Here is a 249,211-nt window from a genome sequence, read left to right as displayed (position 1 = left end):
CCACTGCTCCAGTGCCTTCCTTTGCACATTCCCAAAGCTTTCCCACCCTCCTCAGGGAGAGAAAGTAAAAATAAAAAGCTTTTACATTTTTCTTCCTGTCATTTTGAGCAGGAAAACTTCTCATTGTTCCATCAGCCCAGCAGCTGAGAGTGGATTGTTTTGTTATATTCAGGCTGTGTGTGCTGGAGAAACAAACATGCAGGGAGGGGAATTCTTTAATGAGAAGCCCTAATTAAACTGGAAAAAGAGGTGCTTGTTCCTTCTGCACAGAGAGAGAAGAACAAACAGCATTTCTCCAGGCTGGGTCAGTCCTGCCAGGGGAAGAATACCATGGATGCAATCCAGGCTTTATCCAGAATTTAATGGCCAAAGAACACAAAGGTTCCTGGCTTCACTGTCCTTCTTCCAGAAGGGAAAATAAATCCCCTTGGCCCCCACGTGGTTCCTTGTGCCATGGCCATCCCCATTCCCTCCCTGAGCTGCTCCCCTCATTAAACACAATTAGCGGGGTGTGTGGCAAGTGATTAATTCCCAGTGACTTCCCAACCTGTGCTCCCACAGAAATAATGGGGAGGAAAGGTTAAAATCAGATTTCTGCTCTTGGATGGCTTTTATGGAACAGCTGTTCCTGGGTGGAGAGGAGTTCATTGTGGTTTCACTCCATTAATGTGAAGTAAAACTGAAAATAACTGTCAATGCCAGGTCCCTGCCCAGGCTCAGTCACTGTCACTGTCACTGTCACAGTCACTCACTGGGATCTGTCCCCTCTGTGGGCACCTGGACGTGAGAAGCAGAGGGAAACTGAGCCAAGTGCTGGATCTGTGCCCCACCAGCAGCTCAGCCCTTGGGAGGAGTGGGAATGAGAGCAGAGGGATTTGGGATTGGCTGCACATCATGGCCTGGGCAGGTTCATGGTGGGAAAGGTGGGATCTGACAGGCCCCATTCACCTGTCACAGGTGAGCTGTCACCTGGGAGCCATGGATTGTGACCCCATCCCTCAAGGATCCATCAACTGTGACCTCATCCCTTGAGGATCCATGGATTGTGAGTTCATCTCTCGAGGATCCATGAACTATGAATTCAGTGCTTGAGGATCCATCAACTGTGACCCCATCCCTCAAGGATCCATGAACTGTGACCCAGTCCCACAAGGATCCATGGACTGTGACCCCAATCCTTGAGGATCTATGGACTATGAACTCATCCCTCAAGGATCCATGGACTGTGACCTCATCCCTTGAGGATCCATGGATTGTGACCCCATCCTTCAAGGATCCATCAACTGTGACCTCATCCCTTAAGGATCCATGGATTGTGACCTCATCCCTCAACGATCCATGGACTGTGACACCATCCCTTGAAGATCCGTGGACCTTGAGTTCATCCTTCAAGGACCCATGGACTGACCTAGTTCCTTGAGGATTCATGGATTGTGACCCCATCCCTCAAGGATTCATGGACTATTACCCCATCCCTCAAGGATCCATCAACTGTGACCTCATCCCTCAAGGATCCATCAACTGTGACCTCATCCCCTGAGGATCCATGGATTGTGACCTCATCCCTCGATGATCCATGGACTGTGACACCATCCCTCGAGGATCCATGAAATGTGACCTCATCCCTCAAGGATCCATCAACTGTGATCCAGTCTCTCAAGGATCCATGAATTGTGACCCCAATCCCTTGAGGATCCATGAACTGTGACCCTAATCTCTCAAGGATCCATGAATTGTGAGTTCATCCCTCAAGGATCCATGGATTGTGACCCAGTCCCACAAGGATCCATGGACTGTGACCCCAATCCCTCAAAGATCCATGAACTATGAACTCATTGGTTGAGGATCCATCAACTGTGACCCCATCTCTCAAGGGTCTATGAATTGTGACCCCAGACCCTCAAGGATCCATGGGCTGTGACCCCAATCCTTCAAGGATCCATGAATTGTGACCCAGTCCTTCAAGGATCCATGAATTGTGACCCAGACCCTCAAGGATCCATGGGCTGTGACCTCAGAAGACCATGTAGGGGACAGGTCCTCCCTCAAGGAGCCATCACCTGGGGCCGGTCACCCAGAAGGGTGGCAGCAGGTCCTTTCCTGGCCTCCAGCAGGAGCTGGTGGCTTTCATGGCTCTGCTGGGCAGAACCGGAGCAATTCCAGTGAAATTGCTTTTTATCAAGGAGTGATCATCCAGAAGGGAAAATGGAGGGCACTCTGTAGTGCAGAGGAGTGGAGTGTAAAGCACTTCACCCTGCCCTCCCCTCTGGGAGCAGGGAATGAATTATTAACAGGATTTATCGCCTCTGTTTCCTCATCCCAGGGCACAAACCCTCACAGAGAAACGGAAATGGAACCGGAGCTGTGGCTCCTCTCACCAAACACAGCAGTTACAGCAGGAAAAAATATTGATCAGGAGATTTTTACCTCAGGAAAGGCCTCAGGAGAAAATGGGCTCCAGCTGAGTCCGTGCCCAAGATGCTGCTGGGCTGGTTTGGGAGCCAGACCCCAAACCAAAATCCCACTGCTGCTGGCAGGCTGGGGTCCTGGAGTGGGGAATTCTGTGCCCTGCCCTGCCAGGGATGGCCCTGCCTCCCTGCAGTGTTCTGGGGAGAAATCACAGGCATTTGGGAGGCTGAGCATCCACCTCCTCCCTCCAGCACTAAAATCCTTTGGGCTTTCCCTGAAACCTCTCCTGGAAACAAACCCAAGCACAAAGCAAGCCTAGCTCCAAGGCAGAAGGGAAGAGAAAGGACACAATTCCCAGTGGGAGCAGCAGCAAGGGCAGGAGACACAGAGGTGAAAAATGACAACAGAGTCAAAAAGTGACCACAGAGGAAGCAGCTGCTCAGGAGGGAGGGCAAAAAACAAAAGGCAGCAGGAAGGGAGGAAATCCAGGCACATGCAGGAAATCCTGGGGGATTCCCAGCCCAGCATGGAGGGGATCCCATGGCTCATGGCCCAGCTGGCTCCATTCCTCCCCTCTGCTCCTCCCTGCACGTTTGAACCTGGGAATTTCCTTCCAAACCTGGTGGGTCCCTTTGGTTCTCCCATCTCAGCCTCCTGTACAGGAAAGGGACCAGGAGCATCCTGAGCCAGCAGTGCCACAGGAGCTGTCCCTAAAGGTTCTGGGCTCTGGATCCCCAGGCAGGGAAGGGCAGGTTTGCTTTCATTGCCAACAAACACCCACACGCAGAACTGGGATGGGATGGGATGGGGTGGGGTGGGATGGGATGGGATGGGGTGGGGTGGGATGGGATGGGATGGGATGGGATGGGATGGGATGGGGTGGGGTGGGATGGGATGGGATGGGATGGGATGGGGTGGGATGGGATGGGATGGAATGGGATGGGGTGGGATGGGATGGGGTGGGATGGGATGGGATGGGGTGGGATGGGGTGGGATGGGATGGGATGGGATGGGATGGGATGGGATGGGATGGGATGGTGTGGGATGGGATGGGATGGGATGGGATGGGATGGGGTGGGATGGGATGGGATGGGATGGGATGGGATGGGATGGGGTGGGATGGGATGGGATGGGATGGGATGGGATGGGATGGTGTCCCTGGAAGCCACGCAGGGTCCAACCCCTCCCATGAGCTTTCCTGGCCCAGCCATGAGCTCACCAGGGCCACAATGGGATTTAGCTCCAGGCACTGCCATCCCTGAGGAGTTTCCAGCATTCCCGACCAGCTCACCTGCCCCATGGGAACAGAAGCCCAGGAGATGCCTGGTTTGGTTTTGGGGTGTCCCAGGGCCAGGAGCAGCAGCAGCTCCGTGCTGGGCCCCTCTCCCAGCCCCAGCAAAGAGGCACCGAGACGCTCCCAAGTTAAACTCTCCATTTATTGGAACCTTTTACAAAAAACTCAACATTGTGCTCGTGTCGAAGGAGGAGTGTTCCTTGTCTCTCAGTTCCTGTTGGATTTGAAATCCTGGTGCTCACAGCACCGTGGGCACAAGGGGAGGGCAGGGGCCGTGTCACCTCGGTCGTTGCTATTTACAGCGGGAAAGGCCTCGCTCCGTGCCCGGGGGAGCAGCAGAAACTCTGGAACAGGGAACAGGGGCAGCTGCCAAGAGCCCTTCCCGTCTCCTCAGGGCTGGGATGGTGGAGGCCACGGGCCCCAGGAGCTGGGATGGATCATCCAACCAAACCTGAGCTTCGGAGTGACCCTGGGATGCCCTGAAAATCCCGGGAGAACCACGGGTGGGAGCAAGGAAGGATGTTTGGGATGGTGGCACGGGCAGGAGCACTCTCTGGAAAAGCCCCCTCTCCTCCCAGGTGCTGGCATGTCTCAGGAGCAGAAAGCTGGGTGTCAATCCCAATCCTGTACTCCAGGGGGTTCCGTGGTGTTTGGGATGATTTGGGAAAGAGCTGCAGCAGCTCTGGGAGGGGCAGCACCAGCCCTGTGGGTGGGGAAGATGTTCCTGCTGGCATTTCATTTCCCCACAGAATTCCATCCCTCCCTACGCTGCTGCTGCTGCCCAGGTATCTCCCAGGAGCAGCCTCTTTACCCCTTCACCCCAAATCCTTCCCCTTTAGGGGCACTCAGCAAGGAGGAATTCATTCCACAACACGCAGAGAGATCCCACTGCACATCCACTGCACATCCTGTCCCTGCTCCAGCACAGTGGACAGAGGGACCCTCCCAGCAAAAAAAACCAGCTTGGGAAAAGGCCAAAGAGAAGGAGGAAGAGCAGCTGGATTTGTTCTGATGATCCCTGATCTCAACTGGCCTCAAATCAACACTCAGCAAGGGAGAGCAGAATTCCCAGCCTGGGGCTCTGACTCCCTGAGCATCCTGAGCCCCAGGACACCCTGGGAATGCCAACGCTTCCCATCCCATCCCATCCGTGCTCCCCCAGGCTCTCACTGGAATAACATTTCCCTTTGTATTTGGAAAGCTGAAGGCTGCTGAGCAGTGCCTGTGCTGGATGTGTTGGATGAAGTTCAGTCCATCCCACATCACTCCGTGCTCCAGGAGGGCTGGGAAGGCAGAGCTGACCCCGGGCCTGGGCTGTGCCTGAGCCACGGCATCGCTGCTAATGAACCCCCACTAATGAGGAAGGAATTAAAGCCCTGGAGGAGCTCAGGGCCCTCAGGATTGCTGGAGCTGACACAGCTCCTGACCAGTGCCACATTCAGAGAATCCTTCCAGGTGTTCCAGGGCTCACAGGAGTCTCCCATGGCCTTTTTAAGGAGACTCTGAGACTTCACGTGCTGCATTTTGGGCATCTGATGTTAAAACAAAAAGGGAATGGAAAGGGGAAAAACAACATAGGAAAAGATTCCTTGATCCATTTTGCTGTGGTCAGTGGTGCTGGTGAAGGCACGAGCCGTGGGCTCTGCTGGGAACAGGCTGCTCCTTCCCTCCCCTTCCCACAGAGGAGGTGTCAGTGCTGATAGGAAAGCCTGGGGAGAGGAGTTTGGAGAGGCCCCAGAACGTGGTGCAGGAGGAGCACAGGCAGGGCTGACCTTGGGAATGAGCCCAGGAGCTGCTGCTGGACCATCCCTGCTCCCACACACCAGAGACACACCAGGATGACATCCAGGAAAACCAGGGACATCGAGGTGACCACACAAGTGTCACCTTCCCACCTACCCAGCAAGAGCTTCTCCAGGCTGCTCACAAACATCTGGGATGTGCTGAGGGTTAACACCACATGAGGGCCAAGCTCTGCCCTTCCCTCCTGTGCTCCCCTCATGTCCAGTGGGCCTGAGGCTGAGCTCGGGTGGTCACAGTGTGGCAGCATTTTGCTCTGGAGGAGAGGAACCAGCTCCAAACCCACGCTGTGAACCTGATCCCAGCAGCATCTGTGTGAAGATGGGATTCTGGGAAACTCCTGTTGGGATTAAGCCTCAGACACAGCCCAGAGCCAGGCTGTGAGGATGGGCTGGGGTTAAGGCAGCTGAGCTGAGGCCCACGGCAAACCCGACACGGGCACGGAGAGCTGTGGGATGGGGACGAGGCAGAGTGGGAATTGCAGCTCTGGCACACCCAGGCTGAGCACAGAGAAGGGTCAGAGCCTCCAGGAGCCCTGGCTGTGCTGCAGGTGGATCTTCCCTAAGCCCCAGACACGCTCCCTGTCTTTAGAGGATCAGCAGGACAAGGTGGGAAAGACACTGAGACAGCAGCAACTGAACCCCCTGGGCTGCAGCACAGGAACGGCACAGGGCCAGAGCTGGAGCCAGGCAGGACCATCCAGGCCAACCCCACCCCTGTCCAGGGGCTCAGGGTGGGGAGCAGAGCAAAGGGCTCCTCACCTGGTGACACCTGAGAGGCCTCAGTAGCAGCCACAGGCAGGAGCAGCCAGGATGTGGTGGGTGGGAAGGGCTGTGCCATGGCAGGAAGGATGGGGACAGCAATGCTAACAGGAGCTGCCCAAACACCTCCAAGCTGGCCTTGCTACAGCACCCTGGGATGGGCTGAAGGGTCCAGAGGGGAAAATGGGGTCGGGAGAGGGGAGGGAAAAGAAAAGAAAACAAAAAAAGCGCCTCACGTGGCAAATCTAAAACACTTTCATTTTAAATAACAATAATTATAATTAAAAAGAACGGCTGCCCTTGGCTAGCGAAGGGGCAGAGCCAGTGGCCAGCGAGCCATTCCTCAGTGTATGATCCGTGGGTGTGTCCTCACAGGAGCCACGGGGTCCCATTCCCTGTCCAGGTGTGTCCTCACAGGAGCCACGGGGTCCCATTCCCTGTCCAGGTGAGCCACTTTGGGAAGAGCCCATCCCAATCCAGGCTGGCCCATTTCCCACAGCCTTCTGCACTCACAGCCCACCAAAGCAGCCCCGTGCCGGCCTCTCCTGCCTCAGCTGGGAGCTGGCAGGGTCCAGCTCTCCCATCCTAGATGAACTTGAAGCATTTGGTCTTGTCGTGGGGCAGGCGGGTCTTGAAGAGGACCGAGTCGACGCGGAACTGGGTGTAGAGCAGGGGCATGTACCCGTACACCTTCACAAAGAAGTTGATGCACTTGTGCCGCTCGTGGAAGTGGGAATCGTCGTGGGACAGAGCCTGGGGACAGCCGGGGCAGCGGAAGGTCCAGCGGGAGGTCACCTGCCAGGAGGGACAGAGGTGTCGCTGCCATGCTGCCCACAGAGCCCAGCCTGGCACTGCCAGGAGGGACAGAGGTGTCAGTGCCACAGCCCAGCCAGGATCGACAGAGGTGTCAGTGCCACACTGCCCACAGAGCCCAGCCTGGGCACTGCCAGGGTACTCGGATACAGAGGGAACCTCAGCATGGGTTGAGTTGGAAGGGAGCTCAAAGCTCATCCAGTCCCACCCCTGCCATGGCCAGGGACACCTTCCACTATCCCAGGTTGCTCCAGCCTGGCCTTGGACACTTCCAGGGATCCAGGTTCAGCCACAGCTTCTCTGGGCACCCTCTGCCAGGGCCTCACCACCCTCACAGGGAACAATTCCTTCCCAACATCCCATCCATCCCTGCCCTCTGGCAGTGGGAAGCCATTCCCTGTGTCCTGTCCCTCCATCCCTTGTCCCCAGTCCCTCTCCAGCTCTCCTGGAGCCCCTTTAGGCCCTGGAAGGGGCTCTGAGCTCTCCCTGGATCCTTCTCCTCTCCAGGTGAGCACCCCCAGCTCTCCCAGCCTGGCTCCAGAGCAGAGATCACCAGAACCTTTCACCAGACAGGGAATTCAGTCTGATCAATCCTGTAATGTCAAACCTCACTTCACCTGCTCTGTGGCAGATTCCAAAGGCTGAGCTTTCCCCCTGGATCTGGATTTCCCTGGAGCAGACACCACCCACTTCCCAAGCAGAGCTTCTCCAGCAGTGCCAGCCCTGGGACAAGGCCCTGGCTGCCGGTGCTTTACCTTGATGGGAGGTTTCCTGGTCAGGTGGGACACCAGGAAGTTCATGGCGATGTCCTCGCAGTTGATGTACTCGTCCACCATGTCCCTGATGGCCTGGGGCATCACGTAGGAGTACAGGTAGGCATAGTACTGCAATGGGAAAGGCACAGTGTCCCCAGGTGCCCCACAGGTGACAGTGGGACATGTGGGGTGTGGCTGGCTCAAAACTCAAGGACCCCAGTGGAGACGTTCCCCATAATGGAGTTGATCCCACACCGGGATCCACAGCAGCAGCAAATCCCCCACAGCCACCACCCTCTCCTGGAAGCTCAGGAATGGAGGAATGGGGGTTCCAGCCCCCTCAGATCCTGCTCTGGATTCAGCATGGCAGGAACAGCCACTGGAGATCCTTCCCAGTGCCCTCAGAACCAGGTTCTGGTTGTGTTGTTTCAGTTTGGAGAAGGTGAGGGGGAAGGAGCAAAAAGCTCCCCTGTCGCAGACATCTTTTATGAAAAATCCTTTCTTTAGGACTTTTCCTCCTGAGAAGCTGAGAGGCCTCAAGAACAAAATGTAAACAATGATTATCTGCTGCTGTGGAATGCAACAGGTGCATCTGTGATTGGTCTCATGTGGTTGTTTCTAATTAATGGCCAATCACAGCCCAGCTGGCTCAGACAGAGACCCTGAGCCACAAACCTTTGTTATTCATTCCTTATTATTCTATTCTTAGCCAGCCTTCTGAAGAAATCCTTTCTTCTATTCTTTTAGTATAGTTTTAATGCAATATATATCATAAAATAGTAAATCAAGCCTTCTGAAACATGGAGTCAAATCCTCACCTGTGATGGTGGTCACAAGGGTTTCAAGTGAAGAGAGAGATGAGAATGTTGATTCCATGTTCAGAAGGCTTGATTTATTATTTTATGATATATATACTACATTATAACTATGTTAAAAGAAATAGAAGAGAAAATTCTCAGAAGGCTAGCGAAGCTAAGAATAGAAATAAATTAATGACAAAGATCTGTCTCTCAGCAGAGAGCGAGACCCAGCTCTGCCATGAGTGGTCAGTAAATCTAAACATCTACAGGACACCAATCACAGATCTACCTGTTGCATTCCACAGCAGCAGATAACCATTGTTTACATTTTGTTGCTGAAACTTCTCAGCTTCAGCAGGAAAAATCCTAATGAAAGGATTTTAATGAAAAGATGTCTGTAACAGTCACCTCTTACCTCAGCCTGAGACCCCTGTGAACACCGTCACACTCCCCCATTTGTCCTTAAAAAACCAAAAACCCCCAAATCTGCAGGCTCAGGTGTCTGTGAGCAGGAAGGGGCAGCCCTGGCGGGGAGGTCTCACCTTGTGGAAGAAGGCAGCACCAGTGAGCACCATGGAGAGCTCGCAGGAGTAGTTGGAGTTGTAGAGCCAGGACTGGTGCGGGATGTCCCAGGCGTGGTAGCGGCCCGGGAAGCCCACGATGCGATCCCTGGCCTCTCTCCACACCCTGCAAACACAGAAATGTCCATCAGACACTGACCTGGGAGCCCACCAGAGCTCCTGAGGGGCTGCAAGGGGTGCAGGGTCTGTACATAAAGGAGTTGGCAACTGCTTATCCAAGGAACACCCAAACAGCAAAGAGGAAAAGTGTTAAACGTGCTCCTGTCCTAGAGCACAGTCTATGTGCAGGGAAAGGGCTCCTAACCCATAAATCAGGGATTCTGTAGCTCATAAGGCCTGTTCTGGAGGTTTAAATGAAAACTAAAGCCAGAGCAGCCCAGGCTCAGCCTGGGAGGAGCCCAGCATCTCCTGGTCTCTTCCCCAAATTCCTGGGACTTTCCATCCCCCAGCAGCTCAGTAAAGCCAAGATAACATCAGCCTCCCTCAAGGAAAGCTTCAAGGCCAGGTTGGACGGGGCTTGGAGCACCCTGGGATAGTGGGAGGTGTCCCTGGCCATGGCAGAGGTGGGACTGGATGAGCTTTGAGTCCCTTCCCACCCAATTCCAGGACTCTGGAAATTCCACAATTCCCTAATTCTGTGAAAAGCTGCTGAGAGCTGAAGGCCCCAGTGTCTCCCGAGAGAAGACCTGGATTTCCAAGGTGCTGGCTCCTCATCCCAAACTGCAGCTCCCTGGGCTCTGGCCCCACAGGAAAAGCCTCCAGAGCCCTGAGTGCCTCCCTCACCCCGACACGTGCCCACAGCCCAGCCTTGGGAATGAAATCCTGAATTTTGCACGTGGAGCGTGGGATTGTTTACTGCTCTGCTCTCATCTGCAGCTCACGCTCCTCCAGAGGAATCCCCCAGGAGAGCTGCAACACTGGCTGCAATAATTAGGGAAAAAGTCAGTGCCTGATGCCTGAGCTGGGAAACAAACCCAGCTTGCACAGGCAGGGGTGCTCGGCTTCCTTTGGATCCTTCATTCCCCCTCCCTGCTGCTCAGTGCCCAAGCTGTGACCCCAGACTGCATGGAGAACTCCCTGTGCACACACAAGGGTTTTCCCTTCTTGCCAGGCACAAAACTGGGCAGTAAGTGCCATTTTTGGGGTTTTTCCCTCATTTGGATGTTTTCCCACAAGCCCTGTTCTGGGAGAGCTACAGGAGGAGAGCAGAAGATTCCCTGAGCTTTCCTTACACTGATGGAGCACAGACGTGTTTGTTGTTCACTCCTCCACCCCAATGAATGAAACTCCAAGATAATCCAAGGAATCAACACCACCAGCAGCTTCCCTGGCTCTGTCCTCCCCCCAGCACTTGTTTGCTGCAGTTCCTGTCAATCCAGGGTGATTGTTTAGAAAAGCTGGAAGTCAAAACCATTTATTCCCTTTCACTTCTCCCACATCTTCGCTTTCCTCCCAGGTCAGCCACTAAAACCAGGATTTCTCTGGAGAATCGTTCTGGGGGTGCTCAGAGAGCTGCCTCCAGCTCCCTCCTGAGTGGCAAAAACGATGCTTTTGGCCCCAAAAATCAAAGCCTGGAGCAAAGTTTTGACAAAGCACAGTTGCTGTGGGCAGGGGTTCACTCCAGCAGCTCCTGGGAGTGTGTTAACACAGGGAGGCTTTGTGGGAGCTGTGTGTCTGTAATCAGGGACATGAGTGAGATTAACACAGGGCACTTAATGACCTTCATTTGATGCTCTCCAGGGCTAATCAGCAAAACAGAGACCAAAAAAAGGGGAGAAAACAGCCCAGTTTGGATAAAGAGCCTGGAATGGGGCAGGGAAGGGAAGCCAGGAATCCTGACGCCTCCTCCTGCACTTTAATCCCTCTCACACCTCATTTCTCATCTCTCTGAGGGAGCCTGGTGGGTTTCCAGGCATTTTGTGCCTTTGAATCCCCCTCCCAATGAGGTTTTGGTCCCCATGTCCCACCCCCAGGCAGCTGCTGGGTGTTCTCTGATGGGAATGGCAGCTCCTGCTCCTTGAGGCTCCTTGTGGCTCCTTGTGGCTCCTTGTGGCTCCTTGGGGCTCCTTGGGGCACCCTCAGTCCCCAGCAGCTCCTGGCAGGGAGGGAGCTCTGGCTGCAGGAGCAGCTGGCACAAACCTCCCCAGCAGGAGCCCCCTCATCCCTGTCAGCAGGAGATTCTGGCAGCGAAAAGTCAGGGAAAGCTGGAGCTGGAGCAGAACAGGGTGGGAGCGAGAGCAGTAGAAGCTGCCTTTGGTGGGGACATCATCTGCTTTTGCTGTGGGACATCTTCTGCCTTAGGTGGGGACATCATCTCCCTTTGGTGGGGGACATCTACCTTTGCTGAGGGACATCATCTGCTGAGGGACATCATCTGCTTTTGCTGAGGGACATCATCTGTCTTTGCTGGGGGACATCATCTGCTGGGGGACATCTTCTGCCTTTGCTGAGGGACATCATCTGCCTTTGCTGTGGGACATCTCCCTTTGCTGAGGGACATCATCTGCCTTTGCTGAGGGACATCATCTGCCTTTGCTGTGGGACATCTCCCTTTGCTGAGGGACATCATCTGCCTTTGCTGAGGGACATCATCTGCCTTTGCTGTGGGACATCTCCCTTTGCTGAGGGACATCATCTGCCTTTGCCTGCTCTGCCCAAAGAACTGTCACACCCCAGTGTCACACGGAGCAGAGGGTGGCAGCCACCACCACCACCTGAGCATCATCCTGGCCTTGCCTCTGGCTCATGGATGGAGTGAAATCCTCTTGGATTTCTTTTCCAGGCCCTGTCCACTCTAGCAAGCCACAGACCTTAAAACCATTCAGGAACCATTTCAGCGTAGTAAAAACTGAAGAGTTGGGCTAAGAAATGTGGGAAATGGGGTTTCCTCACTGGGATCAGGTTCCCCACCCCATTAATGTGTGTTTCTCCACAGAGCAGAGCTGGGCAGCCACAGGAAGGGACATGCCAGCCCTGATTGTGTCCCTGGCTGCTCCCTGGGCAGATCCTGACCCTGGGGAGCAGCAGTTTGTGGGTAAGGCTCTGCCAGCCCTGATTGTGCCCCTGGCTGCTCTGTGAGCAGATCCTGGCCGTGGGGAGCAGCAGTTTGTGGGTAAGGCTCTGCCAGCCCTGATTGTGCCCCTGGCTGCTCCCTGGGCAGATCCTGGCCGTGGGGAGCAGCAGTTTGCGGGCAGGGCTCACCTGAAGCCGAACATGATCTCGTCGTGGCGCAGGTGGGCGTCGTCGTCGATGGACAGGATGGCCTCGGTCTCGATCTCGTCCCAGGGCAGGAACCGGTTGTTGAGGCTGTTCTTCTCCGTGCGCACCACCTGTGGGGGACAGGAACAACAGGGACATTTATGGGGCTGCAGGGAACAAGGTGAGGGTTTGGGGCAGGGCTGTGGTGGCCCTGATGACCTCCACGTGGCAGGGACATTTGTGGGGCTGCAGAGCCCAAGGTGAGTCTCAGGGTTTGCGTTGCTGAAATGGCTCCTGAGGTATTAAAGAGGCTTTTTTCCAAGCCCTGCGACTGAAGAAGTCGAGATTCCTCAGCTCTGGTTTTCAAGGTTGTTTATTTTCTCTTATGTATTATATTCTTTCTCCAACCTGCTGAGGTTTGTCTGGCAGGTTGGTTTGTGGCACACTGACCACCCTTGTGTTAGGTTTTTATACTAAATAGTTAGCTTTTTATACTAAAAACTACCTGTACTTTATTTACAATAATTTTCCAATACCTATCACCTATGTTAGACAGTCTGTCTCTACTCTAAACCAATACAGAATTGTCACCATCACAGCAGAAGATGGAGGCCAAGAAGGAGAAGGAGAAGGAGAAGGAGAAGGAGAAGGAGAAGGAGAAGGAGAAGGAGAAGATGAAGAGGATGAAGAGGATGAAGAAGATGAAGAAGATGACGAAGATGACGAAGAAGAAAGACACACCCAGATTCCTCCATCTTGCCTCTTGAACTCCCACTGTAAAAACCCCAAAATTCTACTTTTTCACCCTGTGATAAATTCACTCTCATTCTACTCAAACTCCTGTGGCTTGCAAATCTTCCCACAAAGTTGGTAATTGTTTCCATGGGCTAAAATCAAAGGCACAGGTGTTTGTGACTCTCTGCCAAGGTCTCTGAGCCTCCTGCCAGGGTCTGGAATCACCCAGGGCAGGCAGAGGAATATTCTGGGTTCTGACAGGTGAGGGTTTGGGGCTGGCCTGTGCCAGCTGTGGTGGCCCTGACAACCTGTGACATTTATGGGGCTGCAGGGGACAAGGTGAGAGTTTGGGGCTGAGGCTGTGCCAGCTGTGGTGGCGCTGATAACCTGTGGGTGACAGTGACATTTATGGGGCTGCAGAGCCCAGGGTGAGGGTCTGGGGCAGGGCTGTGCCAGCTGTGGTGGCCCTGCAGCTGCTGAATTGCTGCTGGTACAGTCCAGGGTAAGGAAGCAAAAAGGACCTTGGCATAATATCCACAATGTTCTATTCAGATGTTCAGGTGCCAGCACTCACCCAGAGGGGCTGAGTTTGGTTCTGACCCTGGTCTTGGGGCAGTACAAAGGTGAGATCCAGACAGGGAATAGAGAGGAGAGGCTCAGGGACACAGGAACAGACACAGGAACAGGGGAAGGAGCCAGTGGGGTCTGAGAGCTTTTTGAGGGAAGCTTCTTGTGTCTCCCTAAAGCAGGGAATGTCCCCCAGGGTGTCCCCAGTGGCCCTGGGGTGGGGAGTGCTCCAAAGCCACAGAGTGTTGGCTCAGCCCAGCAGCAGCTCCTGCAATTCCCCCACCCCAGCCACACAGCTGGAAAATCCCACTGAACTTCCCCCTCTTCCAAGAATCACGGAACAGAGTCATGGGGCTGGAAGGAGCACACCAGGATCATCCAATGCAGTCCCTGCACAGACACCCCAACCATCCCACCCTGTGCATCCCTGAGAGCATTGTCCAAATGCTCCTGGCACCTTTGGGAATGTCACATTGGGAATGTCACCATTCCCTGGGGAGCTGTTCCAGTGCCTGACACCCTCTAGGGAAGCACCTTTTCCTGATATCCAGCCTAACCCTCCCCTGGCCCAGTTTCACATCATTCCTGACAGCCCCACCCACCCTGGATCCTTTCCCCTGCTGATCCAAAGTCACTTTGTCCATCCCACATTTCCCAGCCCATTCAATCCCTCCAGTCCTTTCCCTGCCTCTGCTCTGAACAATCTCCATTTCAAAAATTAAGCCCAGCCCGGTGAAAAGACCAAAGCACCACAGCAAGAGAGCTCCATTAAATAAGATCACATCTGATCCCACAAAAAAGCCCACGCTGAAACCATTAACAGGGGAAATATTTGTATCGGGATCTGCGTGACAGCTGGGATGATTAAATTCCCATGGAAAGCCAGCCTTGGAGCTTTCATCTGCTGACAGCTCCAGGGGGGATGGAAAACTCAGCAGGAACATGTTGAATGTTGAATATTGCACTGAAGAGCCATCAAAAGCACCAACAATTCACTGCAAGAGAGCAAACTGGGCAGCTCCGGGCTGTGGAAAAGCAGGGCCAGAGCTGAGGCAGCAGCATTCCCACCCCAGGAGCTCTGTGGTTCCATCAGGACATGGAAAAAGCAGGGACAATGTCGAATTCCTGATCCTGCTCCTCCCCAAGGTGGAGAAGCATCACAAAACGCAGCTCAGTGGCTGAAGGGTTATCCAGAGGCAGCAGATGCTCCCAGGGGCTCCTCCTCTGCCTGGGAACTGCTGGAAAATGGGATGCAGGAATCGGGGTGGGGATGGGGTGAGGAGGGGAGCAGGAGGAGGCAACTCCACACTCCGTGCTCAGCTCTGGGAAGGACCTGGATCTGCTGGAGTGGGAAAACTCCAGGGAGAGCTCAGAGCCCCCTCCGGCGCCTAAAGGGGCTCCAGGAGAGCTGCAGAGCGTCACCGTCTCATTTTCTGGAAAAATCTTCTCTTTGCCCAAGATTCTTTTCCTGGGAAGCTGAGAGGCCTCAGAGAAAAATGAAAACAATAATTATCTGATTTGCTTCTCCTGTGTTTTGCTGCTTTGGAATGTGTTTGGACATTGTTTATCCAACAGGTGATGGTTTGATTGGTTTCTGCTGTGAATTGTTTTGACTCATTGGCCAATCATGGCCAAGCTGTGTTGAGGCTCTGGAAAGAGACACGAGTTTTCTTTAATTTGTTTTTATTATCTTTTAGCCTTCTGTAAGTATCCTTTCTGTATTCTTTAGTATATAATATATTCATGTGAATTGTTTTCACTCTTTGGTCAATCACAGCCAGGCTGTGTCGAGGCTCTGGAAAGAGTCACGAGTTTTCTTTATTATGTTTTTATTATCTTATAGCCTTCTGTAAGTATCCTTTCTGTATTCTTTAGTATATAATATAGTTTTATATATAATATATAATATAGTATTCTTTTATATAATATAGTATCATAAAATAATCAATTAGCCTTATAGGAACATGGAGTCAGATCCATCATTTCCTTCCTTCATCTGGGAACCCTGCAAATACAAGAGGAGAGGGACTGGGGACAAGGGATGGAGGGACAGGACACAGGGAATGGCTTCCCACTGCCACAGGGCAGGGATGGATGGGATATTGGCAAGGAATTGTTCCCTGTGAGGGTGGTGAGGCCCTGGAATAGAATTTCCAGAGAAGCTGTGGCTGCTCCTGGATCCATGGAAGTGTCCAAGGCCAGGCTGGAGCAGTCTGGGATGGTGGGAGGTGTCCGTGCCCATGGCAGGGGTGGGATGAGAAGAGCTTTGAGGTTCCTTCCCACCAAAGATCATTCTGGAATCCTCAAAGTCACCACCATGAACCTGCTGTGAGCCCCAGGGCAGAGGAGCTGGCACTGGGAGAGCTCTGCCAGGAGGGTCCTGTCTCCCAGAGTGGGAGAATCCCCCTTTCCTCTCCAACACCAACGCTGCTCCTTGGGAATTGTCTCCCCTCAGCTCCCACCCCCTGCCCTGGTGGGTCTCACCCCCAGAGAGCCCAGAGGGGCCATCTCCAACCCTCTCTCTGGCCTTTTCCAGACTCTGAGGTCTCCATCTCTCCCCCAGCACTGCTTCTCCTGCCCTTCCATCATTTTAATGACCAACTTTGCCACAACATTGCTCCTTCATGGCCTCGAGCCAAGAGCTCTGTCAAACCCCAAGGACAGATTCCCTCAGCCCTGGGAGTCAGCAGATTCCTTCCCAAGGAGATTCAAGCAGGGAGGAGGACACAAAATCCGCCAGAGAATCCCAAGAGAGACCCCAGAGAACAACAAGAGAGACCCCAGCCCATCAGCAGCCCCACCTCCCCTCACAGCACGGGCTCCAAACTCAGTGGTGGGTCCTGCACCAAATCCCAATTCATCCAGATTCAAACCCACCCCAGACTGTGCCCTGCTTGACTTATTTTGGTTATTTTTGACTTTTGTTTGGGACTAATTGTCTTTAAAACCTTTTGCCATCAGCTAAAAGGCCCAGAGCTCAAACCATGAACCTCCTGAGCAGTTTGCCCAAAGCTGAAGGCCCTGGCAGCACAGGCAGTCAGAAATTCTCCTTCCCAAGGAGATTCAAGCAGTGAGGAGGACACAAAATCAGCGAGAGAATCCCAAAAGAGACCCCAGCCCATCACCAGCCCCACCTCCCCTCACAGCAAGAGCTCCAAACTCAGAGCAGAGCACCAGTGGTGGGTCCTGCACCAAATTCCAGCCCCTCCAGACTCAAACTCACCCCAGACTCTGCCCTGCTCACCTTATTTTGGTTATTTTTGGCTCTTGTTTGGGATTGATTCTCTTTAAAATGCTTTGCCATCAGCTAAAAGGCCCAGAGCTCAAAACCATGAACCTCCTGAGCAGTTTGCAAAGTTTGGAGACACCTAAAATGCCTCCAAGCACCCAACAGACCGCATCAGAAGCTTCTTCTCCTTTTAGAAAATCAGTTCCAGGTGATTCAGTTCCACACCCTGGGATTTGTTTGATTTGAGGAGCACAAACCCCACAAATCCACAACATCCATTTCCTGCCAGCATTTTGTTGTTCACACACACGCTGGACAAATGGATCTTAAAAAAACCTGAGAGAAAACTAAACCAGAGCATAAATCCAGAGTCTGCCCAGCAATAATGTCCTTTTACCAATACTTTAAAACACATTTTTATACATAAACACCCAAAAAAAGCAGCAAAATCAATACCTTCCAGCAACCTCCTTGCTGCTGAGGCTTCATGCTTAAGCTTTAAATTAAGCTGTCACATATCATTGGATGGTGGAAACACGAGGAATGCCCGTGCCCTTGGAGAAGTTCTGACAGCTCAGCTCAGTGAACTGGATTGATTCCTGGGCAAAGAGCAAACCCTGCAAGAACCTGGGTGCCTCACTGCTCATGCCAGGGGAAAAAAGCCTGGAGGATGCCCTGAGGAGAGCTGGGTAAACTGGGGAGACACTGAATGAGCTCTCAGGTAAAGGAACCATTTCCATCTTTGCCAAAAATGAGAGATTCTACCCAAAAGGGCTGGGGGAAAAATCAGGGTGGGGTGGGGACACCATGAGCTCCCTCTGCTTCTCTGAAGAACAGGACTCGGATCCTCTCCATGCAGAAAGGGTTAACTCAGATCCTGCATCAGAAAGGGTTAACTCATTTCCTGGATCAGAAAGGGTTAACTCGGATCCTGGATCAGGGGTTCTTGGTTTTCCCATCTTTTACAGAGATGGGGCAGCTGAGAGGCTTTTAAACTATTTTATTCCATTTTCAGTCTCGATGAAGGGTGAGACATAAGAGATGTAAAGCTCAACACCATTCCAGCAGAAGCCACCCTATTTCCTGGTTATACCTCAGAAATGTTTCCCAGCTTTTGCCACACAGTGCTGCTAACACTTCCAACACCAATCACCTCTATTTTTACCCCACAATGCATCTTTCACTGCTCTAATTCTCTAAAATATCTGGTGTTTCTGCAAGGCCATATTTTGAAACTTGTAGAAACTTGTTCCTGGTTCAATCTCTCTCTCAACAATGTCATCTCTATTCCATGGCCTTCCTAAGGCAGCTCACCTTATCTCAAAGTTTGCACACAGATGTACAAAACTGTGGGCTTTCTGTCAGGAAATTTTGAGAATTATTTTTAATAATTTTGAGAATTATTTATAGATCCATTTCTCACAGTGGGTGATCAATCTGACCAGGCCAGGCTTGGAACTTGGCTCCAGAGGTGCCACCATTGCTGATCTTCATCCCACCCACATCCTCGTTCCCACCTGAGCCGGGTCACTTCCCACCCTCCTTCCTCAAGGCTTCTCCAGCTCCCCCATGTGCACATGTGGGGAAGAAATCAATTAAAAATCAGACAATCAAGGCTTAACAGAGGTCAGGGAGGGCTGTGTTGGAGGACTTTGGGAGATGGCAAACTTGGGAAAAGGGAATAACTAGTCCCAAGTATCCCTGAAGCCACCCTGCCACATACATCTATTTTCAACTCCTCAATTTTCAACCCTGAATTTGGCCAAATCCAGACATGTTTTGATGAAGAAATTTGCCTGGATTGGCACTTGAGACCCACAGACTGAGATTCACCAGGATCTCTCCTCTACACATCAGGCACAAGTGCTGGGATTATTGACAAGGCTCCCTGGAAGGAGGGAAGGGTGTGCAGATCCATCAAGTGAATAAATCACATCCTTTATTCCCACTCCTGCTCCCTCTGCAGCCGAGGTGTGAGATCAGACTGGCACCTGCTGCTCTGCAAATGCAACCAGAGATGGGCAGGAGGAACACAACAACTCTGCCTGGTGCCACCAAACAGCATCTCCTGGAAGCTGGGTCATTGTTTGGGAGTGAAGCTCTCAGAACGAGTTTGCACTGAGCCAAGCAGCAAATGTGGGGTGTGAGACAGGGACAAAGAACTTCCTCCTGGAAAGGGTGGTTGGGCATTGGAAGGGGCTGCCAGGGAGGTTTGGAGTCCCCATCCCTGCAGGTGTCCCAGGAAGGGCTGGACGTGGCACTCGGTGACAAGGTGGGGATGGGTCACAGCCTGGACTCAATGGCCCTGAAGGATTTTTCCAGCCTGAGTGATTCTGGGATTCTGATCATTCCAGCCTGAGTGATTCTGGGACTCTGATCATTCCAGCCTGAGTGATTCTGTGATTCTCTCAACATCCTGGCTCCAGCAGGAATTCTGGCACTGGGCAAGGTTCCATATGGAAGCTCCACCCTGAGGTTCCCTTTGCTTTGATCCTGGTGTCTCTGAGCTCATTTCATGGAAGGACAGAAGAGGCAGAGCCCAGGCAGGCTGGCTCCATGACAAGCAGCCAAGGCCAGGTGCCAAGGAGAAGCCAAAGGAGCTCTGTCGTCACCAGAGATGCCACCCAGAATCTCTGCAGCCATTCCCAGTGAGGTGACATTGCAGTAAATCCCGTGAGCCCGAGCACGGCCACATTTTAAACTCCATTTTCCCTGTGTTTTATCACTACCTGTTCTGGGCAGGCGGAGCTGCTCCACAGGAGCTGGCAGGATCACTGTGGCTCTCAGCCCAGATCTCAAACCTGCTTGGCTGCCCCCACCAAGGACAACCATGGTGCTGCTCATTGAAGGTTTCCCAGTGCAGCCTCACACCCGCCCTGCCCACGCAGAACCTTTTCCCTCCTGCCAACCCCAACTCCCACCATGAGAAAACCCTCAGAGGACACAAATCCATCCAGCTCCTGCTGGCCAGCATCCTGCTCTCCAAAGCCAACAGATCCAGGCCTTCGGCTCAGCCAGGAGTTCCTCATTTCATGAGAAATGAAATAATCTGGACTCGCTCGATACAACACGAGGCTCCTCCAGGCACATTGGCAGAGCCTCACGGGCAGGAGGAGATGGGATGCCAGCATGGCATTTCCACCACAGCCAAGCCCCTGGGATCATGCCTTTCCTCCCCAAAATTGTGCTTTTTTTCCCAACACAGACCCAAAAACTCGAGGAAATGAGTCTGGCACAGCACAGGGCTCCAGGGCGTTTGTGGCAGCTCTGGATGAGCTGCAAATCCAGCAGGAATTGCTGCCCTGCACTTTGACACTGTGTGAGCAGGGTGTCAAAGCTCCTGCCAGACACACTGCCAGATATCTGAGCAGGCTGGCATTTTATAGCAAAAAAAAATAGATGTTGTTTTGTGTTTGTGATAATGAATGTTTAAAAAACCTGGGACGCAGAGGTGAAATCGCAGATACACAAAAAGCAGCTCTGAGGTGTTTGGTAGGACAGTGACATTTGGGTGCTGTCCTGGGGTTAACACACTCAGATCCTGATAAATCAATAAATGGCAATGGCTGGGACCCCAGCTCCTAAAGGCACATCCTGAGGCACATCCTGGATCCTCCTGCATCCAGACAAAGCCACAGGGAATGTGCTCCTCTCGTGACTGGTCTGTCCCCACCAACCCCCCTCACCATTCCCAGCTTTGTTCCAGGGCTGGATGAGTCCCAGGATGTGCTTGGATGGAGCTGTGGTGTCCAAGGGGGACATCAGTCCTCACCCATCCCATAGAAATCCTCTGGATTTTCAAAAAAATCCATTTATCCAAGCATCCAGCCCAACCCTGACCCTGCTAGCAGGATGTTTCCTCAGTCATGCATTGCCTGAGGAGCTGTCCCTGCTTTTTACAGTGGTTTCCCCTGGCAATTCTTCACCTTCTTGTTTTCCCTTTAATCCTGCCTTGTAAAGATGGATTGGGAAGTTCCTGTTATCCCTTTCTCATGTATTAATTATTCCCTGCTCCTTCCTCTTCACCTTGAAACAGCCACAGCCCCTCCTTTACGCCCTGAACCTCCAGCTTTGCTACCTCTGACTTCGAGCATTTTCAAACTCTGAATTAAAAGGATTTATAGACTATTTTAAGACTCATCTCCAGAGGTATCAGAAGGGTGTTTAGCTCCAAAGCCATGCAAAGGCAGCGCAGGCTGAATGTAAATTGGCAAAACAGAGGCATTTTAAAAATACGTGTAATTAAATAATGCAACATAAAACCCAGCATAAATTATCCCCTGCTGAGAACAAAACCACACAGGAAGAGACCGTGGAAAGGCTTTTTTTGTGATGCTGTGTCCATGCACAGAAAATGTGCAAACACTTGGTCTCCCTTTAAACTCCTCAGCTGAGATCAGTGGGTCGCTCGTCTCCGAGAGGAGCAAACAGCTTGAGATCCAAATAAAACTGATTATTTATTCATTTTCGTACAGGAGCAGCTGTGCATCTTCCCAGAGAAAGGAAAGGAGAAGGATGCTCCCTTTAACATGAAAGGGATGCAGCAGACACTGATTTTTATTCTCTGTGTGTTGCTGTTAGTGGCTGTGCAATTAGAGATGCACACAGAGCTGGTTGTCCAATTAGATTTGTTTTACAATTAATTGTAATTATTTGGCTCAAAGAAGGTCCCTGGGATAACACACTGTCATGTTCCAATATTTCCACTGCTGCAGCTCATTCCCTTCTCCACTTCCCAAAATTCCTGTGTGTGCTTTTCATGAAAGCTCACAGGGAAAAACTGCAGAGTGCAAAGCTCGTGATCCAACCTCCACTGGCAGGTCTGGGACCACGAGCCAGATTTATGAGCTGCTGTTTGCTGGGAAGCCAAAAAAAAAGTCATTTCAAGAAGAAAGAGCTCGCTCTTTGGGGAGTTTTGATACTGATAACCCAAATCTGAAACCCAAATCCAAACTGAACCTGGCAGTGGAGGTGCCCCAGTGTGATGTCCCGACAGATGCCACTGTCCTTTCCCAACTCTCTCCCAAGCTGCAGCTGGATGAACCTGGCTGTTTTCACCTGGCAAATCTTGAAAATTCCAATGGAATTCTGCCCAGTCCCAGACGCCAGGGCTGAAACACCCCAGGGTGACAATGGATGGCAGCAGGAGTGTCCCCAGCACAGATTCAGCACCAGCAGGACATCTGCACACTGTTATTTGTCAACTCTCAACTTCATCCTCTGTGCCTCTTCTTCCTCTCCAAATACCCCTTGGCTGCTGTAGTGGCAATTTTAACATCAAAAAGATTGTTCTGATGGAATGGGGACACCTTCCTCACACTGCCTGTACCAAACCCACTCTGCTAATATCAGGTAAAACACAGAGATGCCAGTTGGGACCAATGATGAGAAAGAGAACACACAAAAAGAGGGCAGGCAGCAGCTCCTAACTCCATCCAAAAGGTGCAGTGTCACTGCCTGAGCTCAGGGATGAGGGATTCAAACCATTTGTGGGTAGCAAAAACCTCCCAGCCTGGTAAATACCAACAGCTCAGGCATGATGTGCGCAGCCAGTGAGCCTGGGGACAGATCCCACCCTCCTGCTTCAGACTGGACCCAACTCAGCAGATTATTGTCAACTCTCAACTTCATCCTCTGTGCCTCTTCTTCCTCTCCAAATACCCCTTGGATGTTTAAGTGGCAATTTTAACAGCAAAAATGTTGTTCTGATGAAACCTTCCTCACACTGCCTGTACCAAAACCACTCTGCTAATATCAGGTAAAACATAGAGATGCCAGTTGGGACCAATGTTGAGAAAGAGAACACACAAAAAGAGGGCAGGCAGAAGATCCTAACTCCATCCAAAAGGCGCAGTGTTCCTTCCTGGAGCTCAGGGATGAGGGATTCAAACCATTTGTGGGTAGCAAAAACCTCCCAGCCTGGTAAATACCAACAATTCAGGAATGATGTGCGCAGCCAGTGAGCCTGGGGACAGATCCCACCCTCCTTTGACATAACTCAGAGCCCTGGGATTGAGCAGGAGTTTGGCTGGGCCAGCTGCAGATCCCTGGAGCAGAGAGCGCCTGAGGAACACATCAGCTTGGAGTGACCCCTGCTCTGAAGTGGCTCCCAGCTCCTGGATCTGTTTTGGGAATCACAGGGAAGCTGCCACAAGGAACTGGCTGGGAAAGCCTGGCCTTATTTTGGCCAAAATATTCATTTTCTCTGCCTGCCTCACTGTCCCACTGGAGCACTCAGAGCTGTGTCAGGCCAGGTAGGAGCCCCTTGTTATCCTTGAAGAGCCAAAGGAGAGCCTGGAACAGCCAACAAGAGCCCAAGAACCACTCACAGGCTGCAACTCCCCTGTCTGATTTCAATAAACACTCAAAACCCCAAAACTTGTAAAGTTTGAAAGCCCAGATCTCCCTCAGCTAATTCCTGCACCTGTGATTTCCCTGGAAAAGGCACATTGGCAGTGCCCTGATCCCCGCTGAGCAGCCTGGCAGCAAACAGACTGGGAGCTTGGGGTGGATCTGAGAGGGGCTGCCACATCTCATCTGTGAGACAGGAGATGGAGAAGTCAGGAGGGGGATCAGGAGCCCCCCTGACGTCTCCTCCCCTTGCCAGGACATCAGAGCCAGGCCATGGCATGGGAGGGAACCCAGCAACTTCCATCCTGGAGCCACAGAAACGCACAGCAGAGAGGCAGGGAAGAGCAGAGTGCTGGAAATCCAGGGGCTGTGATCCCAGGGGATTATTGGAAATGCCTCCTTTCTGCTCACTAAGTGAGGCAGAGCTTATCTTTCCACACTTTGCTCTTTGGCTCATGGCCCGGCTGCTTTAATTACCAGCGGCTTTAGTCAGTGCAAATCCTCTGTATTGTTGTGCAATTACTCCTTCAGCAGGTTCCTCCTGGAGATCTGTCAGACAGGATTTCCACCACAGCAGGAAAACAAAACACCTGACAGAGCAGGTGCCATTATTTGTAAATTTGTTCCCATCGGTGCATCTCATTCTTTGGAATGCATCACACCCAAGGATGCTCCGAGGTGTTTCCAACATTTCAAAGCTGCTCTGGCCCATCCCACAAAGAGCTTCAGTGCAAACATTTGTGTCTGAGGGCATCCAAATGAACATCACAGCCCCACAAAGGGAGGAGGGAATTGGAGTCAGGCTGTAACTCACTGAGCAGCTACTAAAAACCTGGAATATAGACTCTGATACAGAAGCAGAGCCATCAAGTTTGCAGGCAGGTTATTGTTTTGATGGGAAGAGGACAGAGGATTTATTAATGTTTATGTGCCTGGGAGCAGCAACCATAAAGCACTCAGGCACATAAACTCACTTCTGGCTTCCAGGTGGATTCCAGGCCAGGAGCCTTCCAGGGATTTCTGAGATCTCACAGGGGAAGCTCTGGGTGAAATGAAGCTTTGCTGCCCTCAAATCCACCATGCAGGGATGAGAGCTCCTTTAAGGAACTGTCCCAGTGCCCACACCACAATCCCCAAATTGGCATTTTGTCCCTCGTTGTTCCTGTTGTTCCAGGAGCACAACTCATTGAGATCTGCAATTTCCATCACCTCCAGCAGCAGAGCACAGGGTTGGGATGTCCCCCTGAATGTGGCCAAATAAATGGAGAGGCATCAGCCCCAAACACACAATTTTCCCTCCAGGTGGCAGAGCCAATCTGGATACCAGGTTTCTATGAATTTCCCTTTGCTCATAAAGTTCAATTTCTGGATCCTAATTGCTGGAATCCTTGGCTAAATCCTGCTTTACCTTGTCCATGTCTTACACCAGCCCATCATTGTTCTACCCAGAGGAGCAGAGAACTCAAGCCATGGGCTTGAGGCACAGAAACTCACATTTGGCTTCCAGCTGGATTCCAGACCAGGAGCCTTCCCAGGATTTCTGAGATCTCACTGGGGAAGCTCTGGGTGAAATGAAGCTCTGCTGCCAGCATGCCTGCCCTCAAATCCACCATGCAGGGATGAGAGCTCCTTTATGGAATGTCAGAACTGTCCCAGTGCCCACACCACAATTCCCAAATTGGATTTTTGTCCCTCGTTGTTGCTGTTGTTCCAGGAGCACAACTCATTGAGATCTGCAATTTCCATCAGCTCCAGCAGCAGAGCACAGGGTTGGGATGTTCCCCTGAATGTGGCCAAATCAAGGGAGAGGCATCTGCCCCAAATTTTACACAATTTTCCCTCCAGGTGGCAGAGCCAATCTGGATACCAGGTCTAGACAGGTTTCTATGAAATTCCCTTTGCTTATAAACTTCAATTTCTGGATTCTAATTGCTGGAATCCTTGGCTAAATCCTGCTTTACCTGGTCCATGTCTCACACCATCACTCTTCTACCCAGAGGAGCAGAGAACTCAAGCCATGAGCAATGTCATGTCCTTCAAAGCTTGATTTATCCCAAAGCTTTTAATATTTGCTCCAACAAAATCCAGGAGAAAAAAAATGCTTCCATCAATACTTAGTGCCAAACACATGGTTGGGATGAATCCAGACTCCCACAAACCAGTATGGGTTGGGAATTAAGGACCAGCATGTGTTAGAAATTACACAGATCACATAAATGAGTCACAATTCAAAACAATTCCTTTTATAAATTTCTGATAAAATCAACCTAATTAATAGCAGTGGTTTGAAAGCAGTTTGTGTTGTCACCTGCATTGAGAGCAAGAGGAAATTGAGCCCTATTGGAAAGAATTATCCAGTTTATGGCTGTCCTGAGGCTTTTCTTGTTCCCTCTCAGCTCTCTCCTGTCACAGGCCAGGATAGGGCTGTCCCTTATCACAGAGATAAGCCAGGCTCCCACAGGCCAGGGCAGCTCAGAGATCAAAGCCATGATCAGGCTGGAAATGGAACTTCCCTGCCCCAAATGCTTTCAGTGTGGAGAACAAAACCCATTTCTGTTCCTTCCACGGAGCTCCAACCCCTCAGAGTTCAGTTCAAATGAGCATTCAGGAAGCTGAAAACTTTGCTGAACTGTTTGGATGTTAAAATGTGATCTGGGAAGATAAAAGCCTCAGATTTCCTATCTTTCTGCTGTTAGAAAATCTGGGAATAGGTGAAAACAGCATTTCTGTGAATTTATAAGGAGACATACAAGTGGATATTTCAGTGCAATGGTTTTTCACAGGAGATGAACCTTTTCCAGAAGTTCAGGAAAATCCAGGTGCTGTTTTTGGGGAGGGGAGCGCCCCGTATGCACCAATCAGGTTTTATCACCAAGCACAGTTTGATTTCATGAAAACGTGTCAAAAAGCATCCATGGGTTTGATAAGAGAGCAGCATCTGCTTCCTCACCAGACACAGGTGAGGGAAGGGGAAGGAGCTGTGGGGAAAAGGGGAAGGAGAGTGTCCCAAAACCTTGGGAGCAAATCATCCCTTCTCCTTGAGAGCTGCAGGGTCTCTGCTGATCGACCCATAGAGCCTGGGGAGGAGCTGGGAGCTCCATCAGACCCTCAGCAACAAGCAGTGATTAAAACCTGTCTCCTGCTTCCTTCCTCTCTGTAACCTCCTCGTGTCCCTCACAGCTGCCTCTTTGATGTCCCACTGCCCCACGAGGCCCCTCCTGCTCCAGCAAACACAGATTTTCTTTTTTCCTCTCTATTTATTACCCAAATTCCTGACCTCAGCGAGTCCTGCTCCGGTGCCGGGGGATCCATCCGTGTCCTGTGGCACAACATCAGCTTATGGCCACTCTGGGAGACCAGGCTGTCTTCACAAATAAGGCAGCCTGTGCAGAATGCACAATCAAATGGCTTTGCACAGCACAACTGCTCCACCAGGACAGATAAAAGCCTGGCAAGAAAGGAAATGCAGATACCCAGGCTCTGGGACTTTATGGGAAGGGGATGTCAACACTCAGTTCCATCATAACAAAGTCACAGAGGATGAAAAGTAGGTGAGAACAAAAGGAAAAAAAAAAGAGAGAAAATGCACCCACACGCTCCATTCCCTCCTTGCTTGTCCCAGTGCACGGAATAATTTGGGGACATTTGGTATTTAAACAGGTCACAATACAAACCCTACAAGTAGCAAAAAGGCAGCCCTGGAAAATCAGTGTGGTCACAATTCAAACCCTAAAAGTAGCAGGAATGCAGCCCTGGAAAATCAGTGAGGGTTTTGCTGCTGCCCTACCCCTGATGCCAAAAAAACCCCTCACTTTTTTTCACAGGACTAACACAGATCTGCTGCTTTTGTCCCCAGCACTTGTGACAGAGCTGCTCCAAACTGGGAGAGCTTGAGATGCACAGGCAGCTTTTGCGGCTTCAGCAGAGGGATTAACCCCTGTGACACCTTCACATGTGACAAAACCCACCCAATGATGTCCCCAGACGCACGCAAGGATGCTTCCCTCTCCTGATTCTCCTCTCCAATGCCCCAGCCACGCTTCCTTCTGGTCACCCACCCCATCAGCTGCATCCTGAGCCAAGGGGATTCCGAGAGCTGGGTTTTATCAGTGGAAAAGCCACCACAAACCAGCACATGGCACAATTTGGGGACATTTGGTATTCTGTTGGTATTTCAACAGGTCACAATTCAAACCCTACAAGTAGCAGGAATGCAGCCCTGGAAAATCAGTGTGGGTTTTGCTGCTGCCCTGCCCCTGGTGCCCTGCTGTGCTGCTTTTGTCCCCAGCACTTGTGACAGAGCTGCTCCAAACTGGGAGAGCTTGAGATGCACAGGCAGCTTTTGTGGCTTCAGCAGAGGGATTAACCCCTGTGACACCTTCACATGTGACAAAACCCACCCAATGATGTCCCCAGCAGCATGCAATGACACTTCTCTCCCTTGATTCTCCATTCCAATGCCCCAACCACGCTTCCTTCTGGTCACCCACCCCATCAGCTGCATCCTGAGCCAAGGGGATTTGGAGAGCTCGGTTTTATCAGTGGAAAAGCCACCACAAACCAGCACATGGCACAGGGGAGAATGAAGAGGTGGCTCTAGGCAGGAGCAGAGAGGACTGTGAGGTGCTGGAGTTAATATTCCAAGCGCAAACTCCGAGGAGTCGGCGCTGCTTGTTCATTATCACCCCGCAGTCTCGCATCGCTGCACCTCTGCTCGGGCTCTGCAGTGACAAGCATCTGGATTTTAGGATTCCCAGGTAAACTAAGCAGCAAATTTGTTCCTTCCTCTGCTGCTACACAACAGAAAAAACACGTATGGAGATGGTGAAACTCGCAGGGATTTCAGAACTCGGTTCCCTCCCCGGCAGCACCGCGGGCAGCAGGTGGTGCTGCAAACCTGACAGCAGCACCAGCACTGCTGTGGAGCATCTCCCTGCCCTCTGAAACTGCTCCCGTGGAGAAACTGAGCCCACAAACCTGGGATACACTGCTGGTAATGCTGAATACAGGCTGTTCAACCCAGGGATGGGGCAAATCTCCTGTGGGAAGTGACTCGGTGCTAAGAAACAGGGATTTTTCTCAGCTGCTTTTGTGTGAATTGTTCCTTCTGGAAGTAAACCTGGAGCTCCCCATTCCCATATACAATCCAGGAGCTCAAAGCAAGGTTGGGTCTTTCCTGATTTGGAACACAAGAGTTGTGAGTCAAAGTAAAGCAGGGAAAAGCTGGGACTCACCAAAGAGTTTCTGCCGGTGAGCTGGCCCAGAAAAGCACAAGTCACGCCAGCAAGGACGAGTTTGGTAAATGCTGAATTGCCAAGCTGAACCAGGCCCTGAGCTGGCATTTAGGCAAAGCTCCCAGTAAGGAAAAGGATTGACTGAAATGGTAGTGTTGATCAGCATGGAGGTTTTATTCTCTTTTTTAACTCCTGGTCAGCGTGATGATCTCACTCTGGATCACACACACCACTGCAGCTTATCTCCAGCTGCTGGTTAGTTTGGTGCTGCCCTTATCAGAAACCAAGCTTGAGGATCCAGCTGCTTGCTGAAGGACAAGCAAAGAAGCTCAGTGTGCCACTATGAAAATGCATGCATTTTATGATTGGCCTTTCACAAATATTCAAATGAATATTAGATGTGTTGTGTTAGAAAGTAATGCTGGATTCATTCTCTTAAGTAGTGTGGTAAATATAGCTTTAGGTTACAAAAATGTTCAAATAAAAACTCTGCGATGTAGGATACTTTTTTAAAGAAAGGACTTGCAGCAGATAGCAGCCACAGGACACCTGAATCTTTCAGAGATAAAGAATTTATTGCTCTCTTATCAGGAGAAATGAACTTCTTCCCACCTCGAAGGCGCTGTCAGGATTCAGAGGAAGAAGTTGAGGATGACCAGACAGAATCCTGTGTTTAAATGGAATTTATGCATCATGGATGAGGTGTATGAATATGCAACAGGCTGTTGTTTTTAAGGGTTAATCCTTTGTTAATATGTGCCCTTTTTCGGGCTTATTTTGCCCAGAAAAATGTACCTGGACATCTGTAACTCTGTGTCTCTATTGTCTCATATTGTCCTAATTCAAATTGTCCAAATCGTTATTACTCTAATTGTATTTCTATTTTTATAACCATTTTATTACTATGAAACTTTTAAAATTTTAAAAACAAGTGATTGGCGTTTTTCACAGCCACCATGGCCAACAGCCCGTCCAGGTTCTGTCCTCCTCCTCCTCAGCAGCATCACCTACAGATCCTGCCGTGCTCCTTAAAATGGGAGGTATGAAAAACCATTTGAGTGCTTCTGCTGGAAAGGACGTGCAAACCTCAGAGCCAGCACATTCACAGAGCCCAAAGCGAAGGGAAAGTCAGGACAGCATTCCCTGGCCAGCCTGCTCCTGATTAATGAATGCCATGTGCAGCCAAACAGGTCTGCAGGCCCAGCAGCCTCAGGATGAGCCATTTTCCACAGCTGATTCCTTTCTAAACAAGCAGCTGAACGGAATGAGCCCTCCCAGCCAGCAGCAAAGGATGTTACACCACTGGAAGTGGCTGCAGGATCAAAGGCAGAGGTTTATTCTGGAACAAAGCTGGAGGAAGGGATTAGTCACTGCTGGCAGCCTCAGGAGCTGGCACTGAACCCAGCCTAAGTGCTCAGAGATGCCTCCAGCAGGAGGAGAAACCAAACTGCTGCAGGGCTTTTCCAGCCACTGAGGGCCCTCACAAACCCAGCACAGGGAAGTCCTGGCTGTCACATCTCACAATGTGAGCAGAGGTTGTGAAAATATTGCTTTGGGCTAAGTAAGGTTTAGCCCCAAATCACAGAATCCCAGAACGGTTTGGGTGGGAAAGGATCTTAAGGCTCACCCAGTCAATCACACCAAAAAAATTAAATCATTTAATGTGTTGGATCGCCCATATTTATACAGCAGGCGGGGTTTTATCCCACACAGTTTATTGCAAAGCAAGCTGGGAATTCAAATCCCAGAATGGTTTGGGAGGGAAAGGACCTGAAAGATCATCCCATGCCGACCCCTACCATGGACAGGGACACTTTCCACCATCCCAGGCTGCTCCAAACCCCCTCCAGCCTGGCCTGGAATATTTCCAGGGGTCCAGGGGCAGCCACAGCTTCTCTGGGCAGCAAAGAATTTCAGCAGTGGCTGTGGTGTGACTGCTGGAGCTGGCACTGTCACACTCCTGTCCTGGGGAGATCTCCTGAGGCAGTGCTAGAGATACAAACACTTGGGGAAAAGTCAGGTTTTGAGCTTGCACAAACAAGATTTCTCACTCACAGCCTTTGGGTTTTGCTGCAATCCCAATTAATGTGAGATGGGAAGAGTTTTTACAGCTTTAAATGTGAGGGTAAAGTGCCAGCATCTGTTCCAGGGGCAGCCCTGAGTGACTACAAACTACTTCACACTGCACTGGATTTCCACCTACTCACTTCAGGCTGGGGACAGGGACAGAATATTTGATCAGACTTCTGTGCAGCTTAGGAATTTTACTGATGTTTTAGTAAATTATGCCATCTATATTTAAGTCAAAATATTTTTTTTAAATCAAATCTATTCTGTAGCCCTGTTTATCTCGTTATCCATGAAAGATTCAAAGTTCCAATGCAGCTTTGAGCTTGGCTCTTGATTAATTCCCAGCCCACCAGGGAAAAGAATTCTGCTTGGGAGGACAACCCCAAATCACAGCCAAGCAGAGCAGTTTGCAAATGCTGTTTCAAGGAGCACATCAATAAATAAGGTCAACACATGGAGGAAGGAGAAGCCCAACTATCCTTTGGGGAATTCTGCTAGCCCAGAGCCACACATCTCTTGCCACCAGCAGGCCCTGGTGGGGTTCAGGACTCTATTTTGCTTCCAAAGGCTCTTTAATGTGCTACAGACATTGCTTTGTGTCATTAGCTTGTAATTGGCATTAAATGATAAAATGGTTTGAGTTGGAAGGGACCTGAAGGATCATCCCATGCCCACCCCTGCCATGGGCAGGGACACCTTCCACTGTGCCAGGCTACTCCAAGCCCTGTCCAGCCTGGCCTTGGACACTGCCAGGGATCCAGGGGCAGCCACAGCTTCTGTGGGAAACCTCTCCCAGTGCCAGCTCCACTGCCCTGGAGCACACAGGGGGTTTATGTGGGTTCCAGAATGGTTTGGGTAGGAAGGAACCTTAAAGCCCATCTCAGCCCACCCCCTCCCATGGGCAGGGACACCTTCCATGATCCCAGGATGCTCCAAGCCCTGTCCAGCCTGGCCTTGGACACTTCCAGGGATCCACGGGCAGCCACAGCTTCTCTGGGAAGAAGAGTCTCCCCACCCTCACAGGGAACAATTCCTTCCCAAATCCCATCCATCCCTGCCCTCTGGCAGTGTGCAGCCATTCCCTGGGTCCTGTCCCTCCATCCCTTGTCCCCAGTCCCTCTCCAGCTCTCCTGGAGCCCCTTTAGGCCCTGGAAGGGGCTCTGAGCTCTCCCTGGATCCTTCTCCTCTCCAGGTGAGCACCCCCAGCTCTCCCAGCCTGGCTCCAGAGCAGCTCCATGGCCTCCTCTGGACTCACTGGAGCAGCTCCACATCTTCCTGAGCCCGGGTTTTCTTCAGTGACCTTCTGGCTCCGGGTGCTTTGATCCTGGCTCATGCTGGCACACGTGTGCTGCTGCTGTGCTGCTGCTCAGAGTCAGGTGGTGCCTGGACCCACTTCAATCACAGCCCAAACCCACCCTCATCCCCTTCTCTTCTCCCCCCCAGGTTCCCCCACAAAGCTCTGTGCTTTGGGACCTGAACACAGAGCGATTCCTTGCATCCCAAAGTCACTGGGAACGTGTTTGTTACACAGAGATGCAGCAGCACTGGCAGATCTGAGAGAATTGGATATTGCCCATCAAAAGAGCTTTTTTGCCTCATAAGGAAATCAGAATCACAGCTCCTCACTTTCTTCTGACACTGGCACACGCTGGCTTGTGTCTCCTGCCAACCCCACGCCCCCAGCTGCCTCTTCTGGCCAGCACATCCCACAGGCTCAAACAGAGCCTCACCTCTGCTCCCAGTGCTCCTGTCACCCTTTCCAGAGCAGACTTTGGGATTTCTCACTGTCTGAGGAAGCCCAGGAAAGTTTTCCATCATTGCCACATCAAACCATCCCTGTAGATGAATGGTACAAACTCCCAATAGGGAAGTTTTCATCACTGCCACACCAAACCATCCTTGGAGAGGAATGGTACAAACTCACTTCAGGCAAGTTTTCCATCACTTCCACACCAAACCATCCTTATAGTCCCAGCAGGGAAGTTTTTCAACATTGACACACCAAACCATCCTTAAAGAGGGTGATAGAAACTCCCAACAGGGAAGTTTTCCATCACTGCCACATCAAGCCATCCTTATAGAGGAATGGTACAAACTCCCAACGGGGAAGTTTTCTTCCATCATTGCCACACCAAACCATCCTTATAGTCCCAACAGGGAAGTTTTCCATCACTGCCACACCAAACCATCCTTGTAGAGGAATGGTACAAACTCACTTCAGGGAAGTTTTCCATCACTGCCACACCTTGTAAAGGAATGGTACAAACTCCTAACAGGGAAGTTTTCTGTCATTGCCACACCAAACCATCTTTACAGTCCCAACAGGGAAGTTTTCATCACTGCCACATCAAACCACCCCTGTAGAGGAATGGTACAAACTCCTAACAGGGAAGTTTTCCATCATTGCCACACCAAACCATCCTTATAGTCCCAACAGGGAAGTTTTCCATCACTGCCACACCAAAACACCCTTGTAGATGACTGGCACAAGCTCCCAACAGGATTAAACACCCAGTTTGGAGATGGGCTTAGCAACAGGGGGATGGATGCCTGGAGGCTGCTCAGGGCTAACCCTCCTGTGAGAAATCCCAGATTTGGGCTCTTTTAAAAGTTGGGATTTTAAAATAGAAAGATGGGAAGAATCAGAGCTATTATCAGACCAACACACCCCTTCAGAAAGGACCTGGCAGAATCTCCCTGTGACCCAGCCACCCCACAGTGTCACCATCCACCTCCCCAAAGCAGGCACACGACAATTCCCTCCTCTGGAACCACACATGTTCCCAAATGTTGGCTCCCAACATCCCCCCAGTGCGTGGCTCGAAGGTGACACAAAGCAACTCGTGTGTGTCAAGTCCCCAAAAAACCAGCAGGGCTCCAACACAACAGATGTGCAGATGAGAGCCAGGTACAAAAAGCCATTATCTTCCATCACCACAAATGCATTTTTCTTTCACAAATAACACCCATTAGCAGCTCCAAGGAGAACAATCCCTGCTCCGAAGGAGGATGCGTTTTTTTCGGCAGACACAATGCAAAGATTTTGTAGAATTCACAGGTTCAAAAGCACTAATGTGAAAGATTATTTCGCAATTAACCAAGCAATTTTCTCTCCTCATTGTTCCCGGACCATAAGGGTTTTTAAACGTGAGCAGAAGGATTTATTCATCACAATAATAATAAAAGGAAATATTAAATCAATGAATCTCTTTGCATGCAGCATAAAGCTCGCATTGCTATTAAGCTCAGTAGCATCTTGTCACATAAACCACACACAGTTTGTGTATTTAAGCACCATCTCCCTCTTTTATTTTTCCCTTCCCTAATTTGTAAGGCATTATCCTTCCATTTGTCCTCTAAACACAACCAGATTCAGAGCACTCAGTTCTTGTTAGTAGCTCTCTGCCCTTGCTCTGTTTATGAGGGGAGATTTATATTTAATTTTGATTTTTAACAACGGCCAGTGAAGGAGGTTATGCTGGGATGGCAAGGAAGACCTAAAATAAATAAAAATTTGGAGTAGAATTTACTCCTTACAAGTCAATGTCCAAGTGAGTACATTTTTCATGGGTCTGAAAATGAATGTTGGCTTTTGAAGGTGTCATCTCTTCAGCTTGGCTGAGGAAAAAAAATAATCAACTCAAATATATGCAAAAGTCAGCTACAACCTTGGGAGCATGGAAGCTCTCACAGTCACGTCAGCCTTGGCTTCTAATTCCTTCTCTGCCATCCCTTGTAATATGAAGTGAGAATTGAGTTTTGAGCTCTTTGCAGTCGACACTAATTCAGCGGGTCTCTCTTTTGTTTTAATAAAAAATTCATCTGGCAAAGTGCAGAAACAGTTACTGCTTAGGAATTTATAAGGTGTCAACTGTCCTCACAGGGAGGCACTTAAAGAGCCTAAGCAAAGATTTCCAACGAGCAGCAATCTTTAGCTTTAAGCATCAAAATTCACGTTAGGCTCCTCAGAAGCAATTTGCATTCTCTGAGTGCGAAATACCTGGCACCTCTTGTTTTTCTCCACTGATAAAAGTACCCAAAAGAGGTACAGACACCTTCAGCCATCCCCAGGACTGAAGGTGAGCTGACACAGACGACTCCAACATGCAAAACCCACCACAAATAAGTCTTACCATGATTGGGACGCCAATGTCCGGCCACAAGAGATCCTCGGAGGGAAGCTTGGGAGAGTTCCACACCACCACAACTTTGTTCAAGTAGGGGAGACCATTGAGCCTTTCTAGGGAGTTCATCAGCACTTCCTCCCGCTCGTAAGTCAACATCACCACCGTGAACTGCTCCCGCGGGACGTTGCCACCCAAAGCAGCCTGGAACTCCTTCCCAGAGCCACCTGCTCCTCCACCAATTGGTCGAAATCCAGTCCCAGACCCCAAAAATTTTGCCTCTGATGGTAAAACGGGGTCAAAGGGGGTGTAGGGGAAGAGGTGGAAAGGCCCCGGGGCAGAATTCCAATTCCTGTAGATATCCATCGCGGTGAGGGTGAAATTGCGGAGATATTTGGGAGAGGCGTAGGGCGGCTCTGTTTCCACAGGCCCCAGGTCCAGGTCACCATTGTCTGCCATATTGGGGTCTGTACCAGCAGCTTTGCCAGACCGGTGGGGGATCTCCACGGCGGGCTCTTCTCGGATAGGAGCAGCTGGGATTTGGATTCGAGTCCTTATGATGGCTAAGACTGTGCTGAAGACGTTGTCGGAGGTGGAGAAGTAGGTCTCCCACAAGAAGCGGCCCTGCCTCCTCATGGCAAGGAGGTCGTTGTCAGAAATGCTTCTCAGAAGAAAGTGCACTTCTGTGATACGTGGCTTTGGTATGATTAAGGCTGCCTCGTTCCACCGGATCACATCGTTGTAGGGTAGCTGAACCTGCTCTCCGAGAACCACCGGGATGGCCCCGACCTCCAGAGCCTCAAACAGTCTCATGGTACACCCGGCGGAGATCACTAAACGGGTGTCCCCGGGGGTGATGATCAGTGCAAAAGTAGAAAGCTTCAGTAGCTCTAGTCTGTCTTCCCTTTCTCCACACAGAGCCCACTCAGTGGGCAGACTTGCCTTGGGCTGGTTCTTACACGTGAACTCCACCAGAACAAAGTCCAGCTTGCTGTCCTGAACGGCCTTCAAGGTGGTGATGATCCGGTCGTCATAGTCGGCCGGGGCGTTGCCTTCAATCTCCTCCTCGAAAGAGCGAACCTCCTGCAAGCTGGAGCGGAGCGACTCGATCTTCTCCCCCTGGAAACTGAACAGGTACTTACGCTTGACCGGCACCTGGGGCGGGATCTCCAGGAAGTTGGGCTCGGACATGGCGTGGACCAGAGGTGACACCACGATGTCAAAGCCTGGTCGATACTGGGCGTCGTAAAAGGTGGACTGGGCGATCATGGCGCGCCCCGTGCTGATGTTGTAAATGAAGTTCTGAGTTTCCGACTTCCTCGATAGATTGATGATGAGATGGTTGTGTCCATCAGTCCTCCAATATGGCAAAGAGTGCAACTGTTGCTCTAGTTCAGTAGGTTTTGGCATTACGGGCTCTTGCATTTCCCCCACTAAAACTATATACACACAAGCAATATTTGCATTTTCAGTAACATAAACATTAGTTCTGACAGTCGCCTCAAAGGCCTGTTTAATTAAAGGGTCTAAGGAACTACCAAAAGCGTAATCGTCACTGTTGTAGACATAGACTGGAAAGCCAGACGTCAGCGGGCAGCGCGAGTAGTCAAAGCAGTTGTGCAGCCTGCAGTTCCTGTTGGATTTCGGCAGGGGGAAGGTCGCGTCGTCCTTGTCTGGCAGCAGCCGGATGGGCAAGGAGAGCTTGGGCTGGTTCTGAGCCATCAGCTCTTTGTAGGAATGCTCGGTCTGACTGATGACGTTCTTCAGCTGCAGCAGGTCCTGCTTGGCATTTTCAATGCTCTTCTTGCAGGCCTCAATCTTCAGGTTGAGCTTGGCGATCTCGCTGTTGAGCTCCTGCCGCTTGGCCTCGAGCTGGAGCAGCTCCTCGCTGACCGACTCGCGGATGCGGCACAGGTCCTGCACATGCTTCACCTCGCACAGCTCGTTGCCGGTGCGCGGGCCGAAGATGCGCTTGCCGGCATCGTCCACGTCGTCGATGGTGGTCAGGTAGTAGTGGGCGATGAGGGGGAAGAAAACGAGGATGACGAAGAGGGTGAAGCTAAGCCAGGTGAGCCGGATCCGACTGGACCACCTCAACACCCACGGCTGGCCTCCGTTCCCCACTCCCCCATTGCGCAACATCGTATAGCCAGTCATGAGTTCCCGAGTCGCCGCACGTGCAATCACGTCGGATCAGTAGCCATAACCAAAAGAGTTTTTACAGCGAGTCTCTCGAAGGGAAATGTTATTGTGCCTGCTCAACAAGAAGCCAATGGAAGGGGAATTTCATCTTCTTGCCGTGCCGGCGGCTCTTCCACGGTCGTTTTGCTGCAGGTGCAACTCCTGACCCCATCAGACTCGATCATTGACCTTCTCGCCCACCCCCAGCCCACCCTTGGTCCGTGGGCAACCTTTGCTGGAAGTGTCACAGCGTTGTCATGGTGACTCAGAGTCACAACTGGCAGGAGAAAAACGCAGTGGGACCGAGCCAAACTCTACCGCTGCTGCCGACATCGTGCATTACCATCCGATGAATATGCAGAGGCAGCAGCCGTCGGGCAGACGGAGCCAGAAGGGACTCGTAACACTGTCAGTCTCTCTCATCGCTGCTGGGAGGGTGAAGCTCTGCCATTCCTACAAGAGAACAATCACACAGTCAGGCAACACAACCAAAACGACCCGCTAGTGACCTAAAACATGGTTATATTTAAAAGCAATTGTCCTCTCTCAGAAGAACAACCTCTGGGCTGTCACCTGAGAAGGAGGTGGGATCCATGAGATGGGGACACACATTCTGCTCCTCATTAGGGTTGTGTAGGGTTGCTCCAGACCACACAACCTCCTCAGCCCTGGACCTGGATCCCTATTTTTCCCACCTCTCCTCACATCCAAACCAGAGGCGCTGACATACACCTGCTCTCCCTGCCCGCCCCGCTGTGATCCCGGGACGCAGCAGTGCTGGGAATTTGCACTGCACAACTGAGTGTAATCGCCATTGTTCTGCTCTGGTGACTAGAGCTGATGAGGAATTTTTAGATGGAGTGTTTTGCTTTCATTTCCTGCTGGAAAATTTTGATTCATTGCATGAGGAAGTTTAAAGGGAACGTACTCGTGTTGGTTACGATTTAACTGGCTGGCTGAGTATGAGGGAATTTCTGGTCAACACTAGAAAAGTTTACACCGTACATCAAAGCAAAGATGCTGAAGTTAGGATCTGTTGGGAACCTCTCTCTTGGGAGAAATTGGTCTTTGTGAGGGTGGCACAGGTTGCCCAGAGAAGCTGTGACTGCCCACAGATCCCTGGAAATGTCCCAGGTCAGGCTGGACAGGGCTTGGAGCAACCTGGGATAGTGGAAGGTGTCCCTGCCCATGGCAGGTAGAACTGGATGAGTTTCAAGGTCCCTTCCCACCCAATCCATTCTGTGATTCCATGAAATTCAGCTCTGACTCAGCTCTGGGCCAAGAGATTTAAATCTAGGCCACATCAATATGCTGTCACTAGAAAATCTCCCCGTTTATTGGCATCCCCCAAGGTACTGAAGTTTCTGGGATATTCTTTCATACACTGGACTTCCCACAGCGTTGATGAATATAGAGCTGGGCTTAGCATCAGCTCCTGCATGGCCTCAAGAGAAGCTCATTCATTTCCGTTTCAATTTTTAATTAGAAGAAAGTCATCCACGCTGGTGACGGTCATTTTTCACTAAATCTATTTAATGCCCTTCTCATCTACTCATCAAGAATTCCCAGAAAGAAGGTGAGGAAGCAAATCTCAGCTGAAAGAGAGATCTGGAAATGGGCCAAAGCAAAAAAAAAGTTCACCTTAAAGCAGCAGAGAGAAGTCAGGAGGAATTTTCAGTGATGAATTCAAGCGCACATCAGAGAAAATAAAGGGGAAATTTGATTTTAACCATGAAAAATCATCATGAAGAGGGGAAATATGTGGGGTAATAAAGCACAATCCCCAGGGCTATTGTTACACAGCCATTTGTTGTCACTTACTTAACACCCCATGATTAAATGGGATTTCCATCCCCTCCCACCAACGTGACCCACAGCCCAGTTGCACAGCAGAATGAACACTCAAAACTAAGGCAGATTTTAAATTCATGACATTGGCAAACAGCAGTGGCGCAAATCTCAGAAAGCCAGGAGGATAAAGGGGCTAAAAAGTCAGCAAAAGGCTAAATCAGCCTTCTTGGATCTTGGCACCACACGGCTGTGGGCAGATGGGAGGCTCCAGCCTCTGGGACTGCTCTGCCCAGTAGCAGGATTTTAGCAGGCACCAACATACAACCAAAGGCTAAAAAAAAAAAATTAATTTAAAAAAAGGTTTTATTTTATTTTTCTTTCTTTCCCCCCCTTTTCAGGCCCTCTGCAGGAATTGCAGCTCATGCTGGGTGTGTGTGCCAGTCCCTGCTATTTCAGGTCTCACGGGGGCTGTAAAGATCCCCCAGTTGCCACCAGTTTTCTGCAAACAGCTGGCCAGGAGATGAGCTGCCCTAATAATGCTTTTCCTGAGAGAAATGCCAAAGCACACACTCACTTGAACACCACCAGAATCTAAAAATCAGCTTAACTTCAAGGGAGAACAAGCTTTGCTGGGTTTTTTTTTTGTTTGGGGTGCCACGGGGTAAGTGGGGTCAAACACTGCAGGGTGTTGAGGCAACACAGAAATGAGGGATCATAAATGTGGCATTGGAGCCCCAAAGGTAAGATTGCGTCAAAATCTTATTGCTTTGTGGTTACTTTGGCTATTTATGAGTCATAATTGGTAATGAAAAGGCAAACTGGACTCCCTAAAATGGCAGCTGGGGTCCTGGAAAAGCCAAATCCATCACCCCACACCTGATCCTCAGCAGATGTTCTGACAGAGTGGATCCTCTGCTCCTTCTCTTCCTTGACACAGAACAAAATTCATCCTCCTCACCTCAAAATATGGGTTGTGAATTAAAAATATCCCTGTGCTCAGGAATCTAAAGTTGCCAATGTGACTCCATTGCTCTCCTGGAAAACACCACAAGGGAAAGACCAGAGCAGGCTGAGGAGGGATTTAAAATGCATCACACGTGGCTTGGGATTAGCTAAAAGTATGGACTGTCAGTATGAAATATGTGCTGGCGATAAAATGAGCACTTTAGACACACTCCTGGACTCTTCTTCACTATTAAGACTTTATTCCTCATCAACTCAATCGAGCCTGAGGTTGTCACACGCTGCCATTAGGACTTATAAAAAAAAAAAGACAAAGTAAAAACCCAATCTGTGGTTTTATCAAGAGAAACTTCAGGGCTGTGTTTATCAGCCTTGGGGGAAAAGGCTGCTGATTTCCCATCGTTCCCAAAAAGAAATTTGGGAGGAGGAGAAGCGGGATAGCTGCTGGGCCTTCCAGCCAACTCATCCCTCTCACTCCCAAGTACTATTTAGCTCTTTAAACTCACCAATTTCCACGCTGAAAACTCTTGTTGATGTTATAGCACAGTGTTGCTGCCTGATGGAGCTGATTACACACACAGAAAGAGGCAGGAAGAGCTCTTAGGGGATCAGAAGATCAATAATTACCAGAGCCTCTTCCCAAATGCCAACCTGACTGAGTTCTCAGGTTTGCACACCGCAGCTCCTTCTCCCATGAAATTCAACTGCTCAGAGCACATTGTCAAAGCCTGGGCTGCATTCCCAGCTTTCCTCAGCTCCACAGCAGGCACTCCCTGTGCCAGTGGAGTTATGGGAATTACCTGAGGTTCTCCCTCGTTTTGCATTTCTAGAAATAACCCAGCTGGTCTGATCTGTGAGTGTTTGTGGAGCCATTACTCTGCAAGTGTTCAAAGACTTGAGCACCCCTACTCCTCCCTGCTTACACCTCTGTTATCCATCTTGCTATAAAATTAGGGAAATGCTGCTCTTTTCTCAGCATATTTGTGAACAGAGCCTGGAAAATTTAAACTTATGGTCCTTCAGAGCTCAGCAGAGCAATGCACAGCCATGAGGCAGAACAGGACTGCACTGTGGGGAGGAAAATCCACAGGGATCCTCCTGCACCTGCCAAATCAGAGTTCCCAAACTCTCTGTGTGCATCCATACTCATCCTGACTCCCTTTCCTTAAGAAATGAGGGGTCTGCAGTGTTGTCATCCACAAATTTCTGCTGCTCTCCATGGAGAACAAACCAACCCACCTCTGCCACGCCAGCTCCCTCCTGGCAAACAGAACAGGACCTCAGCGAGTGTGGAAGTGGCTCCCATGCTTTATCTGGGCTTGGAGAGACACCTTCTACTGCCAAATCTCTCTTTCATCAGCATTAGGAACGAAATCAAAGAGAGAAAATAAAAATACAGCATATTCTCCCCTTCAGAACAGGCTGCAGTGGAAGAAAACCAACCCCAAACAACCCTTCAGCAATGATAACTTTTTATCATTTCCTAATGCTCTCAAAGGGAAGGATTACATCTCAAATCTTCCAATCACTTTGGGAACAGGAGCAGTTGAACAAGGAGAATAAATCCATCAGGTGTGTGCTTTAAGGTACAGTTGGTTGGGAGCGGATCCATCAAAGGAGCAGATGGAAAAATTCACTCTGAAATTGCATGCAGGAGTCTTAGGGATCATCCTGAGGGATTTGTAGCATCTCCAGAGCTCACAGGTACAGAGCAATCCCCCCAGGCTGAGATCAATGCTGTTATATGCACAGGTAAAAGGTTCTGTAATCTGGAAATTCCAGGGATAAACTGCACCCCTGCCTTCAGGGAGTTTTATCCAAGGCAAGGAACATTCTGCACGTTTGCAGTTCCATGCAAAGCCAAACCTGCTCCCAGCCCTGCTCCTCATCCACACGGACACGTGTGGGGTAAAGGGATCCTGGAAAAATGCTCCAAGAGCCCCTCCATGTGCTCATCCTGGAAAAGTGGGAAACCACAAGTGCTGAAGTGGATTTAGAAGCGGCATTTGAGGAACTCTGAGTTTCCCACCCCAAGTTCTTGAGGAAGAAGAACATTCCCTCCTGCCACCATATCACACAAGTGATGTTCTCTGCCCTCCCAGCTGCAGGAAATGATGAAGGAAAAAGCAGGAAAAGCCAAGAGGTCAGCACCTGGCTCTGAGCAGGAATTCTGGGGCTTTGGATCATGGATTGGTTTACACCACACCAGGTCTGGTGGCAACAGACAGGGTTCAGCTGCTTCAAAGGGAGAAAAGGATCATCCTGCAGAAGTTAGGAGGACTCAGGGAAAGAGCTTTAAATAGGATTTGAAGGAGGATTTGAGACCAACAGATATCCAAAACTCGCTGGACAATGCCTCAGAGACATCCCAAGGTCCCTTCCCACCTGAATTATTATATGGCTTTGTGTCCAGGCTCCCAAGGGGAAGCAATTCAGAAATGTGAGGAGAAACCTGGAGTTAAGACATCCTGAGCCTTCCCCCAGCTCTGATACCACCTCTCTCCAGCCCCCAGGGGAATCAGGCACCCCCAGGCCTCCACCTCTGTCTCCACAAAACAAAGGCGACCTCAAACTCTTCAAGGCAGAGGAGTGAAGAACTGAGTCTGGCTCTCAGCTCTGTGCTCTCATCTGGGCATTGGGACAAGGTTGTGCTCCAGGAGATGCTCGGTGTTGAGAAAACACAGAAATCTCTCCCCCAATGCTGAGAAAACACAGAAATCTCTCCCTCAGGTGCTCACAGGTGCCTGAGCTCTGCCCTCTGCAAAGGCTGTCCCTGTTCCTCAGCCCAGCTCAGCTGAGTGCTTCACAAACACTCCTTTATTCTGATGAAATCCTGGAGACAGGAAAACCACATCCTGGTTTTAGAGAGCAGGTAATGGAGGTGTGGAGAAACAACTTGGCCAAGGTCACTTGAGAAGCTGAGCTAGCTTGGGATTCACTCCACATCTCCTCGTCCTGTCTGCAAGATCATCCATCTTCCCAGCCTGCCTTCTTCAGTGGATTCCTTCTCCGCTGCCTTTCTGCTTTTTGCATAATGCATTGTGAAATCTACTTTACATATAGAGCTTTTAGCTCTTAAATTTATTATTTAGTGTTGTTTTCTGGTAATAAAGCAGTCACAGTGTTTTATTTATTCTTCCAGGCTGTACACAAGCACTCCTCCGCTCAAAGGAACATCCAGCATAGGGGCAAATCCTTCTGTGTCCTGTGGGATGGAGTGGCAGAAAATCCTGGATGCAAAGTTCACCCCTCTCCTCTCCAAAGCTCAGAGCAAGGGAGCAGAGGGCAGAGTTTTCCAAGAAAGCTGGAAAATCCCTAAAACCACCGTGCTGATGTTGCAGTGCTCACCACATTCCCGCTTGCAAAGTGCTGAAGATATTTTGGGACGTGGGAAGCAAACCAAGGATGCTCCAGGATGCAGTGGCACAAGCTTTTACTCGCTTCTCAAAGGGATAAATTAGGTGTGGGAGGAAGCAAAGCCTCTCTTTGCTTTTACCTTGCAGTAATTAATGAACAAGAACTCTCTTGAGGTTAAACCACAGCCAAGAGCCGCGCGCTCCCCGTCACATGAAAGCAGCGTGAGGAGGTCAGCTCAAGGAGGGCTGGTTTCCCAAACACTGACTCCATGAGACAGCTCAAATCCTTGGCATTCTTTGTGGTTTCCAGCCCTAGATTGCTCAGGCACGTTATTTTCCCCAAGGCAAAACCACAAAACTCTCTCACCTCCCCTAAAACGCCCTCGTGGCTGCTCCCACAGCAGGAAACAACCACGTGGCAGGTTCAGGCTCCTGCTTGCTGACAGAAGCTCCAGGTCATCATTAAGCACAAATTTAAAAGTTTCATTGTCCTGGGGAAGTTGTAAGGAAAAGGAAATACTGCTTGAAAAGCACAGAAACACACAGAGAGTTTAACGGCACCTCACTCAGCAGGGTGGGTCTCTATGGGAAATAATCCATCTGTGTGGGGTTATGAAAGTTTGCCCCTTTCCTGCACACAGGGAATAAAGTTCTGGAGACTCAGCACCTCCATTGAGAGGTCTCTAACAAACATGAAATCCCACAGATGGTTTCTTGTGCACCTCAGGGGGCAAGGAGGCAGCTCAGCACTGAGGCCTCACAACCCAGGGACAGCGGGAAGCTCACAGCAGGTAAAGCCAAGAGAAACCTGGGAGCCCTGGCTGCTGCATCTGAGCAAGGTTCAGTGACATTCATCAGTGCCACAGGGCCAAATTACCCAGCTCCAAATGCACCTTCCCTCCCTCAAACAGCTCCTCCACCTGCTCCCATGTTACCCCTGCCCAGCTCCAGCTCCTCCCTCCTCTCTCAGCTGCACGGGGTCAATGTCAAGATCAGGGTCTTCTGCACTTTTTGGAGATGCTTCATCACCACCTAAATGGGAGCTGTTCTGTTCCAGACAGCCTGATCAATCACACCAAGAAAATTAAATCACTTCATGTGTTGGATCACCCATATTTATACTGCAGGTGGGGTTTTACCCACACAGTTTATTGCAAAGCAAGATGGGAATTCATCCCAGAATGGTTTGGGAGGGAAGGAACCTGAAAGATCATCCCACGCCAACCCCTACCATGGCAGGGACACCTTCCACTGTCCCAGGTTGATCCAAGCTCATCCAACCTGGCCTTGGACACTGCCAGGGATCCAGGGGCAGCCACAGCTTCTCTGGGCACCCTGTGCCAGGGCCTCACCACCCTCACAGGGAATAATTCCTTCCCAAATTCCCATCCATCCCTGCCCCCTGGCACTGGGAAGCCATTCCCTGTGTCCTGTCCCTCCATCCCTTGTCCCCAGTCCCTCTCCAGCTCTCCTGGAGCCCCTTTAGGCCCTGGAAGGGGCTCTGAGCTCTCCCTGGAGCCTTCTCCTCTCCAGGGGAGCACCCCCAGCTCTCCCAGCCTGGCTCCAGAGCAGATGGGCTCCAGCCCTTGGAGTATCTCTGTAAATCTCCATTTCTCCCTCCTGAGCAAGGCTGAACCAGGGATTGGAGCAATGTGGGACAGTGGAAGGTGTCCCCTGTCCATGGCAGGGAGTGGAACAAGATGGGCTTTAAGGTCCTTCCCACTCAAACCATTCTGGGATTCTATAAAACCTAACCAAGGTCCCTGCAGAACACTCCATCCCACAGGACCTGCAGATGTGGACGTGGCCAGAAACTTCAAAACACCCCAAGAAGGCACCCAGAAGTCATTAACCAGCAGCAGAGTGGATGATAGGAGATAAGAGCAGCACCACCCATGGTAATTAAATTCCTACAAAGCTCCACCACCGCTTGGATTTGGGATGCCGGATCAGGGATCATTCCACACACGCTCTGCCTGGTCACTGCTGCCCAGTGCTGCCCTTCCAAGAGACCAGCAAGAAACACAACAAAAAAGCCTCTTCTCAAGCTTTCCATGGCTGGAGAAGCCCAACACACTCGGACAAGGCAGGAGGGGAGATGGAAGCCCCACTCAGATGTGCATCCAGCACGGAAACTGCTCCGACCAAAACAGGAAGGTAGAAAATATCCAGAAGATGCTGCAGGGCAGATGTAGCAATAACAGCAGTTAGGAAGGGCAAAGTGACACTGTTCTGTTTATTGGAAGGCTAAGAGAGAGGTCAGGCAAGGAGGGATCCAAGGAACCTGACCAGAGCTGGAGGTGAAGGAAGGAATTAACTTTTCACCTGCACAAGGTGGATTCAATCACCGAGCGAGATGAGATGGGTTTTGGAAAGCCGCGGGTTATAAAAGTTAAGCTGAGGGTTAGATTGAGCCTGCAGGGAAAGAAATGGATCAATTTAAGACCTACTCATCAAATATTTAATAATGCAGCATTGACCAAAGGAGGTTTCTGCTCTGGAACAGCACCCAGGCCTGTGCTGCACACCTCTGTGATGGTCACTTCTGGGAAGTGCTTTAGGATCCTCCCAAGTCAGAGGTGGTTCTGCCTGCTCCCAGGGCTGGGATATTAACAAGAATACAGCAGGACTCTCAGTTTAAGGGCTGAAAACTTAATGAGCAAACACAGCACTTCTTTTGACCTCAAAATTCACTTTTTAGGATAAAAGAGAGGTCTTAAAAAAAAAAAAAATAAAAAGCACGATGAAATGCTTCGACCAATGGCACTACTGCATGGAGCCTCTTCCTCAGCATCCCAGAGCAGATGTGCTGCACTCAAAATGTCTTTGTCTATTAAAACTGTGTCAGCTTCAGAGACTCCAAAACTCCCTGTGGCATAAACAGAATTTCTAATGAACAGCTGCAGGATACAGGAGTGGCCGCACAAAATGCAGCTGCTGAGATGGTTTTCTTTGCCCCCCTCTCTCACCAGCCTTTCCCTGCTGTCCAAATCCCACTTCCACCCATTTGGGTCTCTCCTGTCCTCCCTCTCCCACAGCTCTGCTGCCCCACTGTCCCTTCTGCACCCTCCACACATCTCCTGGTCCAAGAGAACCCTCGACCTCTCTCCTGCTGGAGTTTTGTGGCTGCTTTCCCTGCTCGCACCAAGGAAGTGCAAAAGGGACAAATTAGGGAGAAAATTGTTATCATGACAAACCCTGTAATTCCAGAGAACAAGAGCAATCCTCAGGGAAGGATTTATCCTGAGTAAATTGAAACTTATTAATAGATTTTTTAGCTGCCACGCTGCCTTCCAGGCCAAGGCACCAAAGCATGGCTCCTTGTGCGAGCCGGGGGAGCATTTTAAAATGCCTTTGAAACCCAAAACTTGTCAAGCTTAAAGCCTGGTCCAAATGCACTTTCCCAGCTGCTCTCCTGAGTTTAATGGTGTCCTCTTAGTTGGAGAAAGAGCTGGAATGATTATTTAGTCAAGTGCTTGTAATGGCCCTGCAATGCTCAGCGTGGGATTTTGAGAAAAATATCTGTGGTGTCAACGTGCCCCCGTGAGTTCTGGGAACAGCAGCACAAATGAAGCTGAATTCTTAATGTTGGATGCCTTCAGTTTTCCATGGGGCTCTCCAGTACCCCATAAAGAGTCTCAGTTCCTTATTTCCAGAACATTTCTACAGAGTTACTGCTTTGGTGAGCTCCATCCCTCAAATCTGAGTGCAAACAGCTGATGGATTCAACAGTTATTGGAAGACTAACAGGTAAGAGCAGATGCCAAAGCCCTGTTTTAGTAGAACCCTCTGACAACACTAAAGAGCATCTCAAGCTCAGCAATGTGTCTTTTCAAGGAAATTTTTATTAACTGGTATCGAACATGAAAGCCAATTAATACCTTGTGGCTTTGAGACAATCTGTCTGCTGCAATCACAGCGAGCCCAAATGCTTCAGCCACGAGTGCTGAGGCTGCTGCTGTCACTGAGCACCTCAAAGCAGCCAAGTTTTTGCAGAGTTTGTGGTTTAACAGCTCCCCTGCACTGGCAGCAGCATTTTCAGGACAGGGCTTTGAATAGTTCACATCGCAAATGTGATTCCATGGCCAGGAGGGGAAATTCCCAGAGGAACCATGGATATTGTGGATAACCCTGCACTCCAGAGAGCACCCAAATAACCCTCACCATGCACTCCCTCCTGCCTGCCCACGGCACAGGGAGGAGGGAACCCAAATGTCAGCAGAGGGGGCACATTTGGGAAGGCTGGAGCTCCTTTTGGCTCCCAAATCCTCCAGGCAGGAATCTCCGACACACAGCAGCTATTTTGGGAGGGAAGAGGGGCCAAATGTCCTCAGAGCAGCTCGAAAAACGGGCCACAGTGCCAGCACAAGGCTCATGCAGATGCAGGAACTGCTTCCAACACAACCTGCTGCCTCCCAGCCATCATCCCAAAGATCAGACTGGTTCCAACTCACGGAACTGGCTCCAGCTCACTTCAGGAAAATAGATGGTGAGAGATGCTAATGGATGAGCAATCCACAGACGCCTCTCCTGGCCATTCCCAGCAGTTATTTTGGACAGGAGAGCCAGCCCCAGCATCTCAAGCTGTGCCACCTCACTCTCATGTCAGTGCTGGAGCCACGAATGGTTCTGATAGCACAAAACGTCCCTGAGGGACAGCAGAGCTCTCTCCCTTTCAGCCTCACACCATCCCAGGCTGGGCAGTGTGTGAGTTCTCTATTGCCACCCCAGGCAACACCTGATGGGCAGCCAGGGAAAGGGGAGCCATTCCCAGAGCTGGGAAAGCTGCTGGCAAACACAGCTCCACTGTGAACGTGCCACAAGGAGGGACACGAAGGCACCAGCCAGGAACAAAGCCATTGAGATGGGCACGAAATTCACAGCTCAATTTGGCCTCTGTAGAGAATCCAAAAAAAATAAATATTAAGGAAGCACCAGGGTGGCTGTGTTATATTGGAATAAAACAGTATTAGATCAAGCCAATGATCCGTTCACTTCAGCCCCTCACTCCTCATTTCCAGCCTCTTTGGTGTAAAATAACCATAAATCAGGCATGGAACCATTTATTCAGGACAATTTCCCCCAAACCATTAACAAATAGGAGTTGTAGGAGCCCTTGAAGAATAACAGCTGTCCACCAAAATACCTTTTCATTTTTGAAGCAATCAATCACAGACATTCTCAATAGTAGAGTCTGAACTGTAAAAAAAAAGGGAAAGGGAAAAGGGAAAAGGGAAAAGGGAAAAGGGAAAAGGGAAAGGGAAAGGGAAAAGGGAAAGGGAAAAGGGAAAAGGGAAAAGGGGAAAGGGGAAACACACCAAGCACTCAGTTTCACAGCTCCCTGCAGCAGCAGCTTCCACAGATGAGTTCTGCAAGTTGCCCAGAGAAGCTGTGGCTGCCCCTGGATCCCTGGAAGTGTCCCAGGCCAGGTTGGATGGGGTTTGGAGCAGCCTGGGATAGTGGGAAGTGTCCCTGCCCATGGCAAGGGAGTGGAATGGGATGAGCTTTGAGGTTCCTTCACCATTCTGTGATTTTAAGGGATTTCCTTTCACCAGCTCCAAACCCAACACCTCCTAATTTAGTCCCTGCTCCCTTCTCCAGCATCACACACATCCACAGGGATGGGAATGACAGGACTCACACCCAAATCACAGCAGATCCAAAGGAACAGCAGTCCCAAAGCCACCACGGGAACGAGGAGTGCCACCTTACCTTCTCCAAGCCGCCTGACATCCCACCACATGCTCCTCTCTGCACCAGGCAGCACAAATCTTCTCAATCCTGGCAGCCAGCAGAGCTGGCAGGGAAGCAGAAATACAAGGATCCTACTGCCAAGGGATAATTCCAGCACCAATCTGCACTTCTGCTATTGTCTCCCCCTTCCTGATGGACACCCTGCTTCTCTAGAACGCTCCTTTTGTGGAGCAGCCCTCCCTCTCTTTTATCCAGCGTCCTCTCTAACATCTTTGTTCTGTTCCCATTCCACTCATTTCCCAAATTTGTGCCTAGTTTCCCTTTTTTTTTTTTTTAATTGCTCTCAATATGTCACTCTATATTAGTCAACAGCAGATTTATTTAAACGTGTCAATGCTGTTGCTTAGCAGATCTGAGTGTGCTTTACCATTTCAGCCTCCTTCAGAGTCACATGTTCCCCTTTCCAGAGCTCCCCAGCATGTCTGGATCACCAGAAAGTTTGAGGAAAACAAAAATAAGTCTGATTCTAAGCCTGGGAAATCTTCAGAAAAAAAAAAAAAACACCTCAAAAACAACCAAGAAGAGGAATTCTGCCCCAAAACCCACACGGTTTTATTTCTCTGTTAGGAAGCAGCACCAGGTTCTGGTTTTCTTCCATTTTCTACCTTTTACCCATGAGTTTCAATAGGAGTAATCAGGTAAATGATTATCCAGAGCTTTGGAAAGGGTCTGATGCAGAGCCAGTATCAGCTTCCCCCTGCAGCAGCTAATTTTAGGAAATGGCCTTCAAGCACTCTATAAAAGGCTGGGAACACCCAGGTGAGAGCATGTTCTGACCTTTGAAATTAGATTTGGGGCTTTGCTGAGGCAGAGAGAGAAGATAATGTGCACTAAATCCCCCACAGGAGGTTTTCAGCCCGGGCTCTCCGAGCTGCCCACAGTGATGGTGTTGATTTGGCCACTGCCCCCAGATTCCAACCTGCACATTCACAGCTGAGGGGCTGGAGAGCCCAAAGGCTCCAAGCAGCATCAGCTCCACACATAAACTGTGCCACAGCTGTCCCAAAATGCTGATGGAATCGTGGAATCACAGAACCATCAAGGTTGGAAAAGCCCTCTGAGATCACCGAGTTCAACTCACAACCTGGTGCTGCCAACCCACACTAAACCACGTCCTAAACATGACAAAATTCTTTATGAAAAGGACACAGCAAAACCAAGGAAGCATCACCCTTCTGATGATGTTCTGATGAACATCACACAATCCACTGAAGCAGAACAATCCCAACCTCCCAAGAGCACCCCAAAACCTGTCCTGTGGCAGATGACAAGTCTGCACGTCCATCGAGGGCTCTGACTATGAGATCATCTCCATGGCTTGGCTCCACTCCAGGTGCATTTCCCACGTTTCCCCTAAGCCAACCTCAACTTCTGCCCCAAAATCTGCAGCTCCACCACCCTGCATCCCTCCCATCCAGGCTGGTTTGGAATCCCAGAATCCCAGAGTGGTTTGGGCTGGAAAAGCCCCTAAGGCTCATCATTCCAGCGGGGATGCCACTCACTAGATCAGGTTGCTCAGGGCCCCATCCAACCTGGCCTGGGGGGAATTAAATCCCAGGAACTGATGCCATCAACACCATCTCCAGCAGCTGCTAACTCCACATTCAGAGTGCAGATCACATCCAAGGAATGGGGTTCACAACCTTGGGAACCGATACCACAACCTGAGACAGCCCAGCTGAGGAAGACAAATCCCACAGCAGGACCTGCCAGAACGGCTGCTGACGGGTTTCCAAAAATAACCCAGTCCCCTTTCCATGGTGCCTGATGTCCATTTGCTTACAGCCACCCAAAAATAGCCCTTCCCGCTCGGATCAATGACAGGAGCAGACAGAAGTGAAGGGAGCTCATCGCTCCACAAACACAGGGCTAAAGGAGATGAAATACTTTGGAAATGCAGCACAGGGAACAATCCCACTCTGGCCCCGAGACAGCCAGCTGGATGGGCTTAATGATTCTTCTCCAGCACCAGCTGTGATTGAATTTATTTCCATTTGGTGTGATTAAAAAGAAAGAGACAGATAAAAGGGAGAACAAAAAGTCCAAGATTTCAAAAGACACTAAAAATAAAATAGTTTGTGTGCTCTTGGCACCCTACCTTGACAATTTTTATATGTGTCAGCCAAGCTCAATAACCCAAAAGGAAGGCACGAGTCATTTCTAGGTGGGGAAACAAAGGCATGGAAATGTTCAAATACCAATTCAATCATCAATAAAATCAAAAGCAGGAACAGGTTTAAAGGGCAGGAGTTCCTGAGGCACCTGCCTATACCCATGCCCTAAAATCCTTGTGTATTTACTCTTTCTGGAGCCATTTTAATTGTCTCCATTGCCTGGCAAGTGCAGATGGATGCTGAGGAGTTCAGTGGCTCCACACCACGAGCTCCAGTCCATTTAGCTGATCAAAGGCTTTGTTCCCACCTCGTGGGGAAATGGCACTTCCTCAAAATTCCAACGTACAAGTTCAGCAGCAGGAGGCCTGAAATTAATCCCTTTATTTAAACATTAACAACTTTTAAGTGTCCCTAAGCAATTGTGAAGGTTTTATTAGAGGAGGCAATGAAAGCTCATGAGCAGCCCAGTCAAGAGGAAGCCAAGGTTACCTGCAGTCATTTTCTGGGAATTAACTCTGACAGCACAAACTCACCCTGCAGAGGGTTTGTACCTGGAATAAAGAGGACAGCAACGCCTTGCTGCCAGCTGAAGGCTGTGGGCAGGGATGGAGGGAGCAGATCCTCCTGGAATCCATTCCCATGAAGGGCAAGAAGACGTGCTGTGGGCAAAATGAACCTCATGGATTTGTCTTCTGAAACCATCCTGGGCAGATGCTGGTTACCCTGACAGCAGCAAGGTTTCTAAATATCCTCCTGTGTGGATATTCAGGTTACTGAATATTCTCCTGTGTGGATATTCAGGTTGCTGAGTATCCTCTTGTGTGGACATTCAGTAGGAACACCAATGACTGGAACAGGAGCCTGGGGAGCTCCAGCCCAGCACAGTCAAACCTGAACAGGACAAAGCCTTGAGCAATCCCATCTCCCTCTGCCATAAGCAGGACATTGAATTAGAGACTTCCAAAGATCCCTTCCAAACTTGTTTGTTCTACAATTCACAGAAATGCCAGAGAGAAGGTGGAAGCCTTTCCTGGAGATATCTGAACTAGATAAAGCTGTAATGGGTAATAAAAATAACTCTTAGTAAGTTTTTCATTGGATGTATGAGCTGGTGGCAGAGGAGCCTCCCTGCACACTGTGCTTCCCTCTCTCCACCATTTACCTCTGGACACAGGAATACATCTCTTCAGTTAAGACACTTTCACCACTTTCACACTAAAATTCAACGTGTTTTAGTGGTATTGTAGGACTTAATACTTGTAGGAGGTGATAAAACATTCATGAGAGCAACACTGTGAGATTAAATGGGTTGGGCTGACATTAAAAGACATTTAAGGGATGGCCTTTAAGGACCAGCTCTCTACTCAAGCACTGCACAATCATTTCCCCAGATCCTTCTGTGTATCCAACATGCAGGGAAAGGTGTGCACATCCCACCCTGCATCCTGTCTCGTTGCTGTAGCGGAAGGGAAAAAAAGCAAAGATTAGATGCTGCCTGAATTGCAGATGTCATCAGGTTTGGCCTTTTTTTTAATGCCTCCCTGTTACTGGAAAGTAACTATTGAGTTTCACCAAAGTCAAAAGCTCCTCTCGGGTTCATTTCCCTTTCAGCTGCTCCAACAACTGCCTTGCCAAAATCCATAGAAGACAAAATCTATACTTCCTACGATTCACATTTTGGAATGGCTCCAAATGCAGAGCAAAGGCTTCACCCTTAAGACACTCTAGCAAGGCACACAGCTCTCTCCCTGACTTTGCTGGTCCTGATCCAGATATTAAAAAAAATCCCAAAAAGCACAAGTCAGTTTTTTTGCTGACCAGGATTACCTGGCTTAGTATCAGCAGCCTTCAAGGACACGGTCTAACACACCCGAGTGGAAATCACCAGTGCTGGATGCAGCTCCCTTAAATCCTCTAAGCCTCTGCTCTCTGCTGGAACAGCCAACTGCTGATAAACTCACTTTCAGACTATTTTCATAAAACTGAAGGTCAGCAAATGATTTGCTAATGAAATCTGTCACATAATTCTCAGCCTGATGCAGAACTCGAGCCAGCTGCGCCGAGCAGAGCGGCAGGCAGGGGTCAGTGCCTGCTCTGAGGTGTGACAGGGCTGTGGGGTCACCAGGCCCTGGTGACACATTCCTCAGAGCCACATCTTGCAGCAAGCCGTGTTCTGCAGCCTCTCCAAGCCCTGCACCCACCCATGCAGAGTCTGTCCATGTCTGGTGACACGCTCTGGCTTTGGTGCCTCCCGTGGCTCTGCACAATTTGTGCCCATCCAGCAGCTCAGAAGTCGCCCCTTGCCCAGGGTGGCTTTGCAGATGAAGGGTGACCTTGCACTGACCAATTCCCAGCATCTGCAATGATCCTGACTCTTTCCAAAGTCACTCTGAAGAAACACAACAGTTCTGCGCCCAAAAAAGTCCCCAGTCTTGGGAAGTTGTTCTGATTCCAACCAGAGGAGGGCAACCACACACGTTGACAACAGGCAGCATCCTCCTGCCTGATACACAAAAATGCACTTTATCCCCATTCCCAGCCACCAGAACAGTTGTTTCATCTTTCCCATTGTGCCTTATTTATGTCTATTCCCTTCCTTGTGATATTTAAAGAGCATCTCCCATACAGAATCACAGAATTACAGAAAGTTTTGGGTCGGAAGGGACCTTAAAAATCATCCAGTGATGATTTTTATCATCCTGCCATGGGCAGGGACACCTTCTACTAACCCAGGCTGATCCAAGCCCCATCCAGCCTGGCCATGGACAGGGATCCAGGAGCAGCCACAGCTTCTCTGGGCACCCTGTGCCAGGGCCTCATCACTCTCTGAGTAAGGAATTTCTTCCTAAAAATCCAACCTAATTCTGCCCTCTGCCAGTTTAAAGTAGCAGAGTGAATTCCCATGTTAAAGACAACCTGAATTCCTCATTGCTCCTGCTCAGCAGCAGTTCTGCTGGCTGGACCCAGAAGCCATCAAGCTTGTCCAAACTGTGTGGGCCACTGACCTGAGGAGAATTCATCAATCCCAACTGGGAGCAAGGAAATGCTTGTGACACGGCTATAAACACAAAGGGACTGGGGATATTTTTTCCCTCTCGTGCACTCCTGCCTGCCCTGCTCACACAAACCCTTCAGAGCCTGCATCAGGCTGCTCTGAATTTAGAATCATGAGAAGGAGGTTAAAGGGTTTGTTCAGGAGAGCAAAACAACCCTAACTTTTATATCTTGAGGGAGAATATCCTGCAAGTAACACCATTCCTCAGCACTTAGCTGGAAAACCCAGGGAAAAGGCAGGAGTTTGTGGGAGAGGCCCCCAACTCTCAGCTCTTCACCCTCTCCCTGTGGACATTTCAGCAGCACAAGGCACTGGAGGCACAGGGTGAGACACAGGGATTCACTCAGAACACAAAATGGAAATTCAGCAGCCCCACCAACTCTGATTTTTAAGGATATTCACTTCTCCATCATCACCATTGTGCTCGGTGGTAAAAGCCACTTTATGAGCTCAGCTAATCTGGGATGCTGTTGCATCATCACCCGATGTTGATAAACAATTATTGAAGAGAAAAGATAAAAAAGAGGCAAACAAATCCATGCTTCTCCTCTGGCCTGGGGTGGTTTTCAGTATCATTATCAGGCACTGATAAGAGGGGAAGAAGGAGCTCTGTGTTTTTGGTATGGGCTGCTGTGGTCCTGTTTTGAGCCTGTTCTCTGGCCCAAATCCAGGGTGTAAGTCAGACATTTTCATGTTCTTGAGCTTTCTCACCTGCCCAAACACCCAGGCCAGGTCTGACCTGCCTTGGAGGTTTCACTCCTGGCTGTGCCAACTTGTGCATCAATAGCAGCTGCCTGAGGCCACCTCTGGGTGTGAGTGAACAGAGCAGCCCCTCACGTCCCAAACCTGAGCTGTGCTCCCATCTGGGAGCAAAACCTGCATTTAAAAAATCCCACTTTTACACCACCCCATGGCATTCAGTAACAAATAAATCCCACAGCCTGGGGAGGGTTTTTACTCCAGGAGATGTTGAAGTGACAGGGAACTTCCCTGCCTGCCTTTTGTGGGGACAACACAAACCAGCGGAGCTGAAAGACATCCAAAATATCACTTTTCAAAGCAGCAGCAGATCTTTCTGTCAAAGGAGACATTTCACAAGGTGGATTCATGGCAAAACAATCAAGCAAAGCGAGAGACGCGCGACCGTTTCTCTTTTCTGAGCGTGGAAAAGCTTTCAGGAGATTTATAAAATTAAATCTGCTGCTGTTGAACATCTCAAAGGGAAAGGGAGGGAGAGGAAGTGCTTCCCCCATGCAGCTCCCCAGCAGCAGATTCTGATTGTACTCAGTGGGAAACAAGGAGCACTCCCAGCACCTTCCCTCCCGTGGAGCTCCAGGCAGAGCAGTTTGCAGATTTTGGGTCCTTGCTTTTGTTCCCCATCCTCCCTTTGGATGGAAAGACTGAGGAGAACACAGCAACTAAGGAATTTGAATGCAGGCACATGAAGCAGCAGGATACTGCTGGTGACATTTGGACCACAAATGAAGTCCCCAAGAGTAATAAACAATCAGGTAAAGAAATCTGGGAAGAAATTACCCAGCACACCTCGTCTTCCTGGCCCCCATGAGATCCATATAAAATGTGTTAATGCATCTGATTATGATCTAAATTATGTACAGAGGCTCCTGCCAAGCACTCCGTGAAGTTTCTTTATTGTTAAGTTGGAAGCTGCTTAAGAACGGTCCAGTCATCATGTTTCAAATTAGATTGGGGGGGAAAAAACCAAAATATTCCTATTTTATTGCTGGCTCGGAACATGGGAGAAGGTCAGGATGTGGGTTTCCTGTTTCTATGGGACAGAACAGCAGAAGAGCCACTCTGTTCGCTGTCCTTTACTGTCACCTGAGCTCTGTGCCTTTACTGTACCCACACATCCCAGAGAATCACTGCAGTTTCAGCTTTCTTTCAACAATAATTTTTTTAACTTTAAACATTTTTTCCTGAAAAGGGGGGTAAAACACCAAGGTGTTTCCATGGACTCTCTCCACAGGCCCAAAAACTTTGAAAGAAAGGATTTCTGGAGGAGTTCTGCTGAGAAAACACCATGTGAGATTTCCCTCACAACTCTGAGGGTTACCTGAGCTGTCACTTATGTGCTGCTGTCAAAAAAGCTGGTTCTTTCCACTCCAGGACTGGAGCTTTTTGAAAAACAGAGATACACCACTGCCAGGTGTAAATTCAAATTTGAGACACACCACCACCAGGTGTAAATTCAAATTTGGGAGAGCACCCATAGTTTTAACTGCCTGACAACTTCAAGAGTGCTGAAAACTCCACCAGCCCAACCTGTGCTTTCCCTTCTGTCTGGCCAAGATTTTGTTCCTGGATCAGCATCTCCTTCCCCTGCAGGGCTGGATTTCCAAGTCAGAGCCAAGGTCACCTTGCTCAGAGCAGCTGGATTTTAAAAGGAGGGTCCCTACAGTTATTAAAAGTCTTCCATCCATTATCTCTGCACTTCCAAGCTCACAGCTGCAGCCACAACTGCATAAATCTGGACTAAGCAGGGCCCTGTGGAAGTGGAATAGGATATAAATAGTTCTTATAGGTTTGTTTTGTTCTGTATGTGTATATAAATCATATAAACACACATATATATATATGCCAGATATGTCTGCACCTCATTGAATCATGGAATGATTTGGGCTGGAAAGGACTTTAAAGAGCATCCCATTCCCCCCCTGCCATGGGCAGAGACACCTTCCACTGTCCCAGGCTGCTCCAAAACCCTGCCCAACCTGGCCTTGGACAATTCCAGAAATCCAGGGGCAGCCACAGCTGCTCTGGGAATTCTATTCACCTCACCACCACTCTTAGAGTAAAGAATTTCTTCCTAAAATGTCACCTAACCCTGCAGATCTGCAGGAAGCCAGGGATAAGAACTTCCATTTCTAGCCACCGTGGTAATGCAGTGGTTTAAACACCCAAAAAATGCTTTAATGTAGGATCACAGACTGGCTCCCAGCCAGGCAGCAGCTCTGCTTTTAAAGGAGTATTTATCTCCATAAAACACTTCCTAAACAACGTGCTCAGTGCTTGAAAATAAAGCCTTGCTAAACAACCAGATTTTTAACCTGGAATTCTGCATGTTGGCATTCTCTGCTGCTCCAGCTAAGTCTGATTCCCTTACACAGCATGGTGATTTTTCTTTTCAAGAAGAAAAGGAATTTTCTCTTTCAGTTTAACTCTGAGGCAAGATGGGAGACCACAGCCTGGCCTCAAAGCTGTGAGATCTTTTGAACTCCAAGTCAGCAGGCTCTCACAGGAGCTGAGCTCGAGGGCTGCTCTGGAATAAATCAAAAAGGATTTACTCTTTCACTTGAACAAGGCAGGAAAAAAAAACTCCATAGATGCACAGATATGGGGTTGGGGGTGGGGAGACAGCTACCAGGTTTTTTAAAAAGTAATGAAAAAAGGCAACTTAGGAATGCCATGATGGTTTGATAGTCACAGTCCCACAAGCTGAACACCACCCTGCATGGTTGGATTTCCTGCAGGAAATCACAGGCACAGTTGCTAAGCCTGCTGGAAGCAGCTCAGCCCCAAGAATGTCCAGAGCAGATGCTCCAAGCACGGCTCCCAAGGACACAGAGCTCCTGGAGAAACCCTCTGACAGAGAGTCACAACAGGGGCTGGGACTGGCCATGTGTCTGTCTGCCTGTCACTGGAGCTGCAGCTGTGATCTCCCCACAGAGGAGCAGAGATCATGGCCAGACAGGACCCTGAGAGCACCTCGTGTGCTCTGTGCTGAGCCACAGCCCATCACAGCTCATCCAAGCTCTCCTGAGAGCAGAATCAGATTCAGCAGCCAGATTCTGACTGGAGTAACCCAGTCAAAATCCACGTGCTGCTTCCACTCCAGAACTTGGGCTGCTTTGTGCAGGATGTCACTGCCCCGTGCTGTCCTTGTGTCCCTGTGCCAGCAAATGCCACTCCCTGACTCCTTTGCTTCACTCCTGACACCTCTTCTGGAGCCCAAACTCATCAGCAATTCTGAAATACTCCAGAGCCTGGGTTTGCCTGAAGGAGCCCAGCACAGGGCACAGAATCTCATCTCATCCCCTGGCTGCCTTACAGGAGTGAGAAGGAAACTGGGCAAGTCCACAGGCTGGGACTGGCCATGTGTCACTGGAGCTGCAGCTGTGATCTCCTCACAGAGGAGCGGAGCTCATGGCCACAAGGGACCCTGAGAGCACCTCGTGTGCTCTGTGCTGAGCCACAGCCTCATCCAAGCTCTCCTGAGAGCAGGAATCAGATTTAGCAGCCAGATTCTGACTGGAGGAACTCTGGTGGCTCCCAGTCACAATCCACGTGCTGGACTGGGCTGACAGAGCAGCTTTGTGCAGGATGTCACTGCCCCGTGCTGTCCTTGTGTCCCTGTGCCAGCAAATGCCACTCCCTGACTCCTTTGCTTCACTCCTGACACCTCTTCTGGAGCCCAAACTCATCAGCAATTCTGACAATACTCCAGAGCCTGGGTTTGCCTGAAGGAGCCCAGCACAGGGCACAGAATCTCATCTCATCCCCTGGCTGCCTTACAGGAGTGAGAAGGAAACTGGGGAAGGAGAAATGCGCTGCTGGCAGCAACTCCAGCCTCTGCAGTGAGATTGGAAGGCTCCCAGAGAACCACACACCCCCACCCCAGAGCTGTGATCAGCACCCAAGGACTCATCCTCACACCTGGATTACAAAGAGTTTGGGGACAAGAATCTGCCCAGAGAATGATGCTAAAGAAGAAAAATGTTCAGAGCCCAACTTCCCCCTGAGCTGTGTGCAGGGGTTTGGATCCTGAGGCACACAGACACTGAGCTCAGACCATTAGTGACATTCAACATTGCTTTTAAAATCAGAATTGAAAAGTGCTGAAACCAGAATATTGTTGAATGCTGCTTCTTCTCCTGCAACTTCTGCCAAATGAATTTGGCTAAAACTTTCAGCAATTAATGGATGATTAAATGAAAGAGCTGATGGCCAAAAAATATGTAAGGAGCTTGATTAAAGCTCTGGGGGTGACACTGTGCTGGTCCTGCCCTATTTTTACAAGCTTTTCTCATCTCAACATTATTCCAACTGAACTATGGGGAGGAGGAAAGTGTTGTTAGAAGGGTGTGAGATGTTTTGGTGAATTATGTTAAAATCCAGCAAGGGAAGAAGCAGCTTAACCCCAGGCATGGGGCAGCCTGAGACTGCAGAGCTCCTTTGAGCTTTACCTGCTGTCCCTCAGCTCCTTGGCTCAGGCCTGTCCCACATCCCACATCGACTCCTTCTCCACTTCTCTTCTTCCTCCCAGCACTGATCTCAAGGGTTTCCCTCCTGTTTAACAGAAAAACACAGAGAAAACCACTTGGAGTCATGGAATAAATTCTGCATGGCCTCAAGGCATCGTGCAGGAGAGGCATTCTGACACAAACATTCCTTCTGGGTCTCTCCAAACAGGGATTGAGCACCCTGGGGGAGTGGAAGGTGGCCCTGCCCATGGCAGGGTGTGGAATGAGATGAGCTTTAAGGTTCTTTCCCTCCCAAACCATTCTGGGATTCTGTGATTTATGACGTGGTCTTAAACCTGGAAGCTCCCACAAGTTTGACAATTTGGGCTGCCGGGGAGTAAGGGAGGCTGAAGGGGGAACCAGGCACAAATGAGACCACCTGGAGAAGGGAAACTGCAAATCTAAAAGGGATCAGATGTGGGTCATCAGCAGCTCCCTGTTCCATCAGCTCTGAGCCCCTTCCAGGCATTCTCATCTTCCTCATTTCACCCAAAATTCCTCCTGTACAACACCTGATAATTGACAGCTCTCAGGTGACATTCATGGGATCATTTCCCACAAAAACATTAAATAAAGTCATTATCTCCATTGCTCCACAAGTGCCAAGGTCCAAGAGGATCACTGCAAGCCACCCAGCCCAACCTGTTATGTTCCAACCACGAGTTCCACCCACCAAGTCCAGCCTCAAGCCCAGCAATTCCCTCCATCCACTTTCTCCCCTAGCTCAAATCCTCTCTCAGCCACACCCCTGCTGCAAACAACCCCTCTGATCTCAGCAGACAAACAGACACAAAAAAATTTAAAAGAAAAATAAAATACCTTTTGTTAAGAAAAGCCCAAGGCTCCAGGATTATCCTTCTCGGGCGAAGTCAGTGGCATTTCCCTTTGTTTTAAAACAAAAAGGATCATCCACATCCTGCCCTCATCCTCCCACACAGCCTCTGGGACAGCAGAGCATCCCAGCCTGCCCGTCCCCACCCTGACTCTCACTAATGTGTTCCATCCTCGCAGCCTCTCCCCAGCCCCAGCTCCCAGCAGGGACTCAGGGCTGGTCCTTGGAAGCTGCTGCTGCTTTATAAAGGCTGCTTCCATCCCCTTCCATCCCTTTCACTTCCATCCCTTTCACTTCAGCTGGCAAATCACTTGCTGAGTGCCCACATCTTCGGGACACAAAGAAGGAAACACTTGGTGGTGGGAGCTGGTCCCTCCTGGCAGGCTGCAGGTCCTGGCACGGCTCCATCAGCTACAAAATGTTTGCAGAAACAAGAGCAGCCAGGACCCTTCCACAGAGCCCTCCTTCCTCCCCTGATTGCAAAGTTCCTCCCAGAGATCTCCAGGACAGTGAAGATGTTTCTCAACAGCCACAGCTGAGGTTCCATCTCAACGTGACCTGTGAAACATCCACTCCAAACCTCACCCACGCTGCAGCATCTGCACGGCCCTCGCTGCCTCTCCTAGCTCTGGAGAGTTTCATGGCAGGCTTGGAATGCTGACAAAATAAAAATCTGCCTTTTTTTTAACTCAAAGCCAGCAATAATTTTGAAACTCTGGTCACTTTGGGCAAAGGAGCCAAGGAATCAGAGCACGTGGCAATGGGATGCTCAAATCCCAGACAAACCACTCTCCCGAGAGTCACAGAATTGTCTGGGTTAGAAGGGACCCTGGAGATGCTTCATAGCAAGCTGCCAGTTTACAAAATTAAAATCTGCTCTTTTTTTAAGTCAAAGCCACCCATTATTTTGAAATTCTGGTGACTTTGGGCAAAGGAGCCAAGGAATCAGAGCACGTGGCAATGGGATGGCCAAATCCCAAACAAATCACTCTCCTGAGAGTCACAGAATTGTCTGGGTTAAAAGGAACCTCAAATTTCATCTCATTCAACCCTCTGCCACGGGTAGGGACACCTTCCACTAGAAGAGAGCTTAAGAGTTTTTTAAAAAAGCCAAATTTTAAGGTAAGCTCTGGAAAACATAAAATTCTTCATAGAATAAATGCCACTTTATGATTAAAGTGAAGGCCCTTGTCTAATAAACACTATATAATTGACATGATGTAAAAATTCCAACATATATTAATATTTCATTCTGGTCACTGTCATTAAAGCAATAACAGCACCCTAATAGAGGCTCACCCCCAAAAAAAGTGATTTCTCTACTCTCCACCACAGAAATGGTGGCAAGTCTCTGTTCTAACTTCATTTTATATTTTATTAGTTTTCACAAGCCAGCTATGCTGAAGGGTTGCACCAGTAATTTAAACTGCAGTTGTCAGCAGAAGTGAAGGACATTGAGGGATACATTTTATTCCAGCTCTTTTATTGCCTGGCTCCTTGGAGTGATTCAAGCAGCTTAAGGATTTTAGAGGCACTGTCACAACAGTTTCTGGCCCATCTCAAGCTGCTGGTTGAACAAAAAAAAAGTACCCAAAAACCTCAATTTTCAAAGAACTGGCTGGACCAGCAGAAGCTGTTCAAGACTCAGCAACTCCTGAATGTCACCAAATTGTTCCCTCACGGGGACAGGCACTTTCTGCAACGTTATTCCCACTTGGCAGAAGGGGAGGGGGATCCATAAAACAATAAAACAGGGGGAAATGCTGATTTCTGCAGCTCTGCCAAACCACTGGAACACACAGAAACACATCATGACTCTCTCTACCATCAGGATGAGCCAGCAGTGCGCTGTCACATCTGCTGGGACACAGCAAGGCAGGTGACAAACTGGAGCACAACAAGGCTGGCACAGACCCAACCCAGGAAAGCCTCCAGGAGTGCTGGCCAGAGGAGAAATGTTTTGAAAATTCCCATCCCAGCAGCACCCCAGGGTTCTGCTGGACTCTTCCCTATGGATGATCAAAAAGCAAATTAATTCCTTGAACTCAGGGAGCAGCCTGACCACCCCAGGCTGGTGGGAAATGCTGGTTTACATCCCCATTGATTGTTTTGCCAGGAACCCAGCCATGCCCATCCTTGTGAAATGTCTCCTTTGACAGAAAGATCTGCTGCTGCTTTGAAAAGTGATATTTTGGATGTCTTTCAGCTCCGCTGGTTTGTGTTGTCCCCACAAAAGGCAGGCAGGGAAGTTCCCTGTCACTTCAACATCTCCTGGAGTAAAAACCCTCCCCAGGCTGTGGGATTTATTTGTTACTGAATGCCATGGAGTGGTGTAAAAGTGGGATTTTTTAAATGCAGGTTTTGCTCCCAGATGGGAGCACAGCTCAGGTTTGGGACGTGAGGGGCTGCTCTGTTCACTCACACCCAGAGGTGGCCTCAGCCACTGCCCTGGGCACTGCAGGGCTGGAGGGGAGGAACACAGAGATGCTGCTGAGATGTCTGCTGGCTGCTTGCCTGGCACTCCATCCCAGATCCCATCAGGGAAACTATCCCAGGAAAACAGGGAAATGTCACTGTCTCTGTTTGCAAAGACAGGAGTCTGCTAAGGAAGGCAGGAGCTCCCCTGAAAGGGAGAATGTAAACCCTCCAAAAATCCCACTTTTACACCCCTCCGAATTGCCATAAATTTTAAATTTAGGGGCTCTCAGCCAAAAATATGGGAGCAGGAAATAACAGTTCTTTAATAGGGAAGAAAATAAAAGGATAAAATAAATAAACAATGCAGTAAATTAAAATACTGACAGAGTCAAACACAACCTGACACCCTGTGGGTCAGGGTGTTGGTAGCACAATTGGAATTGTGGTTGCAGCCCTCCTGGAGTGTCAGGTGTGGATCTGGTGGAGCAGGGATCCTGTAGAAAATGGGGCGGTTGTCACAGACATCTTTTATGAAAAATCCTTTCCTTAGGATTTTTCCTCCTGAGAAGCTGAGAGGAACAAAATGTAAACATTGATTATCTGCTGCTGTGGAATGCAACAGGTGCATCTGGGATTGGTCTCATGTGGTTGTTTCTAATTAATGGCCAATCACAGTCCAGCCTTTATTATTATTCTTTTTTTTCCTATTCTTAGCCAGCCTTCTGATGAAATCCTTTCTTCTATTCTTTTAGTATAGTTTTAATATAACATATATCATAAAATAATAAATCAAGCTTTCTGAAACATGGAGTCAGATCCTCATCTCTTCCCTCATCCTCAGACTCCTGTGAACACTGTCACAGGTAGTCTTCCTCCAAAGATCCAGGAGAGGCAGCTGCTGTTCCTCTGGGGAATCCAGTGGAGGATCTGTGTTGGTGTTCCAGGATCTCCAGATTATATCTGGGTAGGAATGCTTGGCTCCTCCCTCTGGGCTCACATCTCCCAATGGGATGCTGTAGTTCTTATCAGCCATGCAGTGACATTACATAGCCTGTTATCAGCAGATGTTCTCCCTCCAAGGGAGGAGTGATTGTGGTCACTCACAGAGAGAGATAAGGCAAACTGCCCACTTGACAAAAGACAGCTGCCACAGAGATGGTGACAGAATCCATCTCGCCTTGCAGTCTGGAACAGCTCCTTTGTGGGAGGGTGGAAGGAATCAAGGTCAATCCAGGGCCATTCCAGGCCAAAGGAACAAGGGCCAATCCAGGGCCATTCCAGGCCAAAGGAACAAGGGCCATTCCAGGGCCATTTCAGGTCACAGGAACAAGGGCCAATCCAGGGCCATTCCAGGCCAAAGGAACAAGGGCCATTCCAGGGCCATTTCAGGTCACAGGAACAAGGGCCAATCCAGGGCCATTCCAGGCCAAAGGAACAAGGGCCATTCCAGGGCCATTTCAGGTCACAGGAACAAGGGCTAACCAGGGCCATTCCAGGCCAAAGGAACAAGGGCCAATCCAGGGCCATTTCAGGTCACAGGAACAAGGGCCAATCCAGGGCCATTCCAGGCCAAAGGAACAAGGGCCAATCCAGGGCCATTCCAGGTCAAAGCTCTGCAGGGCTTTGGGCAGCAGCCAATGGTGGGACTGAGCCTGGTGTCCCCATTGTCCCCCAGGGTGCTGAGCTTTCCTGAGGTCCCCATCTCCGACCCACACACAGCAAGCCATGGAACACACGTGGGTCACCCCAAACCGGCTCTTGGGGTGCTTGCAGAGAGGGAGAGCCAAGGGTGACCATCCTGGAAGGGCTCACAGGGACCTGCATTGATCCTCAGCACAAAGGGGACACTGCAGGACCCTGGTCACTCTGTGCCATGGGCAGAGGAGAGAAATCCTCATCCTCACTTTGTCCATCCTGGTCCTGGGCACTGCCAGGGATCCAGGGGCAGCCACAGCTTCTCTGGGTACCCTGTGCCAGGGCCTCCCTGCCCTAACAGTCAAGAATTCCTTCCCAAAACCCCATCCAGCCCTGCCCTCTGGGATATCAGATGATGCCACCCAAGTTGTGGAGCATGGATCATCTCAGCTGTCCCCTGCTGTGTGTCCCTCCATGTCACCCTTCAGCACATGCAGACATTGTGCCAGGAGAGAGGCCCATGGTTTACAGACCTTAAAATCTGTGAGGACACGCAACACTTGCAAAGAAACATCTTTTAAGCAGAGGGAAAGTTGGACTTTGGCATTTTAAAGTCTGGGACATGTTTTAATGTATCAAAAAGAGTTTTCCAGGTCACCTTTGATGCAGAGCTGTCTGGAAGGGGGAGGCTGTCAGATGGTGCCTTAGCAAGGGAATATCTGTTCCCTGGGCACGGACTCAGAGCCTTGTGAACCCCCCATGGCACCTGAATATTCCATGGTTGTGCTCCAAGCCCCACGGACACTCCTTTGATGTGGTGAGCTGCAGCTCCTAAAGGTCTCTGGAGATCACAGGAATCCGTGTGATGGGATGAATTTAGTGGGTAAGGAGCCTTCCATCCTTTGAAACTGAACTTTGCTGTTGTTATCTTTTCTGAAGAACATTTTAATTGCTTTTTGCCTTTTTTTTCCATGGCTGATGCAGAGAGCAGCTGTGGAGAGATGCCCAGGAAGGCTCCTCTGCTCCACGGGGAATCCAGCCCTGCTCTTACACACATGGTGCCTTCCTGGCCTCTGCTGCTTGCTGCTCCAACATAAACAAGACCTACATCCTCCTGGAAATTAAAGCCAGCCTCTCAGACATGCACACTGATCTCCTCCTGCCCCACAGGAAACAGGGATGGAGAATTTGCAGCCCCTGTTCATGGGGGAGGGAACACACAGCACTAAATGGCATCTTGGGATATTTAATGCTCTCAGTTTTATTTTCTCACCTCATCTTGTCAGCAGCCAGAGAAATTTGTCCATTTTCCTCTGCTCATCCTCACAGAGTTCAGCAAAAAGCTTTTTCCTTTACTCCTGGTCACAAAAACATCCCAATCTGCTTCCATCTCACTCTTCCCTGACAATTATCTCCACTTGCTTCCCCATTTTCTCTTCTTTCAAGGCTCTTATCCAGGCTGGTTTTTTCCTTCCCTCACCTGCCTGCACCACCATTATTTCTCCCACTGTCAGAGGTGCCACTGCAAATCTAAAATTTGGTTTCAGTACAATTATTTAAGCTCATTCTCCTGATTAATGCAGACAAATATTACAACCTAATACAGAAATTTGCCCAGGAAATAATTTCTGGGATTCTCCAACCTGATGGGGACAGAGCAACACAAGCCCAGATCCAGAGCTCTGGAAAGCATTCCTGGCACTCCCACTCCAAGTGCCATTAAGGAGATGCCAAAGTCCAGCAGATGTTTGGACAACACAAAACATTAAATTGAGCTCTGATATTTAAGAGCAGAAAAATTTCCCAGGCTAATTCAGGCATCGTGTCCCATAAAAATGGCCAAAAAACCATCAGGGTCCATTAACTGCATTTGCTCCTGGATTGTTTATGCACAGAGGTTACCCAGCACATTAATCCTCCAGAAAAGAACATGTAAAGCAGAGCTGGAAATGAAGGAGTGCTTGGGAATCCTGATATTATGAGTGGGATAACAGAAGAGGGGTCTGTGGGGGGAGAAATCCCCATAAAAAACTCCAGAGAGCCCCAATTTCCCACAAACAGGGAAATCAAAACCTGTTGTTGCAAGCAGAGAGAAAGTCAAAGATTTTATGATCCCGTTGTGAGAAAGGAATTTTAACAGGCTGGTGAAGGATAAACTGTCAGTTTTTTCCATAAACCTGAACAAAACCAAGTGATTTCCCAGAAACAAATTGGGAAATTATCCTCCCTGGCCCCAGGAGTCAAGCCCAAACCCGCCAAGTTTCTCCTGCCTTGTCCTTATCCTGCACCTTCACAGACTTTGCTGGGTTCAGACTCAGATCCAAATTTAGGCAGCCTGGAGATGCCCTAAAAGCTGCCGAGTCACCAGAAGGGAACGGGATTTAAGGGGATAATTCACCTTCAGCTGAGCAGGAGGCTGCCAGCACACAAGGCAGGGTGTAACTCAGGCTGGAAATGCTCCACTGAGAGCTCTGTGTGCTCCCAATCTCCCACCCCAGATGGCAAAATTCTCCTTTCGTGCCCTCTTGCAGGAGAGACACAACTTGAGAGTTTGGACTCAAAGGGACAAAGATTCCCTTTAAAAATCCCTAAATTCCCTCAGCAAGCTCAAGTCTGAAATCCACAGAGAGGAAAAAAGGAATGCTCAGGGATTTCCACGGTGGAAATGAGGGTGGATAAGGAAAACAGGACATTTACCATGGAACTGTTACTCCTAACATTTATCAACAAGGAGCAACAAGACAAAAGACAATATTTTAATTGGGTATTAGGAATAATTTCTGCCCCAAAAGAGTTGTCCAGCCCTGGCACAGCTGCCCAGGAATTTAGATTCTGTGTGGATGTGACACTTGGGGACAGGGATCAGTGGTGGCTTTGCAGAGCTGGACTCAATAATCTGAGAGAAGTCTTCCAACCTAAATGATTTCATGATTGGGACTTAATTTAGAGAGGAAAGAAGGAATTTTCCCCTCTTACCTAACTCAGAAAAACTTTATTAAAAAATCACTTTGCACACACTTCAGAGACTCAAGACATTCATGTTACTCCCACCATTTATCAACAAGGAGCAACAAGACAAAAGACAATATTTCAATTGGATATTAGGAAGAATTTCTTCCCCAAAAGAGTTGTCCAGCCCTGGCACAGCTGCCCAGGGTAGTGGTGGATTCCCCATCCCTGGAGGGATTTAGATGCTGTGTGGATGTGACACTTGGGGACATGGGTCAGTGGTGGCTTTGGCAGAGCTGCACTCAATAATCTGAGAGAAGTTTTCCAACCTAAATTATTCCATGATTAGGACTTAATTTTGAGAGGAAAGAAGGAATTTTTTCCCCCTTATCCAACTCAGAAAAACTTAATTAAAGAAATCACTTTGCACACTCCAGAGGCTCAAGACATTGAGGGGTAAAAACTTCAAATTAAAGTTCTTGGTGTTCCTTTTTACCTGAGCCAACAGCTGAGGATTTTACAAATCCTTTTCACCTTAAAGCAGCTGAGTGGCACAGGGAATTACCACGAAGTCAGGGATGCTCAGCAGGGGTAAATGAACTGCTGCAGAGAATAACTGGAGGCACATCAGAATCTGTCTTGGCACAGCTCTTCCTTCTCCAGCAGGAAGAACACACAGAAGTGGCAACAATCCCCTTCCAGGAAATTCTCCTAAGCTCCCAGCCCACTGCCAAAATCCATTTGAAAGGAACTGATCCAAGCAAGAACTTCCAGGATTTTATGGTGCAAAGCCACCCTCTGGTCCATGACAGCATTTTGCTTTCACAGCAGAAAATGTGCCTTGAGATTTTTATCTTCAAGAAAGGCAATGGAAACTTCCTTTGCTCGCTGCCACCAAGCTGGTGCCACCCTCTCTGGATATCTCAGCATTCCCACAGGTAAAGAAAAAAGAAGTTCAACCTCCAAAGATAAATTCAGAGGCAGCAAATCCATCCCTTCCAGGGAATTTCATCCCAGCCCATGTCCCCCTTTCAATGCCACCTTCCAAGCAGCTTTTCCCAGAGAAGGGATTCAAGTTCTGCTCTCTCTCCTGACCCATAAGCAAAGTGGGAGAGTTTAAAAGTTCAACTCCAGATATTTTCACCCTGATCCAAAAGCTGCCCTGCTGCTCCTTCTGCAGGATCTCCAGCTTTTCCCACATCTACTTTAACACACGGATATCGGAGCTAATACTTGAACAGTATTGTCAGAAATTCAGTTTTTGGTGTAAAAACATCCTTTGTTCCTATTTCCCAGCTCACAGAGATGGCATTAAACACTTGTTTTTTGGGGAACTGAAGCAGATTTGGCTGCTCAGTGCAACCACAAGAACCTTTGCACAGTTCCTGGAGGGCTGAGCCCTCTGCCCCAGGCACAGCCCACCCTGCTCACTCCAGTTTAAAAATAATCTGGATTGGTCCAAGTCACTTTTCATATTCTTGGAGCAATTTATTACTCCACTGGTGTTGTGAGCTCCACAGATTTTCTTGTTCTCTGCACTTGATGAAAAATCACAAGGGCCAGGATGCAGCTACTCCTAAGAACTCACATGATCACATTTACAGCTTTATCACAGCTTTTCCATGACTTTTATTTCCTATTCTGATAAAAAAAGAGCAGAGACAGGGGCTCACAGGACCTTCCTGACAGCTCTGATGCTGCCTGGTTACACAAAGATGGATTTGTTCAGAGCAGCTCACAGAGAACCCACTCCTCCCTATAAGCACAAATTTGACACTCAATTTCTTTTCACTACACACAAGAGAAAATTGATTAAGCACAAGAAGTGGTCCTTAAAAAATGAATCTGCTTATCTGCCCTCTATCAAACAAAAATAACCTGAAAAACTGGCAAATTTCAGTGTTTGCCCAGCAGATAAGACAAATAATCCTTCAGTGACTCTCACATTTTCCTCCTGTTCCCTGGAATTCCTGCAGGCTTTTGTCACCACAGGAGCGATGGGTGGTGCCACCAGCAGTGATGTTTAATTCTGTAACTTCAACACCTGCAAAACCTTTATCAGGAGGCTGTGAAGTCCAGAGCTCTGCTCATTTTGCCACAGGCCCCATCTCAAAGCCATGCAGGTTTCTGTTGGTTTGGTTTGTTACACAGGAGCATCTGCTGCACTGATTCCTGCTGGGTTAACTCGGCACGGGGGACACGTGTGGTCATCTCAGATGTTGTGGCAGGAAAAATTTCCTGTATCAGGAAGACAGGTTCAAAATATTCTGTAATGCTTCACCATGTTTATTTTCTTGCAGGTCACCACCACCTCCACCAAAAGAAAAATAAAGATTTTTATCCCCACTGTCCTCCATGGGGCTCCAAGCCAAGAGCCCAATGCACCATCCCACCTCCAGCTGGATTCCTACAGAAATACAATGTGTACAACTGTGTTTTCTAGACTCTTCTGAAGCTGTTTTAACCCAAATTTGGCTCTTAAATTGTCACCAACATTCCACAAGGACAGGAGCCTCAGAGGATGGGCAGGGATCAGCAGCTTCTGCTCATGAGGGGATGCCTCAGATTTTAATATCTCACAGAATGGTTTGGGTTGAAAGGGACCCAAACGCTCATCCAGTTCCAGCCCCTGGCATGAGCAGAGACACTTTCCACTACCCCAGGTTGCCCCAAACCCCATCCTTAAACACTCTCACATTTATATACAGGGATATTTTATCATCCTCACCACCACACACCTCTATATAAATACATATTTTCACATACAGAGAGGGCAGGTCCCACTGAATTCCATCATCCCTGCAAAAACCAAATCCAGGCTGTTCAAACCAGTGCTCTGGGAAGAATATTTCTGCAGAGATTGTTTCCAGCAGCTTCCCCAAAATGACACAGTCCATGGGAACAGTGAGGACAGGATCCAACCCCAGGGTGGAATTCAGTGATGATTAAGAAATAACATTTTTCTCCCTCCTCTCCCTCTTCATTCCCTGCTCTTATTCCCTCATGTTTTCAAACTGGCCCAGCTTTGGTGGATTTTTATGGGAACTGCAAATGAGGTATTTGCCAAATATCCAATCACTGCTCCCAAGTGCAGAGGCACCGTGACTTGAATTGGTCACCCTGCCTTTATTTGTATTTATTTTTAATTGTGAGGAAATGTATTTGCTCAGTCTCATCCCCCAAAACAGCTGAACAGTTTGAATTACACTTCCCAAAAAGCACCAGCAAGCAATTAGCTGGAATGTTCTGTTCTACCTGAAGTTTGGCATGATAAGAACAATTGAAAACTGGATTTTCAAACACAGAGAAAGCTTAGGAATGGCACCAATCCCCTCTCCCAAACTAAGAACGTCCATCAATCCCCTCTCAGGGCTCCTCACCCACCCTTCTCTGCTGCTTTGCTTTGTTGCAATACCCAATGTAGGCTGCCTGGTCCTTTGGAAAAGACCTAAGAGTTTATTTATCCATAAAATACACATCAGTGCTGCTCTGCACCCAAAACCATCATGAAGGTTTTGGTTTCACACAGCCACCCCAAAAAGCTTTTTTAAAATTCCCTTTAGATGCCCATGCACAGGCCACCAGGAGGACTTCTGAGCAGGCAGAACATGAATGTGTGTTGTGATCCATTATTCACATTTCCATAATCGGGATTTCACGTTACTCAAAAGCAATTTGGTGTTTGGTTTGTTTTGTTTGGTTTTTTTTTTAAGTCTCCAGCAAACCCTGAAGCTGGGGATGAAGAAGAGGAAGGGCAGACATTATTTTTACATGATCCTTGCCCAATTTTTATTTCTCCACAAAAAAAAATCCCTCTCACAAAAATCAGATGGCACCGTAACCAAGCCCACCATGAAAAATAAAGAATCAGAAGGAGAAGGGATGGGGCAGGAGCCATCTGATGCTGCCACTCTTGTCTCAGCTCATTATTTGAGGCAGCCTGGGCTCCCCATGAGGTCCCACAGAGCACTAATGACTTAATCAAGGGACCTCCCTGGGGCTCAGGGAGATGCTCATGAAAAACAGCAGCAAATCAAAGCCTGGGGAATCAGTGGCACCCTATGGAAAGCTGATGGGATCAGCTGGTAAATCCTTAAGTTGGTAAGCGGTGACTCATTCCTGCCTCGTACCAAAAAATTGCCCTGACTAGAGATGGAGGCACAAGGAATGCTAAAAAGACAGAAGTGGGGAGATGGGTTCCAGAAACCTGCAAAAAATTGATTCACACCTTTGGATAGTGCCATGAGGGACAGGACACAGGGAATGGGACAAGGACAGGACACAGGGCAGGGTTAGATGGGATATTGGGAGGGAATTGTTCCCTGGGAGGGTGGTGAGGGCCCTGGCACAGGGAATGGCTTCCCACAGACACAGGGCAGGGTTAGATGGGATATTGGGAGGGAATTCTTGCCTGGGAGGGTGAGGAGGCCCTTGGCACAGGGAATGGCTTCCCACAGACACAGGGCAGGGTTAGATGGGATATTGGGAGGGAATTGTTCCCTGGGAGGGTGGTGAGGGTCCTGGCACAGGGAATGGCTTCCCACAGACACAGGGCAGGATTAAATGGGATATTGGGAGGGAATTTTTGGCTGGGAGGGTGAGGAGACCCCTGGCACAGGAAATGGGACAAGGACAGGACACAGGGCAGGGTTGGATGGGATATTGGGCAGGAATTTTTAGCTGTGAGGGTGAGAAGGCCCCTGACACAGGGAATGGCTTCCCACAGACACCAGGCAGGGTTAGATGGGATATTGGAAGGAATTCTTGGCTGGGAGGGTGGGGAGGCCCCTGACACAGAGAATGGGACAAGGACAGGACACAGGCAGGGTTAGATGGGATTTGGGAAGGACTTTTTGGCTGGGAGGGTGGGCAGGGCCTGGCACAGGGAATGGGACAAGGACAGGACACAGGGCAGGGTTAGATGGGATATTGGGAGGGCATTCTTGCCTGGGAGGGGGGGGAGGCCTCTGGAACAGGGAATGGCTTCCCACAGACACGGGGCAGGGTTGGATGGGATATTGGGAGGGAATTCTTGGCTGGGAGGGTGAGGAGGCCCTGACACAGGGAATGGGACAAGGACAGGACACAGGGCAGGGTTGGATGGGATATTGGGAGGGAATTCCTGGCTGTGAGGGTGGGCAGGCCCTGGCACAGGGTGCCCAGAGAAGCTGTGGCTGCCCCTGGATCCCTGGCAGTGTCCAAGGCCAGGTTGGACAGACCTTGGAGCAGCCTGGGACAGTGGGATGCGTCCCTGCCCAAGGGATGGGAGGAGATGACCTCTAAAGTCCCTTCCAACCCAAACCATTCTGGGATTCCATGTTTCTAAGGCAGGAGGATTTGTGCACATCCCCACAATTTCCAAAGTTCAAGGCACATTTTTTGAGTGATCTCATTTTCAAGCCAAACCGGACAGCAACTTCACAGGCACCGAGCTCCTCGTGCACACTCAGTGCTGCAAAATCTGCAATGACTTCAAATTCCTCACTATTAACATATTCTCCATATTAATCTCCCCCAAATGATCCATACTGGGAATTTATGTGTGAGTCAGTATTAAAATGCAGTGTAACTGTGTCTCTGAGCATGTCATGGAGCTTAAATACAGGCGAGCAGAGGGCATTAAGAGGCTGCTGAGAATCATTTTCTAGTACATTGGAAAGGACAAACTGTTTCTATGAGTGTGTGTTTTACAGTCTGTTTTTTCAAATTACATCTAAAATAGCTCCCAGATGGAAGTTGTATCATTCCAACTTCAATCTGAGGAATATTTTCTTTTTGAAAATTAGAAATTAAATAAAAAGAGGTGAAACTTCAGAAAATCTGAGTCCAGTGAAAGGTCAACAGTGTCTTGTGCTGCTCAGAGAGGACTCAGAGACACAGCGAAAAAAAACCTTGAGACTTTTTTCTGAGCAAAGATTCAAATAATAAGGAAACAGTCCTAAAACAGTACCATCAAAGTTTGTCCTTAATTCCACAATGAGTGCATCAGAGTGTGGCAAATTTCTTTACAAAGCTCCAGGCATCCACGAGGCAGCTGGAGAGAAAAAAAGGATTCCCTTGCCCACCATGTTCCCATCCACTGCCTCCAAGCAGCTCTCCTTGTGCAAATCAATATTTTCCATTCATTTTAAGTATCCCATACAGCTGTAACGTGGCTCTAACACTCTTCCCAACTCACAGCTCCTCCAAAACTGGAACTCAGCTTTTAATGAGCATCAGCAGTGATTCCAGAGCTGGAGAGGTGATGCTGATCCCTCTGGTTTTGCCAAGCAAACTTGGAAAAGCAGAGAGCAGGAGAAGAAACCAGGATGCTTGGAGCTGTAGATGGGGATAAAAGTGCAATCAGCACCTGGCTTGATTTACAGGTTTTATAATATACAAATATCCTCAGGCATTTGTGATTTGGTCTGGACAAACGTAGTTGGGGTTTGATTACAGGACCCCAGGGATGGAAAAATCAACTCCTTTGGTAACTTTCAGCCTGGCTGCAACAGGACAGGAAAGAAAAGGAGTGGAATCATTACAAACATTTGCTTTTCCACAATGCAGAAGGAATAACTCCTGTGCCCTACTCACTGACTGTGAAAATGCATGTATTTTATGATTGGCTTTTTGCAAATATTCAAATGAATATTAGATGTGTTGTGTTAGAAAGTAATGCTGGATTAATTCTCTTAAGTAGTGTGGTAAATAGAGTTTTAGGTTATAACAAAATGTTCAAATAGAAACTCTGCCATGTAGGATACTTTTTTTGTAAAGAAAGGACTTGCAGCAAAATAGCAGCCACAGGACACCTGAATCTTTCAGAGATAAAGAATTTATTGTTCTCTTATCAGAAGAAATGAACTTCTTCCCACCTCGAAGGATTCAGAGGAAGAAGCTGAGGATGACCAGACAGAATCCTGTGTTTGAATGGAATTTATGCATCATGTATGAAGTGTATGAATATGCAACAGGCTGTTGTTTTTAAGGGTTAATCCTTTGTTAATGTGTGTCCTTTTTCTGGCTTATTTTGCCCAGAAAAGGTACCCAGACATCCATAACTCTTTGTCTCTATTGTGTCATATTGTCCTAATTCAAATTGTCCAAATTATTATTACTCTAATTGTATTTCTAGTTTTATAACCATTTTATTACTATGAAACTTTTAAAATTTTAAAAACAAGTGACTGCCGTTTTTCACACTGAGCATGGTTTACTCTCCCTCCAGCCAGGATGGCCACAGGCCTCTCCCAAACCCCTCCTGAGTGTCCTGGCCGTACCCCAGCCATGGCTATGCATGGATCAAAGCAGCCCAGCACTCCTCAGCATGTCCCACTCCAGCCCTCTGCCAAAACCAGACCCACAGGGATGGCCAGGGAACAGAGTGGAAACAAACAGATGGGCTTAGAAAGAAAGGAACTAAAAGCAGATTCACATTTCCTTCACTCTCATTTGTCACAGACATGTTTTATGAAAAATCCTTTCCTTAGGATTTTGTCTCCTGAGCAGCTGAGAGGCCTCAGGAACAAAATGTAGACATTGATTATCTGCTGCTGTGGAATGCAACAGGTGCATCTGGGATTGGTCTCATGTGGTTGTTTCTAATTAATGGCCAGTCACAGCCCAGCTGTCCAGACTGTCTCAATCAGTCAAAAGATTTTGTTATCTTTCTTTTTCTATTCTTAGCCAGCCTTCTGATGAAATCTTTGCTTCTATTTTTTTCAGTATAGTTTTAATATAATATATATCATAAAATACTAAATCAGCCTTCTGAAACACGGAGTCAGAGCCTCGCTCTTCCCTCATCCTGGGACCCCTGCAAACACCACCACTCTCATTTCCTGTCTGTGGAGCTCATCTCCCACCTGCTAATGCTGTCCTCACTCCAGCTTCTGATTTCTATCCCAAATTTCTTAAATTCCTCATCCATTACAGAATCATGGAATACCCAGAGTTGGACCACAAAGATCTCAATCCAACCCTGGCCCCGCACAGACCCCCAACAACCCCAACTGCGCATCCCTGAGAGGGCTGTCCAAACTCTCCTGGAGCTCTGGCAGCCTTGGGAATGTCACCATTCCCTGGGGAGCTGTTCCAGTGCCTGACACCCTCTGGGGAAGAACCTTTTCCTAATCTAAACCTTCCTGGTTTAGGTTGGATATTCCTGGCTCCAGCCATTCCCTGTGTCCTGTCCCTGCTCACAGAGAGATCAGAGCTGCCCCACTGCTGCCCCTCAGGAGGAATTACCCAGCCACCCTCCCTTGTTTCTGATGTCCTCCCATCCACACCAAATCCCAGCTGACATTACAAATTCTGCTGAGCACAGAGATCCCATTACAGCAAATTACCAAAATGTTGCTCTGCTTTGCAGCTTAGAGAGGATCAAGTTATGCCCCAGCTCACTCCTGTCAGCACCAGCAGGAAAGCTCCACTCTGCCTCACGAGGGACAAAACCACTCTGGACAAAGCAGAGAGCCGGGAGGGAAGAGTTTTGAGGAAAAATGATCTCATAACTGGGTAGAAATAGTGCTGTCAGCAGCAGGCAGACACACCATGCCAGACAGAGTTACCCTCTCTCCAAACAATTTTAGGCAGCACAGTCAGGAGTGGCAGCACCGGTTTATTCCACACTTGCTCCCTCCTAAAATCAATTTTACAGCCACACATCCGCAGTTCATGTGGCAAGTGGCCGTGTCTTTGCTGTATTCACAGTTCTGACTCCCCTCAGACAGAGCAGGGGCTCTCCTGGAGCTGGGATTAAACACAGACATCCATGGGCAGGGATCTTTCCCCTCTCCATGTCACCCACTCTGCTATTTTTCACAATCACTGAACAGCTCTTGAAACCCCAGCCTCACGTGAGGCACAGCAAGCACAGCACAAGGAGCAGCTTTCCATATTCATTTCTGCTCCCTGGAAACCCCAGGACACAACAAGAGCAGAATAATAATACCAATTACTGATATTTGCTGCAGTCATTTCAGAGCCAATTAACATAATGAACCTCCATCTCTTTCAGATAAGCAATCTCAGAGCACTCCAGCTAAAGGTGAGGGGCTGGAGCACAGAACAAGAATGTTAAACACAGATAACAGGAATGGAATTGGGAAAGATTTCCACACAGTCTTTCCTCCAAAAATCCACCTCCCAGCCCCTCTCTGCCTCCACACACACACCAAGGAGGACCTGTAGTAATTTTTATCTGTGTTTTGATGGCACACTGAGGGATTAGAGCTGGAAGCTCTTTATGACAAAGCTCCTGAGCCCACCCGAGCCTGGCAGTGAAGAATTCAGAGGAAAAGAAGGCGAGGAAAAATCAGCAAGTTCTGGGTGGGAAGCAGCACATTCCACCTGCTGCATGACAGAGAATTCTGCAGAGAACAGAGCACAGATCCATCCCTCTCACAGGGAACACACCTGGAGCCACGTGTGCTGCTTGCTGCAGGCTGTGTCCTCTGCAAAATGTGGCCACAGAGGCCACAAAGGACCCACACCTGACACACATTTGTGACACCTCAAATCATCACAGAATGGTCTGGGTTGGAGGGACCTGAAAGGTCATCTTGTCAAAGACTCTTCAAAAAAATCAGGCAAGGGGGAATTTCATGGAATCACAGATTGGTTTGGCTGGGAAGGGCCTTAAAGTTCATCCCATCCCACCCCCTGGCATGGGCAGGGACACCTTCCACTGTCCCAGGTTGATCCAAACCCCGTCCAACCTGGCCTGGGACACTCCCAGGGATCCAGGGGCAGCCACAGCTTCTCTGGGAATTCTATTCCAGCCCCTCCTCACCCTCACAGCCAACAATTCCTTCCCAATATCCCATCCATCCCTGCCCTCTGGCAGTGGGAAGCCATTCCCTGTGTCCTGTCCCTCCATCCTTGTCCCCAGTCCCTCTCCAGCTCTCCTGGAGCCCCTTTAGGCCGTGGAAGGGGCTCTGAGCTCTCCCTGGATCCTTCTCCTCTCCAGGTGAGCACTCCCAGCTCTCCCAGCCTGGCCCCAGAGCAGAGGGGCTCCAGCCCTTGGAGCACCTCCATGGCCTCCTCTGGACCCACTCTAACAGATCCACATCCTTCTTGTGCCAAGCATTCCAGTTCTGGAGGAAGAAAAACATCACACTAATATTCAGCACATTAAAGAGTTTATTTGTGCTTCCCCTGAAGACAAATCTTTCTGTTCAATCAGTATTTGTGGGGTGAACATGAGAATTCACCATGGATGTGGGACATCAGAACTGCACTGAGCAGGGCAGTGTCTGCTGGAGCTGTCCAAGCCTGTCCATTCAGGATAGCCTGGGTTTCTCCAGAGAGCCCCAGCAGCCCAGGCTGAGCTCACTGTGCCATGGGAAGGACACCTGAGGGTGGCAAAGCTCAGTGTGAGAACGGGCTGATAAAGCCCCACCACAGTGATGTGGATTTCCTGCTTTTGAAGCTGCCAAAACAGTTTCAGTATTTTATTTCTCTTCTTAGAAATTAACTAAAAGTCTGGGTACAGTGCATAAGAAGGAAGTAAAAAAACACAGGAGAAAAAAAGAGAATGAAATCAGGGTGTATGGCCTCTGCCCACAAACTGAATGTGTCTCCTCACTCCCCATTCCTCCTCCAGGACATTTCCCTCCTTTGTTTCCATCTCCACACAATCCTCATTCCATTTCTGAGTTCCTACAGATTTGTCCTTCTCTGTCTCCTCACAGAAATGCTCCAGGAGGCTCCAGGAAATCATCAGGATTTCTTCCTGAGCTTTGTGCAGAGTCACCCCAAATCCTTGCTGAAGCACTGCACAAGAGACCCACAATACCCACAAAATCCAGGCAGCCCAAGGAGAACACACCATAAACATGAAAGATCCAAACCATAAACGTGAAAGATCCAAAACATAAATGTGAAAGATCCAAATCATAAACATGAAAGATCCAAAACACTGGCTGGGCTTTACCCAGACACTTGGAAGGCACAATCTGCCCATGAGATGGGGTTGGAACATCTTTAGGGTCCCTGAAAACCCAAATCCTGTTTCCATGATTTCTACTCTTGGGCAGAAATGTTCCACCATATTTAGTAACCATAAATCTGGCAGTTCCTCAAAAAATACAAAATGTAGACACACAAAATGCGAGTCTAAGCTTGTGAAAAGAAGAGAAAAGCTCCTGCTCTGTCACATGGAACCAAAATATCTACCCCATGATCCAGAAGAGGACAAGGACCAAGGATGGTTCTGATCCTTGCTGAAGCACTGCACAAGAGACCCACAATACCCACAAAAACCAGGCAGCCCAAGGAGAACAAACCATAAACATGAAAGATCCAAAACATAAATGTGAAAGATCCAAAACATAAACATGAAAGAGCCAAAACACTGGCTGGGCTTTACCCAGACACTTAAAAGGCACAACCTGGCCAGGAGATGGGGTTGGAACATCTTTAGGGTCCCTGAAAACCCAAATCCTGTGTTTCCATGATTTCTACTCTTGGGCAGAAAGGTTCCATCATATTTAATAACCATAAATCTGGCAGTCCCTCAAAAAATACAAAATGTAGACACACAAAATGCGAGTCTAAGCTTGTGAAAAGAAGAGAAAAGCTTCTGCTCTGTCACATGGAACAAAAAAATCTACCCCATGGTCCAGAAGAGGACAAGGACCAAGGATGGGTTTCAGTGAGGATCAAATTAATAAATTGATGAAAATAACACGAGGTTTGATTTTCAGACAAGGTCACAGCAGCGCAGTCTGAGTGCTGGAATGGCCACAGCCAGGCTTTGGGTTAAGCTGTGGCCAGAAGTGTTCCAGGCCAGGTTGGACCAACCTGGGACAGTGGAAGGTGTCCCTGTCCATGCCAAGGGGTGAAATGGGATGAGCTTTGAGTCCTTCCAGCCCAAACCATCTGGGATTCCAAGCTCAGGCATCACCTCCAAGCTGTCACATCAAACAGCAAAAGGAGTTTTGATGTTTATTTGGCTACACACTAACAGGGAGCCAGCTGAACATGCCCAGGGCTCTTGGTCACTGCCTTGGTGTACAACCAAAAGCAGCAATTACCAGAAATTTGAGATAGCCTGAAGGCACTAATTAGGCCAATTAAGGCAAGAGCAAGCTAAATTACTTGCCCAGAGCCACAGAAGGCAGTGACCAAGTGGCGTTTAGGAGTCCTGTCCACAGCCCTGTTCCCCAAGCCCTGAGAGAACCCCCGCAGACCAATTCACAGGCAGCTGTGGGGTGAGAAAGCTGCAACCAAAACCGACCTCCTCCCCTCTCCCTCCCTCTCTGCCCACAAAGACGAGAGTTTCTGATGAGTGATTTCACACAAGATGTACAGCCTGACTTCAACCAGAAAGAAACCACTCACAAATCCCTCACCCCCAGTGCTCAGGGCCCCCGAATTCTGCTCCTTTGTGAGTGAGCAAAGCTACAAACAGGAGGATAAAATAAAACTTCCCATGTGCTGCAGCAGCAAAAAGCACTGCCAGGGATCTCCCACTGCTGAGCCAGGTGAGGCTCTCCTGACCACACAGCTTCCTTGGGAAAGGAACAAAAACAGGATAAAGCTTACAGGGCTCAGGCATGCTGATACTCCCAATTCCCCTGGAGATGGGAATAACTAATTAATCAGGAGTCATGGGATCAAAGTGAGCAGCTAGATATTTTGGGTTAATTTAATTACTTCACCTCAAAATAATCCCAAAGTTCCAGCAACAAGAGATTCCCTTTTTCCAGCATCCCCCAGCACAGCAATACTCACACTACCTGTATTCCAGCCCCTCCTGCAGCTCCTGACATCTCCAGCGGTTCCAGATTTCCCTGGGAGAGGTTTCTGGCAGCCTCGCTGGTTTTCAGTGTTAGGATGTAATAAAAAAGGAAATTCATGAATTGTCTGCAGCAATTTGAGGGAGATTTGTGGCCATAGCAACATTACTATAATCTATGCTGCAGGGAACAAAAGCCACTTTGATCACGTTGTTCCCACCCTCCCCACCCCACCCATCAGGCTGGAAAACGCTGTCCAGACACTCCCCAGTCCCCCAGATGCCCAAATGTGCTCTCCCACTGGCTGCCCCTGACGTGAAATCACTGAAAAGGGGATTTAGGGTGACTCTGGAAGGTTGTGCAGGACCTTCAGCATCCACACAGACCATCCCAAGCCACCACCCTCCTCCTGTACTGCTGCAGGAAGGGGACAGTGCCTGCTTTTCCCAGTTATCCACCAGGCATCCCACAGCCCCCATGGAGGAGCTGAAGGCATTCACTGCGCTGGTAACACAAAATAAACAACTCACCCCAGGTTTATTGCTGTCGGTGCCACGTGGCTGCAGGTTCTGTCCCCTCCCTGTCACTCACTACATTTCCTCACTCTGAAATTCATCTTTAGGCTCACACAGCTGCACTCAGGCCTGCAGGCACTCCTGTAATGCAAATAAAACAAGGAACCAAGGCACTGAGGAATTAATCTAACGAGCTGCCTGCCCTGCTCCCTGCGCTCAGGGCTCCCACCAGGAAGATGCCTCTGGAGAGGCCAGGCTGCCCAGCCAGCTGAAAGCAGAAATTTGTATTAATGCTCTCACTATTTTTAGCTTCACAAATCAGGCAGAGCTGACTTGTGCTTCCTGCCCCCAGCCACAACATCTGGGCTCTTGCTGGTCATTCGGGCTCTTTTTCCCACAAGGCAGAGCCTGGAATGTGGCAAGGTGGAGCTCTGGGAGGGAGAGGAGGAGGAAGAGGCAGCAAACTTTCCAAATTAGTCGGGAAAAGCAGAGGGCTGCAGTAATTCCACCGCTGGGATAACTCAGCAGCAGTGATTGCAATCTGCCCACTTCATTTAGCCCTGCAGTTTCTTTTAGAGGCACAGCAGGAGGAAATTCTTGTACAGTAGTTAAGGCAAGGGATGGGTGTTGGGTGACTGGGGTTTGGTTCCCAGCTGTGCCTCAGACCCTTCTGCACGACCTCAGGGAATTCTGCTCCTGTTCCCTGGCTCGCAGCATTCCTTGGGAATTCACCAGGGAGCTCATGGGTCACAAAGAGCAGCTGAGAGGAGAAATAAAATCAAAAGCTACTTCCCGTTCAGCAGGATGTAAAGCATCTCACAAATTTGTTTTGAGCAAAAGATGTAAGCACTACACAAAACTGATTGATTGGCATCTTCCAACCATCCCAGTTTTACAGGAAGGAAAGGGCACAGCCTTGCTCAGCCATTCCCATAACCCCCACGCTACCAGGGAATCTATTTGAGAACATATGTCTTGATAGTCTCCAAAGATGATCTTGGGAGACAGGAAAAATAAATCATCTTGTGCTGGTCTGCCTTCAACTATTTCATAGCTCTGACTGAAATAAAATCTGAGCATGGGAACAAGAAATGCCAGCAATGTACAAAAACTCAAACTGGAAACATAAAAAATATTTTAAAAGGCATTGAACACCAACAATTTAAACACAATAAAAGAATGAAAGGAAGGAGGAAAGGGTGCTTATTGCTGACCCTTCAGTCATGTAGTTCTGAAGTTTGAGGCTTTTTTGGAAGAGAAGATATTCCAGTACGTAAATTCCAATACAATATATTCTAATATACTCCAGGACCTTCTGCTGGTTTTGAAGAGCAGGGATAGTTCTTTGTAAAATGCTCTGAGGTCCTCAAAATGAAGGCCAAAACAATGAATAACAGAACTTTCAATCCAAAACCCTCCAACTTTGAATTGCTGAGACAATGTATTAACCCCTCACAGGGGCTTCACCACGAGGGAATCAGCATGGGGTAATCTGGAATAAAAGGTTCTGGGAGAAATGGGAACCCTTTGCCAGCATTTTCTCCCACATCCAGACCCAGCAGCAGCACAGGGATCCCGAGTCCCTCAGCACGTAATGGGATGAGGGGCTCAGAGCCTCAGCAGAAAGGCAGTGCCACTTTGTGCTGTGGGATGAGGGGCTCAGAGCCTCAGCAGAAAGGCAGTGCCACTTTGTGCTGTGGGATGAGGGGCTCAGAAGAAAGGCAGTGCCACTTTGTGCAGTGGGATGAGGGATGAGGGGCTCAGCAGAAAGGCAGTGCCACTTTGTGCTGTGGGATGAGGGGCTCAGAGCCTCAGGAGAAAGGCAGTGCCACTTTGTCCCATGGGATGAGGGGCTCAGGGCCTCAGCAGAAAGGCAGTGCCACTTTGTGCCATGGGATGAGGGATGAGGGGCTCAGAGCCTCAGCAGAAAGGCAGTGCCACAGCAGCAGACTGCAGACATCACCCTATGCCAGTTTGAAGGCCAAACACGTAACCCTGACTAAAGCCAGAGGCCAGGGAACAGCCCCAGAGCTCTGCTCTGCTTGCAGGGGGAAGTGTCATGAGCAGCACTGGTGCCACCGACCTACTTATCCCCACAAAAGGGCCACAGGAAAAGGCAACAGCCCCAGCTCCCACAGTGCCAAAGTCCCTCTGGAAAATGCACTGTAAGGAACATAAAGGAGCTATAAGGAGCACAGAACAGGTGGGACCTTCCAAGAGTGCTCCAGTTTTCTCAGAAAGAGCTGCTATTTTTGCCACTGTGTTACACAAGGGCGGAGCTGGAGCAAGGCAGCGTTTAGGAAATCCCATTTGCACCTCTGCCTTCCAACAGCAGCTTCTGTCCAATATTCTCCCTAAAGCTAAAACCCTTCTGTAATCATTCCAGGAGGAAAGGGCAGACAGGCTTCATTTTTTCAGGATGAAAGCTTGCAAAGCTGCAGGACTGTTTTAAAAAATGGAAATTCCCACTTGCCAATCCAAACACAGACAGGGACGTGGGAATGCTGAGGAGGAAGAGCCCACACAGAGTCCCACAGCTTCAGCCACAGCCATCACCTCAGGGATCCATGGAGTCAGGAAAAAAAAGAGTAAAAGAGCCAAAACTCATCCATTTGGCAACTCAAGAACACTCCAGATACAAACAGGACACCAGGATGAGCAAAAACCACCACAGAGCCCGAGAATCCCTTCAGGGTACTTGGTGAGGTCTGAATCAAATCTGGAGTTGTGGCTTTGAGTCATGTTCAGAAATTCAGTCCTAAAGGAAACCTTGCAAGCAGCAAAAAGATAAATGAGAACTCCACAGTAACTAAGAGACAAGGCAACACTCATTTAATTAATCAGTTTAATAGTGCAGCCAGCAGGACCAGGGCAGTGATGGTCCCTCTGTGCTGGCACTGCTGAGGCACCTCCAGCCCTGGGGACACTTCTGAGCCCCTCACAGGGACATTGAGGGCTGGAGAGTGTCCAGGGAAGGGAACAGAGCTGGGGAAGGGGCTGGAGCACCAGGAGAGGCTGAGAAAGGGGCTCAGCCTGGAGAAAAGGAGGCTCAGGAGGGACCTTGTGGCTCTGCACAACTCCTGACAGCAGGGGACAGCCAGGAGGGTCAGGATTTCTCCCAGGGAAAAAGAGATTTACAAGCACAAGAGTGGGAGCCCAGCAGGTGTCTCGTTTCATTTTCAAGGAAAAGAACTTCAGAAAACTCCTCCAATAAAAGTTTCCTGAACAGCAGCCATGGCTTCTGAATCAACACTCGGGGAGCAGATTCCTCCTCTCTCCCAGCTGATGGTGTGATGGCTCCTTCCTTGCCAAACACCTGCTCACCAGAAAGTGAAGCCGAGCACTTTGCAGCCCAAAAGAGACTCTGCAAACATGTGAGCCCACCATGCAAATGAGCCATTTGTTCAGGCTCCACACACAGCCCAGCCCTGCTTCCCTGAGCCTGCATGGATCTGCCATGGGCAGCGAGGCACGGCCTTGGTGGCTCATGGGGGTCACTGAGCCAGGCCTTGGGGGCTTGTGGGGGTCATTCTAAACCAGGCCTTGATGGCTTGTGGGGGTCACTGAACCAGGCCTTGGTGATTTGTGGGGATCACTGAACCAGGCCTTGGTGGCTCATGGGGGTCACTCTGAACCAGGCCTTGGTGGCTTATGGGGGTCACTCTGAACTAGGCCTTGGTGGTTCCTGGGGGTCACTGAGCCAGGCCTTGGTGGTTCCTGGGGGTCACTGAGCCAGGCCTTGGTGGTTCCTGGGGGTCACTGAGCCAGGCCTTGGTGGCTCCTGGGGGTCACTGAGCCAGGCCTTGGTGGCTCTTGGGGGTCACTGAGCCAGGCCTTGGTGGTTCCTGGGGGTCACTGAACCAGGCCTTGGTGGCTCCTGGGGGTCACTGAACCAGGCCTTGGTGGCTCCTGGGGGTCACTGAACCAGGCCTTGGGAGCTCCTGGGGGTCACTGAGCCAGGCCTTGGTGACTTGTGGGGGTCATCTGAGCGAGGCCTCAGTGGCTTGTGAGGATCGTTCCAGCTTAGGGAGACATGGCCTTGGTGGCTTGTGGGGATTTCTTTCAGCCAGGCCTTGGTGGCTTGTGGGGGTCACTCCAAGTTAGACATGGCATTGGTGGCTCATGGGGGTCACTGAGCCTGGCCTTGGTGAATTGTGGGGGTCACTGAGCCAGGCCTTGGTGGCTGAGCCAGGCCTTGGTGGCTCCTGGTGGTCCTTGAGCCAGGCCTTGGTGGCTTGTGGGGATCACTGAGCCTGGCCTTGGTGGCTTGTGAGGGTCACTCTGAGCCAGGCCTTGGTGGCTCATGGGGATCATTCCCAGTTAGGGAGACATGGCCTTGGTGGCCAGTGGGGATCACTTTGAGCCAGGCCTTGGTGGCTCGTGGGGATCATTCCAAGTTAGGGAGACACAGCCTTGGTGGCTTGAAGGGATGACTCTGAGTCAGGCCTTGGTGGCCCATGAAGATCATTCCAACTTAGGGAGACATGGCCTTGGTGGCTCATGGGGGTCACTCAGAGCCAGGCCTTGGTGGCTCATGGGGATCATTCCAACGCAGGGAGACATGGCCTTGGTGATTCATGGGGATTTCTCTGAGCCAGGCCTTGGTGATTCATGGAGATCATTCCAACTTAGGGAAGCACACCCTTGGTGGCCCATGGGGGTCACTCCAAGCCAGGGAAGCAGAACTTAAACCCTGAGAGCTTCACTCAGTCGTGGATTCTTCTAAACCCTCGTGCCTCATCCCAGCCCAAAGGCAGAGTCACGACTCAGAACAAGCACTACAGAGAGTGCTCACGCAATAAACACTGCCAGCTGCCAGAGCCTCCATCCCTGATCTCCTGGAGATGTGACACTCTGGTGATGCTTGGCAGGAGTGCTCCAAGGTGCCACCAAGCCAGGCAGCTCTGCCACTAAAACCCTGCTGCCTTCAATTCCAACGCTCCATGGCCCACGGCACGGGGGGAGCTCCTGTCTGATTTCAGTTTGTGCCACACACTTCACACAGCACAGACCTCTCCAAAGGCTCTGCTGGGCTTCACACCATCCCAGAATCATTAAGGTTGGAAGTTTTCCAAGAGTCCAACTATCAACCAGCATCACCACTAAACCATGTCCTCAAGTGCCACATCCACACAGAATCCCAGAATCACAGAATAATGAGGTTGGAAGAGACCTCTAAGATCATTGAGTCCAACCTATGCCCTAACACCTCAACTAGAGCATAGCACCAAGTGCCATGTCCAGTCTTTTTTTAAACACATCCAGAGATGGTGATTCTACCACCTCCCTGGAAAGAGCATTTCAGTACTTTATTATTCTTTCTGTGAAAAACTTTCTCCTAATATCCAACCTGTACCTTCCCTGATGCAGCTTGGGACTGTGTCCTCTGGTTCTGTCAGTGCTGCCCGGTGACAGAACAAGGATACACATTTTTAGTGACTCCAGCCCTGCTCTGAGCAGCTGTTCCAATGCTTTACAACCCTTTCTGTGATTTTTTCCCTCTTCATATCTAATCTAAACATGCCCATGTGCAGCTTGAGGCCATTTCCCTTGCACTAAAACATAACCAGGGAAACTTCACAGAAGTAAAAGTTTTGAGGATGGTGGGAATTGAATCAGCTGGGGGTGCTCACCTGGAGAGGAGAAGGATCCAGGGAGAGCTCAGAGCCCCTTGCAGAGCCTAAAGGGGCTCCAGGAGAGCTGGAGAGGGACTGGGGACAAGGGATGGAGGGACAGGACACAGGGAATGGCTTCCCACTGCCAGAGGGCAGGGATGGATGGGATATTGGGAAGGAATTGTTGGCTGTGAGGGTGAGGAGGGGCTGGAATAGAATTCCCAGAGAAGCTGTGGCTGCCCCTGGATCCCTGGAAGTGTCCAAGGCCAGATTGGACAGGGCTTGGAGCACCCTGGGATAGTGGAAGGTGTCCGTGCCCACGGCAGGGGTTTGAAATGAGATCTTTCAGGTCCCTTCCCACCCCAACCATTCCATGATCCTGTCACAAACAAAGCAGTTTGCTCTTTCAGCTGCATTTTTTTTCTGCAGTATGGCTGCAACAAGAAACAGACACACACAAAAGGCAACTCAAAGGCACTTAGCTGACCTAAATAATGGTAATTTCCTGGAAATTTCACTTAACTACTTGGGAGTTTGCAATACTTCAAGCAATCAACACACAGCACTCCACAGATAAAAGCTGAGGGTTTCACTTCCCCATCTGAAACATCTCTGAGAAGCACCAGCTGTGCAAAGAGAAGAACCACAACACTGAAAACCTCAGATCTCCTTTTGATTTCATGTTGCTTCTAGAAGGAGGCACTTGCAGCCTGCAGAAGCTGTGAAGAAGCACTAAAGAAATAAAACCAGTTCCTTGCTTCCACTGTCACAGCCCACAGAGTCCCACATCCTTAGAATGAGACATCCCAGCCAGGAAAGGTGCACATGAATTTAAAAGCTCAGCATCCCTTACAGATCTGGATTAAACATTAAAAGGTAATGTTTTGTTCAAAAAAAGTGAAATTGAAATGGGAATTTCACAGTCACAGCAGACAGGAGAAAAATATCTATTTTATTACACTTTTATGTATTAGCCTCAACTGTGCCTGCTTCTGCCAAGATGAGATGTTTGACATGCCTCAAACATGAATACCTAAGATGTTTCAATATTTGTCTTGGATTTATCCTAAAAAAAACCCCAAAAAAGAAACAAACCAGTTTTTGTAAAGTCTGAAATTGTAGCCATGGGATGAAGAAATAGAGTTAGTGAGGTATCACCTAAGGCAACCTATTGCTTTTGAATTTCTTTGCTCACCAAGAGAAAAAAGCCTCATTCTCTTTCCCCATAAAGCTTAAACCACATGGGATTGCATTTTGTAAATTATTAATGGATTAAAACCACATAAATTGAGAAATATACAGCCAATTCTCTCTCTTTTGGTGCTGATTTTAGCATCTTGTGCTGAGGGAGCACTTGGATGTGCAGATTTCCATCTGCACTGCTGCCCCAGCCACCCTGAGCCACCTCATGACCAGAAATTGGGAGTTTTTTGCTGAAGTAGTTTGGATTTCCCGTGATTTAATTTCATATTAAGGCCCGGGCACGTTGGCAGAGGAGGAAATTTGGCATGTTAGGATAAAGACCAAACAGAGAAAGGTCCTAATTGTGACAAAATTAAAGTTTTGAGGCTCCAGGCAGGACTACAGAGAAAGCCTCTGACACTTTAACACTTTTATAGTCAAGTCAGACAAGAAAAATTAGAAAAGGTACAACCCTGCCATGGGAAGATCAATTATTACCAGCAAATTTCATGCCAATATTAGTGTGAATAGAGATGGTCCCAAGAATGTGGTCCATGTTCCATCCTGGAGAAGTGTCCCTCACCTGGAAGGGCTCAGTTCCCACACAGAGAGGTGACATAAGGAATAATCAGAGGTTAAATGACAGGGACAGGGACTAAACCCAGGGGCTGTACCCATAATAGTGAGTTAAACCAAGCCAGAGTGGACCCAAACAGTCCAAGATAAGGATCAGGAAATGGCACAGGCTGGGGAATGTCCTAAAAGGGAGCTGGGAACAGGGTGTTCTGGTTTTGGAAATGGAAATTTATCTGTGGGATCATGTCCAGGGTACGCCAGAGGATAGGGCAGGAATGTCACAGCTTGGCTGACAGTGACATCCAGAGCTGCTCCCAGACAGAGTCCAGGGAAGGGCCTGAGGGTGGATATGGAGGGGACAATGCAGGTAAAAGTTTCTTTGGGGAAAACCCTCCAGTGCCCCTGCTCATGGAATCACAGCAGGAATACACCAAATCCTCAGAAGACAAGATGTGAAGTGGCTTCACATCCTCCCCCAGGGCAGCAATTGCTCCCCATGGCATCCGAGACACTCCATGGGCGGCCTGGCACACTGTGAACCCACCGTGAGATGAAAGAGCCCTCACTGCAGAGGTCCTGCAAGAGCCACCACCAGGGACTAAAACACTTTATCCAAAACACTTTATCCTGGAAAAGATCTGAGAAATCTCCTCCTTTGAGCACTTCTGGAGATACATCAAGCTCTCTCTGCTCTACATATTGCAGCACCACCCTGAGACACCTCGGCTCCAAGGGAAGCAGCTTTGGGCTTCTAGTGAGCCAAAAATCCTCCTGGCTTAAAGAAAGAAAGGGAAGAAAGAGAGAAAGAGAGGAAGGAAGAAGGGAAAGAGGGAAGGGAAAGAGGGAAGGGGAGGGAAGGGGAGGGAAGGGAAGGGAAGGGAAGGTTCCGGGAAGGGAAGGGAAGGGAAGGGAAGGGAAGGGAAGGGAAGGGAAGGGAAGGGTTTCACTTCCCCATCTGAAACATCTCTGAGAAGCACCAGCTGTGCAAAGAGAAGAACCACAACACTGAAAACCTCAGATCTCCTTTTGATTTCACATTGCTTCTAGAAGGAGGCACTTGCAGCCTGCAGAAGCTGTGAAGGGAAGGGAAGGGAAGGGAAGGGAAGGGAAGGGAAGGGAAGGGAAGGGAAGGGAAGGGAAGGGGAAGGGGAAGGGGAAGGGGAAGGAAGAAAGGAAGGGTTTTTAAGCCAATGCTTTTTTCTTCCCCAAACCTCTCTGAAACCAAGACAAGACTAAGAAGTGCTAAGAGCCAGCACAAAGTCCATCCCTTATCAGTACGGATAACCAAGGGAGCCTTACAGGACAGCTGGAAAATGACATTTTACACAGACATGGAGTGACAGGACAAGGGGGACAGGCTTTGGGCTGACAGAGGGCAGATGTCAATGGGATATTGGGGAGGCATTCTCAGCTGTGAGGGTGGGCAGGCCCTGGCACAGAATTCCCAGAGAAGCTGTGGCTGCCCCTGGATCCCTGGGAATGTCCAAGGCCACTTGGATGGGGCTTGGAGCAAGCAGGGACAGTGGAAGGTGGAGCAGGATGAACTTTAAGGTTCCTCCCACCCCAAACCAGTCTGGGATTTTATGATTATCCACTGTGCTGAATTCTGTAATCCCTGATGCCGATCAGAGCTATACATAGCCAAATATCAGGCAGGCGAAATCCAAGCTTTTGAAACAGTCACCACATTTAAGCTTGGTAATTTATTACAATTAAACTGCAGTAGTGTAATTCAAGTGGAAAGGATGATACTCAAGGTAAAATAGCCAAGGTCTAATGTTAAGAGGGGCTTTCACAGAGAGAAATTGTGTTTAATCTGTGCTTGAGAGCAGAGGCAGGTCCCTCTCCTGCTCTCACTTCTCCAACACCAACCATCTGCTCGAGTTCAGCTCAGTGCAAGTGTTCCTCTCCTTGCAGGAACTGGAGAAGGAACAAGATTTAAAAGTCAATACCTACAGAAAAGAACAGCAGCTCGAGATGAGGAAATTGCCTTAAATTTCATTTCTCCCAAGTACCTGCAAAAGCAGCAGCACACCCCTTCACTCGAGCACTTCTTTTCCCTCTTTATCTCTGTTTATTGATTTTACAAGGAAAATCAGCACCAGGGCTTTTGCCAGGAAGGATGAATTATGTGTGTGGATTCAAGAGGTTTAAAGCAGACTTGCACTGAAATCTGAGAATCAAATTGTGAGCAAGATTTTTCAGCCTTTATTACATCCACACAGAAAAAGCGTTTTCCATAGGAAAACAGATCTGTGAAAAGCTGCCCAAGCTTTCATTTGGATTCTCCTTAAAACCTTTACATTGCACAGAAATGTTGTTTTCATTAGAGATTTCAGAAAGAATAAAGTGAAAAACAAAAACTGACATTTCCTACAAGCATCCAGGGAGCTTTTCTTCTTTACTACTTTACTGTGCCAGAAAAAAAAAAAACACTGCTTGCTTTAAAATAAATTTTCAATTAAAACTGCTCTGCAAGACTGAAGCATTTCATTTCTCAGGGAAGGCAGATTTTCCTTGGGGATGGGGTGGATTTGCTGTGCACAACACACACGAGTGACAAACACTCAGGGCCCAGGCACCACAGAAATGGGGAATAAATCAAAGTAAATCAGAATCCCTTTGAAAACAGCAAGAATCCTTGGGTCCTACCCAGCTCTGACTTCACTTAGTGAAAATTACTCTATTTTTAAGTAAAAAGGTATTAATCCAAGTCAATTAGTCCAACAATACAAAACCTCTGTTTGCAGAAGCGACCTTCTTTCCAATTACCTTAATTTTTCCTCTGGAAGTAAATTAAGACAAACCTTCGGGCAAATTTCATTCAGAGCAAGAACTAAATTTCATAAACTTCAAACAATCAAACCTGAGAAGCTGAATTCTCATTAATTTGCCTGTGTATCCAAATGCAGATGAGCCATGAACCTCCCAGCACCCTCAGCCCAACTTTCTGCTCCCAGACTGATGCTGCTCTTCCTGTCAATAATTGTTTTTTTACCAATTAACCTCCCAGATGGTTGCATTTCCAGAGCTGAGAGTGTTGAGCTGTCTAAAACTCCCAGATCCTGGGAATGGGAAGCATTACAAGATGCTTCAGGCCATTAAACGTGTTGAGTGCTGGAGCCCAGAGCCGGCCATCAAACGAGATAAAAACCTCCAACAAAAGATTTCCAGAGGAGGTTTCTGTTAAAATAAAGTAAAAAATGGGAGGCTGGGGAGTTTGAAATATTAAGGAGTGAGAAATCTGTTTTCCAAGTTCGTTTTAGTGTGTTGACTCTGCTAAGTGAAAAGGGCTGCTTAAAGGGAGTGGATGGAATCAATCACAGCAGTTCAGGGAAAAACGGCCCAGAGGCGGGGGGGGATAATTCAATTGGCTTCAAAAATGCCAATTTGCTTAAAATAAAGAGAAAAGGCCACTGGGGCAGGCAGGAAGTGAAGAGGTCTGACTAGGGATGGATTTCTGAAGACCAGCTAAAGTTCCTGAGCCTCCCTTTCCTTTCCTTTTCTTTTCCTTTCTTTTCCTTGACATTTCCTTTCCCTTCCTTTCCTTGAAATTTCCTTTCCTTGAAATTTCCTTTCCTTTCCTTTCCTTGAAATTCCCTTCCCTTCCCTTCCCTTCCCTTCCCTTCCCTTCCCTTCCCTTCCCTTCCCTTCCCTTCCCTTCCTCCAGCCCCAGAAAACGCTTCCAATGAGACAAAGGGAGAGAAAGGAAAAATCTCTCAAGTGCTGTAAATAAGGAATATGTAAGGAAACAAATAATGACGAACTCACTTGCTGATCACCTCTGCTCCAGGAACAGAAGAGCCCCAGAGTGAATAAGAGATAAAAAAGGAACATGCACTGATGGCCTGGGGCATTTGGAGAGAGAGGAAATATCTGCCAATGACACACAAGGCTGTGCTTCTGTGACACCATTACAATTTCACAGATGTAATTCTCAGCTTTCTTCAGGTGATGAAGCTCTGCTGGAACATCACGAAGTCCCTGAAGAGAGGGAGTGGGAGCCCCATTTTTCAGCAGTAACACCACAGGATGACACAGCTGGAGAAGCAGCTTGGTTCCCAGGCCAGGGGCAGAACTCGGTCACTCCCCTGGATGCTCATCCTGCCCCACTCAGCCGCAGCTGGGAGGGTCATGAGGGCACAGAGCTGCTCACACCCAGAGCTCAGGGTCACAGAAACAAGCTCTGCTCAAAGAGTTGCTCTATTTGCTCTGTGGAAAACGCCAATCACTTCTTTTTAAAATTTTAAAAGTTTCATAGTAATAAAATGGTTATAAAAATAGGAATACAATTGGAGTAACAATGATTTGGACAATTTGAATTAGGACAATATGAGACAATAAAAACAAAGAGTTACAGATGTCCGGGTACCTTTTCTGGGCAAAATAAGCCTGAAAAAGGACACACATTAACAAAGGATTAACCCTTAAAAACAACAGCCTGTTGCACATTCACACACCTCATCCATGATGCATAAATTCCATTCAAACACAGGATTCTGTTTGGTCATCCTCAGCTTCTTCCTCTGAATCCTGACAGCGCCTTCGAGGTAGGAAGAAGTTCATTTCTCCTGATAAGAGAGCAATAAATTCTTTATCTCTGAAAGATTCAGGTGTCCTGTGGCTGCTATCTGCTGTGTGTCCTTTCTTTAAAAAAATATCCTACATAGGATAGTTTCTATTTTAACATTTTTTATTACCTAAAACTATATTTACCACACTACTTAAGAGAATGAATCCAGCATCACTTTCTAACACAACACATCTAATATTCATTTGAATATTTGTGAAAGGCCAATCATAAAATACATGCCTTCTTCACACTTTCTTTTCCTCTTCCAGGTCTCTCCTCACAGCCACTTGTCCTCAGAGCAGCTGTGGCTGCCCCTGGATCCCTGGAAGTGTCCAAGGCCAGGCTGGATGGGGCTTGGAGGAATCTGGAATAGTGGGAGGTGTCCCTGATCATGGCAGGGGGTGGCACTGGATGAGATTTAAGGTCCCTTCCAACCCAAACCATTCCAGGTTTCTCTGATTCCCCCACCCAGGGCTGCTGAGCATGAAAATCCAAGTTGCTTCAACACCTTCACTGCCACAGGCATCAGACAGGAAAGAGGAAGGGAAGACCCAACCCTTCCAAAATGGACAGGGAAGCAAAACTGACTTCCAAATATCAGGTAACATTTCCTGACTGTGAAAATGCATGTGTTTTATGATTGGCTTTTCACAAATATTCAAATGAATATTATGTGTGTTGTGTTAGAAAGTAATGCTGGATTCATTCTCTTAAGTAGTGTGGTAAATATAATTTTGAGTTATAAAAAATGTTCAAATAGAAACTATGCTATGTAAGATACTTTTTTTAAAGAAAGGACTTGCACTGAGATAGGAGCCACAGGACACCTGAATCTTTCAGAGATAAAGAATTTATTGCTCCCTTATCAGAAGAAATGAACTTCCTCCCACCTCAAAGGCGCTGTCAGGATCCAGAGGAAGAAGCTGAGGATGACCAGACAGAATCCTGTGTTTGAATGGAATTGATGCATCATGGATGAGGTGTATGAATATGCAACAGGCTGTTGTTTTTAAGGGTTAATCCTTTGTTAACAGGTGTCCTTTTTCAGGCTTGAAAAAGGTACCCGGACATCTGTAACTCTTTGTTTTTATTGTCTCATATTGTCCTAATTCAAATTGTCCAAATTATTATTACTCTACTGTATTACTATTTTTATAACCATTTTATTACTATGAAACTTTTAAAAATTTAAAAACAAGTGATTGGCGTTTTTCACACTGACATTTCTCAAGAAAACATCAAAAGCTTTTTAGCCAAGAAGGTAACTGGAAAACCTCCCCCAGCTGAGAGCAGCACTGGGAATGCCCCTCTTGGACACCACACACAGCAGGAGAGGTGCTGCCATCAGCTCAGGTCTCAGCAGCTGCATGAAGAGCAAATGATTTTCAAGGTGCTCAGATGGGCTGATCTCAGTTTTTAATCAAAGTTTTTGTTTAAGTCATCACTCACACAAAGATTTTCCCTTCCCCCTGGAGCCCAAAGCACAGGAGGCAGTGGTGGATCTCATCCCAGCTCCTGCTGCACTCACCCAGCACATCCCAGTCCCTGGCAGGGAGGGAAGTGCAGGCACCATGGTCGGATTTATTATCTTTAAAACCACCATTGACACACTTGGCAGAACTCAGAACTCTCATCTGGGAAGATGAAACCTGCCACGTTTGACGTGGGAGTCACACATCCCTTCTCCCATGACGGAGCTCACACTGACAAACACAGACACAAATCTTGGGGAAGTCACAGCTCCCCCCACCCTCAGAGGGAACCGGGACTATTAATTTCAATTTGGAGCATCCAACCCCTCCAGCCAAAAGCAGCAGGCAGAGAGAATAACCACATCTCACTGCGCGCTGTGCGATTTATGACCTGGAATTTCAGGAAGGGGAAGAGGAGTTCTGGTCCTGCATTTCATTTTTCTGCCTCTAAAACCCTTGCCAATAACAACAGAATGTCACCAAGCACCAGCTCCCTTCCCAAAGGAGCAGCACAGGGTGGGACAGAGCCCAGCTCCTTCTCCCACAGCTTTACTCCATGTGAAGGGCAAACAGGAGCAAGGGTTTAAGTGCTACAGCAAACAGAGGCAGCTTTAACACACAGCTTGATGAAAGAGGCTGTACACAGCTGCTCTTGGAGTCATTGCTTTGTAGTCTTCATTCCCACAGATAATTATGAGCTTAGAGGTTCCAAGACTTCAAATGATACTTTGGGCTTCCTTCAAGTATATATATTAAAAAAAATACACTTTAGATCTCATATGCTTTTAAAGTCAGGATTAATGAATCCTCACAGAAATCACAGTAATGGCCACAGTTACCTGAGTGATGGACTGGGGGGGCTCTGATGTGCTTCTGGTTTTGCAGAGAGGCTGAACCTCAATGTGGCTAGGACCTGGAACCATTAAATTAATGATACTTTGTGCTTTCTTCAAGTATATATATAAAAAAATATATTTTAGATTTCATATGCTTCTTAAGTCAGGATTAATGAATCCTCACAGAAATCACAGTAATGGCCACAGTTACCTGAGTGATGGACTGGGGGGGCTCTGATGTGCTTCTGGTTTTGCAGAAAGGCTGAATTTCAGCCTGGCTAGGACCTGGAACCATTAAATTAATAATTTTTTAGGGGTAATATTACTGCCTTGGAGACTACACATGTACAAGCGTTCCTTTAAAAGTAGATTTGAGAAATATTGATTTTCAAGAGGATTTCACAAAGCACTGTTAGTAATAAAGGGAGCATTTGGGAGAACAAAGTTGGAAGTTTTAACTCCCCAAATGCTGTGAGTGGGGAACTTGGGACAACTCGAGTCCAGGGAATGAAGGAATTCATCTGGTTTTTCACATCCACCTTGAAATAAGAAATGACAGTGCACGGGCCAGCAAGCCTCTCTGGAGTGACTGGTGGTTAATAAATGATGGCAGTATTTTAAAAAGAGATACAAGAAAACAAGACAAAAAAAGGACCAAAAGTATTTTAAGAATAGAGAAAAAAATAAAAATAAGTTCTACTCTAAGGGCATAGACCAAAAAAAGAGCTACAAACAAGAACTAACAAGACACAAATAAGTTTGTGGAGGAAAGGAACAGGTTATTCTCTCCCTCAGATCTGAAGAATACACGATATTTTACACAGCAATAGGGAGAAGGAGCAGGGGGAAGAGAGTATCAAAATCCAAACAAGTCACAAGGCATCAACAATCCCTTGATGACAGCAGAGTAGTTTTTGTTGGCACAGCTCACGACAGCTGGAGGAATAATTGCGATGCTGAGCGAGGATGCCGAGAATATTTCGCTTCAGAGCCTCAGATGAAAGATGTTATCCACAAGCACTTTGCAAATGTTAATTAAACCCACACAGCCCCTTTTTGGCAGATCAAGGAGTATTTATCCCTCTTTTGCAGAGAGGGGAATGAATATCTCAGGCACTTTTAACTTCAGGTTCAAGCTGCTCTTTGTAGTTAGGAAGTGCCCCACAGATACACCACTAAAAACACAAATTAACCTTCCCAGTCCAGCACAGCCAGGATGGAGCTGATCCCTCTCACTTCTCCCTGACCACTGCCCCAACAGAAAATTTTTCTGATTCTACAGAAAAAGCAAACTTTGAAATTAATATGGGCACTACAAATGAGCTTTAAAACAACAACGACCCTTGGTGAGTTGGGAAAGAAAAAAATTCAAATAAATTCAACTGCTCTTCCTTTGGTGACAGCTTTTCCCAGGCTTAAAATCATGGAATAACCTGAGTTGGAGGGGATTCATAAGGATCATTGATCCAGCTCCTGGCCCTGCACAGACACCCCAATAATCCCCCCTGGGAGTGTTGTCCAAACCTTCCTGGAGCTCTGGCAGCTCAGTGACCTCAGCCCCTCCTTGTAGCTGCTCCCACCATTCCAAACAAGCTTCCTATTCCATAGAACCATTCCCCAACAGGATGAAACAGTAACAGTGTCAATTTAAGCAGAACCAGTGGAAATAAAAAGGAGCAGTGAAATCATTACCAAATAAGACAAAAGAGGCACAAAGTATTTGAGGCACCTGCACTGGCAGGGCAGGAGCACCACTGTGTCACGGACATGTTTTATGAAAAACCTTTTTTTTTTAGGATTTTTTCTTCCTGAGAAGCTGAGAGGCCTCAGGAATAAAATGTAAACAATGGTTATCTGCTGCTGTGGAATGCAACAGGTGCACCTGTGATTGGTCTCATGTGGTTGTTTCTAATTAATGGCCAATCACAGTCAGCTGGCTCAGACTCTCTGTCCAAGCCACAAACCTTTGTTATCATTCTTTCTTTTGCTATTCTTAACCAGCATTCTGATGAAATCCTTTCTTCTATTCTTTTAGTATAGTTTTAATGTAATATATGTCATAAAATAATAAATCAAGCCTTCTGAAACACAGAGGCAGATCCTCATCTCTTCCCTCATCCTGACACCCCTGTGAACACGGTCACACCACTGTGTCCTGGAAAAAAGAGCTTTTCCTCAGAAGAAAACCACTCCATTACTTGCTAAATGGAACATTTGGTATTTAAGAGGGGAAGGGTCAGTTTGTGGGATCTATAAAAGAGTAGCTGAGAACATCTGCAAGGTCAGGAAGAAAATGCATAAACACACATGCGAACTAAAACACCAAAATACACAGTGGTGGTCGATGCCTGTGATCTTACCACAAAAATAGACATATTTGGAGTTCCTTCCTGTTAAAAAAAAACAACCCAAACCCCTGAAGCAGCTGATTTAGGATGTATTTCAGTTGGAAATACATTTGAGGATGCAGTTGGAAGGGAAACCTGAGAGTGAGTGGAGCATTTTCAAAGATTGTCCAGCAGAAAGGCTGTGGGACAGGGTCCCTCCCCCAGAGCTCACACCCACAGGCACACACTGATCACACACACAGTGTGTAGTGGGTTTATAGATCTGTATTTATACTCCATGTGTGTTTTCAGTGCAACCCACAGGGCACAGCACACAACTCACCAGCACCCAGCAGCTCAGGAGAGTGTCCAGGGCTGCAGGCTGCATTCAGAGCAAGCACAGGGCCTGAAAAGCCTTTCCTGGGCTAACCCAGTGCCTCAGCTTGTGGTGGTGCTCACAGGGGTCCCAGGATGAGGGAAGACATGAGAATGTTGACTCCATGTTTCAGAAAGCTATTATTTTATTATATTAAAACTCTACTAAAAGAATAGAAGCAAGGATTTCATCAGAAGGCTGGCTAAGAATAGAAAAAGAAAGAATAACAAAGGCTTGTGACTGACTGAGACAGTCTGGACAGCCGGACTGTGATTGGCCATTAATTAGAAACAACCACATGAGACCAATCCCAGATGCACCTGTTGCATTCCACAGCAGCAGATAACAATTATATAATTATAATTATATAATCATTGTTTGCATTTTTTTCCTGAGCCCTCTCAGCTTCTCAGGAGAAAAAATCCCAAGGAAAAGATTTTTCCATAAAACATGTCTGTGACATCAGCTGGCTTTCTTGGGAGCTTGCATGATCACAGGAATTTTAGGAGCTTGAAGATCTGGCTTGCAAAACCAGGCTGATATGTGCCACAGCAAAGGGGCCATCACCCCTAACTCAGCTTTGTCACTGCCCCACGCAGGTGCCACCATTTCCTCACTGCTAATCCAAGGTACAGGAAGCTCCAAAGAGCCAGGGAAAACCTGAAACCTCCCCAGGGAAGGAGGTTGTGCAATTCCAGCATTACCTGCTGTGAAAAAAGCCAATCACTTGTTTTGATGTTTTAAAAAGTTTCATAGTAATAAAATGGTTAGAAAAATAGTAATACAATTAGAGTAATAATAATTTGGACAATTTGAATTAGGACAATATGAGACAATAAAAACAAAGAGTTACAGAGGGTCTGGGTACCTTTTTCTGGGCAGCAGGAGCCCAAAAAAGGACAAAGGACACCTGTTAACAAAGGATTAACTTTTAAAACCAGCCTGTTGCATATTCATACACCTCATCCATGATGCATAAATTCCATTCAAACACAGGATTCTGTTTGGTCATCCTCAGCTTCTTCCTCCGAGTCCTGACAGCGCCTTCGAGGTGGGAAGAAGTTCATTTCTTCTTATAAGGGAGCAATAAATTCTTTTTCTCTGAAAGATTCAGGTGTCCTGTGGCTGCTATCTGCTGCAAGTCCTTTCTTTACCATGGAGCTGCACTCCATGGTCCTCATGAATCCCTTCCAACTCAGGATATTCTCTCTCTGTGATTCTTTGCCCTCCAGCTCAGAGTTGCTTCTCCAATGTGCTCACTCATGCTACTATTTGCACTAAAATTATATTACAATTTTTTTTTTGTGCAGTTTTTAGCAGCCAAGTCAAAGTATTTTGGCTGATAATTCCATCTGTGCCCTTGGCTTCTGGCTATATTAAAACTGCACACAGTGAGGCAGATATTGAGACATTATCAAAGGTGCTCTGCATCCAGAGCAATTCCCACAGAAATGTATTTGCAGCCCACTTCATCTGGATGACAAGGCTGGAATCGGGGCAATTCCAGCTGGGAACATTGCTGTGTTTAACACGTGCTGCAATGCAAGGCAGCTGCACTGACCTTGCCTGGCTGCTGCTCTGGGGCTTTTCCCACCAACATTCTGAAGGGTTTGGGCTGGTTCCGATCGGCTGCCCCTGTGCCAGGTGAGCAGCCCCGTTCCAAACCCTCAGGAGAGCTGTGGGGCTCAGCACTGGAGGCTGCAGGAGGGGCAGGGGGCTCCAGGCAAGGGGCAGGGGCCAGGCTTTGTTATTCCACGCTTCCCGATAAGAGACCCAGCACATTTTGGGCCTTCCCACACAAATCCATATTTGTATGGCTGCCAGATCTTTATCACTTCCCTTTTTGCTTTTTTTTTTTTTTGGTTGCTTGTTTCAAACTTTGCCCAAGGTTACATTCAGCAAAAGCTGCTCCCTCAAAATACAGCATTAAACCCACTATCACATTAACATCTGGAAATCACATTTAAATCCTTCTTGAAAGCGAATGTTTTGCAAAAGAAAGCCCCAAGTGAGGCAGAAAGCAGAGAATTTTTGCAGCACATCCCTTTGCAAGTGAAGCATTTTGCAAAGGCCCCCTTGCAGCTGTTGTTGTCACCTTCTGGAGATCAATGTCCCCACCTGTGCTCGCCCTGTCCTGGGGAGCAAACACCACACGCAAAACAAGCAGCGCTTGGTAGCCTGGAATTTGACACTGGGTATAAACGAGCTCAAAACCTCCTGCATCAAGTACAACCTGCTGCAGTCCCCAACTCAAAGCCCCCTCTGAAAGGGCTCAGAAAGAGCCCAGCAGCTGTTGAAATAATTCCCTCTTTTCCCCCCCCAAATTAATGTTTGGAATTTGCACATCTCTGACTAAAAGCCACTTTGTAACTCTCACTCACTGCTTGTGGCCTTTTACAATTTTCCTTTGGGGGATCAACACTGCCCTTAAAGGTTGGGGGTTTTTTCACCACCAGAGCATCATCTGTATTTCTTATTTACAGAACCAGACATCATCTGTAATTAATATTTTCAGTAACCCCTGTGCTGGCCCTTCACCTCTGCTATCACCCTGCAGCTGCTCAGGGAGGCCTGACAGGGCCCCTTTCTGCAGCTCCCATGTCCAGCAAATGTTCCAGACGAACAGGAGACCATTCCAGATTATCCCTCCCCGGATTTAATGACTCTGGAAAGATCCCCAGGGAAGGATTGTTTACTGCCAACGAGCTCCATTAAGTATCCAACAACATCCATCAAAAAAACAGCAAAACATTGGGGTTTTAATTATTTTCCAAGCTGGCTGTAGCACACAGGACATCACAGAGCATGTGCTGCCCACAATTCTCTGCATTCTTTTGGGGACTGTCAGCAAAGACAGGGTGAAAAATGCATGTATTTTATGATTGGCTTTTTGCAAATATTCAAATGAATATTATGTGTGTTCTGTTAGAAAGTAATGCTGGATTCATTCTCTAAAGCAGTGTGGTAAATAGTTTTAGGTTATAAAAAATGTTAAAATAGAAACTGTGCTATATAAGATACTTTTTTAAAAGAAAGGACTCGCAGTGAGATAGCAGCCAGAAATCTTTCAGAGAAAATGAATTTATTGCCCTCTTATCAGAAGAAATGAACTTCTTCCCGCCTCGAAGGCGCTGTCAGGATTCAGAGGAAGAAGTTGAGGATGACCAGACAGAATCCTGTGTTTGAATGGAATTTATGCATCATGGATGAGGTGTGTGAATATGCAATGGGCTGTTGTTTTTAAGGGTTAATCCTTTGTTAATGTGTGTCCTTTTTCGGGCTTGTGCTGCCCAGAAAAAGGTACCCAGACATCCATAACTCTTTGTCTCTATTGTCTCATATTGTCCTAATCCAAATTGTCCAAATTATTATTACTCTAATTGTATTACTCTAAAATTATATTATTATTACTCTAACTGTATTAATATTATTATTACTCTAATTGTATTCCTATTTTTAAAACCATTTTCTTATTATTAAACTTTGAAAATTTTAAAAACAAGTGACTGGTGTTTTTCACAGCAGCTGCTCCCAGGAGGAGTAACTTTACTCAGGATAACCCAGCAGAAAACCCTGATTTTTGCCCCACAATGCCAGCAGAGAGGGAGCAGAGTTACTGGGAACACTTCTAGGACAGTGACACTCTCCTGGCATAAGAGGCTTCATTTAGAACGTGGTTTTGCCCTGCTGCTCAGCTGATCCCATGGCCTGGTGCTGCTGAAAACAGGGATCTCCTCCCCAGTTTCCAAGCCTGAATCAAGGAGTTAGGCTGGAAGGAAACTATCTGCACTGAGAGGGAAGGGATTGGATCTGTATCAGTGCAAAAAGATCAGTGGGAGCAAAAACCTTTCCTTGCATCACCAGCTTGCCATGAGATCAGTTCAGCCACAATGCACACTCTAAATTTAGAGAGCTTTCTAACTCTAAAGCTGAATCCCACGTCCATTATTCCTCTCCAGCACAAGAATGAGCCGTGCTATTATAAATGCTTTTATCCCAACGTTGTGCTCTCCACCCTACAGGAGCACACATCAATTGTGGATAAAGTGGTTCAACTTTGGAACGCAGACAAAAACTGAGACAACGCTAATGGTGGTGAAAGACAGCTTGCCTGGGGAGAGAAATGATCAGAGATTTAAGAGGAAAAGGGGGAAAAAAAAAACTCCTACAGATAATTTACCTGTGCTTGGGTCACTGCTCATTAGTGCTCTGAAGAGAATCACTTCACAAGTTATAAATTAGGCTGCTCTTGCCTCACTCCCTTATTATCCAGCCCAGGCAGGGCCGGGAGCCTTTCACACGCACCGGATAATGGGAACACTTACTCTGAATAAAATGAACAGAGGCAAAGAAAAAAAAAAACCAGGGGCCTTCATTTGGGCAGGAAAAACCATCAGGAGACCCAGCAGTGGCATTGGGTTTCAGCAGTCACCTCTCTGTCACTCTGCATTTCCTCCTTCTCTGGAGAAAGGAAAACCTCTCCAAAAACACATTCGGGCTGTGCAGAAATTGTTTTCTCCTGTTGATATTTCCATCTACCCCCTGCTGGTTTGGGATTTCCAACAGATTTTTTAAAAGCTTTCCCCATTCAGGCTGAGCTCCGCTCTTAAGAAGTTTCTGGAGAGACTGTTCATAAAAACTTCTAATTTTGGTTATTAGGCAGAGCTCACTGTTCAACAGCAAGTAGTCAATTTCTGTCTCAATTTTTTTATTCTTTTGTAATCATGGCTTAAAAAATGCAGCTGTAACACTTTTTTAAAAATTCATAATTTTTTAGCTGTATAGAAATAAAATGCAGCAGACTAATATACAAGTGATACCTATCAGAGCTGGCAAGGGCAAGATCACTCTTTTCCCACACATCTTCTAATCTCCTGCTTCTATCTCTGATAAAATAAACTCATTGTTAAAAAGTGCTTTAGCCTAAAGGTTAAAGGTTGACAAAATCCACAACTTTGGAACAACAAAAGCCAACTTTGACCAGAAAGGCTGAGACAGCTAATTCAGCCCCAAAATTCTGGCAATTTTCCCTCCTTAAAGGATGAGCTGTGCAGCTGCAGCCCCGGCACCAGCAGCAGCCTGACACTTGGCCTTGCTCTGAGGATTCCATCTCAGAGGCAAAAGCACATGGCCACAAAGACACACTTGGCCAGTGAACCCGAGAGGATCTGTGTAAATTAGCTCCCTGGAGACCTGACAAAGGCTCCTTTCCCTCCTCAAAGGCATCAGCCTCACGGTGAGCACTCCCGACAGAATGAAAAGGACTCTAAATCTGTCCACAGGGAAAGGCAGCAGCTGGAGCAGCAGGATGGAGCTGAGAGTTCAGGCAGCCCCACACAGGAGGGAAGAGGGAAGAAGCAAATCCTCCTTTCCTTGGGGGCAGTTTCAGTGCACTGCAATCCCCTCCCAGGTTAAATCTCTCCTCCAAAAATGCCACTGGTACAGAGGGCTGAGGCTCTGTGCAACGACTCTGATCCCATTACAGATCCAGCCTCACTCAGCACCGGCTTCCAAAATCTTCCTCCTCTCTTTTCAAGTACTAATATGCAAAACAAGGGCTGCCAGAGCTCCGGGAGTGTTTGGACAGCGCTCTCAGGGATGCACAGGGTGGGATTGCTGGGGTGTCTGTGCAGGACCAGGAGCTGCACTGGATGATCCTTGTGAGTCTTGTCCAGCCCAGAATATTCTTAAATTCCAGGTAGGTTTTTTTGCAGCACTACCTAATACAGGTCCAGGCTGAAGCCAGCCTCAAAGGCAGAAATGAAATATCTTCTGCCCAGGAACCTCCCTGGAGAGGTAAAGCTGCCCCCCTTGCTCACTACTCTGGACCAAGAAAAATTCCTCTTCTAAAATTTTAAGCATCATCTTCACAGCAAGATGCCCGTGCCTTCCATCCACATCAGCCTTTCTGCTGCCTGTGGGAGGCACAGATCTTGGCTTGCTTTTAGCTCCTGAGTCACCTGGGAGCTGGGAACAGAAGGAATAAGAATCCTTCAGTCATCAGCATCACCAGCTAAAAACACCCAGAGAGCAGCAGCAGGTCTGAGAGGCACCGAGTGCAGGAAGCACGTGACAAAAACATCTCCAGCAGTAAAAAATTTAATAACCTTGTTATTAATTCTGAACAAACAACACTACTGATTCCCACTCTTCCTCTGATTTGCAACAGGAGGAGGAAGAAATAAAGTTGTTTAAACAGGAACAGCTGTTACATCAATGCCAGTTTAATGGAGTCTCCAGCATCCCGTTCTCGGGAGAGCCGTCGATGTTTGAGGAGGAGTTCTGCCTTTTCAAGAGGACTTCAGAACCTCAAACACCAACCTGCAGCTACATTTCCTCCCTAATCAGAAGCCAATTATCCTGCTGAGTGATGACAGAACAATTCACAAAGTAAATCCTTCTCATATCAGGGCCCTCTGTGATGGAGTTGTGCTGGGAACTTCCTTGCAACAAAAGCAAGGAGGATTTCACTTGTGCTTCCCACAGTTCCTCCCAAGGGCCTTGCTCTGAACTGCCAGGTGAACATTCAGTGTAGAAATGCTTCACTAACAATGTGAGCTAATGCACTTTTATCCACAAAGTTCCCAAGTTTTTACAAGTCTGAGGAGATCTAGAAAACATTTACACTCAGTACTTACACCCAGCATTTACACCCAGCATTTACACCCAGCATTTACACCCAGTACTTACACCCAGCATTTACACCCAGTACTTACACCCAGCATTTACACCCAGCATTTACACCCAGTACTTACACCCAGCATTTACACCCAGTACTTACACCCAGCATTTACACCCAGCATTTACACCCAGCATTTACACCCAGTACTTACACCCAGCATTTACACCCAGCATTTACACCCAGCTGTCTCCAGAGTTCACTCACAGACCCAAATTTTTGCCACTGCCATTGTTTCTCACTCCCCAGTCACTGCTACAGTAATGCAAACCTCCTGCAGAGTCCTTTTAATCATTTTTAACCACTTTGAAACAGTTTTATTGTACTAAATAATTACTGCAACATTTTCATATCATAAAGCTGTTTTCAGGTTTTGTTCCTTGCATGGTTCTTGTCCCAGCACTGTTCCCTTCCCAGGTGTCTGAGGTCAGATAAACTGAAATGAGTTCCAGAGAGGGCTCTCAGTATCTGCTGTTGGATAAATGAAGCCACAAGTTCATGGAATGGGTTGGGTTGGAAAAGACCTCAAAGCTCATCCTGTTCCACAGGGTGGCTGAGCTTTGTTATTTAACAATGAAAAGAAACAGCAAGAAAAAGAGAAGAATCAGGGACTCTTTAAGGTTGGAAAATCACAAAAATCCAACCATTAACTCAGCACCACCACGTTCACCACTACACCAGGTCCTCAAGTGCCACATCCACACCTTTTTTTGAACACTTCCAGAGATGGTGATTCCACCACTGCCCTGGGCAGCCCATTCCAATGCTTGACAACCCTTTCCATGAAGAAATTTCTCCTAATATCCAAACTTAACCTCCCCTGGCACAACCTGAGGCTGTTTCCTCTTACCCGAGGGAAGACCTGACCTCCACCTCTTTACTACAGGGAGTTCTGTGGAGCAAGAAGAGGCCTGGAGAATTGCAGCCCTGCACTAACATCAACCTGGTGGCTTTCACCTCACTTGAGCTCCTTCCCTCTAACCCCGTGTGTGATCCAAGCACTGGGAGCAGAAACGAAATAAACACACAAGCAGTGCCTTATTCTCCCCGACTGTGAAGCAGCTCCTGGAGGGAAGGGAGGAGAGCAGAAGGCAGGCTGCCATTCCCGGCTCAGCAAGCAGGAGCACTGCAGCACACACTGCTGGCTTTGTGATGTGCCACAAAGGCAGCCTGTTCCAGCTCCCTGTCACACATTGTCCCCCACAGCCTCTGCTCCAGTTTCAATGGCTGCATTGCATGGAAAAGTCCCCTGGGTGGTGGCACAAGGGGCTGGATTCTCCCAGCTCCACCTCCCCAGCGTGGCTGCATCACCACAGGGATGTCTCCAAACCTTCCCTTGCTCCAGGCTCATCCAGGAGGTTTCCCCTACATGGAGTCTTTCATCACAAGAGATTTACTTGGACAGAGCAAAATTCCACCACACAGCTCAGCATTTTACAGGCCCTTTCCACACTGGCTGTATTATTCAGGCAATGTACTAAAAAAAAGGTGAAATATAAATAAATAGATGCAGTGTTCCAGTGCTGTCCAGGAAGAGCTGACCCCTCATTCAGGGAGATCAATGTCTGCTGCATTTACACCCTCTAAGGCCAAAAATAGTGCTGGAACCACCAGGAGAAACAGCCAATTAAGCTGTTTTTCTCCCAAGCAGATTAAAAATTACTCTCAATTTACTACCTTACTAAACTACAGCTGAAATTATTACAGTAGGCTGGCTGTGGGCTGACAGGCTGGCTGTGTGCAACTCACATACAGGAGAGGAAAAGAAAGGGCCATTAATAGAAATTTACGTATTTATATATAGATACAGATGATATAGAGATAGATTATATAGATATAAATATAAATAAATACAAATATATATAGAGATTATATATATTAGATATAGATATAGATATAGATATAGATATAGATATAGATATAGATATATACAAATAGATATAGATTATTAGATATTATAGATAGAGATAGATAGAGAGATAGAGATAGAGATATAAATATAAATAAATACAAATATAGATATAGATTATATAGATATTAGATACAAATATAGATATATATTTAAATAAACACTAATATAGATATAGATATAGATTATTAGATATTATAGATGTAGATAGATATAGATAGATAAATACAAATATAGATATAGATTATACAGATATTAGATATAGATATAAATAAATACAAATATATAGATATAGATATAGATATAGATATAGATGATATAGATATAGATATAGATAGAGATAGAGATAGAGATAGAGATATAGATACAAATAAATACAAATATAGATATAGATTATATAGATATTAGATATAGATATAAATACAAATATAGAGATACAGATATAGATATAGATATAGATATATAGATATAGATATAGACAGATTAGATATAGATATGAAAGGAAGGAATACTAAAAAACCTCCATCCTTCACCCACAAGCAGGAGCTGGGACACTCTGAGGAGTGACAAAAAGTCACCCTAGAGTTTCTGGATGTGTTTCTCTCCCTCTCCTCCTTATGGTGTCCCCTGTCCAGGAGGACTCCCCAGCTGCTTGAGGCACAGGTGACACATCTTGGCAGGCCAAGGTGAGGCTTTGGGGAGCTCTTGGTGTTTCATTGACAGATCTGTGCAATGAATGATTGTGCTGCAGAAATCAGCTGCTTTGGGAGAGAACTGCCACAAGGATTTGGTCCTTTGGGTTCCCTGTGCAGAACAGAAGCCACAGTGGAGCACAGACAGAGCTGGGAGCTCTTTGGGGCTAAAGGCAGCAGAGAGGAAAGAAGAAAAGCACAGTGGTGGAAGATAAAGCTGAACAGTGGGGAAAAAACTGCCCTGGATGGTCCAGGAGCTGTGATTCAGCACTGGGGAAAACATCCAAGAGTTCTCAGCTGAAAAAGGCCCAGGTTTCCCAGGCTGCCCACAGGGCAGGGCTTTATTCAGCCCTGGGGAGCCCTGACTCACCTCAGGGCAGCACAAAAGCCACGGATGTGAGTCAGGGCAGATAGAGAAAACCACAGACTTGTCAGCCCCTGGGACTGCAGCCCTGGTGTTAACACTTCAATCACATCACATTCCAGTTCTGCTTTTTGGAAGCCACTAATAAAATAAAAATCATTGATGCAGAGCAGAGGAGATGGAGAGCCAGGCCCTGCCCTTGCAGAACCAGCACCTGTTTGATGACTGATTTATATTTACCTAAATAAGACCAATTCTGCATTTGGATATAATTTCTAAACCAATGCAGAGGGGCAGAGTGTTTAACACCCAGAATGATTCCTGTCATCATTTAGAAGATGCAGTAGACACCAGCAGCCATTTAGTTTCACAAAATTGCTGCAGGATACAAAGATGCATCCCATATCCTGGCTGACAGCTTTAGCAAAAAGCCACACAACCCTGCCAGGGCTCCTTGTCAACAATGTATTGTTCCAGTGACTCAGTGCACTGCAATGCTATCAGGTTTATTCATAGCTTTTCTGACAGAGTTTTTAGATTAGACACACCAATCTCTGCTTTTTAGAAATATAAATAAATAAATAAATAAATAAATAAATAAATAAAGGCTATGGCTTATTTATTACATGGAGCATCAAAACTCCTGGTTTCTTTCTATGGCTAAATATACAGAGAACTGCAGCAAAAGGACAGAACCTCAAAAACCCAAAGGTTCTTTCAATTTGCTAATAAGAACACTCAAGAGGAGAAAAAATGACCAAGAAATTGGAAATAGTGAATATAGTAAAGATAGTCAAAAGCATGAAGCATCTCTGTAAGGACCACTGAATCAATTAGGACATTTCAGTCTGGAAAAGAGTCCTTTGACATGGGACACAGTAGGGATTTACAGAATTTTAATGCAAATGACAATTGCCCAAACATGAGCTGGCAGTAGGTGTAGTTACCAAAAGGAAGTCATTCACCACACAAAATTAAAATCTGAAATGCCTGGACAGAGGCTGAAAGCACAAGAGCTGAATAAACTGATGGGACATGAAGAACATTCCTGCTGCCATGGCTGGAGACAGGACAGACCCAGCCTCACCCAGCTCAGGTGTTTGTTTGCCACATCCTGAGTTTTTAAAAAGTCTCCAGCATCTTCTGAGGGGAACAGCAGCTGTGAGCAGGAATTCCACCTGTACAGGCAGCACAAACCCTCCCTGCCATGCCCGCGTGTTCTCTCTCCCCCAGCCCCTCTCCACTGCAGCTGTGAAGCACAGGAAGCATCAAACCCACGCTGATGCCACATCCTCACAGGAAGGGACCTGCTACAAAACTCCTGCAGAACTTGGCTTTGCTGCCAAGCCAGGAAGTCTCAGGAGGTGTTTGAAGATGATTCTCCCAAAAGTATTTTTAGATTCCAGGCCCAACCCAGTTATTTAGATATTTAGTGTCATGGAGAGAGTTTTGCATAAGAATGGCTTGTTGAGGAGCCCCTTGACACAGGTTATTTTGCCATTCTGCTCCATGGCAATCACAGACAGTTTCCAGCATCTCCTCTATTCCAGCTCCCTGCCCTTTGCTCAGCTATCTCCTACTGACCTCAATCCATACTCCTTGCTTTAATCACAGTCTTCCACCCTAAAAAGGACTCCAAACATGAAATCCTTGTCTCCTGCATTCATTCCTCTGGGCACCAGCCCCACTAACCCAGAATGGCTCCTGAAGGTCAATGCAGAACCTGCTGCACACCGCAGCAGGACAATAACTGTTGCACAGGTCAAATGATGTCCTGGGGTGTGGGAACCCAGAACATCCCTCTGGCTGTCCAGGATGGCCAGGACCCCTGCCAGGGGGCTCAGAGACCCTGGCACAGAGCCCTAAACACCTGTGGGTTTGATTATGACCCATGGAGCAAATTACCAACCTTAGATGAAGATCAGCAAGCCACAACAGTTTAGGTAAAATAATAGTGAAGTTATCACAGGGTGGAAAAGCAGATTTTTGGGGTTTTTGGTGTGGGGGCTCAGGAGGCAAGATGGAGGGATCTGGGCATGTCCAGCCTTTCTCCTTCTCCTTGATCTCCATTTTCTGCTGTGATGGTGACACTTACAGATTGGTTTAGAGTAGAAGCTCACTCTAACATAGGTGATAGGTATTGGGAAGTTATTGTAAACATTGTACATGTAGTTTTTAGTATAAAGACATAACACTGCTCTGAGGGCAGGCAGAGTGCCTGAACTGTCCTGCTGGATGGACCTCAGCAGGGCAGGAGGAAGAATTTTATAGACAAGAAACAATAAACAACCTTGAGAATGAGAAATGAAGAGCTCTGACTCCTTCTTCAAGCACTGGGCTGGGAAAAGAGACTTTGGAACTTTTCTTGGGGTCACTCTGACAAGCTAGAGATCCCAGCACTGGGGGAAAGCTGTGCAGCCCTGGCCTTGTGCAGACTGCACAGCTGTCAGCCTGAGACTCCCTCCCCTTTAAGATATGCAAAAGAGAAGGAGAATTCAATGGTATTGACTGACTGCAGCTCCTCAAGTCAGCAGCTCTGGCTCAGAGCACAGCCTGGGATCAGAGCTGTCGATGAGAGCCTTGGCACAGTGGTGGTCAATACCAGCCTGGTTTGTCCTTCACGTGCCCCCAGTGCTGCTCCCAGTCCTGTTATTCACTGTGGAATTTTTCACAGGAGCTGTGTTCCAGCTGAGGGGAGTCCCTGCTGTGTTTGGCAGAGCACAAACATTTCCTGGATCCAGAAGTACAAAAATGCTGTAATACACAGGAACAGACACCTGAGCCCAGGACCCCCTGCATGTACTGGTTGGGTATGGGAGAAATGAGAAAGCCACAAATAAGTTTGCTTCTCTTTCCCTTCTTTCCCAGAAGCACAGGAATTCTCTGCCCTGCTCCCTGGGTACATCCACACCAACCTGATGACACAACCCAGCCTCTAAATGCATTATTTCATCCCTGACTTTTGTTAACAAACACTTTCAGTTTCAAGATTCATCATCCCACATGATCCTTAGGGAATCACCTGCCAGGACTGTCACAATAAACTCAATTCCTGCAGCTCCCACACTCACCTGCATTTTACAGCCTGTGCTAGAGCATCCTCCTGCCTTTCAGAGGCAATTCCCTATTTCAGTCGGGCCACACCACATGGGCCAAGACATTCCAATTACTCAGAATTTACTAGCTGGAGTATTTACTCCCTCACAGTTGCGAGTTCTAAGATGTTTGCAGACACCTCATAAAGCACAGGCTTGTTATTACAGCCCATTAACACGCATGCAAGACATTTTAATGTGTAAAAATTCCCCATGAAATACAGATTTTCTCCTCCACTTTCAGGGCAAACCTGCCATCCTTACCATGGACTGGCCAATGCTTTCCAGTGGTTTATTCCTGCTGTTTTCCACCCACCAGCCCAGCCAAGCCTCATTTGGCTGATTTCATAGCACTCATTTATGAGCAATCCCGGCATGTGCCGTGGCAGGAACCTCATCCACCCTCCTCACTCAGCTCCAGCACCTCCAGCAAGGCTGGAAGAGCCCTGGGGAGCATTTCCACTCCTGATCCACACAGGAAGCCTCAGGTGACACCTTTAGAGCTGATTCCCCACAGCCCTGAGCAGAACTGCAGCAGTTCTCTGCTCTGCCACTGCTGCAAGTGGGACGAGGACACAATTTACCACTTCAGGTAAAACTGGAGCACAGCTTCTCCCAAAACAAGAGTTAAGCCAAGGAAGCTTGTACTTTTAGGGAAACACTGTCCAAGCATGCAGACTTAATGCTGTGCCCCAATGGAGGCAATTTGAGGCTGACATCAGGCACCACAGAAAGTTTTATTCCTGAAATATGAAGGTACTCACTGTACACGGTGAGCAGCTGGCAAGCTGGAATCTGTCCCTCTTCTGCAGCCAGCTCTCTACTCATCTGTCTGGAGCCTGTTAGAGAGGAAAAAGAGCTGTAAATATAGATAAAGTGACCAAAATTTTTAACAGATTTTTTACATCAAGAAGTGTCAGGGTCTCTAGTTTGCCAGAGTGACCCCGAGAAGAGCTCCAAAGTCTCTTTTCCCAGCCTGGTGGTGGAAGAAGGAGTCAGAGCTCTTCATTTCTCATTCTCAAGGTTGTTTATTGTTTCTTATCTATAAAATTCTTTCTCCTGTCCTGCTGAGGTCCATCCAGCAGGACAGTTCCAGGCACTCTGCCTGCCCCTGGGGTGGTGTTATCTTTTTATACTAAAAACTATATGTACAATATTTACAATACCTATCACCTATGTTAGACAGTGAGCTTCTACTCTAAACCAATCTGTAAGTGCCACCATCACAGCAGAAGATGGAGGCCAAGAAGAAGAAGGAGAAAGGCTGGACATGCCCAGATCCCTCCATCTTGCCCCCTGAACCCCCATTCTAAAACCTCCAAAATCTACTTTTTCACCTTGTGATAAATTCAGTCTCATTCTACTTAATTTGTCGCGGCTTGCAAATCTTCATATAAGGTTGGTAATTTGCTCCACAGGTCATAATCAAAACCACAGGGGCATTTTGGGCTCTGTGCCAGGGTCTCTGAGCCCCCTGGCAGGGGTCTGGGCTACTTCAGGACAGCCAGAGGGATGTCCTGGGTTCCCAAAAAGAAGCAGGCCAGGTAATCAATGCAAAACAGGCACCCTCACCTCCCCAGCTCTGAGGTCAGGCACTCACAGCACCTGCAAAGCTCTCAGTGAGTAAATGCTGTGATGCTTGAAAACAACTGCAGCACCGGCTGCCTCTGGAGGCTGCTGAGGTCAGACCTGAGGCAGCCCAGGAGAAAAGCTGAGTATTTATATGTGAGAGCAGCAGCAAGAGCTTCCCAAAGCCAGTGGCTCCAGAGGCAGTGAATCACAGCTCTTTGTGACACTCCTGGTCCCCAAAGCACCATTACACACGCAGGGGAACAAACGTTTGTGCAGCCACGGTGCTGAAGGGTTGCATGGGCTGTGATCTGGAGTGCACCAAAGAAGTTCCCTTTAATATATTTGTTGTTTCAACACACTTTATCCCCTTAATGAAGTTCTGCTTAAACCCATTTTGATTAAGGAAAAGATTATCCATAGAATTGCCAGCAGTACATGTTGGTATACATCACACACAGACCAACTGTGCTTCAGGGAGACATTAAATCCCCGTTCAATTAATAGAGACACCTCTTCAAATGAGCATTAAATAATTCCCCACAATGTAGCACAACAACTGGCTACTCCAGTAAATTGGAATAGAAATAACTTCCCATCTCTCCACCAACAAAATCCCAATCAAAGCTTGCCCTTAAAACAAGAGGTCAGTACAGAGGGATGGGGGGGCAGGAATGTTACTACCTCAGTGCTATTGTGTGCTTATATTAAAAGCTCTTCATCAAAAAATTAAATGAAATGGATGCCTTTCATGTTTATCAATAACAGAGCTAATGGTTTTTATGTAAATGCCATTACTTCCAGCCAGATCTGTGAGAGACTGGGGCCACACAGCCCCATCTCCCCTGCAAGAGGCTCCCTTCAGGCAGCCAATCTAAATGCAAATTACAGTCAAATGCAAAACCAAGAGTTTTCTGGATGATACTGAACACATAAACCCAGGGACAAAGCAGAGATATTTAAGAGCAGCCCTCCTCTTCTGGAAAGACCTCCTGATCTCACGTTGCTTTTCTATCATGAACATCCATAAAAATTAAAGTACAATTTGGTTCTCATTTATAGTCATATTATTTATCAGCTTCTTCCCTTTCTATTGCTTTCAGTGTTAAAAAAAATAAGAAGGAAATGTTGTCCTGCAGAGAGAATCACCTCTCAGAGATGTTTCCCCCACAACAGGAGCATTCCATCACCAAGGATATTAAATCAGAGCTGTAATAAAGCCCCAGTTGGATTTGCCAAGAACAAACTGCACTTCCACATTTTCAGGAGGAAATTTCTTCAGAATTGAGCTGTTTTGCAAATCCAGGAAGAAGGTGTTACTACAGAGTGGTTATTAAGAGGCAGAGACACAAAACTGTTGTCAGCACAAGGAGCACCATGTTCCTGTAGCATCAAAGCTTTCTGAACAACTCTTAAACCTGACCCCTACCTGGAGCACAGATCCAGCCAGGATTTTGTCGGCACTGATTAAAACAAGGTTCTAATGGCAAACCTGGAAAGAACTAACCTTAGCAACCGTGCTGCTTAGCAAGGAGAGTGCACAGGGATTAAAACAAAGGGCAACAAGCTGACAGCCCAGCTGTGGCAGAGGCTGCACGAGAGTCTCGGCAGGGACTGGCTCTGACCACCTCAGGCAGCTCCACACCAAACCCCCATCCCCAGGAGGAGCACAGGCCCTTGGAGGGATGCTGCTAATTAACCACGGGGCTGAGCGCACGCTCGTTACACGGCTGAGGAGCTGAGAGCACTCTGTGTGTGCGCAGGAACACTCACAGAGCAAACCTTGCTAATTAGCATTGATAACTGTGAGAGCACTGCTGCAAACAGCTGCATTTTGGGAATCAGCCAGCAAGAAACCCTGCAAGGTGGGGGAGCAGAGGGACAACACAGCCCAGCGGGCGCCTGGTTCGCTTCTTTGGGTGTCTGTAATTAAATAATTTATCGTTGTGCTCCTGTGACTGCGAGTGAGTGAGCAGCCTGTCAGTATGCAAAGCCTCGCTAAATCTCAAAGTTTGACTGCCTGCAGAAAGAAATTTTTTCAATTAAAAATCACAGCTCTGACTCTCTGACTACGTTCTCTCAGAAACTTTTTTCGTGGGCCAGCATTTCAGAAATCTCATCAACATCTTCATGTTCTGTCTTACAGATCTATTGTTCTGTACACAAAACCTCTTGTCTGAACTCAGGACATCCCTCTGGCTGTCCTGGATTACCCAGACCCCTGCCAGGGGGCTCAGAGACCCTGGCACACAGCCCAAGACACCTGTGGTTTTGATTATGACCCATGGAAAAATTTACCAACCTTACACGAAGATCTGCAAGCCACAACAGTTTAAGTAGAATGACAGTGAATTTATCACGGGGTGAAAAATAGATTTTTGGGGTTTTTAGAATGGGGGTTCAGGAGGCAAGATGGAGGGATCTGGGCATGTCCAGCCTTTCTCCTTCTTCTTCTTGGCCTCCATCTTCTGCTGTGATGTTGGCACTTCTGGATTGGTTTAGAGTAGGAGCTCACTGTCTAACATAGGTGAAAGGTATTGGGAAGTTATTGTAAATAATGTCATGTGGTTTTTAGTATAAAAAGATAACACCACCCCAGGGGCAGGCAGAGTGCCTGGAACTGTCCTGCTGGATGGACCTCAGCAGGACAGGAGAAAGAATTTTATAGATAAGAAACAATAAACAACCTTGAGACCGAGAACTGAAGTGCTCTGACTCCTTCTTCCACCACCAGGCTGGGAAAAGAGACTTTGGAACTCATCTCACTGTGACCCACAGCGATCCTGAGAACCTCTGGCTTTCAGTCCTGGATCACAGCCTGGAGTTGCTAAGGCTCCCTTCTCCTCCTTCCCTTCCTCCATAAACCTGGTGAGACAAGTTTTGGGTCCTCTCTAGCAAAAGGAGCCTGGGACCCCAACTTGGGCCTTGTCACCACACCGACCATGCAGGACCAACCCATGAGAAAAGGATGGGGCTGTTCCAAACCCAGCAAATCTCCTTTTTTCCCCCACTCTGGGCCAGCTGTGCGAGGCCAGGCACTGTCAGTGCCAGAACCACTGAGGATTTCACAGCCAGCCACAGCCATGTGCGAGCAGAGTCTGATTTCACAGCGAGCTCTGACTTCAGCTGTCAAACCACAGCCACAGGACCTCAGTGAGCAGCTGAGCTGAGCTGTGCCTGCAGCAAAGCCATTGCCTCCCAGAGCCCCCAAAATCAGAGACAACCCAAAAGCTGCTGCTCATGGCCTTGACCACTGCCTTAACCAGCAAATGAAGATTTTTTGGTGGCAAAAATCTTCCAACTATCGCTTGAATTTTGTGATTTTGCAAAGGCAAGAAGCAAAACTGGAAATATTTCCCTTCTAAAGAGCTCCTCCTTTGCTGTACAATTCACAACTGCACTAAACTTACTCAGCATTATCATTTTTATTTCTCTGCTGCTCCTGCAGCAAAGCCATTGCCTCCCAATGCCCCCAAAATCAGAGACAACCCAAATGCTGCTGCTCATGGCTTTGACCACTGGCTTACCTAACAAATTAAGATTTTTTGGTGGCAAAAAACTTCCAACCATCACTTGAATTTTGTGATTTTGCAGTTTTGCAAAGGCAAGGAGCAAAACTGGAAATATTTCCCTTCCTGAGAGCTCCTGTTCTTTGCTGTACAATTCACAACTACACTAAAGTTACTCAGCATTATCATTTTTATTTCTCTGCTGTTCCTGCAGCAAAGCCATTGCCTCACAAAGCCCCCAAAATCAGAGACAACCCAAATGCTGCTGCTCATGGCCTTGACCACTGCCTTAACCAGCAAATGAAGATTTTTTGGTGGCAAAAAACTTCCAATCATCACCTGAATTTTGTGATTTTGCGATTTTGCAAAGGCAAGGAGCAAAACTGGAAATATTTCCCTTCATAAGAGCTCCTGTCTCTACAATTCACAACTACACTAAACTTACTCAGCATTATCATTTTTATTTCTCCTTTCTGCCATCACACAGCCTCACTTGCTGAAGCCCAGGGTTTTCCCTTTGCAAAAGTTCAGGTTTAAGCACAGCAACACGTCTCTTAAACAGTCTTTTCTTATTTCCTTTTGTCAGAGGCTTCATGCTATGATGAGTGTGTAGAAATGCAAAGCAGAAAAAGAAAAAGAAGCCAGTGTGTGAGGTGGTTTTGTCTTATAAAAAAAGAGAGCCAGGATTGACTTATGCCTCATTAAAGAGCTCCAGTCTGCATTTCTATTAGATGGATTTAGACACCAATGGTTTTAAAAATATAATAAATTAAAAGCAGTTATATTCTTAACATATGGCCCTGGATCAGTCATGTGGATAGAAACAAAAGTGGGCACAGCAGATCTCCGAACACGGGCATGGAAATAATTTTCATGGTGCACATGACCCATAAAATTTCCAGCCACACAAAACTACACAATGGTGTGACAGAATTCAGCCACTGCAGGGCTGGGTCTGTCCCCACACATCCCTGTGCACATCACAGCTGCTCCAGGAGATGGGAACAGGGAGCAGAGTAATCCCTGATAATGAACACTGAGGTGGGGAAACTGAGGCATGGCAGAGGCATTTTCTGCTGTAATTCATTCCCTATCACAAATAAAACCCAGACAATATCCCAGCCATCAGCTTCTTCACTACCAAGCGTCTTGGCTTCTTCCCTACCAAGTGTCTTTGGCAACCCTGCTGTAGCCAAAGTGTCATCCCCACCTCACACCCTGACACACAGCTCCAAGAGAAAACTTATTTCCAAATGAAGAGCCAGTGAAGCTAATTCTGGCCTGCACAAAGCACTAATTACTAATGTAAATTATATCTCCCCAGCTTGATGGCAGTGATAAACGATGGCCCATCGTGTGGGCAGAGGCTGGCACTGAACACAACGACGAGGCACACCCAGAGCAAGCATGGCTTGCAAACCACTAAACACACATTTGTGTGCTCTACGTGGGCAGCTACTGCTGTCCGGAATATTTTAACAGCAGAAAGTGCACCGGGGAAAGAAAAAACACCACCACAACATAAAAAACCTGAGTACATTCCTCCTCTTAGTCGGAGCCAAAATTTAAGAAACAAGTAACATAATTACTTCCACACCAGAAGGAAAATAAACCCAAGAACACACAGAGGGAAAGAAACAAAACCTCCAAAGCAGATCTGCAAAGTAGTTCAGGGCTTCTGTGCTGGGTAATAATTTCCCAGCACAAATCAGGAGAGTAAAAACTCCAGAGAAGCCAATTTTGGGGTGCTGAACCCACAGCACCCCCTCCTCTGCCCCCTTCCCCACAGAGCCTGCACAGCGGGTGCCCAAAATCCTGCACATCCTTCAGCACGTAACCACATCTCATTTTACCTGAAATGACCTTTTCTGGTGTGGCCAAAGAAAGAAAAACATTTTCCTGCCTTTTTTGCATCAAGCACAAGAGAGAGCATCAACCCCACCAGGTCCCACCTGTCCCGAGGTGCTGATCCACAAGAAATCCAACATCCCAGGAGGATTCATCCAGCGTGCCCAGCTGGGATAGCACCGAACCCAAAATCCTGGAGGGTTTTTGGAAGCAAACAGGAGCAGGAGCAGAGCCTCTGTGCTCCATCCAGACAGTGGAAGCACGGCTGGGACACACTCACTCTTCATGGATAAGTAAAAGCACTTTAAGGAGAGCTTTTTTTTTTTCCCCCCCTCCCTTCACTTTGTTTTAAATGGCTGAAGAATTTCCTCTGTGAATGCTCCCAATTGTGGCTCACGCTGAGTTATTTTTAAAAGCACAGAACCAGATTTTCAAGGCTCTGAATGAGGAAATGCAAAGCTTTTATTAAGCAATAATAGCCCGGACAATGGTCACAATTTCCCAAGGGTCTGAACACGGCAGCTGACAATGAGCTTTATTCCTGCACAAAAAGCCCTTCACAGGCTCGGAGGGTTTGCTTTGTACGATCCAGGCTCAAGTTAGGGAGTTAAAACAGAAAGCTCTGTGGTTTTCAGTGTGATTTCCTCCAGCAACGCACATCTGAGCAGAGATACAAAAATCACTGGGAAAAGGAGCCATGTCCCATCTCATTCCCTCCCTTGCTACAAGGACATCATCCCATCCAGCTGGACCTTTCCTTGTGTGAAAAATGAGTATTTTATGATTGGCTTTTTGCAAATATTCAAATGAATATTAGATGTGTTGTGTTAGAAAGTAATGCTGGATTCATTCTCTTAAGTTGTGTGGTAAATAGAGTTTTAGGTTATAAAAAATGTTCAAAGAGAAACTATGCCATGTAGGATACCTTTTTTGAAGAAAGGACTTGCAGCAAGATAGCAGCCCCAGGACACCTGAATCTTTCAGAGATAAAGAATTTATTGCCCTCTTATCAGAAGAAATGAACTTCTTCCCGCCTCGAAGGCGCTGTCAGGATTCAGAGGAAGAAGTTGAGGATGACCAGACAGAATCCTGTGTTTGAATGGAATTTATGCATCATGGATGAGGTGTATGAATATGCAACAGGCTGTTGTTTTTAAGGGTTAAGCCTTTGTTAATGTGTGTCCTTTTTCGGGCTTGTGCTGCCCAGAAAAGGTACCCAGACATCCATAACTCTTTGTCTCTGTTGTCTCATATTGTCCTAATTCAAATTGTCCAAATTATTATTACTCTAATTGTATTACTATTTTTATAACCATTTTATTACTATGAAACTTTTAAAAATTTTAAAAGCAAGTGATTGGCGTTTTTCACACTCGGCAGATGGATCCCAGCTGACAAACTGGCCAATATTCCCAGGGTCAGGAGAGTGAAACAAAGCATTTCAGCTTTCCTCATTGGTACCTGAACCACTCCAAAATGCCTCTCTAAAATGTCACAGATACTCAGACTGCTACCACGGGGTATAATCACATCCAGTGGCCACATCAGCTCTTCTTTCTTGCAAGCAGGAGGAAGTTACAACTGTGAGGAGTTTGCACAAACCCACCCAGCAGCCAAGGCTTGGCCATTTTCACTCAGCAGTGCTGGCCACCAGCAATTCCCAGCACACCTGGACCAGCTGGGCTGGCTCTCTCTGCAGCCAGCAGGAGCAGCAGGCACTGCTGGAGCACAGAAAATCACATTGCTTCAAGATGTCTGCTCAGGAAAAGGTGAACTGTGCTACAGAAAGGGGTGCTGGGAAAAGATGAACTGTGCTAGAGAAAGGGGTGTTGGGAAAAGATGAACTGTGCTAGAGAAAGGGGTGTTAGATAAAGATGAACTGTGCTACAGAAAGGGATGTTCTTCTCTGCTGGTTATAAAGCAGACCTCGAAAAGGAGGGGAAAAAAATGAAATAACTCGATCACCAAGAAAAAATTCCCCACCTAAATGTCTCCTTTCTGCTGTCCTCACCTTCAGCAGAAAAGCAGCTAACACCATAAATTCAGGAGCTCTTGCAACCAAAACAAGTGGATTTCTATCCTCCCAACACCTCTCCTCTTCCCTGTCCCACTGAAAGCACAGTGTGGCTGCACAGCAAACCGAGATTACAACTGAACCCCACAAACAAGAACCGAGCTTAGATTCAGTCTGAGCACTTCCCAAACTGCTCTGCACACAGCCAGGACAGACCACAGCCCCCAGGGGTTGTGAAAACACTTCCTAATCTTCTGCAGATCTGTCAGTCAGTCCATAACCACGAGAGCTGGCGTGCCCAAAAGGAGAAAATACCTCAAACCCCTTCAGAAACACCTGCAATGCTCCTGCTGCTGGTGCAGCTCCACCACAGCTGCACACCTCTGTGCCTGCTGCTCACACTTCCTGCTCACAATGCCAGGGCACCAGAAAATGCTTTCAGGTTTGTCCACAACTTCCTGGAGGAAAGGAAAAGGTGTTTTGAGGATTAATTAATGAGAAATCTGCTTTGTCCCCCTTGCTGTTTCCAACCTGGCTATAATCAGCTATAAGGCAACAGCCTCCACCATCCTCTGTCTTTTTTACTGTAACTTCAAGGCCAATGAAATCCCTGAACTTGGCTTAAAATGCTACTGAAAAAGAATTAATTGTCAGCTTGTGTGTAAAACATCTGTCCATGCCTGTGTCCAGAATTCAGGGTATGTTCAGAAAATGGATGGGCTCAAAGACTGAGGATGCCAAAAGCACCCAGATTTGGCCATTCACAGAATTCACAGAAGCACTTTTTGTGCAGCAACATCTGTAAATCAAAGCATATTATTTTCCACCCTCACAATCAAGAGATTTGCTGGATTATCTGGAGCTGTGTCTGATCATGACAGACGAAGCTGTTGAAGCTCAGTGCAGCTGCCTGAAAGGCACACTCAGGCAGAGAGCCCGAGCAGTGAACTCGGCCCCTTCAGCGCTCACTCCCAATTAGGAAAACTCTCGGTGTGATGAGGAAAGAGCCCCTCAGAGGCAGAGGAGTGGCCACAGGTGACAAATGTGCAGGCCAGCAGAGGGAGGAGCAGCCAGGCTGCCGTCAATGAGAAACCAGAGGAGAGACAGCAGAACTTCACAAGGCAGCTTTGCCAGCGAGCACAGCCTCAATTAACAAGCTGTATTTGCAAGGCCAGACTCCAAAATGCTCCTCAGTATCCAATCATCTAAGCCACGCTAAAGACACACCATTATAGCACAGAGCTGGGGATCAGCTGGCTGAACTAATCCCAGGCAGATGCTAAATGTGCCAGCAAATAGGTCAGTAATGTATCCCACAGCAAGCAGGGCTCTGGGTGGGACACTCACACACCACTCCTGCACCTGTGGAAAGGCTTTGGGAGGTTCCTCCCAGCCCCAAATCCATTTATTAAATACTTCATTCTGTGGTTCAGGGGAAGGGAAGTCACAGCCTACCTCACTGCCAGGAAGCCTTTTCATTGTTACCTTTCCAGGTGATGTTGGGCAACAAGTAATTCACTCAGGTAGGAGCAAAAATGCCTTTGGGCATTACTGACAATTCTAGACTACTACAACCAGAACAGAAATCAGATGTGGAGATTTTATTATAAAATTCTGCAAATTACTTAAATCAAGCCAAAAGGGACAAGGTTAAACTAAGATTCCTTTCTTGCTCTGCCCTCCACATCTGTGGAGTGCACATGACAAAATTAAATACAGCTGTGCACTTTCAGATGCAGCACAAGTCATTTATTAACCTACACAAGGTCCAAACACAAAAGCATGGGCTGAGCTATCCCAGGTACTTTTTAAAACATTGCTCTCAAAAGAGAGTGGTGACAGATCCCATCTTTGGAAAGATTCAGGACTGTGTCTTCCTGAGCCTCTGCTGCCATCAGTGACTTTTACAGTAACACAATAAATATTTTAGCATATAATGAATTTGCTGCATTACATTTGCTCTTTGGGCCGTTGAAGATCAGCCAGGAACCAATCGATTGGAGGCACAAAGCTCCCATAAAACTGAGAGTTACAAGGGAGTTCTTACTACCTGCAGCAAAGAGGAAAAAGGTGTTGAAAAAAACCCCAAACCAACTCATGAGCTCTCCTTTTACATAAAATTCCATCAGATTCACTGTAGCAGCCCTGAGATCCCTGCAGTCACTCAAGCAGGACTGGCCCCAAAGCTGCATCTTTATTGTTTTGAATTCCAAGATTCATTTCTGCCAGCAGCAAACCTTTCAAAAACAACCTCAAAAACCCCCAAACTTCCCAGGAGTTTGAGGGACAGGCTCTGAAACACGAGGGAAGCTGGTTTAGCTCCAGTTCTGCCATCAGCTCTTTTGGATCACTTGGATCCCTTCAGACACCTCCTTGCATCTCCATTTCTCTGCCTGCTTGGAGGTGTCGGGGCTTTGTCATTCTGCAGCAGCACCTCAGGAACACGTGGAGCTGTTCACCTGCACAAAGCCAGCAGAAACCAGCACTGTTGATCTGTGCCAACACCTCAACCAGCCAGATTGTCTCTTTTTTTTTTTTTTTTGATCTCATTTTCAGTAGATTTAGAAAAATTATCCCAAGGGTATGGCAAGGGACCAGAATGTGGAAGATCATTTCATGACATCTGTAATAGCACACAGTTAACAACACCACCTCAATTTTTGTCTGATGACCTCACTCATTGGGAAGGGTTTTTATCACCCTCAGTATCTTTGCAAACACTCCCCCTCCCTGTCTCCACCAAGTCTTTCCTCGCTGCCACAGAAGCCCAGGGCTCCTCTCTCCTCCCCTGGAGCTGCAGTCAAGGTGAGATCTTCATTTCTTCATTTCCTCTGCCATCTGCAATGAAACTAGCTCCACACCTGTGCCAAACAAGCTGGAATTACACCCTTAATTTCAGCTTAGTCAGCTCGCCCCACAGACTAAGTCAATATTTGACAGATATTTAGCGAAGACTACAATTGATTTAAATTCAGCACATTGTGCCCAGCAGAAGAGATACAGCAGAGATGAGAGTCTGCTTGAGGGAAAAACACCAGATAATCAGATTTCTTTTGGATGGAGACCTCCTGTTACTAAAAAAAAAAAAGGGGTTAGGGATAGAAAGACCAGTCCCAAAGCAAGGCTGCTTCCCAAGAAACACCCAGCATTCCCGGAGTGAGAACATCTCAGCTTTCAGAGAGGCAGGGTTGCTAAGGCAAGCAAACAAAAGGCTCCTTGTGTGCAGCCCCCAGCTCCTCAGCACATCCCCGCACTGCTGGGGCAGCCCATCCAAGGAGCTGCAGCTAAACCCAGGCTCCACGGCCAAGCCGTGCCCCTCTGAGCAGCCCTTCAGAGCAGTTTGGGGTTTCTGGTGTCTCCCCAGCTGCTGCACAGCTGGCAGGGAGCAGGGAAATTCTGAGGAAAAGGATTTATGTGAAAACAATGCCAAAGAGGAAGGAGTCAAACCAGCAAGAGGAGTGTGGGGAATAAAATTATAATAAACAGAACAGATCGAGCACGACTCCGCCATAAACTGCAAGTGGTTCACTACTCTTAGTTTTCAACCACGGAAAAAAATAAAGCATCAGCTGCAGGAGAGCCCCTCAGCTTCCCAGCCCTCACAGAATTGTGGTGAGATTCTGAAATCCAGCTGTTGAAAGCAGCACATCCCAGCAGATCTCAGTGCTGTGAGTCAGATGCTCTCACAGATGGGAGCTCTCCCCCAGTGCAGCGTCAGCACAAGGAGCCCTCAGAGCAGGAAAAGCTGCTGAAGCCACCCCACATGCCAGGCTGGGTAATGACATCCCCCAAACAGGCTCACCCCACACTGGGACAGCTTTTAAAATGAAGCTGCTCCAAGTTTGAAGTTGGCATTTTTTGCTTTGTGATAGAAAAAGCCAGAGAAGATGGAAGCAATTCCTTTAAGTGTCACTGCAATTTCTGGTGTCACATCTTCCCTCCACCAGCACAGGCAGACACTGCAAACCCTGGATGTCTCCAACCCTGCTGGTTCATCCTGCTGGCTGCCAAAGCCCTGTGCTTACACCACGAGCCCTGGGAAATGGTGCCAAAACTGAGGATTAAAGAATAGGTCAGTGAAGGATTCCAATAAACAGAGCATCCCAGGGAGGAGGAGGAGGAGGGGAGTGTGATCCAAACCTTCCTCTTCCTCACCAAAATCCCCTCCTGTTAGCAGACACCAAGCACTGCACAGACCAGAGCTGCCACCAGCAGAGAAAGCTGCTCTTGTAATTTTATTTTTTTTAAATGTGTGAAAATGAAGAGTTCCTTGTTTTGTACAAAAGTGGCTGGGAGAGGAGAGTCCCAACGCCAAGTAACACTGCACAGGCAGCCCAAAGCAGCTGCAGAACTGCCCCAGGGACCTTGCAGGGAGTGAATCCTGCTTGGCCAAAGGAACGCGGCTGCAAGGAGACACCAATGAATAACCCCGGGCTGCAGCTCATCAAAGGGATGGCTCAGGGTTTCCATTCAGTCACAAAGTAAAACTTAAAAGCAAAAAGATGCATATCAAGGTTTATAGGTTTTCTCTTGCCCCTGGACAAAGCCTTTGGCTGCAGAAGCTGAAGGAAACCACACAGTGTGGACACACAAATGAACCCTGCATCTGAAAGCAGAAAGAACAAAGCTCTGGTGAATGTGTGTGGGAAATTGGGCAGCCTGACAGATTTCACCCTGCTTTATCCCCTGGCAAACGAGCTACTGTTTGAACTTGGAGCTTGGGCATTACATCATCTGTTTGCAGAGAAGGGTTTTTAATTTATTTTTTTTTAAGCTCAACCATTATTGTATTCACAGCTTGAGGAACATTGCTCATTCCAAACAAACTCAACTAAATGAAGGGGTGGATGAAGCTCTTTGCAGGAGCAGGGAAGCACACACCTAAACTGCTCTGCAAGTTCAAACAGTGAAAGATCTTATCTGGAATTTAGCAGGAAATATGGAGCCCCTCAGGTTTGTCTGTTCAGATCCAAGGCTGAAAAACTCAATTTTTCAAGTCAGGATGTGCAAAACCAGCCTGATGAGGAGGCTGGAATCACTGAGCTGCTGCTCATTGTGGCTGGGTCCCATTTGATTCTTTCTGTCATTTCTGTCCCCTGTGGAAACAACTGCAGGGTTCAGTCCTTGGGGACACCACGCTGCCTTGAGGGATCAGCCTGAGGGGAAGGGAAACTCCAAACTGAGCTAGATTTCTGGTATCTGCTGTCTTGTTCCAGCTTGGACACTCATTTTGGAGATTTAATTTTCCCTTGAGAGGTGCTGATGTCCATCAGTGCAATTTCCTCCTCCAGAGCTGGCAGAAGCTGAGTTTTGCAGCACCTGCTCCTTGGCAAGGCTCTCCCAGAGTTTCCTTTGGTGTTTTTGGAGGATCAGGCTCTCACAGCCTCAGCAAGTGCAGCTCCAGCAAACACAGAGAGCAAGGAGCTCTCACGTGCAAACCTGAATGCTCAGAGATTTCACACAATGTGTTTTTCTGGCCCTTCGCTCTCTGAGGGTTGTCAGATTTTAAAGTGGAAAAAAGGCAGAATTTTCAAAAGGGAAAAAGGAAGAACCATTGGTGTCATCCATGAAAAGAGCAGGTTTCACACAGAGTTGGTGTGGAGCAGGGCCCTCAGATATTGGACATTTTCCTACAAACCAAACCCACGGTGGGCTCTGACCACGACCCAGTGGCATTGAGGAATCAGATTTCACAACACCTCTGCTAAAACTTTGTAAAAAAAATAATAATCTTTTTTTCCTTTCCCTAACCCTGGCAGGGTTCCATTATCCAATCACATTACAACCTCTAAAGCTGAAAAAGACCAAAAAAAAAAGCAAAATAACACAAACCCAAAGCAAACCCACAAATGAAACCAACCAAAAACCCACAGACCTTTCACCATCACGTCTCTAGACATTCAAAAATACAGCAAGAATTTTCTCCTTCAATTAAGAAATAAATAAATATTTGTTTTGTAATAATACCCAGGATAAGCAATTCTGGCTTAAAAAAATCCAGGCAAACAACCACAGCAAAAAGTTTCAAAAATTTCATCTATGGAACTCCTGTCAAACAGAGCTTAACCTTTAAAAAAGCAAAAAAAACAGTAATGCACACAGAAAAACAGGCTTTGCTGTCAGAATGTAATTTAAAAACTCAAAACAACTCAACTTTGCTCTGTATCAAGATTGCCAAGAGCTGATCTGGGAGAAAGTCAAGCAAACAAATTTTCTCTCTGAGATTCCAAAAGGTCACTTCAAACAATTACTAAAACCCAGTACTGCAAACAACAAATGCCAATTCTTTTTGGTTTTTTTTTCAATTTACAAGATATCTTTACTGCTCCAGTTATTACCTGGGAAGAATAATAATCCCAGGGATCGTGCAGTCAATTAAATAATTGTATGAATTACTAAGGAACCATTAAAATTGCATTTCAAAGAGAATTGAGAACTGTTTGTTTCTTCTTCCTCTGCTTTTGCATAACAGTTCCCAAAAAAGTCTCATCTGCAGCTCAGCCTGGGCCAGGATGGAGACATTCCATTGCACAGGAAGTGAGGGACTTTATTAATTTCACTTCTCAAAACAGAAAAGCAGAATTCATAACAAAGAAACATCAGAATAAAAAGTCAGGCAATAAAAAGAAGCCCCAAATTTGTACCCAGTACACATTTTTCCAGTTGTCTTGCTACCAAGAACCTTCAAAAAGTGGCATTTTCTTCTCTCAGTGCCACTCCAGCCCCGTTGACAGGAAGTGCCTGTGTCAGCACAAAGCTCTGCTGAAAAATGAGCATCTGATTCTGGTGACCTTCACAGTCTTATCCACCAGCCAACTATTCCTGTCCATTCAGCGTGTTCACCTAGAACAAGTTCATTAAATCACCCTCCTGGTCCTGAGCACAGCCTGGGGCTGCAGGGAACAGAGAAGGTGCAGGAGGGACAAAGGGAGCACACCTGGGGCTGCAGGGAACAGAAAAGGTGCAGGAGGGACAAAGGGAGCACACCTGGGGCTGCAGGGAACAGAAAAGGTGCAGGAGGGACAAAGGGAGCACACCTGGGGCTGCAGGGAACAGAAAAGGTGCAGGAGGGACAAAGGGAGCACACCTGGGGCTGCAGGGAACAGAGAAGGTGCAGAAGGACAAAGGGAGCACACCTGGGGCTGCAGGGAACAGAGAAGGTGCAGGAGGGATAAAGGGAGCACACCTGGGGCTGCCAGGAACAGAGAAGGTGCAGAAGGATGAAGGGAGCACACCTGGGGCTGCAGGGAACAGAAAAGGTGCAGAAGGACAAAGGGAGCACACCTGAGGCTGCAGGGAACAGAGAAGGTGCAGGAGGGATAAAGGGAGCACACCTGGGGCTGCCAGGAACAGAGAAGGTGCAGAAGGATGAAGGGAGCACACCTGGGGCTGCAGGGAACAGAAAAGGTGCAGAAGGATGAAGGGAGCACACCTGGGGCTGCAGGGAACAGAAAAGGTGCAGAAGGACGAAGGGAGCACACCTGGGGCTGCAGGGAACAGAAAAGGTGCAGAAGGACAAAGGGAGCACACCTGGGGCTGCAGGGAACAGAAAAGGTGCAGGAGGGACAAAGGGAGCACACCTGGGGCTGCCGGGAACAGAAAAGGTGCAGGAGGGACAAAGGGAGCACACCTGGGGCTGCAGGGAACAGAAAAGGTGCAGGAGGGACAAAGGGAGCACACCTGGGGCTGCAGGGAACAGAAAAGGTGCAGGAGGGACAAAGGGAGCACACCTGGGGCTGCGGGGAACAGAAAAGGTGCAGGAGGGACAAAGGGAGCACACCTGGGGCTGAGGGAACAGAAAAGGTGCAGGAGGGATAAAGGGAGCACACCTGGGGCTGCAGGGAACAGAGAAGGTGCAGGAGGATGAAGGGAGCACAGCTGGGGCTGCAGGGAACAGAAAAGGTGCAGGAAGGATAAAGGGAGCACACCTGGGGCTGCAGGGAACAGAAAAGGTGCAGGAGGGATAAAGGGAGCACACCTGGGGCTGCAGGGAACAGAAAAGGTGCAGATGGACAAAGGGAGAACAGCTGGGGCTGTATGGAAGACAGAAGGGAGCTGGGACAGCTCCCTGACACAGCTCAGTGGCTGTGGCACTGTCCCACTGCCCATTTCTCACCTGCCATTCCTGTGACTGCCAGGGAAAGTGGCTGGAAAGCTGCTGGGGGGAAAAGGACCTGGGGGAGGTGGCCCACAGGCAGGTGGCCATGAGCCCAGGTGTGCCCAAGGCAGGCAGAGAGGCCGGTGGCATCAGAGCTGGCCCAGATTTGGGGTGGCAGCAGGGCCAGGGCAGTGCCCATCTCGTGTACTGGCATTACTGGGGCATCGTCCATCCTGGGGACACTTCTGTGACAAGGACACTGTCCAGGAAAAGGGATGGAGCTGGGGAAGGGTTTGGAGCACCAGGAGGGGCTGAGGGAGCTGGGAAGGGGCTCAGCCTGGAGAAAAGGAGGCTCTGGGGGAACTTTTCCCTCTCTGGAATTCCCTGATGGGATGAGGAAGCCAGGTGGGATCGGGTTCTGCTCCCAGGAACAGGATGAGAGGAACGGCCAGGGCAGGCTCAGGTTGGATAACAGAATTTTTTCACTTAAAGGGCTGCCCAGCCCTGGCACAGCTGCCCAGGCAGGGGTGGAGTCTCCATCCCTGCAGGGATTTAAAAGCCCCATGGATGTGGCACTTGGGGACATGGGGCAGTGGTGAGGGATGGTTGGACTCCATGATCTCCAAGTGCTTTTCCAATCTAAACTATTCTCTGATCCCCCTCCAAGGACTCTCCAGCATGAAAACAGCCCTTGCCTTGTGCTCCCTGCCACCAAGGGGACTCCCCATCTCCTACCAAAAATCCCTCAGGCAGTTTGCTGTTGGATTTTCAAACTGGGATTTTTCAGACAGGGACTGCAGAACTCAGAGAGGGAGAGGGACCAAGGCCACCCCTTCAAGCAGCAGCCTGTGAAATCAGTTCACCCATGTCACAAATTTTAAATTTGAAGGTCAGTGTCAACAAGTACCAGGCAGTGCTTCCCTGCCTCACAGGCACTCTGCCATACACTCAGATACTATGGAAACCTTAACCTGTATATCCTGAGCAGGAGGAGGAGGAGGTGACAGAAAAGCTTGGATATAATTCCCTCTCTCCTCAAAAGACTCCACATAAACACACAAACAGCCTGAACAGGGAGATCTCTTGATGCTTTTGGTAACCAGGCTAAGAATAGGTACAGGGACAGCAAAGTGTCCAAGTGAGACTCCCCTGCACAGAACACCGAGCTCACAAGAAGCATTCCCAATACTGCTCCTGCTTTAATCGGTTTGGAGGAGAGGAAATTCACTTTGGTTCTTTCTCTAACACTTGTTCCATTGCATTTGTCAGGCAGCTGCCCCTGTGTGTCCCAGGGAGAGCTGCTGGAGCCAGGGCTTGCGTGTCGGCGCACGCAGCACAGATCAGAGATGGGCACGGAAACAGGAGCCAGATCTGTCTGCACATTCCAGTCACCCCTTCCCAGGCAAAGGAATTACACAGAGACAGAGTCAGAGCAGAGCCTGGCTCGTGCTGCTATCAGCTACCCATGGAGATGCTCCTGGCACTGCCACCTGAGCAGTGGCACCTGGAACACAAGCTCAGTGAAATGCTCAGTGCACGCCAAAACTTCCCCAACATCTCGTTTATAATTCTGCAGCTTGGCCTTTCTAATCAAAATCATCCTTGTCCCAACAATGTAAAAGTCATTTCCAGAGAAAGAGCAGGTCTGATCCCTGGGGGATGGAGGGACATCAGCTTGTGTACAAAATCCTTGAGGTACCTGCCAGCTCCAGCTCAATCCTTACTCCTAACTAACTACACCCTTGAGACACTGGCAAAAGGCTTCCTGCTATTCATCACTGCCACAAAGTGAAAACAGAGGCAGAAAACCCTGGAGGCAAATGCAAGAAACCAACTGCAGGATTTCTTTGAATATTTTTTTTATTAAATCTTGATTTTTGTTAAAAATTCTCAGATTCACATCAACAATGACACCTTGAAGATGTTACTCATTTACAGCTTTCCCTGTGAAGAATGGCAGCCTCAAACCTGTTTTAAAGGTAAGGAGTGTAAGAAGTTTGTGGCCTATCACAGAGCCCAGCAGCAAAAAAAACCAAAATGCTTTTGGGTCCAGCAAATCTGACCTGCTCTGCTGGAAGGGAACCACCTCAGAATCAGCTCCACCTCCTGCTTTTAACAACCACCCCACAAGATCGGTACAAGCACAGCTCTCCCCTTTCTCCAGGTCCTTGGTTTTGTTTCGGGATGCACCCTTGAGAACTTGCAAGGCAAGGCTTAACAGCTAATTGTCAGCTGCCACAGGAATTAGTGGCACCTTTCCAGGGCATCCATCTCTGGCTGCTTTTCCAATAGCTGGCTCCTCCTCAATGCCCACATTCAAATGGTGGCACACAAGGTAGGCGGCAGATTCATTTAGAAGCACCAAGGTCTTCCCAGGAGAGATGCCTAAAAGAAATCGCTAAACAATGCACGGGTTGGGTTTTTTTTTTCCTTCCTATTTGCTATGGAAGTGCTATCTTTATTAATTATCTGAGAACCATGCTAACCTATTCCCTGACATGTATTATTAGATGTACAATGCATCTCTGGGAGTCAATGGGCTCCTGTATCAAATGATCAGCAAATTACCTCTAATGAGGAAGATAAGATCGTACAGTTCTGACTTCTGCCCACCTTGTGGTCACACATCCCAGCTTTGATGTGCGATGGTTTAGGTTGGGAGGGACCTTAAAGCTCATCCCATTCCATGAGCAGGGACACTTTCCACCATCCCAGCTTGATCCAGCTTATATCAAAGGTTTCTGACCTATTTTACTTGCAGACCCTCACAAGTTTCCCTGCAAACAGAAAGGGAATTCGGGACTGCTCTGCTTAGACTTTCCAGACCCCTCAGAAAGAAGCTCACAGCATTTCTTTATATATTCAGGCTCTGCTCTCAACTCTGAGGCTCCCCACTTGTTTGGCAGCTTCTCCTCATCACAAGCTCCAACGCTTCCACGCCAACCTTTTCCAGGCATCATCTGCGTGTCAGCAGCACTCCCCAGCATATCCTCCACTCCCCAGCACACCAACACAACCCAGAACACATCACTTCCCACTGAGTGCCTCCACAGAGCAGAGCTGCAGCATAATGACTTCCTCGTGCCCGTAATAGAAGCGCTGGGAGACGCGCAGGAATGGCAGCCCGGGCGCTCCCGCGTTACGCACGGCGCGGAGGCGCTGCATCACGGGGGAAGGTAAAGAAGCTTTTCCCACGTTCAGTGACGTGCTCAGCTCCACCAAATCCAGGCCCCAAAGGTTGGAAATGGAGATGTGCTGATGGGACAGTAATGGAGGATGGTGGATGGTTTTAATTGTATTGGTTTTATAAGCAGAGAAGCCAACTTTAAAATTAAGCGTGCAAATTTGAATTCATCATTTCTCTGTCTGGATTTACAAAGCACCCAACCTGTCAAGAAGTGTCCCCTGAGGAAGGCAATGCATGGGCAGAGCAGTGCACTTCCTGCTCTGTGGCACTGTGGCCTTAAAACAAATAGAACTCACTTCTATGAGTGATGCCAAATATTCCAGCACAGATTTGAGATGACTTTGTGACACTGAACAGGAAAACAGCTCGTTCAGAGGCAGATGTTGGAGCCCACACTTCAGGAAACACTGGTACCAAAACACAACAGGAAGGAAAACAAACCTCAGGCTGCCTGCACTGTCACTGTCCCTGAGATTAAAGTCACATGAGAAGGTACCTGGAAGTATTTGGAACCATAAAAGAAAGCATTTTATGAGACAAGATGGGTAAAGCACCAAGCAGCTGGGCACTGTGCAAAGCAGGGGAATAAAAATGTTACTCAGTGTCTCCTGAGGAAGGCAATGCATGGGCAGAGCAATGCACTTCCTGCTCTGTGGCACTGTGGCATTTTAACAAATAGAACTCACTTCCAGGTGAATCCATGGATGCCAAATATCCCGGCACAGATTTGAGGTGACTTTGTGACACTGAACAGGAAAACAGCTCATCCTGAGGCAGATGTTGGAGCCCACACTTCAGGAAACACTGGTACCAAAACACAACAGGAAGGAAAACAAACCTCAGGCTGCCTGCACTGTCACTGTCCCTGAGATTACAGTCAGATGAGAAGATACCTGGAAGTATTTTGAACCATAAAAGAAAGCATTTTATGAGACAAGACAGGTAAAGGACCAAGGAGCTGGGCACTGAGCAAAGCAGGGGAATAAAAATGTTACTTTTGCACTGGGGAATGTTCTTAACATTTCCTGTTAGAAGAAACTTGAAAGTGTTTCTTAGTATCCATGGGTTAATCCCGTGTTTTGATACCAGGCAGAACATTTGCATTAGAAAAGTGGCACATTTCCTTAATGCACCAAAATTCACAGGGAAAGGGGAGGGCAGAGGAGAGCAGAGCAAACACAGACTCCAGGCAACAAGATTCCAGTCATTTAGGAAGCTGAGTGTAAGAGCAGAAAATCTGAGACTCATTAAGAATATTTGCTTTAAAATAGTCCTTGTGTCCATTAGTGGCTCCAGATGAACTGCTGGTTTGGAGGTTTAGGGTTCTGTCCCACACAAAAAAAAAAAAAAACCCATACAGGATTGATCTGATTGACTTATAAGTGTCAATGTTCTGTATTTCACTCAATTTTACCCTCGAGGAACAGATCATTTGTTGTGTGATTGGTTATGTCAACATAGCCCTGAGAAACCATTATCCATTTACCACAATTAGCAGGGACAGATCATCAAATCCCAGAATGGTTTGGGTTGGGAGGGACTTTAAAGCTCATCCCAATTCCACGCCCTGCCATGGGCAGGGACATTTTCCACCATCCCAGGTTGATCCTGGCCTTGGACATTTCCAGGCATCTAGGGGCAGCCACAGCTTCTCTGGGAATTCTGTGCCAAGGCCTCACCACCCTCCCAGCAAAGAATTCTTTCCTAAAATCCAACCTAAACCTGCCCTCTTTCATCCCACATGGATTAGTCAGACCTCTAAACTGGTAACAGGCACCAATTAACAAACAGCAATGACTGCAGAGAAAAGGGATTTCAATTTGCACTTCAAACCTGGCCCTGCAAGTGCTGCAATAACATCAATTTACCTGGTGGGCCAGGCCTCCTACACCAGGGCAGCGACGAGCTGCACATTGTTCTGCCTTTATCCTTCCTAAAGAAACCCCAAAACCTCAAACTGGCTTTGCACCTCTCCTCAGGCAGCATCCACCACCAGGATTTGCATGTGCTGAGCTGCAAAAGCAAAACTCAAGCACGACAAGCCCCAGTGAGCAGCACTTTCAGGTGTTCCCTGACAAGAAAACTCTGCTTATTTTGCTTGTTGGGGGTTTTGCTCACTAAGAGTAACACCAAATATTCCACCCTGACTTAAAATCCCAGTTAGGAGCTGCTTCAAAATGTTCACAGTCTGCTCCTTCTCACAAAAATAAAGGTATTTAGCACAGATTGGAGGAAAAATCTCTGGTGATGAGACAGGAGCCAATGACCATGAGCTCCCTTCCAGTTCACTGCTCCTGTGGGGTCTCCAAAGCAGAAGAATTGTCTCTGGAGCAGGAAGCAATTCACAAAGGGCCGCCGTGATCTTGGCATCAAACAGGTAACAGCTGTGGGGAGCTGCAGTTCCCAGCCTGGTGAAAACATTACTGTGGGCAGCAGGAGAAATGCCCTGGGAAAACAGGCAAGGCAACTGGGAGAGGTGACAGGAGTCAAAAAGCAAGGAGAAATAATCAGGCAACAGAGACCGGAAGGGAAAAACAACAAATAAACATAAAATATACACAGCCAGAAGGGGAGAGACACTAAAAATTTAAGCTGAAGGTGTCGTGGCATTTCCAGAATTAATAGCTGTGGGAAGCAGGCTCAGGAAGGGCTCTGGCTCCCCATAAGCAAACAAAACTTGGGAATGCATCAACAACATCAACTCATTAGCTAAACAGTCCCAGAGATGCACAAATATTCAAGGGAAGATGATAAAGATGAAGATGATGATGATGATATCTTTCCCAGGCCATCTGAACAGCACACAAACAAACCTCCAATTTTGCCATTGAGACCCAGCCTAAGTGAAGGCAATTCAACAATCATGTTTTACTTGTTCCCAGCATTTGCTGCTTTTGCTCTGACTTGACAACTGCCAAAATCCATCCTCACGTGTAAACAAACACGAGAGCTAACAGTCCCCACTTGAAAAATCAGAGGATTCCAGAAAACTGCTCTGGACTTCCCTTTTGCAACACAACATCAAGAAGTTCAAGAACTGTCTGTACCACAGCTGAGCTGCCGGAAAAATCTGCTCAATGAAGGCAGGCAATTATCCCAGCTCCAGAATCCCTGAACGCCCAGCTGAACCCATGCAAAGTTCCATTTCTGGAAGGACAAATGGAAAAGCAGAGGCATCCCAAAGGCCTGAGTGGGCACAGATAACACTGCATGATAACAACTGGGATCTCAGATGGTAAGTGAAGTTAAGGGATTTGTCAGGGGGAGATGAATCTCTCTCCCCATCACCACATAATCAGACTGTGGTTCATTTCTGCTGCTATTTCTGCATAGAAACGAGTTTAAGATTACTCAGTACTTGATAAAAGCCGCCAACCCACGTTCCAAGATGTTACTATCTCGGATATCAGAGATTTCTCCATGAGAACAGAAATATCTCAGATAATCACCTGCATGTGACACTCCTCTCAGGAAACAAAGTTACTTAATCTTCTTCACACACATGTGAGGCTGGCAGCACAAGAAACCCAGGCACTTTCAAGTTATCATATCACGGTATCAACGCACGCGGTCTATCAGACTCACATAAAAGCAACAAGAGGTCAGAAAGTGGTCAGTGCTTGGATTTTAACACACACACAGCAACAGAACAGCTTATCTAAAGTGCTTCTCAGCATCTCTGTGAATCCTTAATGCCATTTGAACCATTTCCAGCCCCTTCAGGCTCCAAGTTGTTTGGGTTTGGACCAGCATAACAGGGCATTAGCCTGTCAGCATTAAGGTATTATCACCACACAGGTAAAATTTTTGGTAAAGACCCCGATGTTTTTTGAGCAGGAAGGGACATCGTGTGGGAAAAAATAATAACATGGACCTCAACTTTAGTAAATAACTCACAGGAGCGCAATACCAGCCACGCTAGGAAGCCCAGAGCCAGGGCAGCCTCGTCCCTGCTGTCCTCAGCAGCTCACAAGGCAGAACCCCAGCAAGAACCACAGGGAGCACAACTCAGAGTGGGAGAAATGGGGCTGCACTGGCCAGGGTGGATGTGACGGTCCCTGAAACGCTGGGGATCCACAGGCGGGACAAGAAGGTCTCAGGATCCTTGCTGGATGCAGGAGGGAGGACAGGCAGGAAAGCTGGAGCCTGTCAGCAGCACCTGGGCACCACCATGAGGGTCCCCAGGCTTGTGGGGACCCCTCCATAGTGTCCCTCATTCTGTGAGACCCCCACAGTGCCCCTCATGCTGTGAGGGACTCTCACAGCCCATCAGCCCTGAGGGGCTATCCCAGCCTTGCAGGGGCCCCCCTTGCAGTGTGACATCCCCACGATGCTTCTCATGCTGTGAGCTGAGGGACTCTCCTCACAGCCTCACCAGCCCTAAAGGAACCCCCAGCCCTGAGGGAGCTCCCACACTGTGCCCCCAGCCCTGAGGGACCCCCTCACAAACTCCCAGCCCTGAGGGACCCCCTCACAAACCCCCAGCCCTAAGGGACCCCCTCACAAACCTCCATCCCTGAGCGACCCCCTGACAAACCCTCAGCCCTGAGGGACCCCCTGATAAACCCCCATCCCTGAGGGACCCCCCTCACAAACCTCCATATTTGAGGGACTCCCCTCATAAACCCCCATCACCGAGGGACCCCCTCACAAACCTCCATCCCTGAGCGACGCCCCTCACAAATTCCTAGCCCTGAGAGACCCCCCTCACCGTGCCCCCAGCCCTGAGAGACCCCCCCCCTCACAAACCTCCATTCCTGAACGACCCCGTCACAAACCTCCATCCCTAAGGGACCCCCTCACAAACCTCCATCCCTGAGAGACCCCCCTCCATTCCTGAACGACCCCCTCACAAACCTCCATTCCTGAACGACCCCCTCACAAACTCCCATTCCTGAGGGACTCCCCTCACAAACCCCCCAGCTCTCAGGAACCTCTCCCCACCTTGCCCCCAGCACTGAAGGATCCTCGCTCGCAGCCCCCCCAGCCCTGAAGGATCCCCGCTCACAGCTCCCTCCACCGCTCAGGGATCCCCGATCACGGCTCACCCAGCCTTGAGGGACCTCTCTCGCAGTCCCCCCAGCCTTGAAGGACCCCCGCTCAGAGCTCCCCCGGCCCTCAGGGACCCCGCGCCCCCCTCCAGCCCCTCAGGGACGCCCCAGCCGAGCCCCCCCCCACACCGCCGCTCCAGGGGGCTTCCCCCGGACTGTACCATTCCCGCCTTCCCCGGCCCCACGGGCTGCCGCGGGGGGGTTCCGGGGGGGGTGTTACCGCTCTCCCACCTTCCTCCCCCTCTCCCCGCGCGTGGTACGGTCCGCTCCTACCTCTCGGCGCCCTCACTTCGCCCTCCCGGCGGAGCCGCGAGTGGCTGGGGGGGGAGCCATAGCCGCTGCCTCGTCTTCCCGCTCCGTCCGCCCTCCCCTGCTCCCCCCCCCCACGGGCCGGACACAGTTGGTTTATTCCGAGAAGCCGGCCGGTCTTCTCCCCTTAAACCGCTGGGTCTCGCACGTCTTCGGCCATTTCCGACCGAACCGGCGGAAGTTGCCGAAGTGGCGGCGGAACTTAACGAAGAGAGGCGGCGATAGGCGAAGCGGGGGCGGAGATAGGCGAAGCGGGGGCGGAGATACCCGAAGGGTTGAGGGCGGGGAGCAGCGAGACACTCGTCTCCGGAACCTGCCGGGAACAGCCGAAGCTTCCCTCAGCTCGGCTCTCGCCACTGCGCACGCGCGCTGAGCCCGGGAGCGTTTTCCCGCCGAAAAGGCGGGCGCGCCCCCCCCGTCCCTCACACCCTCCGCTCCCCTCATGGAGGAGCCGCCATGTTGGCAGGGGGCGATGCTGCCTCCAAGGGTCAGCCGCAGCCCGGCCCTGTGGGCAAGCAGCTCTGTGTGTCCCCTAAAACCTTGTCAGAGTGTCCCCCTGGAGATCAGACAGTCCATGCAGTGCTTTGTATCCCCCAAGAACTCCGTAAGGATGCTGCCATGGAGCTCCATCATGCCTCAGCCCTATAGTGATGTGGACACAATAGTTGCCACTGGACCGCTGAGAGACGTCCAGGTGTCTCCTGGTAAAAGGGGTTAGGAAAACAACTGTGTTGTGGGAAACTGATCAGCAGATACTAAAATATCACTATGGTTTGGAGTTTGTTACAAAATAACATCCAGATCCACGCTGGAGGGTTGGCGTGAATAGCATCAGTGGTTAAATGTTGTGAAGTCAGAGGAGCTGTGTAGAAAGAAGCAAGTACCAAACATAGCATGCAACAGATGGTAACTGAAGCAAAAGAGGGGGAAAAAGGCAATGAAGAAATAAAGGAAGGGGGGAAAGGCAAGTAACACTGCCAGCGTCTTCTCACAACCAAACCACGTCGCACAGGTCCAGTCCTCTGTTCGTGCATTCTAATTTTATGTATTAGGAGTTCCATGAAAGGCATTTGTATCTATGGCAATCAAATCCCACACCAAAACACACAATATGACAACTTTGGGGGAATTAGAGAGTTTTTCACAGGAAGAAATGGGGGTTTATCCAGGAGTAAAGAGGGTGGTGTGTTTCTGGCCAAAAAGCTCCAAGAATCTCAGTTTTAATAAAACATGAGCACTTCAAAGCGGCGAAAAACCACTTTCCCATCACTCTGCACTTTTTAACAGTCATTTACACATGTGTAAAGAATGCAAGGAGAAACTAACTTTTATTCTGAGATGAAAAACCAACGAGGGGTGAGGCGGGGGCACAGATCTGCCCTTTGATAAACAATAAAAAAATCCAATCTCGCCACAGGGAACGCGCTGTACCGAAGGGCAGGAATAGGTACTGCAGGTTCAAAGGAGAAACAATACTTTTTATATTTTATCAGGACAAAAATTTAAAAAAGACTATGACTGTGGCACAGTAGAAAGGCTAAATTAACATTCAAATCACTGAACACACCCACGTTGTCCTACCACACACATCTGTTCCCACCGTGCCACGGCTCAGGGGTTTTGTATTCCACCCTGATCTACTTGGAGCTCTGCAGGAAGAAACAGGGGGACAATCATTCCCTTATTCCCTTCAGGTCCTCACTGAGGAAGAAATACCAGTGGAGAATCACTTCAGGGATAACTCAGGAGAACAATTCTTCTCCCATCTCCCAAAAGAAAAGCTGTCAGGATCAGTAGTCAGTGTGGCAGGTCTCCCTTTCAGGAAGCACTATCAAGGCTATTACAGATTATACTGACAGAGACACCTTCAGATTTAATCCCCTTTCTCTGTGTGTTTCCCCTTCTTCCTCTTACAGGAATTGGTTTTTAAGAGGAGTTTTTAGCTTCCCTTCTACCAAGTGAAAAATCCACTGCTCCTCTGCCTTCTGCTTATCCCAAAAGAAAAATTACTGTATTCAAATACCCTCATTTCCCACCTTTCCTGCCATCTGGGCTTTTATTTCTCATATAGATGTAAAATTTCCACATCAGAAATGGATCCTTAAGGGCAGGGTCTATAATCTATGATTAATAATTATTTAAATAAGAAAATAAGTTGCCAGTAAAGTTGCTGGACACTTTCCTGGCAAGGAAAAGCCTTTCACTCCTATCAGCTTCCAAACCTGTTTTCCCAAAGGTACAGACTCAATTCACACTGCCAATCCTGTTAGAGACTTGGAAACTCCATTGTGACCTTGAGTTGAAGCTGACAGGGTGGAGGACTGAAAACACTAATCCTAGGAAACATGCAAATGTAAAGCAAAGCCACCTAAAAAGCAGCCACAGTTTAGATCTTGGCCTTCTGTTCAACTTTTAGGAATAAATTCTTCCCTGTGAGGGTGGTGAGGCCCTGGAATAGAATTCCCAGAGAAGCTGTGGCTGCCCCATCCCTAGAAATGTCCAAGTTGGAGATGGAGCTTGGAGCAACCTGAGATGGTGGAAGCTGTCCCTGCCCATGGCAGGGGGTGGCACTGGAGGAGCTTAAAGGTCCCCTCCAACCCAAACCAGAGTGGGATTCTGCTGACAGAACTTCTTTAGACACCTCTGTATCATTTCAGGCTGTGAATCTCCCTTATATTTATTGCCTTTCAAGTTACTCTGCACTTGGCAGCTGCAGCTGAACACAGTGAATGCCATCACACCTTTGTGTCCTCTCCTTGTAAATGGTCCCCACTTCCCCTCTTTTCCTTTCCCCCTCCACATTCCCTCTTCCTCACCCCACTTCCTCCTGAGCATGGCTTGAATCCCGGTGTCTCCAATCTGCTCTAAATTCCATTGAGTCACTGCAGGCAGGTATTCAGGAGTTTCAGAGCCAGCAAATGCACATTTCCATGGCACACTTCCATGGCCTGAAATAAACCCCAGAAAAACATGGAACAACGGTGGCAGGGAGGACCCTGAGCTTCCATCTTTTCCCCGCTGCAATCTTTTTGGTACATCTTTTTTCATCTCTCTCTCCTCATTTTCCACAGCAGACGGCACCAAGGTCGGACCATCTGCGGGTTTTACAAGTTCCATGGAATGTTTTCAGACCGCACTCTTAACCTCAGACACTCCTATCGGATTTCAGACGATTCAGCCACTTTTTAGCCCCAGGGTGCTGTAGGTGCTAAATAGATTATCTGCATCTCTCAGCCACTGCGGAGCAACTCCACAGCAAAGCTCAGTTTTTAATCCTGCTGAGACTCCCGACTGCTTTTGGCCATCAGGTATCCCAGGGCTTCACGAGAGGAAATGTTAATCTGGAATGCTGGCCAAACTCCAGTTTAGGTAATTATATTCTGACAATTTACATTTTCCCTGCAGTTTTTTAATGGATATGGAATTTTTTTTCTTCTTCTCTTGCTTTATGACAAAAAAGCAGTGGCCTGGTCGTGCTCCTGCTGTTGGAGCAGCTGCCAGGCTTTGCAGCTTGAGTAGCTGCATTTCAGTGGTAGGTAAAGGCATCTCAGTACAGTTAAATAAAGCCCTTTGAAGACCCCATGGGCACGAGGAGTATTGTGAAATGCACCCCACTGCCGGCCATAAAGCATGGCAAGGGCTGAACATGAAATGAAACAGCCAGGAGCAGGATCTCCTGGCAGGAGCAGGAAAGGAAAAGTCAGCACAGGAACGGACACACAGACCCTTCCCTCCCCAATCCTAATTCTGCTTTGGGCCCAGCGCAGCCCCAGCTGGGATCCAAAGAGCAAACACAATGAACTGGCAGCATCCTGCACAGAGGAACCAGCTCCTGACAGCAAAAGAAAATAAGCTTATAAAAGTAGTGGAAGCTTTTGGCAAGATGCTGGAGGACACTGCCTGGTGCTTAAATGGGATGAGGAAAAGAAATGCCTGTTCCCTTTTTAATGAGGGCACAGTAACTGGATTTATCTCACCTGGCTTTGTAAAAGAAGAATCATTGGGCAAGAAATGGAGTAGAAGCTTTTGTTTGGGTGGAATATTATGGATCACACTCTCAGTATGTTGAATTGTACTGCCACATGCTTGATTAGGGACAAACATTCTAGATAAATTAATTAAATGATTGTATTATCACAGAATCACATAGTGGTATGGGTTGGAAGGGACCTTAAAAATCTTGTTCTGACCCCATTGCCACAATGCCTTTTTTATAAAACCATTCATAACCACTCTGAGTTCTTTTCTTCACAAGCAGCTTTCTAAAAGGCTCATTTTCCTATTTCAGCAACAATTCTTTAAGTTCTGAGAGATTAAGACAGTGGTGACAAATAAACCATGAGATTCTGGATGGATACAGACACATGTAGCTTTCCCTCCTTCCCAGATCACTGTCAGCCAAAGGCTGTTACCAGTACTAGGTGAGTATTTTTCCCAAGTAGTTTGTTGATTAAAATATGTTTTTCCCCATCCCCAAAATGACCAAAAATTAATTTCAGTGTGATGGATCACTCCTGGTTTGGGGGAGCTGGACATGGTGGGAGAGGGTAAAGGTAGAGCAGATTTCCCTCCCCTTGCTCTGTAACAGCTCACAGTAATTCTACACCAATCCAGCATCAAAAGAAATTATCTAAAACATATCTAAATAGAACTTACTTACAGAAATAATTCTTAAAATCCCATTAAGAAACTTCCATCTTGCAATACTCCTGGAAATTGCATGGACTCTTAGGGAAGATGGAATCCAGAGCAGGAAGCAGCAGCCCAGCCTGGTGACAGCCAAACAAAACTCCACCTGGACCTTGGCAATAGCTGAGCAATGGCACAAAATGCCAGCACTGCCTCTCTCCTCAAGGCTCCTTCCCCCTCCAAACCCTGCTGCACTCAGGAAGCAGCTGCATTTCTGGAAAATTCCCTTGAATTCCTGGAGTATTACAGCTAACCATGCTTCCCCTTCATCTCAGCACAGATGCTTTGAAGTTTTCCAGAGATACCCAAGGAAGAAGAACATCCAAATACCTACACTAGCCCCAACCTCCACCCTGGAACAGATGGTGGGGTTCTAAATACAGGCACATCTGGTAACCACTGGTATGAAAGAGCTGCCAGGCATCAGCTTATTCTGCTCTACTAAATATTCCATCATTTGAACTGTGTTTAAGCAGAAGTTAAAAAGAAACAATCATTTTGCTTATCTATAACACAATCCCCAAACACCTACACATTGTAACTGTGGCATAGCTCAGGCATTACACTCTTCTCTACCAAAAGCACTTTTTTTTTTTTTTTTAATTAAGCACTCAGCACTGTCTAAAATTAAATTAAAAGTGATTGCAAACCAAGAGTTGGGTAAAGTACAAAAGCATCGTTTTCAGCGTGTCCTTTGTTGCACCAGACTCGAGGCTGTGATGCTCCAGCACTTCAGCTCACCCTCGAGTCCACCCAATTTGAGGGGCCCTGACAGGCTGCCAGATTGCTGAGAGTCCTTGAGACAACTGGGGGAGCACAGACTCTGCTCACACAGACCTGTGTGTTTGAGCCAGCTGTTCCATTTCTCCCAAAATGTAAACCAGGGATAATTCTTCCTTGTCAGGAAAACAATCTGTTAGAAATTATCATCATCCTGTAGTAAAGGCAGCTGGGAAATACTTCTGCAGGTGGCTGGGGAAAACACCCACCCTCAAAATCAGACTTTCAGCCTGCACACTACCCATGGTCACCCCAAATCCACTCCCCAAACTCCATTGAAATAATCTTTTGGGACATTGTTCCATGGTTCTTTCTGTGAGCTGAGTGAATCATCTGTGTTTGCTAAAAATCCAAGGCGATAGCAGGCATAAAACGATCGTTGTGCATTAGAGTCACTTTGGGAAAAGGCTGTAAAAGGCTGTCTGCTGGGATTGTGCTAGAGGTTCACTGGAGACCCCACCACTGGGTTTGGATGTGTGCAGAGAGCTTTTAAAAATGGCTAGAGAGAAAAAGAAATACTCTGAGGAACTGGCTGATAAGGGAGTCTTAAATTGCAGATATAGAAAGAAGAACAAATACCAACAGTGGGGCCCTGTAAATCTGGGATGTAAGAGCCAACAGACCTCAGAACAAAACAGGCTCTGAGCAAACCAGAGGTGATTCTGAGGGAGGCTTTTGGCAAACAGTGAGGATGCTGGAATAAAAGCCACTTGTGATCACTCAATTCAAGCCTGTTTTCCACAAATTGACTCAGTTTAAGCAAAATAAAAGCAGGTCTTCAAGGTTTTCAGTTTCAAAAAGTTGAGATAATTAAGCAAACTAGTTTGAGAGGCTGAATGGCTGAAAGGCTCCGATGGGAAGACCTTGAAACCAAAAAAGAAAAAAACCATCTGCCATTTACATCCTGAATGGAGAAAGTGAATAAGAAGCACATGTGGGCAGTGAGGAGAACACGCTGGAGATGGGAGATAGTCAGGGTCAAGCCCCCAGGCTGAATAGAGATGCTGCTGCTGAGTGAGGAGAGCACAGGGGTGAAGGGATGGTGAGCTCTGACATCCCACAGCCACGTCTGAAAATGCCTCTGAAACTCTCCTATAACCACAGACATCCCAAATTTCCAGTGTCCCTCTGCAATCACAGAGACCTCCAGGCAGAACATCCCTAAGAACAGAGGGTGGGGACAACAATGGCAGACAACACTGGAGAACTGAGCTGAATCGGAACATAAAAAGCATGGAAACCCCGAGCACAAAGTGCCCATGAAATCTAAGTTACACCGTGCTAAAACAGCCTGGCACCTGTCTTTGATAAAATAACCATGGCCTCCTGACAAAAAGGCACTAAAGTCTTATTTATTGGGATTTTAGTAAAGCAACCAGAAATCTGGGGACTATTTGTAAATGGGGAAAACGGGGATCAATAACGAGAACGCCGGGATCGATAATAAACACTCGTGTGCCTTAAGTGCTGCGGGTTCTTTAAAAAGCACCCTACAATGATAAATAACAATAAATAATTGTCAGTGTTTTGAGCACAATCTATTTCAAGGCCTAACTTTACTATACAAAAGGCTTTAAATTTTAAAAAATAGATATCTAAGTAGCACAGGCCTGCTGCCAAAGCTGACCACTAAACTGAGGAAGCAGGTGGCAGCTGCTGCTTTTTCCCAGCTCAGAAGGTACTTCCTCCTTCCCACACTTCACCCAATTCAGTTATTAAAGCATTTGAAACAGCAAAATCCACTGCAAGCTGAATCAGAATGAAAATATTTCTTAAAATGTAAACCTTCCATGGTTTTTTTCATACCTGCAGGATTCTTAAGTGTATTTGCAAAAGCGCAGGACCGGAAATCCAGAGTCTGATCCCTTAATACTGAAGCCAAGCACATTGCATAATCCCATTAATACATTTATCAGGCTCCATCTTCACAGCAATCAGGTTTTTAGCCCTTTATACAATTCCCATTAGAAGGCTCTTCAAGCACCTCCCTGGGTTTGAAGCTATTCTGCTCTTTTCCAGCCTAAACTTTTTCAGAGCCTTTTGTTCTTGTGCCAGAATTGTCATTTAACTTAAATAACTCTTCTCCCTCTCTGGTATTTACACCAGTGTATTTATAGAGGAGGAATCTAATTTTTCTCTGCCTTTTTTTGTCACCACATCACCATCCAGGTTCCTTTAATCATTTTGGGAGCCAGATTCCTGTTCTCCAGATCATTTCCAGCAGATGCCCTCAGCTGCTCCTTTTCCAGCTGGAATCAATCTCTCCTATGGACAAGGAATGCAGAATGCATTTTAAGCCATGCCTCACTAAAACCTCTTGCAGTGGCATTCACATTTCTTTGTCACCAGTGGGAATAATTCAGGTGACAAATGTGATCCCAGACATATTTTTATCATCAGGACATCAGAATTATCCTGTGGTTGATGAATACATCCCAATGCCCACACAGAACCCCCAGCTTTCTCTCAGAGTTTGCATTACAAGAACTCACATTTGCTTACAGACAAATGGTCCCAAAGTCAGTCATTCTTCTCCTGGGATCTCCTGGTTTTCCTCTTTTGATGACACCTCCAAATCCCATTAATTTCTGTTCTATCATTAGTCAATACCTGGATTAACACCAGGCTTGGGACCAGTTCATGAGGAACACTATTGCTAACTTGCCTGCCAATCCTTCTTCAACCATCCTGCCTTTTCTGCCATTAATGCAGGATTTATTGATGCAAAACAGGAGCAAAATACTTCAATTCTGATTGATTTAAACTCTCTAGCTTTGCATTTTTGGTTTTTTTTTTTTTTAATGAAAGGCTGATTTTTGCTTGTGGAGAACAACAAAGGCATATGTCTTCATAAATCAGGCCTTTGCCTGAACTGCCAAGCTGTCCTATTTTTACAGTTGGGCATCTGTAAAAATTAATAAACTATGCAAGTCAACACATTTGATGTTAAAAATGGTAAATGAAGTTTCTTAATGACTAGTCTGACTTTTTCATTGTACTTTGGGTTTATTTCACAAATTTAAAAAACAATGAAAAGAACTTGTAGTTAAATAAAATTAAGCTAAATATGCTGAATACATAGTTTAAATTAAAACAAACTGGTTTGTTGTACAAAGAAATTCTCCAACCTATAAATAGAACAAACTTCTACCTATTCAGCATGTCTTCAGGTTTCTAGAACTTGAAACAAAATTAATTTCTATTCTCATGCAAAGGAAGAGCTGATGCGCAAGTAAAATGAAAAGTGGCAAAAACCACTTGGCTAAACATTTTCTTTAACCTACCTGTCAAGGAGAGGACACTCACACAACCCAAACACAGCCACTGTCCTCCTCCCATCCTTTTTTCTCTCCCCACAAATCCATGCCTGCACAGGAACTGCAGAAACTCTTGGGCTGACACCACCACAGCAGCCACAGGCAAGGAGGATTTTCCTGGTGCAAGAGCAGCCAAACAGAGCTCAGGGAGAGGGGCAGGCTGGAGAATAAACATGGGAATCTCTCCTGCAGCTGCTGTGGGGAGGGTTTGACCCAGCTGTGCACATGCACTGCTACAGGTCAGGAGCAGTCCCAGCAAGCATTACCTCAGTGTCAGCCTTACAAAGTTTCTTCAGCTTCCTCATCAGAGAGGAAAGCAGAGAAAGTGATAACATTGTCCAAATCTTCATTCACCAGTCCTGAAGCACTCTGAGATCCCCCAACACGTGGCAATGTTTTTGTTTAATCAATACCACTATTGGCTCCCAAGAGTGCAAGAGCAAACAACCATCTGCCCTTCCAATTACAGCAAAAACCACTACATACATAGAGATTTAAATCCAATCAAATGTAAAGATGAAGAAAAATCCTCCCTTTCTCCCACTTCCAGTGAAAGAACAATGCTATACTCTGCCTTTTTTTTTTTTTTTTTTTTGGTAATTAAAAATAGACTGAACTTTAGGAGTGTTATTGCACTTGAAGCAGTAGAATAAAGTGCATCATAAAAAGATGCCACTGGGATCGGTTAAAGCCAAGAAAATTGAAAACATTTTGAAGGAACGAAGCCAAAAACACAGAACCAGATTTAAACTTGGCTTGTGCTGTGGCAGGATGCCAGGGGAAGCAGAACCTGCTGGGGGAGTGTGGAGAGGGAAGGCTCCTGCTGCTGCTGCAGCCCATGGATCAGGTGAGATGGGCCAGGTAATGGGGGGCACAGCTGGCACAGCTGGGGGAGATCAGTGAGGTAAAGCCCTCACTGCAACCAGCTGGGCTGGGAAACGTTCTCATCACATTAAGCCATGGCATTAATAAACACTGAGCTGTAATCTACCACTTGCAGTCTTCAAAGAGCTCTAAAGCCAGTGACTAATTCTCACAACCACCTCCTTAGGTGCAGGAACTGTTTATAAAGATGAGAACAAAGGCAAAACGGTGAAGTCATTGGCCACAGCTCCTAAAAAGCAATTTTTGAAACCAGAGGAGCACGAGGCTCCCAGTGACACAGCCCCCTCAGTAGGTGGAATTTGCCTCGTGTTTCTTTGACAGCAGGACACATCTACAGCCTACAACATTTGTCCCCAAACCTGAAACTTCACATCTGAAGTTACTTCTGTAATGTGTGTGAAGCTGATTTTGTATCTTTGTGCAGGCAGGGAACAGCAGAGCAGGAGAAGTAAAATGGGTGAAGTGATGCTACAATGGAGACCAACAGGAGGTTCTGGCCACTAAACTTGCATTTCAGCTTATATGGTTTAAATAAGGAATAAAAGCACCTAGCTAAGCCTCCTCACTAAAAGGTTGGTAAATCACAATTCTTAGATTCTCTCCTTCATCTCGGTTTTTCCTCCAGCAAATAAAATTACCTTAAAATTTACAAGAAAGCTTTGAAACAGATTCAGGTTTATGGCAAACTCTTGGAGAAAAGATGCACAGAGCATCTCTGTTACCAATGCTCAGCTCAGCGGAGATCTCCAGAGGAGAACTAAAAAATATCTTAACAAAATGCCAGAAACAAGAATAAGTTACTAAAGGGAAAACAAACCCAACACACTTGTGTTTCTAAGCACCTCAACAACGTTATCAATAAGCCCAGATGCAGCCTTTCCACAAAAGCTGCGGTGACAATCGATTCAAATGGATGGCACTTCTGTAATGCCCCTATTTGACTCTCTCGAGCTGAAGCAGATAAAAATTCAAAGATTGGACTTCCTTGGTATTTTTATGTTAATCTGCACAGCTTTAGGGAAATTGTTGCGCCTCGACTCCAATTCACTCCGTGCAGTCAGAGCCATTCAAGTACCTACCAGCAATTTTCATACCCCTCGAAGTCTATCTCATAAACTGTCATCAACCCAATGCATTATCTTGCCTGAAAAAATCTGTCAGGAGCACCAGGCAGGCTCCCCCTCGGCTCAGATAAGCAGAGCAGACCTGACTCAGGCTCTTTTTTTATTTCCCCTTTCATCCTGATTTGTATTGTCTCCTTTACAATTTATTTTCCTGTTTAGCACGAGATCAGGCTATGTATATGTATAATGACTGTACAAGGGACAACGAGAGAAATAAAGTGGTTTTAATCTTCACCTATCCCTCTTTCTAACAGTTCCTTTTGCTTCATCTTTTTTGAGATATTTTAGCATTAAATTCAAATGAATTCTCCCTTTCTTTTGCTTTTGTTGAAAGAAAACAACAAAACACGTGAGAAACCCAGGTAGGAGGAAATGCTTTCCTGATCCGGAGTGCCTGGGCTTGCTCAAGCCTTTTGCTGTGTTTCTGCAGAAAGCAGAGGAGCAGCTACACCTCACTCCGGGCTACTTCTGCCCAAACTGCCACTGCATGTAAACTGCATGAAATCCAGTTTTATTGCAAATAGAGATGGGCATCCACGGACCCAAGCTGTGATAGGGCAGCGAAGGGCCCCGCTCTGGCTCCTGTTGGTGGATCCTGTGAACAGCTGGAAGATTTCCCTCCTTCCCTCCCACCTGAGGACTGTCTGGTATCCAGCTGGAGCTCCTCCCCGCCCCGAGGCTCTGTGAGTACCTGGGCTATCCCTCACGCCAGTTTTTCATGAACTTACACAACCTTCATTACCCTTCAGCCCAGCGCCTCTTCGTCAGGCTTGCCTGAAACAGACTGACAGGTTCAGAAGTTGTTGGGGTGATTGGGTGAGACCGGGGCTCATTTTGTAACAAAACAACGCAGATGCTGGGTTTTGTGTCACAGATCTGAGCAGAGATCCCAAGCAGTGAAACAACCTAGAGATTTAGGTGTAACCATGCAGAAAAATCTGTTTGGATGAACTTGGCCAAATGTCTAAAATACCACACTGATAAAGAAACCACCAGCCCAGATTTTTGGCATCAGCCAGCAGCAGAATGACACTGCCAATGTCCCAGGGCAGCTGATGGCAGCCAGGACCCTCCCAGCACTCAGAGGTTGCACCACACTCCCATTAAAATGCTTCACCAACAAGCTTGGGGTTGCACCACAGACACAGAAGAACAGAGCTCAGATGGACCTAAAGGTCCATCCCTTTACTCCAGGCTGCACAAAGTTTCACTTCAGTCATTTTCTTCCATAAGTCCACCCAAGATTCTCCAGGGTTTTCTTCAGATTGTGGTTGTCAGGCCCAGGTCAGTGACAATCAGGTAGAGCAAAAGCTCTAATTCATCAATCCTTTTAATTCTTTAAGTCTCTCTGCACCACCATTGTGATTATGCTTTCCTTTTAACAAGGCCTTCAAGGGCAACATGAAACACGGAAGAGCAAGGAGCAAAAAAGTCCTCAGGTGGTCGAAGATTCATTAGAACAGACAGAATTATTCCCTTTATCCTCTCTCCAGCCCCCACTTAATTGAGTAGCCTGATAAATTGATGAATTACAGTGAAATGATCTTGCTGTGATGCCTCTTGCTGATGAATGAAGAATATCCTGCCAGAGTCCCCTGGTTTCAGGTGATGGATTTGAGCCCAGGCTGCAACACAATTCCTTGTGACTGACAAGCTCAGCTATTTGCACTCTTAATCTTGATAATATTTGATTGAATAAATCCAAGGTCATCATTTCCCAGGTGGATAAATTGCTCAAAACATCACCAGCCCTCCAATTACTCCAAACTGCATTAACAAAAAAAAAAAGGTGAAGAATATTCACATTAGAGCTGCTGAGATTTCAGCCTCGTGGCTGGGAAATATCTACAACCCAAACCAAAGCTTTGCTGGAGCATGAATGAACAACTGTGGAGTTCCATTTGTCATCTCACAGCCCTTTTCCTGCAGCCCTCAAACCTCAGGGACACAAACCCCTGGGGAGTAATGTTGCTCATGTTCAGTCACAGCCCAGCAGATCCTTTCTTTTTTTGTGAAGTTTGATAGGAAGCAGCTTGGCTGCACTGGAGTGATTTCAAGACGTGGGAAGCTGGGAAAGGATAACTATTAATTGGCATAATTTTCTTTCAGCACATACAAACACTTTCTAATAGAGAGAAACATTAAAACTCCCATACTTGAGCTTTAGTGAATACTTTGGGGATACAATCTGATTTTTCCTTCCCATCTTCTTCTTCTTCAAGAGGCATAAATGGGAGCAAAAACTTCTGCACCTTGGCTGCACAGAACTTTCACACAGATCTCTGCACAGCATCAGCTGGATCCAAAGCTGGTGTGTCATTTGTGAAATATTCCAGTCCTTTATTGTGCAAGCTCCTAATTATTAATGTCTAGGCTCCATGTTTCTGCAGTGAGATTGATGATGTAGCTCAAGATGGTGGATTTGAACTCATTTTCCCTCAAATCTACAGATGGAAAACCACAGAAGTGCTTTTTATCCCCTCAACTTCTGTAGTCTCTGGGGCAGAAAAACCCCAAGGAACAAACAAGCCCCTCAAAGTGGAATCTGAGGTGAAAATTATCCTTCTCTGCCTCCACCACCACCACAGTGGCATAAATGTCTTTTAAACAGCTCCACATGTCCCTTGGGGGCAATCCAGACAGATTTTAGCAAAATTTCAGTGTCGTGTCTGTTTTTAGGGGATATAAACTGCATTTTTAGGGGACATAAACTGCACTGCTGCAGGCCCTCCTTCCATCCCACTGAGGCTTCTCAGGCCAGGTGCAGAATGGGGACTGCAGCAGGAACAGAACACAGCTGGAGCCCTGGGACCAGGAGAAAAGAGGCAATGATGCAAAAGGCAGTGACCACACATAACCCTTGTGAGGGTGCCAGCAGCTGTCCCCGTGGAACAATAGCAGGAAACTCTGTCACTGAGCTGGCCTGTCACAGAGCTGGGCATGGGAAAGTCCTGCAGGGGAGAGGCAGAGAACTTCTGGGCGTAAAGGGTTTCATTCTTCATGTGATTCCCACAGCAAACTGAAAGGGAAAGACTTTAAACCTTGAAATTAAGATGGTTTTGGAGGTAAAAGCATGGTTGGAGAGTCAAATGAAGTGAATCCATTTTTTCTCCAAGGACACCATACACTGGAAAACGACATAGAATGAGCAACCAGCACCTGGACTGGTGGCACAGGCTGCTCTTACTGGTCTAACAGGGCTTAACACAGACAGCTTGTGCTCCAGAAAATACTCACATTTATATATTCACATACATATATATGTACATATAGCCATGCTGGTCCCATCCAATACAAACAGATAATAAACCCACAACATTTTTGGCTCCAGGATTTAAAAAAATTTTAAAAATTTAAAAATTAGCAGTCTGCACGTGCTGCAGCAGAATTTGCATTAAAGTCAGCACTGCTGGTCCCAGTGAGTTATAGGGGCTTGCAAGAGGCAGGATAATGGGATTTGACCGTGTTTGGTTCCCTCAGAGGTAACTGCACTCTTATCAGGAGATGCAGATCTGGGGCTCTGACACTGCTCTGATTCATGCTCTGGAATGAAGCAGACATTTGATGGCATCTGCATTGCTGACTCAATTGTGTATCTTCAGTGCTGATCTTGTTGGTGCTGGGAAAAGGGATTGGGAGGGAAAAGTGCTCCTGCTGCCTGCATGCCACGGCTTTGCTGTTTGCCCCAGGGCCTCACTGGTAAAAATAGGTAAATAAAGAAAATAAATGTGTTCCTGCCTCCATCCCACATCCACCAAGGCAAGGCTTTCAGCTGGGTTTCTCCACCCAAACTTGGCAAAGCAACTTCAAGGAAAAAAGGGAATTCCAACTGCTCTGTTTTCGGAATATATTTGAAATTAAAAGAAAGTAAACCTTGCCCCGTCTTCCCCCTGCACTTTAATCCCAGCCAGTCTCAGAAAAAGGTGGAAGACAAATATTTTCTTGTTGAGGCTCATTCTACCTCCAAGTGATTGTTTCCAAAGTCTGGATTTATTTTTTTAAAGTTTCATCTCTGGCACATCTAATTTTCTTCCTTCTGGGGAATAAACAAGAAGAGCAGCAGCCCAGCAGGTGATGAAACAGATTCTTCTCCAACTCTACAAGTAGAAAGCTGAGACCAAGAGAGTGACAAGGAAGATGAATGAACACCTTGGAGGATGCTAATCACACATGGGAGTGGTGATTTCCAGCAACTTCTGCCTCATCTGGTGCTCTGGCAGCCCTTGGTGAACATTCCCAGCCCCATGTGCCAAACCCAGCATGGGATTCGCTGCTCCTGTTCTCTCCTTGCCCTGCCTTCACCACCACAGCTGTGATGGATGTGGCTCCTCAGCCTCTTCTTCTCACAGAGAGGGGCTGTGGCACCTTCTGTGCTTCAAAGTGGGTGATTTAGCAAGAAAGAAAATTGATATACATTTACAGAATCATACAAACGTGTAGTGGCTTCTGTTGGAAGGGAACTAAAAGTTCATCTCATTCCAAACCCCTGCCATGGACAGAGACACCTTTCACTAGACCAGGTTGCTCCAACATGGTCTTGTGTGGAGGTTCATCCTCATGGCATGAGCCAGGATGGGTTATCCATGTTGGACAAGGATAATATGGAAGAGGACTCTCTGTGCCTCGTGTCCCTCTTGATATTTTACTCATCAGTGGTGCAAACAGGACCTCAGGGGGGTCAGGCTGAAGGTTCTCTGCTGTCCTGCTGGAGCCACCGTGCAAGAGCCAGAGCCTTCCCCTGGCAGCTCCTCCCAGCCCGGCCCACCAGAGCCGGCACTCCTGGCACACACACCATCCACGCTGGCTCTGAGACCTCTGGGATGAGCCAGCAGGAGACACTGCCCACAGGCCCATCTCAGCTCCCTCCCTCCCACGTGGCCTGTGGCAATGGCCCCACCAAACCCAAAGCTGAAAGAGCCAGAGGATTCACAGCAAACCATACAAATGTGTAGTGGCTTGTGTACAAGGGGAGCTTAAAAGTCCATCTCATTCCAACCCCGTGCCATGGACAGAGACACCTCTCACTAGACCAGGTTGCTCCAAGCCCCTCCAACGTGGTCTTGTGTGGAGGTTCATCCTCATGGCATGAGCCAGGATGGGTTATCCATGTTGGACAAGGATGACATGGGAGAGGACTCTCTGTGCCTCGTGTCCTCTTGATATTTCACTCATCAAGGGTGCAAACAGGACCTCAGAGGGGTTCAAGGTCATCTGCTGTCCTGGTGGAGCCACCGTGCAAGAGCCAGAGCCTTTCCCTGGCAGCTCCTCCCAGCCCGGCCCACCAGAGCCGGCACTCCTGGCACACACGCCATCCACGCTGGCTCTGAGACCTCTGGGATGAGCCAGCAGGAGACACTGCCCACAGGCCCATCTCAGCTCCCTCCCTCCCACATTTGGCCCCACCAAACCCAAAGCTGAAAGAGCCAGAGGATTCACAGCAGACAAGAACAGGCCTGGGGTTGAGAGCCTCGATGCCCAGCGCCAGGGCTGAGCCTCCTCTCCAGGGAAGTTGTGTCTCATCAAGCCTTGGCTGAGCGCTGGCCCAGGCTGGGGCTTGCCCAGCTTCCCAGGGCAGCCTAGCCTGGCTGGTGACTAATTAGCCATGATTAATAATCACCTCTTCCCTCCATCATGGCCCTTCTCCTGGCACCCACTCGTTTGGCACAAAGCCCCTTGGGTTCCCTCGGTGACCCCAGAGCTGCACCAAACGTGGTCAGAACTGCTCCAAAGTCATCAGGGATGGACAAGGAGCCTCTCATCAAACCTCCAGGTTTTTAGGAGCTGCCTCCAACTACAGCAAACAGTCAACCTGTGCATTCCCATTTGGAGATCCACTGAATTTGCCCCATCCCAGTTCATCTCTACTGTTTAATTAATCACAAACAGGAATTCAGGGGAGGGTGGCTGCTCTAGGACAGCACACAGCCATTAAATAAAATATAAACAACTCATCCATACTTAACATTGGGTTTGATCTACACTGTTTTCCTTTCCTTTTTCAAGGTGATTTGCAATTTCTTTGGTTGCATTTTGGGAAGGGGAGGGCTGACTTACTGCATAATCTCATTTTTGATCTATTATTAAATGCCTGCTTTCTTTTTTCTTTTTTTACCCTTTCTCTGGGAAGCCAGAAGCCCCAGCAGGAATTGCAGCCAGAAAGGGAGGTGAACTGTGAAATGAAAGCTGCAAGAGAAAGAATTGCTTGGGCTTCTGTTTGAAATTTTCAGAGTTTTCTGATTTTTCTTGGAAGAAATCTCAGATTGGCAAACCTAGGCCAGAGCCAGGACTCAATGGAAGTCTGGGACAGGATCACAGCACATGAGGGCAGTGGCACTCAAGGCAGCCAGGAACATCAGATTTTTTACCATTTTGAAACCATCTGAAGGTGGATCTGTTCCCAAGGCCACGCTGGAGATGCATCAGGGCTGATGAGTGATTTTCATCACCCTTTTTGCCTCCTTCCAGCCCCTGTGCATCGCTGGCAGCGATTCCTCCTCCTGCCCTATTTCAGAACTAAGGAGTTTCTCCTCTTTGGCACCAGGACACGCTCCCACCTCCCAGCCAGCTGAGCCACAGGCGAGCCTGGCTTTGCTGCCTGCTGAGAGCTGGATGCTCCCCTTGCCACGGCAGCCGCTTGGCTGGCAGCACGTGGTCCCCTTGTGGAGCCCCGTGGCCAAACTGGGCCCCCCAGCTCCCCCTGATATCTGCAGTGGACACAGGCTCGTACAGAGATCAGCCACAGGCAGCCCCAGAGAAGGGCAGATGCTCGTTAACATTTCCTATTAATTGAATTAATTAGTTTAACAATTTCCTGGTAATTTCCTATCATAATAGTTGCCTTATTAACTAATAGGAACAAAGCCGTCATTTAAACACCAGGAATGTGACTCAGTGACTGTCACAGCCACCAAAGCTATTTTTTGGGAAAATAATAGTTTTTTTAGTGCCTTTGTTTTTAAAGAGTGGCCCATGCAAGCAGCTGAGGGTTTTGCAGCTGAACTGGGCAAGTTCAGACTAATTCTGAAGGAAAAAGCATCCCTGGGCCACATTCCTTAGAAAACTCTCTGATTTTTCCAAGGGAATAGAGAAAGGGCAGGGATCTGACACACAGCCCAGAGAGCAGCTCCATCTCCTTCTGCAACTGCACATCCCAGTTGTGGAAAATCCAGGGGATTTTGGGGGAAGAAACCCAAAAAATGGCACATCTGGAAAGAGCCATCCCTGGTTGGGAGCAGTCAGCAGGTGTGAACATCCATCTGACAACCTCGGGCATCTGAAGGACCACCAGGACCTCTCCTGGTCCTGCTACAAGAGCCACAAAAGTTCTGCTTGACCATTTCCAGGCAGCTGCTTCCAGAACCCACCAGAGACCAGCTATAGATACAACAAAAACCAACGCTGACATGGGACTGGAAACCCTTTCTCATTCCCAAGGGAGACAGAGAAATAGAAGAAATAAAGGAAACAGTTGTGAACCTTCAGTTCCAGCTCACCCAACAGTCACAAAATCATTTTTGGGATGCCCAGTGACCAAATCCCAGCTGCCACAAAAACTGACGTCAGTGATATGGGAGCAGATGTTCCCTCACCTTCATGTTTTTGCTGGATATGAGTGATTCAAGTTTCTGGGCACAAAACCAGTTGGAAAGAGCCTGTTCCCAGAGATGTATGCCTGCTAAAAACACCAGAGCTGGATGCCACTGTGACATGAGGGATGTACATGCCACCTCCCTTCTCCACCTCCACCCTGAATCCCATCCTGCCTCCCCTTCAACTCAGCAAAAAGGAGCCAAACCGAAGCAACTGTCTGCATTTGGCTTTATCTGCTACAAAATGTCAAACTCTTCAACGGGAATTGCAACATTTCCATCCTCCCTCCCTCCCTCCAAAGCAGGGAGACTGGTACAAAGCAGCCAAAAATGGATCAGAAAAAAGAAAGCAGCCACAAATGGAGGTCCCTCATGGATGACAAAGGGTCCTGCAGCGAAAAACCCGCCTGAGTTTCTCCACATTTTCTTGTGTCACCTCTGAATTTCCTTCCCATGCACCATTTACACAAAAATGTGAGTGCACGTGTGGCACGCTGTGGAAATATTATGACTAATGGATGGAACCTGTGCAATGTGTCAAAATCTTCCCTCTCTGCCGATGTAACAGCATTTCACAGGCACTTGAGACATCAGCACCTACATTTAATCTGTTTTCTTGTGAGAGGATGGAATGCATTTAATGAATTACAGGGATTTTATGTCTCACCAGTAAATTCTGCGCTGGCAGGGCAGCAGAGAAGCCACAGGTTCCCCCAGGCCTTTGCTATGGGATCAACAGGCCTGCATCCTCCCTTATTTATTTTAAAAAGCACACAGGCCACAACACATCATTTAATTTTGATTTTTAAATTATTTTTTTCCCTGCTAATACCCCATTTCCCCATCTCTGATGGCACTGGACTGCATCTCCTCCTCACTCCAGCACACACAGTGCCCATCCTGCATTGCTGGGACTGCACAGCCTCTCCCAGCAGGGAGAAAGCTCTTACCCCAGGGTTTCTCTGGGACCATTTATAGTCTCCTAACAATGATGTGTACCAGCATCTCCACCCCTGAAATCCCCTCAGTTTTGGACAGCCACTGTCCCAGGGTCACTGGGACACTCCAGCAGCCAGACCTGGCCCCATCTGCAGCAATGGGAATGGGCAGAGAAACACCTCAGCACCTTCTGCTTTCAACAGGAATAAAATTACCCATTTATAGTCTGCTAACAATGATGTGTACCTGCACCTCCACCCCTGAAATCCCCTCAGCTCCTCCTTTGGACAGGATCACGGGGACACAGCTGGGCTCCAGCACCCAAATCTGGCCAGGTCTGCAGCAATGGGGACGGGCAGAGAAACACCTCAGCACCTTCTGCTTTTAGCAGGGATAAAATTGTCCATTTATAGTCTGCTAACATGATGTGTACCAGCACCTCCACCCCTGAAATCCCCTCAGTTTTGGGCAGCCACATTCCCAGGGTCACTGGGACACAGCTGGGCTCCTGTGCCCAGACCTGGCCAGGTCTGCAGCAATGGGGACAGGCAGAGAATCACCTCAGCACCTTCTGCTTTCAGCAGGGATAAGATTTCCCATTTCCCCTCCTTGTCAGCACCTTTCCCTCCCCTGCTGAGCCGCGCTGCCCGCGGAGCCGGCGCATCCCCGGGCGGAGCGGAGCGCAGCGCTCCGGCTGACGCACAGCCCTGCCAGGTCAGCCATGCTCGCACTCTCCACGTCTGCGGCATCTCAGCCTGGAGCAGAAAGCTGCAAAGCCCCTTCCTGCAGCAAGCCAGGCGAGAAACACACCGAGAAAAGCCCGAGGGAGGCAGAGGACAGAGCAGGGTCCGCGGGGAGCGCGGTTTGCACGAAAGAGCAGAAGTTTCTTTGCTCGGCCACTGAGGCACATTTGAAGGTGAAGGTTGGACGGGGCTGTGGGAAGCCCGGGCTGCCCACAGCAAAGCGGAACACAAAGAAACCCAGCCCCAGCATGATGAAATTCAAGTTTATTTGCTTTAGCTCGGGTCCAACTTCCCTCGCTAGCTCAGGAGAAATTTCTTTCATGCTGCTCTGTCTGGGAGCTTTCGTGCAAACCAGGTTTTTAACCAGCTCAGAACACAACTCCAGAGAGATGGCGAGTCCTGAGCACCCCGAGATCCAAGGGACCAGAGCATCCTGACTTCTCCAAGTCCTTTTGCTCTGCTCTGGTTCACATCCCAGACACGGAGTTAACGCGGCCGTAGCTGAACCATGAAGGTTCCACGACCCCGGCGCTGCCGAGATTCCTCTTTAAGGGCAGCCAAACCCATTCCTCTGCTCCCGGGCACCGCTCGCCTCCCCTCTGACCATTCCCGCCTCCCCTCCTGCAGGGATTGCTCCTTGCTCCACAGAAACCCTCCCAAAGCCTCCAATGTTCCCCATGGCCCAAACTGCCAAACTCGAACGCAACTTTCACGGGGGCAGAGCAGCCCCCGCCCGCTGTTCATCGCAGCCGTCACATTAAACCGAATTTATGTTGCACCATCCCGGCGCAGCGGGAGCGGAGCCGCTGCTACCCCGGGGCCACCGGCGCGAGTTTCCCCCAACTTTGGGGGCCTGGATAAAAGCCCACTCCCCCCTCCAAGAAAGCAGCTTTCAGGGTTCATCCCACTGAAAAAACCCCAGTCCCCAAACACCCCCAGCCGCAGGGACACGCTCAGCCCCCGGACATCTCCATCCCGGGATAGGGAGGGGAAAGGAGGAGGAGGAGGAGGATGGGTCCCCTCCAAGAGGGACCCAGCCCGGGAGGGGCTGCTGCTGCTCCCCGGGTGGGTCCGGGGCGCCCCTCCTGTGGGGCGGGGAGTAATTGTAAAGTAGAATAAAATTAATAAATAAAATATTCAAATAAATGAAAAAAAATAAATAAAAGCGAAACCAATAAACTAAAATTAAATAAACAACAGCAAATAAATCCAATAAAATAACATACCATAGAATGAAATGAAATAACACCGTGCCGCCCGAAGCGTGCCGCGGAGCGGCGCTTACCTGGCGGAGGGGCCGCGCTGCCCGCGGAGCTCCGCGCTGTCCCCGCGGCCGCAGCCCGGCGTGCGGAGCCCCCGGCCCCACTCGCTGCATTCTGGGAAGCGGCGCCCAAAAATGGGGGCGCGGTGCCCTCTGGTGGCGCTTCCCGCCCGCGGGGTCCCCTCAGGGGGGAAGGGGCGCGGGGGGACCCGCAGGGTGATTTGGGGTTCTGATAGCGTGAGGGTATAAATGTGTATCGCTGTATGGCTATGAATGTATACGTGTGATATATACATGCATATATATATGGATGTCATATATATATTACATACATATATATATGAATATACAAAATTTATATATATATAAATTTTATATATTCATATATATATGTATGTAATTTTATGGATATCTGGTATGCATATTTTTAATTTATTTATTTATTTATTTATTCATGCTTGTGCCTGTGTAAAAACTTAGAATCCCAGAATGCTTTGCTTTTGAAGGGACCTTAAAAATCACATTATTCTACCCCCCTGCCATGGGCAGGGACACCTCCCACTATCCCAGGGTGCTCCAAGCCCCATCCAGCCTGGCCTTGGACACTCCCAGGGCCACAGGGAGGGGAAGCCACAGCTTCTCTGGGAACCCTGTGCCAGGGCCTCCCCACCCTCACAGCCAACAATTCCTTCCCAAAATCCCATCCATCCCTGCCCTCTGGCAGTGGGAAGCCATTCCCTGTGTCCTGTCCCTCCATCCCTTGTCCTCAGTCCCTCTCCAGCTCTCCTGGAGCCCCTTTAGGCACTCGAAGAGGCTCTAAGATTTCTCCAGAATCTTCTCTTCTCTTCTCTTCTCTTCTCTTCTCTTCTCTTCTCTTCTCTTCTCTTCTCTTCTCTTCTCTTCTCTTCTCCCATTCCTGGGCAGAACCCAAACCACCTCTGGAACATAAATGGGAAGCCCTAGTTTGGAGAGGAAGGGGCAGATGTTGGGGCACATCAGCTCTTGGGGTGAAACTCGTGGCTGGAGGTGCGAGGTTCAGAGCATTCCCCTTGTGAGAACTTGTCAGACACACAAACAGAGTGGTCTGTAGTGATAGAAATGTATGGATTGATGGACTGGAAATGTATGGATTGAGGGACTGGAAATGTATGGATTGAGGGACTGGAAATGTACGGACCAATGGACTGGAAATGTATGGATTGATGGATTGGAAATGTATAGATTGGAAATGTATGGATTGATGGACTGGATGTACCCGAGGGTGTTGCAGGAGGATGTGGGGCCAGGGTGGGTTTGGGGACTCTGGGTCACAGCCCCACTCCTCCTCTCCTCTGTGCCCAGGCAGCTTGGAAAGGTAATTAATGCATCTCAGGTGGGTAATTAATTAATCTTGGGTGGATAATTAATGCAGCTCTGTGGCAGAATCACCTGAATATTAACGAGACTTTGTGTTTTGACCTCCCTGGGTCAGCACTGCTCTGCTGAGCCCAGCTCTGGGATCCTGCTCGGAGGGCAACCAATAACTCAGCAAAACCCTGGGGAAAGTGGGATGGTGATCCCAGTGGGATGGTGATCCCAGTGGGATGGTGATCCTACACCCAGCCACGGTGGGATCACCCCAAAAATGGGATTAAAGCCCAAATACCACTCTGAAAGTGAGACTTCACAAGCCTTGATCCACATTCCTGCTTTGCACCAAGACCCACTAATGTAATTCCTGGGATTGCTTTCTGACAGGAGAAGCAACTGCAGGTGATGGACAGGACCTGGAAAAGATCCACCTGTGGCAGGAGGGGGGAATTGCTGAGGACTCTGAGGCACAGCAACCAGGTGTGTGCACACCTGGAACTCATCCCTCTCCTCTTCCATGGCAAGAGAAGCCTCACAGGAAGGACTTGGCTTTCTGATGCCACCTTGTGTCTGCTGCAGACGTGAAGTGACATTTCAGACCCTGCCAGTAGCTCGTTCTGACTCAAAAAGCTTCTTTTTCAACCCAATTCCTCTATTCCTGTGATGGCTTTCTACAGGCTCCTGTTTGTTCCCAGGGCAGGGATGTGACTCTGTGGACAATCAGGGTCCCTGTCCCAATCAACATTTGGCCAAATTTTGGGGAGGGCTGCAAGTTTTCCTCAAATCCCAGGAAATCTTTTGTTTTTCTGGTGTTTGTCAAGTCTCATGTCCAGAGCAGCAAAGACTGTTCTGAACAGCTTAAATAAATCAAAACATTGTGAATGTCCCAGGGAGTGACCAAGGATGGGATAGAGGCTCCTTTACAAGAAATTTTGCCTTTAACTGGTTTTCCTGGCACCATTTCCACAGCTCCAGGTGGCAGCTCGGGCACAGATAATCCAGTGGAGCACAGTGATGGAATCTGTGGAGATTACAAAGGCTGGAAACATTTCTATGGGACATCCAGGTGCGGTGAGATGGACAGGAAAGAGCAAAGCCAGCAAGGAGCACCTCCTCTCCATCGCCTGCAGCTCCTGGGGCACCTTTTGGGGGGCAAATTTAATCTTTTCCACTCCATTTTAATCAGCTCATCAGCAATGGGCAGTAACAGCACACCAGCTAAGAGGTTTCTGTCTGTTACTCCCTAAAGATCAGCCTTTGGATCCAAGAGAGAACTGGCTGCATCTCCAGCGCACTGGAGTTTGCATGCAAAACTGTCTCCCCAAAATGCCCTGCTGCTCCTACTTTATTTATTTGCATGACCCATGGGCCATTTTTTCCTTTCCTTTCCTTTCCTTTCCTTTCCTTTCCTTTCCTTTCCTTTCCTTTCCTTTCCTTTCCTTTCCTTGAAATTTCCTTGAAATTTCCTTGAAATTTCCTTTCCTTGAAATTTCCTTTCCTTTCCTTTCCTTTCCTTGAAATTTCCTTTCCTTGAAATTTCCTTTCCTTTCCTTTCCTTTCCTTGAAATTTCCTTGAAATTTCCTTTCCTTGAAATTTCCTTTCCTTTCCTTTCCTTTCCTTTCCTTGAAATTTCCTTTCCTTGAAATTTCCTTTCCTTTCCTTGAAATTTCCTTTTCTTTCCTTTCCTTGAAATTTCCTTTCCTTGAAATTTCCTTAAACAACTCCCTCCTCCAGCCCGAGGATCCCATATGGACCCTGTAGGATGGGGAAATGCCTTCCCAACAGCCTTGGTGGGGCCATACACGGTGTGTGGATTTGTACCTGTGCCCTTGGGTGTGTGCACACTTGGGAAGGAACCAAAATAGCAAAACCTGACCCTAAAAATGTCCCAAAAGCTTCTTGTCCCCATTTGACACCTGAAGCAGTCTGGGGTACGTGGCCATGGAGGGAGCTGGGCCGTGATGGGGGATTGAAATGTGCTGGGAAATCCTGGGGAGCTGAAACCAAGCTGATCAAGAGATCAGGAGAGAAGAAATCTAAACAACCTGCTAGGTGATGGCAGAGATGGCTCTGCTCCGTTCTCCTGGTGCTCCTTTCGCTGGAGCTGCACCTGGAGGCTCCCTCGGGTGACACCCACAGGGCTCCTTCTGGTCTCGGGGGTGGTGGGGGACACCCAGCGCCCATGAACGAAACAATTGCTGCCCCCAGCCCTCCTAGAGGCCAATTTGTGACAATTAAACTATCCCAGATGATTCCCCAGGGGGTTTCTCACGGGGGGTGCTGGTCCGCCCCGGGGCTCAGAGGAAAGGACACGGGACTCCTCCTGCAGGGTCACTGATGGGACACGGCCACGGCCGTCCCCCGCACCTCCCTCAGGGCAGGACATGGAGCAGAGCAGGGGGCTCTGCGGCCCAGGCGCTGCAGGGCACCAGGAAAGTTGGGAAAAGCATAAACCAGCACGAATCTCCAGTTTGCAGCTTGAGTTTGATGCGATTTCTGCACATTCCATGATTCTCCAGCTCTCACGGTGTCCCTACAAACCACATTGGCAGGGACATTTCTGGCCTCTGCAGGATGCCAGCTGCAGTGGGATGGAGGGGCTGGCATGGGAACGCCACCCTTTTTCCTGCTGTACCCATGGGTGTGTCCCCAGTGCCACCAGCGCCACCTTCCCGCGTGTGTGACGGGGGTCCCAGGATGAGGGAAGAGATGAGAATGTTGACTCCATGTTTCAGAAGGCTGATTTATTATTTTATTATGTATATTATATTAAAACTATACTAAAAGAATAGAAGCAAGGATTTCATCAGAAGGCTGGCTAAGAATAGAAAAAGAATGATAACAAAGGTTTGTGACTGACTGAGACAGTCCGGACAGCCAGACTGTGATTGCCATTAATTACAAACAACCACATGAGACCAATCACAGATGCACCTGTTGCATTCCACAGCAGCAGATAATCAATGTTTGCATTTTGTTCCTGAGGCCTCCCAGCTTCTCAGGAGGAAAAATCCCAAGGAAACATTTTTCATAAAGCGTGTCTGTGTCACTGCGTGCCGCCGGTGTCCCCGGGGCTCGCGCGGTGCACAGGGTGGCACTATTGCCTCAAAAACCCCGGCTCTGTTCCTCTGGGGACGCCGCCTCTCCGGGCTGGATCTCCGCAGCCGCCCTGGCCCCACGGACGGAGCCCCGTGGGCTCCCCGGGCCGTGCTCGGTGTCCCAGGGCCGTGCTCACACGGGCGGAGATGAGCCCGCGCGTTTCCCTGCGGATTTTCCTCTCCCAGGGCAGCGCGGGGGTTTCTGCCCCGCGGTTTGGGTGGAAAAGCTGCGGCGGATCCTGGCAAACTGCCCCAAGGGCGGATGTGGGGCACTGCCCTGGATCAGCATCCTGGCTTCTCCCACATCCTCCCAAACCTCGAACCATCGGAGGATTCTGCGAGCATCCCAAGCACCAAATTCCTCCCCTGAGCGAGCATCGCTCCATCCCTGCACAGCAGAACATCCTCCCCGCGCCCAGCGCTGCTCCAAGAGCTCTTTTAACAGGACCCCAATTCCCCACTGTCCGGGATGGAGGAAAAGCATTTAAGGATGGCTCATCCCTGGGCAAACGGGATGCAGGGGAAACAATCGCTGTCCAAGGAGCCCTGATTACAGGGGGAGCGGAGGAGGAGGAGGAGGAGGAGGAGGGCCTCTCCTGATGCCAGTATCGAGCACATGAGCTCATGGGATGGTGCAGCTTTTTCTGCTTTTTCTGCTCCCGCAACTCCCCCGATCCGACTTCTCTGACTGGTGCAAAGCCCCGGGGCAGCACTGGGAATTCGATTTTAGATTTACGGCTGCTCCAGGCAGGGCCGGAGATGTCCCTGTGACACCCCCCGTCACCGCCGGGGCTCCTCCCGCCCGGGCTTCCAGCGAAAAGCAAACAATTTTCATTCCCGCCGCTCCCAGCTCTTGCAGCGGCAGCTGCTCCGCTCGGGGATGGAGATCCCTGCCCAGCAGAGCCCGCGGGCAGGGCGGGGCGGCCGCGGGCAGCGAGTGACGGGGTCGGGGTTTTTGGGGCGCCCGGGGGTGACCCCGCACCTGTTAACGGGCGGCACCTCCTCGTTGTGCCGCCGCTGATTTCTCACAGCTCCGGAGCCGTCGCTCCAATCAGCGCCCCGGCCCTTCCGCACTAACGAGCTCTGGCAGCATCCGGGAGTTACAGCTCCCGAAGAACGGGGTTAACCCTTCACCTGCCCGAGCAGCGCTGCCGACACGGTCGGGTCACCCAGGAGCTTTTGTGGAACGAGCAGGTTCTTCGGGATTGCTTTTAGGGAGAAACGTTTCGAGTGGAGAGAAGGGGTTGAAAAGTAAAGACGGTTTCTGGTTTTCACACAATTGTTTAGGTAGGAAAAGACCTCTGAGATCATCGAGTCCAAGTTCTGACTGATCCCATGGGGACTCCGCCACCTCCCTGGCAGCCCCTCCAGTGTTTGCTGCCAGGAAATTCCTCCTGATGTCCAACCTGAATCTCTCCTGGCACAGCTTAAGGGCGTTTCCTCTCATCACTAAAAGTCCAAACTCTTGGTTGGCCCCAGATTTTATTGCTGTTCCAGGAGCCAGCACATGGATGGCCCTGCTGCTCCCTCTGTGCATCGCTGCCATCGTCCCCAAGGGCACCTCATCCTCAGAGTCTGGGACCACCACGAAATCCCCAAACCCACCCTGCAGAGGAGAACTTGGCAGCTGCTTGCGTCCCAAAAATTGAAGCTGAGGAACAAGGTTAACTTTTCCCTAGCCCCCCTTTCCGCAGCCAAACAGATGTTCTGTGTCTTTAGGCAGGGGCTGAGCCTTATCAGATCAGAGGGCTTTGAAGGCATCTGGGGGAATGTCGGGGCTCGTCCCTTCTGGCAGATTCCAGGTGGGATTTGGAGCTGGATTATGTTGCAATTCAGGGCCTTAAGGGATTTTTTCAGCACGTTCTCGCAAAGGCAGGAACCCTCTGCACCAGCACTGAACAGGAAGCAGCGGAGGATATGTCTGCAGCAAACAGGAATATTAACATATTTATATTTAAAATATTGCATTACAGCAGCTTGGGAGGAGGCTGGCAACCATTTGGCACTGCAGATCCGCCCTTCTTCAGCTTTCCCACCATTTCAGGCATCAGGATGGCTCCAAATTGCTGAGCATTCATGCAGCACTCTCCTGGGAGACCCTGGAAATACTTTAAGCCAGCTCCTGGGATACAGATGCTTTGGAATGCTGCAGAGGGGTGTGTGGAGGCAGTAAAGGGGGGCAGGAAGCAAAGGGGAAGGAGGAATCTCATAAAACCCAAACTCAGGGAGGTGGGTGAGGAGAAAGCAGCTTTCCCCAGCTGGGATGTCCCCATGGGATGAAGGGGAGCAGGAGAGGCAGTGGGGTAACAGCAGCAGGCCGTGGGTGCAGGGCAGAGGTGGCACACAGGTGCAGGCACTGAAACTGGAGCCTGGATACCAACCCAAGGTGTCTGGAGCGTTATCACAAAAACCAGTCCGACCGGCAGCCCAGGGCGCTGGATCCGCGCCGGTCACGCTCCAGGGACGGCGGCTTCGTCCCACCGGGCCGGAGCTCTGAGCTGGAATAACTCCTCAAAAATGACTTTTTACAAAACAACCCTTCTATTTCCACCTGTTTTGTTCCAGCCTTTTGTTAGCAATGATTTCTTGGAGTAGGTTCAGATTGGATATGAGGAAAAGTTCTTCCCTGTGAGGGTGGGGAGGCCCTGGCAGAGGGTGCCCAGAGAAGCCCCTGGACCCCTGGCAGTGTCCAAGGCCAGGCTGGACAGGGCTGGGAGCAGCCTGGGACAGTGGAAGGTGTCCCTGCCCATGGCAGGGGAACAGAATTTAAGATCAATTTAAGGTTCCTTCCCACCCAAACCATTCCACGATCCAATGATTTTGTTGTCTTCAGGATTTGTGCACGGCCAGATGCTGCTCTCCCTTCAAACTGGAGAAGAGATGACAACAGGGCCAGGAGCTGGCAGAGCTGAGAGACAGAGCTGGCCCCAAATCTGCAGCGGGTGTTAAAGTGTGTCAGGGGTATTAAAGTGTGTTAGGAATTGATCGTGACTAAAACGCCCCCAGCCCTAATCCCAGCCTGGGGGTCTGACCTGGCCTCGGCCTCCCCCAGCTCCTTTTTCCGTGCTGCTCCCGCCTCCCTCACCTGCAGCCCCTTAAACCGCCTTGGGAGGGCCGAACCAGCTCCAGGTGACTCCGTGCCCTCCCCGAGCCCGCATTAACCCCTTCGGGACCCGGCACTGAGCACGGAGGGGAGACAAACGCTGAGAGCTCCCGTTCCTCACCCGTGCTGGGTTTAGCTGCAGCGGGGATCCCCCTGGGCTGCAGGAGATCCCATCTCGGGCTGCTTGACTGCGGAGCTGGTCACTCACAGCCCACAGCAGTTTAACTCCAGGGCACATGGAGCAGAGCAGCAGCTCCTGAACTTCCGTCCCTCTAAGGAGACCTAACCCAGCAGCAGGAATTAGTGAGAGGAGTTATTTTATCAGCAGCAATGCGAGACTCAGCTTCCAACCCAAACCAAGCACGGATCCGCCCAAGTGCCAGACAGCTCCTTCAGACAAATCACTCATCCTGTCCTCAGCTTGGATTTGGCAACACAAACCCCCGAACATCGCTGGCATCGCTGCTCCCAAACCTGTTCGCTGCTCTCTGCTGTGAAACGCCGCGGTTGGAGCGGTCTGTTCCTGCAATAGGGCGGAGATCTGCGAGAGCCTTGTGTTTGCTGGAAGGGCGCCCGGCGTCCACCAGTGCAGATGCTGGGGGGAGATTAAGTCTAGAAAGCTTTTCTTCAAATTCACAGAGCTGCTGACCAGAGTAAAATCTGATATTTAATTCTTTAACCTTTATATCTCAACTGCTTCCGAATTGGGTTTTTTAATGGAGGTAGGATTACACCCACGGGAGAAGAATTGAAAATCTGTCGCCAGAGTTTTTTCCATCGTTTTATTAAAAACTTCCAAAGGTCTAAAATGAAAATGTACACCAACTACAAGGGAACCAATTTGTACACTCACAGTTAAAGTGCTAAAAATTAAACGTTACAAAACCGACACTGGACTACTGTAAACAAGTCTAGCAAGAGCCGAGTGCAAGTGGGGTCAGCCACGGGCGGGGACTGCCCCACACATTCCAAGACGTACAAATCTCCTGGGAGCTCCCTGCCCTCTCCCGAGGAGCTGGGCGCTGTCACGACACGGACACCCGACACCGCAGGGCCGAGGGAGGGGCTGCCACAGGCGGTACATGCACCGAGCTCAGCGAAATCCGGGAAAACGCCGCGCCTGGGGGGAAATCAATCCTGATCCCGTTAGGAAAGAAGCACGAGGGGATGGGGGTAAAGCTTCACATTCATCTGGACATTCTGCTGCTCCAGGAGGCCCTGAGGGTGCCCTGGTGTCGCCACACGGAGGGAGCTCCCTGCTGCTCTCCGGGATCCTCAGTGCCCCGGAGCTGGGATGGGGAATCGGCTGCCCTGGAGGGTGGGCGCTGCTCTGGGCTGGCCTGGCTCTTCCTGAGGGATTTCCTCTCCTTGTGGGCGCTGCTCTGGGCTGGCCTGGCTCTTCCTGAGGGGTTTTCCCTTCCCTTCCCTCCTTGTGGGCACTGTTCTAGGCTTGTCTGGCTCTTTCTGAGGGATTTTCCCTTCCCTTCCCTCCCTGTGGGCACTGCTCTGGGCTGGCCTGGCCCTTCCTGAGGGATTTTCCCTCCTTGTGGGCGCTGCTCTGGGCTGGCCTGGCTCCTCCTGAGGGATTTCCTCTCCTTGTGGGCGCTGCTCTAGGCTGGCCTGGCCCTTCCTGAGGGGTTTTCCCTTCCCTTCCTTCCTTGTGGGCGCTGCTCTGGGCTGGCCTGGCTCCTCCTGAGGGATTTCCTCTCCTTGTGGGCGCTGCTCTGGGCTGGCCTGGCTCTCACCCTTGTGCCCTTCCCGAGGGATTTGCCCTTCCCTCCTTGTGGGCACTGCTCTCCTTGTGCCCTTCCTGAGGGTTTTCCCTTTCCTCCCTGTGGGCACTGCTCTGGGCTGGCCTGGCCCTTCCTGAGGGGTTTTCCCTTCCCTCCTTGTGGGCATTGCTCCAGGCTGGCCTGGCTTTTCCTGAGGGATTTCCTTTCCTTGTGGGCGCTGCTCTAGCCTGGCCTGGTTCCTCCTGAGGGATTTTCCCTTTCCTTTCCTCCTTGTGGGCATTGCTCCAGGCTGGCCTGGCTCTTCCTGAGGGATTTCCTTTCCTTGTGGGCGCTGCTCTAGCCTGGCCTGGTTCCTCCTGAGGGATTTTCCCTTTCCTTTCCTCCTTGTGGGCATTGCTCCAGGCTGACCTTGCTCTCATCCTTGTGCCCTTCCTGAGGGATTTTCTCTTCCCTTCTTTCCTTGTGGGCACTGCTCTGGGCTGGCCTGGCTCCTCCTGAGGGATTTTCCCTTTCCTTCCATTCTTGTGGTCACTGCTCTAGGCTGGCCTGGCTCTCATCCTTGTGCCCTTCCTGAGGGATTTTCCTTTCCCTTCTCTCCTTGTGGGCACTGCTCTAGGCTGGCCTGGCTCCGCTCCTTGTGCCCCTCCTGAGGGGTTTTCCCTTCCCTCCTTGCTGGAACCCCTCGGGAGCAGTGCTGGATTTGGCCGTGACCGGATTTCAGCTGCATTTCAGCTCCCAGTGCCACCCTGTGCTCACCAGGCCCTCCTAGAGCTTAAAGCTGCCAGCACCAAATCTGGGTCTGAGCTGGAAGAAAGGAGAACACAAACACACAGACACCCAAACGGGGCTGTTTGCTGCTGCTGCTGGGTGGTTTATGCTGTAAAAAAGAGCAGCAGCCTCTTCCATGCAATGGGACCGCAGCTCAGATCTGGGATATTTCACAGGAGCTGAAGGGTTAATAAAGAGGGAACGCCACAAACTCAGGGGGGATTTGTTCAGTGCAGTGGGGTTGGTAAAGCAGGAGATCCCTGGGACACTGGGAATGGGAGCTGTGCGTTTTACAGGAAGCTTTGACAGAGCAGTTCCACAGAGCAGTTTTGGGGCTGCAGCCATCGTGTGCACGGGAGGGACAGGGATGGAGTTTGGGGCGAGCTGGGGCAGCCGGGCACTGCCCAGCTCCCTGCCTGCTCCTGGAGAGGGGATCCAGCTCTTGGTGGCTGCAGGGGCCCCACGAGGAGCTGTTCAGCTGCAGGGAGCCCAGGGCACCTCGGGGATTCCAGGAACGCCCTCCTGGCCGGGGCTTCCAGCTCAGGGCGAATTTAAAGCTTGGCACCAATCCCACACACCAGGCACCCGGGCTGGAGCTCCTACCAGGCAGGAAAACAACCCAAAAACACTCCTGGACTCCTGGTGCCCCTGCCTGAGGTGCTGCTGGGGCCACATTCAAACTGGGATGAATTTGAGAGCCCCTGGACACGATGATTTGGGAGCTGCAGCCCCGTGAGCCCCAGCTGGGGAACTGCAGCAGAGCTGGGGCACTGTTCCATGGGCAGGAGGAATTCCCAGTTCCATTGCAGCAGAGCTGGGGCACTGTTCCATGGGCAGGAGGAATTCCCAGTTCCAGTGCAGCAGAGCTGGGGCACTGTTCCATGGGTGAGGAGGAATTCCCAGTTCCAGTGCAGCAGAGCTGGGGCACTGTTCCATGGGCAGGAGGAATTCCCAGTTCCAGTGCAGCAGAGCTGGGGCACTGTTCCATGGGCAGGAGGAATTCCCAGTTCCAGTGCAGCAGAGCTGGGGCACTGTTCCATGGGCAGGAGGAATTCCCAGTTCCAGTGCAGCAGAGCTGGGGCACTGTTCCATGGGTGAGGAGGAATTCCCAGTTCCATTGCAGCAGAGCTGGGGCACTGTTCCATGGTGAGGGAGGAATTCCCAGTTCCATTGCAGCAGAGCTGGGGCACTGTTCCATGGGCAGGAGGAATTCCCAGTTCCATTGCAGCAGAGCTGGGGCACTGTTCCATGGTGAGGGAGGAATTCCCAGTTCCATTGCAGCAGAGCTGGGGCACTGTTCCATGGGCAGGAGGAATTCCCAGTTCCAGTGCAGCAGAGCTGGGGCACTGTTCCATGGTGAGGGAGGAATTCCCAGTTCCAGTGCAGCAGAGCTGGGGCACTGTTCCATGGTGAGGGAGGAATTCCCAGTTCCATTGCAGCAGAGCTGGGGCACTGTTCCATGGGTGAGGGAGGAATTCCCAGTTCCAGTGCAGCAGAGCTGGGGCACTGTTCCATGGTGAGGGAGGAATTCCCAGTTCCATTGCAGCAGAGCTGGGGCACTGTTCCATGGTGAGGGAGGAATTCCCAGTTCCAGTGCAGCAGAGCTGGGGCACTGTTCCATGGTGAGGGAGGAATTCCCAGTTCCATTGCAGCAGAGCTGGGGCACTGTTCCATGGGCAGGAGGAATTCCCAGTTCCATTGCAGCAGAGCTGGGGCACTGTTCCATGGGCAGGAGGAATTCCCAGTTCCAGTGCAGCAGAGCTGGGGCACTGTTCCATGGTGAGGGAGGAATTCCCAGTTCCAGTGCAGCAGAGCTGGGGCACTGTTCCATGGTGAGGGAGGAATTCCCAGTTCCATTGCAGCAGAGCTGGGGCACTGTTCCATGGGCAGGAGGAATTCCCAGTTCCATTGCAGCAGAGCTGGGGCACTGTTCCATGGGCAGGAGGAATTCCCAGTTCCATTGCAGCAGAGCTGGGGCACTGTTCCATGGTGAGGGAGGAATTCCCAGTTCCAGTGCAGCAGAGCTGGGGCACTGTTCCATGGGCAGGAGGAATTCCCAGTTCCATTGCAGCAGAGCTGGGGCACTGTTCCATGGGCAGGAGGAATTCCCAGTTCCATTGCAGCAGAGCTGGGGCACTGTTCCATGGTGAGGGAGGAATTCCCAGTTCCATTGCAGCAGAGCTGGGGCACTGTTCCATGGGCAGGAGGAATTCCCAGTTCCATTGCAGCAGAGCTGGGGCACTGTTCCATGGTGAGGGAGGAATTCCCAGTTCCATTGCAGCAGAGCTGGGGCACTGTTCCATGGGCAGGAGGAATTCCCAGTTCCAGTGCAGCAGAGCTGGGGCACTGTTCCACCAGCGAGAAGGAATTCCTCTCTTCCCAGGAGAGCTCAGCAGTGCTGGCTCAGGTGTTGAAGGTAGAAGGGAGGGAGCAGGGAGGCAGAAATCCCAGCCCGAGCCCCAGTTTGAGTTTAATCCCCTCTCTGGGGTGACAGGAGCCTGTCCCTTTAGGATCAGGGAGGAACAACTTGGACATTCCCATCTGGAAGCAGGACTGGGACCGAGCCTCACAAATTAACATCATTTCCAGCAGGATCCTTCTCCAAGCTCCACCATTGCCCCTCTCCCTGTCTCTGAACAAGTCAAAGCATTGCTATAATTTATTTAAAAAAAAAATACTGCAAGTCGAGCCAAGAGGATCAATGTAAACCCTTGAGCTCATTTAGTTCAGTTCCAGTGTTTAGGAAAACTCAGCTTATCCAGATTTCTCCCAGATCACCCCTCGGAGGCAGTGAGTCAGGAGGAGCTGGATTGGAAAACAGCAAAGCTTCCATCCCCCCTGGGGCTTCCAGGGAGCTGCAGCTTCTCCAGTTTAAGTCACTCCAAAGGATTTTTCCACAGCTTTGGATGTGGACAGTCATCCCTGGGCTGGGACTGTCCTTAGGTCAGGGCCGTCCTTAGGCCAGGGCTGTCCTTAGGCCAGGGCTATCCCTTAGGCCAGGGCCATCCTTAGGCCAGGGCTGTCCTTAGGCCAGGGCTGTCCTTAGGCCAGGGCTATCCCTTAGGCCAGGACTGTCCTTAGGCCAGGGCTGTCCTTAGGCCAGGGCCGCCCTTAGGCCAGGGCCGTCCTTAGGCCAGGGCTATCCCTTAGGCCAGGGCTATCCTTAGGCCAGGGCTGTCCTTAGGCCAGGGCCGCCCTTAGGCCAGGGCCATCCTTAGGCCAGGGCTGTCCTTAGGCCAGGGCTGTCCTTAGGCCAGGGCCGCCCTTAGGCCAGGGCCATCCTTAGGCCAGGGCTGTCCTTAGGCCAGGGCTATCCTTAGGCCAGGACTGTCCTTAGACCAGGGCTGTCCCTGGGCTGGCCCCAGGGCTGTTTGCTGAGCAAACAGGCAAAGCAGAGCCCGCTCTGCCCCGGGGGCTGACAACAAAGAGCTTTGTTGTTGCTCCACGCTGGGCTCCATCTGCCCTCTCCTCCTGACTGCTGGAAGCAAGAGAGACAATTTGGGATAAATCTGGGAGCCTTTGATTCCACAGCACTCGGGTTATGAGCTGCAATTAAAGTGAGTTAATTGTGGAGCAGCTCCTGCCCCGGGGTTGGTGCACAAAGGTTTCTCAAATTGCCTCCAGCGGGGCAGGGAGGGAATCATGGAAGGACAAAGCAAAAATGAGGATTCGTTTCCCAGCAGTGATTACTGAGGTAGGTTTGCAGCCAGCAGTGTTTCCCTGTGCTGGATCCCTCTCCACAGAAGATGCTCCACAAGATCTCCAGCACCATCCTTGACTCTGCCTCCAGTGCATCCCAAGGGATCCTTCCCTCACAAAAAAAGCCCAAACTGAGAATTCCCTGCCATGGATCCGCAGAAGGGGATGGAAACAACCACAGCAGAGGCAGATCTGAACTGGGGATCCTGTCTGCTCCTCAAGGACTGCCCTGGGCTTCCAGCTGCCACATCCTCCTTGTCCCCATCTGGGGGCAGCTCCTGCCTCAGTTTCTCCCACCCATCTCTGAATTCTTGCTCAGCACAGAGAATCCTCCCCAAACCAGCGCTGGCATCACCAGGAAGGTGGGGCACCCTTGAATAAACTCCCCTGGTCCCTCTGGCCTCAGCTGCTGGGGTTTGTAAACAGGCTCAGCTCTGGCTGCAGGGACGGGCTCTACATTCCTGCTTGGGGCACAAATTCAGCATTCCTGTGATAATTTCTTTTTTAAATAGATCAGGAACAGGCAATCTCAGCTTTTGTACATGACTCTAAAAAATAAATGGCTGAATATTATCTAGATAACTGCTTTTAAAACCCATCTCTTCCTACAGAAATTGTAAACGAGTAGAAAATTTAAATAGTCTTTTGTAAAAAAGCAAGGACGGTACAAGTTATAAAAAATTCGCTCTTCCCTGCCTCTCTCTTTCCCCCACCCTGTGGAAAACCGAGCCTGGGCAGCTCTGGGAAGAGCTGGTGATCCTCAAGGAGCTTCCTTTCACTCCGGTGGCGCTTCCAGTGTCACCCGCTCGCAGGAATGTCCCTCGAGCAGCGCTGGGCGAGTCCCCTGCAGGGAGGTGCACGGAGGGAGGGATTTCCTTCAACCATCACAGGTTCCCTCAAGTCTCATCAGAACAACTCCCAGCACCACCCGACACCGACACCGAGATTGGGGGCCGAGCCCACGGAAGGAGGGACACGGGGAGGGGGAGAGAGAGGAGGAAGGGGGAGATTGTTTTCCACAGAGAATCAGAAATTCAGCAGTCGTGTCCGACGGGGAACAGTTCTCAAATAAATAATTACCTCCAGAGAGGTTCAGAGCACACAACCAGCTCTACACACAGTGGTTCAAGTCCCGCGCGGGGAGGCCGAGCCCGGCTGAGGCTGAGGATGACTCCGGGCTGAGGAAGGTCAGGCGCTGGTGCCGTCCTCCTCGATGACGCGGTTCATGCTGGTGCCGTGCGTGATGTGTGTCACTGGGTTGCTGCTGAGGTCCCTGACGCTGCTGTGCCGCGACTGCTCGTTGAGCCGGTGGCAGCTGCTGTGCCGCGAGTGGTCGGTCAGCCGCGACATGCTGCCGTGAGGGAGCCGCTCCTCCACGCCCCTGTAGCTGCAGGGAGTGTACCTGATGGAGGGAAACACAGAGTGAGCATCAGCCATGTGAAAAATGCGTATTTTATGATTGGCTTTTGGCAAATATTCAAATTAATATGGTATGTGTTGTATTAGAAAGTTATGGTGTATTAATTCTCTTAGGTACTGTGAGTGGTTGGTCAGTCATTACATGCTGCCGCGAGGGAGCCGCTCCCCCACGCCCCTGTAGCTGCAGGGAGTGTACCTGATGGAGGGAAACACAGGGGGGTGAGCATCAGCCATGTGAAAAATGTATATTTCATTATTGGGTTCTCACAAATATTCAAATGAATATTATATGTGTTGTGTTAGAAAGTAAAGCTGTATTAATTCTCTTAAGCAGTGTGAGTGGTCGGTCAGCCGCGACATGCTGCCCTGAGGGAGCCGCTCCCCCACGCCCCTGTAGCTGCAGGGAGTGTACCTGATGGAGGGAAACACAGGGGGATTGATCATCATACACATGTGAAAAATGTGTATTGATTGGCTTCTCACAAATATTCAAATGAGTATTAGATGTGTTGTGTTAAAAAGTAATGCTGGATTAATTCTCTTAAGTAGTGTGGTAAATATAGTTTTAAGTTCTAAAAAATGTTAAAATAGAAATTGTAAGAGCTGAAATGAGGGATGTGGGACTCCAGGGGCTCTCCAAAATGCAGTTTATTCCATCCAAGAGGTCACAGCAGCCCAGGGCTGTGGGTGACAGAGCTGTGCCCACAGCTGTGCTCCAGCTGCAGGCAGGCCTGGAGACCCTTTGGTTTTGGTTACACTGCATTCTAGACTTTTCTCTGCTGAGCATCTTCATACAGTAGAGCCAATCTATACCTTAACTGTTATCTATAGCCTATGATAACTACTGTAATTACCATATTCATGTTACTATTCTCCAATCACTAAAAGTCAGTACATCACAGTTTAAGCCAGAAGTTGTTTTTCAGTTTCCTTGCAGTGAAAAATTCTGACACCTTTTTTCTACTTGCAACATTTGCTGCCTTGTTTGCCTGTGCTCTCTTTCTGCTTGGTAAAAACATCTTCATGTTTGGGGTGGGTTCATCCTTTGCTCTAAGCCATAAAACCCCTTCTAACCAACACACCCTTTGCCTCCTTGGTTATCCAGTGAGACTCAGCAATTCTTTTCTTCTATATCAAAACTTGCTTCCATCTCTATTCCTTCATCAGACTCCACATTTAAAAATCTTTCTGCTGAAGATACAGATCTGTGAGACTTTCTTGTCAAACTTCCATCCTTCCCAACAAGAAGCGATGCCATGTAATGCAGCAGCTCCATGCAGTTGGCCAGGGCCCCATGGAGGGCCGAGGCTCAACGAGAGGAATTGCTGGGTCACGATGAAACAGCAAAATGAGCTCCTGTCTTCCGCCTGTCGCACCCCAGCTTATCTCTGTAACCCTACAGGTCACTTTCCCTTAACCCCTGCTGTTGGACAAGTTTGGATCCCCCTATACCCTATAAAATGGGGCTGGTTTAGCCCATTTGGGAGAAGAAAAGTCGTCGCTGGAACCCTTCACAGACCCCTCAATAAAGCCATCGCTGTGGAACCCCAGGATGATTTTCTTCTCCTCTCTCGCGTCCGCTTCCCCTCCAGCCCACAGGCACCTGAGCAATCAAGAGCTGGAATCCTCAGAGAGCTGATAATCACTGAAGAGCTGAAATCCACTGGGCTTGCTGAGGTGGCCGTGGCTACGAGCGGCCTGGGTGTTTGCACACTCTGTCCCCGGGAGGGACTGAGCTCTCCGGCCCTGCTGCCTGCTCGGGAGCAAGACCACACCACCAGGCAGTCTAATGTAGATACTTTAATTTTTAAAGAAAAGACTCAAAGCGAGATAGCAGCCCCAGGACACCTAAATCTTTCAGAGAAAAATAATTTATCGCCCTCTTATCAGAAGAAATGAACTTCTTCCCACCTCGAAGGCGCTGTCAGGATTCAGAGGAAGAAGTTGAGGATGACCAGACAGAATCCTGTGTTTGAATGGAATTTATGCATCATGGATGAGGTGTATGAATATGCAACAGGCTGTTGTTTTTTAAGGGTTAATCCTTTGTTAATGTGTGTCCTTTTTCTGGTTTATTTTGCCCAGAAAAAGGTACCCGGACGTCCGTAACTCTTTGTCTCTATTGTCTCATATTGTCCTAATTCAAATTGTCCAAATCATTATTACTCTAATTGTATTACTATTTTTATGACCATTTTATTACTATTAAACTTTTAAAAACAAGCGATGGGCGTTTTTCACGCTGAGCTGCTGGAGGAATGCGAACAGAGCTCAAGCGAGGAGAGCCATTCCCTGCTCGGCTCCCCCAGCCCCGCCAAAGCGTTTCAGCTCCTCACAATGGTCTCACCCCAGGCTGGCCGGTATTGGTAATTAGGGGAGTGAAACGCTCGGTGATTAATTACCCTGGAAACCTTAGCTCCACCTCAGCTCAAACCCGTGCCCTCGTTTACCTCGGCAGGGCAGGGGTACTGACAGACTCAAAACCGCCTGACACACGGACAAAGCAGCCGGGAAGTGCTGAGCTGACCTTGGGGCAGCTCTGTTTTCCCACAGAGCGCTCCCGTGCCTGAAAACCAGCGCTGGGCTCAGCCCTGGGGTGTAATTAATTCACCAAGACCAGCGCACACTCTGAAAACATCAGGGCGTTTTTTCTCTTTCCAGTCCACGCACTGACACGGAGAGGAGATGCACCAGAACATCCAATTTTAGCAGAATTATGGCCACGTGTCTGGCTGGAAGGGGCCCGTCCGATCCCAGGATTTGCCCAGAGAGGCTGTGGATTCCCCACATCTGGAATTGCCCGGGGACAGGCTGGACGGGGCTTGGAGCAACCTGGGACAGTGGGACGTGTCCCAGGGAGGCGGAATGAGCAGATCTTTGAGCTCCCTTCCCAAACCATCGGTAATGCCCCGAATTTTTGGAGGACCTGTCCTGGATTGCAAGGTAAGTGTGTATTCTGTTTGCCATCTGTTACAGGTGGGGCAGTTATCTTCTGTTAATGGGACAGTTTTTTATTTATCTCTTCCACAACCAATCCTCCCTCCAGGAGATCTCTTCTGTCAACGAGCCATTAATTATTAATTATCTTCTGTTCATGGGCCAGTGAGTGTCCCTGCCCGGCTGATCAAATTCCATCATCCCATTGGCAGATGCTCCATCCAGTGGGAGGAGCCAAACATTCCTAGCTGGATACAATCTGAGATTCTGGGTCACCACCCAAGAGTGGAGCCAAGCGTTCCTGCCTGGATCCAATCTGAGATTCTGGGTCACCACCCAAGGGGAGGAGCCAAGCGTTCCTACCTGGATCCAATCTGAGATTCTGGGTCACCACCCAAGGGGAGGAGCCAAGCGTTCCTGCCTGGATCCAATCTGAGATTCTGGGTCACCACCCAAGAGTGGAGCCAAGCGTTCCTGCCTGGATCCAATCTGAGATTCTGGGTCACCACCCAAGGGGAGGAGCCAAGCGTTCCTACCTGGATCCAATCTGAGATTCTGGGTCACCACCCAAGAGTGGAGCCAAGCGTTCCTGCCTGGATCCAATCTGAGATTCTGGGTCATCACCCCGTGGCAGGAGCCAAGCGTTCCTGCCTGGATCCAATCTGAGATTCTGGGTCATCACTCAAGAGTGGAGCCAAGCGTTCCTGCCTGGATTTAATCTGAGGTTTGGGACACCAGGGCAGCCTTTTGCACTGCATTCCCAGAGGATCAGCCTTCTCCCCTGCATTCCCAGAGGAAAACCAGGCCATTTTCACCACCCCTGGACCTTCAGAGGAGAACTCCACCCTTGTGCAGGATCCCTGCTCCAGCAGAACCACAGCTGGCACTGCAGGAGGGCTGAGCCACCATGGAATGGGACTGCCACCAATTCCCTGTGTCACCATCGTATTTTCTGAAAAACCCCTTTGCCAGGATTTCCTCTCCTGGGAAGCTGAGAAGCCTCAGAGAAAAATGAAAACAATAATTATCTGAGTGCTTCTCCTGTGTTTTGCTGCTTTGGAACGTGGTTGGACATTGTTTACCAACAGGTCAGTGTTTGATTGGTTTCGTGTGAATTGTTTCGACTTAATGACCAATCAGCATCAGCTGAGTCAGGACTCTGGAGAGTCACGGGTTTTTAATTATTATCTTTTAGACTTCTGTAAGTATCCTTTCTCTATTTTTTAGTAAAGTTTTAGCATAATATAATATAATATAATATAATATAATATAATAATATTTCTTCTTCTGAGAACATGGAGTCAGATTGATCTTTCCTCCCCACGATGAGGGACCCTGAAAATACCTCACACCCTGACCCATAGAGGGTCAGGTTGTGTTCTGACTGTGTTAGTGTTGTTTCGTATTACTGCATAGTTTAATTGTTTTTTTTTTAATTTTCCTAGTAAAGAACTGTTATTCCTGCTCCCATATCTCTGCCTGAGAGCCCCTTAATTTCAAAATTACAATAATTTGTGAGGAGGTGTCCTAGGGTGACGTTATGATGCTGGTATCCCCATTCATGTGTTCTGTTTATGCTGGATATCATGTTCTGTGCCTTCAAGACTGGCTCTGAAGAGTGAAAGTTTTGTTTTGGTTTTGTTATCAGCCGCTCCCCCACAGCTGGGGGGACACACAGACAGGGCAGTACATGGTGCTGCTTTTGATTTTTGCTTGGCTTTTATTTGGGGAGGCTTTTTGTGTTTTTCTTGCTCTTGCTTTTTGCTTCTGCTCATTAGTTAGTTTAGCTAAGCAGTCAGAATTTTTCCCTGGACTGTTTTTCTTTCCCGTTTTTGGAACCATTCAAACCTGCTCCGGACTGGGACCTGGCAACACCGAGAGTTTGCACATTGGGCTGCAGCAGCTGCCCCAGCGCCGGAGGGACTGATAACAGTGACCACCCCCAGAGAGACTTTCTGAGTTTGTCATCTTTTTCAGAGTGTTGTCATCCTGTATTGTTCATTCTGTGTGCTGGGGGTGCTGTGCCTGTTAAATAAACAGGTTCTGTGTGCTGGGGGTGCTGTGCCTGTTAAATAAACAGGTTCTTTCCACTTCTCTCTGAGGAATCCTTCCTTGATTGGGGGAGGAGCTCTGTGGGTTTGCTTTCTGGAGGAGCCTCCTTTTGGAGGTTTTCTCCCAAATTTGCCCTAAACCATGTGAAATACCAAGCTGTGTTTGGTGTCAGGTACACACAGGCAATGTGTGTATTTGTGACTGTGAGATGTGTGGAAACCGACCATGGGACAGTTATAAAGATGAATTCTAATAATTACTGAGGAAAGTAAAGCATGGAAGAAAGCCTTTGAACCTACCCTTTGTTCACAATTAACTTTTATAAGTCTTAAGTTGATTTAGGAGCATTTGAATTAAAGCTTTGAGGATGTTGCTTCTTGACAGGAACTTTCTGCTTGTAGCTAAGCCTTAAAGAGTTCTGCAATAAGAACATTTTGAAGTATAATTTTAGAATATTGCTTGTAGTAAGGATCTTTGAAACTCTAGCTTTAGAATATATAAAAAGGAAACGTGCTTATCTCAGGCCTTAACAAAAAAGAGAAAAGCAGCTTGAGAAAGGAAGATGAACATTAATGATTTATAGTTTGGACCAAGGGAAGCTGGGCATCACTGTTATGAGATTTACAGTCCTTGTAATCAAAAGTTGGACCCACATCTGGAATCTGGACCTCACCAGATGGGAGACTCCTTCCTTCTTTTGGAAACCTGACCACCACAACCTGGGATACTCCTTTTGGGATACATCCTGAGAAAAACTAAATCACAATAGTTTATAGAACTGCGATGTAAAAATTGGGAATAGAAACTGCTGAGAAAGCTTATGAACATATAAATATTATAACTATTTATATAATATATAAATATACTTTATATAAATATTTATAATATTTATATAGAGACCTGTATTTATATAATAAATACCTATAAATACCTGTACGCCTCAACTCTGGGTGTGCAGTTGGAGGGAAATCTTCCCCCACTGTACCCAGCGCTGCATTGCTCATCCTTTACCATATTAATTAATCAATTAATTGCTGCTGGAATATTGGCCCAGCCAAGCTTCTCATTTACAACAACCAGGACAGGAGGGGTTTTCCATTTCCCATCTCAGGGGAGGCTCCTGCCTCCCTCAGCAGCCCCCTCTGCTCAAACTGTCATGAGTACAAAAGTTGTCCATTTTTTAAAGGTTGCAGAGTTCACAAGTTAAACCAATTGCTGCCAAGATGGAGTTGTGACTATTTGTTGTTGATAATTTCATGTTGTAATCCCCTGTTGTTAATAGTTTTCCTTTAATTACCTGTTCTTGATGGTTATGAATCCCCCTTTGTGGAGCATCCCCCTGCTGCCTCCTGGAAGGTGGGACTGTGAGGAGGGGGTGACATCGGGGCTGGCATGCAAATGAGGAAACCCCCCACCAAACCTAGCAGGAGAAACCCCTAAAAACAACGAGCCAACACCGAATTAAGGGATCCAAGTGATGCCTAGACATGAGGAATGTTATGAGTAGAAGAGCTGCCCATTTTTTTAAAAGGTTGCAGAGTTCACAGGTTGGGCCAGTTGCTGCCAGGGTGGAGTTCTGACTGTTGTTGTGATCACCTGTTGTTTTTGTTAACTACCTGTTGTTGATGGTTAAGAATTCCCCCTTTTGTCCTGCTGCTTCCTGGAGGATGGCAGAGAAGAGGGGACATCGGGGTTGGCATGCAAATGACATCGGAACCAGCATGCAATGGGAGAAACCTCTAACCAAACCTAGCCAAAAACCCCTAAAAACAACGAGCCAACATGGAATTGACGGATCTAAGTGATGTCTAGATGTGAGGAACAGAATCCAGTGTCCACTAAGACCCTTTTTACCCCTCACCCTCACCTCAAAGATGTCACCATCCTCGAAAGGGGATGTCGAATGTCAAACTGAAAAAGGGGAATCTCCTGATGCTCTCGTGAGGACGGAGCCCTCAGCCCTGCCTGCAGACCAGTAACCTAAAAAGATGTCAGCTAGACAGAAGACCTGGAATGTCAAACCAAAACCAGAGAATCTCCTGATGCTCTGGTGAGGATGGAACCCCCAGCTCTGCCCACACACCAGCAGACACAGCTGCACTCTTCCTCCTCCTCCTCCGTGCCACTCCTGGGATCAGCAGCGGCGTCAGACCCATCGGTTCTCCCCACCCGAGCTGATTTTTAATAAAAGCATTAAAAAGGAGAAAGATCTCCTGCCCTATTTCACTCTTCTGTGCCACTCCTGGGAGCAGCGTGAGCGTGACCCGTCACTTCTCCCACCTGAGTGATTTTTACTAAAAGCATTCAGAAGGAGAAAGGTCTCCTGCCCTGTTCATTTCACAGAGGACCTCGAATGTCAAACTGAAAAAGGGGAATCTCCTGATGCTCTTGTGAGGGTTGAACCCCCAGCTCAGCCCACAGACCAGCGGACACAGCTGCACTCTTCCTCCTCCTCCTCCTCCGTGCCACTCCTGGGAGCAGCGGCGCCGTGAGTGCGGACCCGTCACTTCTCCCCACCCGTGCTGATTTTTCCTAAAACCGTAAAAAAGGAGAAGCATCCCTGCCCTGCTCATTCGGCCCGTACCGTCCGTCCCGCGAGCGGTGCAGGCTGCCGTGGTAGCTGCTGACTTTGCTGTGCACGCTGCCGGCCTTGCTCCTCTGCTCGTCCAGCACGGCCAGCTGCGTGGACGAGGCGTGCGTGGAGGTGCCCTGCGTGGACGTGCCCCGCGACTTGCGGATGATGGGCGTGTTGGGGTCCCGCAGCAGCGACTGCGCGAAGTCCGGCTCCTGCAGCACCTGGCGGCTCTCGTTGACGACCCTGAGCGGAGCAATTAGCGGTAATTAGCGCGGGGTGAAAGCGATCACGGCCTTGGCTTGGCCAACAAGAGCATCATTTACGTGGCAATGTCCCTGTGTGGTTGTTTTAGCCCTCTATGTGGTTGTCTTAGCCCAGCTGAATCCTTGAAGGATGGACCAAAAGTCATCCAAGGATGGAGGAGTCACCAAAAACTTTCGGCTTTAAAACATCGTAAAGGACATTATATCCTAATATATCCTATAAAAATATAATTTTATTAGTAATATAAATATTATTTAAAATTTAAAACAATAATATAAAATATTATAAGATTTATAATTTTAAAAATAATTTTATATTTCAATAAATTTTATAATTAATAATAATTTATAATATTTATAGTATTTATAAATTTTATTTATATAAAATATCCTAATATTTAAAAAATTCTTAATATTTATTAGCATTTTTATATTCTTTATATATATAAAGAATATATATATATATATATATTCCTTATATATATATGTATTCCTAAAATATATATTATATATTAGGAATATATATTATAGATTCCTAATATATATAAGATTCCTAATATATATATTCCTAATCATATTATATTCCTAATATATATATTTTTATATTCCTAATATTTATTAGGAATTTCTGCTCTTTTGTCCGTGCCCTAAAATATTTTCTAGTCTGCAAATCAGAAATATTTATTAGGAAAGCGCCTACCCGCAGCTACCACAAAATCATAGATTGTCTCCAAATCGATGCCAACCTTAATCTAAATTAATGTCAGCCTTACAGAAGCCACAAGAAATTCTTGTCACTTTATCAAGCTGCTCTTCAGCACCAATGATAAGGAAGATTAAAAGCAGAGACAAATGCTCTCAACTGCAGCCACGGTGACAGGAACCTGAATTTAATTCCAATTTAAAGCTCTGATTCAGCTGGCTAGGTGCACATTTATAAATAAAAAGCTTCCATTCCACCTAAACACCATGAAGTGTTTATTCGACACTTAATTCTTAAAACCATTTTGAAGATGGACAAATGTAGGTTTGATTCTGGGAACAAAGAATATTTAGGGAGAAATAAGGAATTTTTTTGTCCTTCCTGGCCCCATTCTGAATTGTGACTTTTCCATCCATTCCTGCCTTGGTGCGTCCCAGGGCAGCGAGGGAAGGTTTATCTGCACAAAACCCGTGCTCACTCCTTTTTCCTGCGCCCGTGGAAGAAGCTGGCCCACTCGAAGCAGGTCTTCTTGCTGCCCACCCAGAACACCGAGGGGATGCCGACCACCAAGGCCATCAGGTACTTCATGAGGAACAGAATCAGGTCTGGACGGCTCATCTGGGTGACCTGGGCAGAGAAAAAGAGAGAAAAGCGAAGTTCTGCCACCCATCCCGGCTCACCACTGACCGAAATCGTCCCTCCCTGCCCTGAGGCAAAGCAAACACGGCCAGGGCTCCTTTGTTCCTGGCTCCTCAGAGCGTGACCAGAGCTCTGCGGGGCCCGGAGCTGCCCCACACAACAAAGGGCTCAGCTGCCGCGAGGCCCTGGCCTTCATTTGTGCCTCTGCTCTTTCGTCCGTGCCCTGAATGATCCTGGAATATTTTCTAGTCTGCAAATCAGAGAGAGTCGTTGCTTTGATGGGATGAACCCACGCAGGAGCAGGTGCTGGGGCTGCTCTTGGGAAAAATGCCAGTGGAGCTTCATGGATGGTCAGCACTGAGCCTTTGTTCCTTGCAGGGTTTCCTGATCCCTCCCTTGGGAATTCAAGGCTCTGGCAAGGTTCTTATCAACCTGTGTCTTGTTCTTATCAACCCAGCCAAACTTTCTCTCTTCAGGCGGAAAACCCTCATAAAATCAAATTTTCCAGATATTTTCATGCCCAAAGGGTTGGTTTGGAGAAGAAGACAAAGATTTTCCTTCCAGGAAGGTCTGTAGGGTATCTGCAGAACAAACACCCACAGGGGTTTCTGGAATTGATAACCTGGCCCAAAAACTGAACCTTCAGGGACAGAGAACTTCCAGAGGAGGCCTGGAAGGGGCCACCAAGGTGTGGAGGGAAGGAACAAACTCGTGGTGGGAGAAATCCTCTGTGGGCATCGGTGTGGTGACCGTGGGATTCCAGCAATTCCAGAACTGGGAGAGCTGGGATAGGCTGGGAGAGCTGGGGGTGCTCCCCTGGAGAGGCGAAGGATCCAGGGAGGGCTCAGAGCCCCTTGCAGGGCCTAAAGGGGCTCCAGGAGAGCTGGAGAGGGACTGGGGACAAGGGATGGAGGGACAGGACACAGGGAATGGCTTCCCACTGCCAGAGGGCAGGGATGGATGGGATATTGGGGAGGAATTCCTGGCTGTGAGGATGGGGAGGGCCTGGGCTGGAATTCCAGAGAAGCTGTGGCTGCCCCTGGATCCCTGGGAGTGTCCAAGGCCAGGCTGGATGGGGCTTGGAGCACCCTGGGATGGTGGGATGGGTCCAGGTTGGATCTGGATGAGTTTTGGTCCCTTCCCAAACCATTCTGTGATTCCATGACCCCAAACACCCCCTGGCCCCTAAATGACTTTACAAGAGTTTCCCTGCTTTTTGTCACAGCTCAGGGAGATCTCCAAACCCCTCGAAATTTTCTACCACCCTGAGAATTTTTATTTTCTCAGGAGACGAGGGCAAGAGAAAACACAGAGGATAAACAGCAGAATTATCCTGATCCCAACAGGAATAAACTCAGTGCACAGTGGGATAAGAAAGGCCCACAGATGGCTCAAGGATTGGCAGGAAGGTTTAATTGTGGTTGTTTAATTGGGGGGAGGTGCCCAAGGAATCTCCCCACTGCAGCAGTGGCTTTGGGACAGATGGTGACAGTGCTGGAGAAGCCACCAGAGCTCAGGAAGTGACTGAGCAAGCCCAATTACAAATTCAAAGTTTTTTTCCCCCAAAATATAAGTTCAAAGTCAAATCATGCCCTGTGCCAGGGGGATTTGCCAGAAATAGGCTCCCACCTATATTGCAATTAATAATAGTAATATTGACAATAATAATGACAATAATAATGGCGATGATAATGATAATATTCCAATTAATGCTGAGGGGCAACACAGGTGTAACCCAGCACATCCAGGTTTGATATTTTGTATTATTGCACCAGGTTTAATATTTTGTATTATTGCACATTTTCAGTCCTGTCAGCTATTTTCCTATATGGAAAACAGGAGTGTAGAAATGTCATGAGCACAATTAGAAATGTCACAAGTGTCCAGTCTGTGACAGAGGGTGACAATCAGAGCTCCCCTCTGATCCTGCAGGCTTGTACTGATGTGGAACACAGGTGCAACCTCCAGAACAACACCCAGAGCCAGTATTTCCCCCAAATTATAAATCCAGAGTTTTTCCCCCAAAAAATATAAATTCAAAGTCAAATTCTGCCCTGTGCCAGGGGGATTTGCCAGAATCCCACCCTGTGATGTTCCAGTTAACGCTGAGGGGCAGCACAGGCGTAACCCAGCACATCCAGGTTTCATATTTTGTATTATTGCACATTTTTAGTCCTGTCACCACTGGAGATGGAAAACAGGAGTGCAGAAATGCCATGAGCATAATTAGGAATGTAATGAGCATAATTAGAAATGTCAAGAGCACGTGTCCAGTCTGTGACAGCGGGTGACAATCAGAGCGCCCCTCTGATCCTGTGGCCTGCATTGATGTGAAACACAGGTACAACCTCCCAGAACAACATCCTGAGCCGGTTTTTCCCCAAAAAATATAAATTAAAAGTCAAATCATGCCCTGTGCCAGAGGGATTTACCAGAAATAGGCTCCCACCTATATTCCAACTAATAATGATGATGATGATGATGATGATGGTGATGATGGTGATAATCCAGTACAACAACAACAACAAACAACAACAACAATAATATTCCAGTTAACGCTGAGGGGCAACACAGGTGCAACCCAGCAAATCCAGGTTTAAAATTTTGTATTATTGCACATTTTCAGTCCTGTCGCCACTGGAGATGGAAAACAGGAGTGCAGAAATGCCATGAGCACGTGCCCAGTCTGTGACAGCGCCAGTTTTCCCCCAAAAATATATAAATTCAAAGTCAAATTATGCCTTGTGCCAGGAGGATTTGCCAGAAATAGGCTCCTGCCCTGTGATATTCCTACTATATAATAATAATAATAATCATCATCATCATCATCATCATCATCATCCTCCAATTAATGCTGAGAGGCAGCACAGGTGTAACCCAGCAAATCCAGGTTTAATATTTTGTAATATTGGACCAGGTTTAATATTTTGTATTACTGCACATTTTTAGTCCTGTCACCACTGGAGATGGGAAACAGGAGTTCAGAAATGCCATGAGCATAATTAAGAATGTCATGAGCGTAATTAGGAGATGATCCTGAGGAGTTTTCCATCCCCCTCTGCCCCAGGGGTGCTGAAGGGTCTTGGGCACCACTGGACCCTCCCACAGCATTTCACAGAATTTTGTAGCCAAATTGTGAAATTCCACCCAGAATTCAACAATATTAACCATTACCCAATTAAAAATTACCCAGCAAAACAAAGCTCTCAAAAATCCACATCATTATATTGTATTATATTGTACTATATTGTATTGTATTGTATTATATTATATTATATTACATTACATTATAGTATAGTATAGTATAGTATAGTACATTACATTACATTATATTATTGCATTATATATTATATATTTTATATATATAAAATATAAAATATAAAATATAAAATATAATATATAATATATAATATATAATACAATATACATATTATATAATATATAATATATAATATATAATATATAATATATAATATATTATATATTATATATTATATATTATATATTATTTCATCACTACCTCCTTTGGCATTGAGTAGAATAAATGGCGAAAATCATAATTTCTTAATGAAGGTGACATTCATTCATTTTTATGTTTAATTATTTATATTTCTATTTAACGTCCATGGGGTTGAATCTCCCCAAGCAAAGCCTCTGGCCTGAAGGGAATTGAGTTTTGAATTTTTCATCAAGAACAAACCACCAGCTCTGCTCGCTGCATTAATTCCACCAGGATATTGCAATAAATCACTCAACAGCAAAAATCTCCTGGCTCAACGCGCTCCTGCTGAGTGCTACAAATAAATCCAAATGAAAAAAATGAAAATAAATCCATCCAACAAATCCTCCAGGTGAGAGGGAGCTCGTCCTGCTCTTTGGCAAAGCGAGTTATTAAACATCATCCCACGCTTTTCTCCAAATTAACACCCAATAAATTCACATGAATGCTGAGTGGCTGCACCTGTTGGAAACAAAATTCACCTGCAGACACCAGGTATTTATGATAATTAACAGCAGAAAAATTAAATTTGAAATGATTCTTTAAGGTTTATTGGGCTAAAAATCAGATATTTGAGCCCAAAGGCGCTGGGCACCTCCAACCCCAAAACACTGGGACAGAAACCAGAATTAAAAACAGCAAAATTGGGCAAAAATTCACATTAATGCTGAGTGACTGCACCTGTTGGAAACAAAATTCATCTGCAGACATCAGGTATTTATAATAATTAAAACATTTCTAATAATTAACAGCAGAAAAATGAAATTATTCTTTAAGGTTTATTTGGTGTTTGAGCCCAAAGTCACTGGGACACCTCCAACCCCAGAACAATGGGACAGAAACCAGATTTAAAAACACCAAAATTGGGCAAAAATTCACATTAATGCTGAGTGACTGCACCTGTTGGAAACAAAATTCACATGCAGACATCAGGTATTTATAATAATTAACAATATTTATAATAATTAACGCTGGAAAAATGAAATTCGAAATTATTCTTTAAGGTTTATTGGGGTAAAAATCAGATGTTTGAGCCCAAAGGCGCTGGGACAGAGACCAGTTTTAAAAACAGCAAAATTGGGCAAAAATTCACATTAATGCTGAGTGACTGCACCTGTTTGGAATAAATTCATCTGCATGCACCAGGTATTTATAATAATTAACAACATTTATAATAATTAACACTGGAAAAGTGAAATTCGAAATTATTCTTTAAGGTTTATTGGGGTAAAAATCAGATGTTTGAGCCCAAAGGCGCTGGGACAGAGACCAGTTTTAAAAACAGCAAAATTGGGCAAAAACTCACTCGTGTTCATAATTAAAATTCAGTCTTTCTTTGGGAACTCCATTCTTTGGGAATTCCATTCTTTGGGAATTCCGTTCTTTGGGAATTCCATTTTTTCTCTGGGAATTCCATTCTTTGGGAATTCAATTTTTTGATAATTCCATTCTTTGGGAACTCCATTCTTTGAGAATTCCATTCTTTGGGAATTCCATTCTTTCTTTGGGAATTCCATTCTTTGGGAATTCCGTTCTTTGGGAATTCCATTCTTTCTCTGGGAATTCCATTCTCTCTTTGGGAATTCCATTCTCTGGGAATTCCATTCTTTGGGAATTCCACTCTTTGGGAATTTCATTTTTTAGGAATTCCATTTTTGGGAATTCCATTCCAGGGAAGGATTTCCCTGCGGATCTGGGCTCTGAGGAAAAGAGGGAAATGCCGGATTTGGGTCGGGGGCCCCGCGCTGGAGCTGCTCGGGCACATCCCGGCGTTCTCACCCCGGAGTTCTGTCAGATGCAGAGATCACAAATGAAATAAATTCATTTCTGCACCCGTTCCTTCCCTCCCATCCGCTGCGCCGCTGCAGAGAAGGCTTTCCCTGAGTGAATCCAGGAATCCTCAGCAAATGTGGAATTTGCTGGGTCCCAAGGAGGAAATGGTGAATCTGAGTCCGTGTTCTGGAAAGGATAATTTATTATTTTATGGTATTATATTATATTAATAATATAATATAATATCATATCATATCTTATATTCATTATATATATTATATTGTATTATACTGTATTATATATTATATATTACATATTACATACTATATATTATATATTACATATTACATACTATATATTATATATTACATATTCTATATTCTATATTATATATTATATATTATATATTATACATTATATATTATATATTATATATTATGTTATGTTATTATATATAATATATTATATGTATTAAATATATTAATTATATATATTATACTAATATTATATTGTATTATATTATAATATTATATAATATAATATAATATTATATTACATTACATTACATTATATCACATTATATTATATTATATTATATTATATTATATTATATTATATTACATTACATTATATTATAATATAACATATTATGTTACATTATGTTATATTAAATTATAATATATTAATTACATATATTATATTATATTACATTATGCTATATTATGTTATACTATATTATATTGTATTAATCATATTACATTATATATAGTATGTTATATGATAATATATTATAATATATCATACTGTGTTATGTTATATTATATATTAATTTTATAGTATATTGCATTATATTATTATATATATTTTATCATATAATATAATATAATATAATATAATATAATATAATATAACATAACATAACATAATATAACATTATATTATATTATATTATATTATATTATATTATATTATATTATATTATACTATATTATATTATATTATATTATATTATATTATATTACATTATATTACATTACATTACATTACATTACATTACATTACATTATATTATATTATATTATTAAAAATAGAGGCAGGATACAGACAGAAAGCTACAAATAACGATAATCAAACCCCTGACTCGACACAGCCTGACCGTGACTGGCCATACAATCAAACCAATTCACCTGCTGGATAACCAATCTCCAGCCGCACTCCAAAGCAGCAAACACAGGAGAAACCCTTGAGAAAATCTTGTTTTCGTTTTTCTCTGAGTTCCCCAGCAGCAGAATCCTGGGCAAAGAGGAATTTTCAGGGAATGCGACGGCGACAAGGGAACGCTGCTCCCTCATGGTGGGCAGGTGCTCAAAAAAAGGTTAAAAACACCAATTTCCACTTTTCCCCAGGGAAAAGCAAGGCTGCTCTGTGGGCACGCTGCTCATTTCGATGTTTATCCAATAATTCCTGAATATTTTCCCCTCCTGCCCCCAAATGATCAATCAAAGTTCATTAATTTGAATTTCATTGCTTTTTTCCTGACAGGGACGCGCGGCCTCTTCCCACGTGTGTGAAAATACAAATGAATGAGCACGGGGTGTGTGTGGGGAAAACCCAACACAGCCCCTGTGCCCTCCTCCGGGGCAAAAACTGCAATTATTTGGGATTTCCCTCAGGATAAAGGGAATGAAATTCAAATTAACCCTGCTCCTGGTGAAAATGGGAAAGATTTCAGAATTGTTTCCATCACTCTCATTGCTCCGAGATCCAGGATTACACTCACAAATTTTTCCCAGTCAAATGTGGTAGGATTTGTCACTGAAAATTATTATTATAATTACTAAAATCTTGATTTATTGCTTAAAAAGCAATGGAATTCAAATTTTAACCCATGCTTGTGTTGAAAATGGAAAAGAGCAAAGGGAATCTGATGGAGCAACCTCGATTTCAGAATTGTTTCCATTGCTCTGAGATCCAGGATTTCACTCACAATTTGTTTTCCAGTCTAATGTGGTGGGATTTGTCACTTTAAATTAAATTATTATTATTATTAAAATCTTGCTTTATTGCTTAAAAAAGCAATGAAATTCAAATTAACCCCTGCTCGTGTTGAAAATGGGAAAGATTTCAGAATTGTTTCCATCACTGCCATTGCTCCGAGATCCAGGATTGTATTATCCAATTTGTTTTCCAGTTAACATGGTAGGATTTGTCACTGAAAATTATTATTATTATAATTACTAAAATCTTGCTTTATTGCTTAAAAAGCAATGAAATTCAAATTTTAACCCATGGTTTTGCTAAAAATGGGAAAGAGCAAAGGGAATCCGATGGAGCAACCTCGATTTCAGAATTGTTTCCATTGCTCTGAGATCCAGGATTATGCTCACAATTTGCTTTGCCAGTTAACATGGTAGGATTTGTCACCGAAAATTATTACTATAATTATTAAAATCTTGCTTTATTGCTAAAAAAAGCAATGAAATTCAAATTAACCCATGCTTGTGTTGAAAATGGGAACGATTTCAGAATTGTTTCCATTGCTCTGAGATACAGGATTGCACTCACCATTTGTTTTCCAGTTAACATGGTAGGATTTTTCACTGTAAATTAAATTATTATTATTCAAATCTTGCTTGTTTTCCTTAAAAAGCAATGAAATTCAAATTTTAACCCATGATATTGCTAAAAATGGGAAAGAGCAAAGGGAATCCGATGGAGCAACCTCGATTTCAGAATTGTTTTCATCGCTCTGAGATCCAGGATTTCACTCACAATTTGTTTGCCAGTTAACATGGTAGGATTTGTCACCGAAAATTATTACTATAATTATTAAAATCTTGCTTTATTTTTATAAAAAAAGCAATGAAATTCAAATTAACCCATGCTCTTGTTGAAAATGGGAAGGATTTCAGAATTGTTTCCATCACTGCCATTGCTCCGAGATTCAGGATTGTATTATCCAATTTGTTTTCCAGTTAACATGGTAGGATTTGTCACTGTAAATTAAATTATTATTATTAAAATCTTGCTTCATTGCTTAAAAGCAAAGAAAATAAAATTTTAACCCATGGTTTTGTTAAAAATGGGGAAGATTTCAGAAGTGTTTCCATCGCTCTGAGATCCAGGATTACGCTCACAATTTGTTTTTCAGTTAACATGGTAGGATTTGTCACCGAAAATTATTATTATAATTATTAAAATCTTGCTTTATTTTTATAAAAAAAAGCAATGAAATTCAAATTAACCCCTGCTCTTGTTGAAAATGGGAAGGATTTCAGAATTGTTTCCATCACTGCCATTGCTCTGAGATCCAGGATTGTATTATCCAATTTGTTTTCCAGTTAACATGGTAGGATTTGTCACTGAAAATTATTATTATTACAATTACTAAAATCTTGCTTTATTGCTTAAAAAGCAATGAAATTCAAATTCTAACCCATGGTTTTGCTAAAAATGGGAAAGAGCAAAGGGAATCCGATGGAGCAACCTCGATTTCAGAATTGTTTCCATCGCTCTGAGATCCAGGATTTCACTCACCATTTGTTTGCCAGTTAACATGGTAGGATTTGTCACCGAAAATTATTACTATAATTATTAAAATCTTGCTTTATTGCTTAAAAAAAGCAATGAAATTCAAATTAACCCATGCTTGTGTTGAAAATGGGAACGATTTCAGAATTGTTTCCATTGCTCTGAGATACAGGATTGCACTCACAATTGTTTTCCAGTTAACATGGTAGGATTTTTCACTGTAAATTAAATTATTATTATTCAAATCTTGCTTGTTTTCCTTAAAAAGCAATGAAATTCAAATTTTAACCCATGATTTTGCTAAAAATGGGAAAGAGCAAAGGGAATCCGATGGAGCAACCTCGATTTCAGAATTGTTTCCATCGCTCTGAGATCCAGGATTTCACTCACCATTTGTTTGCCAGTTAACATGGTAGGATTTGTCACCGAAAATTATTACTATAATTATTAAAATCTTGCTTTATTGCTTAAAAAAAGCAATGAAATTCAAATTAACCCATGCTTGTGTTGAAAATGGGAACGATTTCAGAATTGTTTCCATTGCTCTGAGATACAGGATTGCACTCACAATTTGTTTTCCAGTTAACATGGTAGGATTTTTCACTGTAAATTAAATTATTATTATTCAAATCTTGCTTGTTTTCCTTAAAAAGCAATGAAATTCAAATTCTAACCCATGATTTTGCTAAAAATGGGAAAGAGCAAAGGGAATCCGATGGAGCAACCTCGATTTCAGAATTGTTTCCATCGCTCTGAGATCCAGGATTGCACTCACCATTTGTTTTCCCGTTCACATGGGGGGAAAAAATGGAATTTTTGTCCACAAAAATGGAGAAATTCCATCCTGAAATTCCATTTCATTCAGCCCATTCCACCCTACCGTGAGATGATCTTTAAGGATGTTGAAAATGTGCAGTAAAATAAGAAATGAACCATTACCAGCTCAAAAAGTGCATTCGTGACAATGGGAGATGAGCAAACTGCTGAATTCTTGAATTAAAATCACAGCAGGTGAGAGGATTTTAATCCTTTTAGGATTTTAATCCTAATATTAAAACTCATCGGTCCAATGTTGTCAGATAACGCATTAAAATTTGTTCCAATTTGAATTTTAAAATTAATTTTCTTAAAATTCTGTTAAAAATTCGGTACTAACAGGAATAAATTTTAAAATAAAATAAAATAAAATTAACAATAAAAAAGGTAATTTCATTAAAATTAACTTAAATTAAATTAAATTATTTAAATTAAATTTCATTAAAATTAAATAAATAAAAATTAAACTAAATCACTGGGATGGGAGTGAGTGGGTGAAAAAAAAAATCTCATTTAAATTTATCCCACAGCAATGGGGAGGGGAAAAAAAATGGGAATAAACGGGATTGTCTATTTTTGTTGCAGATAAAAATGATCTTTGCAATTACATCATCCTCCAGAATAATTAAATTCTTCCAAACACCAAGGTAATTTTAATTTTTTTAGAGAAAAGATCAAAAGGAAAATAGAGAAGATTTGGAGATAAGCACAGGAACTGCTTCAAAGGACTCAGTGAAAATTACTTTTAAAGGAAAAATTGCTGTTAAATTACTTCTTCCCTCAGTGAAATTTACTTTTAAAAAGAGTTTTGCTCGTCATTCCTGCAGAATGTGAAATAATTTTCCATGAGATTCCCAAATTCCAGGAATTTCCATCTTTGGTGCTTATTTACATCCAATCCTCAAAAAAATGGGCAAAAATAAAAATTCTTTATTTATTTTCTTTCCGGGATGATCGCAGAGCTCCAACCAAGGCTGGTAAAAATCTAAAAAGGGAATTTAAAGGAGTTTATTCTGATTTTTGACTGATATTTCTGATTTCAGGCACACAAACGAAGGCAGGTTCTGGTTCTTATCTGACCAAACTCTCCACTTTGGAATATTTTGAATTTTGGGAATATTTCTCATTTTTGGGAATATTTCTCATTTTGGCAATATTTCTGATTTTTGGAATATTTCTGATTTCAGAAATAAACAAAATTTCTGATTTTTATCTGACCAAACTCACCCTTGGGAATATTTCTAATTTGGGGATTATTTCTAATTTGAGGATTATTTCTAATTGGGGAATATTTCTAATTTCAGAAATATTTCTGATTTCAAGCAGCCAAACAAACAAAGTTTCTGGTTTTTATCTGACCAAACTCTCTGCTTGGAAATATTCCTAATTTTGGAAATATTTCTGATTTCAAGCAGCCAAATAAATGCAGTTTCTGCTTTTTATCTGACCAAATTCTCCACTTAGGAATATTTCAAATTTTGGGAATATTTCTCATTTTGGGAATATTTCTGATTTTTGGAATATTTCTGATTTCAGAAATAAACAAAATTTCTGGTTTTTATCTTACCAAACTCACCCTTGGGAATATTTCTAATTTGGGGATTATTTCTAATTTGAGGATTATTTCTAATTTGGGAATATTTCTAATTTCAGAAATATTTCTGATTTCAAGCAGCCAAATAAATGCAGTTTCTGCTTTTTATCTGACCAAATTCTCCACTTAGGAATATTTCAAATTTTGGGAATATTTCTCATTGTTTCTGGTTCTTATCTGACCAAACTCTTTGCTAGGGAATATTCCTAATTTGGGGAATATTTCTAATTTTAGGAATATTTCTAATTTTGGGAATATTTCTGATTTCAGGCACTCAAACAAAAAAACAGTTTCTGGTTCTTATCTGACCAAACTCACCCCTTGGGAATATTTTGAATTTGGGGAATATTCCTAATTTGAGGAATATTTCTGATTTGGGGATATTTCTAATTTCGGAAATATTTCTGATTTCAGGCACTCAAATAAACAGTTTCTGGTTTTTATCTGACCAAACCCTCTGCTTGGGAATATTTCTAATTTTGGGAATATTTCTGATTATGGGAATGCTTCTAATTTGGGAATATTTCTAATTTCAGAAATATTTCTGATTTCAAGCAGCCAAATAAACAGAGTTTCTGCTTTTTATCTGGTCAAACTCTTTGCCAGGGAATATTTCTCATTTTGGGAATATTTCTGATTCCAGGCAGCCAAATATTTCTGGTTTTTATCTGACCAAACTCCCTGCTTGGGAATATTCCTAATTTGGGGAATATTTCTGATTTTGGGAATATTTCTGATTGTAGGCAGCCAAACAGAGTTTTTGGTTTTCATCTGACCGAACTCTCCACTTGGCAGTATTTCTCATTTTGGGAATATTTCTGATTTTTGGGAATATTGGGAGTTCCTGCTCCATCATCTCGGCCACCCCAGTGGATTTTTAAGCTCAGATTTGCCGCTTTTGGGAAAAATCAAAATTCCCAGACCACAAAACCCTTTTGTCCACCGTGGGATCGACTCCACTCTCCATCTAGGATGCTCTGCTCTCAGAAATATTAAAAAATCATTGAATTTAATTTCCGATTTATTTATTTTATTAATTTTAAAATGTATTTAATTAATTAAACTAATATTAAAGCTTCATTAAAATATGTTTTCATTTCACCACGATTCCCCACAAAACTCCCCATTTTTCCCAAATTTAAGGATAAATTTCACCACCATGAGCTGAGGATAAAATAATTTCCCTCCCAGCTTTGGGAATCTGGTTCAGTTGTAAATCTGGATTATTTCATATGGGAAGAGGGGAAAAAAATAGAAATGGAGGAGTTAAAAGGAAAAAAAAAAGGGACATTTTTTGAGGGGAAAAAAAATAGAAATGGAGGGGTTAAGAGGAAAAAAAAAACCTCAACTTTTTTTGAGGGGAAAAATATAAATGGAGGGGTTAAAAGGGAAAAAAATTGAGGGAAAAAATAGAAATGGAAGGGTTAAAAGGAAAAAAAATCCGTTTAATGCTCCCTGGGGTCTCAGGTCCTTCAGCCCAATTGCAGTGAATGAAACCTCCAGGAACCTCCAAAACCTCCAAAACCTCCAAAACCTCCAAAACCTCCAAAACCTCCATTGTTCCTTCGGCTCCTGCTGGGCCACGGCAGCAGCGGCTGCAGGATTGCAGCAGCCTTCCCTGCACGGTTTTATTGCTTTGATTTTATTTTATTTTATTTTATTTTATTTTATTTTATTTTATCTTATTTTATTTTATATTTTTTTTTATTTTATTTTATTTTATATTTTATTTTATCTTATTTATTTTATTTTATTTTATTTTATTTTATCTTATTTTATTTTATTTTATATTTTATTTTTTATTTTATTTTATTTTATCTTATTTTATATTTTATTTATTTTATTTTATTTTATATTTTATTTTATTTTATTTTATCTTATCTTATCTTATTTTATTTTATCTTATTTTATTATTCCAGCCCTCAGTTTCAAGTTTTTGCCGGGAATTTTGCCTCCTCGAAACCCTGATGATTTTATAGATGTTTACATTTTAATGATTTCAATATTTAAATTTAAATTTCAATTGACGCACGGTGGGTGTTGGAAATTAATCAAGACAAAGCCGCGTGTCCCCCTTTTTTATTTCTTTTTCTTTTCTTTTCTTTTCTTTTCTTTTCTTTTCTTTTCTTTTCTTTTCTTTTCTTTTCTTTTCTTTTCTTTTCTTTTCCTTTCCTTTCCTTTCCTTTCCTTTCCTTTCCTTGAAATTTCCATGAAATTTCCTTTCCTTTCCTTTCCTTTCCTTTCCTTTCCTTTCCTGAAATTTCCTTTCCTTTCCTTTCCTTTCCTTTCCTTTCCTTTCCTTTCCTTTCCTTTCCTTTCCTTTCCTTTCCTTTCCTTTCCTTTCCTGAAATTTCCTTTTCCTTTTCCTTTTCCCTTTCTTTTTCCTTTTTTCTCTCTGTTTTTAAGCATTTAAGATTAAATCCACAGCAGTGAAGAATTAATCGAACAAATAAAATTGCAAACACCCGCAGATTTCCTGCCATAAAATTGGATGGAAGAGCCCCACCTTAATAAAACCTAACAGAAAAAAACCAATAAAAACCCAGAAAGGGTTAAAAGGCAATAAAAGGATTATTCTCAAGCCTTTAAGTGATATTTTATGGCATTAAAATGTGAGCTGTGATGACTCAGCTGCTGTTTTAACTGCTTCAGAGCCGAAATGGTGATTTTTAAATATCCCTCTGCGTGCAGCTGGAAAATAGAAATTTGCCGTAAAAGCCTCTGGAAATAAAGTTCCTTTAAATTTATTTTATTTATTTTATTTTTAAAAATTATTTATTTATTTATTTATTTATTTTTGTATTTTCTGCAAATTATTTTTAAATGATTAAATTTAATATTCCTTTAAATTTAATTATTTAAAATAATTGGCAGAAAATATCTAAGGAATGTCATTCCAAACAAATCTGACCCAAAATCAGGCAATTACTCCCTAAAATATTTTATTTTCTGAATAAAGCAGTGCCGAGTTTGGTGTCAGGGCTCTCAGAGGCTTCTGTTCCTGTGAGAACTCAATCAAACCCAGCAGATCAACCTCAGTTTCTTGAAAACAAACCCCAAAGCTGATGGGCTGCAGGCTCTGGTTTCCTTCAGGAGATGCTTTAAATCAGATTTTATACGGACGGAGGAGATGGAAAACCTCCAGGCCATCAAAAACCCCCAAAACTGCTACAGATGAACAAAAATGACAAAAATCGGTTCAAACTCCAAAATTCTTTCCTAGAAAAACTTCCAATGACCAAAAATAAACTCATCAAACCCTGGTCTTGATGTTGGTTTAAAAAAACATCTTTACATCTTCAGTAGGAGCCACACAACCCAAAAACTCCGGGAAAATCACCAAGAGTTGATGGAAATTCTGATTTCCCAGCAGCACCCAATAAGGAATTATCCCAGTAATTTGAATGTGGCAACAACATTTTTTTAAATTTTTAATAGCAGAGCTTTGAGTGAGGAGCTCAACGAGGAACTCAGTGAGGAACTCTCCACTCCCATCTGCTTCAGCTTCCAATTTCAGTATGGCAACAACTTTTTTTAATTTTTAATAGGAACAGCAGAGCTTTGAGTGAGGAGCTCAACGGGGAACTCAGTGAGGAACTCAGTGAGGAACTCAGTGAGGAACTCTCCACTTCCACCTGCTCCAGTTTCCACACCGATAATCTCACACAACACCTTTGGATGAGCAGCACTCGGACCTGTGACAAACACAACCCCAGCCAGAGGAGGGAAAACTCCGCTCTCAACATCTGCTTTGAGTGCAAAGAGCCCCAAAAGGGCTCTGGAATCAGCCCATGGCTCACGTTCCAAGTGATCCCCCTGCTCCAAATCCACCAACCCACCATCTTCATCCCTTCCAGAGGAGGAGTGCACAAAAAAATCCATTTTTTCCCCAAATGAATCCAAATTTTCTACATTCTCTTTGTTCTCAGGACACCTTTGAGGCATCTGCTTTGAGCGAAAAAGACCCAAAAGGTCTCAACCCATGGCTCGCATTCCACTGCTCCACATCCACCATCATCATCATCGTGCCCACCATCATCATCATCGTGCCCACCACCTCCATCCCTTCCAGAGGGGGAGCGCACAAAGCATCCATTTTCCCCCCAAGCAAACCCAAATTTTCTACCTTCTCTTTGTTCACAGGATACTTTGCAGGTCTCACAGCATCTGCTTTGTGTGGAAAGAGACCCAAAAGGTCTCAACCCATGGATCGCATTCCAAATGATTCCACTGCTCCAGATCCACCATCATCATGGACACCACCATCATCATCGTGCCCACCACCTCCATCCCTTCCAGAGGGGGAGCGCACAAAGAATTAATTTTCCCCCAAGCAAACTCAACTCTTCTACATTCTCTTTGTTCTCAGGACACCTTTGCATGGCCATGGACACCATGTCCACCAGCATCTCCTTCGAGTGGAAAGAGCCCCAGAAGGCCTCTGGAATCAGCTCATGGCTCACATTCCAAGTGATTCCACTGCTCCAGATCCACCATCACTGTGCTCACCACCATCATCGTGCCCACCACCATCATCATCGTGCCCACCACCTCCATCCCTTCCAGAGGGGGAGCGCACCAAGAATCCATTTTCCCCCAAGCAAACCCAACTCTTGTACCTTCTCTTTGTTCTCAGGACACATTTCAGGTGTGAAAATGCAAGAAAGGACAACAGAAAACCAAAAAAGATGGCAGAAAACCAAAAAAGAATGACGGAAAACCAAAAAAGATGGTGGAAAACCAAAAAAGGACAACAGAAAACCAAAAACGGTGGAGGAAAACCAAAAAAGGACGGAAAGCTAAAAAACGATGACAGAAAACCAAAAAAGATGGCGGAAAGCCAAAAAAGAACGACAGAAAGCCAAAAAAGGACAACGGAAAACCAAAAAAGATGGTGGAAAACCAAAAAAAGACAACGGAAAACCAAAAACGATGCCGGAAAACCAAAATAGGGTGACAGGAAGCCATAAAAGGATGGGAAGCTAAAAGAGGAGGACAGAAAGCCAAAAAATATGGCGGAAAGCCAAAAAAGGACAACAGAAAACCCAAAAAGATGGCGGAAAGCCACAAAAGGATGGCAGAAGGGAAGGATGGCCGCTGATCTGGGCGGCGCTGCTCACCTGGAAGGGACAGGGGATGTGGTACTCGCGGCAGCGCTCCTGGATCCACGTGGTCTCCCACACGCCCCGGTAGGCCTGCTCGTAGAAGTAGCAGCCGATGACCACCAGCAGGGGCACGAGGTAGAGCACGCTGAAGACGCCGATGCGGATCATGAACTTGACCAGCTTGTCCTGGTTCTCCTTCTCCAGCGGGATCTCGATGCGCACGCGGTTGAGGGAGATGATCCCGGCCAGCAGCAGGGACACCCCCACCACCACGTAGAGGCACAGGGGCGCCAGCACGAAGTAGCGCAGCGCGTCCACGTCGTAGAGCCCCACGAAGCACACGCCGCTGATGTTGTCGCCCTCGATCTTGTTCATGGCCAGCAGGACGACGGTGAGCGTGCCCGGGATGCCCCAGGCGCTGGCGTGGAACAGCAGCGCCTTCTTCTCGATGGCCTCGCTGCCCCACTTGGGCACGGCGGCCAGGAACCAGGTGATGGTGAGGATGACCCACCAGACGCTGCCGGCCATGGTGAAGAAGTAGAGCACCATGAAGAGCATGGTGCAGGCCTTGTTGTGCGAGCCCTGCGTCACCGTGGAGGCCTTGTACTGCGAGGGGCTGGAGGCGTTGCAGGCCACGCGGTCCTCCAGCAGGAAGCCGATGAAGAAGATGAGGGACACCATCATGTAGCAGACGGCGTAGAAGATGATGGGGCGCTCCGGGTAGCGGAAGCGCGTGACGTCGATGAGGAAGGTGAGGAAGGTGAACAGGGTGGCCGAGAGGCAGACGATGGAGATGACGCCGATGAAGTAGCGGGCGAAGGAGAGCTCCTCGCGGCGGAAGTACATGTTGGGGCAGGGAGGGGAGCAGTCCCGCACCCTGAGGAAGGAGTAGCCCAGCTCGGGGTCGATTTTCAGCTCCCGGGGACACCAGAAGCCGTAATCCCTCTGCACGGCCATCGGCGCCTCCTCCGTGGGCTCGCCCGCCAGGTTGAGGTCGACCAGGCGAGGGTAGGGCTCGTCGCAGTCCGGGAACCTGAAAAGAGGAGTTTGCAAGGAGTCTACTCAGAGTTTACAAGGACTGGGAACCTCATTGCAGACAGAATTCACAGAATCACTGGGTTGGAAGAGACCTTAAAGATCACTGAGTCCAACCCATGTCCTCAGAGCTCAACTAAACCCTGGCAGCCAGTGCCACATCCAGGCCTTGTTAAACACACCCAGGGATGGTGACTCCACCACCTCCCCGGGCAGAACATTCCAGAACTTCATCATTGTTGCAGTAAAAAACTTTTTCCCAATATCCAACCTGTATTTCCCATGGTGCAGATTGAGACTCTCCTCTGGTTCTGTCGGTTCCTGGAGACAGAGCCCAGCCCCAGCTGAGCACAGGCGCCTTTCAGGAGCTGTGCAGAGCGATGGGGGCACCCCTGAGTCTCCTTTTCTCCAGGCTCAGCACCCCCAGCTCCCTCAGGGTTCCTCTCAGGGTTTGTGTTCCCAGCCCCTCTCCAGCCTCGTTGTCCCCTCTGGACACGCTCCAGGTCCTCAAGGTCCTTCCCAAACTGAGGTGCCAGAACTGGACACAGCGCTCCAGGTGCACAGGGCAAGGATGATCCCCCTGCTCCTGCTGGCCGCACCATTCCTGGTACCAGAACCAGGGTTTCTAGGTGTGACTTCAGGCAAACCGACTGCAGCAAAACCAGACAATCCAAAAAATGGGGAATCCACCAAATTTTGCACTACTTAGTCACAAACTCATTCCACAGAGCAACGTTAAACTATAAAATAAGTTTAAAAATAAAACAGGTGAGGAGCCAATTTGAACTTTAACCATGAAGGTAAGGATGCAAAATCCATCCCAGGAAATCTGTGAGTTCAAGCCCACGGCAGCAGGATTTTAAAAACATTTTAAAGCCTTTCCTAAGCAGCTGCACATCAGACAGGGCAGTGAGGTGGTGACACCAAAATTCCAACTAGCACTGCCACCAGTTTTAATAGATGGAATTATGATGAAGATATTTGTGTAGTTGACACCAGCATTAATAAATGGAATTATGATGAAGATATTTGTGTAGTTGACACCAGTTTTCATAAATGGAAATATGATGAAGATATTTGTGTAGCTGACAGCAGCATTAATAAATGGAATGATGATGAAGGTATTTGAGCAGTTGACACCAGCATTAGTAAACAGAATGATGATGAAGATATTTGTGTAAATAATGCTCTGAGATGAAGCTATTTGTGTAGTTGACACCAGCATTAATAAATGGAACAATGATGGAGATATTTGTGTAAATAAAGCTCTGACTGGAGGTTTGGGACTGTTGGAGTTTCCAATGAGATTGGAGCAATCCCAGTAACTCAGAAACATCCTCTGATTTATTTAACTAAAATAATTTTAATTGTTTTTCATTCTCTCCAATCCAACTGGAATTATTTCTTCCTGTTACTGCTCCTAAGTTTCATTAACTGTTGGAGTCACAAAAACCAATAAAGCACGAAGATCCTGTTTTTAATTTCATGCATGTTGTCTCAAACAGCTTGGAACACCGCTGGATCATTTTTCCATAAATTCATTTGTGCAGTGTAAAGCTGAGCACGGCTGTTTGCAGCTCAGCAAGGGGCACATGCTCTGCTCACAGCTTTGAGATTTCCCCCTCATCAAACCCAGCCAGTTTTCAGCTGATCTCCTGGGCAGGAATAGGAACTCACTTCCCACCTCAGGAAAGGCCGCTGGCAAACGGGAAGGAAAACATCGCCGCGTGTGACGGAAAACGTTACAAACACCTGGTTTTAATGGGCCGTAAAACTCCTGGATGGGAGTAATTTTATCCTGAAATTTAAAAAAAACAAAAAAAAAAGTGTTTTTCTCACCTGGTGCACTCCATATCCTCGGGCCAGGAGACCCCGAACATCTCCATGAGCTTGGAGCACTCGCTGTGGGCGCGCTGGCACAGGCGGCGGCAGGGCAGCGTCACCCGCCCGTACTCCATGCACACCGGCGCGTACAGCGCGCACAGGAACGGCCGGAAATCCCGCGAGCACTCCAGGTTCACCATGGGGTGGAAGGGCTGGCAAGGAAAAGAAAAAAAAGAGAGAGAATTCAGGAGCTGAAAGAAGAACTTTGGTGGAATATTTCGCTTTTGTCTCATCGCGACCACAACCATGACTTTCTGGCTATTGGTGGAAATGATCATTGGGATGGCACTCAGGGTTTTAGGAAGACAGGGGACCATGCAGACAATAAAAAAAATCCCAAGGGATATTTATATCTTCCATCTGAAGGGCTGGCAAGGAAAATAAAACATAACAATTCAGGAGCTGCAAGCAGCACTTTGGTGGAACATTTCACTTTTGTCTCATTGCAACCGTAACCGCAACCGCGACCCTGTGGCTGGATGGAACTCGGCGCTTTTAGGAAGACAGGGGACCATGGGGACAACGACAATATTCCCAAGGGACATTTATATCTTCCATCTGGCAAGGAAAATTTTAAAAAAGGAGAATTCAGGAGCTGCAAGCAGCACTTTGGTGGAATATTTTGCTTTTGTCTCATTGCAACCGTAACCGCAACTGCGACCTTCTGGCTGGATGGAACTCGGTGGTTTAGGAAGAGAGAGGACAATGAAAATATTCCCAAGGGACATTTATATCTTCCATCTGAAGGGCTGGCAAGAAAAATTGTAAATAAAGGAGAATTCAGAGCTGCAAGCAGCACTTTGTTAATAACTTTTGTCAATAAACTTTTGGAATATTTCGCTTTTGTCTCATTGCGACCGTAACCGCCACCACAACCTTCTGGCTGGATGGAACTCGGGGCTTTTGGGAAGACAGGGGACCATGGGGACAATGAAAATATTCCCAAGGGACATTTGTATCTTCCATCTGAAGGGCTGGCAAGGAAAATAAAACATAACAATTCAGGAGCTGCAAGCAGCACTTTGGTGGAATATTTTGCTTTTGTCTCATCACGACCGTAACCGCGACTGCGACCTTGTGGCTGTTGGTGGAAATGGTCATTGGGTCGGAACTCAGGGCTTTTAGGAAGACAGAGGACAATGAAAATATTCCCAAGGGACATTTATGTCCTGAACCTGAAGGGCTGGCAAGGAAAATTTAATAAAAAAGGAGAATTCAGGAGCTGCAAGCAGCACTTTGGTGCAATATTTTGCTTTTGTCTCATCATGACCATAACCGCAACCTTCTGGCTGTTGGGAGAAATTATCATTGGGATGGAACTCGGGGCTTTTAGGAAGACAGGGGACCATGGGGACAATGAAAATATTCCCAAGGGACATTTATATCTTCCATCTGGGAAGGAAAATTTTAAAAAAGGAGAATTCAGGAGCTGCAAGCAGCACTTTGGTGGAATATTTTGCTTTTGCCTCATTGCGACCATAACTGCAACCTGCGACCTTCTGGCTGGATGGAACTTGGGGCTTTTAGGAAGAGGGGGTTTCATTTAGGAAAATGAAAATATTCCCAAGGGATATTTATGTCCTCCATCTGAAGGCCTGGCAAGAAAAATTAAAAATAAAGGACAATTCAGAGCTGCAAGCAGCACTTTGGTGCAATATTTCGCTTTTGTCTCATCGTGACCGTAACCGCGACCTCCTGGCTGTTGGGAGAAATGATCATCAGGATGGAACTTGGGGGTTTTAGGAAGACAGGGGAGCATGGGGACAATGAAAATATTCCCAAGGGACATTTATGTCCTCCACCTGAAGGGCTGGCAAGGAAAATTTAATAAAAAAGAAGAATTCAGTAGCTGCAAGCAGCACTTTGGTGGAATATTTCGCTTTTGTCTCATCGCGACCGTAACCGCGACCTTCTGGCTGGATGGAACTCGGGGCTTTTAGGAAGACAGGGGACCATGGGGGCAATGAAAATATTCCCAAGGGACATTTATATCTTCCATCCAAAGGGCTGGCAAGAAAAATTTTAAAAAAGGAGAATTCAGAGCTGCAAGCAGCACTTTGGTGGAATATTTCGCTTTTGTCTCACTGCAACCGTAACCGCGACCTCCTGGCTGTTGGTGGAAATGATCATCGGGATGGAACATGGGGCATGAAAAAATTCCCAAGGGATATTTTTGTCCCCCATCTGCATTAAAACCAGTGGGAATTTGATGGATAAATCCCCCTGGGGTGGATTTCAGTTCTCTCATGAAGGTGGATGCGTCTCTCATTCCTGGCTCTCACGTTATTGTCACCACATTTCTCTCCACAGAGAAAAGCAAGGCACAACTTCCCAAGAAATTTCTGGGATTCACATTCTCTGAACCTCAGAGAAAGCAAGACCAATTCAGTTTAGATGTAATGTAACACAGTATAGAATAATATGGTATAATAAAGTAATTAATTAGCCTTCCGGTAAGATGGAATCCTCCTCATCCTTTCACCCAGACATCAGGCAAAAACATCACCCATACGTTATCCCAGTTATTTAAATTCCCACACAGCCATGGAGCTTCCAGGGCTGTAATCACAGGGAAGTCACAACCAAGATGTCATTTCTTGCCTAAGCATCAGAAAACGCCCTGAAATAATAAAAAAATAAAAAAATTCTAAATAAATAACCGGTGTCTTGTGCTCCCGTGGAGGTTTATGGCAGGTTTGAGTGTCGATGAGAGCGACACTCCTGGGAAGCTCTGAGAGAAAATCTGTCAGAGCTAGGGAAATACAGCTGGTCTGGAGCATTCCTGAAGGATAAAGAGGGAAAAATGAAGAGGAAAGGGATTTATGTCTCAGGAGAAGCCGGTGCGTGGTGATAATCCACGTCACTGTCCAGCGTGGGTTCATTCTGCTCTTGGGTTTTGTGGTTTGTCCTTAAAACTCTCCAAGAATTAATCAATGTTTTATTCCAATCTCTGTGGCACCCACCACCATCCAAAGCCTCACCATCCCTTTGGATATCAAAGTAAAATCAATGATATTCCTGTGAGAGCGGAATTAGAGAATATTGGAATACATTAGCACTTCCAATTCTGGAATGAAACAAACCCCAGACTGGGAAAACGTCTCCTGATTTATATTTCAAATCACAGCTCAAAGGGAAAAAGTGGTTTCATCAGCAGCTTTGTTCTACACAGACTTTTTAGAAAAAAAAGCCCATTATTTGCAGAGCAGGGTTTTCTCCACAGCCCAGCAGGATTAAGGAGCAGGAATTGTAATCCTTGGAATTTGCAGCACAATAACAGAATCACAAATGAACCCGCCAGATATAAATACACATAAATCCTAAATCTTGTTACGCGTGCAGCTGAATGAAGAGGAGCTGCAGCAAGATTAAATTCTCGAGCAGCAATTTCCTGAGAAGTGCTTTAAACCAATTCAGCGTTTTCTTTTGCCAAACTATGGAGCAGAACTGATCTAACAGGAAAAAGGAGGTCGATTTCTGTGAGCAGAAAATACTGGGAATTACAAGGAAAAGTTTCACTTCTCCCTTACCACCTCTCAATCCTTCCCAGACACCTCCTTCCCTCTGCAAAAGGAAATTTTGAGAATACAAGACACAACCATGCTATGGTTTTAATGTAATTTTTTTAAAAAATCATTATTATTTACCAAATTGATTAAATTCCCTCAATTTCTCAAACTGAAATTCAGCAATAACTTGCAGGAAGAGCCTCCAGAATTATCAACCAGGAAAAGGCAGGAGCAGTTGGGAAATATTTACATTTACAGGCTCAGGTTACTCAAGGAACTCCTTCTGTTTGGCTGGACATGTACTTCAGGTTTATTTTTATATTTATTTGTGACTATTTATTGTCTACAGCAGAGAAAAATCATTGTTTGACCGCATGGATCTGAGAAATTGATTCCAGGGAGTTCCAACACCTGCCTGGAAAAGCTGCAGGTAAAAGTCTTTACTCAATGGAAAGGGAAAATAAAAATAAAACAAGAACTCCACTTCTATTCCAGTAAACTCGAATTTTAACTTCCCTTCTTTTCAAAAAGCCTTGAAAATGAGAAAATTAAGTTACAACTTTACGAGAAAAATTCCTGTTTTCATGCCTGCCTCAATCCCAAGGTTTTGCAGAGTTATCAACCAGGAAAAGGCAGCAGCAGTTGGGAAATATTTACGTTTACAGGCTCAGGTTACTCAAGGAACTCCTTCTGTTTGGCTGGACATGTACTTCAGGTTTATTTTTATTTATGTATTTATTGTCTACAGCAGAGTTAAAGCCATTGTTTGACCACATGGATTAAAGAAAGGGAAAACAAAAAAAGAACCCCACTTTTATTCTGGTAAGAGTTTAACTTCCCTTCTTTACAAAAAGCCTTGAAAATGAGACGATTAAGTTACAACTTTATGAAAAAGGAGTTCCTGTTTTCATGCCTGCCCCAATCCCAAGGTTTTGCCTCCTGCCACTGCAAGTTTTCACAAACCTACTCCTAAATTTCAAATTCTCCTGACAATTCCTCCCCTACTTTGCTCTGATACAGCTCCCACTCAATACAGATGTTCCCAAAGTTCCTTTTTTCCTGCTGTTTTGCCTTTGTTAGAAGATCTGTTTGGTTTTGGTGGAGTTGCAGAGCCTGAAGCGTTCAGGAAGAGACCTCAGAGCACCTCAAGCTCCAGTGAAGGGCCAGGAGAGGAGGAAACTGCCCCAAGCTGTGCCAGGGGAGCTCCAGGATGGAATTCAGAGGGAATCTCCTGATGGAAAAGCTGTAAAACATCAGAATGGGATAACCAGGGAGCTTTGGAGGTGTCCAAGGATCAACACTCACAGCTCTGGGCTGGGGACAAGGTGAGGATCCATCACAGGCTGGACTCAATGATCCCAAAGATCTTTGCCAGCCTAAACAATCCTGGGATCCTTCAAAACTTGGGAATTTTTGAAGTGAAGTTCAAAATAATGAAGAGGCTGAGCTGGAGAACAGGGTTGGAATTCCGAGGGAATTTCCTGATGGAAAAGCTGTTAAACTCTGCTGTTAAACTCAGAATGCGCTGCCCAGGGAGCTCCTTTGGAGCCCCCATCCCTGGAGGTGTCCAAGGAACAACTCTCACAGCTCTGGGCTGGGGACAGGGTGAGGATCCATCACAGGCTGGACTTGATGATCACAAAAATCTTTTCCAGCCTAAATAATCCTGGCATCCTTCAAAACTTGGGAAGTTTTGAAGTGAACTTCAAAATCATGAAGAGGCTGAGTTGGAGAACAGGAATAAAATCCCTCCAACAATTCCTGATAAGACAGAAAAAGAGATTCACCCCCCCTGAGGCAGCATTTGTGCCTGGGGGCAGCTCCCTCTGCCAGCACCCCAAAAATGATCCTGTGAACTTTAAAATCGTGAAGAGGCTGAGCTGGAGAAAAAGTTGGAATTCAGAGGCAATTTCCTGACGGAAAGGCTGTAAAACATCAGAATGTGCTGCCCAGGGAACTTTGGAGCCCCCATCCCTGGAGGTGTCCAAGGAACAACTCTCACAGCTCTGGGCTGGGGACAGGGTGAGGATCCCAAAAATCTTCTCCAGCCTAAATAATCCTGGGATCCTTCAAAACTTGGGAGGTTTTGAAGTGAACTTCAAAATCATGAAGAGGCCGAGCTGGAAAACAGGAGAAAAATCCCTACAAGAATTCCTGATAAGACAGAAAAGGAGATTCACCCTCCCTGAGGCAGGTCCCTCTGCCAGCACCCCAGAAATGATCCTGTGAACTTTAAAATCGTGAAGAGGCTGAGCTGGAGAACAGGGTTGGAATTCAGAGGGAATTTCCTGATGGAAAAGCTGTTAAACTCTGCTGTAAAACTGAGAATGCGCTGCCCAGGGCAGCTCCCTCTGCCAGCACCCCAAAAACGATCTCCAAATTGCGCTCCCCCCTCACAGCTCCCGAGCACCTCAAGGTGCAAACACAGCTCCAGTGAAGGGCCAGGAGAGGAGGAAACTGCCCCAAGCTGTGCCAGGGGAGCTCCAGGATGGAATTCAGAGGGAACTTCCTGATGGAAAAGCTGTTAAACTCTGCTGTTAAACTCAGAATGCGCTGCCAGGGCAGCTCCCTCTGCCAGCACCCCAAAAACGATCTCCAAATTTTCTTCCTCCCCTCGCAGCTCCCGAGACGAAAGGTCACCCCCGCATCCTGATGGTGCTGCTCCCTATTAAAAATGAACCCAGGGAGATGAAAAGATTCCTTTCATGCTCTTGCCCAAGGACCAGAGCAAGTCGTGACATTGACAGAACAAAAGGCTCTCTGTTCCTGGGATGTGCCCCACACAGAAACAGCTCCAGGAGCAACAAGGAAGGGGCAGGAGGAGGCCTGGCAGCCAGACTGATCTCGGTGACTCAGCCCTGGGAAACCCAAGGGAAGGAAGAGATAATAAATGCTCCTTCAGGAAGAGATCGACTCCTCTCGGCCTTGGTTTTGCCACTCGGGTGTTGTGGGAAGGGAGCTTACAGATAAAGTTAATCCTCCGAGGGATGAAGGCCAAAGGAGAGATGGAATGTGGAGATTTCCCCCGCTCCAAATCATTTTTTTAGCAAATCCTCACTTTTGGTAACAAAGCAAGAGCAGTAACTCAAATTATAAATTCACCACAGAGTTCCAGTTTCAGCCCTCACAGCACTGAGAGATAACAAACCCCAAAATTATTTTATTTTATACACAGACATTTGGCTGCTGTTTGGGAAGATTTAAACCGATTTACTTGGGCGATCTTTCCCCACTCTGTTTATTTATACATTCAATTCTTTGATCAGAGAAGCAAACAGGAAACATCCTCGTCAGCTCAGAGGGGGAAGGAGGGAATTTTCCCCTCAGGTTCTAGGGAAGGAGGGAGATGCCATGATGGAAACATCCTCATCAGCTCAGAGGGGGAAGGAGGGAATTTTCCCCTCAGGCTCTGGGGAAGAGAGCGACGCCATGATGGAAACATCCTCATCAGCTCAGAGGGGGAAAGGGAAGGAGGGAATTTTCCCCCTCAGGTTCTAGGGAAGGAGGGAGATGCAATGATGGAAACATCCTCATCAGCTCAGAGAGGGAAGGAGGGAATTTTCCCCTCAGGCTCCAGGGAAGGGAGCGATGCAATGGCGGGAAACATCCTCATCAGCTCAGAGGTGGAAGGAGGGAATTTTCCCCCTCAGGTTCTAGGGAAGGAGGGAGATGCCATGATGGAAACATCCTCATCAGCTCAGAGGGGGAAAGGGAAGGAGGGAATTTTCCCCTCAGGCTCCAGGGAAGGGAGCGATGCCGTGGCTGGAAATCGCTGCTGTGCCTCGGGGCACGGCCTCATGAGCCGCTCTTTGTCCTCCATCCCTGGCCTTTGATGGAGCTCAATGTTCATTAGGGAAAAAAAAAAAAAATAAAAAAAAAATCGGGAATTGCGTCTCAAAGGGCAAAACCTTCCAGGCTGCGTGTCCCGGAGAATGGGATCGGGTTCGGGGCTGTTCTGCACACAGCTCCGGCTTCCACTCGTGAAAAACAACAATCGCTTGGTTTGAAAATTTTCAAAGTTTCGTAGTAATAAAATGGTTATAAAAATAGGAGTACACTTAGAGTAATAATGATTTGGATAATTCGAATTAGGACAATAGAGACAAACAGTTATGGATGTCTGGGTAACTTCTTCCGGGCAAAACAAGCCTGAAAAAGTACACACATTAACAAAGGATTAACCCTTAAAAACAACATTCATACACCTCATCCATGATGCATAAATTCCATTCAAACACAGGATCCTGTCTGGTCATCCTCAACTTCTTCCTCTGAATCCTGACAGCGCCTTCGAGGCGGGAAGAAGTTCATTTCTCCTGATAAGAGGGCGATAAATTCTTTATCTCTGAAAGATTCAGCTGTCCTGGGGCTGCTGTCTCTTAACAAAAATTATCCTACATAGCATGGTTTCTATTTTAACATTTTTAATAACCTAAACCTCTATTTACCACACTACTTAAGAGAATGAATCCAGCATCACTTTCCAACACAACACACACAATATTCATTTGAATATTTGCCAAAAGCCAATCATAGAATCCATGCAATTTTCACACACTGAGCACCTCCTGTCTCTACAAGCACAGTAGATTTCCTTGGGACCCTAAAAGTTTATTTTCCATCCCCCCGGACCCCTGAGAACCCCTGGATCCCCTGGATCCTGGTGCTCACACCCCACCTGGAAACGTTTGTTCCAGGTTCACAGAACGGAGCTGCTGGAATAAACCCACGAAATCCTCCCTCAACCCAAACCCGGCTGCTGCTCCCTACAGAAAACCCGGGAATGTTCCCAGAGGCCGGGCAGGGATCCGGGATCTGGGGCCCAGAGCTGGCACAAAGTCAGGGCAATTTCTGCCATTTCTGCCATTTCTGCTTTTCCCCACCCACCTTGGCTGGATCGTGCCAGGGAATCAAAGGTGGCAGGGATCCGGGATTTGGGGCACAGAGCTGGCACAAAGTCAGGGCAATTTCTGCCATTTCTGCCTTTCCCCACCCACCTTGGCTGGATCGTGCCATGATATCAAAGGTGGCAGGGATCCGGGATTTGGGGCACAGAGCTGGCACAAAGTCAGGGCAATTTCTGCCATTTCTGCCTTTCCCCACCCACCTTGGCTGGATCGTGCCAGGGAATCAAAGGTGGCAGGGATCCGGGATTTGGGGCACAGAGCTGGCACAAAGTCAGGGCAATTTCTGCCATTTCTGCTTTTCCCCACCCACTTTGGCTGGATCGTGCCAGGGAATCAAAGGTGGCAGGGATCCGGGATTTGGGGCACAGAGCTGGCACAAAGTCAGGGCAATTTCTGCCATTTCTGCTTTTCCCCACCCACCTTGGCTGGATCGTGCCGCGGAATCAAAGGTGGCAGCGGGGCCCAGGTGCGCAGGAGCGAGTTTGTTCCTGCTGGAGCTCACCCAGCTCACCCCATTTCACGCTGCAGAGCCCTTACTGTGATTTCTGAGGGCAGAAAGCGGCTCTGCCCCGGCCTGCTCCCCGTGCCGGGTGCCAGGGCGCGCTCAGAGAGGATCCTGGCACGGGCACGGCCCAGCTCAGCTCGCACCATTCCCTGGGAGAAACCTGTGAGGTGGATTTCGAATTTTGGAGCCATTTCTGCTTTCTCTCGGCGCTACAAACGGGGCACAGCTCTGGCTGCCCGCTGAGCTTTCCCCCTTCAGCCTGGAGTGAAGTTATTCCCAATTATCTGCATGGAGCCTTTCAGTATCCCACAGCTCAGCACTTGGAAAAATCCCGATGGCAATGAGGGTTACACTGACACTGCGCTGCTGGGAGGGGGAAAAAATCAGATTTATTTACCTTAGCACTAAAAATGAATGTCTGCATTTAAATTTAATGAAATTACTTAAGAAACTCTGACAATAAATAGTTACTTAAGAAACTCCAACATCTGATGGCAATGAGGGTTACAGTGACACTGCACTGCTTTAGGGGCTGGCAAGGGGAGGTAAAGATCAGATTTTTTTACCTCAGCACTAAAAATAAATGTCTGCATTTAAATTAAATTAAATTGCTTAAGAAACTCCAACAATAAATAGTTACTTAGGAAACTCCAACATCTGATGGCAATGAGGATTACACTGACACTGCACTGCTGGGAAGGGGAAAAAATCAGATTTTTTTACCTTAGCACTAAAAATAAATGTCTGCATTTAAATTTGATTAAATTACTTAAGAAACCCCAACAACAAAACAAAAAGCAAGCAATTACTGTGGGTTTAAATGATGGTTTTTCCATGCTGTAGGGTGAAGGCGCTCACCCTATTATTCACTTTATGGCCAATTATTTTACCTGCCTTGCTCTGAGAGAGCAGCAATCACCAGAAACCATCCCAGGCTTTCTGCCTGCAGACAGACAGACAGACAGACAGCCAGCCAGCCAAGGCTCATTTCTGCTGGAAAAACCAGGGGGACAGAGATGGAAATGGTGAAAAGGCAGCCAATGACATTAATCTGTGCCTGCAGGTGCCAACAGCAAAGCCATCCGCTCCTGTTCTTTAAAGAGCTCCTGCTGCATTTTAAATCCCAAAGTTCCTCTGGAAGCGGCGTCCGTCTGTCCGTCTGTCCGTCTGCACCCTCCCGGTGCGGGGTTTGGGTTTGGGGTTGGGAACGGGGGTGGGATGGAGGAGCCGTCCCCATTGCAGGCTCGGGGGCAGCTCAGAGGGTTTGGGCTCCCCCTTCCCCTCCGTGTGCTGCCGTGAGGGGCTGGGAGGGCTCCGGGGGAGACCATCAGGGAAATCAATAAATCCATGAATAAATAAATCCACAAATAAATCCACAAATAAATCTACAAGTAAATAAATCCACGAATAAATCTACAAATAAATCCACGAATAAATAAATCCATGAATAAATAAATCCACAAATAAATCCAGCACCCTCTGGATGGATTCTGGGCACTGTTAAATGGAGACATTTTGCCTGGGTGAGGAACAGACTGTGGGGCAGGAGGTGTAAATGTTGTCAGGATGGTGTTTGTCACAGAAATGACACATCCCCGTCTCCTGCAGGGATGGCATTCCAGTGGGATCCCAGAAATGACAAGGGTGACATTCCCAGTGGGATCCCATCTCCTCCAAGGGTGACATTCCCAGTGGGATCCCATCTCCTCCAAGGGTGACATTCCCAGTGGGATCCCAGAAATGACAAGGGTGACATTCCCAGTGGGATCCCATCTCCTCCAAGGGTGACACTCCCAGTGGGATCCCATCTCCTCCAAGGGTGACATTCCCAGTGGGATCCCAGAAATGACAAGGGTGACATTCCCAGTGGGATCCCATCTCCTCCAAGGGTGACACTCCCAGTGGGATCCCATCTCCTCCAAGGGTGACATTCCCAGTGGGATCCCAGAAATGACAAGGGTGACACTCCCAGTGTGATCCCATCTCCTCCAAGGGTGACACTCCCAGTGTGATCCCATCTCCTCCAAGGGTGACACTCCCAGTGGGATCCCATCTCCTCCAAGGGTGACATTCCCAGTGGGATCCCATCTCCTCCAAGGGTGACATTCCCAGTGGGATCCCAGCCCCCAGGCCTGCTGGGCGAGCTCCAGGGCTGCTGGCACCGTGGCGAGGGGAAGGAGACCCACGGGGAGAAGTGGAGCAACAACAACAACAACAACCACCACCTTCTTCTTCTTCTTCTCCCTCTCTTTCTCCTCTTTTTCTCTCTTCTGCTCCTTCTCCTTCATCTCCTCCTTCTCTTTCTCCCTCTCATTCTCCTTCTCCTTTTCCTTCTCCTCCTCCCTCTCCCTCTCCTTTTCCTTCTCCCTCTCATTCTGTTTCCTCCTCCCTCCTAATTCATCTCCTCCTTTTCCTTCTCACTCTCCTTCTCCTACTCCTCCTTCTTCTCCTTCTCCCCCTTTTCTCCATCTCCTTCCCTTTTCCTCCTCCTCCATCTCCTCCTTCTCCTTCTCCCATTCTCCTTCCCCTTGTCCTCCTCCCTCCTCCTCCCTCTCCTTCTGTTCCTCCATCTCCTCCTTCTTTTCTCCCTCTCCTTCCTTCTCCTCTTCCTCCTTCTCCCCCTCCTTCTCCTTCTTCCTCTTCCCTCTCCTTCTCCTCTTCTTCCTCCTTCTCCCCCATCTCCTTTCCCTCTTCCTCCATCTCCTCCTTCTCCTCCCTCTCTTCATCCTCCTTTTCCTCCTCCTCCTCTTTCTCCCTCTCCTTCCTCCCTCTCTTTCTCCTCTTTCTCCTCCTTCTTCTCCCTCCTCTCTTTCTTCCTCCCTCCTCCCTCTCCTTCTCCTCCTCCCTCTTCTTCCTTCTCCTTCTCCTCCTCCCCCTCCTCCATCTCCTTCCTCCTCTTCCATCTCCTTCTCCTTTTCCTCCTTCATCTCCTCCTTCTCTTCCTCCATCTCCCCCTCCTCTTCCTCCTTCTCCCCCTTCACCTTTTCCTCCTCCTCCATCTTTCTCCCTCTCCTTCCTTCTCCTTCTTCTCCTTCTGTCCTTCTCCTCCTCCTCTTCCTCCCTCTTTCTCCTGCTTCTCCTTCTCTTCCTCCTTCTCCATCTCTTCCATCTCTTTCTCCCTCTCCTTCCTTCTCCTTCTTCACTTCCTCTTCCTCCTACTTCTCCTTCTCCCTCTCCTATTCCTCTTACTCCTTCTCACTTTCCTCCTCTTCCTCCCTCTCTTTCTCCTGCTTCTCCTTCTCCTCCTCTTCCTCCTTCTCCTGTTCCTCCATCTCCTCCTTCTCTTTCTCCCTCTCCTTCCTTCTCTCTCTCCTCCTCCTCCTCCCCTCGCTGACCCCCGTCAGGCTCACGCAATTCCTCCCAGCCCCAGGGAGGGTTCCTCGGAAAACAACTGCTCCAACGTTTCTCCTGCTGAGCAAAGGAGGAAAAGGCTTTGGCGGGATTTGTCTGGGGATTTGACCCGGACTGGATGGAATTCCCAGCCAGATCAGGCTCTTCAGTGCTCAGAAAAACCAAAAAGGGATTTCTACAAATCACAAATGGGATGGAAAACACAGATAACGCAGCCAAAATTCAGAGTCACCGTTTGCATTCTCCTCCCCTTCTCACTTTTGCAGCCTCACACAACGCACAACACCAAACCCTGCAGGACACAACCAGGCAAGCTGCATCCCCAAACTCCCACTGAAGAAAATTTCATTTTATCCTCAAAGGCTCGATTATTCTTTATTTCCTTTTTATCCTCAAAGGCTCGATTATTCCTTATTTCCTTTTTATCCAAAAACGCTCGATTATTCCTTATTTCCTTTTTATCCCCAATGACTTCTACCACCCCACACGTGACTTGGCCGCGGTTTTCCCCCAGCAGAAGCAGCAGGGCAGACTGTTCCATCTCTAGGAATAATTCCTATTTTCTATTTTTTTTTTTTCCCACCAGGATGAGGATGGCGGAAATTTCCAGAATTCTGACATCAAGCCCAGCTGTTTCCTGTCAGACCAACCATGAGCATTTGCAGAGCTCTGACTGCCTTAAATGTCAAAATATCCCAAAATTTCAGAGAAAAATTATTAAAATGTGTTGTTTAGAGTCATTCTAATAAAATAATTTTCCTTTTTCTCTCTTCCCTGTTTACAAGCAGGAGCAGCAACTTCCTTGGGAATTGGTTAAATGTGGGAATTTTGCTGAATTTTGCTCCTAGGAAAAGAATTCTCACCTAAATCCTTTAAGGAATGATCCTGCAATAAATATAAATTTAACCCCAAAAGGACTCAGGGATAAAATGATGCATCTCCATGGAAAAGGCCCCAAAAGGGGTTTTTTTTTGGGAGAGAAAATTTACAACTTTGGGCCTCAAAATTTGGGATATTTCACAGAAAAATGATTAAAATGTATTGTTTAGAGTAATTCTAATAAAATCATTTTCCTTTTCCCGTCTTCCCTGGCTACAATCAGGAGCTGAAACTCCTTGGGAATTGGTTAAATGGGGGAATTTTGATGAATTTTGCTCCTAGGAAAAGAAATCTCACCTAAAAGAATTCTCACCTAAATCCTTTAAGGAATGATCCACAAATTTAACCCCAAAAGGACTCAGGGGATAAAATGATGCATCTCCATGGAAAAATCCCCAAAAGGGGTTTCTTTTGGGAGAGAAAATTTAGAACTTTAGGCCTCAAAATTTGGGATATTTCACGAAGAAATTATTAAAATGTATTGTTTGAGTTGGATGGCAGAGAAAATTTAGAACTTTGGGCCTCAAAATTAAGGATATTTCACAGAAAAATGATTAAAATGTGTTGTTTAGAGTCATTCTAATAAAATTATATTCCTTTTCCCGTCTTCCCTGGCTACAATCAGGACCAGAAACTCCTTGGGAATTGGTTAAATGAGGGAATTTTGCTGAATTTTGCTGAATTTTGCTCCTAGGAAAAGAAATCTCCCCTAAAAGAATTCTCACCTAAATCCTTTAAGCAATGATCCACAAATTTAACCCCAAAAGGACTCAGGGATAAAATGATGCATCTCCATGGAAAAGTCCCCAAAAGAGGTTTTTTTTGGGAGAGGAAATTTATAACTTTGGGCCTCAAAATTTGGGATGTTTCACAGAAAAATGATTAAAATGTATTGTTTAGAGTCATTCAAATTAAGATATTATATTTCTTTTTCCTCACGCTTTCCTGCGCTGCCAGTCCAGGACACGGAGCTGTCTTTTGGTGGAAATAATTCAAAAATCAGCAGGATGTGCACAAATAATTCAGGATGGCTTTCCTGGTTTTCATGCTGTGCCCTGAATGATGGAATCACAGAATCCGGGAATGGTTTGGGTGGGAAGGGACTTTTTAAAGCTCATCCAGTTCAAATTCTGACACCTTCCACCATCCCAGGGTGCTCCAGCCTGGCCTTGGACACTTCCAGGGATGGAGCAGCCACAAATTCTCTGGGAATTCCATCCCCATCCTCAGAAAGAGGAATTTTTTAAATTTTTTCCTCATTTTTCTGCATTTTCTGGAGTGGGATCCATCCAAACCAAGCTGCTCCACCTCCAAATCTCAGCACCTCCCATTTAATTCCGTATTTTCTCCACCACAGCTTCTCTTCTCCCTCCTTCCCCAAGAACAGGAATTCCACAAGAACAGGAATTTCACAATTTTTAACTCCAGACTATTGTGTTTGTGAGGATTCTCAGGGGCTGGAGATGATTTCAGCCGATTTCCAACAGCAGGAAATTAAAGTTGCAGCACTCAGCACTCTTCCCATGGATTAATTGGGAAAATCTGACCAGATTAGGACAAAATCCAGATTTTACTCAGGAAAAGCTGTGAATTTACCCAAAAGCCTGGGTGAAAAACCAAAAATGTTTCTCTCAGTGTCCCCTGGGCTCCAAACAAAATCATCCAGGACTGTGAGCAAGCAAATAAAGCCACTACAGAAATACAAGGTGAGCTTTGGCTGAACCCAGGAAAAACTTCACATATTTTGGTGTTGTCTTATCTATCAAGAGTTCTGTTATCATTACATTGCAAGGATTCCACACTGACAGAGTTTCACATCTCTAAATTAATATCTTCATATTTCTAAATGTCAGTTCAGTTTTAGAACTTCTCTCAGTTTACAAAGCACTTATCTTCAAAGTCTTTCGTACTCATATCTAACATATACCAATAGCTGTAATTGATGTATTTTGCCAATAGTTTAGTATTCAAATCCTGTTTGCCCGAATCCATGGGGTTATATGGTCAAATCCTGTTCACCTGAATCCATGGGGTTATGTGGTCAATCCCATTTCCCCGAATCCACGGGGTTATATGTTTTAGCCCCAAATCCATGGGGCATCCCAAATCCACAGGGCAATGTAGTCCCAAATCACGTTGGGGTCACCATTTGTTATCTAATATCTCAAAAGTTCTGTTATCATTACATTGCAAGGATTCCACACCGCCAGAGTTTCACATCTCTAAATGAATATCTTCATATTTCTAAATGTCAGTTCAGTTTTAGAGCTTTTCTCGGTTTACAAAGTATTTCTCTTCAAAGTCTTTTGTACTCACATTTAACAAACACTAAGAGCGGTAACTGTTATATTTTGCCAATAGCTTAGCATTCAAATCCTGTTTCCCTGAATCCACAGGGTTATATGGTCAAATCCCGTTTTCCCAAATCCACAGGGTTATATGGTCAAATTATGTTTCCCAAATCCATGGGGTTATATGGTCACATGCTGTTTTCCCAAATCCACAGGGTTATATGGTCAAATCCCATTTCCCCAAATCCACAGGGTTATATGTTTTAGTCCGAATCCATGGGTCATCCCAAATCCACAGGTCAATATAGTTTAGCCCCAAATCCACGGGGCACCCCAAATCCACAGGGCAATACAGTTTAGTCCTGAATCACGTTGGGGTCACCATTTGTTGTCCTATCTCTCAAGAGTTCTGTTATCATTACATTGCAAGGATTCCACACTGCTGGAGTTCCATATCTCTAAATGAATATCTTTGTATTTCTAAATGTTAGTTCAGTTTTAGAGCTTTTCTCAATTTACTGAGCACTTATCATCAAAGTCTTTTGTACTCACATTTAACAAACACTAATAGCTGTAACTGATATATTTTGCCAATAGTTTAGTATTCAAATTCTGTTTCCCTGAATCCACAGGGTTATATGGTCAAATCCTGTTACCCCAAATCCACGGGATTATATGGTCAAATCCTGTTACCCCAAATCCACGGGGTTATATGGTCAAATCCTGTTACCCCAAATCCACGGGGTTATATGGTCAAATCCTGTTTCCCCGAATCCACAGGTCAATATAGTTTAGCCCCAAATCCATGGGGCATCCCAAATCCACAGGGCAATACAGTTTAGTCCTCAATCACGCTGGGGTCACCATTTGTTGTCCTATATCTCAAAAGTTCTGTTGTCTTTATATCTCAAGAGTTCTGTTATCATTACATTGCAAGGATTCCACACTGCCGGAGTTCCATATCTCTAAATGAATATCTTCATATTTCTAAATGTCAGTTCAGTTTTAGAGCTTTCCTCAATTTACTAAGCACTTATCATCAAAGTCTTTTGTACTCACATTTAACAAATACCAATAGCTGTAAATTGATGTATTTTGCCAATAGTTCAGTATTCAAATCCTGTTATCCCAAATCCACGGGGTTATAAGGTCAAATCCTGTTACCCCAAATCCACAGAGTTATATGGTCAAATCCCATTTCCCCAAATCCATGGGGTTATATGGTCAAAATATGTTTCCCAAATCCACAGGGTTATAAGGTCAAATCCTGTTACCCCAAATCCATGGGGTTATACGGTCAAATCCTGTTTGCCCGAATCCACAGGTCAATATAGTTTAGCCCCAAATCCACGGGGCACCCCGAATCCACAGGGCAATACAGTTCAGTCCTGAATCATGTTGGGGTCACCATTTGTTGCCTTATATCTCAAGAGTTCTGGTTTTTTATATCTCAAGAGTTCTGTTATCATTACAGTGCAAGGACTCCACACTGCCAGAGTTTACCCACACTGTATCCCCCTACATTTTGGGATCAGCCATTTTTGGAATTCTTCCAATGTGCCACCTCCACAGCTGGACACAAAAAACGAGGAAATGAGGTGGAATTGGGGGAAAAATTCACTCTTTAGAAAGACATTTTCCTTTTCCTTCATGATTATGACTCTACAAGGCAAAGAATTAAAAATAATTGTAATTGTATCCCACTTTTCCACTGAACTAACACTGGCTGAATTTATTGGGATTTTTTTTTTAAATTTTTCAAAGAAATTGTCCATCCCAAAATCAATTTCTTTTACCCAGCCAAGGAATTGCAAACAGGCCTCTCTATTCATCAGACAACAATAAAGAATAAACTTAAGACTGAGAATGCCTCAATTTACTCCAACGAGTTAAATGAAAATTAATTTACGCTTCTAAATAGAGGAATTAAGATAATTAGTGGTCGCCTTCAATTTTTAACGGTTTTTAAACGACTATTTCTAGCAAACATGTGTGAACACAGCAGCTGTAAATGGAAATTTCAGATTCATCAGGCAACACTCTCCCTTCCATTCAGTGCCAAGTTAATGAGGTCACAGCTGAACGCTGCAGGGGGGACGGGGGCAAGGAATTAAAAATAATTGCAATTGTATCCCACTTTTCCACTGGCCAGACAGCTGCTATCCACCAATCCCAAAATCCTCAGCAAAATCGAGGACAAACCCAAGCCCCTGATTGATTTTTCAGTTCATATTTGACAGGAATTCCCACAGTGCCTCCACTTATTTGTTTCTGCAGCACCCTAAAAGGATTTTTTAATGTTCTCAAAATAGATTAATGAATATTTTGCCCTCAAAAGTCCAGGATTTTTCTCTCTGTTGAGGCTGGGAGTTTGTTCCCAGCTCTTTTCTGTACCACAGAGTTTTGGGGGAAATCTCTGGAACACTCCCAAGTAGGATGAGGTCAAACAATAATGGGATTAATAAGAGAGGGCAAAGAATTAAAAATAATTGCAATTGTATCCCACTTTTCCACTGGCCAGACAGCTGCTATCCACCAATCCCAAAATCCTGAGGACAAACCCAAGCCCCTGACTCGATTTTTCAGTTCATAATTCACCAGATACATATTTGACAGGAATTCCCACAGTGTCTCCATTTATTTGTTTCTGCAGCACCCTAAAAGGGTTTTTAGTGCTCTAAAAATAGATTAATGAATATTTTGCCCTCAAAAGTCCAGGATTTTCTCCATGTTGAGGCTGGGAGTTTGTTCCCAGCTCTTTTCTGTACCACAGAGTTTTGGGGGAAATCTCTGGAACACTCCCAAGTAGGATGAGGTCAAACAATAATGGGATTAATAAGAGAGGGCAAAGAATTAAAAATAATTGCAATTGTATCCCACTTTTCCACTGGCCAGACAGCTGCTATCCACCAATCCCAAAATCCTGAGGACAAACCCAAGCCCCTGACTCGATTTTTCAGTTCATAATTCACCAGATACATATTTGACAGGAATTCCCACAGTGTCTCCATTTATTTGTTTCTGCAGCACCCTAAAAGGGTTTTTAGTGCTCTAAAAATAGATTAATGAATATTTTGCCCTCAAAAGTCCAGGATTTTCTCCCTGTTGAGGCTGGGAGTTTGTTCCCAGCTCTTTTCTGTACCACAGAGTTTTGGGGGAAATCTCTGGAACACTCCCAAGCAGGATGAGGCCAAACAAAAATGGGATTAATAAGAGAGAGGGGAGGGAAACAAGGGAAGACAAAAAGATGATGCAACTGCTCTGCAGAGGATAATTCTAAATTATTTCCCATTAAACAGAATAAAGAAAAGTAAATATCTATGGATGAGCCCCTTTGAAACCTTTTTAAAGAGTAAATGGCCTAAAAATGTCAGGATGCGGATGGGATACCCTGTGTGAAAAATGCATGGATTTTGTGATTGGCTTTTTGCAAATATTCAAATGAATATCAGGTGTGTTGTGTTAGAAAGTAATGCTGGATTCATTCTCTTAAGTAGTCTGGTAAATATAGTTTTAGGTTATAAAAAATGTTAAAATAGAAACTAAATTATAAAAACTAACTAATAAACTAATAACTAAAATAGAAACTAATAATAAAAACTAACTAAAAAAATGTAAGATACTATTTTTAAAGAAAGGACTCACAGCAAGATAACAGCCACAGGACACCTGAATCTTTCAGAGATAAAGAAAAATAATTCATTGCCCTCTTATCAGCAGAAATGAACTTCTTCCCACCTCGAAGGCACTGTCGGGATTCAGAGGAAGAAGCTGAGGATGACCAGACAGAATCCTGTGTTTGAATGGAATTTATGCATCATGGATGAGGTGTGTGAATGTGCAACAGGTTATTGATTTATTTTAATTTATTTATTTTTATTTTTTATTATTTGAAAAGTTAATCCTTTGTTAATGTGTGTCCTTTTTCAGGCTTGTGCTGCCCAGAAAAGGTACCTGGACATCCATAACTCTGTGTCTCCATTGTCTCATATTGCCCTAATTCAAATTGTCCAAATTATTATTACTCTAATTGTATTCCTATTTTTATAACCATTTTATTACCATGAAACTTTAAAAAATTTACAAAAAAAGTGATTGGATTTTAAAACCAAGTGATTTTTCCCAGTCTGGAAGGAGGAATGGACACAGAATGGAACCAGTGGGATCAGAGTGCAAAAGCAGGAGAGGCTGCACTGAGTTCCTTAAGGAAGATGGGAAAGAGCAGTGAGTTTTCTCACTGAATAACTGCAAAATCCTTTTTTTTATGTGATATGCGTGGAGACTGACCATGGGACAGTCATAAAGATGAATTCTAATAAAAACTGAGGAAAATAAAGCATGGAAGAGGCCTTTGAACCTATTTGTTCACAATTAACCCCAGCTGATTTAGGAGCATTTGAATTAAAGCTTTAAGGATGTTGCTCTTTTCTTGTAGTTAAAGAGTTTTGCAATGAGAACTTTTTGAAGTAGAATTTTAGAATGTTGCCTGTATCCTTGGAATATATAAAAAGGAAACATGCTTATCTCAGGCCTTAACAAAACAGAGAAAAGAAGAAACATCAACTCAAGGATTTATAGTTTGGACCAAAGGAAGCTGGACATCACTGTAATGAGATTTACAGTTCTTGAAATTAAAAGGTGGACCCACCAGATAAGATTTGTTTTTGTTTTTTTGGAAACCAGACCACCACCATCTGAAATACTCCTTTCTGAGATACATCCTGAGAAAAACGAAATAATCGCAATAGTGTAGAGAATTGTGAGGTAAAAACTGGGAATAGAAATTGCTGATAAGTAAAAATTGGGAATAGAGACTGTTGAGAAAGCTTATGAATATATAAATATGATAAATATTTATATAAGTATATTATATAACTATTTATAATATTTATATAAACACCTGTATTTGTATAATAAATACCTATAAATACCTGTAAGCCTCAACCATGGGTGTGCAGTTGGAGGGAAAACTTCCCCCACTGAACCCATTAATTAATATGGTAAAGTATTGTTCATCCTTTACCATACTAATTAATAAATTGATTGCTGCTTGAATATTGGCCTGGTCAAGCTTCTCATTTATAACATTTCTTCTTTTGGAAATCACACTACCACCACCTAAGATACATCCTGAGAAAAAATAATCACAACAGTGTATGGAATTGTGATGCAAAAATTGGGAAGAGAAACTGCTGAGAAAGCCTATGAATATATAAATATTATAGATATTTATAATATATAAATATATTATATAAATATTCATAATATTTATATAAATACCTGCATTTATGTAATAAATACCTGTAAGCCCCAACTCTGGGTGCGCATTTGGAGGGGAATCTTCCCCCACTGCACCCAGCGCTGCATTGCTCATCCTTTACCATATTAATTAATCAATTGATTGCTGCTGGAATATTGGCCTGGTCAAGCTTCTCATTTATAACATTTCTTCTTTTGGAAATCACACTACCACCACCTAAGATACTCCTTTTGGGATGTATCCTGAGAAAAATCACAGAATTGTGATGTAAAAACTGGGAACAGAAACTGCTGATGAGTAAAAGTGGGAATAGAAAGTACTGAGAAAGCTTATGAATATATAGATACTATAGATATTTATAATATATACATATATTATATAAATATTCATAATATTTATATCAATACCTGCATTTATATAATAAAAACCTATAAATACCTGTAAGCCCCAACTCTGGGTGTGCAGTTGGAGGGAAAACTTCCCCCACTGTACCCATTAATTAATATGGTAAAATATTGTTCATCCTTTCCCATATTAATTAATAAATTGATTGCTGCTGGATTATTGGCCTAGTCAAGCTTCTCATTTATAACATTTCTTCTTTGGAAATTGGACTACCACCATCTAAGATACATCCTGAGAAAAACTAAATCACAACAGTGTATAGAATTGTGACATAAAAATTTGGAATAGAAACTGCGGAGAAAACTTATGAATATATAAATATAATAAATATTCATATTTTAATATTATATATTTCTAATATATAAAATTTATAATATTTCTATTATACAAATATTTATAATATTTATATAGAGATCTGTATTTATATAATAAATAGCTATAAATACCTGTAAGCCCCAACTCTGGGTGAGCAGTTGGAGGGAAATCTTCCCCCACTGTACCCAGCGCTGCATTGCTCATCCTTTACCATATTAATTAATCAATTGATTGCTGCTGGAATATTGGCCCGGTCAAGCTTCTCATTTATGACACCACTGGAGAGGGATGGGGATCCCTGGGCTGGCAAAATTTGGGATGGATTCTGCAGAAAACAAACAAGGTTCCTCTCCTGGATGTTGAGAATTTTAAACTTTCTGTGCTAAAAATACAGACCCACAAAAAACCACTGCCTTTGACTGCAGACTTCCAAAATTAATGAATAAAATTGGGATTTTGAGTGTGTAGCTGGTTAGAGGGGTGTGATATCACAAATTGGAAAACTCAGAGTTTGGGGTTTAGGATACAGAAATAAAGATTAATCAAAATGGACATTTTAGGGTGGAGACAGGTTATTCTTCTTTTCCTTCTTCCAAAATTAATGAATAAAATTGGGATTATGAGTGTGAAATTGGTTAGGGGGGTGTGATATCACAAGGTGGAAAACTCAGAGTTTGGGGTTTAGGATACAGAAATAAAGATTAAGCAAAATGGACGTTTTAGGGTGGAGACAGGTTATTTTTCTTTACCTTCTTCCAAAATTAATGAATAAAACTGGGATTTTGAGTGTGCAGATGGTTAGAGGTGTGTGATATCACAAATTGGAAAACTCAGAGTTTAAGGTTTTAGGATACAGAAAGAAAGATTAATCAAAATGGACATTTTAGGGTGGAGACAGGTTATTCCTCTTTACCTTCTTCCAAAATTAATTATAATTAATAATGGGATTACGAGTCTGTAGCTGGTTAGAGGGGTGTGATATCACAAATTGGAAAACTCAGAGTTTGGGGTTTTAGGATACAGAAATAAAGATTAATCAAAATGGACATTTTAGGGTGGAGACAGGTTATTCCTCTTTACCTTCTTCCAAAATTAATTATAATTAATAATGGGATTACGAGTCTGTACTTGGTTGGACGTGTGTGATATCACAAGGTGGAAAACTCAGAGTTTGGGGTTTAGGATACAGAAATAAAGTAAAATGGAGGTTTTAGGGTGGAGACAGGTTATTCTTCCAAAATTAATTTAAAAAATTGGGATTATGAGTGTGTAGCTGGTTAGAGCTGTGAGATATCACAAATTGGAAAACTCAGAGTTTGGGGTTTTAGGATACAGAAATAAAGTAAAATGGAGGTTTTAGGGTGGAGACAGGTTATTCCTCTTTACCTTCTTCCAAAATTAATTAATAATTAATGAGATTACAAGTCTCTAGCTGGTTAGAGCTGTGAGATATCACAAGGTGGAAAACTCAGAGTTTGGGGTTTAGGATACAGAAATAAAGTAAAATGGAGGTTTTAGGGTGGAGACAGGTTATTCTTCCAAAATTAATTTTAAAAATTGGGATTATGAGTGTGTAGCTGGTTAGAGGTGAGAGATATCACAAATTGGAAAACTCAGAGTTTGGGGTTTAGGATACAGAAATAAAGATTAAGTAAAATGGACTTTTTAGGGTGGAGACAGGTTATTCCTCTTTACCTTCTTCCAAAATTAATGAATAAAATTGGGATTATGAGTGTGAAATTGGTTAGGGGGGTGTGATATCACAAGGTGGAAAACTCAGAGTTTGGGGTTTAGGATACAGAAATAAAGTAAAATGGAGGTTTTAGGGTGGAGACAGGTTATTCCTCTTTACCACCTCCTTCTTCATGGGTTTGGGTGGTATTTTGTAATTGGGCAAAAAAATCCGCAATGTGGACTTTGAAGGATCAATTACTGAGTTAAAAGTGCAAATAATCTAAGTGTCATTTCTTAATTAGATAGTTGAATCTTAATAGACCTTATACCAAGAAATAGTTAACTATTTTGTACCATTTTATACCTTAATAATAAAAGACTACAAAACTCACAACAATAAAACTATAACACTAAAAAAAACCCAATAAACACCAATATTGTCTCAAATACCTTCAATCCTAACCCGAACAAAAATTAAAAAACAAATAAAACCCCACAGGAACAGGGAATATTTCTCTGCCTGTCCTGAGAGCTCCTAATCCCCAGGAGAACTCTGCTTTCAACCTCTGATCACAGAGAAAACTCCCAAAACTTTAGGATAAATTAAAATCTACGAGTGTGTAAAACAGATGGGAGTGTGATTTATCACAGGGGGAAAAACTCCAGAGTTTTGGGGTGGAGAGATTTTACTTATTTATTTCTTTATTTATTCTTTTATTTATCCTTTTATTTCTTATTTCATGGATTCCTTAAATCCCTGGAATCGCTCCTTGCTGATTATTTATTTATTTATTTATTCTTTTATTCTTTTATTTATTCTTTTATTTCTCATTTCATGGATTCCTCAAATCCCCGGAACCGCTCCTTGCTGATTATTTATTTATTTATTTATTTATTTATCCTTTTATTTCTCATTTCATGGATTCCTCAAATCCCTGGAACCGCTCCTTGCTGATTATTTATTTATTTATTTATTTATTTATTTATTTATCCTTTTATTTCTCATTTCATGGATTCCTCAAATCCCCGGAACCGCTCCTTGCTGATTATTTATTTATTCTTTTATTTATTTATCCTTTTATTTCTCATTTCATGGATTCCTCAGATCCCCGGAACCGCTCCTTGCTGATTATTTATTTATTTATTTATTTATCCTTTTATTTCTCATTTCATGGATTCCTCAAATCCCTGGAACCGCTCCTTGCTGATTATTTATTTATTTATTTATTTATTTATTTATTTATCCTTTTATTTCTCATTTCATGGATTCCTCAGATCCCCGGAACCGCTCCTTGCTGATGGATCAGCGCTCCCGAGCCCTCTCCGTGACCCTGGAACTGCTGAGAGGCGAAATGGAAATTTTGGAGGCTGCGAGTTTGTGATTCGCACACAAAGGAGGCCTCCGGCCTCCCGCGGTGCCGGGGAAAAAGGAGCTGCAGAATTGGCTTTTTTGCGAGGCCACTCAATGAAGGTTTTTGTGAGGAATGGCCTGCAAAGAAGGGGAAAGGAAATGTCTGAGAGCTCTGCAGTGTTGGGGTTTGAGCCACGAGATTTGGGGGAGAGATTCCCAAATATTTCCTTTTTCTTGCTGAGGAAAAGAAGGATTGGACAATCAGAGAAAACCCTGGAGGCAAAGTGACTTCCCTGTCCTTTAATGCTTTTACATCAAACCTTCGAATTTAACACTCAGATAAAATGGCACCATCCCACGATATTTGATATTTTTGTTTCCTTGCCTTTTTTTCCCCCCTATATTATTAACAAGCAGCAAACCTGAAATCCAAGGTCAGACTTTATCACCTCATTGTCCTCTGCAGCCAAACTTTAACACCTTCCGTGTTTCAGCCACGAGATTTGGAGGAGAGAATCCCAAATATTTCCTTTTTCTTGCTGAGGTAAAGAAGGATTGGATAATCTGTCATTTAAAAAGTCACAGGGAAAAACCTGAAGGCCAAGTGACTTCCCTGTCCTTTAACACATTTACATCAAACCTTCTAATTTAACACTCAGATAAAATGTCACCATCCCAAGATATTTTTGTTTCCTTGCCCTTTTTCCCCCCTTCATTATTGACAACAAGCAGCAAACCTGAAATCCAAGGTCCGACTTTATCACCTCATTGTCCTCTGCAGCCAAACTTTAACACCTCTGCTGTTTGAGCCACGAGATTTGGCATTCCCAAATAATTCCTTTTTCTTGCTGAGGTAAAGAAGGATTGGGCAATCAGAGAAAAACCTGAAGGCAAAGTGACTTCCCTGTCCTTTAACGCATTTACATCAAACCTTCGAATTTAACACATTTGCAAGCACTCAGATAAAATGGCACCATCCCACGATATTTTTGTTTCCTTGCCTTTTTTTTCCCCCCTATATTATTGACAACAGGCAGCAAACCTGAAATCCAAAGTCCAACTTTATCACCTCATTGTCCTCTGCAGCCAAACTTTAACACCTCCCGTGTTTCAGCCACGAGATTTGGGGGAGAGAATCCCAAATAATTCCTTTTTCTTGCTGAGGAAAAGAAGGATTGGGCAATCAGAGAAAACCCTGGAGGCAAAGTGACTTCCCTGTCCTTTAATGCTTTTACATCAAACCTTCGAATTTAACACATTTGCAAACACTCAGATAAATGGCATCATCCCATATTTTTGTTTCCTCGCCTTTTTTTTTTTTGCCCTATATTATTGACAACAAGCAGCAAACCTGAAATCCAAGGTCAGACTTTATCACCTCGTTGTCCTCTGCAGTCAAATTTTAACACTTCTCGTGTTTGAGCCACGACATTTGGGGGAGAGATTCCCAAATAATTCCTTTTTCTTGCTGAGGTAAAGAAGGATTGGATAATCAGAGAAAACCTGAAGTCAAAATGACTTCCCTGTCCTTTAACGCATTTACATCAAACCTTCGAATTTAACACATTTGCAAGCACTCAGATAAAATGGCACCATCCCAGGATATTTGATATTTTTGTTTCCTTGCCTTTTTTTTTTTGCCCTTCATAATTGACAACAGGCAGCAAACCTGAAATCCAAGGTCCGACTTTATCACCTCATTGTCCTCTGCAGCCAAACTTTAACACCTCCCGTGTTTCAGCCACATTTGGGGGAGAGATTCCCCAATATTTCCTTTTTCTTGCTGAGGTAAGGAAGGATTGGACAATCAGAGAAAACCCTGGAGGCAAAGTGACTTCCCTGCCCTTTAACGCTTTTACATCAAACTTTATAATTTAACACTCAGATAAAATGGCACCATCCCACGATATTTGATATTTTTGTTTCCTTTCCTTTTTTTTTTCCCTTTTATTATTGGCAACAAGCAGCAAACCTGAAATCCAAGGTCCGACTTTATCACCTCATTGTCCTCTGCAGCCAAACTTTAACACCTCTGCTGTTTGAGCCACGAGATTTGGCATTCCCAAATATTTCCTTTTTCTTGCTGAGGTAAAGAAGGATTGGATAATCAGAGAAAACCTGAAGGCAAAATGACTTCCCTGTCCTTTAACGCATTTACATCAAACCTTCGAATTTAACACATTTGCAAGCACTCAGATAAAATGGCACCATCCCACGATATTTTTATTTCCTCGCCTTTTTTTCGCCCTTCATTATTGACAAGAAGCAGCAAACCCGAAATCCAAACCTCGTTACCCTCCGCAGTTCCATCTGCACCGTGGGGGTTAAAATGCGGAATAAGGAGGGGAAAATGAATTTTCAGGAGCAGGGACTGAGCACTGGCTCTGCTGATTCTCAAGGACACAAAATTCACCCACTCCTCCACAAAGGCAGAATGCAGATAATTAATTGATTAATTGACAGTCTGATTGAGTGGGAAATACGGAGTACATGGGAGTTTTCAGTGAGAAATGATAAAAACATGAGGGATGTGTTCGGAGCTGTGAGGGGGAAAACGAGGGGCTGAGCAGAGCTGTGTCCCTGAATTTATGAATTTATAAATTGATAAAGAAAGATGTTGAATTTACAAATTGATAAAGGAAGATGCTGAATTTGTAAATTGATAAAGAAAGATGTTGAATTTACAAATTGATAAAGGAAGATACTGAATTTATGAATTGATAAAGGAAGATGTTGAATTTGGAAACTGATAAAGGAAGATAAAGGAAGATGTTGAATTGATAAATTGATAAAGGAAGATGTTTATCCTCACTCAGCACCACGGACATGACAACTTTTGTCCTCCAAATCAAGAAACAGGGAATATAAAAACAAGTTTACAAATTGAAAGCAACTTTCAGGAGATGAATTTGCCATTCTCACAGACACAATGCAGATAATTCTCAATCTGACTGAGTTCCTTATGGAGCGGAAAATATGGAATACATGTGAATTTTCAGTGAGAAATGTTCAAAAATGAGGGATGCTTTGGAGCTGTGAGGGGGGAGAGGAAAATGAGTGGCTGACCAGAGTTGTCTCCCTGAATTAATAAATTTATAAATTTATAAACTGATACATTTATAAAGAAAGATGTTGAATTGATAAATGGATAAAGAAAGATGTTGAATTTATAAATTGATAAAGAAAGATACTGAATTTATAAATTGATAAAGGAAGATGTTGAATTTATAAATGGATAAAGAAAGATACTGAATTTATAAATTGATAAAGGAAGATGTTGAATTTATAAATGGATAAAGAAAGATGCTGAATTTATAAATGGATAAAGAAAGATACTGAATTTATAAATTGATAAAGGAAGATGTTGAATTTATAAATGGATAAAGAAAGATACTGAATTTATAAATTGATAAAGGAAGATGTTGAATTTATAAATGGATAAAGAAAGATGCTGAATTTATAAATGGATAAAGAAAGATACTGAATTTATAAATTGATAAAGGAAGATGTTGAATTTATAAACTGTCAAAGAAAGATGTTGAACTGATAAATTGATGAAGCAAGATGTTGAATTTATAAATTGATAAAGATGTTGAATTTATAAATGCATAAAGAAAGATGCTGAATTGATAAATGGATAGAGAAAGATGTTGAATTGATGAATTGATAAATTGATAAAGATGTTTCTCCTCGCTCAGCACCACGCACACGCCACTTCTGTGCCCCAAGCCCAGCGCCAGGGAACACAAACAAGTTCCCAAACTCCCCGCAGATCAATTCGGGGTTTCCGCCCTCACCGAGCCGAGCTCCGAGGATCCTCCTCCCGCTGTTCCATTGAAACGCGGCCCCTTTGTGCCTCAGCCCCTTTGTGCCTCTCCGTTCACGCTTCGGTTTCCATGGGAACCCCGCGATGGAGCGGGGGGCCCCGGCTGTGAGGGGGAGCGCTCCAAGGGCACGGCTGGGCTGGGGTCCCACAGCCGCCCCTGTCCCCAAAAACGGGGGGCTCAGCTGGGCTGGGGTCACACAGCCGCCCCTGTCCCCAAAAACGGGGGGGCTCAGCTGGGCTGGGGTCCCACAGCCGCCCCTGTCCCCAAAAACGGGGGGCTCAGCTGGGCTGGGGGAAAGGGCTGGGGTCCCACAGCCGCCCTGTGTCCCCAAAAACGGGGGGGTGAAACCACGGGAACGGCTCCGGGGAGGGGCTGAGGGGGGGATCCCGGCTCAGCTGGGCTGGGGTCCCACAGCCACCCTCTGTCCCCAAAAACGGGGGGGGCACAGCTGGGCTGGGGTCCCACAGCCGCCCTCTGTCCCCAAAAACGGGGGGGGCACAGCTGGGCTGGGGTCCCACAGCCGCCCTCTGTCCCCAAAAATGGGATAAAACCACGGGAACGGCTCCAGGGAAGGGCTGGGGAAAGGCTCAGCTGGGCTGGGGTCCCACAGCCCCCCTTGTCCCCAAAAACGGGGTAAAACCATGGCAAGGGCTCCAGGGAGGGGCTGGGGAAAGGGCTGGGGTCCCACAGCCGCCCTGTGTCCCCAAAAACGGGGGGGGATCCAGGGAGGGGCTGGGGGAAAGGGCTCAGCTGGGCTGGGGTCCCACAGCCCCCCCTTGTCCCCAAAAACGGGGGGGGCTCAGCTGGGCTGGGGTCCCACAGCCGCCCCTGTCCCCAAAAACGGGGGGCTCAGCTGGGCTGGGGTCCCACAGCCGCCCTGTGTCCCCAAAAACGGGGGGGGAACCACGGGAACGGCTCCAGGGAGGGGCTGGGGGGGATCCCGGGCAAAATCCCAGCACGGGAGGGAAATGTTGGTAAAAACTCAATGGCAGCAGTTTGGGAAGCTAAAAAGCCAATCATGAAATACATGAATTTTTCACATCCTAAACTAAATTTACCACACTGCTTAAGAGAATGAATCCGGCATTGCTTTCTAACACAACACACAGAATATTCATTTGGATATTTTTTATAACCTAAAACTCTATTTAACACACTTAAGAACATTAACCCAGCATTGCTTTCTACACAACACACAGAATATTCATTTGAGTATTTGCAAAAAAACAATCATAAAACACGAATTTTTCACATCCTAAACTAAATTTACCGCACTACTTAAGAGAATGAATCCAGCATTGCTTTCTACACAACACATAGAATATTCATTTGGATATTTTTTATAACCTAAAACTCTATTTAACACACTGCTTAAGAGCATTAATCCAGCATCACTTTCTAACACAACACACACAATACTCATTTGAATATTTGCAAAAAAAAATCATAAAATACGAATTTTTCACATCCTAAACTAAATTTACCACACTGCTAAAGAGCATTAATCCAGCATCACTTTCTAACACAACACAGATAATATTAATTTAAATATTTGCCAAAAGCCAATCATGAAATCCATGCATTTTTCACATCCTAAACTCTATTTACCACACTAGTTAAGAGCATTAACCCAGCATGACTTTCTACACAACACACACAATATTCATTCAAATATTTGCAAAAAAACAATCATAAAATACGGATTTTTCACATCCTAAACTAAATTTACCACACTGCTTAAGAGAATGAATCCAGCATTGCTTTCTAACACAACACAGATAATATTAATTTGGATATTTTTATAACCTACAACTCTATTTAACACACTTAAGAGCATTAACCCAGCATGACTTTCTACACAACACACAGAATATTCATTTGAGTATTTGCCAAAGGCCAGTCATGAAATCCATGCATTTTTCATGTCTAAAACTCTATTTACCACACTAGTTAAGAGCATTAACCCAGCATGACTTTCTAACACAACACACACAATATTCATTCGAATATTTGCAAAAAAAAATCATAAAATACGAATTTTTCACATCCTAAACTAAATTTACCACACTACTTAAGAGAATGAATCCAGCATTACTTTCTAACACAACACACAGAATATTCATTTGAATATTTGCAAAAAACCAATCATAAAATACGAATTTTTCACATCTAAAACTCTATTTACCACACTAGTTAAGAGCATTAATCCAGCATGACTTTCTACACAACACATACAATATTCATTTGTATATTTGCAAAAAAACAATCATAAAATACGGATTTTTCACATCCTAAACTAAATTTACCACACTACTAAAGAGCATTAATCCAGCATCACTTTCTAACAAAACACAGATAATATTCATTTAAATATTTGCCAAAAGCCAGTCATGAAATCCATGCATTTTTCGCATCCACAAAAACAGAAATGTGGCACGTTCTGATGAAGGAGACGGGCGAGGAGGAGCCCCATAAATCCACAAAAGGCGCAGACGGAGAACTCGGGGTGTGCTCAGCACCAAAGCAGGGCATGGAAAAGCAGCCGTGGTTTATTGGAGATAAAAACCAAACAAAATTCCCAAATTGTGACATTCTCTGGCACTAAATTTCCATTTGCCAAGATGCAACTCAAGTTATTGAACTATTAAGTTAAATAGTTATTATTAAATATATAATATAGAAATAGTTATTATTTCACTATTGAGTTAAAGAACTTGAGTTGGAAGTTAATAACACCTTAAGTTATTTAACTACCATTAAGTTATTTCATTTATTTTAACTACTATTCAGTTATTTACTTAAATTATTTTACTACTTTGTTATTTAACCATTCCAAATAAATCCGTGCATGTTCCACCTTTCCTGATAATTCCTCTTTATTTATTGTCTATTTTCTGCATGAAAATCACACCGAGATGGGCAGGAATATCTGTGACTTTGCAATAGGTGAGAGTGCTAAAATTCCTAAAATTCCACATTCTCTGCCACCTAAATTTTCATTTGCCAAGCTCCAACTCAATTGGTTTTTTATTTAACTATTTCCAAATAAATCCGTGCCTGTTCCTAATAATTCCTCATAATTTATTGCCAATTTATGCATAAAAATTATACAAAGATGGGCAGGAATAGCTGGGACCTCCCAATGGGTGAGAGTGCTAAAATTCCCAAAATGTGAAATTCTCTGGCACCTAAATTTACATTTACCAAGCTCCAACTCAAGTTATTTAATATTAAGTGAAATAACTTGAGTCGGAAGTTAATAATACCTTAAGTTATTAAAATACTATTAAGTTATTTAATTTATTTTAACTACTATTCAGTTATTTACTTAAATTATTTAACTACTTTGTTACTTATCCATTCCAAATAAATCCGTGCCTGTTCCACCTTTCCTAATAATTCCTCTTTATTTATTGCCAATTTCTGCATTAAAACCATGCAAAGATGGGCAGGAATAGCTGTGACCTCATAAAGGGTGAGAGTGCTAAAAGACAAAAACCAAAATTCCCAAACTGTGACATTCTCTGGCACCTAAATTTACATTTGCCAAGCTCCAACTCAAGTTATTTAATATTAAGTGAAATAACTTGAGTTGGAAGTTAATAACACCTTAAGTTATTTAACTACCATTAAGTTATTTAATTTATTTTAACTACTATTCAGTTATTTACTTAAATTATTGAACTACTTTGTTATTTAACCATTCCAAATAAATCCGTGCATGTTCCACCTTTCCTGATAATTCCTCTTTATTTACTGCCAATTTCTGCATAAAAATCACACCAAGATGGGCAGGAATAGCTGGGACCTCATAAAGGGTGAGAGTGCTAAAATTCCCAAAATTCGACATTCTCTGGCACCTAAATTTCCACTTCCCAAGCTCCAACTCAATTGTTTTTTTATTTAACTATTCCAAAGAAATCCATGTGTGTTCCTAATAATTCCTCTTTATTTACTGCCAATTTATGCATAAAAATCACACAGAGATGGGCAGGAATAGCTGGGACCTCCCAATGGGCTAAAATTCCCAAAATGTCAAATTGTCTGGCACCTAAATTTTCATTTACCAAGCTACAACTCCAGGTTTTTGTTATTTATCGATTCCAAATAAATCCGTGCCTGTTCCTAATAATTCCTCCTAATTTATTGCTTTCCACCTTTCCTAATAATTCCTCCTTGTTTGTTGCCAATTTTTTACATAAAAATCAAAGATGGGCAGGAATATCTGTGACCTTGCCATAGGTGGGAGTGCCGAAATTCCCAAAATTCCACATTCTCTGGCACCTAAATTCACATTTACCGAGCTCCAACTCAATTGTTTTTTTATTTAACCATTCCAAACAAATCCATTTTCCATTTTTTCTGCCAATTCCCCCTTGGGGGTGCTGCAGGATGAGGAGGCAGAGCCATCTGCTCCCCGACCCCAAACACCCCTGCGATTCACCGGATTAAAATCTGCAACTCAATCTGTACAAAAAATCCTTTTTTTCCCTCCCCCAAAATTGCTTTTTTATCTTACTGTTGTTATATTTATTGGATTTTTTATTTTATTCTCTTCATTATATTTTATTTTTCTATATATTTCTTTATACTTCTATATACTTCATTCCTCTCACTGCCACAAGCAGCATCATAAAAATACTGATTGTATTATTATTATTATTATTATTAATAATATAATATAATATAATATAATATAATATAATATAATATATAATAATATATTACTATATTTATATATTTATTTATATATAATAATTATTATAAATATAAATATAAATATAAATATAAATATAAATATAAATATAAATTTTTTATTATTATTATTATTATCATTATCATTATCATTATTATCATTAACCAACATAACAGCCTAAAAATCAGAATTTTTAAAATTATTCTTTGGTGAACACGTGTTAGGCAGAGGGGGAAAATTCAGGTTTTTTCACACCTGATTTTGTTTTAATATTTGGGCACTGGGGATGTCCAGGCAGGAGTTGGATCCCCATTCCCTGGGTCCCCTCAATTTTTGGAATTATCACATCCCCCAAACACAAATCACACAGCAGCAGCAGCCCAAAACTGCAGAATTTATTCCTGAATTTCACATTTCTCACATCCTGTGCAAAGGATGCAGCTCTAACACGGGCACTGCTCCCTCACAAATCTCATTTTACAGAATTGAAAATTGTCAGATCTCGCTGGTTTTTGTCCAAAACCCAAATCCAGCAGCCCAAAGCTCCAGAATTTATTCCTGATCCAAAAGTAATAAAAGTAACAATCCAAAAGGAACAAACCCAAAAGTAAAACAAAATTCCAGCTGAGAATACAAAATAAATTCAAGACTTTAATCAGCTTTAATCCCTGTGATCCTGCTCAGCTCCGTTGTTCTGAGGGCACCACAATCACACACAAGCTAATGAGAAAATTAATCCCTGCTGCTAATTAGTGCCTGAGATCAGGGTGGTTACAAAATTAAAATTCCCTTTTTTCCATCAGCTTTGCGCTTCCAGCAGGTTGGGAGGCAGAACTGAGGAATGCAGAAAGCCAAATGTGAAATTTGGGAAAATTGTTGAAAACAGGACTTAGAAATGAAGCAAAATGAAAGATTTTGGGATATGGCGAACAGGGAAGGCAGAAGAAAAAAAAGGAATTAATGTTTAAGAAGTTTAGGATTTCCCATTTTATGTTTCCCCCCACTTTTTGGGGGATTATTAGGAAGGAAAAAATCACTAAATGAGACATTTAATACCTGACCCAGCTCTGCTGGGAAAATTCCTCTTGTCCCAGATGTTGAGAACTGGGCTGGGAATAAATATAGCAGAATAAAAATGGCATAATAAATATAGCAGAATAAAAAATAGCAGAATAAAAAATGGCATAATAAATATAGCAGAATAAATATAGCAGAATAAATATAGCAGAATAAATATAGCAGAATAAAAAATGGCATAATAAATGTAGCAGAATAAATATAACATAATAAAAAATAGCATTCTGTTGGTGACGTTTTAAACACATTCTGGGTCTTTGCTAATTAAAAAAAAATATTTAAAATTGGACCAAGATTCTAAAAGTGACAAAATAGGGCTGGCAAGGACACAGAGACTTTGCAGCTCCCCTGTGAGCACCAAAACGAGCAAGAAACCACTAAAAATATGAAAAATCAAATGCGCAACATCTGTAGTAGGTAAAATGTGCAACATTTTACCGCAAAATTTGATATTCTGTGGTAAATTAATTTCTAAATATTGCAAAAATCTGTGACTGGGGGATTATTTATATCAATGGTTTGGTTCCCTTCCACCTCTGCTCTTCCATCTTGTTTTCCCTCACGCTGCAAACCCCAAATCACCTCCAGGACACCCCAATTCCCCCTGTTTCCCCCAATTTTCAATTCCTGGCTGATTTTTTACAGGGAAAATGGGAATGGGGGCAGAGGCAGGGCCAGGATCTCCCTGGCCGTGTGGGGACTGCAGCAGATCCTGGCTGGAGCTTTGGCCTCGTTTAATCCCAAAGGAAAATTCAGATGCAGCCTCAGCCACGTCCTCTGTGAGCACCAAAATAAGCAAAAAACCACTAAATGTGAAAAATTAAATGTACTCAGGTCTGTAGTTGGATATTTTGTGGTAAATTAATTTCTAAATATTGCAAAAATCTGTGACTGAGGGTTTTTTATATCAAAGCCTTGGTTCCCTTCCACCTCTGCTCTTCCACATTCTCCCCTCACGCTGCGAACCCCAAATCAACTCCAGGACACCCCAATTCCCCCCAGTTCCCCCCAATTTTCAATTCCTGGCTGATTTTTTACAGGGAAAATGGGAATGGGGGCAGAGGCAGGGCCAGGATCTCCCTGGCCGTGTGGGGACTGCAGCAGATCCTGGCTGGAGCTTTGGCCTCGTTTAATCCCAAAGGAAAATTCAGATCCAGCCTCAGCCACGTCCAAAATAAGCAAGAAACCACTAAATATGAAAAATTAAATGTGCAACATTTGTCGTTGGATATTCTGTGGTAAATTAAATTCTAAATATTGCAAATATCAGTGACTGGGGGATTATTTATATCAATGGTTTGGTTCCCTTCCACCTCTGCTCTTCCATCTTGTTTTCCCTCACGCTGCAAACCCCAAATCACCTCCAGGACACCCCAATTTCCCCCAATTTCCCCCATTTTCCCCCTTTTCCATCTCCTGGCTGATTTTTTACAGGGAAAATGGGAATGGGGGCAGAGGCAGGGCCAGGATCTCCCTGGCCGTGTGGGGACTGCAGCAGATCCTGGCTGGAGCTTTGGCCTCGTTTAATCCCAAAGGAAAATTCAGATCCAGCCTCAGCCACGTCCTCTGTGAGCACCAAAATAAGCAAAAAACCACTAAATATGAAAAATTAAATGTGCAACATTTGTCGTTGGATATTCTGTGGTAAATTAAATTCTAAATATTGCAAATAACAGTGACTGGGGGATTATTTATCAAAGCCTTGATTCCCTTCCACCTCTGCTCTTCCATCTTGTTTTCCCTCACGCTGCAAACCCCAAATCACCTCCAGGACACCCCAATTTCCCCCAATTTCCCCCAATTTCCCCCTTTTCCATCCCCTGGCTGATTTTTTACAGGGAAAATGGGAATGGGGGCAGAGGCAGGGCCAGGATCTCCCTGGCCGTGTGGGGACTGCAGCAGATCCTGGCTGGAGCTTTGGCCTCGTTTAATCCAAAGGAAAATTCAGATCCAGCCTCAGCCACGTCCTTTAAAACCTCTTTGATCCCCAGCCATGAAAATCAGGGTGAGGGAAAAGAAATGGTTATTTCTTTTTAGATTATTTAATTCAAAAAGATTGGAAATCATCAAATTAAACTGTGACAAAGCTGTCACTGAACGGCTCCACCAAATTCCACTTTTTCTGTTAAAAATGTTTGCCCACAAAAATTGAATTAAGGGAGAAAAACCTCAGTGCCACCATCAGCAAATCCTTTGGGGGTGAAGGAATTATGAAGGGGAAAAGGATAGGGGAGATTATAGTAGTAGTAGTAGTAGTAGTAGTAGTAGTAGTAGTAGTAATAGTATTACTATTACTGTTACTGTTACTGTTACTGTTACTATTACTACTATTATATATTATATGTTGTATGCTATATATTATATATTATATATTATATATTATATATTATATATTATATATTATATATTATATATTATATATTATATATTATATATATAACATCGTATATATTCTATTATATATAATTCTATTATTGTATTATACATATAATATAATATAATATAATATAATAATTAATATTAATATTAATATTAATATTAATATTAATAATAACAAAACAATAGTAATAGTAGTAGTAATGGTAATAGTAGCAGTAGTAGTAGTAGCAATAATAATAGTAATAATAATAGTAATAGTAGTAGTAATCGTAGTAATAGTGATGGTAATGGTAATGGTAATGGTAATAGTAATAATAATAATAATAATAATAATAATAATAATAATAATTTGGAGCAATAATAATCCAGAGATGGGAAAACAAGCTCAGCTCCCTGGTGGGGAGAGGAGTAATTTGATTTTTTCACCAGCCCAGGATTTATGGGACACACGGAGCAGCAGCACCTTGGGAATGTTTGGGAGGGAAAATTTTGGGAGGAAGATTTGGGAGGAAAATTTGAGGAGGGAAATTTTGGGAGGAAAAATTTGTGAGGGAAGAGTGCGGAGGGAAGATTTGGGGAAGGAATGTTTGGGAGGGAAGAGTTAGGGAGAGAATGTTTGGGAAGGAATGTTTGGGAGGGAAGATCTGGGAGGGAAGTTCGGGGGGGAAATTTTGGGGGGGGAAATTTGGGGGGAGAAAGTTTGGATAGGAAATATTTGGGAGGGAAGATTTGGGTAGGAATCATTGGGAGGGAAGATCTGAGTAGGAATATTTGGGTAGGAATATTCGGGAGGGAAATTTTGGGAGGAGTATTTGGGAGGGGACTTCGGGAGTGAATTTTTCCCAGCGCTGCTCAAAGCCTCCATCCCTGCTGTCTCTTGCCCAAAGCAGCGGCCCGGCCCGGGCTGTCCCAGCTCCACAGAACGGCCCCAACCCCTCAGGGCTGGGCGGGCAGCAATTCCTGAGGAACGGCCCAAAATCCTGAGAGAAACTGGGAATTCCTGAGCAACGGCAGCTCCAGCTCTGCACAGCTCATCCCAAAATCCTGAGAGAAACTGGGAATTCCTGAGCAACGGCAGCTCCAGCTCTGCACAGCTCATCCCAAAATCCTGAGAGAAACTGGGAATTCCTGAGCAACGGCCGGGCACAGCTCATCCCAAAATTCCTGAGAGAAACTGGGAATTCCTGAGCAACGGCAGCTCCAGCTCTGCACAGCTCATCCCAAAATCCTGACAGAAACTGGGAATTCCTGAGCAACGGCAGCTCCAGCTCTGCACAGCTCATCCCAAAATCCTGACAGAAACTGGGAATTCCTGAGGAACGGCCGGGCACAGCTCATCCCAAAATTCCTGACAGAAACTGGGAATTCCTGAGGAACGGCCGGGCAGAGCTCATCCCAAAATTCCTGAGAGAAACTGGGAATTCCTGAGCAACGGCCGGGCAGCTCATCCCAAAATTCCTGACAGAAACTGGGAATTCCTGAGCAACGGCCGGGCACAGCTCATCCCAAAATTCCTGAGAGAAACTGGGAATTCCTGAGCAACGGCCGGGCAGCTCATCCCAAAATTCCTGAGAGAAACTGGGAATTCCTGAGGAACGGCCGGGCAGCTCCAGCTCAGCCCAAAATCCTGAGAGAAACTGGGAATTCCTGAGGAACGGCCAGGCACAGCTCATCCCAAAATCCTGAGAGAAACTGGGAATTCCTGAGGAACGGCCAGGCACAGCTCATCCCAAAATCCTGACAGAAACTGGGAATTCCTGAGGAACGGCCGGGCAGAGCTCATCCCAAAATCCTGACAGAAACTGGGAATTCCTGAGGAACGGCCGGGCACAGCTCATCCCAAAATCCTGACAGAAACTGGGAATTCCTGAGGAACGGCCGGGCAGCTCCAGCTCATCCCAAAATCCTGACAGAAACTGGGAATTCCTGCAGCCCTGGGGGCTCCCCAGAGGCAAAATAATTCAAATTTCACAGCCAGGCTGGGTTGGGGTTTGTGCTCTGCCAAAAACACCAAAATCCCTCAGGGATATTTGGGAATAAAAGAATTTTCCAAGCCCCTGGATGCAGCAGCCCTGCCCCAAATCCTCTTGGATTAAACCACAAAAATTATTGTGATACAGAAATTATCACAGGATAATTCCTGTGGTAATTATTGTGATAAATAATTATTGTGATAAAAGGGATTCTCTTTCCCAGGTGCTGATTCCAGCAGGGGAAGGATCCTGAGGGAATTTCCACATTCAAGAGGCTGAAAAAAGGGAGAGACAAAATAATTCAAATTTCAGGGCCTGGGGTTGGGGTTTGTGCTCTGCCAAAACCACCAAAAACACCAAAAACACCAAAATCCCTCAGGGATATTTGGGAATAAAAGAATTTTCCAAGCCCCTGGATGCAGCAGCCCGGCCCCAAACCCTCCTGGGTTAAATCACAAATTTATTGTGATAAAGGAGTTACCACAATAACAGGAATTCTCTTTCCCAGGAGTGAATCAAGGAGAAGGAATTGATTCTGATGGAATTTCCACATTCAAGAGGCTGAAAAAAGGGAAATTTACAGGAAATTTTGGGGAAAATCCTTCCCTGTGGGAGAGAATTCGCACAGGATTTGTGTGCAGCTCCTCAGCACTGGGGACAAAATAATTCGAATTTCACAGCCAGCCTGGGTTGGGGTTTGTGCTCTGCCAAAACCACCAAAATTCAAAATCCCTCAGGGATATTTGGGAATAAAAGAATTTTCCAAGCCCCTGGATGCAGCAGCCCTGCCCCAAACCCTCCTGGGTTAAACCCCAAAATTTATTGTGATAAAGGAATAACCACAATAACAGGAATTCTCTCAATAAAAGGAATTACCACAGTAACAGAAATTCTCTCAATAAAAGGAATTCTCTCAATAAAAGGAATTACCACAGTAACAGAAATTCTCTCAATAACAGGAATTCTCTCAATAAAAGGAATTACCACAATAACAGGAATTCTCTCAATAAAAGGAATTCTCTCAATAAAAGGAATTACCACAATAACAGGAATTCTCTCAATAAAAGGAATTACCACAATAACAGGAATTCTCTTTGCCAGGAGCTGATTCCAGCAGGGGAAGGATCCTGATGGAATATTTCATATTCAAAAGGCTGAATAAAGCCGTTCTCTGTTTTACAGTAAAATTCTCTTTTTGCTCCATTTTGCAATAAAATTCACTCATTTTCCTCAATCTCACACCCCAATTCAATGATGTTGCTCCATTTTACATTAAAATTCTCCCGTTTTGCTCCATTTTACAACAAAATTCTCTCCTTTTCTCCATTTTGCAATAAAATTCTCTCCTTTTGCTCAAATTCACCACAAAATTCTCTCACTTTGCTCAATTCCACAATAAAATTCACTCCATTTCACAACAAAATTTTCTCATTTTGCCCTATTTTACATTAAAATTGTCTAATTTCACTCAATTTCACCACAAAATTTACTCCACTTTTGCTCCATATCACAGTAAAATTCACTCATTTTGCTCCATTTCACATCAAAATTCTCTCCTTTTTGCAATAAAATTCACTCCTTTTGCTCCACTTTAAAATAAAATTCTCTCATTTTGCTGAATCTCACACCAAAATTCTCTCCTTTTGCTCCATTTCACGACAAAATTTTCTCATTTTGCCCAATTTCACAGTAAAATTCTCTCATTTTTCTGCATTTTACAATACAATTCTCTCCTTTTTGCAATAAAATTCACCCCTTTTGCTATTGTACAATAAAATTCCTCTCATTTTATTCAATTTCACCACAAAATTCACTCCCCTTTTGCTCAATTTTACAATAAAATTCTCTCATTTTTCTCAAATTTGCACAAAATTCTCTCCTTTTCCTCAATTTCACACCAAAATTCACTCATTTTTCTCCATTTCACAATAAATTCTCTCCTTTTCTCCCCACCCAGGACAATCAGACCCATCCACAGCAGCCTCTGCGATCCCAAATTGCCAAAATTTCCTCCAAAAATTGAAGGAAAAAATCTCAGTTTTTACAAAATTTTAAAAATTAAAAAATTTTTAAAACCACGTTCAATTCCAAATTATTCCACAGCCAAACCACACAAAGGTAAAGCTTTAAATTATCTAAAAATGACAATGAAATTCGGTTTTTGCGCTGTCAGGAAGAGAATTCAAAGATGAAAAATCAGAATTGTTCTTTCATTGCGCACAGATTTACCCACAAAGGTTCCCAAAAAATAAAAATAAACCAAAATACAAACCCCTCAGGGAGGTTTGAACAGGTTGAGAGGAAGAATTTAATCAATATTCTGAATTTCCATTCAAATCCCATTAAAAAATCCCTCAATATTCTGAATATTCTGAATTTCCAACCATTTCAGTCCCATCACAAATTACCTCAATATTCTGAATTTCCATTCATTTAAATCTTATAATAGAATCCCTCAATATTCTGCATTTCTATTCATTTTAATCCCATCACAAAATCCCTCAATGTTCTGAATTTCCATTCAATCTTAGAATACCTCAATATTCTGCATTTCCACTCAAATCTCATAACAAAATCCCTCAGTATTCTGAATTTTCATCCATTTTAGTCCCATCACAAAATCCCTCAATATTCTGAATTTCCATTCATTTCAGTCCCATCACAAAATCCCTCAATATTCTGAATTTGCATTCAAGACCCATCACAAATTTACCTCAATATTCTGCATTTCCATTCAAATCTCACAATAAAATACATCAATATTCTGAATTTCCATGTAGTATATAGTATATAGTATGTCGTATATAATATATAGTATGTAGTATATAGTATGTAGTATATAGTATGTAGTATATAGTATATAGTATAGAGTATATGCATATAGTATATAGTATGCAGTATATAGCATGTAGTATATAGTATGTAGTATATAGTATATAGTATGTGGTATATAGTATATAGTATACAGTATGTAGTATATAGTATAAAGTGTGCAGTATATAGTATGTAGTATATAGCATATAGTATGTAGTATATTATATATAGTATGCAGTATATAGTATGCAGTATATAGCATATAGTAGTATATAGTATGTAGTATGTAGTATGCAGTATATAGTATATACTATATACTATATAGTATGTGGTATATAGTATGTAGTATATAGTATGTAGTATATAGTATATAGTATGTAGTATATGTATATAGTATATAGTATGCAGTATATAGCATATAGTATATAGTACGTAGTACATAGTATATAGTATACAGTATGTAGTATGTAGTATGTAGTATATAGTATGTAGTATATAGTATATAGTATGTAGTATATAGTATATACTACATACTATATAGTATGCAGTATGTAGTATATAGCGTATAGTATGCAGTATATAGTATATATTATATTGTATATAGTATGCAGTATGTAGTATATAGTATATAGTATGTGGTATATAGTATGTGGTATATAGTATATAGTATATAGTATATAGTATATAGTATATAGTATGTAATATGTAGTATGTAGTATGTAGTATATAGTATGCAGTATATAGTATGCAGTAAATAGTATATAGTATGTAGTATACAGTATGCAGTATGTAGTATATAGCATATAGTATATAGTATACAGTATATAGTATGCAGTATATAGTATATAGTATGCAGCATGTAGTATATAGTATGCAGTATATAGTATATATTATATAGTATATAGTATATAGTATATAGTATGTGGTATATAGTGTATATAGTATACAGTATATAGTATGTAGTATGTAGTATATAGTATATAGTATATAGTATGTAGTATATAGTATGCAGTATATAGTATATAGTATGCAGTATATAGTATATAGTATATAGTATGTAGCATATAGTATGATGTATTATGTATTATGTATTATGTATTATATATTATATATTATATATTATATATTATATATTAGACATTATATATTATATATATATATTTATCTGTAATCTATAAATAATATCATAATTAATCTAATCTAATATATCTATTATACTACATATAATAGATATATTACATTGTATTACATATAATATAATAGCAAAACAATGACAATTATATAAAAATTTAATAAAATAAAGACAATAATGAATAAAAATTATTATTTTTTTTAAATAATAATAATTTTACCTCCATGGCCAGGGCGGCCGTGTGCTGGTCGTAGTGGTTACATTACATATAATATAATAGCAAAACAATGACAATTATATAAAAATAATAAAAATAAACCAAATAATTAATAAAATTTTTAATTACCTCCATGGCCAGGGCGGCCGTGTGCTGGTCGTAGTGGTTATATTACATATAACATAACAACAAAATAATGACAATTATATAAAAGCTAATCAAACAAATATAATAATTAATAAAATTTTTAATTACCTCCATGGCCAGGGCGGCCGTGTGCTGGTCATAGTGGTTTTATTACATATAATATAATACCAAAATAATGCCAATTATATAAAAACGAATAAAACAAATATAACAATTAATAAAATTTTTCATTACCTCCATGGCCAGCACCGCCGTGTGCTGGTCGTAGTGGTTACATTACATATAATATAATACCAAAATAATGCCAATTATATAAAAACGAATAAAACAAATATAACAATTAATAAAATTTTTCATTACCTCCATGGCCAGCGCCGCCGTGTGCTGGTCGTAGTGGTTACATTACATATAATATAATACCAAAATAATGCCAATTATATAAAAACGAATAAAACAAATATAACAATTAATAAAATTTTTCATTACCTCCATGGCCAGCGCCGCCGTGTGCTGGTCGTAGTGGTTACATTACATATAATATAATACCAAAATAATGCCAATTATATAAAAACGAATAAAACAAATATAACAATTAATAAAATTTTTCATTACCTCCATGGCCAGCGCCGCCGTGTGCTGGTCGTAGTGGTTACATTACATATAATATAATACCAAAATAATGCCAATTATATAAAAACGAATAAAACAAATATAACAATTAATAAAATTTTTCATTACCTCCATGGCCAGCGCCGCCGTGTGCTGGTCGTAGTGGTTACATTACATATAATATAATACCAAAATAATGCCAATTATATAAAAACGAATAAAACAAATATAACAATTAATAAAATTTTTCATTACCTCCACGGCCAGCGCCGCCGTGTGCTGGTCGTAGTGGTTACATTACATATAATATAATACCAAAATAATGCCAATTATATAAAAACGAATAAAACAAATATAACAATTAATAAAATTTTTCATTACCTCCATGGCCAGCGCCGCCGTGTGCTGGTCGTAGTGGTTGAGCAGGTTGGGCATGAAGGTGGAGTTGTAGGGCAGGTCCTGGCACATCCTGAGCGCGATGGGCTCGCAGGAGAACAGGCTGTGCCCGGCGCCGGGGGGCAGCCGGCACCCCAAAACCCACAGGGCGGCCAGCAGCCACCCCACGGCCGTCCTCACACCCCAAAACATCCTCCTCATCCTCACAAATCCCAAAATATCCTGCCAAAATCCCATTTTGAACATTGGCTCTGCTTGTAGAACCTTCACCTCCTCAGAAATTCTGATTTTTCCTGCCAAAATCCCATTGTTCACATTGGCTTTGCTTGTGGTTCTTTCCTTCCAAATCTCATTTTTCACATTGGCTCTGCTTGTGGCATCTTCCACATTCTTAAAAATTCCAAAATTTCCTCCAAAATCTCATTTTTCACATTGCCTTTGCTTGTGGCATCTTCCACATCCTTAAAAATTCCAAAATTTCCTCCAAAATCTCATTTTTCACATTGCCTTTGCTTGTGGCATCTTCCACATCCTTAAAAATTCCAAAATTTCCTCCAAAATCTCATTTCTCCCATTGGCTCTGCTTGTGGTTCCTCCAAATTTCAAAATTTTCTGTGTCCAACATCCTCAGGGTCCTGAAGGAATTTTCCTTTTTTTTTCCACTCTCAGTGGTGAATGAAAAATGGAAATTTCAGCCACATTCCCACACTGTGGAGCCCATGGTGACCAGGCAGGGATTCCTGAATTATCCTAAAAAACAGAGAGAAAACAATGAGAAAAATCAGCCAAAAATGAAAATATTCCAATATTTCATCTCTCAGTTCCTCAACTCTTCAAGTTCTCCTACAAGATGAGTTTAAATCTGATTTTTTTTAATTTCTGGAGGAATTGAATGGAAGAAAAGCACCCAAAAATGATGAAAATATGGGGATTATAATGATTGGGAAAGAGTATTTTTAGAAAATTCCACATTTTCAGCTTGGCCACAGTGAAACCAGTGAAATATTGAAATATTAAAATAATGAAATATTGAAAAATTGAAATTTCAGCCACATTCCCACACTGTGGAGCCCATGGTGAAAGGGCAGGGATTCCTGAATTATCCTAAAAAACAGAGAGAAAACAATGAGAAAAATCAGCCAAAAATGAAAATATTCCAATGTTTTACCCTCCAGGGGATTCCTGATTTATCCTAAAAAACAGAGAGAAAACAATGAGAAAAATCAGCCAAAAATGAAAATATTCCAATGTTTTACCCTCCAAGGGATTCCTGAATTATCCTAAAAAACAGAGAGAAAACAATGAGAAAAATCAGCCAAAAATGAAAATATTCCAATGTTTTACCCTCCAAGGGATTCCTGATTTATCCTAAAAAACAGAGAGAAAACAATGAGAAAAATCAGCCAAAAATCAAAATATTCCAATATTTCACCTCTCAGTTCCTCAACTCTTCAAATTCTCCTACAAGATGAGTTTTAATCTGATTTTTTAAAATTTCTGCAGGAATTGAATGGAAGAATTTGATGGAAAAAGGAAGAAAAACACCCCAAAAATGAAAATATTCCAATATTTAATCTCTCAGTTCCTCAACTGCTTCAATTCTCCAACAAGATGAGTTTTAATTCTGATTTTTTTTTCTTTTTGTGCCCAAATTTGGGAATTTTGGGATTTTTTTGTGCCCAAATTTGGGAATTTTGGGGCTTTCCTGCCCAGTTTTGGGAGTTTTGCGGGGTTTTTAGTGCCCAAATTTGAGAATTTTGGGGTATTTTTGTGCCCAAATTTGGCAATTTTGGGATTTTTTTGTGCCCAAATTTGGCAATTTTGGGGCTTTTGTGCCCAAATTTGGGAATTTTGGGGTATTTTTGTGCCCAAATTTGGGAATTTTGGGCCTTTTCTGCCCAGTTTTGGGAGTTTTGCGGGGTTTTTAGTGCTCAAATTTGGCAATTTTGGGATTTTTTTGTGCCCAAATTTGGCAACTTTGGGATTTTTTTGCGCCCGAATTTGGGAATTTTGGTGGTTTTTTGTGCCCAAAATTGAGGAATCAGGAATTTTCCATGCCCGAAACTTGGGAATTTTGGCTTTTTTTGTGCCTAAAAATCAGGAATTTTGACTTTTTCTCCTCCTAATTCCAGGAATTGCCCATTTCTAACCCCATTTCTAACCCCAAATTTCCCTTTTTCTCCCCATTTTTATCCCCAAATTTCCCTTTTTCTCCTCATTTTTAACCCCAAATTTCCCTTTTTCTCCTCATTTCTAACCCCAAATTTCTCCTTTTCTCCTCATTTTTAACTCCAAATTTCTCCTTTTTTCCCTTTCCTTTTTTTGAAAAGCTGGTTAAAAACAAACATTCAAAAAGAAGGGAAATAAAAAAAAGACCAATCTGATAAAATAACCACGAGAAATTTATTTATTGACAGTTTTGATGTGGTTGAGGCAGCACTGAAAGAAGGGGAAAAAATAGAAATAGGAAAACTCCAAAGTCAGGAAAAACCAAACCAGGAGCAAAAAAAAGGAGCTGGAAAATTTGTGTCCTTCTGATGGAAAAAAATGTCATTTTTCAGATTGAAAATATTCCATATTAAATATTTCATATTTAATATTTTGAAATAGGTCATATTTCACTATTTCATATTGAAAATATTTCATGTTTTCATATTTCAAGATATGAGCTTGACAGGTTGTGTCCTTCTGATGGGAAAATGTCATTTTTCAGATTGAAAATATTCCATATTTAACATTTCATATATTGAAAGATTGCATATTGAAAATATTTCAGATTGAAAATATTTCATATTTAATATTTCATATATAGAAATGTTTCGTATTTCAGTATTTCATATTGAAAATATTTCATGTTTTCATATTTCAAGATGGTATGAGCCTGACAAGTTGTGCCCTTCTGACAGAAAAATGTCATTTTTCAGATTGAAAATATTCCATATGAAATATTTCATATTTAATATATTGAAATAGGTCATATTGAAAATATTTCATATTGAAAATATTTCATATTTTCATATTTCAAGATATGAGCTTGACAGGTTGTGTCCTTCAGATGGAAAAATGTAATTTTTCAGATTGAAGATATTTCATATTTAATATTTCATATATTGAAAGATTGCATATTGAAAATATTTCATATCTAATATTTCATATATAGAAATGTTTCGTATTTCAGTATTTCATATTGAAAATATTTCATATTTTCATATTTCAAGATATGAGCTTGACAAGTTGTGTCCTTCTGATGGAAAAATGTCATTATTCAGATTGAAAATATTCCATATTAAATATTTCATATTTAATATATTGAAATAGGTCATATTGAAAATATTTCATATTGAAAATATTTCATATTTTCATATTTCCAGATGATATGACCTTGACAAGTTGTGTCCTTCTGATTTGAAATGTCATTTTTCATGTTGACTTTTCAAGGTGAAATGAGCTTGAAAAGTTGCGTCCAGATTTAAGAAATGTCATTTTTCATGTTGATTTTTCAAGATTATATGAGCTTGAAAATTGTGTCCTTCTGATGGAAAAAAAATCATTTTTTAGATTGACTTTTCAAGGTGATAGGAGCTTGAAAAGTTGTGTCCTGATGGAAGAAATGTCATTTTTCTAATTGAGTTTTAAAGGTGATATGAGCTTGAAAAGTTGTGTCCTTCTGATGGAAAAATACAATTTTTCATGTTGACTTTTCAAGGTGAAATGAGCTTGAAAAGTTGTGTCCTGATTTAAGAAATGTCATTTTTCAGACTGACTTTTCAAGGTGACATGAGTTTAAGAAGTTGTGTCTTTATTTAAGAAATGTCATTTTTCACGTTGACTTTTCAAGGTGATATGAGTTTAAAAAGTTGTGTCCTGATGGAAAAAATGTCATTTTTCAACTGACTTTTCAAGGTGATAGGAGCTTGAAAAGTTTTGTCCTTCTGATGGTGGAAATGTCATTTTCCAGATTGAAAATATTTCATATATTCATTTTTCAAGATGATATGAGTTTAAAAAGTTGTGTCCTGATTTAAGAAATGTCATTTTTCACACTGGCTTTTCAAGGTGATATGAGCTTGAAAAGTTGTGTCCTGATGGAAAAAAATGTCATTTTTCAGATTAAATTTTTCAAGATGGTATGAGCTTGAAAAGTTGTGTCCTTCTGATGGTGGAAATGTCATTTTTCATATTGAAAATATTTCATATATTCACATTTCAAGATTATATGAGCTTGAAAAGTTGTGTCCTGATGGAAAAAATGTCATTTTTAATATTGAATTTCAAGATGATAGGAGCTTGAAAAGTTGAATCCTGATTTAAGAAATGTCATTTTTCACGTTGACTTTTCAAGGTGAGATGAGCATGAAAAGTTGTGTCCTTCTGATAAAAAAAAAAAAAAATTCAGATTGACTTTTCAAGATGACATGACCTTGAAAATTTTGTCCTGATGGAAGAAATGTCATTTTTCATTTTGACTTTTCAAGGTGATATGAACTTCAAAAGTTGCGTCCTTCTGAGTTCAGAAATGTCATTTTTCAGATTGACTTTGCAAGATGGCATGAGCCTGAAAAGTTGTGTCCTTCTGATGGAAAATAAATCATTTTTCAGATTGAATTTCAACATGATATGAGCTTGAAAAGTTGTGTTCTGATGGAAAAAATGTCATTTTTCACATTGACTTTTCAAGGTGATATGAGCTTGAAAAGTTGTGTCCTTCTGATTGAAGAAATGTCATTTTTCACATTGAATTTCAAGATGATAGGAGCTTGAAAAGTTGAGTCTTGATTTAAGAAATGTCATTTTTCATGTTGACTTTTCAAGGTGATATGAGCTTGAAAAGTTGCGTCGTTCTGATGGAAAAAATGAATTTTTTTCAGATTGACTTTACAAGATGATATGAGTTTGAAAAGTTGTGTCCTGATTTAAGGAATGTCATTTTTCAGACTGACTTTTCAAGGTGATATGAGCTTGAAAAGTTGTGTTCTTCTGATGGAAAAAATGTCATTTTTCACATTGAATTTCAAGATGATAGGAGCTTGAAAAGTTGT

General features: G+C 45.9%; 2 protein-coding genes and 1 long non-coding RNA gene across 7 annotated transcripts; all 3 read right to left on the bottom strand.

Annotated features, from left to right (window-relative positions):
- Positions 1-6,496: 6,496 nt before the first annotated feature.
- On the bottom strand, positions 6,497-156,973 carry EXTL3 (exostosin like glycosyltransferase 3). 3 transcript variants are annotated; one of them, XM_054291807.1, is made up of 8 exons: positions 156,906-156,973; positions 110,734-110,808; positions 59,143-59,245; positions 34,731-37,355; positions 12,415-12,542; positions 9,175-9,319; positions 7,833-7,961; positions 6,497-7,059 (listed from the first exon to the last, which is right to left on the bottom strand). In XM_054291807.1, exons 4-8 carry the CDS (start codon positions 36,876-36,878, stop codon positions 6,850-6,852), a joined length of 2,760 nt encoding a protein of 919 aa, XP_054147782.1. In that variant the 5' UTR covers positions 36,879-37,355; positions 59,143-59,245; positions 110,734-110,808; positions 156,906-156,973; the 3' UTR covers positions 6,497-6,849. The 3 variants fall into 3 exon arrangements, with proteins under 3 accessions (XP_054147782.1, XP_054147781.1, XP_054147783.1); XM_054291806.1 differs by lacking the exon at positions 156,906-156,973 and adding an exon at positions 135,519-135,829; XM_054291808.1 differs by lacking the exons at positions 59,143-59,245; positions 110,734-110,808; positions 156,906-156,973 and adding an exon at positions 48,725-48,977.
- Positions 156,974-165,921: 8,948 nt separating this feature from the next.
- LOC128947466 (uncharacterized) lies at positions 165,922-166,883 on the bottom strand. The gene is made up of 2 exons (XR_008484048.1): positions 166,575-166,883; positions 165,922-165,949 (listed from the first exon to the last, which is right to left on the bottom strand). It is a non-coding gene; the product is annotated as an uncharacterized LOC128947466 (long non-coding RNA).
- Positions 166,884-171,757: 4,874 nt separating this feature from the next.
- FZD3 (frizzled class receptor 3) lies at positions 171,758-244,375 on the bottom strand. 3 transcript variants are annotated; one of them, XM_054291771.1, is made up of 6 exons: positions 244,158-244,375; positions 200,414-200,610; positions 197,555-198,572; positions 181,061-181,209; positions 179,626-179,859; positions 171,758-172,035 (listed from the first exon to the last, which is right to left on the bottom strand). In XM_054291771.1, exons 1-6 carry the CDS (start codon positions 244,371-244,373, stop codon positions 171,822-171,824), a joined length of 2,028 nt encoding a protein of 675 aa, XP_054147746.1. In that variant the 5' UTR covers positions 244,374-244,375; the 3' UTR covers positions 171,758-171,821. The 3 variants fall into 3 exon arrangements, with proteins under 3 accessions (XP_054147746.1, XP_054147747.1, XP_054147748.1); XM_054291772.1 differs by lacking the exon at positions 244,158-244,375 and adding an exon at positions 243,528-243,556; XM_054291773.1 differs by lacking the exon at positions 244,158-244,375 and adding an exon at positions 243,024-243,054.
- Between the last annotated feature and the right edge of the window lie 4,836 nt (positions 244,376-249,211).

The sequence above is a fragment of the Melozone crissalis genome, unplaced genomic scaffold (assembly GCF_028551555.1).
Source record: "Melozone crissalis strain CALT ecotype California unplaced genomic scaffold, PUWL_Pcris_2 ptg000106l_1, whole genome shotgun sequence".
NCBI classification, from domain to species: Eukaryota; Metazoa; Chordata; class Aves; order Passeriformes; family Passerellidae; genus Melozone; species Melozone crissalis.
The sequence above is the reverse complement of the archived record's forward strand: the minus strand, read 5'-3'. Positions and strand labels throughout refer to the sequence as shown.

What these genes read in the sequence shown, in the direction of transcription:
- EXTL3 (XM_054291807.1), bottom strand. Translation starts at nt 36,878, where the DNA reads ATGACTGGCTATACGATGTTGCGCAATGGGGGAGTGGGGAACGGAGGC. An exon ending in ACATTGGCGTCCCAATCATG is followed by an intron (nt 12,543 to 34,730) that starts GTAAGACTTATT and finishes TGTCCCCCACAG; the next exon opens with GTGGTGCGCACGGAGAAGAA. An exon ending in GTGCTGCCTTCTTCCACAAG is followed by an intron (nt 7,962 to 9,174) that starts GTGAGACCTCCC and finishes TTCCCATTGCAG; the next exon opens with TACTATGCCTACCTGTACTC.
- FZD3 (XM_054291771.1), bottom strand. Translation starts at nt 244,373, where the DNA reads ATGAGGAGGATGTTTTGGGGTGTGAGGACGGCCGTGGGGTGGCTGCTG. An exon ending in CACGGGCGCAGGAAAAAGGA is followed by an intron (nt 179,860 to 181,060) that starts GTGAGCACGGGT and finishes TGCTCCGCTCAG; the next exon opens with GGTCGTCAACGAGAGCCGCC. An exon ending in CACCGCTCGCGGGACGGACG is followed by an intron (nt 172,036 to 179,625) that starts GTACGGGCCGAA and finishes TCCCTCCATCAG; the next exon opens with GTACACTCCCTGCAGCTACA.